Source organism: Dendrobates tinctorius, unplaced genomic scaffold (genome assembly GCF_039654945.1).
Source record: "Dendrobates tinctorius isolate UK_male_01 unplaced genomic scaffold, ASM3965494v1 ptg000019l, whole genome shotgun sequence".
In the NCBI taxonomy this organism is placed as follows: Eukaryota; Metazoa; Chordata; class Amphibia; order Anura; family Dendrobatidae; genus Dendrobates; species Dendrobates tinctorius.
In genome coordinates, this window is record NW_027361687.1 from 59,638,080 (window position 1) to 59,926,437 (window position 288,358).

Here is a 288,358-nt window from a genome sequence, read left to right on the forward strand (position 1 = left end):
GAGACCTGTGTGTCGTAAGCAGTGCCATCCCGCCTCCCACCAATCCCCTAATAACAAAAACACTGACAAGCTGGGTTGGGATGGGTTGAACAGGTCGATCACAGTTTATTAATAAGCAGAGAGAGGCAAGTACAATTCGCAACGGACTCAAAGCTGTGGGCCCGCGACCGCTGGGCACGTCGGCTGATGAGAGGTTACGAACCTTGCCGCCCTCTACACTACCGCTGTGACAAAATAAAAGGATAATGTGAATAGTGATTTTACACAAACCAAACATGAATAATTTTTTTTTTTTAAACTATAGATTTTAAACATTTGCGCCGCACACTCGCTAATCTATAAGGGAGGTAGGGTGGGACAAAAGCTTCTAGGTATCAGGTGGAGAGGAAAGAGAAAAACCCCCACCCCAGCACCTGAATATAACCCCTGAGGGTGTGGCCGGACTCCCCTTCCTCTCTTTCCGTTGGTCAGTGGGGCGTCCTAAATTATGGCATCACCTGGGGGGGGGGAGAGTAGTGGGAGGGGAGGCACTGCACGGAGTTCGCTTATCATCAAATCCATGGGGGCTCTACAGTCAGAGACACTATCCTTATTCAGTACAGTGCCTGCCAGACTGCAGAGACCTGTGTGTCGTAAGCAGTGTCATCCCGCCTCCCACCAATCCCCTAATAACAAAAACACCGACAAGCATGGATGGGTTGAACAGGTCGGTCACAGTTTATTAATAATAAGCAGAGAGAGGCAAGTACAATTCGCAATGGACTCAAAGCTGTGGGCCCACGACCGCTGGGCACGTCGGCTGATGAGAGGTTACGAACCTTGCCGCCCTCTACACTACCGCCACGGAGGATCGTGTGTATGACCTACACAGGACTCCGACCCCCACACAACATCATTAAGGCCTGTTCAACCCCATCCTGCAAATTAGTTAACAACATATCAAGCCTGATATCTGTGAGATGAACGCCGTCCGGTCTCAGGTAGAGTGAGATTTCTTCTTCTAGATTGTGGTGGTGAACCACGATCCCGTAGTTCTCTTTGACAAATGCTGCCATCTTTACGTTTATCCTTCTTCTTGATTTGTCGACGGCCTTAAGGTCTTTAGCTCCATGCCAGACCGTTCGTGATATTATATCAGACCACACAACCACCATATCTGGTATCAAGCAAACAGCCCGCTTTATGTCGGTTTTCATTGTCGTGACGAGCTCCGCTCCTGTTGTCTTGCACAAATCATTACCACCAGCATGTAACACCAATATCAGCGGCCCTTTTGCCATTTTAGAAATTTTAACCAACTTCGGGAAGATTTGATCCCACAGGAGCTCTCTGATGCCTCTCCAGTTGACCTGTATACGTGGGAGTTTAAAATTTTTTCCACCGGGGCGTATCTCTGCTCTTTTGCCCGCCCAATAAATAAAAGAATGTCGCAATACCCAAACTGTGGGCCTATGACCTCCTATAAGAAACAAGATGTGTTATAGCAGGTCTGGTCTTATGTATCTCGCAAAGCATGCGGATTTCCAACGTCCCAATCTCTGTACTTCAGCTTCAGCTACACCGGCACTAGCCGCTTCAGTGGCTGCTCCTATTCTAAAAGAACGCGTCCCATATTGCTTAGAGTCTACACCGACAGCTTGTAGACATAGCTTAAAAATTGTGTGAAATTGATATTTAGTAAGCGGGGACCCGTCGGTGTGAGAGAGAAAAAAATCTACTTTCGTGCCTTATGGCCGCGTAGTGTCTATCTTGACAGGGCATATGGGGCCGTCTACGGCCTTGACCAGGACCCACGACCCCCTACCGGTGGGGTCACATTTGGATTTTCGCACTCTAATACGCAGAGCGTTGCTGCATATTACGAGATCCTCATTAATTAACCCGCCTACAAATGCTGTTTTAGAATGCGGCACTAGTTCACTAATTCGCAGCGCCCCGAAGAATGCGATTGCAAACGCTGCAGATATTAGGGTTGACTCATATTGAGACTTGCACACCATTTTAGATATTGTTATAATGTTGTGCAACAGCTTTAAAGAAACGGGGCGACGACATTCCTGACTGGGTTGGAGCCTTTTCCAGCCTTTAACGGCTTGCTTTATGAAAAAATATTTAGTAACATCAGCCCATCCCACTAGCTGAAAGAAAAAGGCTACTCCCGATAAATGACGCTGCGCTAATGTGCCCGACGCACCTCTACTCCTGAGCTGATTCAGGAGTTCTACCACCACGTCGCATCTCGCCTGATCACACGTATCGACTGGCCTCCCTCTAGTTAGCGAGCACCACTCTTCCCATGCCTTACCATAAACCTTCCAGGTAGCCGGTGTCACTGAGGCGCGGATCAAGGGCATCAGTGATTGGCCACTGTGTCCCAGAGGGAGGGAGGACACAGTAGGCCTGTTGGTTCTGCGTTGGGAAGGAAGACTTTGAAGGCCTGCCAATCGGAAGACAACAGAGAGTTAACCATCTTATCATCCACAGTAGACGTCACTCTGGCTCGGCACCAGATGTTGTGTCTAAGGCATAATAGTGCAAGGCGGCGCAACAGCGCGAGGATCGGTGGCGATGATGAAGACATACTGTTTAAACATTTAGCGCTTCCTGGGTTTTTTTATAAGAAATCTGATATTTGCGTTTTTTAGTTTGTCACCCCATAGTTCGACTGATGTCACTATGGCAAATATTTCCAACAAAACGGGGTTGCTGCCCCAGGTGGTAGAGGTCCACGGGACCGGCCATCTGCTTTTACACCATTGGTTGCAGTAGATTGCGACAAAACCATTTGTGAGATCCGCGCCCACCAGTAGACCTAGGGCATTGTTTAGCATCTCATGAGACATGACACATGTATGGCCATTGTAGGTTTCCAAGAATGTTTTCCAGACGGCCAAGTCAGCTTTCATTGAGCGATTAATTCTGATTCGGTGGCCCGGCTGGGCGATGCCCTTTGTAGCTAATGATAACCTGCGTGAGAAAGCCCTGCCGACCGGCATAACGCGACAAGCAAAATTGAGTAAGCCTAGTAAAGACTGCATCTGCTGGAGGGTGACTTTCTTTTCAACAATGAAACTTTTTACTATCTGGTGTTTTTTCTAATTTATCCACCGGTAAACGAAAAATCATCTCATTAGTATCTATTTCGATACCGAGGAAAGGGAGAATGTTACATGGACCGATCGTTTTTTCTGGCGATAGTGGGACACCGAAACGCCTTGAAATAAATTTAAACTTCTGAAGAAGAAAAGAACAGAGTTTTGATTCCCTAGGTCCGACGAACAAAAAGTCATCGAGGTAGTGTACTGTTGAATTGCTGCCTGTTTCGTGACGTACTACCCATTCTAAGAAGGTGCTGAAAAGCTCGAAATAGTGACAGGAGATGGAGCAGCCCATTGGCAGGCACATGTCGAAATAAAAAAGCTGGTCCACCTTACAACCCAACAAATGGTAGAATTCAGGGTGCACGGGTAAAAGACGGAAAGCTGACTCGATGTCGGTTTTTGCCAGTAGGGCGCCGTGCCCCGCCGCGCGCACAAGCTCCACTGCTCTGTCAAACGAAGCGTAGGTTACCGACGAGTCTTCTGGGGGTATTGCGTCATTGACCGAATCGCCTTTTGGGTAGGAAAGGTGATGAATTAGCAGATATTTACCGGGTTCTTTTTTGGGCACAATACCTAAAGGCGAGATTCTGAAATTTTTGAATGGTAATGATTGAAATGGGCCCGCCATCCTGCCTAGTTCTACCTCTTTTATGATTTTTTGCTGTAAAATCTCTGGGAACTCTCGGGCTGATTTAAGGTTTTTTGCCGATGTTGGCGTTCGGTTAAATTAAAAGGGGATGAAGAAACCGTACTTAAAACCGTCGTATAATTGCTGAGCAGCTTCTTTATTGGGATAAAGGCTTAGCCATGGGCCCATGGCGGCTACGCTCACCGGGGTTTTGCCTCGTAGCAGTTTCGCTTGCGAGGAGTGTACACCTTGATGCAGGGTGTCCGCCGCCGCAGGCCGAGCAGTCGTGTCTATATCTTCATGCCGCCTGGAAGCGACAGTTTCCACCATTGAATAACATGCAGGCCCCTGGTCTCCGTACGACCACAGAGTTTTGGACTGTGGCTGCTGAGAAACTAGTGGCCGATGATGAAAAGGGAGGGTGTTTTTGTGTAAGCATTAATCGTAGCCAGACATCTGTGGCTTTAACTCCCCATCCTAGATCTGGTTGCAGGGCTAGCCTCCTGCAGAACTCCTCGTCATAGCGCCTCCAAGCGACGCCACCATGAGACTTATAGGAGTTATATATTAAATCCATATATATGAATAACTGAGCAGCGTTCTGGATGTTTTTGGCCCATTATACATCCTAGGACAGCAAAGGCCTGCAGCCAGTTGTTCATTGTATGTGCTACTTTACCTCTGTTTCTATCATTTGACCAATCGCCAGTCCTCCTTTCCTTATCCACTGACTGTTGGTCCACTGATAACAGTGACCATATGTCTATATAGTCATTATTCCAGATCTTCTCTTTTTTCTCTAAGTCTATGTGTGTACCTAGCGGACTAATTCCGCAGAAAAATGCATCTTTATGTAAACTAGCTGATTGAGGTATGTTCCTGGTGACGGTTTGACTACTGTGCTGATTAAAGTGGTCGACTAGAGCCCTGATGGCAGATGCCAGGTTGCTCTCTTCTGTGTTGTGTATGTTGATATGTGGATTGGTTATGCGAGACTCACCGCTGTCTGTCGCCAGTCGAGTGTCTCCTTGTGAAGGAGGTACCCCTGCGATATCCTGCTCCCTGCTGGAGGCCCGATCTGGCCCAGAAATGTCTTGGCCATTGGAACGTGGCTGGAATTCTGAATCGATGACAGAACGTCGATGCTGATGAGCCATGGTGGAAAGGGAAGGATCTTCTCGGATTAATGACGACGATGGAGCCCGTCGCAGCCGAAGGCTGCCGTGAGCTTGTGACGGTGCTCCCTGCTGGCTATGCGTCTGACTGGAGGACGCAAGATGTTCATCGCTGCTCCTCCGGCTAGTGGTCTGGAGATTCCATGCGACGTCTACGGCTTGATGACCAAGAACGACTGCTGCGGTGGCCCTCGGACACATCGGACTGCCCTGATGTGGAAGTTGACCTCCGTCTGGAGGAGCGCGACCTGTGGCAACTCCTGTTGTAGGTACACCATCGCCTGCAATGGGAACAACGACAGCCAGAGGGACAGCGAGAAAGGTGGTGGTGAGGGGAATCCGCTGAGGATGGTGTGGAGGATCTGTGACGTATGTGGCTACGTTCGTGGAAAAGCTTCTAGGTATCAGGCGGAGATGAAAGAGAAAGACCCCCACCCCAGCACCTGAATTTAACCCCTGAGGGTGTGGCCGGACGCCCCTTCCTCTCTTTCCGTTGGTCAGTGGGGCATCCTAAATTATGGCATCATCTGGGGGGGGGAGTAGTGGGAGGGGAGGCACTGCACGGAGTTCGCTTATCATCAAATCCATGGGGGCTCTACAGTCAGAGACACTATCCTTATTCAGTACAGTGCCTGCCATTACATCCAATCACATTTTGGTTCCTATCTTCCTATAAATACAGGCTTTACCATGTTATTAGCCAGAGGTTAGTTCACACTAGGCAGTTAGTATAGGGACCTGTTCAATGAGATCACCTTGACGTTGGTGAATGGGCTCACATCTTTTGGCCAAATTTTGTGCTAAGTATCTCATATGTTTTTCTAGATTACAAAAGCCATTATGCTATTCGTATTTCACATATTTTCATATTTGATATGCCTTAATGCAATTGAGTGCAACCATTTCTTTATTTGATATGGTACTACTGTATATACACTGATATATGACTGGTAGTACTGTATATTCACAGATATATGACTGGTGCTACTGTTACTACTGTATATGCACAGATACGTACGTGACTGGTACTGTTGTATATACACTGATATGTGGCTGGAACTGTTGTATATATATCGATATGAGACTGGTACTGTTGTGACTGGTACTATTTTATGTTACATGGATATGTGTCTGATACTACTATATATACTCTGATATGTGACTGCTAGTACTGTATATATATCAATGTGACAGGTGCTAATGTATATACACTGATGTGACTGGTACTGTTGTATATACACTGATATGTGACTGCTAGTACTGTATATATATCAATGTGACTGGTGCTACTGTATATACACCGATGTGACTGGTACTGTTGTATATACACTGATATGTGACTGCTAGTACTGTATATACACAGATATGTGACTGGTACTACTGTATATATACAGATATGTGACTGGTACTATTTTATATTACACTGATTTGCATCTGATACTACTATATATACTTTGATATGTGACTCGTACTACTGTATATACACTGATATGTGACTGCTAGTAATGTATATACTCTGATATGTGACTGGTGCTACTGTATATACACTGATATGTGACTCGTACTACTGTATATACACTGATATGTGACTCGTACTACTGTATATACACTGATATGTGACTCGTACTACTGTATATACACTGATATGTGACTGCTAGTACTGTATATCTACCGATGACTGGTGCTACTGTATATACACCGATATATGACTGGTGCTACTGTAACTACTGTATATGCACCGATATGTGACTGGTACTGGTGTATATACACCGATACGTGACTGGTACTGTTGTATATACACCGATACATGACTGGTACTGTTGTATATGCACCGACATGTGACTGGTACTGTTGTATATGCACTGATATGTGACTGGTACTGTTGTATATGCACTGATATGTGACTGGTACTGTTGTATATGCACTGATATGTGACTGGTACTACTGTATATAAACCGATATGTGACTGGTACTGTTCTATATGCACCAATATGTGACTGATACTATTGTATATACACCAATATAGGACTGGTGCTACTGGATCTACTGGATATGCACCAATACGTGACTGGTACTGTTGTATATGCACTGAAATGTGGCTGGTACTGTTGTATATACACTGATACGTGACTGGTACTGTTGTATATGCACTGAAATGTGGCTGGTACTGTTGTATATGCGCCGATATGTGACAGGTACTGGTGTATATGCACCAATACGTGACTGGTACTGTTGTATATACACTGATACGTGACTGGTACTGTTGTATATACACTGATACGTGACTGGTACTGTTGTATATACACTGATACGTGACTGGTACTGTTGTATATACACTGATACGTGACTGGTACTGTTGTATATACACCGATACGTGACTGGTACTGTTGTATATACACCGATACGTGACTGGTACTGGTGTATATACACCGATACGTGACCGGTACTGGTGTATATACACCGATACGTGACTGGTACTGTTGTATATACACTGATACGTGACTGGTACTGTTGTATATACACCGATACGTGACTGGTACTGTTGTATATACACCGATACGTGACTGGTACTGGTGTATATACACCGATACGTGACCGGTACTGGTGTATATACACCGATACGTGACTGGTACTGTTGTATATACACCGATACGTGACTGGTACTGTTGTATATGCACCAATATGTGGCTGGTACTGTTGTATATACACCGATTCGTGACTGGTACTGTTATATATACACCTATACGTGACTGGTACTGGTGTATATACACCGATATGTGACTGGTACTGTTGTATATACACCGATACGTGACTGGTACTGTTGTATATGCACCAATATGTGGCTGGTACTGTTGTATATACACCGATTCGTGACTGGTACTGTTGTATATACACCGATACGTGACCGGTACTGTTGTATATACACCGATACGTGACTGGTACTGTTGTATATACACTGTGAGGTGCCAAGGGGAGAGGTACTAGAAAACAGGTATATTTCTCCCCGTTTCATTTCATATGTCTCCCTGTACTGATGATGAAGCCAGTTTATTTCACTGTAATCCAGTCCTGGTTTCCTTAGTGATCAGCATGGAAAGGACTGGTAGTTCCCCTCCACTTATTCAATCCAGGTTTTGTTTCCTGACTGGTCCAGCTGATACAATCAGGAGGAGCTGGGATCTCTCAGTCTACCTCGTCTGCTGAGCTGGGAGCTGACACAGTAAGATTACATGGACTTGTTTGTTGTTATATAGGTTTATTTTGTAGTTAGCCTGCTACTGTTAGTTAGTGGCCAGACGGCCTTAGATGTTTTATTTCATGTTTGGCATGTGTAAAATTGAATAACAAGTGTGCACAATAAATATGCCGTGTCCATATTCATGTGGAACTTGCTAGTCTGCTGAAGTGACTTCATAGCCACACGCTTGTGCCAAAGCAAAGATCCCAGCTGAGCTATCTATCCCCACAAATGGTGGTTCGAATGCGGGCAACTGTGGCTGCTGGACTGTGACTGCAGAGAAAACGCTGTGTATGTCCTGGCTGAAAGCTTCTGCGCTTTTGAAGAGCGAAGATTCCAGTAATATGGAGGAACTAGTGAAGCAGTTATTGCAAGCAAATGTGCAACAACAGCAGACTAATACTTGCTTCCAGAAGGCTCTGGAGCAGCAACACCAGATGCAGCAAGAGCAGTTGGAGGCAATAAAACAGGCCTTGGTTCGGCAACCCCGAGACCGTGCACAAAGCGCTGCTAGTGCGCAGAAAGCCGTACAGAAGACTTTGCTTAAAATGACCGCAGACAATGATGTGGAAGCATACCTCACAGTGTTTGAACGTATTGCAGAACGTGAGCACTTACCACTGGACAGATGGGCTGAGGTAGTTGCTCCATTTCTAAGCGGAGATCCACAAAAGGCCTATGTCATGTCGGACGCTGTTCACACCACAGCGTCCGGCAGGCAGAGGTAGTTCCACCTCCAGCCACTATAGCCTCAGTGGCGCCGGCCTAATCTTCAGGCTCTCGGGGGTTAATCCTGCTGGAGAGCAGGTTGGATGGTTAGTCACGCCCACGGTCTTTAAATAGTCATGCTGGCCTATGGGCGTCGCCGATTATAGCTTGTGTTTCATACCAAGTGGTTCCGGTCTGGAGTGGAGGTGTTGCAGAGAGAGAGATTCGTATCTGGTGTCGTATGATCCGTCGTTATCTTTTCTCCTTCCCATATTTGTGTTTAGTTGTACCCTGTTCACATTACTGTATATTCCTGTGTGTGTGCGGCGCAGTGCAGTTTAAGTTCTCCCTGTCTGTCTTTATTTGTGTGGGGGCTTTGGTGGTGTGTCTCCTCACTGGGTGGAGGGTTAAGTGCAGGGCTGAGCAGGAGACAAGGAAAGGTTGGAGGCTCAGGCATTTGCACCATCAGCAAAAACCCTGGGTTGAGGGTCAGACAGGGTTTTCCCTAGTTATAGGGATATCACAGGGCCCCCGGGTATTACAGCCTTAGTGGGACTAAGCCCCACGTGACAGCCTATTACGATCTGAGTGGAGCGGATGCTATGGACTATATCAAACTCAAAGGCGAAATCCTGGCAAGGCTGGGAGTAAACACGTATGTACGCGCACAGAGCGTGCATTTATGGAATTTTGTGGAGCATCAGCCAGCCCGCTCACAAATGCATGATCTCATCCATCTAGTAAAAAAATGGCTGCAACCAGAGGCTTTGACGTCCGCACAGATGGTGGGGCGTGTTGTTCTAGACAAGTACCTGCGGTCCTGACCCGCTAAGATCCAGAGGTGGGTTGGACAGGGTGACCCAACTACCGCTGACCAGTTGGTGAATATGGTCGAACGCTACAATGCTTCTGAAAGCCTACTCCAAGGGACGTTAGCACCCCACTGGCTCCCCAAGAAATCGCTGTCGAGTCCTGCGAAACCTACTTCATCTTCAAAAGAAGAGAACGTCACAATGAAGGGTAGCAGACCTACAAAGGACTACGGAGGTGGTACGGGCTCACATCAAGCCAGCAGACCTCGTCTGGGATCTCCATCGAGGAGACAAGGGCCTATACAATGTTGGCGATGTCGCGGGCTTGGCCATGTAGCAGCTAACTGCCCAATGACTACAGAGCCAATGGACTGTAACGCTACGAGGCGTCTTTCGTTATATGTGCAGTCAGTCTGTGTGGCGGAGACCCTCACGGGAAATGAACAACACGTGTGCCACGTCGAGGTTGACGGTTATAGTGTGAATGCCGTCTTGGATTCTGGCAGTCAAGTAACTTTGGTACATGCCAGTTTGGTGGACTCTAGCGCCCTAACGAACTTAACCGTGGGCATTATTTGCATCCATGGGGATACTAAGAACTACCCCACTGCCTGGGTTACTCTTGCCACGCCAGTAGGGACCAAAAGACATCAGGCGGCAGTCATAAAGTCTATTGGACACAGTGTAATCCTGGGGAGAGACTTTCCCTTATTTTGGGACTTGTGGAACTTCAAAAGTGGCATGAACCCTCTAGTTGAAGACGGTACTCCGGAGCTAGCCCCTGAACCATTGCAGCAAGACGACGGAGAACCCATCTCAGAGGAAGTACTAGAATCTGCGGACTCTCCTCTGGCTGTGTATGCAGGCGAGGCAGACCAGCTAGAGGATGTTTTAGAAATGCCTGATCTTGAGGTGGCCCGTGGTAAGTTCGGGACCGCTCAGCACCAGGATCCTACTCTAGCAAGGGCGTGGGAAAACATAAAGGTCTCCGAGGGAAGACCATTGTACCCAGGGGCTCAAAACGAGTTCCCACACGTGGCGGTGCAGCAGGATATGTTGTATCACATAGACAAGGTGCGAGGGGTGGTGGTAGAACAACTAGTGGTACCTAAGTCCTTTCGCCAGGTAGTTTTGGAGTTGGCACATAAACATCCCTTGGGAGGACACCTGGCGGTAGAAAAGAAAAAACACCGTATTCTGCAACGTTTCTTTTGGCCGGGTCTAGTGGGAGACGTGACCCAGTACTGTCGGTCATGTCCTACGTGTCAATTGACCGCACCTATGTCACATTTTAGAAGTCCCTTAGTGCCCTTACCAATAATAGAGGTGCCCGTCGAGAGGATAGCAATGGATATAGTCGGTCCATTAGTTAAATCTGCCAGGGGTCATCAGTACATTTTGGTAGTATTGGATTACGCCACGCGTTATCCCGAAGCAGTGCCCTTGCGGAATGCCAATGCGAAATCAATTTCAAAAGAGCTGGTTAATATGTTTTCCCGCACCGGCATTCCGAAAGAGATACTTACGGATCAAGGGACCCCCTTTATGTCTCGTATACTTAAGGATTTATGTAAACTACTAAAAATCTCCCATTTGCGTACCTCAGTATATCACCCTCAGACTGACGGTTTGGTGGAGCGCTTTAACAAAACCTTACAGGGAATGTTGAAAAGGGTGGTGGATAAGGACGGGAGAGATTGGGATGCCCTACTACCATACCTCCTGTTCGCTATACGTGAGGTACCCCAATCCTCCACAGGCTTTTCACCTTTTGAGTTGGTTTATGGGCGGTGTCCTAGAGGCCTGTTAGATATTGCCAAGGAGACTTGGGAACAAGAGGTGACTCCTTATCGCAGTGTAATTGAACACATAACACTTATGCAGGACGGAATTGCAGCAGTTATGCCAATAGTTAAAGAGTGTTTAGAGCGCGCACAACATGCTCAAAGCACGGTATACAACCGAGCGGCAAAAACACGAGTCTTTCAACCCGGAGACAGGGTGTTGGTATTGGTGCCTACCGTAGAGAATACATTTCTTGCGAAATGGCAGGGACCATACGAAGTGCTGGAACGAATAGGTGAAGTAAATTATAAAATACACCAACCAGACAAGAGAAAGCCCGAACAAATATACCACATAAACTTGCTTAAGGCCTGGCGGGACAAGGACAGTCTGGTGGCAGGAGCTGCCCTTGAGGATGGGCCTCGAGGGGCACCACCTTCTAAGGTGAAGGACCCCCAGGTAGCTCTGCCAGAAGTGGGTATTGCAGACACGCTATCCGAAAGCCAAAAACGAGAGACCAGGGAGTTCATACAGAGGAACGCAGATATTTTCTCGGAACTTCCCAGCCGGACTCACCTAATTAAACATGACATTGTTACTGATCCACAGGCGCGGGTACGGCTAAAACCATATCGAATTCCGGAGGCTCGGAGACAAGCCATTGCCCGGGAAGTGAAGATGTTAGAGCTCGGGGTCATTGAGGAGTCCCGGAGTGATTGGGCTAGCCCTATCGTACTGGTGCCCAAACCTGATGGGACTATCCGATTTTGTAACGATTTTCGGAAAGTAAATGAAGTATCGAAATTCGATGCCTACCCGATGCCAAGAGTCGATGAACTAATAGAGAGACTGGGTTCGGCCAGGTACATATCCACTATTGACTTAACAAAAGGTTATTGGCAGATTCCCCTCACGGAATTAGCCAAAGAGAAAACTGCCTTTGTTACGCCCCAGGGATTATTCCAGTACCGAGATATGCCATTTGGGTTGCATGGTGCCGCAGCCACCTTCCAACGTCTAATGGATATTGTCCTAAAACCCCATGGCCAGTATGCATCCGCGTACTTGGACGACATCATTATCTTTAGCGATGACTGGGACACGCATTTGTCAAAAGTACAAGCCGTCTTAGACTCCGTAAAAACAGCTGGGTTGACTGCCAATCCCAAGAAATGTACGTTGGGATTGGAAGAGGCTCGTTATCTGGGATATAGCATAGGGAGAGGCGTCGTGAAGCCTCAAGCCAATAAAGTGGACGCTATTCAAAATTGGCCACGACCGGTAACCAAAAAACAGGTTGGAGCTTTTTTAGGGATCGTTGGTTATTATAGGCGGTTCATCAAACATTTTGCGACCATCGCAGCTCCTCTCACAGATCTTACTAAGGGGTCGAAATCTGTCACAATAAAGTGGAACGCAGAAGCAGAGGAGGCCTTTCAGCGATTGAAAACAGTCCTCTGTGACCAACCAGTGTTGGTTGCACCAGACTTTAAACGGGAGTTTATTGTCCAAACGGACGCCTCTGGGGTGGGCCTCGGCGCGGTTTTGTCTCAAGAAGTAAATGGCGAGGAACACCCAGTGGCCTATCTAAGCAGAAAGCTTACGAGAGCAGAAAAGAACTACAGTGTAGTTGAGCGGGAAGCACATCTATTTGCAACCTTATTTAGACACAGTTTGTCCTTTTCATTGGAATTGGTTGTCTTACTATCATAGTTGGCCAGTGTGTTTTTGCTTGGATGATTGGTTGATTACCCACTGTATATTTTACTCATATTTTACTCATTAGTGCAGTCTGGTTGGCACTTTTTCTTCGGGTATATGGTCATTGTACCTTCTTTTCTCATTTACCCACTAATTTTTGTGTATTTTAATAAGCTCTGCCGTGCTTTAGTGTCTTTTTGTGCTTTAACCCCTTCCCGACCTTCGCCGTACTAGAACTGCTCTGCGGGAACTGCATTTCTGACCGCAGCAGTACCAGTGCGGTGGCACGATGACCGCGGCCTCACGCTGAGTGCCGCGGTGATCAGTGTTAGCACCGATCATGGGCATTTAACCCCGCTGATGCCGCTGTCAGTACTGACAGCGGCATAGAGAACAATCGCACAGGGAAGAGGGCTCTTTGTGCGCTCCCACCGGAACAAAACAATGCGATCGCGTTGTTTCTGTGGTCTCCATGGAGACCCCGACTCCAAGATGGCCGTGGGGTCCTTTCGGGTCCTTCAGTGAGGTGGCTTGTCAGCGCCTGCTTAGAGGTGGCGCCGGCATGCATCCAACACTGCCTGTCAGATTGCTGATCTGACACTGTGCTGTGCAAAGTGTCAGATCAGCGATCTGACTTTATATAGTAATGTGTAATAAAGTTAAAAAAATTATAATGTGTAAAAATATATATAAAAAATCCCAATAAAGAAAATAAATGAAAAAATATTTTACCAATAAATACATTTATGTAAATAAAAAAAGCAATAAAAGTACACATATTTGGTATCGCCGTGTTCATAACGACTCGACCCATAAAACTGTCCCACTAGTTAACCTCTTTATTGAACACCATTAAAAAAAAGGCAAAAAAACGATGCTTTATCATCATACTGCCAAACAAAAAGTGGAATAACACGCGATCAAAAAGACGAATATAAATAAACGTGGTACCGCTGAAAATGTCATCTTGTCTCGCAAAAACCAAGCTGCTATACAGCATCATCAACGGAAAAATAAAAATGTTATAGCTCGCAGAATAAAGCGATGCAAAAATAATTTTTTCTATACTGTAAAATAGTTTTTTATTGTATAAAAAATTATATAAATAAGGTATCGCTGTAATCGTACTGACCCGAAGAATAAAGTTGCTTTATCAATTTTACCACACGAGGAACGGTATAAACATCCCCCCCCAAAAAAAAAGAAATTCATGAATTGCTGGTTTTTGTTCATTCTGCTTCACAAAAAGCAATCAAAAAATGTCATGTGCCCGAAAACGGTACCAATAAAAACGTCAACTTGTCTCTGTGGGCCAAAATATGGAAATATTATAGCTCTCAAACTGTGGTGATGTAAAAACTATTTTTTGCAATAAAAAGCGTCTTTTAGCGTGTGACAGCTGCCAAACATAAAAACCCGCTATAAAAACCCACTATAAATAGTAAATCAACCCCCCCTTTATCACCCCCTTAGTTAGGGAAAAATAATAAAATAAAAAATGTATTTATTTCCATTTTCCCATTAGGGTTAGGGTTGGGGCTAGGGTTAGGGTTGGGGCTAAAGTTAGGGTTGGGATTAAGGTTAGGGGTGTGTTAGGGTTGGGATTTGGGTTGAGGTGTGTTGGGGTTTGGGTTAGAATTGGGGAGTTTAGGCACATTAGGGGCTCTCCAAACGCGACATGGCGACTGATCTCAATTCCAGCCAATTTTGCATTGAAAAGTCAAATGGCGCTCTTCCCTTCCTAATTCTGCCATGCGCCCAAACAGTGGTTTACCCCCACATATGGAGTATCAGCATACTCAGAACAAATTGTACAACAACTTTTGGGGTCCAATTTCTCCTGTTACCCTTGAGAAAATAAAAAACTGGGGCGAAAAGATCATGTTTGTGAAAAAAATAAGATTTTTTATTATTATGGCTCTAAATTATAATCTTCTGTGAAGCACTTGGGGGTTCAAAGTGCTCACCACACACCTAGATAAGTTCCTTAGGGGGTCTACTTTCCAAAATGGTATCAGTTGTGGGGAATTTCCACTGTTTAGGCACATTAGTGGCTCTCCAAATGTGACATGGTGTCCGATCTCAATTCCAGCCAATTTTGCATTGAAAAAGTGCAAACAGTGCTCCTTCCCTTCCGATCTCTGGCATGCGCCCAAACAGTGGTCTACCTGCATATATCTGGTATCAGCATTCTCAGGACAAATTATACAACAACTTTTGGCATCCAATTTCTCCTGGTACCCTTGGTAAAATAAAACAAATTGGATCTGAAGTAAATTTTTTGTGAAAAAAAGTTAAATGTTTATTTTTTTAAACATTCCAAAAATTGCTGTGAAGCCCATGAAGGGTTAATAAACTTCTTGAATATGGTTTTGAGTGGCGGGTCCTTCAGTGAGGTGGCTTGTCAGTGCCTGCTGACAGCAGGTGCCGGCAAGCCTCCTACACTGCCTGTCTGATTGCTGATCTGACACAGTGCTATGCAAAGTGTCAGATCGGCGATCTGACTTTATATAGTGATGTCCCAACCTGGGACAATGTAATAAAGTTTAAAAAAAAAATTATAATGTGTAAAACTATTTTTTTAAAAATACCCAAATAAAAAAAATTATAAATATTTTACCAATAAATACATATATTTATGTAAATAAAAACAAAAACAATAAAAGTACAAACATTTGGTATCGCCGCATCCGCAATGACCTGGCCTATAAATCTGTCCCACTAATTACCCCCTTTAGCGAACGTAGAATGTAAGTCTGCAAGGACAGGGTCCTCTCCCCTCTGCACCAGTCTGTCACTGTAAATTTGTTTACTGTTAACGATATCTATAAATTTGTATGTAACCCCCTTCTCATGTACAGCACCATGGAATTAATGGCGCTATATAAATAAATAATAATAATAGTAAATAAAAAACGAGGCAAAAAAAATGATTTATCATCATACTGCCAAACAAAAAGTGGCATAACACACGATCAGGAAAAATGGATATAAATAAACGTGCTACCGCTGAAAACTTCATCTTGTCCCGCAAAAAACGAGCTGCGATACAGCATCATCAATGAAAAAATAAAAAAATTATAGCTCTCAGAATAAAGCGAATTATTTTTTCTATAAAATAGTTTTTAATTGTATAATTGCGCCAAAACATAAAAAAATACACAGTTGTGGCCAAAAGTATTGACACCCCTGCAATTCTGTCAGATAATACTTAGTTTCTTCCTGAAAATGATTGCAAACACAAATTCTTTGTTATTATTATCTTCATTTAATTTGTCTTAAATGAAAAAACACAAAAAGAATTGTCCTAAAGCCAAATTGGATATAATTCCACACCAAACATAAAAAAGAGGGTGGACAAAAGTATTGGCACTGTTCGAAAAATCATGTGATGCTTCTCTAATTTACAGCACCTGTAACTTACCTGTGGCACCTAACAGGTGTTGGCAATAACTAAATCACACTTGCAGCCAGTTGACATGGATTAAAGTTGACTCAACCTCTGTCCTGTGTCCTTGTGTGTACCACATTGAGCATGGAGAAAAGAAAGAAGACCAAAGAACTGTCTGAGGACTTGAGAAACCAAATTGTGAGGAAGCATGAGCAATCTCAAGGCTACAAGTCCATCTCCTAAGACCTAAATGTTCCTGTGTCTACCGTGCGCAGTGTCATCAAGAAGTTTAAAGCCCATGGCACTGTGGCTAACCTCCCTAGGTGTGGACCGAAAAGAAAAATTGACAAGAGATTTCAACGCAAGATTGTGTGGATGTTGGATAAAGAACCTCAACTAACAGCCAAACAAGTTCAAGCTGCCCTGCAGTCCGAGGGTACAACAGTGTCAACCCGTACTATCCGTCGGCGTCTGAATGAAAAGGGACTGTATGGTAGGAGACCCAGGAAGACCCCACTTCTTACCCCGAGACATAAAAAAGCCAGGCTGGAGTTTGCCAAAACTTACCTGAAAAAGCCTAAAACGTTTTGGAAGAATGTTCTCTGGTCAGATGAGACAAAAGTAGAGCTTTTTGGGCAAAGGCATCAACATAGAGTTTACAGGAGAAAAAAGAGGCATTCAAAGAAAAAAACACGGTCCCTACAGTCAAACATGGCGGAGGTTCCCTGATGTTTTGGGGTTGCTTTGCTGCCTCTGGCACTGGACTGCTTGACCGTGTGCATGGCATTATGAAGTCTGAAGACTACCAACAAATTTTGCAGCATAATGTAGGGCCCAGTGTGAGAAAGCTGGATCTCCCTCAGAGGTCATGGGTCTTCCAGCAGGACAATGACCCTAAACACACTTCAAAAAGCACTAGAAAATGGTTTGAGAGAAAGCACTGGAGACTTCTAAGGTGGCCAGCAATGAGTCCAGACCTGAATCCCATAGAACACCTGTGGAGAGATCTAAAAATGGCAGTTTGGAGAAGGCACCCTTCAAATATCAGGGACCTGGAGCAGTTTGCCAAAGAAGAATGGTCTAAAATTCCAGCAGAGCATTGTAAGAAACTCATTGATGGTTACTGAAAGCGGTTGGTCGCAGTTATTTTGGCTAAAGGTTGTGCAACCAAGTATTAGGCTGAGGGTGCCAATACTTTTGTAGGGCCCATTTTTGGAGTTGTGTGAAATGATCAATGTTTTGCTTTTTGCTTCATTCTCTTTTGTGTTTTTTCATTTAAGACAAATTAAATGAAGATAATAATACCAAAGAATTTGTGTTTGCAATCATTTTCAGGAAGAAACTGAGTATTATCTGACAGAATTGCAGGGGTGTCAATACTTTTGGCCACAACTGTAATGAGGTATCGCTGTCATTGTACTAACCCGAAGAATCAGGCTGTGTGCCCACGTAGCGTTTTTTAAGTGTTTCTGCAGCGCTTTTAGACAAGCGATTCTGCTGCAGAAACGCTTAAGAAAAGCATCCAATTGATTTTTAATGAAAAACGCACATGTTGTGCCAATGGTGCATTTTTAACTGCTGCGGAAACACTTAGCGATTAAAAACGCAGCATGTTCATTAATTTTGCGGAATCGCACGCCATTCCGCGTACCATCAATTATTTGGGCAAAAAACGCTTAGGAAAACACATGCAAAAACGCTTGACAAACGCTTACAAAAGCGCGTCAAAAAACGCATGCGTTTTCCGGGGAGCAGGGTGTGCGATTCTGCTCAGGTTTATTCTGCTTCAGAATCGCTACATGGGCACATAGCCAAAACCACTTTATAAATGTTACAATTTTACCAAACGTGGAACGGTGTAAACGCCCCCCCCCCCCAAAAAAAAGAAATTCATGAATTGCTGGTTTTTGTTCATTCTGCCTCACAAAAATCAAAATAAAAAGTGATCAAAAAATGTCACGTGCCCGAAAATGGTACCAATAGAAACATCAACTCGTTCTGCAAAAAATAAGACCTAACAAGACTCAGTGGGTCAAAATATGGAAAAATTATAGCTCTCAATATGTGGTGATGCAAAAACTATTTTACAATAAAAAGCGTCTTTTAGCGTGTGACAGCTGCCAAACATAAAAACCGCCATAAATAGTAAATCAAACCCCCCGTTATCATCCCCTTAGTTAGGGAAAAATAATAAAATAAAAAAATGTATTTATTTCCATTTTTCCATTAGGGTTAGGGTTGGGGCTAAAGTTACGGTTAGGGTTGGGATTAGGGTTAGGTTTGTGGTTAGGGATAGGGGTGTGTTGGGGTTAGGGTTGGAGTTGGAATTGGGGGGTTTCCACTGTTTAGGCACATCAGGGGCTCTCGAAACGCGACATGGCATCTGATCTCAATTCCAGACAATTTTGCATTGAAAAATGAAACCGCGCTCTTTCCCTTTCCGAGCTCTGCCATGCGCCCAAACAGTGGTTTACCTCCATATATGGGGTATCAGTGTACTCAGGACAAATTGCACAACAACTTTTGGGGTCCAATTTCTACTGTTACCCTTGGGAAAATAAAACAAATTGGATCTGAAGTAAATTTTTTGTGAAAAATAGTTAAATGTTCATTTTTTTTTTTTAAACATTCCAAAAATTCCTGTGAAGCACCTGAAGGGTTAATAAACTTCTTGAATGTGGTTTTGAGCACCTTGAGGGGTGCAGTTTTTAGAATGGTGTCACTTTTGGGTATTTTCTATCATATAGACCCCTCAAAGTGGCTTCAAATGAATAATGGCGTTGTAAAAATGAGAAATACACAAGAAAAAATGCTTAGAGCAAGACAGGGAGGGGGGAGCAGGTGAATAAGCCCCGCCCAGCGGACCGGACCGTGGCAGTTTACATACATCTGAACCGATATAAACAAGGTATTTATGCATGAAAGGTGCGGGGTCAGGGGGAAGCAAAAGTACTAAGAGAATCCTTATGTGACACACAATTGAATGATATCATTATATGATATCTCAAAAGGGTTACAGATTCCCTTTAATACCCTGCTAGTCACACTGCAGGCTGGTCCCATCTCCACTTTTTAAATTATTTAAGTTTTAAAATAATTATCAATAAACATTATATATTATACTCTTGGGCTTAGTGCTTTGTTATCTTTGTAGGTCTTTTACATCTTTTCTGAAGTGCCCTTCTACCTTCATAGCCTATTTTTTGGGGAATTTGAGCTCAGAAAAAGATAGATAAAAAAAAATATTTTCCTTAAAGACATGCATTTGAGTTAAAAAAAAAAAAAAAAATAATAAAAAAAAAGTGTATATAAATAAATAAATATATATATATGGGCAGTATTACTATATATCCCTAAAGGTGGACAACCCCTTTAAGAAAAAAAAATGGATGTTAATAGTGAAGGGGGTATTATCCATTTAATAATAGTTTTCATGCAAACATACAAGATCTTTTTAAAGACGTTAATGTTGTACCGCAGCACATTCACATGATGATGTCACTTCCTCTGATCGATGACATCACTGGGATACTCCTGGAGACCTGTCACATGACCTGTTCGTCTTCAGAAGACCTGGAGGATTTGTGAATGGGGTCTCGCAAAGACATAATCTCCTGGATCTGGGCAAAGGTTGGACTTTCTGCTGGAAACCTGTTCTTCTGGAGATGAGAGAGCCCGCATGATCAGTCAGGATTGGGGGACAGAATATAGTCTACAGACCCTTAAAATATATCGGCATAATCCAAAGTAGAGACCCCTTTTAATTTACCGTAGATCTCTGGGTTGCAGAATGTGGAAGTCTTACCCCCAGGGACAGCCGCAGTAGTCCTGTGTGAGTCCTGGCACCAGATGATGCTTTAGCCTCCTGTACTTGAGCTTTCATTACTGTTAAGAAGCCATGGAGACCCTCCTGGGTGACGCTGTTACCTGTACACAAAAGTCCAACTCTGAAACATCAGCATTATATTCTACCTCTGGGAGGCGCTCTTCTACATCTGATGAATGCAATACAAGGATGTGTGTCTGGCATTGCACTGCTCTCTCCAGACACGTGTGACCCTGACTGCAGGAGGCGACACTTACGGGAAAGGTTCAAGTTCATCAGAACTTTATTTCCGGGGAGATAAACGTTCCCGTCCCAAAACTCAGCTGCTTCCAGCAAAGGGAGAGTGACGTCAGAGGCCTCTGTCTGCTGCAAATGATCAAAGCCACTTCATAATACACCTCTAGATTCATCCACAGGGGGCAGTATTATAGTAATGTTATTCTCGTACATAGGAGCAGTATTATAGTAGTTATATTTTTGTACATAGGGGGAGTATTATAGTAGTTATATCCTTGTACATAGGGGGAGTATTATAGTAGTTATATTCTTGTACATAGGGGCAGTATTATAGTAGTTATATTCTTGTACATAAGAGCAGTATTATAATAGTCATATTCTTGTACATAGGAGCAGTATTATAGTAGTTATATTCTTGTATATAGGAGCAGTATTATAGTAGTTATATTCTTGTACATAAGAGCAGTATTATAATAGTCATATTCTTGTACATCGGAGCAGTATTATAGTAGTTATATTCTTGTACATAGGGGACAGTATTATAGTAGGTATATTCTTGTACATAGGGGCAGTATTATAGTAGCTATATTCTTGTACATGGGGCAGTATTATATCAGTTATATTCTTGTACATGGGGGCAGTATTATAGTAGTTATATTCTTGTATATAGGGGGCAGTATTATAGTAATGTTATTCTCGTACATAGGAGCAGTATTATAACAGTTATATCCTTGTACATAGGGGGAGTATTATAGTAGTTATATCCTTGTACATAGGGGGAGTATTATAGTAGTTATATTCTTGTACATAGGGGCAGTATTATAGTAGTTATATTCTTGTACATAAGAGCAGTATTATAATAGTCATATTCTTGTACATAGGAGCAGTATTATAGTAGTTATATTCTTGTATATAGGAGCAGTATTATAGTAGTTATATTCTTGTACATAAGAGCAGTATTATAATAGTCATATTCTTGTACATAGGAGCAGTATTATAGTAGTTATATTCTTGTACATAGGGGACAGTATTCTAGTAGGTATATTCTTGTACATAGGGGCAGTATTATAGTAGCTATATTCTTGTACATGGGGCAGTATTATAGCAGTTATATTCTTGTACATGGGGGCAGTATTATAGTAGTTATATTCTTGTAAATAGGGGGCAGTATTATAGTAGTTATATTCTTGTACATAGTGGCAGTATTATAGTAGTTATATTCTTGTACATAGTGGCAGTATTACAGTAGTTATATTCCTGGATATAGAAGCAGTATTATAGAAGTTATATTCTTGTACATAGGGAACAGTATTATAGTAGCTATATTCTTGTACACAGGAGCAGTATTTTAGTATATTCTTGCACATAGGGGGTAGTATTATAGTAGCTATATTCCTGTACATAGGAGCAGTATTATAGTAATTATATTCTTGTACATAGGGGGCAGTAATATAGTAGCTATATTCTTGTACATAGGGGCAGTATTATAGTAGTTATATTCTTATACATAGGGGCAGTATTATAGTAGTTATATTCTTGTACATAGGGGGCAGTAATATAGTAGTTATATTCCTGTATATAGGGGACAGTATTATAGTAGTTATATTCTTGTACATAGGAGCAGTATTATAGTAGTTATATTATTGAACATAGGAGCAGCATTATAGTAGTTATATTCCTGTACATAGGAGCAGTAGTATAGTAGTTATATTCTTGCACATAGGGGACAGTATTATAGTAGTTATATTCCTGTACATAGGAGCAGTAGTATAGTAGTTATATTCTTGCACATAGGGGACAGTATTATACTAGCTATATTCTTGTACATAGTAGCAGTATTATAGTAGTTATATTCTTGTACATAGGAGCAGTATTATAATAGTTATATTCTTGCACATAAGGAGCAGTATTATAATAGTTATATTCTTGCACATAAGGAGCAGTATTATAATAGTTATATTCTTGTACATAGGAGCAGTATTATAATAGTTATATTCTTGCACATAGAGGCAGTATTATAGTAATCAGAGGTGAAGTGTGGAGTCTCAGGTGGTCTTGTCTCTTACCTCGTGCTCAGGTAGTGGCGCTCTCTTGGTTGCAGACTTCACCGCTTTTCCTCGTGTGTTCTTTTCCTCAGCTTTGGATGTTTCTATGACATGTGATGGCAGTATTACTACTCTGAGACTGACAGTTCTTGGGAACCAGACCAGGTTTCTTACGTTTTTTGGCTGCTTTAGCGTCCTCTTTCTTAGCGGCTCCAGACTGTGTTCCCACAGAAGAGGTCCCAGTTGCCGCCTGGCTAACATTAGTTTTCTCTTCTTTCTTTTGGGGATCCTGAAACAATTTCACTCTAGATCTCAGTGTGTGTGTTCTCCGTGCTGAGTAAGGCTGGTTTCACACTTGCGTTTTTTTGCGCTGTATTTTAGCGCTAAAAAACGCATGCGCTTTTTTTCCCTATATTTTGCATGGGATGCGCTTATGTGCGCATACACATGCGTGTATGCGATTTTACGCACATGCGTTTGTTTGTGGTGTGCGGTCGGGCGCACAAAATGCATCCTGTTGCATTTTTTGGGCGTCCTACTTGCCTCAAAAAAAGTATGCGCGCGCAATGCGTTTTTTTTTACAGCAAGACACCCATTATAAGTCTATGGGTGTGCATATGTGCGCATTGGCATGCTCATGTATGCGTTTTTTTGTGCATGCGTTTTTTTGTAGACCATTGGTTAGACAATGGAAATTAGGGGTTTGGGTTAGAGTTAGGGTTAGTTAAGGGGGTTTAGGGTTAGGGTTAGTATGGTTTGGTTAAGGGTTAGGGTTTAGGGTTAGTAGGGTTTGGTTAAGGGTTAGGGTTAGTATGGTTTGGTTAAGGGTCAGGGTTAGGGTATGGTTTGGTTAAGGGTTAGGGTATGGTTTGGTTAAGGGTTAGGGTTAGTAAAGTCATGGTTTGGGTTAGTGTGAGAGGCCAACTAATGTTGGAAAAAAACGCAAACGTGGTAAAAACGCACTAAAAACGCATACAAACGCATAAAAACGCTGCGTTTTTTTCATGCATGCTCATAAAAATGCTTGAAAAAACGCAGCGTTTGTATGCGTTTTTTCCATGCGTTTTTTTGTGGGAAAAACGCGCTGCAAAACAAAGCAAGTGTGAAAGTAGCCTAAGGCTGGCCATGTGGGATTTCTGGAGTTCACTTGTACATGGGAAGATCTGGACTACGGTACAGTCAGGCTAGGGCCCATTGTGCTCACCTTTTCCTTCTCCTTCTTCTTTGTGACGCTCGTTTTAGTCTTCTGCACCATCGATTTCTCGGCTTTCTCCACTGCGGAGCCGCTGCGGTGGCTGAGTGGTCGCTCACTCTTGGCATCGGCGTGCCGTGATGTGGTTGGCTGTAAAAATATAGAAAGTAACTATTAATCCTGGCATTAGACAGTGGCACTCATTGCCCATTATGGTGGCGCTGCTCCTCACCGATCTGGGCTGGTCCTGAGCCTCCTTCTCCAGTAACAGTCGTCTCCTCTCCACAATTTCCAGATGAGTTAACGCAAAACGTCCCAGCACCTAGGGCAGAGCAGGACAGGGCGATGTATTATACCCACAGGGTAGCCGGGCAGCGAGGATATATGGTTATGTACCAACCTCAGCCAACGCTAGAGCCCCCTGGTCTCCGATCAGGTTACTGGACAGGTTGAGGGACAGCAGTGACCGGTTGAACCTTAAGGCCTGTAATAAAGCACCATTCCGGGTCATGACCTGCCGATTCCGACCCCGGAGTGCCTGGACCATTAGAGGATCTGTCCCTACCTGGGCGATATAGCCTGCCCCCAGGTCTGTGATGTGATTGTAGCTGAGGATGAGGGCGGCCAGGTTTTTGTTGGCCACCTTTAAGCCCTGTAAAGCTCGGCCAATGAGTTGAGCCCCAGCGTCATTGATTTGGTTATTCCTGAGCGATATATGGACCAACCTGTGAAGGCAAAAAACATGACAGCTGATCTGGTGTCACCCACCCTAATTGCCTCATCCCCTAAGGTTTGCTGCCCCTTTATATTCAGGGTCTTAAAAGAAGAAACTGCTTCTAACCATAAAGTGATGGTGGATCCTGGTGGTATATTATCATTTCAGAAGATGGTTCCCGGTTACTTACCCCAAATCCTCCGAGATTAATCTGTGATATGCCTGGTCGGGCAGGGGGTTTCCTTCTAGTGACAGAACTCTGGAAAACATGGACAGGTATGTGCTAAGGCATTATATAGGGGGCATAACACCTCTATACTATTACATGTTGCTGTATGGGGGATTAGGGGTTGTGTAATGCTGCCATCACCCGCCTGTAACAGCAGTTACCGGAGTGAGCTCATAGCGCTGCTTCCTAACCATTAAATGCTGCCATCAATCTCCTACAGGAGCATTTAAAAGCCACAAGGTGGAGCAATCCTCCCCCGAAAACAAGATTGTGGGGAACCCCTGGGACCACAGACCCCCCACTCTCAACCTTCACCACCTAGGTCAACCTATGAAGGCCGGAAAGAGATGTGGGATATAGTACAAAGCAATCAAACAATGTCAAGGTCCGCAATACAGGGCGCAAAAATACATTACAGAGTAACAAGAAAAAACATTGAAAAAACATTTAAAAAACCCAAAAGTTTAAGCTAAAAGTTTAAATAAAAAAAAAAATGTTAAAAATAAAAATATCTGATCTATTAAAGTCCAATCGATGTTGAAAATTATTTCACCCCGCAATGGTCACTATTTCACAACATTTCGATTCCACCCCTACTCACCATTTTTCAGTATATTTTTTCCCTATTTTTGGCCTAATATGTGGACAAAGGAATAAAAAACTTAACGGTTCATGGAAGAAGAGAAAAAAACGAAAGAATAAAAAAAGTAAGCAAGCAATAAGGAAGGACCACCCCCTGCTTACTTGACGCCTGGACAGCTCTGCAGGACAGTCACCAGGGAGGAGAAGGTTGCGTCCGTCAGGCCGACGTTCCACAGGCTGGGAGGAGACACAAAGGACGGGGAATCAGGGCTGTGCAACACTCGGGGAGAGCGTCGGCAATGTCGATGGTTTGCTCACTTGATCTTCTGGAGGTTGGTCAGAGCTGGTAGACATTTGGCGAAGACTCCCATCATCTTCTCATCGATCTTCCAGCCTGTCAACATAAGACATGGTGGAGCAATTTAGGAGGTTCTCTGCCTTTAAGTGGCAGGGGTCAAAACACGGACGATATCAAAACTAAGATGACCCCACTCACCCCTGATGGAGACCTCCCGGACAGATCGCGCGTCCTCGTCCTCCAGCTCCACGCGAATGCTCGGCCTGAAGTATGAATAGCGGTCTCGGGGTGCCGAGCCGCTCAGGCTATCCTTGTCCCAGGAGTCGGATTCATCTGCTAAAAAGCACAGATAAATAATGGGGGAAGAAAGAAGGGTTAAAGGAGAGCTCTGCCCAAGACTTACCAAACACGTTCCTGTCGGAGGCCGGGCTGCTCGGGGGCCAAGGGCGGGGGACCACTCTAGGGATCTCCATGAAGCCCAGGCGGGAGCACAGCTGAGTGAAGTCCTGCTCCAGAAGGCCTGTGCACTGGTAGTCGTCTGTGGGGTCCCGAGCACTAGATGGTTAGATGAGCGGAGCCCTCCCAGATAGTGAGCCCTCCCCTTACAGAACCCTCCCCCAGATAGTGAGCCCCTCCCAGAACGTGGGCCCTTCCCAGATGGTGAGCCCCACCCCTGATAGTGAGCCCTCCCCCACATAGTGAGCCCTCCCCCACATAGTGAGCCCTCCCCCACATAGTGAGCCCTCCCCCACATAGTGAGCCCACCCACAGACAGTGAGCACTCTCCCAAATACTGAGCCTTCCCCCAGATAGTGAGCCCTCCCCCAGATAGTGAGCCTCCTCCCAGATTCTGAGCCCTCTCTCAGATTCTGAGCCCACCCCTAGATAGTGAGCCTACCCCCAGATAGTGAGCCCTCCTCAGATAGTGAGTCCTCCCCAGATAGTGAGCCCACCCCAATATAGTGAGCCTTCCCCCAGATAGTAAGCCCCCCCAGATATTCAGACCACCCCCAAATAGTCATCCTCACCCAGATAGTGAGCCATACTTAGAGAGTGAGCCCATCAGATAGTGAGCCTCCCCCAGATAGTAAACCCTCCCAGATGGTGAGCCTCCCCCAGAGAGTGATCACTCCCTCAAATCGTGAGCCCCCAGATAGTGAACCCCCCTAGATAATGAGCCCACTTGAAATGAGGAGCCCACCCCCAGAGTGTGAGCCCACCTCCAGATACTGAGCCCACCTCCAGATACTGAGCCCTCCCCCAGATACTGAGCCTCCCTCAGATAGTGAGCCCTCCCCCAGAAAATGAGTCCATCCCTAGATAGTGAGTCACCCCACAGATTGTGAGCCCTCCCCCAGAAAGTGAGCTTCCCCCAGATAGAGAAACCTCCCTTCAGATAGTGAGCCTACCCCCCAAATATTGAACCCCCCCCAGATAGTGAGCCCTCCCACAGATAGTGAGCCCATCTCTACACAGTAAATCCCCTGAAGACTAACTACTATATACAGCTATATTGGCGGGAATATCCAGGCCGGACCACCGCCCTACTGACAGATAGGGGGTGAATCAGATGTGCTAGGAGGGAAGACCTCACCAATCTTACCGGCCGATAGCGACAGCTTCTCCGGATTAGCTGAGGAGAAAGATCACACAGGAGAGGATTAGATACACGGCTCAGCAGTCAGTATCACACAGGATAGGATTAGATACAAGGCTCAGCAGGCAGTATCTCACAGGATAGGATTAGATACATGGCTCAGCAGTCAGTATCACACAGGATAGGATTAGATACACAGCTCAGCAGACAGTATCATACAGGATAGGATTAGATACACGGCTCAGCAGACAGTATCACACAGGATAGGATTAGATACACGACTGAGCACACAGTATTACACATGATAGGATTAGATACACGGCTCAGCAGACAGTATCACACAGGATAGGATTAGATACACGGCTCAGCAGACAGTATCACACAGGAAAGGATTAGATACACGGCTCAGCAGTCAGTATCACACAGGATAGGATTAGATACACGGCTCAGCAGACAGTATCACACAGGATAGGATTAGATACACGGCTCAGCAGACAGTATCACACAGGATAGGATTAGATACACGGCTCAGCAGACAGTATCACACAGGATAGGATTAGATACACGGCTCAGCAGACAGTATCACACAGGATAGGATTAGATACACAGCTCAGCAGACAGTATCACACAGGATAGGATTAGATACACGGCTCAGCAGTCAGTATCACACAGGATAGGATTAGATACACGGCTCAGCAGACAGTATCACACAGGAGAGGATGAAATACACAGCTCAGCACAGTATCACACAGGATAGGATTAGATACACAGCTCAGCAGACAGTATCACACAGGACAGGATTAGATACACGGCTCAGCAGACAGTATCACACAGGATAGGATTAGATACACGGCTCAGCAGACAGTATCACACAGGATAGGATTAGATACACGGCTCAGCAGACAGTATCTCACAGGAAAGGATTAGATACACGGCTCAGCAGTCAGTATCACACAGGATAGGATTAGATACACGGCTCAGCAGACAGTATCACACAGGAGAGGATGAGATACACAGCTCAGCACATAGAATCATAGAATCGTAGAGTTGGAAGGGACCTCCTGGGCCATCTGGTCCAACCCCCTGCTCAAAGCAGGATTCGCTAAATCATCCCAGTCAGATGTCTGTCCAGCCTCTGTTTGAAGACTTCCATTGAAGGAGAACTCACCACTTCTCGTGGCAGCCTGTTCCACTCATTGATCACTCTAACTGTCAAAAAGTTTTTTCTAATATCTAATCTGTGTCTCCTCCCATTCAGTTTCATCCCATTGCTTCTAGTCTTTCCTTGTGCAAATGAGAATAAAGTTGATCCTTCTACAACGTTACAGCCCTTTAGATATTTGTAGACAGCTATTAAGTCTCCTCTCAGTCTTCTCTTTTGCAAACTAAACATTCCCAAATCCTGCAACCTTTCCTCATAAGACAGGGTTTGCAGACCGGTCACCATTCTGGTCGCTCTTTTCTGAACTTGCTCCAGTTTGTTGATGTCTTTTTTAAAATGTGGCGCCCAAAACTGGACACAATATTCCAGATGAGGTCTGACCAAAGAGGAGTAGAGGGAAATAATGACTTCACGTGATCTAGACTGTATGCTTCTGTTAATACATCCTAGAATTGCATTTGCCTTTTTTGCTGCTGCATCACACTGTTGACTCATATTCAGTCTGTGATCTATTAGTATACCCAAGTCTTTTTCACATGTGCTGTCACTTAGCCCTATTCCTCCCATTCTATATATGCTTTTTCCATTTTTATTGCCCAGATGTAGTACTTTGCATTTCTCCCTGTTAAAAACCATTCTGTTAGTTGCTGCCCACTTCTCCAGTTTATTTAAATCTTTTTGAATCCTCTCTCTCTCTTCTCTAGTATTAGCTATCCCTCCTAGCTTTGTGTCATCAGCAAATTTAATCAGTTTACCCTCAATTCCTTCATCTAAATTGTTGATAATGATGTTGAACAATACAGGGCCCAGGACAGAGCCCTGTGGTACCCCACTTGAGACATTCTTCCAACTGGATGTGCAGCCATTTACGACCACTCTTTGGGTCCGATCACTAAGCCAGTTATGAATCCACCTAACAGTTGCCTTGTCCATTCCATACTTAGTCATTTTTTCAATAAGGATTGTATGAGAGACTTTGTCAAATGCTTTGCTGAAGTCAAGATATACTATATCTACAGCATTTCCTTGATCCAACCAATCAGTGATACCGTCATAGAAGGAAATTAAGTTAGTCTGACATGACTTATTAGTTACAAACCCATGCTGACTCTGTTTAATCACTTCATTCTTATCCAGGTATTGACATACATGTTGTTTAATAATTTGTTCAAAGATCTTTCCTGGTATAGAAGTCAGACTCACCGGCCTATAGTTACCTGGGTCCACCTTCTTCCCCTTTTTGAAGATAGGAACAACATTTGCTCTTCTCCAGTCTTCTGGCACTTCTCCTGTTCTCCAAGAATTTTCAAAGATTATAGAGAGGGGTTCAAAAATTTCTTCTGCTATCTCCTTCAGTACTCTGGGGTGTAATTCATCTGGACCTGGAGACTTGAATTCATTTAGGCTAGCTAAGTGTTTCCTCACTATCTTTCTGTTTATAGATATCCTGGATTCTTCTATTCCCTTAATAGGACAGTGAATAACAGTTGATGTTACATTTCCTTTCTGAGAGAAAACAGATGCAAAATAGGAATTTAAAAGTTCAGCCTTCTCAACATCCTGTCTTACCATTTCATCATTTTCATCCTGTAAAAATCCTATAGCATCTTTGACTTTTCTTTTACTTTTGACATATCCCCAAAATCCTTTATTATTGCTTTTGACATCTCTTGCAAGCCTCAATTCATTTTCAGCTTTAGATAATCTGATTTGTGCCCTGCAGGTTCTGCAGACAGCATTATATTCTTCTTTAGATATGCCTCCCTCTTTCCATTTTATAAACATTTTTTTCTTCCTTTTTAGCATGTGCTTAAGTTCTGTGTTCATCCATCCTGGTTTCCTTAACTGCTTCCTATTCTTCCCTCTTTTCGGAATTGTTAACAACTGTGCTTTGAGAATTTCATTTTTCAAGATTTCCCATCCTTCCTGGACATTTTTGTCTTTAAGGATATCCAGCCATTGGATCCCTCCAATTCTCTTTCTGAATCCCTTAAAATCTGCCTTTCTGAAATCTAACCTTGACGTCTGAGTCTTCACAGGTCTTCCGCCTCTAGTTATCCAAAATTCTAAAATAGCATGGTCGCTACCTCCTAGGGTCCCAGCCACTTTTACCTCCTCAACCATTTCCTCCCTGTTTATAAGGATTAGATCCAAGGTAGCAGTTCCCCTTGTTTTCTCCCTTACCTTTTGGAAGATAAAGTTGTCAGCAAGAGAGGATAAGAATTTCCTTGACCTGTTAGTTTTGCCTGAGAGAGATTCCCAACAAATGTCTGGATAGTTGAAATCTCCCATGACAACTATGTCATATTTTTTGGAGAACTTGGCCATTTGATGCATAAAGAGTTCATCCATAGCTTCAGCTTGCACAGGCGGCCTGTAGTAAATGCCTACAATGGTGTCCTTTCCATTGTTCTGTCCTTGTATTCTTACCCAAACAGTTTCCACAGAACTCCCAGTCTCTGAAGCTTCAATCTCTGTGCAGATATATGCGTTTCTAACATACAATGCAACACCCCCTCCTCGTTTATCAAGTCTGTTTCTTGCAAATAAGTTGTATCCTTCTAGTCTTCTATTCCAATCATGTGTATTGTCCCACCAAGTTTCAGTGATTCCAATGACATCATATTTCTTTTCCTGTGTTAGTAGTTCCAATTCTCCTTGTTTGTTGCCCATGCTTTGTGCATTAGTATAGAAACATTTTAGTTTGTGATTGGTTTCTCTTTCTCCAATATTTTTATTAATTAGATTCTTTCGTCTTTGTTCTTCCTTTCCACTTCTAATAGCAGAGTTCTCAATAGCATTTGTCAGGTGTATGGCTTTTTCTGGTCTTTTGCTTCCCTTCCCATGTTGTTCTAGTTTAAAGCTCTCCTTACAAGTGTAACAAGGCGACTTCCAAATACCTGCTTTCCAGTCTTCGTAAGGTGCACCCCATCTCTAGCAAGTAGTCCATCGTATAAGTAGTTCACTCCGTGATCCAGAAATCCAAATCGTTGCTGACGACACCATCGACGTAGCCAGTTGTTCACCTGCAGAATCTTATTCCACCTCCTTGTTCCATGGCCATCCACTGGGAGGATGGAAGAGAAGACCACCTGCGCTCCCAGTTCTTTCACTTTCTTGCCAAAGTCTTCAAAGTCTCTGCAGATGGTTTCCAGGTCATTTCTTGCAGTGTCATTTGTCCCCACATGTAGTAGCAGGAATGGGTAGTCATCTGTAGGTCTGAAGAGTCCTGATATCCTGTATCACACAGGATAGGATTAGATACACAGCTCAGCAGACAGTATCACACAGGACAGGATTAGATACACGGCTCAGCAGACAGTATCACACAGGATAGGATTAGATACACGGCTCAGCAGTCAGTATCACACAGGATAGGATTAGATACACGGCTCAGCACAGAGTATCACACAGGATAGGATTAGATACACAGCTCAGCAGATAGTATCACACAGGATAGGATTAGATACACGGCTCAGCAGTCAGTATCACACAGGAGAGGATTAGATACACAGCTCAGCAGACAGTATCGCACATGATAGGATTAGATACACGGCTCAGCAGACAGTATCGCACAGGATAGGATTAGATACACGGCTCAGCAGTCAGTATCACACAGGATAGGATTAGATACACGGCTCAGCAGACAGTATCACACAGGATAGGATTAGATACACAGCTCAGCACATAGTATCACACAGGATAGGATTAGATACACGGCTCAGCAGACAGTATCACACAGGATAGGATCAGATACACGGCTCAGCAGACAGTATCACACAGGATAGGATCAGATACACGGCTCAGCAGTCAGTATCACACAGGATAGGATTAGATACACGGCTCAGCAGTCAGTAACACACAGGAGAGGATTAGATACACGGCTCAGCAGACAGTATCACACAGGATAGCATTAGATACACGGCTCAGCAGACAGTATCACACAGGATAGCATTAGATACACAGCTCAGCAGACTGTATCACACAGGATAGGATTAGATACACAGCTCAGCAGACTGTATCACACAGGATAGGATTAGATACACGGCTCAGCAGTCAGTATCACACAGGATAGGATTAGATACACGGCTCAGCACAGAGTATCACACAGGATAGGATTAGATACACGGCTCAGCAGACAGTATCACACAGGATAGGATTAGATACACGGCTCAGCAGTCAGTATCACACAGGATAGGATTAGATACACGGCTCAGCACAGAGTATCACACAGGATAGGATTAGATACACAGCTCAGCAGTCAGTATCACACAGGATAGGATTAGATACACGGCTCAGCAGACAGTATCACACAGGATAGGATTAGATACACGGCTCAGCAGACAGTATCACACAGGATAGGATTAGATACACGGCTCAGCACACAGTATCACACAGGATAGGATTAGATACATGGCTCAGCAGACAGTATCATACAGGATAGGATCAGATACACGGCTCAGCAGACAGTATCACACAGGATAGGATTAGATACACAGCTCAGGAGTCAGTATCACACAGGATAGGATTAGATACACGGCTCAGCAGACAGTATCACACAGGATAGGATTAGATACACAGCTCAGCACATAGTATCACACAGGATAGGATTAGATACACAGCTCAGCAGACAGTACCACACAGGATAGGATTAGATACACGGCTCAGCCGATAGTATCACACAGGATAGGATCAGATACACGGCTCAGCAGACAATATCACACAGGATAGGATTAGATACACGGCTCAGCAGATAGTATCACACAGGATAGGATTACATACACAGCTCAGCAGTCAGTATCACACAGGATAGGATTAGATACATGGCTCAGCAGACAGTATCATACAGGATAGGATCAGATACACGGCTCAGCAGACAGTATCACACAGGATAGGATTAGATACACAGCTCAGCACATAGTATCACACAGGATAGGATTAGATACACAGCTCAGCAGACAGTACCACACAGGATAGGATTAGATACACAGCTCAGCAGTCAGTATCACACAGGATAGGATTAGATACACGGCTCAGCAGACAATATCACACAGGATAGGATTAGATACACGGCTCAGCAGATAGTATCACACAGGATAGGATTAGATACACGGCTCAGCAGACAGTATTACACAGGAGAGGATTACATACACAGCTCAGCAGTCAGTATCACACAGGATAGGATTAGATACATGGCTCAGCAGACAGTATCATACAGGATAGGATCAGATACACGGCTCAGCAGTCAGTATCACACAGGATAGGATTAGATACACAGCCCAGCAGTCAGTATCACACAGGATAGGATTACATACACAGCTCAGCAGTCAGTATCACACAGGATAGGATTAGATACACGGCCCAGCAGTCAGTATCACACAGGATAGGATTAGATACACGGCCCAGCAGTCAGTATCACACAGGATAGGATTAGATACACGGCTCAGCAGTCAGTATCACACAGGATAGGGTTAGATACACGGCTCAGCAGACAGTATCACACAGGATAGGATTAGATACACGGCTCAGCAGTCAGTATCACACAGGATAGGATTAGATACACGGCCCAGCAGTCAGTATCACACAGGATAGGATTACATACACAGCTCAGCAGTCAGTATCACACAGGATAGGATTAGATACACGGTTCAGCAGACAGTATCACACAGGATATGATCAGATACACAGCTCAGCAGATAGTATCACACACTATTAGATACGGGCGGTACCTGCACCCCTCGCCTCCTCCTCATTGTTCTCTCTCCCGATCTTGTCCCGCTTTTCCACCTTCTTCCCCATAGTCACAATCCTGATGATCCTGCAGGGAGGAGTGACAGCTCTTAGCACTAGTGTCACCTTGCTGGGATCTGTCGTGCCATAATACACACGCACCTCTCAGCGTCCTGTCACCATGGTAACACTATAACGCGAGTCCGGTTCAGCTACCATCCAATCAGCTGCTACAAGACAGGACTTGACACCGGAAGTAGGTTGACAGAAAGAAACATGGACGCGGCGGCTTCATGGCGGTTGTTAGAGCAGCTGTTCTGTACAGTATATGGTAAATAACCCATGAGCGCGGAGTACGGGCAGGTCTCTGTGAGGGTCGCTGTGGCTGTACTGTAACCAGCGCTCGCTGCGTCTGCCATCACAGGTCCCGGATACGGGCAAGCATGGTCACGTGTACAGAGCAGAGCACAGTCCTGTAGTACCAACCAGTGCCGTAAAGTGCCACACACAGCTCGTCCTCCGTTGTCATGCCGACACATCAGTCATGTTCCTGCCACTAGGAGCCACCTAGTGGCCACACTGTCTCTGCAACATTTTTGACAAACTTTTTCTATTTTGGGGGATAAAGTGATAAACGTTTAGCAGCAATTTCTCATTTTTTTCAATAAATTTACAAAATCTATATTCTTTAAATGTGACTATGAGGCTGCATGCCATAAAATGCTTGATTTTCGCTGTATGGGGGCTTGTTTTTCGCTGTATGGCGCCTTGTTTTTTGCTGTATGGGGGACTTGTTTTTCGCTGTATGGCGCCTTGTTTTTCGCTGTATGGGGACTTGTTTTTTGCTGTATGGGGGCTTGTTTTTCGCTGTATGGGGACTTGTTTTTCGCTGTATGGGGACTTGTTTTTCGCTGTATGGGGACTTGTTTTTCGCTGTATGGGGCTTGTTTTTCACTGTATGGGGGCTTGTTTTTCGCTGTATGGGACTTGTTTTTTGCTGTATGGGAGCTTGTTTTTTGCTGTATGGCGGCTTGTTTTTTGCTGTATGGGGGACTTGTTTTTCGCTGTATGGGGCTTGTTTTTCGCTGTATGGCGCCTTGTTTTTCGCTGTATGGCGGCTTGTTTTTCACTGTATGGCGCCTTGTTTTTTGCTGTATGGGGGCTTGTTTTTTGCTGTATGGGGGACTTGTTTTTCACTGTATGGGGACTTGTTTTTTGCTGTATGGGGCTTGTTTTTTGCTGTATGGGAGCTTGTTTTTTGCTGTATGGGGGACTTGTTTTTTGCTGTATGGGGGACTTGTTTTTTGCTGTATGGCGGCTTGGTTTTTGCTGTATGGCGGCTTGTTTTTGCTGTATGGGGGATTTGTTTTTCACTGTATGGGGGCTTGTTTTTTGCTGTATGGCGGCTTGTTTTTTGCTGTATGGGGGACTTGTTTTTCGCTGTATGGGGGCTTGTTTTTTGCTGTATGGGGGCTTGTTTTTTGCTGTATGGGGGCTTGTTTTTTGCTGTATGGGGGACTTGTTTTTTGCTGTATGGGGCTTGTTTTTTGCTGTATGGGAGCTTGTTTTTTGCTGTATGGGGGACTTGTTTTTTGCTGTATGGGGGACTTGTTTTTTGCTGTATGGCGGCTTGGTTTTTGCTGTATGGCGGCTTGTTTTTGCTGTATGGGGGATTTGTTTTTCACTGTATGGGGGCTTGTTTTTTGCTGTATGGCGGCTTGTTTTTTGCTGTATGGGGGACTTGTTTTTCGCTGTATGGGGGCTTGTTTTTTGCTGTATGGCGGCTTGTTTTTTGCTGTATGGGGGCTTGTTTTTTGCTGTATGGGAGCTTGTTTTTTGCTGTATGGGGGCTTGTTTTTTGCTGTATGGGGGCTTGTTTTTTGCTGTATGGGGGCTTGTTTTTTGCTGTATGGGGGCTTGTTTTTTGCTGTATGAGGGCTTGTTTTTGCTCTATGGGAGCTTGTTTTTTGCTGTATGGGGGCTTGTTTTTTGCTGTATGGGGGCTTGTTTTTTGCTGTATGGGGGCTTGTTTTTTGCTGTATGGGGGACTTGTTTTTTGCTGTATGGGAGCTTGTTTTTTGCTGTATGGGGGCTTGTTTTTTGCTGTATGGGGGCTTGTTTTTTGCTGTATGGGGGCTTGTTTTTTGCTGTATGGGAGCTTGTTTTTCGCTGTATGGGGGCTTGTTTTTTGCTGTATGGGGGCTTGTTTTTTGCTGTATGGAGCTTGTTTTTCGCTGTATGGGGGCTTGTTTTTTGCTGTATGGGGGCTTGTTTTTTGCTGTATGGGGGCTTGTTTTTTGCTGTATGGGGGCTTGTTTTTTGCTGTATGGGGCTTGTTTTTTGCTGTATGGGGGACTTGTTTTTTGCTGTATGGCGGCTCGTTTTTTGCTGTATGGGGGACTTGTTTTCCGCTGTATGGGGGCTTGTTGTATGGCGGCTTGTTTTTTGCTGTATGGGGGCTTGTTTTTTGCTGTATGGGGGCTTGTTTTTTGCTGTATGAGGGCTTGTTTTTTGCTGTATGGGGGCTTGTTTTTTGCTGTATGGGGGCTTGTTTTTTGCTGTATGGGAGCTTGTTTTTTGCTGTATGGGGGCTTGTTTTTTGCTGTATGGGGGCTTGTTTTTTGCTGTATGGGGGGCTTGTTTTTTGCTGTATGGGGGACTTGTTTTTTGCTGTATGGGAGCTTGTTTTTTGCTGTATGGAGGCTTGTTTTTTGCTGTTAGGGGGACTTGTTTTTCGCTGTATGGGGGACTTGTTTTTCGCTGTATGGGGGACTTGTTTTTCGCTGTATGGGGGACATGTTTTTCGCTGTATGGGGGACATGTTTTTCGCTGTATGGGGGACTTGTTTTTTGCTGTATGGGGGACTTGTTTTTTGCTGTATGGGGGACTTGTTTTTTGCTGTATGGGGGCTTGTTTTTTTGCTGTATGGTGGCTTGTTTTCTCTTTCCCCCATGACGGCACCACGGAGAGAGAGGGATCCACTCTCAGGGACAGGAAACCTACAGATGAAAAAGGCGGTACCTCTCTCCCACATCAGTTGGTTTCCTGTCCCGGACAGGGAACCTACAGCATGTACCTGCAGTCGATGCGGGATTCCGGGGACCGAACCAGTCCGGTAATAGGCAGCGGGGCTCCCTGCCTCTGCTGTGTCGAGGTCTTGGGCGGGCTTCCCCCGAAGCATCACCACCGGGGTCGGCGGGCTTTGAGGGTGAGTGGGGATAGTCAGTGAAGATCGAAGAAGTCTGCCGATCCCAGAAAGAAGAAAAAAAAAAAAAAAAAGAGGGGACTGCCTCCTGCAAGTATAGTGGCGGCGCTCACTACAGGAGAACCCCCCGCCGGACGCGGCCAGCCTGTGGAAGGTGGCGGCAGCCACCGGGAGCCGCAAGCCACAGAGCCTGCAAGACCTCGGAGCAGCCTGTGGGGGGGTGACGGCGGACACCGGGAGCCACGAGACACGAAGGTCTCTGCAGGGCCTTGGAGTGGGATGGTGGCGGCGGCGGCCACCAGGAGGCGCGAGCGATAGGGCCCGCCGAGTGGAGGGCGCAGGATACCGGCACCGGGTGCACGCAGGACGCCGGCAGGGCGCGCGCGAACACAGCTCCCTTGAAGAAGGGAGGCGTAGTGCACTGCTGGGTAATCTGCAGCGCGTATGCGCGGGCGGCCACTTCCGGCAGGGCGCAGGGATCGCTGGGAAGAGGGCGGCGCCAAATAAAATAAAAAATGAGATCATGTCTAAAACCCCACTAAAGGAGTTAGAAGCCGTCACCATGAGTGGGAAGCCACAGAAAAAGGAGACACGGCATACGCAGAAACAGCGCCAGCATTTACAGCGCCAGCGTGACTCATCCCAGCAGCGCAGCAGCAGCGGTCATACAGGATCGCGGCACAGCCAAAGCTCCACCATGGCGGCACAGCCAGAAGTGGATTCAGCAGTGGAGATAATCCCTACGCCCGAGACGGTATCTCTCGTTCCACAAGGAGGGTGAGTGATCTCCGTGAATGCCCGCTCGCTAATGTGCGATTATTATTTTTTTCTTTTTCAGGGGCGTAAATGCGCAACCAAATCCAAACACATGATATGTGCTATATGCACGGAGGAGTTACCCCCTATGTGGGGAAAAAAAGCTCTGTGCAGCGTGCATAGAGCAGACAATACAGGAGGAATCCCCGAGGTTTTCTTTAGACCTCAAAACACTAATAAGGACTCAAGTCGAGGACGCCCTTAAGGGCGTTAGAACCTCAAAGAAAAAGCGTAGGTCCAAGCATAGATCTCCAGAGTCCAGCGTTAGTGAGTCAGGAAGTGAACTATCTGACTCAAGTAATTCATCATCTCCCAGTCCTCTTAATCATCCTCAGAAGGGGGACACAGCTGCTTCCCCATTGAAGAAACGGACGCCCTGGTAAAAGCTATGAGGACAACTATGGGGCTGGTAGATGAATGCCCTAAGAAAATGGCCCAAGATCTAATGTTCGGTGGGCTAGAGCAAAAAAAACGGAGGGCTTTCCCGGTCAATGAGAAAATCCACTCCCTAATTAAATGAGAATGGAAAAAGCCAGACAAAAAAAGTCCTCATAGCACCAAAGAGGAAATACCCCTTTGCCGACCCGGCCTGCTCCCTATGGAGTAAAGCACCTAAATTAGACGTAGCAGTTGCAAAAGCCTCTAAAAATTTTTCCCTGCCCTTCAAAGACATGGGCACCCTGAAAGACCCAATGGATAAAAAAACAGAAACTTTTTTAAAAAATGCATGGGAGGCGGCAGGAGGGGCGCTAAAGCCAGCCATAGCAGTCACGTGCACGGCATGCGCCCTAATGGTCTGGCTGGACCACTTAGATTCACAAATAAAGGAGAAAGTCCCAAGAGAAACAATACAAAGATCAGTTTCTGGAAAGAAGGGAGCAGCAGTTTTCCTGGCGGATGCGTCAGTGGACTCGACCAGGCTGGCAGCCAGGACAGCAGCTTTCTCGAATGCTGCAAGACGCGCCTTATGGCTGAAATGCTGGCCGGGAGACTTGCAGACAAAAAACAAATTGTGCGCAATCCCGTGCGAGGGGGAATTCTTATTTGGCTCAACGCTAGACGACATCTTGGACAAGGCAGGGGACAAGAAAAAATCCTTTCCCGGGTTCCCTACTCAGTCATATAAACAGCCTTTTCGGAACAGAAGGTTTATGCGACGAAAGCCCCCAAAAGGGAACAAAGAAGGATAGAAGGAACAAAAATAAAGGCTCTATGTTTAACAAACCCCCCGACAACAAGAAGCCACAATGAAGATACTCCCCAGGTCGGGGGAAAATTATCCTACTTTCATCAGGCCAGGGAAAAAATATCCGGGAGTTAATGGATACTGAGCATAATAAAGGAAGGTCTGAGGCTAAAATTCAATACCCTCCCAAGCAATTCTTTTGTGATAACGCCCCAAAGGACATCACATGAGCAGCTAGCTCTACAACAAGGCCTCTTTCTCACATCAGTTTTTCGCCGTCAGGCATGATCCGGCTATTTTTGCGAAAACCGGATCCAGCGAAATGCAATGTCGGATCCGGTTTTTCCCCATTGACTTACATTAGCGCCAGATCGCGCCGGATGGTCATGCATTTCATCCGGTTTTGGCCGGATCCGGCGTCTGGAAAAAACGGCAACTGTAACTTTTTTTGTCTCCGGCGAGAAAGCCGGATCCGGCGGGTCCGGCTTTTTCACACAATGAAAGTCTATGAGCGCCGCAATGTGCCGAATCCGGCCAAAGCCGGATCCGGTGGCCGGATCCGTTTTTTTTTTTTTGGTCTGAGCATGCTCAGTAGCCCTGCCCACAGCAAAGATATATAAAACCATGACAGTGGGACCCTCAGCCACAGCCAACATGCCACCCAAGAGAGGCGACAGCCGCAGGAGAAGGCAGGAGACTACTGCACCACCAGCACCAGCAAAGGGACCATGGTGACCATGCGGAGGGGAGTCCACCAGCAGATGACATACGGTAATTATCAAATCCCCCATTCCTCAAAAATAGGGCCATGGAATATCAATATATTCAGTGGCCCTTTGTTTCTCTTTATTCACCATCAGAAGACGCCGTATAGATGCAGCAGCACCAGCAGCAACAGCAGCAGCATCAGGAGTGGAGACTGGCCAGCAGGAGGACACCACATCTTCTTCTGGGAGCCCTCCCTCACATCGTCAGCGTTTGACGGTAAGTTTTTATTTCCAAAATCCATCATCTCTGGAATATATGTCTATTCATTGGCTTTTATTTCAAAACCGGAATCACAAGCTGAAGAGGAGCTCCCAGAAGAAGAAGGAAGGGGTGGACAGATACCTGAAGTGGGCTTGCAATTGGTAAGTTTCCTGCATCAAACGCAGAAACGCAACATCACACTACACACAACACATAGAAAACAATGTAGCACAGATATCACACAGCAAACACATATGCCTACATCCAACCACATAATTTTTTTGCTTTTCTTTTCTAGTCTTCCCAATCTGGTGCTCGGCCAAGAGGTCCTCACAGTGCCTCCCAGGGTCGTCGGCGACAGCGATGCGGCAGTCACCAGCGTGTAAGTATAATATTTTTGCTTTGTTTTTTTTTTTAACTTTTTATTTCATTTCTTTAAGTGTGGTGGCTAATTATATTATTTTTATTCGGTCGTCCATGACAGCACCACCTGAGAGAGGGGATCCACCCCTTAGGAACAGGAAACCTACAGATACAAAAGGGTGGCACCTCTCCCACGCATCAGTTGGTTTCCTGTTCCTAGAGGACAGGACTCTCTACAGATCGTCCGTCATGGAGTCGTCGTTGAGTACCCAGGCCGGCTGACCGACCCAGGTAGCGAGGGGGTCTCCTACCTCGGTCAGTGCGAGGTCCCTGGAAGCGCCACGGTGGGGCCGGGTAGGTCACCACGGCAGTGGACGGAGCAGGTGGAGCAGGGGTCCGGTGGATGCCGTCTCCAAAAAACGCCAGCACCTGGTACGTATGCCCCGGCTGCGCTTCCCCAGGCCCGGTCCTCCCGGTCAGTGCTGGCCCCTGGCGGGCTCATGGCGGCGTGCACAGTGGGGCAGTGGGGCATTCCGGCCAGGAGGCGCTGCGCGGCTCCTTCGCGCGCGCTCCCGCAGGGCTCTGATGAGCGGCGGAAGTGACGCGGCGGAAGGGGCGGAGCGATAGCGCCGATACCAGAAGTCGGGTGCCGGCCGGCCTCCGGCGCGCGCCGCGGGTGCATGCCCGTCCGGGGGTCGCGCGGCCCAGGTAAGGCGAGGGGGCCGGAGCATGGGGGAGGGAGTGCGGAAAGCCGGGTGGGTGGTGCTATGGCAGGATACCTGCTGACCCGGACACCAGGAGGCCATATAAGGCAGATGGGGATGCCGCTGGGGTGCTTCTGAAGGCCCCAGCAATGGATTCAACGGAAGCCCCCTTGGACCGGCAGGACGAGGCGCAGGAGCGCCCGCAAAAACAGGCCACGACAAAACCGCTTGCGAGTGGCCAGCAGAAAAAACAGAGACGAACTAGCGACCAGAGCCGCGAAAGTTCCTCCAGAAAGGACCCCCCTGCCTCCCTCCGTGATCCGGTACCTGCTTTATCTGCATGGGTAAGAGATCTCTGTGAATGTACCCTGATGCAGTGTTCCCTTATGTTTTTTTTCAGGGGAAGAAGGCTGCGGGAAAACAGAAGCACAGGGAATGTGCCCTCTGTAGTTCCCCCCTACCAGATGGCCACCCTAAAAAATTATGCCAACCATGCATTCGGCAAACGGTAGGGGTTATTAAAGACAGGGAGTCCAGGGGTAGATTGTCAGGCCCTTATACTCTCCCCCGTTTATGCAGGTAGCGGAAGAGACACCTGACTTCACTTCGAACCTGAGAGAGATGATCAGGGCAGAAATGAAAGTCTTACCTCAAAGAGAACCTTCTAGGAGAAGAGAGGCTAGTGGTTCAGGCTCGGAGACCTCAGTCGCCCCTAGGAAAGGTGACAATTCCTCGGACTCCTCGGCCTCCTCGTCGTCTTCCTCGGATGAAGACTCTAGCCGGTTCTGCTTCCCCTTAGACCAGATGGACAGATTAGTGAAAGCAATATGGTCCACCATGGGGGTAGCGGACAAAAAACGGGAACTCTCAGCACAGGACATAATGTTCGGGGGTCTAGACCCAAAAAAACGCAGAGCCTTTCCATTAAATGATAAGGTTCAAAACCTAATTGACAGAGAATGGAAGAGACCGGAAAAAAGGGGCTCCATGCCACCAGCCTTTAAGCGGAGATACCCCTTTGATAACCCGGTAGTAAACAGATGGGATAAAGCCCCGAAACTAGACGCAGCAGTAGCCAAAGCATCTAAAAAATCTGCCATACCATTTGACGATATGGCCTCCTTGAAAGATCCGCTAGATAAAAAAGCGGATTCTTTTCTTAAAGGGACATGGGAGATGTCAGCAGGCGCGTTAAGACCAGCGGTAGCTGCCACCTGTACAGCCAGATCGATGATGGTCTGGCTAGATCAGCTGGATTCCGAGCTAAAAGACGAAGCCTCAAGATCATCTATTCGGAAAAGTTTGCCGATCATTCAGAATGCCGCGGCATTTTTAGCCGATGCGTCTGCAGACTCTGCAAGAATGGCGGCTAAAGCCGCGGGTCTATCTAATGCGGCGCGAAGAGCGCTCTGGTTAAAATGTTGGCCAGGAGATATTCAAGCCCGGTCCCGTCTCTGTTCCATTCCCTGCGAGGGGGAGTACCTATTCGGCCCTGTCTTGGACGAATTGTTAGAGAAAGCTGGAGATGACAAAAAGAAATTTCCCAGTCTCCCGAACCCCTCGTACAGACGTCCTTTTACCAGAAAAGGTTTTTTCCGGAGAAGGCCGTCCAGAGATCAGGGCAGATGGGAGGAGAAAAAAAGGAAAGGTACAGGATTCATGTTTGGAGGGGGGCGCCAGGAAGGTCCAGCTCGAGATACGAAAAAGCCGCCCCAATGACTAGTTACCCCGGTAGGAGGGAGACTAGCTGCCTTCTACCCATCCTGGTCTCTGATCTCTAATAGCAGCTAGATATTGGGGATAATAGCCGTGGGACTACGACTAGAGTTTTCTAGGGTTCCCCTTGATCAATTTAAAATCACCCCACTCAGGTCGTCTGCTTCAGAGCAAGCTGCCCTGGAGGCCGAGGTTCATGACCTGTGTGCCAAAAAAGTCCTGATAGAGGTTCCAGAGACAGAATGGGGGAAGGGATTCTACTCCCCTCTGTTCCTGGTCCGCAAACCAGACAGCTCCTTTAGGACAATAATAAACCTTAAGGCCCTCAACAAGTTTTTGGTCATACGTCCTTTTAAAATGGATACAATTAAATCTGCAATAAAATTGCTGTTCCAAAACTGCTTTATGGTGGTGTTAGATCTGAAAGACGCATACTACCATATACCCATCCATGCAGGCCATCAGCGGTTTCTCAGAGTGGCGGTTCAGTTGGATGGGTCAATTCGACATTTCCAATATGCGGCCCTCCCTTTTGGAGTGGCAGTCGCTCCCCGAGTATTTACTAAAGTAATAGCGGAGGTCATGGCCCATCTACGTGAATCGAACATTCTGGTGATCCCCTACCTGGACGATTTTCTTATTGTAGGTAAAACGGCGAATCATTGTTCACAACAGCTACAAAAGGCAATGTCCGCCCTAGAACGGTTAGGATGGTTGCTGAACGTCAAAAAGTCTCGGTTGCAACCAATGAAAGTCCAACAATTCTTGGGCCTAACCCTGGATTCTGAAAAACAGGAATGCCGTCTGCCCCCGGAGAAGCTTGTTCGCCTCCGTTATCAGATCCTGAACGCCTCCAATAACCCCACCATGTCCCTCAGGAAAGCCATGTCCCTTCTAGGCTCTCTTTCGGCCTGTATCCCGGCAGTCCAGTGGGCCCAGTTTCATGCAAGGAAACTACAGAGCGAGGTCTTATTACATCAAAAGGTCCTTGGGGGTTACTTGGAGGGTCAGCTAACCTTGTCCCGTAACACAAGGGAGTCCCTAGAGTGGTGGTTAGACAAGGATAACTTGTCTAAAGGGGTGCCCTGGGAGTATAACGTAACCCGCATAGTCACCACGGATGCTAGTCCTTACGGTTGGGGAGCTCATATGGGTGAAATATTAGTCCAGGACCAATGGCAACATGATCAGTTAGGAATGTCATCTAACCTAAAAGAATTGACAGCGGTAGAACAGGTGGCTAAAAAGCTCCTTGTGTATCTACAGGGCCATCACGTGCGGGTGTTCTCCGACAATCAGGTCGCCGTGGCATATATCAATCACCAAGGCGGGACCCGTTCCAGACCCCTGATGATTGTAGCAGAGCGGTTGTTCCATCTAGCAGAACAATACTTTCTATCTTTAACAGCGTTGCATATAAAAGGAAGAGACAACATCACAGCAGACTTTTTAAGCCGCAATCAGCTAAAGCAGGGGGAATGGTCCCTAAACTCCTCCATATTCAATCTGATTGTTCAAAAGTGGGGATATCCAGAGGTAGACCTCTTCGCCACCAGAGACAACAGACAATTGAAACAATTCTGCTCCCTAAATCCCAGAGAGAATCCTCTGGCGGTAGATGCCTTCCTGATAAAGTGGGACTTCAAACTAGCCTACGCCTTCCCTCCCCTATCTCTTCTACCCCTGGTGATGAGGAAAATCAGGAAAGACAGAGCAAGGGTTATAGTCATCGCTCCATTTTGGCCCAGGAGAGCATGGTTCTCATGCCTCAGGACCATGTCGGTATCCGATCCTTGGGTTCTGCCGGACATCCCGGATCTCCTGTCCCAGGGCCCAGTCTTCCATCCTCAGGTAGCTGGCCTTCATTTGACGGCGTGGAGTTTGAACGGTCATTATTAGAAGAGAAAGGCTTCTCCGCAGACCTAGTTAACACCCTACTTAAGAGTAGGAAAATCATTACCACAAAAATTTATGTCAGAATTTGGAAGAAATTCCTTCAAAACTCAGGAGTAGTCGCTGGGGATTCAGCGCCTATAATGCAGATATTAGAGTTCCTACAAAAAGGTCTGGACATGGGGCTCTCTACCAGAACCCTTAAAGTACAAGTGTCAGCCTTGGGGGCTCTGTTTAGCTGTAACATCGCTGGTAATTATTGGATAAGCAGGTTCATTAAGGCGGCAGGTAGATCCAGGCCAATAATGAAGGATAGGTTCATGCCGTGGGACTTAAACCTAGTCCTCACTGCTATGACAGAGACCCCATTCGAACCTATCTCGTCGGCTTCCCTAAAAAACCTGTCCCTCAAGGTAGCCTTCCTGGTAGCTCTAACATCAGCCCGCAGAATAAGCGATATCCAGGCTTTATCTAGGTGTCCTCCTTATTTACAGTTCAAAGAGGATAGGGTAATACTTAGACCTGACCCAGCGTACTTGCCGAAGGTAGTGTCTAGTTTCCATAGGACACAGGAAATAGTTCTTCCATCCTTCCTCCCTAATCCAACTAACGAGAAGGAAAACACACCCTGGATGTCAGGAGAGGCCTCATAGAATATCTGACAGTCACCGATCCCTGGAAGAAAGATAATGCCCTATTTATCTCTCATCAAGGCCCCAGGAAAGGTTGTAGAGCATCAAAAAATACACTAGCCAGATGGATTAGAGAGGCGATTTCAATAGCATACACCTCAAAGGGCAGGTCGCCACCCGGGAAGCTGAGGGCGCATTCCACCAGAGCCATGACAACCTCATGGGCCGAAAGATCAGAAGTCTCCATTGACCAGATTTGTAAGGCGGCTACTTGGTCCTCTCCGAGCACCTTTTATAGTCATTATAGGCTAGACCTGGGTGCTTCCACAGACCTCTCTTTTGGTATAAGGGTGCTGCAGTCTGTAGTCCCTCCCTAAAGCTGATATTACTCTCTGTAAATCTCTCAGGTGGTGCTGTCATGGACGACCGAATAAAGTCTTAGTTACTCACCGGTTAACGGTATTTTTCGGAGTCCATGACAGCACCCGTATATTCCCTCCCTTATAGTTGATTGGGGTGTGCACGTCTATTTCTTGTATATGCTCACTGGTGGTAAAAGTTTATAATTGTAAAGAATACTGTACATAAATCATGCATTAACCTTGGAAGTCCTCTTGTGCTCTGTAATCCAACTGATGCGTGGGAGAGGTGCCACCCTTTTGTATCTGTAGGTTTCCTGTTCCTAAGGGGTGGATCCCCTCTCTCAGGTGGTGCTGTCATGGACTCCGAAAAATACCGTTAACCGGTGAGTAACTAAGACTTTCTCTTTTTCTTTAACAGCCTTCACAGCGTGCTCCCGACTCTGACGGTGAGGATGGAGGGATTGATGTGGACCACCTCATCATTCTTGTTAGCGAAAGGGAGCCGCTTTGGAATATGGCTGACCGCCGCCATGCTGATCTAATTGTGACCCGACGGCTCTGGGAGGAAATATGTTCGCTCCTTGTGGACCACTCGGAGGACCTTGAAGCTCCGGCCCAGATTCAAGAGCGTAAGTATATACAGTTCCCGTTGCTTGATGTCAAGCAGTGTTTCCCGAACTCCAGTCCTCGTGGTACCCACGGGTCATGTTTTCAGGATTTCCTTTTGAGCAACACTATGGGAATCCTGAAAACATGACCCGTTGGGAACCACGAGGACTGGAGTTTGTGAAACACTGGTGTTGTATACTAACCACTTTGTGCTTTCTCGTTTCAGGGGAGAGAATTGTGAAGCGGTGGCGGTCTGAGAGGGATTGTTTCAAGAAGGAGTTCAATAAAGAGATGCGGGCCCCGAGTGGATCTGGAGGACGCAGGAGCAAGTACAAGTACGCACGAGCCCTGTCGTTCCTCCGGGATACAATGGTAACCAGAAGGTAAATATTACACACCCCATGTCCAAAAGTAATGTTTACATGTCTAATTTTTTTTTCAGCCAGGGCCAATGGCATGTCAGTATATTAATTGTGTTTTTTTTCTCTTTGTTCCACAGCACGGTGACCAGCACTCGGGAGCCTGCACGTTCGGACCCTTCTGAAGCGATCCCTGAGGAGACCGGCACCGAGGGACACTTCGAGCACCCCGGCACATCTGCACCTTCCCAACCTTCCCTCACATTCGACCCATCTGTCCCATCCACCAGCGCAGGAGCATCGTGGCCGCCTACATTACATGAAGCTGCTGGTGAGGAGATCGCTTTCCCTTTACCCCACCCTTCTGCCCCTGCCACCTCTAGTACACCTGCGGGTACTGGGCGGCAGCGGCAGAGGGGTCAGGAAAAGAGTTATGCCCCAGAGTTCTTGCATCTGAATGTATCTTTCCAGAACTGTCTCAAAGTCTTGTCAGAGCAAATCTCCGCAGGCTTTCAGCTGACACTTCTGCAAACAATGCATTCAGAAGCAAGATCTTCTCCAAACCACACCTTTTTCAGGTCTGTTGTGGAGCGCATGGCAACACTATCTCCTACCCAGCAGATGCATGTAATGCATTCGTGCCACGGTGCTCCACAGCAGGTTACCTCCCAACCTCCACCTCCAACCACAGTAGTTCCTGCACCCCCTCCAGCCACTGTCCCTCCTCCCCCTCCTATTCAATACCAGCCACCTCCTCAGTACCAGCAAACTCCCCAGTACCAGCAACCTCCCCACTTCCAGCAACCTGCCCCGTACCAAACGCCTTCCCCGTACCAAACTCCTTCCCCCTACCACTTCGCAACCACATCATCTGCTACTCCATTCCCTGCCCAACCCTCCACTCCACCACCCACCACCTGTTCTGCCACCCACATGTCCACCCATTCTCTTGCTTTTTCCACCCCTTCACCTCTAACTGTTCCTTCCCCACCACGATCCCAGTCCTCTCCCCACACTCCCAGTGTCGAAGTGTCCCGCAGCCCCTCCAGCAGTATTTCCACCCCACACTACAATAAATTATAAATGTGTGTATTCAAATAAAAAAGAGAAAAATTTTTAATAATTAACAGTTTATTAAAAAAAAAAATTTTCAATAAAAGTTAAAGTATTGGTTTACACTGGTTGTCTGTCTTTTATTTCTGTGGCGAACTATGGTATAAAAAAAGGTTAAGTACAGGGTATACAAAACCAGGTACATAACTGTGGGTAAAAGGTAAATAAATTTTACCTTTTGGCCACAGTTGTGTTCCGGGTTGTGTTTTAGACAAAGTATTTCACCTTTTACCAATAGTTGTGTATCTTGTTGGGGATTTCCTAACAATGTACACAACTTTTGGTAAAAGGTGAAAGACTTTGCCTAAAACACAACCAGGTACACAACTGTGGTCAAGGTAAAAATAGTTAAACCATGACAAGATAGACGACAAGATAGCCAACTTTGTTTGGAAAAGGTATATACTGTTGGTACAGAAGATACACAACTGTTATGATTGAGTCACCGTAGGAGGCAAAAATAGAAATGCTAGCTAAGTCCAGAAAACCAGAGAAGTTGGCAGCTATCGGATTGCAGACCCCTGAACCTATCAACACAACTAGCAGTAGCCGTGGGGGGCTCCTACGATGCCCTAGGCCCCTCGATCACAGCCGGAGGACTGCATAGCCTAAAGACAGAAAGGGAAATCTAAACTGCCCCAGAGCAGACCCCCAAAGCACAAGGCAGCCCCCCACATATAATGACGGTGAAGCAAGAAGAAAGAACAAAACACAGACAGAAAGATAGACTGAGCAAAGATGGGGCCCACGCTAGCTTAGATAGGAAAGGACAGGAAGGCTGCTGTCTGCAATCCGTGAAAAACCCTATGAAAATAAGAGCCAACAAACTGACAGTAAAAAGGCCCTGAAGACGCTAGGCTTCAAAAAAGCTATGTCAGTACTCAGGAACATTCTGAAGACAGAGCAACAGGCAAAAGGAGATTCAGCTCACCCCAGCAGGGAATGGCAGAATCCAGAAAAGCAAGGAAAACAAAACACTAATGCAAAAAGGCAAAGCAGAAATCTTAGCTTTAGATGAGCAGGAATCAGACTGGTTTCCTAGAAGTCCACAGAGAAATCACCCGCAGGCCAGAAGGGCGTCGGCAGCCTTATATCCAGTCATTAACTCCACTCAGCCAGTCGTCATCATCATCAGCCCCAGGTGTTTGACAATCAGGCTCACTACCTTTGTTTACCAGAAGAGGGAGTTCCTCGGGCCTCAGTAGTGAAGGGGAAAATGAACTCACAACAGTACCTCCCCCTTGAGGAGGGGTCACCGAACCCTCAACCACGCCACCAGGGCGATCAGGGTGAGCCCGATGAAAGGCACGCACCAATCTTTTGGCATGAATATCAGAGGCAGAGACCCAGGAATTATCCTCCTGACCATAACCCTTCCACTTAACCAAATACTGGAGTCTCCGTCTAGCCAGACGGGAATCCAGTACTTTCTCTACCTCATATTCCATGTTACCTTCAACCAATACAGGGTCTGGAGGTGCAACCCCCGGAACAACAGGTTCAACAAACCTCTTCAACAAAGATTTATGGAACACATTATGGATTTTAAATGTGACAGGAAGAGCCAAACGAAAGGAGACCGGATTAATAATCTCCAAAATCTTGTAAGGTCCAATAAATCTAGGCTTAAACTTAGGAGAAGCCACCTTCATAGCAATATTTTTTGATGATAACCACACCATATCACCAACCTTAAATTGGGGACCAATGGTCCTATGTCGGTTGGAAAACCGCTGGGCCTTTTCCTGGGAGAGAGATAACTTGTCCACCACTTGGTCCCAGATCTGGAGCATTCTCTCCACCACAGTGTCAACCCCTGGGCAGGCAGAGGGCTCCACCTGCCCTGAAGAAAATCGAGGATGAAACCCAAAGTTACAAAAAAAAGGAGACATCAAAGTGGAAGAACTAGCTCTATTATTTAAAGCAAATTCGGCCAAGGGCAAAAATGAAACCCAATCATCCTGATCAGCAGAAATAAAACATCTCAAATATGACTCCAAGGTCTGGTTTGTTCTCTCTGTCTGCCCATTGGTCTGAGGGTGAAAAGCAGAGGAGAAGGACAACTGAATTCCCAGCTTGGAACAGAAAGTTCTCCAAAATCTAGACACAAACTGGACTCCTCTGTCAGATACAATGTTCTCAGGAATCCCGTGCAAGCGAACCACCTGTTGTAAAAACAGGGGCACCAATTCAGAGGAAGACGGCAACTTAGGGAGTGGTACAAGATGAACCATCTTAGAGAACCTATCACAAATCACCCATATAACAGTCATCCTTTGAGAGACAGGCATATCAGAGATGAAATTCATTGAAATATGGGTCCATGGCCTCTTGGGGACAGGCAAAGGCATCAACAACCCACTAGAGCGAGAACACGATTTAGACCGGGAGCACGTCCCACAGGACTGCACAAAATTCCTGACATCACGAGACAAGGAGGGCCACCAAAAAGACCGACTCACCACATGACCAGCCAAAGCAGAGCAATGAACTTCAGACATCACTCTCTTCTTCCACTGGTCAGGAACATACAACTTTCCACTGGGACAACGCTCAGGTTTGTCCTCCTGGAACTCTTCCAGAGCACGTCTCAAATCGGGCGAGATGGCAGAAAGAACTACCCCTTCGCCTAAGATGGTAGCAGGCTTGGTCACCACAGGAGAATCAGCAAAGAAGCTCCTAGAGAGGGCGTCAGCCTTGACATTCTTAGTTCCAGGAAGAAAAGAAACCACAAAATCAAAACGTGTAAAAAACAAGGCCCACCTAGCCTGTCTAGGGCTCAAGCGCTTCGCTGACTCTAGGTAAATCAAATTCTTGTGGTCAGTGAGGACCACGACTTGATGCTTAGCTCCCTCCAACCAATGTCTCCACTCCTCAAATGCCCATTTCATGGCTAACAGTTCCCGATTCCCCACATCATAGTTACGTTCAGATGGAGAGAACTTTCGGGAAAAGAAAGCACAGGGATTCATTTTAGATGTTACAGGATCCTTTTGGGACAAAACAGCTCCTGCACCAATCTCAGAAGCATCCACCTCTACCTGGAACGGAAGTGAGACATCAGGTTGCCGCAAAACCGGGGCGGAGGTGAATCTTCGCTTCAGCTCCTGAAAGGAAGAAACAGCCTCCAGAGACCAATTTAACACATCAGCCCCCTTCTTAGTCAAATCAGTCAATGGCTTGGCAATACTAGAAAATTTTGCTATAAATTTCCGATAAAAATTAGCAAAACCCAAAAACTTCTGGAGGGCCTTCAAAGAAGTGGGCTGAACCCAATCGTAAATGGCCTGTACTTTGGCCGGGTCCATTTCAATAGTTGACGGGGACAAAATAAATCCCAAAAGAGAAATTCTCTGTACTCCAAAAAGGCATTTAGATCCTTTGACATACAGGGAATTTTCCCTCAAGATCCGGAACACAGTCCGAATATGTTCCACATGAGAATCCCAATCCTTGGAGAAGATCAAAATATCATCCAGATAGATAATCAAAAATTTATCGATAAAATCTCGGAAAATATCGTTCATGAAGCACTGGAAGACAGAAGGGGCATTAGTGAGCCCAAAAGGCATCACCAGGTACTCAAAATGTCCCTCCGGAGTATTAAACGCCATCTTCCATTCATCCCCATGCTTAATGCGAATAAGATTATACGCCCCCTGAGGTCAAGCTTGGTAAACCAGCAAGCACCTTTAACTCTGGAGAATAGATCAGAAATCAGGGGTAACGGATACTGATATTTAACAGTAATTTTGTTGAGAGCATGATAATACAAGGTCTTAATGATCCATCCTTTTTGGCAACAAAAAAAATCCCGGCACCTAAGGGTGACGAGGATGGTCTAATATGACCCTTCTCCAACGCCTCCTTAATATAGGATCGCATAGCCTCGTGCTCGGGTACAGATAAATTGAAGAGCCGACCCTTGGGAAATTTACACCCCGGGCTCAGTTCAATAGCACAGTCATAACTCCTATGAGGAGGCAGAGACACAGACTCATTCTCACTAAATACATCATAAAAGTCCGCCAAATAATCAGGAACATCATGCGACTGAGGAGAGGTGGAAAACACCGGAACCTCACTAAAGGCACACCGACAACCCCAACTCACCACAGACACAGATTTCCAATCCAAAACTGGATTATGAATTTGTAACCAGGGAAACCCCAGAACAATAGTATCATGCAGATTATGTAACACCAAAAACCTGCAATTTTATTGATGGTCTGGGGCGACCCGCATTACCACCTGGGTCCAAAACTGAGGTTTATTTTTAGCCAAAGGAGTAGCATCAATCCCCCTCAAAGGGATAGGCGTCTGCAGAGGTGTCATCGGAAATCCACAACATTTAGCAAAATCCAAGTCCATTGTCGCGTCCGTCTGCGGGTCTGGGCTGCAGACAGACAGCGCCCCGAGTAGCACCGACACCCTTTACCCCTATACAGGGATCTGGATTTACTGCAGAGCCCAGGAAGCGCTGTCTGAACAGGAGCAGAGTGCCAGAGCAGAACGGTCGCAATAGAACAGCAGGAAGGGAGCCAAAAATGGAGTCGGAAACCAGGCGAGCAGTGGAGGTACAGAAACGGCAGGCAGAGGCAGAGTCGAGAGTCCAGGCAGAGGTCAAAAACCGGGAGAGTAGCGGAGGTACAAAATCGTCAGGCAGTAGAGGGGGTCAGGAATCCAGGCCAAGGTCAGCGTCAGTAATCAGGAGAAATGCAAGGTACAAAAACGGCAGACAACAGAGTAGTCAGAAGTTCAGGCTGAGGTCGGAGTTAACGATAGGCAATCACAAGTAACACGTAGGGGAACCAAGAATATATCCGGCGGCTTGCAAGCCCAGTCCCAAGGTATTTGAGGGATCAGGTCGTCCCTCACAGGCTCCCGGGCTGGTGATGTCATCAGGACCGCCCCCAGGACCAGACCTGATGATGATGCACCAGCCCCTTCATGACTGACAGAGGAGCGGAGTCTGCGTCCAGTAGACGCCTGCGCAGAAGCCCTTTCATTGTTGCCGCCCTCACTCGGGCGCGAGCCACGGCGCCTCCTAGTTGTTGAGGGCGGAACAGCAGGCCCCGAGATCGACGACGACATGTCAGTCCGGCGTCTCCTGGTGGCCGAGGCCTGGACAGCAGGCCCCGAGCCCGAGGGCGGCGTGACAGTCCGTCGCCTCCTAGTGGCTGAGGGCGGAACAGCGGGCCCCGAGTCTGACGGCGACGTGACAGTACCCCCCTCTCCAGGAGGGGCCTCCGGACCCTCAAAACCCGGTTTGTCAGGGTGAAGGAGATGAAATCTCCTAATTAATGCCTTGGCATGGATGTTCCTTGCGGGGACCCAGGACCTCTCCTCCGGGCCGTAGCCCTTCCAGTGTATAAGATACTGTATGGAGTCTCTCACAAGGCGGGAGTCAAGGATACCCTGGACTTCATACTCCAAGGACCCTCCGACCGAAACAGGAGGAGGAGGGGACTGGACAGGGTGAATTGGGCAGCGATACAGTTTGAGGAGAGACTTGTGGAACACGTTAGGTAATTTAAATGACTGCGGAAGTTTCAAACGGAAGGCTACCGGGTTAACCACTTCTATAATTTCATATGGGCCGATAAATCTAGGACCCAGTTTGGCAGACGGTACTTTCAGTTTGATGTTTTTAGTCGAAAGCCAAACCTTGTCCCCAACCCCCAAGTGTGGCCCCTTGGACCGTCGTTTGTTTGCAGCTGAAGCCTGTCTAACTTGAGCCCCTTTCAAATTCGTATTTACTTCAGACCATATTGTTTTCAAGCGATGTATGTTTTTCTCTACCCCAGGGAGCTCCGACATCCTAGCCGAGAACGACCCAAAGCGCGGATGCAATCCAAGGTTACAAAAAAAGGGGTAGTTTTAATGGAGTCCTGGTAGCGATTATTTAAGGCAAACTCAGCCAATGGCAGATGTTCTACCCAATCGGACTGGTGTCCTGACACGTAACAACGGAGGTATTGCTCCAGAGCTTGATTAGCACGTTCGGTTTGCCCATTGGTTTCGGGGTGGTAGGCCGAGGAGAAGGATAACTCAACACCGATGCGTTTACAGAACGCCCTCCAGAATTTTGAGACGAACTGGGTACCTCTGTCGGACACAATATTTGACGGAACACCATGAAGACGTACAATGTGCACAAGGAACAATTTGCTCAAGGTTTCGGAGTTAGGTAAGCCAGACAGGGGAATAAAATGGCACTGTTTGCTGAACCTGTCTACCACCACCCAGATACATGTTTTCCCATCTGAGGTTGGCAGGTCTGTGATGAAGTCCATAGAGATGTGGGTCCATGGACTCTCAGGGGTGGGCAAGGACTGAAGCCAGCCAGCAGGGCGATTATGGGTGGATTTGGCGCGGGCACAGACTTCACATGCTGAAACATAGTTCTTACAGTCCTTGACCACCGTCGGCCACCAAAAGTTCCTAGTTACCAACCTGGTGGTATTATTGAGCTCAGGATGACCTGCCAGAACAGAGTCATGTGACTCTTTAAGAACTTGAAGGCGAAAGGAATTCGGAACAAACAATTTTTGAGGGGGTGTAGTGTCAGGAGCTCGTTCCGGAGACCTACGGATCTCCTCCAGAAGGTCCAAGGAAACTGCCGACACGACGATCCCATTGGCTAATATCGGAACGGGTTCACAGTCTTCGGCTTGTGTGGGGCAAAAACTGCGAGAGAGGGCATCGGCCTCACATTTTTCGTGCCAGGGCGAAAGGTGATTAAAAAATTGAACCTTGAAAAGAACAAGGCCCACCTGGCCTGCCTGGAATTCAGTCTTTTAGCTGACTCCAGGTAGGTCAGGTTTTTGTGGTCTGTAATGACGGTGACCTTGTGTTTGGCGCCTTCGAGAAAGTGACGCCATTCCTCGAAGGCCCATTTGATTGCTAGTAATTCCCGATTCCCAATATCATAGTTCTTCTCTGTGGCAGAGAACTTTCGGGAAAAAAAAGCACATGGGCGCAGCTGAGTGAGGGCTGCAGTGCCTTGCGATAGCACTGCTCCCACTCCGACTTCGGAGGCATCCACCTCCACAATAAATGGGCGGTCTAAGTCAGGTTGTACTAAAACCGGGTTGGCCACAAAGCATTCTTTTAACGTAGAAAATGCTTGAATGGCCTCGGGATTCCAGTTGGCCACGTCCGCCCCCTTTCGGGTTAGATCCGTGAGTGGCTTGGCAATCTCAGAAAAACTCCTGATAAACTTACGGTAGTAATTGGCAAATCCCAAAAATCGCTGCAGTGCTTTCAGCGATTTGGGTTGCACCCACGCCTTAATAGGTTGGATCTTGGCAGGATCCATGCGGAACCCCCTGCCTGAGACCATGTACCCCAAAAATTGTACCTCCTCAGCGAAAAAGACACATTTCTCCAACTTAGCAAACAAGGAGTTCTCCCGCAGTCTCTGCAGTACTGAACGGACGTGTTGAGCATGTGTCACAGGGTCAGTGGAGTAAATCAAAATGTCATCCAAGTACACAACGACATACACACCACAGATGTCCCTGAAAATATCGTTAACAAAGTGCTGAAACACTGCAGGAGCATTGCTGAGTCCGAAAGGCATTACTAGGTACTCAAAGTGACCAAGAGGTGTATTAAACGCTGTCTTCCACTCATCGCCGTCTCTTATGCGGATTAGATTGTATGCCCCCCGGAGGTCAAGTTTAGTAAACCAACGGGCTCCAATTAGCTGATTAAAAAGATCAGGGATGAGTGGAAGCGGGTACTGGTTCTTTATAGTGATTGCGTTTAATTCCCGGTAGTCAATGCAGGGTCTGAGACCACCATCTTTCTTCTCTGCAAAGAAGAATCCAGCTCCAACTGGTGAAATAGATGGTCTAATGAACCCCTTTCTTAAGCTATCCGCTATGTACTCATTCATGGCCTGACGCTCTGGACCAGAGAGATTAAATATTCTCCCTTTTGGAAGACAGGCATCTGGAATTAGGTTTATAGGACAATCATACTCTCTGTGGGGTGGTAGTTTCTCAGACTCTATAACGGAAAAGACATCTCCATAATCCCTGAGAGCAAACGGTATGAAGGGGTGTTTTTTTAGCTTGGTTTGATTTACTGCTACAGACATGCAACTATCCTGGCATTGCGAACTCCAGCGCACCACATCACCCAGGTGCCAGTCAATGACAGGGTTATGCTGACGTAGCCACGGCATCCCCAAAATGACTGCAGAAGATAGATTGTCCAACACAAAAAAGGAAATAAGCTCAGTATGTAGTGCTCCTACTGACATACCGTATATACTCGAATATAAGTCGAGATTTTCAGCCCAAAAAATTGGGCTGAAAGTCCCCCTCTCGACTTATATTCGAGTCATATACAAAGGGGTCGGAGGGGGCGGATGTTTCAGGTCATACTTACCCGTCCTGACGCTGTCTTGAGCCCCCAGCTTCTCCCCGTGCTCTCTCTTCCTGCCTTCAGCGGTCACGTGGTGCCGCTCATTAAAACTCATCAATATGCGCATATTGATGAGTTTTAATGAGCGGCACCACGTGACCGCTGAAGGCAGGAAGAGAGCGCGGAGAAGCTGGGGGCTCAAGACAGCGTCAGGACGGGTAAGTACAGCGATACTCACCTGTCCTGCGTCCACGGCTGCTTGCTGCTGTCTGTCATCGGTCAGTGACTTCAGACAGCAGAGGGCGCGGTGACGTGATTAGTGCGCGCCGCGCCCCCTGCAGTCTGAACGTCACTGACTGATGACGTGCAGATAGCGGTGAGCAGCCATGGACGCAGGACAGGTGAGAATCTGACACCCAGCGACGGAGAGGTGAGTATGTCATTTTTTTTATTTTTACATGCAGCAGCAGCAGCACATGGGGGAATAATCTAAGGAGCTTCTTATGGGGGCAGCATATGAGGGAACAATATGGAGCTTCTTGTGGGGGCAGCATATGGGGGAACAATATGGAGCTTCTTATGGGGTCAGCATATGGGGGAATAATCTAAGGAGCTTCTTATGGGGGCAGCATATGAGGGAACAATATGGAGCTTCTTGTGGGGGCAGCATATGGGGGAATAATCTGGAGCTTCTTGTGGGGGCAGCATATGGGGGAATAATCTGGAGCTTCTTGTGGGGGCAGCATATGGGGGAATAACCTGGAGCTTCTTGTGGGGGCAGCATATGGGGGAATAATCTGGAGCTTCTTGTGGGGGCAGCATATGAGGGAACAATCTATGGAGCTTCTTATGGGAGCAGCATATGGGGGAATAATCTATGGAGCTTCTTATGGGAGCAGCATATGGGGGAATAATCTATGGAGTTTCTTCTGAGGACACCATATGGGGGAATAATCTATGGAGCATTTCCCACCCTAGACTTATACTCGAGTCAATAAGTTCCCCCAGTTTTTTGTGGCAAAATTAGGGGGGTCGACTTATACTCGGATCGACTTATACTCGAGTATATACGGTAGTTATCTTAGCAGTAACAAATTTAACCCCCTCCTGAATAATGGATGTGCCATTAATAGCCGTGGTTTTAATTGGAATATTAAGTTTCAGTAGTGGGACACCAAGTTTTTTAGCAGCAAAAGAGTCCATAAAATTCCCTTCAGACCCGCTATCGACATAGGCTTTTAAACACAGAGAATCCTGACCAAAATACAATGAAATAGGTAGTAAAACTTTGGCCGCATCTGCGGGCAATACCTGAGCCTCTGCGCAACCATAGCCAGAGCTGCTCAGAGGCTGATGTTCCCAGGGTACGGATCTCTGACGTTCAGCTTTGTCCCTGGAGTCTCCTAACTGCAGCATGCTCGAGCAGGAAGGTGAGACTGATCCTCCAGGCTGTATACTGAGGCTTAGTAACAGGTGTTTTAGGCCAACAATCAGCTCAGGCAAGAGAGGAAAGGAAAAAAAAATTCAGAGAAACTGTCTTCATATAGGTGTGATATATATATATACACACACAAGAGACAGTTTTATTTGGGCCGGATATAATGTCGCGTCCGTCTGCAGGTCTGGGCTGCAGACAGACAGCGCCCCGAGTAGCACCGACACCCTTTACCCCTATACAGGGATCTGGATTTACTGCAGAGCCCAGGAAGCGCTGTCTGAACAGGAGCAGAGTGCCAGAGCAGAACGGTCGCAATAGAACAGCAGGAAGGGAGCCAAAAATGGAGTCGGAAACCAGGCGAGCAGTGGAGGTACAGAAACGGCAGGCAGAGGCAGAGTCGAGAGTCCAGGCAGAGGTCAAAAACCGGGAGAGTAGCGGAGGTACAAAATCGTCAGGCAGTAGAGGGGGTCAGGAATCCAGGCCAAGGTCAGCGTCAGTAATCAGGAGAAATGCAAGGTACAAAAACGGCAGGCAATAGAGTAGTCAGAAGTTCAGGCTGAGGTCGGAGTTAACGATAGGCAATCACAAGTAACACGTAGGGGAACCAAGAATATATCCGGCGGCTTGCAAGCCCAGTCCCAAGGTATTTGAGGGATCAGGTCGTCCCTCACAGGCTCCCGGGCTGGTGATGTCATCAGGACCGCCCCCAGGACCAGACCTGATGATGATGCACCAGCCCCTTCATGACTGACAGAGGAGCGGAGTCTGCGTCCAGTAGACGCCTGCGCAGAAGCCCTTTCATTGTTGCCGCCCTCACTCGGGCGCGAGCCACGGCGCCTCCTAGTTGTTGAGGGCGGAACAGCAGGCCCCGAGATCGACGACGACATGTCAGTCTGGCGTCTCCTGGTGGCCGAGGCCTGGACAGCAGGCCCCGAGCCCGAGGGCGGCGTGACAGTCCGTCGCCTCCTAGTGGCTAAGGGCGGAACAGCGGGCCCCGAGTCTGACGGCGACGTGACATCCATTAGGTTTAGAGCTGCTCCCGAATCCACAAAAGCTTTGGTGGAAAATGTGGACAGGGAGCAGATCAGAGTAATAGCCAGAAGAAACTTAGGTTGAACACCACCAACAGAAAACGTGTGTGCAAAGCGTTTCTCGCGTTTAGGACAGACAGAAATAATATGCGAGGCATCTCCACAGAAAAAACACAACTTATTACACCTCCTGAACTCCTGACGCTGCTCTCTGGAAAAAACTCTATCACATTGCATAGGTTCAGACATTTGATCAACAGGTGGCAACACCTCTCGTGCAGCTCTGCGTTCGCGTAAACGCCGATCAACCTGAATGGCTAAAGACATAGAATCGTCAAGACCAGAGGGAACAGGAAATCCCACCATAGTATCTTTTATGGCTTCTGACAACCCCTTCCGAAAGAGAGCAGCCAAGGCATTATCATTCCAGGTGTAAGTACTGCCCACTTTCGGAATTTTTGACAGTACAATTCTGCAGAATCACGACCCTGGTTCAATGCCAGCAGGGCCTTTTCAGCCTGATCAATGGCATTAGGTTCGTCATACAACAACCCCAAGGCCTGAAAAAATGCGTTCACATTAGTCAGAATAGGATCATCTGGTTTCAAAGAAAACGCCCAATCCTGGGGATCGCCACGCAGCAAAGAGATGACAATTTTAACCTGCTGCGCGGAGCTCCCTGACGAGTTAGGCTTCAAGGCAAAAAATAATTTACAATTATTTTTGAAATTCAAAAATTTAGACCGATCCCCAAAAAATACATCAGGTGTAGGAATCTTTGGTTCAGCAGCATGTGAATGAGCAAGGTAGGCGGAAATTCCCCGCACTTCTGCAGCGAGCTGCTCCACACGATCAGACAATTGCTTTATCTCCATTGAGAGAAAAAAAAATTCCTCCTACGGCCTCAGAGATATAGAGGAAAAAATATACACACTTTTTTTTTTTTTTATACAATTCTTTCCTGCTATTGAGTACCCTAGAATCTGTGGGGGGGGCGGGTGATTCTGTTATGATTGAGTCACCGTAGGAGGCAAAAATAGAAATGCTAGCTAAGTCCAGAAAACCAGAGAAGTTGGCAGCTATCGGATTGCAGACCCCTGAACCTATCAACACAACTAGCAGTAGCCGTGGGGGGCTCCTATGATGCACTAGGCCCCTCGATCACAGCCGGAGGACTACATAGCCTAAAGACAGAAAGGGAAATCTAAACTGCCCCAGAGAAGACCCCAAAGCAAAAGGTAGCCCCCCACATATAATGACGGTGAAGCAAGAAGAAAGAACAAAACACAGACAGAAAGATAGACTGAGCAAAGATGGGGCCCACGCTAGCTTAGATAGGAAAGGACAGGAAGGCTGCTGTCTGCAATCCGTGAAAAACCCTATGAAAATAAGAGCCAACAAACTGACAGTAAAAAGGCCCTGAAGACGCTAGGCTTCAAAAAAGCTATGTCAGAACTCAGGAATATTCTGAAGACAGAGCAACAGGCAAAAGGAGATTCAGCTCACCCCAGCAGGGAATGGCAGAATCCAGTAAAGCAAGGAAAACAAAACACTAATGCAAAAAGGCAAAGCAGAAATCTTAGCTTTAGATGAGCAGGAATCAGACTGGTTTCCTAGAAGTCCACAGAGAAATCACCCGCAGGCCAGAAGGGCGTCGGCAGCCTTATATCCAGTCATTAACTCCACTCAGCCAGTCATCATCATCAGCCCCAGGTGTTTGACAATCAGGCTCACTACCTTTCTTCACCAGAAGAGGGAGTTCCTCGGGCCTCAGTAGTGAAGGGGAAAATGAACTCACAACAGTACCTCCCCCTTGAGGAGGGGTCACCGAACCCTCAACCACGCCACCAGGGCGATCAGGGTGAGCCCGATGAAAGGCACGCACCAATCTTTTGGCATGAATATCAGAGGCAGAGACCCAGGAATTATCCTCCTGACCATAACCCTTCCACTTAACCAAATACTGGAGTCTCCGTCTAGCCAGACGGGAATCCAGTACTTTCTCTACCTCATATTCCATGTTACCTTCAACCAATACAGGGTCTGGAGGTGCAACCCCCGGAACAACAGGTTCAACAAACCTCTTCAACAAAGATTTATGGAACACATTATGGATTTTAAATGTGACAGGAAGAGCCAAACGAAAGGAGACCGGATTAATAATCTCCAAAATCTTGTAAGGTCCAATAAATCTAGGCTTAAACTTAGGAGAAGCCACCTTCATAGCAATATTTTTTGATGATAACCACACCATATCACCAACCTTAAATTGGGGACCAATGGTCCTATGTCGGTTGGAAAACCGCTGGGCCTTTTCCTGGGAGAGAGATAACTTATCCACCACTTGGTCCCAGATCTGGTGCATTCTCTCCACCACAGTGTCAACCCCTGGGCAGGCAGAGGGCTCCACCTGCCCTGAAGAAAATCGAGGATGAAACCCAAAGTTACAAAAAAAAGGAGACATCAAAGTGGAAGAACTAGCTCTATTATTTAAAGCAAATTCGGCCAAGGGCAAAAATGAAACCCAATCATCCTGATCAGCAGAAATAAAACATCTCAAATATGACTCCAAGGTCTGGTTTGTTCTCACTGTCTGCCCATTGGTCTGAGGGTGAAAAGCAGAGGAGAAGGACAACTGAATTCCCAGCTTGGAACAGAAAGTTCTCCAAAATCTAGACACAAACTGGACTCCTCTGTCAGATACAATGTTCTCAGGAATCCCGTGCAAGCGAACCACCTGTTGTAAAAACAGGGGCACCAATTCAGAGGAAGACGGCAACTTAGGGAGTGGTACAAGATGAACCATCTTAGAGAACCTATCACAAATCACCCATATAACAGTCATCCTTTGAGAGACAGGCATATCAGAGATGAAATCCATTGAAATATGGGTCCATGGCCTCTTGGGGACAGGCAAAGGCATCAACAACCCACTAGAGCGAGAACACGATTTAGACCGGGAGCACATCCCACAGGACTGCACAAAATTCCTGACATCACGAGACAAGGAGGGCGACCAAAAAGACCGACTCACCACATGACCAGCCAAAGCAGAGGAATGAACTTCAGACATCACTCTCTTCTTCCACTGGTCAGGAACATACAACTTTCCACTGGGACAACGCTCAGGTTTGTCCTCCTGGAACTCTTCCAGAGCACGTCTCAAATCGGGCGAGATGGCAGAAAGAACTACCCCTTCGCCTAAGATGGTAGCAGGCTTGGTCACCACAGGAGAATCAGCAAAGAAGCTCCTAGAGAGGGCGTCAGCCTTGACATTCTTAGTTCCAGGAAGAAAAGAAACCACAAAATCAAAACGTGTAAAAAACAAGGCCCACCTAGCCTGTCTAGGGTTCAAGCGCTTCGCCGACTCTAGGTAAATCAAATTCTTGTGGTCAGTGAGGACCACGACTTGATGCTTAGCTCCCTCCAACCAATGTCTCCACTCCTCAAATGCCCATTCCATGGCTAACAGTTCCCGATTCCCCACATCATAGTTACGTTCAGATGGAGAGAACTTTCGGGAAAAGAAAGCACAGGGATTCATTTTAGATGTTACAGGATCCTTTTGGGACAAAACAGCTCCTGCACCAATCTCAGAAGCATCCACCTCTACCTGGAACGGAAGTGAGACATCAGGTTGCCGCAAAACTGGGGCGGAGGTGAATCTTCGCTTCAGCTCCTGAAAGGAAGAAACAGCCTCCGGAGACCAATTTAACACATCAGCCCCCTTCTTAGTCAAATCAGTCAATGGCTTGGCAATACTAGAAAATTTTGCTATAAATTTCCGATAAAAATTAGCAAAACCCAAAAACTTCTGGGGGGCCTTCAAAGAAGTGGGCTGAACCCAATCGTAAATGGCCTGTACTTTGGCCGGGTCCATTTCAATAGTTGACGGGGACAAAATAAATCCCAAAAGAGAAATTCTCTGTACTCCAAAAAGGCATTTAGATCCTTTGACATACAGGGAATTCTCCCTCAAGATCCGGAACACAGTCCGAATATGTTCCACATGAGAATCCCAATCCTTGGAGAAGATCAAAATATCATCCAGATAGATAATCAAAAATTTATCGACAAAATCTCGGAAAATATCGTTCATGAAGCACTGGAAGACAGAAGGGGCATTAGTGAGCCCAAAAGGCATCACCAGGTACTCAAAATGTCCCTCCGGAGTATTAAACGCCGTCTTCCATTCATCCCCATGCTTAATGCGAATAAGATTATACGCCCCCTGAGGTCAAGCTTGGTAAACCAGCAAGCACCTTTAACTCTGGAGAATAGATCAGAAATCAGGGGTAACGGATACTGATATTTAACAGTAATTTTGTTGAGAGCACGATAATCAATACAAGGTCTTAATGATCCATCCTTTTTGGCTACAAAAAAAACCCGGCACCTAAGGGTGACGAGGATGGTCTAATATGACCCTTCTCCAACGCCTCCTTAATATAGGATCGCATAGCCTCGTGCTCGGGTACAGATAAATTGAAGAGCCGACCCTTGGGAAATTTACACCCCGGGCTCAGTTCAATAGCACAGTCATAACTCCTATGAGGAGGCAGAGACACAGACTCATTCTCACTAAATACATCATAAAAGTCCGCCAAATAATCAGGAACATCATGCGACTGAGGAGAGGTGGAAAACACCGGAACCTCACTAAAGGCACACCGACAACCCCAACTCACCACAGACACAGATTTCCAATCCAAAACTGGATTATGAATTTGTAACCAGGGAAACCCCAGAACAATAGTATCATGCAGATTATGTAACACCAAAAACCTGCAATTTTATTGATGGTCTGGGGCGACCCGCATTACCACCTGGGTCCAAAACTGAGGTTTATTTTTAGCCAAAGGAGTAGCATCAATCCCCCTCAAAGGGATAGGCGTCTGCAGAGGTGTCATCGGAAATCCACAACGTTTAGCAAAATCCAAGTCCATTAGGTTTAGAGCTGCTCCCGAATCCACAAAAGCTTTGGCGGAAAATGTGGACAGGGAGCAGATCAGAGTAATAGCCAGAAGAAACTTAGGTTGAACACCACCAACAGAAAACGTGAGTGCAAAGCGTTTCTCGCGTTTAGGACAGACAGAAATAATATGCGAGGCATCTCCACAGAAAAAACACAACTTATTACACCTTCTGAACTCCTGACGCTGCTCTCTGGAAAAAACTCTATCACATTGCATAGGTTCAGACATCTGTTCAACAGGTGGCAACACCTCTCGTGCAGCTCTGCGTTCGCGTAAACGCCGATCAACCTGAATGGCTAAAGACATAGAATCGTCAAGACCAGAGGGAACAGGAAATCCCACCATAGTATCTTTTATGGCTTCTGACAACCCCTTCCGAAAGAGAGCAGCCAAGGCATTATCATTCCAGGTGTAAGTACTGCCCACTTTCGGAATTTTTGACAGTACAATTCTGCAGAATCACGACCCTGGTTCAATGCCAGCAGGGTCTTTTCAGCCTGATCAATGGCATTAGGTTCGTCATACAACAACCCCAAGGCCTGAAAAAATGCGTTCACATTAGTCAGAATAGGATCATCTGGTTTCAAAGAAAACGCCCAATCCTGGGGATCGCCACGCAGCAAAGAGATGACAATTTTAACCTGCTGCGCGAAGCTCCCTGACGAGTTAGGCTTCAAGGCAAAAAATAATTTACAATTATTTTTGAAATTCAAAAATTTAGACCGATCCCCAAAAAATACATCAGGTGTAGGAATCTTTGGTTCAGCAGCATGTGAATGAGCAAGGTAGGCGGAAATTCCCCGCACTTCCGCAGCGAGCTGCTCCACACGATCAGACAATTGCTTTATCTCCATTGAGAGAAAAAAAAATTCCTCCTACGGCCTCAGAGATATAGAGGAAAAAATATACACACTTTTTGTTTTTTTTTATACAATTCTTTCCTGCTATTGAGTACCCTAGAATCTGTGGGGGGGGCGGGTGATTCTGTTAGCTAAGTCCAGAAAACCAGAGAAGTTGGCAGCTATCGGATTGCAGACCCCTGAACCTATCAACACAACTAGCAGTAGCCGTGGGGGGCTCCTACGATGCCCTAGGCCCCTCGATCACAGCCGGAGGACTACATAGCCTAAAGACAGAAAGGGAAATCTAAACTGCCCCAGAGCAGACCCCAAAGCAAAAGGTAGCCCCCCACATATAATGACGGTGAAGCAAAGATGGGGCCCACGCTAGCTTAGATAGGAAAGGACAGGAAGGCTGCTGTCTGCAATCCGTGAAAAACCCTATGAAAATAAGAGCCAACAAACTGACAGTAAAAAGGCCCTGAAGACGCTAGGCTTCAAAAAAGCTATGTCAGAACTCAGGAATATTCTGAAGACAGAGCAACAGGCAAAAGGAGATTCAGCTCACCCCAGCAGGGAATGGCAGAATCCAGTAAAGCAAGGAAAACAAAACACTAATGCAAAAAGGCAAAGCAGAAATCTTAGCTTTAGATGAGCAGGAATCAGACTGGTTTCCTAGAAGTCCACAGAGAAATCACCCGCAGGCCAGAAGGGCGTCGGCAGCCTTATATCCAGTCATTAACTCCACTCAGCCAGTCATCATCATCAGCCCCAGGTGTTTGACAATCAGGCTCACTACCTTTCTTCACCAGAAGAGGGAGTTCCTCGGGCCTCAGTAGTGAAGGGGAAAATGAACTCACAACACACAACTTTGGTTAGGGGCAGAAATTTATCAAACTCTGTCATCCTGCCAGTCTATTCTGCCTTGAGGTGACATAAAATATTCTGCAAAATTGTCCCTCATTCGTGACACCATCACAGAACTTCTATTGGTAATGTTCTGGTAATCTTGCAAGGTGGTTTCTTCAGCGGTGTCCTCAATGGAAATGGGTTCCTTGCACATAACAAAATTGTGGAGTGCCACGCAAGCTTTGATCACCTCGTCCACAGTTTCTGTCTTGAGGTTGATCGCAGTCAATAGGACCAATAGGACCCGCCATTTGGCTGTCAGAATACCAAAGGAGCATTCCACCATTCTTCTTGCTCTTGTTAGCCAGTAATTAAAAATGTGTTTTGTTCTTGTCAATCCTCTGCTACAGTAGGGTTTCAAAAGGTGTTCTGACAGCTGGAAGGCTTCATCCCCTACACAGACAAATGGCATAGGTGGACCAGATGTTTGCGGCAGCGGTCTAGGGGATGGGAACTGGAAGGTGTTTCCATACAATGTACGCCCCATGGCAGACAGTTTGAAAACTTGAGAGTCATTGGAGCGGCCATAGACCCCAATATCAACAGCAATAAATTTGTATTCCGCGTCAGCGATGGCCATGAGGACAATGGAGAAATATTTCTTGTAATTGAAATATTCCGATCCTGATCCTGCTGGCTTTACAATGCGGATATGTTTCCCATCCACAGAGCCCAAGCAGTTGGGAAACTGACATATCTGTAGAAACTTTTCAGAAATTTCAATCCATCTCTCTGTTGTGGGCTCTGGTAAAAACTCTTCAACTAAGGCGTCCCACAGTGCACGGCATGTGTACTTCACTATTCCAGATATGGTGTAAATCCCGAGTCTGTACTGGAAATGCAGTGATGAAAGGGATTCTCCAGTTGCAAGAAATCTGTGGGGAATTAAAAAACAATAAATTAGTTTTAAATCACAGCATTACATACCAAAAGTCAGCTATAACACTTGGAGCTGCAAACTACCACCAACAAGATTGCAGTGAAAGTGTGCTCTGATGCGAGCATATCCAATAAATGTGGCTTACCTTAAAGTCACCATCAGACGCTCTGCGGGTGAAACGGAGAAGCGGCAATAGGTGTCCAATTTTCTTATGAGGTGTGCAATGCGCTCCACCAAGTAATCAAAATTCTCCATTTTCATCCGTACATATCCAAAAAATTTCTCCGTGTTTCGTCTAAGGTCCATGCAGAGTGTAGAATAGACCCCACGTGTCATTCTCTTGGCTGTGATGGGGTGGATCCACAAACGGCGTCGCTGATGCCTGATTCGCTGCTGTCTTGCTCTCTCCTTCTCCAGAACAATCACCCTCAAACGGTTCGCCTCCACTGTAAAATCCACCACATTCTTCAAAATATTTGTAATCACAACATCCATCTTCGCCAGTCACTTGCTCTTCTCTCCAACATGCAGTTTCTCCTCTACAACCTGTCAAAGATGGGCTGTAGGAACACAGTATATATAGATTTCAGCAGCCAATCCCGTTTTGAAGCCCCCAAGGGGCGTTTTTAAAAACCGGATCCGGCGTAATCCGGTGAAAAACGGATGAGACGGATCCGGTTTTTGGTCTGATGACCAAGACGGACCCGGCAGAAAACCGGATCCGTCACATCCGGTTTTACATAACATTTGCCGGATCCGGCGCTCCGGCGTGATGCCGGATCGCACCTGACGGCGAAAAACTGATGTGTGAAAGTAGCCTAAGGGAGAAGAACGTATTACAAGAAGTCCCCTACCAAGACAGAGGCAAAGGCTTCTACTCCCCTCTCTTCCTTCGCAGGAAGCCAGTCGGATCGTACAGGGCGATCATAAATCTAAAAAGACTGAACAAGTTCCTGGAAATTCAGTACTTCAAAATGGAGACAATAAAATCTTGTGTAAAAATGCTTCCCTCATCTTGTTTCATGGCGGTATTAGACTTGAGAGACGCATATTACCATGTACCTTTTCACAAAGACCACAGGAAATACCTCAGGGTGGCAGTAACGATCCGGGGGGAGATAAAACATTATCAGTTCAGAGCCCTCCCCTTCGGGCTAGCTATTGCTCCAAGGGTATTTACAAAGGTGATGTCAGAGGTAATGGCCCACATAAGAGAGCAAAACATCCTGATAGTTCCATACCTGGACGATCTCTTAATAATAGGCATCACCTTTCACCACTGCAAACAACAATTGGACATGGTCATGAGATCTCTACTGAGTCTAGGATGGATGCTGAATTTGCCCAAATCCAGACTTGTAACAAGTCAGCTGTAAGAGTACTTGGGGATAATACTGGACTCAACCGAACAAAAATGCTATCTTCCGCAGACGAAGATTCAAAAGATGACACAGATGGTGTCACAAATGATAGCTTCCCCAGTCACTACCATGAGAAAAGCAATGTCTCTATTAGGGTCAATGACAGCCTGCATGCCAGTAGTACAGTGGGCACAAAGCCATACACGAGACTTACAGTGGAAAATATTAGACGCAGACGTTTCCCTACACGGGAATTTAGACAGGCAATTGGACATCTCACCAAGCACAATACATTCCTTAACATGGTGGGAGGATCCAGTCAATCTAACAAAGGGGGTTCCTGGGGTGTTACCAGCGACAAAGTTCCTGACTATGGACGCAAGCCCCTGGGGGTGGGGTGCACATCTAGGCGACCAAGTGGCGCAAGGGCCCTGGACTCAGGGAAGAGAGTCAGCTTCCTCAAGTATGAAGGAGCTACTGGCAGTAAAGCTAGCTCTTTCATTTTCTAGATTCCCTTCGCTCCCAACATCCAAGGGTCTTCTCAGACAAAGAGTTAGTGGTAGCATATCTAAACCACCAGGGGGGCACCAGATCTCGAGCGCTGATGGAGGTGACAAAATCTATCTTTCACCTAGCAGAACACAATCTAGAATCCCTGACAGCCTTTCACATTAAAGGTTTGGAAAACCGAACAGCGGACTTCTTAAGCAGAACACGCCTAAAACAGGGGGAGTGGGAACTAAACAAGTCAGTCTTCAGCCAAATTGTGAAACTCTGGGGCCGGCCAGAAATAGACTTATTTGCGAACAGTCAGAACCGGAAGTTGGAAATGTTTTGCTCGATCGATCCCCGAGGGGGCCCAGTAGCTCTAGACGCCTTCACGATCCCCTGGGATTATCATCTGGCTTACGCCTTCCCTCCAATATCTCTCATCCCTTTAGTACTGAGGAAAATACGGGAGGACAAGGCGACGGTAGTGGTAATAGCGCCCTTCTGGCCACGGAGAATATGGTTCCCCTGGCTAAGAAGAATGTCCGTAACAGATCCCTGGGTTCTACCAGAAGCTCCAGACCTTCTATCCCAGGGACCAGTATATCACCCCCATATAAAAACACACATGACAGCTTGGCTTTTGAGAGGGAACTCCTAAGCAATAGGGGCTTCTCGTCAAACTTGGTTTCTAAGCTACTACAAAGCAGAAAGCTAGTAACCACTAAGTATGGAAAAAATTCTTGTCAGTGTCAGGCTCCAACCCAACGGTAGAAATCCCAATAGACAAAATTCTGGAATTCCTACAGAAGGGGTTCCCAAAGGGGTTAGCTCCCAGCACCTTAAAAGTACAGGTGGCGGCCTTGGTAGTTTTTATAACCATGACCTAGCCAAAAATAGATGGGTTATGAGATTTATTAGAGCCTCAAGTAGATCCAGGCCGATCCCCCTACGCACCCCCCCCCCGGGATCTAAACCTAGTGCTAAACGCACTAACGAAATCTTCCTTCGAACCCCTAGCGGAGGTTCCCTTAAAAATATTGTCCCTTAAGACCTCCCTTCTCGTAGCCTTAACTTCTGCCCGCAGCATTAGTGATATGCAAGCTTTGTCTGCCCACTCATCCTTCACGCAAGTAATGGATGATAGGGTAATTCTTAGAACCGACCCAGCATATCTCCCCAAGGTATCGTCACAGTTTCATAGGACCCAGGAAATCTCCCTACCCTCCTTCTGTCCCAATCCCAAGAACAAAACAGAAGAGGTATTACACACTTTAGATGTAAAAAGGTGCCTGGTCCAATACTTGTTAACCACAAGGGAGTTTAGGAAGGATAGGGCTCTGTTTGTCTCTTTTCAGGGTCCTCGGAAGGGTCAAAAAGCATCGAAGGAAACACTGGCGAGATGGATAATAGAGGCCATCACCCTATCCTACTTCTCCTGCGGGGTGGCCTTCCCGGAGGACGTAAGGGCCCATTCAACCAAGGCAGTGGCATCATCCTGGGCGGAGAAACCCAGCGCTTCAATAGACCAGATATGTAGAGCTGCCACTTGGTCTTCCCCCTCTACATTTTTCAAACATTACCGTCTAGACTTGACCTCCTCTTCAGATCTCACCTTTGGGAAAAGGGTTCTGGAGGCGGTGGTCCCTCCCTAGATGTACAATCTTTGTAATTCTCTCCGTGGTGCCGTCATGGGGGAAGGAGAAAATCGTAGTTACTTACCGATAACGGTATTTCTCTGATCCCATGATGGCACCCGTACATCCCCTCCCTTTCACACACACAGGTGTGCACATTAGAGTGAGTTAATTAGCTTTAGTACTTAGCCACACGGTGCCTCTATTAAGCTTAATTTGATTAAATTTGGATTTTTTATAACCATTTGAGTTGTAGCTGAAAGTTCTGTGTAATGCTCTGTAAACCAACTGATGTGGGAGAGAGGGTACAGCCTTTTTCATCTGTAGGTTTCCTGTCCCTGAGGGCGGATCCCTCTCTCTTCGTGGTGCCGTCATGGGATCAGAGGAATACCGTTAATCAGTAAGTTACTACGATTTTTTTCTGTATGGGGGCTTGTTTTTTGCTATATGTCGGCTTTTTTTCTGTAAGGGGGCTTGTTTTTTTGCTGTATGGGGCTTGTTTTTTGCTGTATGGAGGCTTGTTTTTTGCTGCATGGGGGATTGTTTTTTGCTGTATGGGGGCTTGTTTTTTGCTGTATGGGGGCTTGTTTTTTGCTGTATGGCGGCTTGTTTTTTGCTGTATGGGGTGTTATGAATGGGTCACCGAAGAGGAGAGCAGACCCAGGCTAAGCCACAGAAAACCAGAAAGTTTGGTAACTAAGCAGATTGCAGACCCCTGATCCTATCCACACAACTAGCAGCAGCCGTGGAGCGTACCTACGATGATCCTAGATGCCTCGGCACAGCCGGAGAGCTAAGCATAAAGCAAGAAAGGGGAAATCTAAACTGCCGCAGAGCAGACCCCAAAGGAATAGATAGCCCCCAAACATATATTGCCGGTGAGACAAGATGAAAACACAAACACAGGCAGGAAAATAGACTGAGGAAATGATGGGGCCCACACTGACTAGACAGGACAGGAAAGGAAAGACACTGTCTGCAATCACGCAAAAAACCCTGCAAAAAGTCCAACACGTCTGATGCAAAAAACACTGAAGTCACACGACTTCGCCCCAACAGGGGATAAAACAAACTGGCACAATCAGTAACATATGGGCGGTGATTCAGCGCAGCCCCAGCCAGAGCTGGCTGACCCGCACCAAGAAGAGATAGATGAAACCAGATCAAATGCAAACAGAATAGCAAATAAACCACTTAGCTGAACATGCAGGGACAGAGCTGGAGAAATCAGACCTCAGGAGGAACAGGAAGCAAATCACCAGCAGGGATTGAGGGAGTCGGCTGTCTTAAATCCCAATCTGAAACCCCAGATCTAAAATCGTCATCATCATTATCAGGTGGCAAGCCTCTGTCAATCAGATCAGCTCCATTACCTCCAGTAACCACCAGAGGGAGCCCAGAAAGAGAACTTGCAACCCCTCTGTCGATCTGACCAGCTCCACTACCTTCAGTAATAACCAGAGGGAGGCCAGAAAGCGAATTCACAACAATGGGGGCTTGTTTTTTGCTGTATGGGGGCTTGTTTTTTTGCCATATGGGGCTTGTTTTTTGCTGTATGGGGGCTCGTTTTTTGCTGTATGGCAGCTTGTTTTTTGCTGTATGGGGGCTTGTTTTTTTGCTGTATGGAGGCTTTTTTTTTTGCTGCATGGGACTTGTTTTTCGCTGTATGGGGGCTTGTTTTTTGCTGTATGGGACTTGTTTTTTGCTTTATGGGGACTTGTTTTTTGCTATATGGGGGCTTGTTTTTTGCTGTATGGGGCTTGTTTTTTTGCTGTATGGGGCTTGTTTTTTGCTGTATGGCGGCTTGTTTTTTGGTGTATGGGACTTGTTTTTTGCTGTAAAGGGGCTTGTTTTTTGGTGTATGGGAGCTTGTTTTTTGGTGTATGGGACTTGCTTCTTGCTATATGGGGATTTGTTTTTTGCTGTATGGCGGTTTGTTTTTTGCTGTAGGGGCTTGTTTTTTGCTGTATGTGGTTTTTTTTGCTGGACAAGATTAAGATTTAAGTGGTACCAATTCTATTTACATATAACTTTTTGACCACGTATTACTCCACTTTTGTATGACAGTATGATGAAAAAACTTTTATCACCTTTTTTATTTTTTTTATGGTGTACACTGTGGGGGCTAAAATTGTGACATTTTTATTGATCATGTTCTGAATGTGGCAAATATGAGTACTTTTTGATTTTGACATAAAAATGCTTATTTATCAATTTCTTGTGATTTTTTTTTTCTGTTCTTTGTGTTTAATTAGATTTTTTTTACCTTAGATTTTACTTTTAGGAATTCATCTTCTATTTCTCTGCTCACTGCCAACTACATTAAATAGGTGGTGAAGTCTGGTGACCACGTGAGTGTGAGTAGGGACTCCACGCCTGGAGGGAATCAGTGTTACTCCACATGGGTGCTAAAGGTAAGAAGGTCAAGGTAAGGGCAAAGGAGTATTTTAGGGAATCTTACATTTTGAGTGAGTGGGATATTATGGGGTTTGAAATAAGTTTGCGTTATGTTAGGGGGAGCCATAAGAAGGTATTGTGGCACCCCTGAGGCTCGGTCGCCACAGAAGTACTGCACCTTCTCCTAAGGTGTAGTGCCCCACCATCCAGGTAAGGTGGGAACTCCCTGCCACACTCCAACACCTGCATCCCACACACAGGATAGTTCAGTCTGGGGGTAGGAGAGCACCCTTCGTGGAACCCTACTTCGTAACACGAGATGTGCTGGGAGGTGGGTGGAGTTAGTTTAAAAAGAATGGGAAAGATAGAATTACAGGTCAGTCCCTTAGGGGGCCGTCAGAGAGAGTTAGGTCAGTCTGACCGGAGGGGAGTCTGGAGTCAGTCCCTGAGGGGGACAGGCTGACAGAAGATCAGTCGGGAAGGAAGCCACTCAGACAGGAGTGAGGGTCCCTGGAAGAAAGAAAGAGAAGAAAGAGTGCTGCAGTGACCTGAGCCAGCTGGCACAGGAAAGAGAGAGAGAGAGAGACATAGAACTGTAACCTGCATTTCCATAAGAGAGAGAAAGAAAAGTACGGAACAAAATGGAAGGAGAACAGAGAGGAGGAGTGGGTTGAATAGGAACCCTGCCTATAGGTTCTCAGCGCACGGCCGGGGCCCAGTCCCCGAGGTTGTGTGGACACTTATGGTTCTGCAGCAGACGCCGGTGGAGTAGTTGGCTGTAAATGCACTACTCCCATCCAAGACTTGGGACACAACAGCGAAACGGATAGAGAGCTGGGATTCAGGAGAAGGGAGTCCCTGAAGCAGGCTACAGCTGTCTGTCATACAAGTGAGAGAGTTGTTAGGAACATCTGACAGGAGGACCTTCAGAGAACCACGGTGCTGGAGCTCTTCACACCAATAGGCGCGATAGAGGAGTCGTTCAGCAAAGGCACATGTTGGAGGGGTGCTGGCGGGGAGAGCCCTATCTTGCCTGGAGGTTGGCTGGGCCTCTGTCCCGGAGGACACGGTACCGAAGCGGGCACCTGTGTGCACTACGAACTGTGAGTAAAGCTTTGAAACTGCAAGCCCTGGCGTCCTCCATTCATTCCCGCATCAGCACCGCTACATTGGGGGTATAAAAATCTACACCATTCTGTGCCCCTACTCCTCCATCGCACCTATACACTGCCCTGGGACTACAGTTCCACCTGTGGGGAGCTACACCATCTTAGCTGCATCACACCATCAGTCCCAGTGGATCTGCAAGCAGCGTTGGCTCACCATCTTACTTGCCAAATACAACGGGTGGCGTCACCAACTTTACATTACAAACAAACACCACCGCCATTGATATTGGGGCCCAGCGCCACGGACCGGGTCACCGCTGCTGTGACACCTCATCCCCCTGACACCGGTCCGGTACCGAGTACCCCACAGCCCTCGGTGAAGCCAGCGGGGGCGACCCAGTATAAAGGGTCAATGGATGGCATTCAGGGGCTTCCAAGGAAAGCCAAAGAGGTGGTTCCAAAGAGGTTTGATATCAAAGATGTGGTGTCATCATGACAACCCGTAGCATTATACCCTATGTGAGCAGAAGAGCATCACAGAGATGGGACTTCAACTCAAGACCACCATACACATATTTTTGCCACTTGAGCTGACTGTATTATTCAGGTTAGGGATGTAGGCATGTATCCTGGTGCCTTCAGCTTGTTGCTAAATTCTTGGGTTTCCATCTATCTCACCTTTTCCACTTGTCAAGAGTTGTCATTTTCGGTATTCTATGGTGGTACCTCCTCCTCCGTTGCTGTCTGGTAACTTGTCGTTTGCACACAGCTGCCTGCTCTCCTTTAAGGACGTCAGTTGTGGGATATCAGTATCTGGTCCTCATTCTCCAGTCAATAGACGGACGACTTGTGATCACATGATTTATTAACGAGGCTGTCCAGATAACAAAGAACTCACCTGAGCCATTCCCACCTGTCTGACAGCACGGCGTGCCTTGTGTACATCCTCCATATGTTATTTTTGTCCTATGGTACCAGAATGTGCAGCAATCTGTGACCTTACTGACATTTCATGCCTTCTCATTGTTGTGATGTAGCCCAGACACCAGCTATGTCCCAAAGACCATTAAGTGCAGATAAGAGTGGTCTCATCAGGACAACCTTTAGCTATATGCAATATGTGGGTGTAAGAACATCACAAAGCTGGGAGCTTCACTCAAGACCGCCAGGCACATAGTGGCTCTCTATGTGAAATTCAGCTATAGATTGGATGGATAGATCCAAACATGCACTTGATAGAAGATACAAAACAACACATGTAAAATTTATTTCTTTTAATGAATTGCTTATTTTAATAACACTTTGGAATTTCCATGTTATTTTCTACATTTCTATGTCATATTGAGAACGTCAATGCAGCAGACACAATACTCCGTACAATCCAGACTGATGACCCTTCTCTTCTCCATCTGATAAGTGTCCGCACACAATATCTGTACTATCTAGAATTCAATGTGAGCAGTCCAACATTAAGAAGATTAGATGCCTCATGAAGTTTTATGAAAGCTTTCATCATTTCAAGGTGCGGTGGAACCTTAAATAAACATCATGCACAATCCCTAAGAAAAGCAAAGAACATCTTCAAGTAGACTTCACAAGTCAAGTCAAAATTCAATTTCCGAGAACTTGAGTTGGTTATATATATATATATATATATATATATAATCGCTAGATAAGATCCATTTTCCAAACAGTAGTTGTTTGACAAGCTAGATGACATTGATAGAAGCTGTTGTAGATGCCTTCAAGAAGACAGCATATGCATAAGAGGTAATCAAAGAAGTCTATTTAGTGGTGTAACGGCTATATGTAGAACGATTGAAAATGCCTTTGAGAACAATTTTCAGTCATGTCCATCATAACCAGATGTGGTTGATGCTTTCACTAAGACTCATTGAAGAGTCCAGCCTCCATCATAACATAATTGCCTTCTAGGAAACTGCATCTATATTAGTTAAGATGCTGTCAAAGAAGTCTGTTTCTAGGTCTGACTGGGGTGGGCTCATCATAAAAAATAGAAGAAGTCTTCTAGAATTCTCATAAGTCCTTTTTATATAATGATCAGAAATGGTAGATGCCTTCAGCAAGACTCATTGAAGAGTCCATCTTCAGTCAAACATAGTTGTCATCTAGATTGCTTCTACATAAGACATTATGGAAGAACTCTGTTCAATCTTTGGAAGATAGAAGATGTTTGAATAATACAAGATGCCTTTGAGAACACCTTTGAGTCCCATTTCCATCAAGGCCAGATGGGGTACATGCCTTCAAAAAGGCTCATCCAGCCTCATTCATGACATTGTTGCCTGCTAGAAGACTGCATTTAAATTAGGCAGAATGTTATCTGAGATGTCTTTTTAGAGGTCTGATGGTAAGTTTATGTCATAGGAAGATAGAAGAAGCTTATAAGAATGCAAGAATCCCATCTCTATCATGGTGAGATGTGGTAAATTCCTTCACAAAGACTCCATCATGACATGCTTGCCTACCTACATAAGATGTTAGCAAAAAATCTGGTGGCCAAGTCTCTAACATTAGAAGATGTTTTTGAGAATATTTCTGAGTCCCATATCTATCATGGTCAAAGGTGGTAGATGCATTCCCAAAAACTCAGAGAGTTCAGCTCCATCAGTACATAGTTGGCTTCTAGAAGAGTACATCTACATTGGGTAAGATTCTGTCCAAGAGTCTGTTTAGAGGTTGTCTATATCATAAGAAAATGCCTTTGAAAACAGTTAGAAGACTGCACCTATATAAGATGTTATTGAAGTAGTCTGTTGAGAAGCCTGATTGCCAGTTCTATACCACTAGATGATAGAAGAAGCCTTCTAGAACACTTATGTACCCCATGTCTATCATGACCAGATGTGATAGATGCTTTTTCCGACACTCATTGGATAGTCCAGCCTCCATCATATCGTTTAGAAAACCTTAAAAGAATCCAGTCTCCAAAGCTAAAACATATATTTACAACCATGCAGTTCATTCACAGCAAGGACGAATCTTCATCTTAATTGTACCCCAAGCAAAATGTATGACTCATTCTGTAAACCAAGTAAAAATTAGTTTCACTAATCGGGAAGAAGATCCAGAAGATACCACAGGTTCCAGCTTGGGCTTCAACAAGTTCCAATTGGAGATATCTGACATATAAAGTTCTTGTCAGTGTAATCATCGGGCTTTGCGCTTTGTTCCGGGTGATGGTGGATACTGTCGGACTGGAGGCATGTCGTAGTGGCTGGGAATGTGGCTGTTTTTGGGAGAGTCGTAATGATTCGTCTGGAGGCTGTTTCGAGGAGAACTGGTGGAGGCAGCTGCTGCTCCTCGTATGAAGCTGTCTGCAAGCAAGCAGTGAAGTCTATATTATTTTTATCGACTACGGACAATAAAAACATACATGGCTGAACATGAAATTCAGGGCAAGTTAAGACAAATGAGATAAGACCCGAGGCCTCTAATCTAGAGTATAAAGGACCATGGTTTTGACCTATAACCCCTTTCTTAGAAGCTACTATAGATCCAAAAAAGATGGACATCATCTGGCCATAACGCTCTAGGTTGGACTACCTGGAAAGGCAGCCCAAATCTTGATTCTTTGAGGTATACATCAAGATGTAAGAACCTAAATTGTTTACAAGACCAGCGTTCATTGCCTAAGCCACTTAAAGCAACCAATCCTAGATCTACAGTAGGGTCTAGATTAATAGTTGGTCACCTAGTTATCTTACCTTGCTCCTGTGAATCCACTTGGTACATGGCATCTTCATCAAAGAGTCCGATTTCTGCATAGGACATTTCTCGATGGACTGGAGACTTCATCTCCATGTAATTCCCCTCCGAAGTTCTGGACATCAGCATCGGAAGATCTTTGATGGTGGCGTATGGATTCTCACTGTTCAGGGAACTGTTACTGATGCTGAGAGCAGAGTCTTTCACATATTCTGGAAAGAAAATGTTTATATTAATTATGTCATCTGTCAACGAGCGAACTGGAGTTTGTCAAGAGCTCCACTTATGGAAATGGAGATGTTTTTGCTGCCAATCTTTGATCTACGAGCACATTTTGCTCCAAAACTTGGCCTTTCCAACATCTAAAATCTAGAGGGTAGAGTAAACTATGGAGTGAAACACCCATAACTGTGTGTTAGGGTCGGCGGAACACACCAGATATAAATAATAGAAGGTGCGTTCACCGCCCGGGGTCCACCGTGCAGTAGATGACAAGACCGCTGCTGGACAATGGCAGAAACGCTAGAGGTGCGGTACAGCGCTCGGGTTAACGTCACCCAAGAGCCTAGGATCGGCTCTGTTCAGACACAGAGATGCCTAAACACAAAATAGAAACAGACGCTGGCCCTGTTAGCCTCACAGGGTAACCAGCGGGTGGCGTTGCAGCCGCAAACGCCAATGATCGCTGCAGAGGGCAGCGCGGCAGACATCTATAACCGCCGGGCGACGGTGCCGGAGAGCCGGACACCGACGGACGCTAGTGTAGGTGCGGTAAGCACAGTGGCATGTAGCTTGCCACTACCTGGTTGTGACCTAAGTACATACTCAGTCACCACTCGTAGTATCAGAGGGTAGGGGTTTCCAATGAGTCAGTGACCAGTCCATGCATCCATCGTAGTATCAGAGGGTAGAGGTTTCCAATGAGTCAGTCACCAGTCCATGCATCCATCACCATACACACACAGCATAATATGCTACACTAGTGCATGGCCGAGACGCCATGCGGGCTTTTTATAGCCATGCGCTTCCGGGACCTTCCAGTACCCTGGGAAGGACCAATCAGATCCGACACAGGACCTGAACACTTGACCCCTGCTCTCCACTGAGAGGTCACCTTGCGGGCATGCCCAGTAGCACGGCATGAGGATTTAGCCTCTGGAGTGGTTCCCTGCAGAGCAGGTTGCGCTACCATTGCTGCACCAGAGGTGGCAGCAATATCCAGGCTGTTAGAGCAGCACGCCTGGCTCGCCGTGATAGCTGAGCAGCACCCGGCGCGGTCGGAGGAGAATGGGAGACCGCTGGATGTCTGGCTCTGGATTCCCGCTGTGCAGAGTCAGGAATCCGACGCCTAACATTACCCCCCCTTCTAAGGCCCCCTCCCCTTCACTGCGCTCAAACGCTGCGATCAGGAGCGGTGCGTGGATGTTTTCCACTGGCTCCCAGGTCCGGGCCTCGGGCCCATGACCCTTCCAATCCACTAAATTTTTTTGCCACAGACAAACCTGCGCCCTACGATGGCATTAACCTCAAACTCATTAGACGACAAGTCTGACGACCCGGCCGATGACTCAGAAAACCGGGCCATCTGAACTGGTTTGAGGAGTGACACATGAAATACGTCCGAAATGGCTAAATGTGGAGGAAGAGCCAGGTGGTAGACCACCGAGCTAATTCGTTTGAGAACCTTGAAAGGTCCTATGTATCGCGGCGCGAACTTGGGAGACTCGACCCGCAGTTTGATGTTTCGGGTAGAGATCCACACCATGTCGCCAGGGGAGAAGCTTGGAGCGGGTCGCCGATGCGTGTCGGCGGACGCCCTCATCCTTTCCTTAGAAGCACGGATAGCATCCTGAGTGCGATCCCAAATGTCCTGAGCCTCCACTGCCCAGTCTGCCACCCTGGAGTTAGTGGAGGACACTGGCATCGGGACAGGGACGCGTGGATGTTGGCTGTAGTTTAGGAGGAAGGGCGTCTGACCAGTGGAGTCAGCCACCGCATTGTTTAGGGCAAATTCAGCCCAAGGTAGCAAGGATGCCCAGTCATCCTGCCTGGCAGAGACAAAGTGCCGCAGGTAGGTAACCAAGGTCTGATTGGCTCTCTCGACCAAGCCGTTCGTCTCGGGATGGTAAGCGGAGGACAGATTTAGCTCGATGCTGAGTAGGCTGCAGAGCTCCCTCCAAAATCAAGACTCAAACTGGGGACCTCGGTCACTCACGACTTTGTCCGGCATGCCATGTAAACGGAACACGTGCTTTATGAACAAAGTGGCAAGACCACGAGCGGAAAGCAACCGTGCGAGTGGCACCAGATGCACCATTTTGGAAAAATGGTCGGTGACCACCCAGATGACCGTACTGCCACCAGACTTGGGCACGCCAACTACGAAGTCCATGCCAACCATCTCCCAAGGTCTGTCCGCCACTGGCAGGGGATACAAGAGCCCCGCTGGCCTCTGTCTAGAGGACCTGTTCCGAGCACACGAGACGCATGCTTGCACGTAATCCTTTACATCTCGAGCCATATGCGGCCATCAATATGACCTTGCCAAGAGTTCAGTGGTCCGTTTATTGCCAAAGTGACCACCCACCCTGGAAGCGTGTGCCCAGGCGAGGACCTCCGGCTGTAGCTGAGGAGGCACCAAGGTCTTGCCCGGTGGCACTGACTCGAGAGCCACTGGAGCCACGGTTGTAAAACTCTCCGGTGGGAGAATTAACCGAGGCTCAGCCTCCTTCTTCCGCTGAGACCACCGAGCGTGAGAGAGCAGCCGAACGGACGTTCTTTCCCCCTGATAGGTAGTGCAGGGTGAAGCGGAAGCGAGAAAAGAAGAGCGACCACCTAGCCTGACGAGAGTTCAGGCGCTGGGCCGTCTGCAAATAGACCAAATTCTTATGGTCAGTATATACCTGGAAGGGAAACCGAGCTCCCTCCAGGAGATGTCTCCACTCTGAAAAGGCCAACTTCATGGCTAGCAGCTCCCTGTCACCGATGGAGTAATTCTTCTCCGCCGGTGAGAAGGTCTTTGAGAAGAAGAAGCATGGATGCTTCCGTCCTTGAGCATCCTTCTGGAAAAGGACTGCTCCTGCACCGACAGAAGAGGCATCTACCTCTAGAATGAACGGTTTATTCACATCGGGACGATGTAAAATGGGAGCGCTAGAAAAATGAGATTTTATAGCCGAGAAGGCCTTGGAGACCTGTTCAGACCAAGCATTGGGATTAGCTCCCTTCTTGGTGAGAGCAACCAAGGGAGCCACCAATGTAGAAAAGTGTGGTATAAACTGGCAGTGGTAATTCACGAACCCCAAAAAGCGCTGCACCGCTTTGAGTGAATGGGGTTCCTACCAGTCCATTACCGCTTGTAGCTTGGCAGGATCCATGGCCAGCCCCTGGGCCGAGATGATATAGCCCAGGAACGGCAAGGACTCCTACTCAAACTGACACTTTTCCAGCTTGGCAAAGAGAGAGTTTGCCTGCAGACGGTCGAAGACCCTGCAGACGTCTCTCCGGTGGGTGGTCAAATCCGGCGAAAAGATGAGTATGTCATCCAGATAGACCACCACCAAGGTAGAAAGCATGTCGCGAAAGACGTCGTTAACAAAATCCTGGAAGACAGCTGGCGCATTACAAAGGCCATGACCAGATATTCGTAATGGCCATCCCTGGTATTAAAAGCTGTCTTCCATTCGTCTCCTTCGCGAATGCGGATCAGGTTGTATGCCCCACGCAGATCCAACTTAGTAAAGATCCGGGCCCCTCGCAACCTATCAAAAAACTCAGAGATCAACGGTAGAGGGTATTTGTTTTTAACCGTGATAGCATGGAGACCTCTGTAGTCAATGCATGGACGTAATTCTCCGTTCTTCTTCTGAACGAAGAAGAACTCTGCACCCGCCGGTGACACCGATTTTCTGATAAAACCCCTGGCCAGGTTCTCTCGGATGTATTGCGACATAGCCTCTGTCTCCGGGAGAGATAATGGATACACACAGCCCCTAGGAGGCTCTGTGCCTGGCATGAGTGAACGAAGAAGAACCCTGCACCCGCCGGTGACACCGATTTTCTGATAAAACCCCTGGCCAGGTTCTCTCGGATGTATTGCGACATAGCCTCTGTCTCCAGGAGAGATAACGGATACACACAGCCCCTAGGAGGCTCTGTGCCTGGCATGAGGTCTATCGGGCAATCGTATGGACGGTGCGGCGGAAGCGTCTCCGCAGATTTTTTGGAAAAGACGTCCGTTTAGGTAGCGCGGAGAGATCCGCAGGCACCTCCGTGGAAGCTACCTGAAGACTGTCCCTCAGAAACCTTCCCTCACAGTCCTTGCTCCAGGCCAGTATCTTTCCTGTGGCCCACTCAATATGAGGAGAGTGGCAACGGAGCCAGGGAACCCTGAGAAGCACCTGATCGATGCCATCTGGCAAAATGAGTAAGGACAGAGTCTCACGATGAGAGGGGGAGATAAAAAGCCCGAGTGGAGCTGTCTGATGGGTCACCTGAGAGGGTAACGGGGCTCCGTTAACTACCCTGATGATCAGAGGCTGTGGTAATAGTACTAGGGGTATGGCGTGTTTCTGGGCGAAGGTAGAAGACATAAAATTCCCCTCGGCCCCGGAATCCACGGTAACCTCTGCCTGCCAGGTGGAGGACCCATTGTCTAGGATGCCCCGGAACACCGGTTTGGGTGAGACGGGGCTTATATTGGACTGCCCACCACCTACGGCCACTGGACGTGGACGTTTTTTCGCCCACAAAGGACACGTGCTAGCCGGGTGACCAAACTGTCGGCACTGATAGCAACGTACAGAGCTTCGCACCGGGCGTGGCCTTGAGGCGGGGCGAGACACCTCCATAGGTTCGGAGGGTGAAATCTCCTGTGCGGGATACGTTAAGGGCTCGGTGAATGTGGGAGCGAAGTTAACCCTATGTCTGGATTGTGCCTGTTCCAGCCCGCGCTCCGTGAATCGGAGGTCAATACGGGTGGAGATGGCAATCAATTCCTCCAGACTTGTGGGAACCTCTCTGGTAGCTAGAGCGTCTTTTACGTGCTCAGCCAACCCTCTCCAAAACACCGGGACTAAAGCTTTGTCTGGCCACTCTAACTCGGAAGCCAGTGTCCGGAACCGGACGGCATAATGGCTGACCGAGAGTGACCCCTGTGTTAAGGATAATAACTGGAGAGAGGTGTCGTGCGTGATCCGTGGTCCTAAGAAGACCTGCTTCAAGGCCGCGAGGAACTGAGCAGCACCCTGAACCACAGGATCATCAAGTTCCCACAGAGGTGTAGCCCACTGTAATGCCCGGACAGATAAGAGTGACACTATGAATCCCACCTTAGCCCGCTCTGTAGGGAACTGTGCAGCCAGTAACTCGAGCTGAATAGAGCACTGGCTCACGAATCCCCTACAGGTGGCGCTGTCACCCGAAAACTTGTCGGGAAGCGTGAGGCGAGAAAGTGTCGGCGTGGGCAAAAGAGCGGGCACACGTGAGACAGCCTCAGCGACTGTCTGGGCAGCAGCTAGCGCGGTATTTGCAGCTGAGTTGGCGCTCTCAATAGCCGCCAAACTGCTCTCCAGCTACCGAATATAGCGCTGCAACTGCTGCACGTCTGCCATTGCCAGCCAGACCCTGGCGCTAGTGTAATGTTAGGGTCGGCGGAACGCACCAGATATAAATAATAGAAGGTGCGTTCGCCGCCTGGGGTCCACCGTGTGGTAGATGACAAGACCGCTGCTGGACAATGGCAGAAACGCTAGAGGTGCGGTACAGCTCTCGGGTTAACGTCACCCGAGAGCCTAGGATCGGCTCTGTTCAGACACAGAGACGCTTAAACACAAAGTAGAAACAGACGTTGGTCCTGTTAGCCTCACAGGGTAACCAGCGGGTGGCGTTGCAGCCGCAAATGCCAATGATCGCTGCAGAGGGCAGCGCGGCGGACAACTATAACCGCCGGGTGACGTTGCTGGAGAGCCGGACACCGACGGACGCTAGTGTAGATGCGGTAAGCACAGTGGCGTGTAGCTTGCCACTACCTGGCGCTGACCTAAGTACTCACTCAGTCACCACTCGTAGTATCAGAGGGTAGGGGTTTCCAATGAGTCAGTCACCAGTCCATGCATCCATCACCATACACACACATCATAATATGCTACACTAGCGCATGGCCGAGACGCCATGCGGGCTTTTTATAGCCATGCGCTTCCGGGACCTTCCAGTACCCTGGGAAGGACCAATCAGATCCGACACAGGACCTGAACACGTGACCCCTGCTCTCCACTGAGAGGTCACCTTGCGGGCATGTCCTGTAGCACGGCATGAGGACTTTGCCTCTGGAGTGGTTCCCTGCAGAGCAGGTTGCGCTACCATTGCTGCACCAGAGGTGGCCGCAACATCCAGGCTGTCAGAGAAAGTCTGAGCAGCACCTGGAGCGGTCGGAGGAGAATGGGAGACCGCTGGATGTCTGGCTCTGGATTCCCGCAGTGCAGAGTCAGGAATCCGACGCCTAACACTGTGTACTCACCATTTCCCTTATTATAGTAAACTCCAGCACTGTAACTTCGGTCTATGCAGTGTCGTCCTGAAATTAAGAAAGTATTAAAATGACTAATAAAAAAGTTACCTTTCTTTTTACATATCTTAAATTCTTTTTCTCCATTTAGGCTCCGATCAATTTGGCTTAAGCCTTTGCAGAGCAAAATTCTAGTTTAATATGCTATTGTTCCACCAGGGACCAGCAAGTCTTATGTAATAGCAAGCTACTGGACCATCAGAGATTAAAACTCTCAATATTCCACTCGCCACCAGGGATTAATACTCTCAATATTTCACTAACCACAAGTGATCAAGATTCTCAATCTTCCACTGACCCCCAGGGATCATGACTCAATATTCTACCCTAAAGGAATTTTGTTCAAAATATTCCACTAACCACCAGGGATTAAGACGTCCAATATTCCACTGCCCAAAAGGGTTAATGACTTACTATTTCACTAATCACTATGAATAAATACTCTAAATATTCCACTAACCACCAAGGATTAAACCTCTTGATATTCAACTGACCACCAGGAATCTAGATTTAATATTCTAATGACCTCTCAATATTTTATTAACCACTAGGGATCAGGATGCTCATTATTCCACTAACCACCAGAGCATTGGCCTTGACTGCAGTATTGACTACTGTTCTGCCCTCTTAATAGGGCAAAGAATGTTTTGTATTTTGTGCTGGGTTAATTATAGCACCATCTGGTGGTGGCAGAATTTATAGCAGTGTTTTTTGATAGCATTATATAGTCTGTGCCTTTAACAGAAGCATTGCACTGTGGGATTGAAGCAATGCTTTGTGGGAACGAAGCAGTGTATTCTGGGATGAAGAAGGGCCATTTTGCTTCTGTGGATCTCATAGGATGCACATGTTATTTTGTCCTCCTGTGTAACCTTTGTTTTTCCTGCATCTTCTCTACTTGAGTCACTACCCGGCTAAAGCATATCTGGTGAGCTTAATCTTTCTTGCAATGCAGTGATTCAGTGAGGTGTTATTTACTGTCTAGCAGCCAAGAGATGTCATTAACCCTTTAGTTGCCAGTTCTCAGTAAATGTAATCATAAACTAATGTATTCCTATGTAATGTTTGCATCACAATGTACAATTCCTGTGATTGTGTTAGCTGTGATCATCTGCCCAATACTTATGCATGTTATTTGTATTCCTTGTAGTTTTACCGTGCATGTTCTATACTCTTCACAAATAAACAAGTTAGATTACAGAGAACAGTCTGCTTATTTTGGAAGACAAACCTGTGGTTTATACTGTATGCTGGATTGGACATCGTGTCAGCGAGCCTGAAGGCAGAATAACTACCCAGATGCTTACTTAATAATAATGTTTCAGGAATCTGACTATGGTAACTCAGAATTCCCATAAACCACCTGTATTATCCTAATTAGGTGAGTACCCAAGTGCTAAAAAAATAAAATGTTTTGCCAATAATATATAAAAATTACAATTCTGAGGGGTCATGGATTGTTGAATGTGAAAAATGGTGTTGAGTCAGTGGTTATAGGGTCAATGTGCCCACCAGATGTTCCTAACATACAACATGCTTTGTGTGTGGGTCACTGGGGAACAAATCAGATTCTTTTCAGCTGCTGGACCAAACTATTCTGTCTTCCAATGTTGACTATGAAGATAATCCATGGAGGACTCTTCATCTCAAAGCTAAATGTATGTGTCGTAAGAAATTAGATCAGAAGATCCAATGAACTCCATGGAGAGCTTTTCTAAAGAACCACCATTCCTCCAAGCAAGGGAAGTTTCTGTGATATTTTCCATGCATGAATCTCAACCAGTATGAAGAGCATGAGCTAACTGCACTTCATTGGTCCTCCAAAGTGAGACCCTCGCAACTACAGCTGGTCAGTCATACCATTGAACTGTCCTACTTTGATTTTGTTTTCTACCTTTAGGTGCTGCCTGATGTTTCCAGTCGGCTGGCAATGTTGCATTGTGGTCCAAACTGTAGCAGCTCATTCTCTCTCTCTCTGCATTCATCACATTAGAAAAATGAGGATTGATCTAGGTAAAAAATTAGTAATAGATATATTATTATTCTATCCATCTCTGTGAACCACAAAGCTTTTCTACTGGCTTCATGTATGAAGAAAAGTGAGTCAAATTTATGAGCAATTTTTATGGTCGAGATGACGCCATCATGACATTTTCAAAAACATGGCTCAAGTCTTGAAGGAACTGGGAAAATCCATTTGGAACCTCGAGAGTCCACATTGTCGACTATGTATGCTCAGGGTAACATAATCAAAAGGACATGTTACCTTATAGCAAGCTCTGTCCTGGTCAAAAATTTGACTCAACCCTTGGGTTACCACCAACTGTGAATCTGGAAGACCTTTCTGGTGTAAACTATGTATGTTCAAGAAAGACCGTAAGGCATGGTACCTTTTTAGAGCTTGGGCTGTCCTGGCCAAACATTTGTCTGAAGCATTGGTTTAATACCAACCATGGATCTGGAAGACCCTTCTGGCATCTCTAGAGTCAACAATGTAGAATATGTATGCTCAAAAAGACTGTAAGGACACGTTACTTTCTTGGATCCTGTTCTATCTTGGCCAAAAATTTGGCTCAAAACTTGGCTTACTATCAACTGAATTTGTAAGATCCATCAGGTATCTCGAGAGTTCAGAACATAGACTATGTATGCACAAGAATGATCTTAAAGGCACATTAAGGGAACTTAAGGACATCATACCTTCTTGGAGCCTGGTCTGTCCTGATTGCTTGGCACTGGTGGTGGGTTGGGTGCACACTGGGACAGCGTGTGATAGCTGGGGTTGGTGTAGTAGTGCATGTAACTTGGAGGCACGTCTATAAAAATGGAGTGACAATGAGATCATTGACCAAAGGACGTTTTCGAAGTATCTTTGTATGGTCACATATTTGTGTCTACCCACCTGGGACTTCATATACAGAGCTGGCCGGCCTAGTGGATGTGTACGCCACGGCTAAGTTACGGCTCTCCTTATCTTTCTGCCAGTAACGGTACACCATAAATAAGGCAATTAACGCTACCACCAAGATGACTAAAGCGATGATGCCAATCATAGGTCCGATTGAGTCAGCGCTCACAGACGTTTTCGGAACCATGGTAAACGGGACATCAGGTGCTGAGTAAAAAAAGACATTATCACTGATATAACTAGCCAGGAAGGAAAAGGCACCCACAGAAGGAGAATTAAATGCAGTGCTATAAAATAAGGCCAATCCAGCGCTTTCCTTTTTTTCTTCCATTCTTCCAAGATCGATAACTTTTTATTTACACCACAAATCACATCACAAATCACATATCGTAGATGTCATTGGTAGAGATTGACATCTACATTTATAGGTTTAAAAGAAGCAATTGGCCATTGCTGTCATTATAGGAAGTTGCTGGCTGAATAGCACAGCTGGCACCTCACAGGTATGATGTAGACTCAGCTCTTAAGACCATTCCCTGTCACACTGTGCGGAAGATTGCGAGAAAACTGGGAACCTCAATGGAAAGCCTTGTGGTCCCTTACTGTCTCAAGCATATTCATTTTTTTTTTAGTCATCGTGTGTGACCCTTCAGGGAAATGGGATGAAGACACATCACTGAGCCATAAAAGTTGTCATCAGGATGTCCAGTCTCACCCATAGCCTAAAAGATCTTCAGAAGACTAGGTCTCCATGACATGGGAGAAATGAGACTCCTGAAGGTCATTGATCGAAAGAAGATATCCACACCTTTTTCACAGCGTGATCCGGACCAACCTGCCTCACATTGGCAATGACCCGTCACGTGGTCGCAGGTGGAATTGTGGAGGCAGTCACAGACCTGGTGGCATCTGAGCCCGTAGGTCCGAGAAGGGCACCCTGTTGGTGGAAAATAAGGAAGATATAACTAATGGAGAACCCCTTTCTATAAAGCATGTGATGTATGGAGGATGGAGCAGAGGAGAGGTCTGAACCTCCAATTAGTCAGAAGGTGGATTTCAGACTCTCACACACTCCATTAGATGAAGCTGAAGTGCACTTTGACCAGTTGTGGTGACATACATACATACATATATATACACTGCAATCTTCACTCACGATTGTCACAGTACGAGCCGTGATATCCGGGCAGACAGGAGCACTTCCCAGTCGTGTGATCGCATTCGGCTCCATTTTGGCATCTGCATTTGCTCATGCAGTTCTCGCCATATGTCCCTAGGGGGCAGACTACAAAAAGCAGAACACAGTGTCAGTTACAAACAATTGGCGGCACACACATCTTTACATTCTTGTGCGTTCCCACATCAGCCGCCCTTATATAAGGGGCACTGAATGTCCAGATATTATTGTGAGCCACTGCGATCATGAGATCCATGTGATAAACATGGCTGTGAGGGTCAGCCCCGTGACCCCAATATGTTGTGTTTGTATATACACAAATGTGAAGGGCTGCCCCATGACCCCAATATGTTGTGTGTATGTACACAAATGTAAAGGGTGGGCCCCTGACCCCAATATTTGTTGTATACATACTCGCCTGTGAGGGGCAGCCCCCTGACCCCAATATGTTATATGTATATACACAGATGTGAGGGGCGGCCTCCTAACCCCAATATGTGGTGTATACATAATCGGCTGGGAGGGGCGTCCCCCTGAATCCAATATGTGGTGTATACATATATAGCTGTGAGGACCGGCCCCCTGACCCCAATATGTGGTGTGAATATACACGGCTGTGAGGTGCAGCCCCCTGACCCCAATATGTTGTGTGTATATACACGGCTGTGAGGGGCGGCCCCCTGACCCCCAGTATGTGGTGTGAATATACACGGCTGTGAGGGGCGGCCCCCTGACCCCTATATGTTGTGTGTGAGGGGCAGCACCCTGACCCCAATATGTGATGTGAATATACACGGCTGTGAGGTGCAGCCCCCTGACCCCAATCCAATATGTTGTGTGTTTGTGTGCATATACACGGCTGTGAGGGGGGGCACCCTGGCCCCTATATGTTGTGTGTATATACATGGCTGTGAGGGGCGGCACCCTGGCCCCTATATGTTGTGTGTATATACATGGCTGTGAGGGGCGGCACCCTGGCCCCTATATGTTGTGTGTATATACATGGCTGTGAGGGGCGGCCCCCTGACCCCAATAAGTTGTGTGTGTATATACACAGCTGTGAGGGGCAGCCACCTGACCCCAATATGTTGTGTGTGTATATAAACAGATGTGAGGGGCGGCCCCCTGACTTCAATATGTTTTGTGTGCATGGTGCCTTTTTCTTAAAATACACACTCAAGGCCAAACTGATATCTAGTGTTATCTCAAGGGCAGGATCTGAAGAGTCTGAGCAAAACAAAGTAATCATTTTTGGGGACGGGACCTCTGGGCCCCACAATCCATTGCGTAGCGTGGAGGAAGCCACAAGGGCGTTCTGTGCACCAATGTCTATGTTGAGGCAAAATTATGCCCCTATCACTCTCAAATGGGTGGCGCTGACAAACTTCTTAGAGCAGTACAGTGAGTGGCCACCTGTGCAGAGTGCAACCGTCAAGGTGAGCTTGCCATCAGCTAATGTGCTCTGTATAGGCAGTGACAGAAATCACAATCTCATTTCATGGTACTGAGATCTGTCATCTCGGTCATTATTTACGCAGAGCGCAGTAGCCAATGACAAAATCATCTTAGCTGAGAAGCTAATGAATGAAATCAGTATTGAATCATCTGTACAACACATCTGTACAACACATAAGTCAGTACTGTTTTCATAGGGTGAAGGCTAGGGTTAGGGTGAAAGTTAGGGATAGGGTATAGACTAAGGTTAAGGTTAATGATAGGGTTAGGCTGAAAAGTAAGGTTAGCGTGAAGGCTGTGGTTAGGATGAATGCTATGATTAGGGTGAAGGTTAGTCTGAAGTTAGGGTGTAAGTTAGGGTAAAGGCTAATGTTAATGCTAAAGTTAGTGTGAAGGCTAGGATGAAGATTAGGGTTAGGTTGAAGGTTAGGGTGAAGATTTGGGTTAAGGTTGATGCTAAAGTTAGTGTGAAAGTTATGGTGAAAGTTAGTTTAAAGACTAAGGTTAGGGTTCATGCTAAACTAAGGGTGAAGGTTAGGGCTAGCTATAGAAAAAAATGTAGAAAATAAAATATAACAACATATACATACATACATACATTTTTGAAATTTTGTGTCAGAATTCAGTGAACAGTAGAAATTATTAAAGGGTCAAAGGGAATTGAAAAATAGATCAGTATTTCTTTAAGTACAACACACGTTATTGGTGGATCAGGGGCTCAATACTGGACTTGTGGAAGGGACTTTCCTTGCCGTTACTGGCAGCATATTACGCCTTTGTGCCATGGTGGCCTTACCTTCAGAGCATGTTTTCCCTGTCCATCCCGCCAGGCAAGCACAAGTCCCATCGATGGCGTTGCATTGCCCTCCATGTTGGCAGTTGCAGGTGTTGGCACAGTCTTTCCCCCATAGGCCTAAAGGACAAGCTAAAAAAAAAGTGCCATATAGTCAATGACTCCACCTAATATGCTCTACCATGCATACAGATACAGTGTGTTGCGAAAGTATTCGGCTCCCTGGAACTTTTCAACCTTTTCCCACTTATCATGCTTCAAACATAAAGATACCAATGTAAATTTTTGGTGAAGAATCAACATCAAGTGGAACACAATTGTGAAGTTGAACGAAATTTATTGGTTAATTTAAATTTTTTGTGGAAATTCAAAAACTGAAAAGTGGGGCGTGCAATATTATTCGGCCCCTTTACTTTCAGTGCAGCAAATTCACTCCAGAAGTTCTTTGTGGATCTCTGAATGATCCAATGTTGTCCTAAATGACTAATGATGATAAATATAATCCACCTGTGTGTAATCAAGTCTCCGTATAAATGCACCTGCTCTGTGATAGTCTCAGGGTTCTGTTTGAAGCACAGAGAGCATCATGAAGACCAAGGAACACAACAGGCAGGTCCGTGATACTGTTGTGGAGAAGTTTAAAGCCGGATTTGGATACAAAATGATTTCCCAAACTTTAAAAATCCCAAGGAGCACTGTGCAAGCGATGATATTGAAATGGAAGGAGTATCATACCACTGCAAATCTACCAAGACACGGCCGTCCCTCTAAACTTTCATCTCAAACAAGGAGAAGACTGATCAGAGATGCAGCCAAGAGGCCCATGATCACTCTGGATGAACTGCAGAGATCTACAGCTGAGGTGGGACAGTCTGTCCATAGGACAACAATCAGTCGTACACTGCACAAATCTGGCCATTATGGAAGAGTGGCAAGAAGAAAGCCATTTCTCAAAGATACCCATAAAAAATGTCGTTTAAAGTTTGCAACAAGCCACATGGGAGACACACCAAACATGTGGAAGAAGGTGCTCCGGTCAGATGAAACCAAAATCGAACTTTTTGGCAACAATGCCAAACGATATGTTTGGCGTAAAGGCAACACAGCTCATCACCCTGAACACACCATCCCCACAGTCAAACATGGTGGTGGCAGCATCATGGTTTGGGCCTGCTTTTCTTCAGCAGCGACAGGGAAGATGGTTAAAATTGATGGGAAGATGCATGAAGCCAAATACAGGACCATTCTTGAAGAAAACCTGTTGGAGTCTGCAAAAGACCTGAGACTGGGATGGAGATTTGTCTTCCAACAAGACAATGATCCCAACCATAAAGCAAAATCTACAATGGAATGGTTCACAAATAAACGTATCCAGGTATTAGAATGGCCAAGTCAAAGTCCAGACCTGAATCCAATCGAGAATCTGTGGAAAGAGCTGAAAACTGCTGTTCACAAACGATCTCCATCAAACCTCACTGAGCTCGAGCTGTTTGCCACAGAAGAATGGGCAAGAATTTCAGTCTCTCGATGTACAAAAACTGATAGAGACTTACCCCAAGCGACTTGCAGCTGTAATCACAGCAAAAGGTGGCGCAACAAAGTATTAAGTTAAAGGGGCCAAATAATATTGCACGCCCCACTTTTCAGTTTTTGAATTTCCAAAAAAATTTACAATAACCAATAAATTTAGTTCAAATTCACAATTGTGTCCCACTTGTTGTTGATTCTTCACCAAAAATTTACATTTGGTATCTTTATGTTTGAAGCATGATATGTGGAAAAAGGTTGGAAAGTTCCAGGGGGCTGAATACTTTCGCAAGGCACTGTATGTATGAAATACAGAGCTGCGTTACCATCAGAGCACGACTTTCCCGTCCAGCCTGGTAGACAGTCGCACCTCCCGTCTATAGGACTGCAGTGACCTCCATAATGACAATAACAGGAGCTGGCGCAGTCCTTCCCCCAAAATCCTGGAGGACAGGCTGAAAAGACAGCAAAATCAGACTAATAAGTAAAAGAACCAAACCATGCTCATATAAAACCACTGTACAGTACCTATGGAATACCACCACAGGTACAAAAATGGTAATACAACCTCTTCTGAGGAAGTTTAGAGCTGGCCCTGGGTGATAAGGTGCCTAAATGGGCCCCCAAACGATGGCGAGTCATGGTCTATTGTCCACTTCTGAACTTACGCTCAGAGCAGTCGTTGCCTTTCCAGCCTGGGGAACATGTACATGATCCATTGGTGGGGTTACACGTGGAGTAGTTAGAGCATTTACAGTAGAAAGTGCATTTCTTCCCGTACCGTCCTGGAGAGCAGTCTGAAACAGGAAATAGGTTTTACCTAGGAAAAATAGCATCACATCTGTTCTCAGGTTGTTTAGGGTATTGCAGTTCTGACTGATTTATTAAAATGAAGCTGCAGTACCAGGCATGGCCACTAGGAGATGCCTGGAAGAGGTCACGTCGCTCACGTCGCTCAGCAGAGGATGACACTGAGCATAAAGAGAACCATTTTCTTACTGTTCTCGCAGTTGGTGCCCTGGAATCCGGCGGTACAGGCGCAGGATCCGTCCTCTGCGGAGCAGGGCGCCCCATTTTTACAGGTGCAGGGCATATTACAGCTCCTCCCCCAGTGTCCTTCTTTACAGGTATTCTCACAGTGCTCCCCTAAGAGACAGAATATATTAGGAAGTGCAGAAGCCCCACTGTCACCATCTATCCATCATCTTCCAGGTGTCCCTCACCCGTCCATCCTGGGAGACATCTGCAGGTTCCGGTGATGGGATCGCAGCCATCAGAGTTCTTACACTCACACATGTGGTTACAGCCAGGCCCGTAGTTTCCTGCCTGTGTACAGAGGAGCAGTCACGGATAGTCCTCTCGAGAGGGACAGGTGACACTAAGACATGCAGTGGGATGGGCAACTATTGCTGGCACTGTGATGGGGGTACTATGAATGGCAGTGTTATGCCACTACTGTAAATAAACTATGAGACCACTGTCTGATACCAACGACAGCACTGTTACTGATACTTTTATAGGGGCACAGTCCACACTTTTATGGGGGAACTGACAATGACACTGTCACTGACCCTGTTATGGGGCCACTGACACTATTACTGACACTTATGGGGGTACTGTCATAGACACTGTTATGGGGTCACTGTTTCCCTAAACTAATAATCTTTGCTATAAGCCAGTCGCAGACTAGGATGTATTTCGTACCTTGCAGGGGAGCTTACACTTCTCCCCGTACCACCCGGATGTACAGGAGCAGTGCCCGGTGATGGGGCTGCAGGAAGCCCCGTTGGCACACTCGCAAGTCCGGTTGCAGTTGAACCCCCAGCTTCCCTTAGGACACAGCACCGAGCAGTCGCCTTTCTGCCACCCTGAAACACAGAGCATTGATTTCAATAGGCATGCGGCATGGTTGGCAGGGTTCTAGCACCTGACCCCTCAATAATTAGTCCAGTTTTTGGGGGGCTACCAGATTTTCCTCTGTACTGACAATATCAGTACCTCCATCATCAAGGATTGCCCAGAGGGAAGAGATAGTGGAAGCTGTATGGTGGGTTTATTCCCCGCAGAGCGGACAGTGTGCACTCACCTTCCTTGCACACACAGGTGCCGTCTGTAGGGGAGCATGCAAGGTGGTTGATGCACTTGCACGTCTGGGAACATCCATCTCCAAAGGTTTCATCAGGACAGAATTGAGAACAGTGATTTCCCTGACACAATGTAACGAAATGGCAGTCAGTATGGATTATATAGAGGGGTGAGCTACAACAGACAGCTAATGAGATGGGGTATATATGTTCATCTGTTGGGTGGTGGACCCAGTACTTGCTCACTTTTATCACTACTTCTGCTTTCATGCTGTTAGCTCTCACGCTGCGGATCCTACAAACCTCCCTGTCCTCTCCTCATAGTTTAACTTACACAGTTAAACTTTTAAAAAGTTTTGATTTACTGTAACCATTTGTTAGTAGCTATGATTAATAGGGGCTTGGGTCCTGAGAACTCCACAAACCACCCCCAAAAAAGTACTCAGTCTCCTTGAAGAGCATGCAGGGAAGCGCACGTACTTCTCTCTGGTTAGAGAAGGAAGGGGTCTGCATGAAATATGTGTTCCCCTCTGCTACATCTGTGATCACACACCCCAATCACAACCAGAGATGCACTCAAGATTTTACTCCTATTCTGTTAGCTCTCAGGCTGCTGGAACTTACTTCAAGATTTTGCTTTTATTCTGTTTGCTCTCAGGCTGTGGGACTTTGCTTCACGACTATGCTTTTATTCTGTTAGCTCACACCCCAATCACAAACAGAATTGAACTCCAGATTTTGCTTTCATTCTGTCAGCGCTCAGGCTCCAGCACCTTTAAGTTTTAGATTTAAGGTACATACCGCGCCCTGGCGAGAGAAGGCAAGGGTCTACACAAAATACATGTGTCCCCTCTACCATATTTCTGCTCACATCCCAATCACAACCACATACGTGATCTTGCTTTAATTCAGTAAACTCTCAGGCTACAGGACTTTCAAAATTTAGATTTGGCTTATGTGCTACTGTCTGGGTAGAAAGGATGTGGTCTACATTAAATATACTGTACGTGTCCCCTCTGCCATATATCTGCTCACACCTCAATCACAACCAGAACTGCACTCAAGATTTTGCTTTCATTCTGTTAGCTCTCAGGCTGCAGGACCCTGCATCTTCCTACTGTTTCACATGTTAAAACCATTTTATGGCTTTTTGGATATGTAGGGATCCTGGTCCTGACGATCCCAACAATTACTAAAAAACCAAAGTCAGAAGCGCTCAGCTTATCCTCAAAGTGAAAGCTACTATTGGACTCTTTTTGCACCTCTGCTTGAAGTTGAGGAAAACTTGACTGCTATTGTCCCTTCTTCTGAGCAATCTTTATGGGCTTCCACCCATGAAAACTACTAAACATTGGGTCACATAACTTTTTGAAAATCTTAAACCAGAAGGAGACAGTAAGAAAGTGCTTGGGCTTGAATCCTGAGAGCCAACAGAATAAAAGCAAAAATCTTGAATACATCTTTGGTTGTGTTTGGAGTGTGAGCAGAGGTTTTGACAGAGGAGTCAAGCACCCTTCTATCTAACAAATAATAATAATCTTTATATAGCGCCAACATATTCCGCAGCGCTTTACGGTTTAACAGTTTCAAAACACAAGTCATAAGTAACAACTTTAACAATACAATAATTAAAGCAAAATAAGACGACCCTGCTCGTGAGAGCTCACAATCTACAATGAGGTGGGGGAGATACAAAGTACAGGTGTGTAATTACAATGGTGTATTTACAATGAAGGTCCAGCCATCTTGAGGGAGTGAGGGATGGATGGAGATAGTGAATGGGCTACACACGCACACTTACACATAGAATGACTTTGATTAGTGAACGTGATAGGCCGCTCTGAACAAATGTGTTTTGAGGGAGCGCCTAAAACTATTCAAATTGTGGATAGTCCTAATTTCTTGGGGTAGAGCATTCCAGAGGATTGGCGCAGCGCAGGAGAAGTCTTGGAGTCGGGAGTGGGAGGTACGGATTAGTGCAGAGGTTAGTCGAAAGTCATTTGCAGAGCGCAGCGGTCTGTTAGGTCGATAGACAGAAATGAGGGAGGGGATGTAGGGGGGTGCCGCACACTGGAGAGCTTTGTGGGTGAGAACAAGTACTTTGAATTGGATCCTATAATGAATGGGCAGCCAGTGTAACGACTGGCGAAGAGCGGACGCGTCCGAGTACCGATTAGCCAGATACATGACCCTGGCTGCTGCATTAAGGATGGACTGGAGAGGGGCTAGTCGAGTAACTGGGAGGCCAATTAATAGAGCGTTGCAGTAATCCAAGCAGAAGTGGATCAATGCTACAGTGAGGGTTTTTGTTGTTTCCATGGTGAGAAAAGGGCGGATTCTAGAGCTGTTCTTTATGTGTAAGCGGCAAGAGCGGGCAAGAGATTGTATATGGGATGTGAAGGAGAGATTGGTGTCAAATATAACACCCAGACAGCGCGCTGCTGCTGCCTGGGTGTTATTATAGTGCCACCCACAGAGAGGGAAGTGTCAGATTTAGGGAGGTTAGTAGACGGCGGGAGCAGAAGTTGTTCAGTTTTGGAGAGGTTAAGTTTCAGATAGAGAGCAGACAATGATGTTGGAGACTGCGGACAGACAGTCACTGGCGTTCTGTAGTACAGCAGGGGTAAGGTCGGGGGATAACATGTATAGTTGTGTGTCATCAGTATAAAGATGGTACTGAAAGCCAAATCTGCTGATGGTCTGTCCAATTGGGGCCATGTAGAGAGAGAAGAGAAGGGGGCCAAGGACTGAGCCCTGAGGTACCCCGACAGCAAGAGGAAGAGGAGATGACGTGGAGCCAGAGAACAAAACACTGAAGGAGCGGTCAGAAAGATAGGAAGAGAACCAGGAGAGAGCAGTGTCCTTAATGCCTAGTGACTGGAGCCTAGAGAGTAGGAGATGGTGGTCAACAATGTCGAAAGCTGCAGATAGGTCAAGAAGAATGAACAGAGAGTGGTCACCGTTACGTTTTGCTGTCAGAAGGTCATTGGTCACTTTGATGAGTGCAGTTTCAGTTGAATGTAGGGGGCGGAAGCTGGACTGTGAAGGGTCTAGAAGGGAGTGAGTGACTCCAAAAGTTTAGAGATGAAGGGGAGATTGGAGACTGGTCTGTAGTTGTTTGTGCAGGATGGGTCGAGAGCGGGTTTCTTTAGTAATGGAGCAACGATGGCATGTTTGAAGGAGGATGGGAAAATGCCCGAGGAGAGGGAGAGATTAAAGATTGCAGTTAGGTGAGTTGTGACGACTGGAGAGACTGGAGGAGATGTGAGGGAATGGGGTTGGTAGTGCATGTGGTCGGACGAGAAGAAGAGAGGAGTCTGGAGACTTCTTCTGTGATGGGATCAAATGTGGAAAGTGAGCCAGGGGAGATGCAGGAAGGGATGGGAGTCAAAGCACTTGGTGGTTGGGAGCAGATTTCCTGACGGATATTATCTATTTTTTCTGTGAAGTGGGAGGCCAGGTCATCAGCACAAATGTCAGTGATAGGGGCTTGTGCTTTAGGGTAGAGTCTAAAGTAGAGGTCTAAGCAAGAACTGGGCCTTAATTCTTTAAAGGGGCTGTACCCTTCTTTAAAGTGGATGTACTCCCTCATTAAATGAGGGCCCACACACCTTACATAGAAATAGGATGCTCATTCAGCCACTATATAGCTCCGCTTGGGAAAGGGAATAAGCAGCTACAAGACACACCTAGAAAGCTCATCGCCACTTTAAGAATAAGGGATGGGGCATGTTGACGTTCAACACACCCATTCCTTTTTCCCTTGGTTGAAAACAATGTGTAGTGTTGTGAACATGACGTACCGTAAAGCCCAGAGCACAGTGGCACTGCCCTGTCTCGCTGTCACAGGACCCACCATTGAGGCACAAGCATGGCTCCTGACAGTTATTTCCGTAATAGCCTTGGGGGCAGGTCTCATTGCACGTCAGGCCGGCCCAGCCTTTCTTACATGTGCACTCACCGGTCATTGGGTGGCAGCTGTAAGTCACAGATTAATAGAGTTACAATGCACAAGATTTTGGAAAGTTTTTGAATGGCCATCATTATTTGAAGGGGCAGTACACTATTTATGTCATTGGGTCAAATAGGATGTCAGGTCCCCTTTAACTCACCTCTTGGTATGCTGGGCATCACACTGGCATGGCAAGTGGCATTGTAGGCCGTAGCTGGTATCTGAGCACATCCTTTCCTCACATTTGGCCCCCAGGAAGCCGGCTTCACATAAACAGGCCCCATCAACATGGTAGCAGCGGATGGCATTGACGCAGTCGCACGTCTCTTTACAGTCCCTGCCAAACTTTCCGATAGCACATTCCTCCAGGCAGCTGAGGAGGCAATTTTTATTTTTTTATTTTTTAGGTGGTGTTGCCCTTTAATCAAAGGGCAATTACCCCTACCAATGGCATACCTATTGCATACTGAAATGTTCTGTACCTTAATAATATACCTTATTATATACCTTAATATATCATTTCTGTGAGATAAAGTCTTTAACAAAAGAAATTTTCAGATAGCAGAGAGCAATAATCACCATATGTATCCAGTGACTTATTTTTACTAGAAGTGTTAAGGGTCCTTCAAGAAATTTTAAACATCTGGTGAGACACTGCACAAAATGACCCAGGGACCCCCAGACGATATAAACAGTGACCCCAAGACAAAGGTTATAACAGCCACAAAGCTGATACTGAGGCCGTTAACTACGCGGCCAGGTTACTGCATTGTCACATTGTGTGCGCCAAGGGGACACACTGCAGCTGCTGACCCCTGACCCTGCTGCGGATCAGATTTTCCATTTTGGAATAAAAAGCACAAATATCTTTCACATTTCAGCAATTCCTCATAGACATCCTAAAAACAAATCGTCTGATAGTGCCAAATAATATGTGGATCTACAGGGCCTCACAGACGAGGGAGAGACTATCAATCTGCGAGTAGGATTTATAATCTTGTACTTAGGGGGCAATATTATAATAGTTACAGTGGGGAAAAAAGTATTTAGTCAGCCACCAATTGTGCAAGTTCTCCCACTTAAAAATGAGAGGCCTGTAACTGACATCATAGGTAGACCACAACTGTGAGAGTCAAAACGAGAAAACAAATCCAGAAAATCACCTTGTCTGATTTGGCAAGATTTATTTTGCAAATTCTGGTGGAAAATATGTATTTGGTCATTAATAAAAGTTCCTCTCAGTATTTTGTTATATATTCTTTGTTGGCAATGACAGGGGTGAAAAGTTGGGGCAGCACGGTGGTGCTGGGGTCCTGGGTTCGAATCCCACCAAGGCCGACATCTGCAAGGAGTTTGTATGTTCTCCCCTTGTTTGCGTGGGTTTCCTCCGGGTACTCCGGTTTCCTCCCACATTCTAAAGACATACTGATAGGGAATTTAGATTGTGAGCCCCATAGGGGACAGTGATGATAATGTGTGTAAACTATAAATCGCTGCGGAATATGTTAGCGCTATATAAAAATAAAGATTATTTATTTATTAAACGTTTTCTGTAAGTCTTCACAAGGTTGGCACACACTGTTATGGTACGTTTGCCCATTCCTCCATGCAGATCTCCTCTAGAGCAGTGATGTTTTGGGTCTGTCGCTGGGCGACACGGACTTTCAAATCCCTCCAAAGGTTTTCCATGGGGTTCAGATCTGGAGACTGGCTAGGCCACTCCAAGACCTTCATATGCTTCTTACGAAGTCACTCCTTTGCCCTGGCGGTGTGCTTGAGATCATTATCATGCAGAAAGACCCATCCATGTTTTATCTTCAATGCCCTTGCTAATGGAAGGAGGTTTGGACTCAAAATATCACAATACATGGCCCCATTCATTCTTTCATGTACACGGATCAGTCGACCTGGTCCCTTTGCAGAGAAACAGCCCCAAAGCATGATGTTGTCACCCAATGCTTCACAGTAGGTATGGTGTTCTTTGGATGCAACTCAGCATTCTGTCTCCTCCAAACACGATGAGTTTTGTTTTTACCAAACAGTTCTACTTTGCTTCATCAGACCATATGACATTCTCCCAATACTCTTCTGGATAATCCAAATGCTCTCTAGAAAACTTCTGACGGGCCCGGACATGTACTGGCTTAAGCAGGGGGACACATCTGGCACTGCAGGATCGGAGTCCCTGGTGGCGTAGTGATTTACTGATGGTAGCCTTTGTTACGGTGGTCCCAGTTCTATGCAGGTCATTCACTAAGTCCCTCCAGTGTGGTTCTGGGATTTTTGCTCACCGCTTTTGTGATCATTTTGACCCCACAGGGTGAGATTGAGATCTTGCGTGGAGCTCCAGATCGAGGGAGATTATCAGTGGTCTTGTATGTCTTCCATTTTCTTATTATTGCTCCCACAGTTGATTTCATCACACCAAGCTGCTTGCCTATTGCAGATTCAGTTTTCCCAGCGTGGTGCAGGGCTACAGTTTTGTTTCTGGTGTCCTTCGACAGCTCATTGGTCTTCACCATAGTGGAGTTTGGAGTCAGACTGTTTGAGGTTGTGGACAGGTGTCTTTTTATACTGATAACAAGTTCAAACAGGTGCCATTACTACAGGTAATGAGTGGAGGACAGAAGAGACTCTTAAGGTACCGTCACATTTAGCGATGCACCAGCGATCCCGACCACGATACGACCCGGTCAGGATCGCTGGTGCATCGTTAAATGGTCGCTAGTGAGCTGCCAAAAGGGCAGATCTCACTAGCGATGCAGCAGCGGTCGGCGGTTGTTACTTACCTGTCAGACGCGGCGATGAAGAAGTCCTCCCGCCCATGTCCACGCGTCGCACAGACCTGTAAGTTCTTCTTTAATGGCCCCGTCACACTAAGCTAGATCGCTAGCGATCTCGCTTAAGCGTCACCGATTTTGTGACGCAGCAGCGATATTGCTAGCGATATCGCTAAGTGTGACACTTACCTCCGACCGGCTGGTTATCGTTGATTGCGCGAGAACGTACTGGGCCGTTTCTCGTCGGCCACTTCCTGCTGGGCTTCCTGCTGGCGCCGACGAGAAACGGCCCAGTACACTTCCTATATTCTTGTACATAGGAGCAGTATTATAGTAGTTATATTCTTGTACATAGAGGGCAGTATTATAGTAGCTATATTCTTGTATATAGGGGGCAGTATTATAGTAGTTATATTCTTGTACATAAAGGGCAGTATTATAGTAGTTATATTCTTGTACATAGGAGTAGTATTATAGTAGTTATATTCTTGTACATAGGGGCAGTATTATAGTAGTTATATTCTTGTACATACAGAGCAGTATTATAGTAGTTATATCCTTGTACATAGGGGGCAGTATTATAGTAGTTATATTCTTGTACATAGAGGCAGTATTATAATAGTTATATTCTTGTACATAGGGGAGTATCATGGCAGTTACATTCTTGTACAAAAGGGCCAGTATTATAGTAGCTATATTCTTGTACATAGGTGCAGTATTATAGTAGTTATATTCTTGTACAAAAGGGCCAGTATTATAGTAGTTATATTCTTATCCATAGGGGAGTATCATGGCAGCTATATTCTTGAACATAGGAGCAGTATTATAGTAGTTATATTCGTGTACATAGGGGCAGTATTTTAGTACTTATATTCTTGTATATAAGAGCAGCATTATAGTAGTTATATTCTTTTACATAGGGGCAGTATTATAGTAGTTATATTCTTGTACATTGTCATGGTCCAGTCCGGAGATTATTTTCTGCTGTCTTCACTCTGGACTGGTCATGCGGGGGTTAAGCTCCTCAGCCTCGTTCTGGAGCTGGCTGGGCTATTTCAGTCTCTCACTGCCTGCTGACCAGTGTTAGTGATAGTTCTAGCTTCCAGTTTAGAGCCTCTGACCCTTGTACCTTGGTGATCCTCCTGCCTCTGACTAGTATCCACGTGTATGACCCGGACTGATCTCTGACCCCATTTCTTGGTATTCGTCTCTGCTCCTACGTTTCCTCTCTGGCATTTGACTTCCCGGCTTGTACCCTGACCACGTATTTCGCCTCACGTTTCTGGACCCTGTGCTCATGTTTTGGCTTTCTGACCCTCGGCTTGGTATTTTGACTGTGTATTGCTGCTCCTTCTGGTACGTCTGCTCCTGCTAGTTTCTGACTTGGTTCGTCTGACCATTCTCTCTCGTTTCCTGTTCCACTTGTGCTATTGCTTAGTGTTCGCTACTTAGTGTGTAACCTCTCTTCCCTCACCAGCTCCCCCTGGTGGAGGTTTCACTACATACATAGGGAGCAGTATTATAGTAGTTATATTCTTGTATATAGGAGCAGTATTATAGTAGTAATATTCTTGTACATAGGAGCAGTATTATAGTAGTTATATTCTTGTTACATAGGAGCAGTATTATAGTAGTTATATTCTTGTACATAGGGGGCAGTGTTATAGTAGTTATATTCTTGTATATAGGAGCAGTATTATAGTAGTTATATTCTTGTACATAGGGGGCAGTATTATAGTAGTTATATTCTTGTATATAGGAGCAGTATTATAGTAGTTATATTCTTGTACATAGGGGGCAGTATTATAGTAGTTATATTCTTGTATATAGGAGCAGTATTATAGTAGTTATATTCTTGTACATAGGAGCAGTATTATAGTAGTTATATTCTTGTACATAGGAGGAGTATTATAATAGTTATATTCTTGCACATAGGGACAGTAGTATAGTAATTATATTCTTGTACATAGGGGCAGTAGTATAGTAGTTACCGTATATTCTTGAATATAGGGGAAGTATTATAGTAGTTATTTTCTTGTATATAGGGGGCATTTCCACTTACCCCTCTCCTGTGTACCCTAGGGAGCAGTGACATTGTCCGTTCTCTGGATCACATTGCCCACCGTTATGACAAGGACACCTCTGTTTACATCCAGGTCCAAAGTATCCAGGTGGGCACGGGATGGAGCACATTGGACCCTATAGAGAAAATACAATGAAAGTCTTGTCTGGAATATGGCGCCGCTATGAAGGTAATGGATGATCACAGGGTCTAACCATCCATCCTGGGGGGCAGCTACACTCTCCGCTGCTCTGGTTACAGATGCCTCCGCTCTGGCACGGGCAAAACTCTGGGCACTGGTACTTTGACGGCTGAACTTCTTTACATCTAATTTCACAGCTGGAAAAAGAGAAGAAAAATATTGTTCAACTCATGCTGGGACTTGTGCTACCACAGCGGACAGAGAGCAATACTCACTATGGTCCCGTAAATCCTTCTGGACAAATACAAGTCCCGTTTTGAGGTTCGCAGTTGGCGCCGTTCATACACTGGCAGTCTAGTAAGCAGTTGACACCATAAGTGCCAGAATCACAGGGCATTTCACATAAGGAATCCTTGTACCCCGGAGGGCAGATGCAGGATCCCAAAACGGGGTCACACATCCCATTGTTCTGGCAGTTGCACGAATTGTTGCACCTTGGTCCCCACAAGTGAGGGTCACAGGCTGCAATGAGAACAACAGTGTAATAAAGGTTTAATCCAGACAACGGACTCTTACAAAAAAACCCACAATGTACTGGTTATTTCCCAGTACAGGGTGGGGAAGGGGGCACATTCTGTTTTATCCCATAATGCCCTGGTGTACCAGATGCTTCTAATTACAGGATTGTAGTTATTTTCTATGCCAAATCAGTATTTTTGCAGTATAAAAAAATAAAAGACCCTGAGGGACATCTTTGCCTGGGAATATTCAGCGAGGGACATCTTTCCCTGGCCGCGGCTTCTTCACTCACTGAGAACATGTACAGAGTTACACTGAAGACTATCAGGGCCGACGGGAATTTGGAAAATTTCAATAATTTGCAATTAACTTGTATAAAACCCCAGTCCTGTGCTCTCTGAGAATCCCATGTACCCATTCTCACCACTAGGGGGAGAGAGCTAAACTGCTGAATATGACCACATGCATATCGCCCCCTACTGGCCACAATGGGCAGCTGTCTTCTGGGGGTTGAAAAGAAACAGCACATCTTATGCAAAATGTGCACGTTATGGGGACTGTAAATTGCGACTTACCACTGGAGCAGTCTCGTCCTCGCCAGCCTGGCTCACACTGGCACTGGTTTGGGGCTTCACACCTGCCATGAACACATTCCCTGCTGCAATGTGCTGCAAATAGAAGATACGTCCTCATCAGACCAAGAGATGGCACAATAATGAATGGAAGAGTGGGTGTGGTTCAGGGCGAAGTGACCAGGACATTTGACCCATAATATGTGGCCCCTTCCTGGTAATCCTAGAAACCTGCAAGACGGATGAAAATAAGGCAACCATACTCCGCCTCCTGTGTCATACTACACTTTTTTCTGTGTCATACTCCTCCTCTTCCTGTGTCATGCATCCTCCTTTGTCATACTCCTCTTCATGTGTCATACTCCTCCTCCTGTGTAATACTCCTCCTGTGTCATACACTTCCTCCTGTGTCATACATACTCCGCCTCCTGTGTCATACTACACTTTTTTCTGTGTCATACTCCTCTTCCTGTGTCGTAATACTCTTCCTGTGTCATACACTTCCTCCTGTGTCATACATACTCTGCCTCCTCCTGAGTCATACTCCACCTCCTGTGTCATTCTCCGTCTCCTGTGTCATTCTCCGTCTCCTGTGTCATACTGTTCCTCCTGAATCATACTCTGTCTCCTGTGTCATACATACTCCACCTCCTGTGTCATACTACACTTTTTTCTGTCATACTCCTCCTCTTCCTGTGTCATGCATCTCCTTTGTCATACTCCTCTTCATGTGTCATACTCCTCCTGTGTAATACTCCTCCTGTGTCATACACTTCCTCCTGTGTCATACATACTCCGCCTCCTCCTGAGTCATACTCCACCTCCTGTGTCATACTCCGTCTCCTGTGTCATACATACTCCGCCTCCTGTGTCATACTACACTTTTTTCTGTGTCATACTCCTCTTCCTGTGTCATACTCCTCCTCCCGTGTAATACTCCTCCTGTGTTATACATACTCTGCCTCCTCCTGTGTCATACTCCGCCTCCTGTGTCATACTCCACCTCCTGTGTCATTCTCCGTCTCCTGTGTCATTCTCCGTCTCCTGTGTTATTCTCCGTCTCCTGTGTCATACTGTTCCTCCTGAATCATACTCTGTCTCCTGTGTCATACATACTCCGCCTCCTGTGTCATACTACACTTTTTTCTGTCATACTCCTCCTCTTCCTGTGTCATGCATCTCCTTTGTCATACTCCTCTTCATGTGTCATACTCCTCCTCCTGTGTAATACTCCTCCTGTGTCATACATACTCCGCCTCCTGTGTCATACTACACTTTTTTTTTGTGTCATACTCCTCTTCCTGTGTCGTCATACTCCTCCTGTGTCATACATACTCTGCCTCCTCCTGAGTCATACTCCACCTCCTGTGTCATTCTCCGTCTCCTGTGTCATTCTCCGTCTCCTGTGTCATACTGTTCCTCCTGAATCATACTCTGTCTCCTGTGTCATACATACTCCGCCTCCTGTGTCATACTACACTTTTATCTGTCATACTCCTCCTCTTCCTGTGTCATGCATCTCCTTTGTCATACTCCTCTTCATGTGTCATACTCCTCCTGTGTAATACTCCTGTGTCATACACTTCCTCCTGTGTCATACATACTCCGCCTCCTCCTGAGTCATACTCCACCTCCTGTGTCATACTCCGTCTCCTGTGTCATACATACTCCGCCTCCTGTGTCATACTACACTTTTTTCTGTGTCATACTCCTCTTCCTGTGTCATACTCCTCCTCCTGTGTAATACTCCTCCTGTGTCATACACTTCCTCCTGTGTTATACATACTCTGCCTCCTCCTGAGTCATACTCCACCTCCTGTGTCATACTCCACCTCCTGTGTCATTCTCCGTCTCCTGTGTCATACTGTTCCTCCTGTGTCATACTCTGTCTCCTGTGTCATACATACTCCGCCTCCTGTGTCATACTACACTTTTTTCTGTGTCATACTCCTCTTCCTGTGTCATACTCCTCCTGTGTCATACACTTCCTCCTGTGTCATACATACTCCGCCTCCTCCTGAGTCATACTCCACCTCCTGTGTCATTCTCCGTCTCCTGTGTCATTCTCCGTCTCCTGTGTCATTCTCCGTCTCCTGTGTCATTCTCCGTCTCCTGTGTCATTCTCCGCCTCCTGTGTCATACTCCGCCTCCTGTGTCATACTCCGCCTCCTGTGTCATACTCCGTCTCCTGTGTCATACTCCGCCTCCTGAGTCATACTCCGTCTCCTGTGTCATACTCCGCCTCCTGTGTCATACTCCGCCTCCTGTGTCATTCTCCATCTCCTGTGTCATACTGTTCCTCCTGAATCATACTCTGTCTCCTGTGTCATACATACTCTGCCTCCTGTGTCATACTACTCTTTTTTCTGTGTCATACTCCTCCTCCTGTGTAATACTCCTCCTGTGTCATACACTTCCTCCTGTGTCATACATACTCCACCTCCTGTGTCATACTACACTTTTTTCTGTGTCATTCTCCTCTTCCTGTGTCATGCATCCTCCTCCTTTGTCATACTCCTCTTCATGGGGCACAACAGGTCCTGATGGAGTCCTGAGATCGAGTAACCCCCTGTTGTAACAGCGGGGTTGCGCTTTTTAGTGAGTTCAATGGGACTCCTGTCCCCAAGCAGGGTTGTGTCGTAGTGCTCAAGAGTGGCGGTTTACTGGTCCCGCTCACAGCCTGGGGCTGTATGCAGAGTGTCTCTGTTGACGAGGAACAGGCCCCAACTGCCGACTGCAGCGGGGTGAAGGCGGCTGTGTGCAGTGATAGACAGGCCGCAACCACGGGCTGACGTGAACTGGCAGCGTCCGCGGGTGGCAGCGGGCAGTCCGCAACCGCGGGCTGAAAGGGAATGGCAGCAGCCAGGAGAGGAAGCGGACAGGCCATGGAGGGCTCGAGTTCAGCGGTAACTGCCGAGGATGACCGGGGGCAGATCGTAACCCAGGATTGGGGTGAAGAGACAGTCCCCTGTCGGTAAGCTCGGTGCCTCTTTCCTGAGGGCCACTGCGTATCTACCCTCTGCTGCTGGTCTCTTCTGTGAAATGTCAGTGTCCTTCCCGCTCTCTCACGCCTCCTCAGTCTCCTGCTCCGTGTCTGACATATCACCAACTGCCTCCTCTGCGCGCTCCCTGCCCCTTTTATACTCACCCCTCCCCTTGCTGTCCTGTCACTCTCAACAGTCCACTCTCGTCTGTCCCCCGGTACTGTTTCCTTAGGAACTCAGATGGCGGTCCCCTTGGTTCCGGCCCGGACACTCTGTGGGGGTCCTCCTCCCTACACTCCTTTGACCGCATTTATTTGCACCTTGTACCATGATCATCCTTCTGTCATCCTCTGCTTCCTGCGTCATGCTCCTCCCGCTGTGTCATCCTCTGCTTCCTGTCATGCTCCTCCTCCTGTCATCCTCTGCTTCCTGTGTCATGCTCCTCCTCCTGTCATCCTCTGCTTTCTGAGTCATGCTCCTCCCGCTGTGTCATCCTCTGCTTCCTGTGTCATGCTCCTCCTCCTGTCATCCTCTGCTTCCTGTGTCATGCTCCTTCCGCTGTGTCATCCTCTGTTTCCTGTGTCATGCTCCTCCCCGTCATCCTCTGCTTCCTGTGTCATGCTCCTCCCCTGTCATCTTCTGCTTCCTGTGTCATGTTCCTCCTCCAGTAATAATCTGCTTCCTGTGTCATGCTCCTCCTCCTGTCATCCTCTGCTTCCTGTGTCATGCTCCTCCCGCTGTCATTCTCTGCTTCCTGTGTCATGCTCCTCCTCCTGTCATCCTCTGCTTCCTGTGTCATGCTCCTCCTCCTGTCATCCTCTGCTTCCTGTGTCATGCTCCTCCTCCTGTCATCCTCTGCTTCCTGTGTCATGCTCCTCCTCCTGTCATCCTCTGCTTCCTGTGTCATGCTCCTCTCCCTGTCAACCTCTGTGTACGGTAATACTCCTCCTTCTGTGTTATCCTCTGCTTCCTGTATCATGCTCCTCCCCCTTTATCAGGTCTTCCTCCTTTGTCAGGCTCTACCCTGGGCATACTGCACTTCTGCCTGGGGTGCTCTTAACATTTGATTAATCTACTCTTTACCAATGATAGACATGTAGATGTACATTAACCCCCTCCGCTATCTTTTAACAAACCATGTTCAAAAATTAAAGGGGTCATGCTGCTTAATATCTCAGAAGTGAAAATGTAATATCCCAGTAGAAGTGATTCCAGGAGGTGTAGGGCCCCGGCTATAAGTCATTTCTGGCAGTCTGGGATTTTCTTAAGACAGTTTAATAAGGGGACTGATAAACATGGAGCGTCTCCATCCATATATGGAGCAGATGGTGGAGCGGCATCTTCTATCCACATATGTGAAGAATTACTGCCGACTCCTTCTCAAAACTATATACAGTGCTATGTTACCTATGTGTTATATTTCAAGGGGGAGTCCATTTTGACCCTAAGATCAGGCAGTCCACTCATAAGCATTTATTGATGTCAGTGGGTGGCAGGCGTCCTACAAAGCTGTGTCTGTGGAGCCCTAGGTGCATTTTTGGAGATAGTCCTCTTAACTATCAGAAATTACAATCCATGAGTCTTTGTTCGTGACAGCAACCAATCACAGCTCATTTCTGATTTCACCAGAACAGCTTGAAAAATGAGAACTGGGCTCTGATTGGTTGCTATGGATATCAAGGACAATTTCCATGTCTTAGTCCAGGTCACAGCTGCCGAGTAGTTGAACGAGCTGCTGAGAGACCATAGGTGATCATACTACTTCGTTTAGTCTCCGCTATACACGTGAACACTCAGTTTGGCTAAGAATACATGCTTTTTTTAGTGATCGGTAGGGCTATGTAGTTCAACATAGAAAATAAGCACCCCCCCATATTAATTGGTCATGAATTTGCCATAAATGATGGCGTTTGTGCACAAACCACTCCCACAACTAGGTAGCTCTGCCCAATTTGTGTGTATTACTGGAGGCGGGAAATAACAGTTTTCAGATTATAGTAAATTCAGGATTAACCACCAATTGTTGGGTCTAAATTGGGTGAGTGATCTCATAGAACCTGGTATGTCAGAGAATGTACCTCAACACGAGGGTCTAGGTGCTGAAATAAAGACACCCCCTTTACAGTAAAACAAATTCATCCCTGATCCATATATACACTGCTCAAAAAATAAAGGGAACTCTTAACAGAATATAACTCCAAGTAAATCAAACTTCTGTGAAATCAAACTGTCCATTTAGGAAGCAACACTGATTGACAATCAATTTCACATGCTGTTATGCAAATGGAATAGACAACAGATGGAAATTATTGGCAATTATCAAGACACCCTCAATAAAGGAGTGGTTCTGCAGGTGGGGACCACACACCACATCTCAGTACCAATGCTTTCTGGCTGATGTTTTGGTCACTTTTGAATGTTGGTTGTGCTTTCACACTCGTGGTAGCATGAGACGGACTCTACAACTCACACAAGTGGCTCAGGTAGTGCAGCTCATCCAGGATGGTACATCAATGCGAGCTGTGGCAAGAAGGTTTGCTGTCTGTTAGCGTAGTGTCCAGAGGCTGGAGGCACTACCAGGAGACAGGCCAGTACACCAGGAGACGTGGAGGGGGCCGTAGGAGGGCAACAACCCAGCAGCAGGACTGCTACCTCCACCTTTGTGCAAGGAGGAACAGGAGGACACTGCCATAGCCCTGCAAAATGACCTCCAGCAGGCCACAAATGTGCATGTGTCTGCACAAACGATGAGAAATCGACTCCATAAGGATTTTCTGAGTGGGCGACATCCACAGATGGGGGTTGTGCTCACAGCCCAACACTGTGTGGCCCTCTAAAGAAATGCCACCCCACACCATTACTGACCCACTGCCAAACCGGTCATGCTGAAGGATGTTGCAGGCAGCAGATCGCTCTCCATGGCATCTCTAGACTCTCTCACATGTGCTCAGTGTGAACCTGCTTTCATCTGTGAAGAGCACAGGGTGCCAGTGGTGAATTTGCCGATCCTGGTGTTCTGTGGCAAATTCCATGCGTCCTGAACGGTGTTGGACTGTGAGCACAACCCCCATCTGTGAACGTCGGGCACTCACACCATCTTCATGGAGTCGGTTTCTAACCGTTTGTGCAGACACATGCACATTTGTGGCCTGCTGTAGGTCATTTTTCAGGGCTCTGGCAGTGCTCCTCCTGTTCCTCCTTGCACAAAGACGGATGTAGAGGTCCTTCTGCTGGGTTGTTGCCCTTCTATGGCCCCCTCCATGTCTCCTGGTGTACTGGCCTGTCTCCTAGTAGCGCCTCTGGACACTACGCTGACAGACACAGCAAACTTTCTTGCCACAGCTCGCATTGATGTGCCATCCTGGATGAGCTGCACTACCTGAACCACTTGTGTGGGTTGTAGAGTCCATCTCATGTGACCAAAACATCAGCCAGAAAGCATTGGTACTAAGATGTGGTCTGTGGTCCCCACCTGCAGAACCACTCCTTTATTGAGGGGGTCTTGAAAATTGCCAATAATTTCCATATGTTGTCTATTCCATTTGCACAAAACATGTGAAATTGATTGTCAACCAGTGTTGCTTCCTAAGTGGATAGCTTGATTTCACAGAAGTTTGATTTACTTGGAGTTATATTCTGTTGTTTAAGTGTTCCCTTTATTTTTTGAGCACTGTATGTGTATATATATATATATATATATATGAACAAAAAGGAAATCCAGCAAGAACTCAGCGAACCAGGGTTGGAGTAAAATGATGCTTTTCTTTATTTCTTCAACAAGGTATAAAAACGACCCACAAGGATCAGGAACCAGAGTGATACGGCAGAAATAAGCGCAAATAGGACTACGCGTTTCGGTGGCCTAATCCGCCTTCTTCACGGTCCAAACCTAATCTGCTCCTTGTATGTGGAGCCATATAAAAGGCAATCCTGAATAAAATTAGTGCAAATGATTACAAACATATCTGCAGAAAAAGGGTTTAACCAATTCGCTACTGAGGATTAACTAACAGCATTGCTACAAAATAGACAACTTTTTCTTGTGTAATGCAAAATACAAATAAACGTCCTAAGTAATGACATGATATATAATAGGATGATAAAAAGAATAAACAACGCGGAGAGGTTATACAAAAAAAAAATAAAATAATATATTTGGCATAAATGAAATAAGCTCCACTGAAACCTCAATAATGCAGAATAATATCTGTACGGCTATTAAATCCTAAAGGAGTTCTTGTACCCATTTCAAAAATCCATTTGCTTTCTCTAGCTAGAACCTTCCAGCGTAAGTCCCCCCCTCTAAGAGGGTTTTTTACTTGTTCAATTCCCATGAAGGAAAAACTAGATAAATTACCACTATGGACTTTAGAGAAATGGCGTGAAACAACTGAAGCTCCAACCAAAGGTAAATTTTTAGCATCGGATATGTGTTTTCTCATCCTGGTTTTCAATGAATTCATAGTACAACCAATATACTGAAGTCTACAAGAGCTGCAGCTGATCAAATAGATCACATTTTCAGTGTTGCAGTTAATGAAAGATGCAACACTAAACTCCTTATTATTAGAAAATGAAGAAAAAACTTTTGATTTATTGGCAAAGCCACAGCAGGTGCAGACATTAGCTCCACATTTGAAGAAACCCACAGTTTGTATAGTTTTTAACCAATTATTGGACTTCTTATTCAGATCAATAAACATGCTAGGAGACAATAAAGACGCTAAGGTAGGTGCCCGTTTAGCTACAAACGCCACATTATGATTGTTCACAATATTTTTTAAAACATCATCCTGCGTTAAGAGTGGCAAGTACCGTTTTATAATGCTAACTGTGGTATTATATTGTGGGCTGTAATTAGTACTAAATACCACCTTCGAGTCAAATGAGTTCATGGAACGTCTCTCAGTTTTCTCCTGAAGAAGTGAACTTCTATCAATATTATTAACAATTCCTCTAGCTCTGCTAAGTGACCACTTAGAATATCCTCTTTTTAATAGGTTAGTGCAGGTTTTATTAGCTTCCATCTCAAAATCCGTATCCAATGTGCTATTTCTTTTTAATCTAGTAAGTTCCCCTACTGGAATATTTTTTATAACATGTTTGGGATGGTTGGAAGTTGCCATAAGAATGCTGTTGCATGCCGTGGGTTTCCTATAAGGGGCCACAGTAACTTTACTTCCACTGCTGTCTCCAAATAACAATAAATCCAGAAAATTGATGGAACACAAGTCGCTAGAACTAGTAAAGCGTAAATTGAAATCATTGTTATTCAGATAAACAGCAAACTCATCCAAAGATAAGGCGTCACCCCTCCAGATAAACATCAAGTCATCAATATAGCGTCCCAGCCATATAATGTTGTCCTTAAAGGGATTATCCTCAATATAAATATATTTTTCTTCCCAAACGGACATAACGATGTTCGCTAGGGACGGAGAAAATTTCGCACCCATGCTCACACCCTGTATCTGGAGAAAATACCTCTCATCAAAGGAAAAGTAATTATGCATGAGTAAGAATCGTATGGCCTTCAAAAGGAAAGTTTGAATATGAGCTGGATATTTGCTGTACTTAGATAGTATTCAGCACAGCTTATAGCAACATGATGGGGGATAGAAGGATATAGTCCTACTACATCACAAGAGAGCCAAGAATAATCAGCCTGCCATTGAATTTTCTCTAATACAGAAACAGTGACTTTTGTGTCTCTCAAATAACTTGGTGTCAAAGGTACCAAAGGTTGAAGGTAGTCATCCACCCATTCCCCCAGTTTTTCACTAAATGAACCTATGCCTGAGACTATTGGTCTAAAAGGAGGGGGAAAGATTTCTTTATGTACCTTGGGAAGTGAGTGGTACACTGGAATAATAGGTGAATCACAATAAATATACTTTTGTATTTTTTCAGAGATGGCACCCTCATTAACACCCTCTTGTAGCAGCTGGGATAATTTTAAATTGAAAAAGGAGGTCGGATTAGAAAGTAATTCATTATAAACACTAGTATCTTCTAGACTGGAAAGATTCATTTTTTTATAAAGTCCCGAATTGAGGATCACAATAGCCCCCCTTGTCAGCCGAAGTGACAAGGAGGTCACCATTTGCCCTCAACTCACGGATCGCCCTGTGCTCAGCTATACTTAAGTTGTATTTAACCCGAGCTGATCCCTCAGCGTGATATAATGAAACCAGTTCATTCTCTATAGCTTCCTGAAAAAAATCTAAGGAAGGTGGCCTGGATTTAATTGGATAAAACTGTGTATTGTATGTTTTAAAGACATTATTGAAATTAACCTCACTTAGTATGTTATTATCACTATCCAGTTGTCTAAGATTTTGCATGGTACATTGGTCAGAAAAATACAAACAATCAGTATTAATATTGGTAACAGGTAAAACAGAATCACAAGTAGATTGTACAGCCTCCTTGCTGGAATGAACTCAAGTTACGCGCAAATCTATTGATATCTACTATAGTGTCATAAAGATCAAATTTTTTACAAGGTGAAAAACCCAGTCCTTTTGATAGCAGCGATATCTGCGGTTCTGTAAGAATATAACTCGACAGATTAAAGATAGGAATGTTCATATTTTCCGCTTCCTTGTTCTCAGATACAGTCATATGTAAAAGTTTGGGCACCCCTATTAATGTTAACCTTTTTTCTTTATAACAATTTTGGTTTTTGCAACAGCTATTTCCGTTTCATATATCTAATAACTGATGGACTCAGTTATATTTCTGGATTCAAATGAGGTTTATTGTACTAACAGAAAATGTGCAATCTGCATTTTAACAAAATTTGACCGTTGTCTATTTTGTAGCAATGCTATTAGTTACTCCTCAGTAGCGAATTGGTTAAACCCTTTTTCTGCACACATGTTTGTAATCAATTGCACTAATTTTATTCAGGATTGCCTTTTATATGGCTCCACATACAAGGAGCAGATTAGGTTTGGACCGTGAAGAAGGCGGATTAGGCCGCCGAAACGCGTAGTCCTATTTGCGCTTATTTCTGCCATATCACTCTGGTTCCTGATCCTTGTGGGTCGTTTTTATACCTTGTTGAAGAAATAAAGAAAAGCATCATTTTACTCCAACCCTGGTTTGCTGAGTTCTTGTTGGATTTCCTTTTTTGTTCTCCTATTGAAGGATTTACTCCTAATCCAGTCCGTGCAGGTACTTGATTACCAGGTGGGAAAGACCCATGAGTCTCATTGCTGGAGCTGGACACTGACATACATACTCTGATATATATATATATATATATATATATATATATATATACACACTGTATAGGCATACATTTATCTGTAAATGTTGGGGTCTGGGAGGCACCTTGAGTAAAGGAGAGACCACCCAGATTTCCACAGGAGTTAGCAAATCTGGTCTTTGCCAAACCCACCCAGAAAGAGGTGTGGATGGAACACTGAAGACACTGCCTAAAAAAAAACATGAGAGGCACAAGGAGGAAGTGGTCTTAAAAGAAAGCATGCCTGAATGTAATTTTTAGCCATCCCATTGTAGCCACTCAACGCGGCAATTTAGCCTCCATTTTGGCTACCGTAGAGTTAGTCAGTTTTCCAGATTCCAGAATGACCCCCTGGCCTAAATATGTTGAATATATTTTCCATACAGCTCATATTTTATGGAAAGACTGTCATGGAGGATGGTCTATGCTGAACTATGTGGACCTTGGATGCAGGACTTGATAAAAGACAAAACTTCATTGTCCCATTCCCCACGCCCCCCCACAGGCCACATCTGTAGAAGAAGGCATGAAGAAGCTCCTGCTACCAAGTGACCTGTCTTAGTCAGCCCCGGCTGTAAACTGGGATGTGTTATCCACTGCCTAGAAAAACAAATCATATTCCCAACTGGAACGACTGGAGTCAATCACGAGGTAGAAGACAAGCTGAGAACTGCCGTAACCGAGGCCAAAAACAACATGGAGACCTTCGAGTGATCTCCATAGAAACGTCAGATACAGAGGCACAGAGCCAAAACACATGACTCTGCTTGTGAAAGTTATCACCAGGGAGATAAGAAGAACAGAGGCCTGGGACAGCAGACAAGAGGGAGCAGGAGCTCACATCTGGTCCCTCATCTCATATCACCTCCCTAAAATAACAACTGGTATGTGATCTACTACTTTCCAAAGACGAAAGAAATGCCACCGATAACACAGATTGTCAAAGTGTGGATCTGGGCGAAATGAAAAGTGTGGCCCCCCAAATGTTAACATATTACACCACACGGAAACATCTATAGTGCTTTTATACAAGCCGGTTTCATCAGTTTTCATGTTCATCAGGTAATTGCCCAGATATTGTTACCTACGAACGATCATCTGCAGTGCCGCTCATTATTCAGTACCCCAAGTGTCAGTGTCATTATTCTGTGCCCCACATGTCAGTGTCATTGTCCTGTACCCCAAGTGTCATTATCTTGTACCCCAAGTGTCAGTGTCATTATTCAGTACCCCAAGTGTCAGTGTCATTATTCAGTACCCCAAGTGTCAGTGTCATTATCCTTTATAACAAGTGTCAGTGTCATTATCCTGTACCCCAAGTGTCAGTGTCATTATCCTGTACCCCAAGTGTCCACGTCATTATCCTGTACCCCAAGTGTCAGTGTCATTATCCTGTACCCCAAGTGTCAGTGTCATTATCCTGTACCCCAAGTGTCATTATCTTGTACCCCAAGTGTCAGTGTCATTATTCAGTACCCCAAAGTGTCAGCGTCATTATTCTGTGCCCCACATGTCAGTGTCTTTGTCCTGTATCCCAAGTGTCAGTGTCATTATCCTGTACCCCAAGTGTCAGTGCCATTATCCTGTACTCCAAGTGTCAGTGTCATTATCCTGTACCCCAAGTGTCAGTATCATTATCCTGTACCCCAAGTGTCAGTGTCATTATCCTGTACCCCAAGTATCAGTGCCATTATCCTGTACCCCAAGTATCAATGTCATTATCCTGTACCCCAAGTGTCAGTATCATTATCCTGTACCCCAAGTGTCAGTGTCATTATCCTGTACCCCAAGTGTCAGTGTCATTATCCTGTACCCCAAGTATCAGTGCCATTATCCTGTACCCCAAGTGTCAGTGTTATTATCCTGTACCCCAAGTGTCAGTATCATTATCCTGTACCCCAAGTGTCAGTATCATTATCCTGTACCCCAAGTGTCAGTGTCATTACCCTGTACCCCAAGTGTCAGTGTCATTATCCTGTACCCCAAGTATCAGTGCCATTATCCTGTACCCCAAGTGTCAGTGTCATTATCTTGAACAGCAAGTGTCAGTGACATTATCCTGTACCCCAAGTGTCATTATTCTGTGCCCCACATGTCAGTGTCATTGTCCTGTACCCCAAATGTCATTATCTTGTACCCCAAGTGTCAGTGTCATTATTCAGTACCCCAAGTGTCAGTGTCATTATTCTGTGCCCCACATGTCAGTGTCTTTGTCCTGTATCCCAAGTGTCAGTATCATTATCCTGTACCCCAAGTGTCAGTGTCATTATCCTGTACCCCAAGTGTCAGTATCATTATCCTGTACCCCAAGTGTCAGTGTCATTATCCTGTACCCCAAGTGTCAGTGTCATTATCCTGTACCCCAAGTATCAGTGCCATTATCCTGTACCCCAAGTGTCAGTGTCATTATCCTGTACCCCAAGTGTCATTATCTTGTACCCCAAGTGTCAGTGTCATTATTCAGTACCCCAAAGTGTCAGCGTCATTATTCTGTGCCCCACATGTCAGTGTCTTTGTCCTGTATCCCAAGTGTCAGTGTCATTATCCTGTACCCCAAGTATCAGTGCCATTATCCTGTACCCCAAGTGTCAGTGTTATTATCCTGTACCCCAAGTGTCAGTATCATTATCCTGTACCCCAAGTGTCAGTATAATTATCCTGTACCCCAAGTGTCAGTGTCATTACCCTGTACCCCAAGTGTCAGTGTCATTATCCTGTACCCCAAGTATCAGTGCCATTATCCTGTACCCCAAGTGTCAGTGTCATTATTCTGTGCCCCACATGTCAGTGTCATTATCCTGTACCCCAAGTATCAGTGTCATTATCCTGTACCCCAAGTGTCATTATCTTGTACCCCAAGTGTCAGTGTCATTATTCAGTACCCCAAGTGTCAGTGTCATTATTCTGTGCCCCACATGTCAGTGTCTTTGTCCTGTATCCCAAGTGTCAGTATGATTATCCTGTACCCCAAGTGTCAGTGCCATTATCCTGTACCCCAAGTGTCAGTGTCATTATCCTGTACCCCAAGTGTCAGTATCATTAATCTGTACCCCAAGTGTCAGTGTCATTATCCTGTACCCCAAGTGTCAGTGTTGTTATCCTGTACCCCAAGTGTCAGTGACATTACCTTGAACAGCAAGAGTCAGTGTCATTATCCTGTACCCCAAGTGTCAGTGTCATTATCCTATACCCCAAGTATCAGTGTCATGATCCAGTACCCCAAGTGTCAGTGTCATTATCCTTTATAACAAGTGTCAGTGTCATTATCCTGTACCCCAAGTGTCAGTGCCATTATCCTGTACCCCAAGTGTCAGTATCCTCATCCTGTACCCCAAGTGTTAGCATAATTATCCTGTACCCCACGTGTTAGTGTCATTATCCTGTACCCCAAGTGTCAGTATCATTATCCTGTACCCCAAGTGTCACTGTCCTTGTCCTGTACCCCAAGTGTCAGTGTCATTATCCTGTACCCCAAGTGTCAGTGTCATTGTCCTGTACCCCGAGTGTCAGTATCATTATTCTATCCCAAGTGTCAGTGTCATTATCCTGTACCCCAAGTGTCAGTGTCATTATCCTGCACCCCAAGTGTCAGTGTCATTATCCTGTACCCCAAGTGTCAGTGTCATTATCCTGTACCCCGAGTATCAGTGTCATTATCCTTTACCCCAAGTGTCAGTGTCATTATCCTGTACCCCAAGTGTCAGTGTTGTTATCCTGTACCCCGAGTATCAATGTCATTATCCTGTACCCCAAGTGTCAGTGTCATTGTACTGTCATAATTCTGGGATTCATATGACACTCTGATGGCAGGTAACACGCATGAACAGTACCCCATACATCCTTTCATGGACTGAGTATCCCCCCATATAGTACTAGCGCAGATGCACCTCATGTACAGCCCATTCCCTGAGAATTAGCTGGACCAAGTAAGGGTTAATATCTCCATCTGGAATCATTTAGTTGGAGATTGTAATCACTTTCCAGCTCTGTGTTCCTCCAAATCCAGATGTATCATAGTGGAACCGCAATCCACACATGAAGCAACACGGATTTCATGTCCTCACTAGGCCATACAGTAGACCATGCAGATCAGGCCAAAGGATACTGGCAGCGTTGCTGATTACAGATCCAAGCACAAAGTTTGAGCTTTGGTATGAGTCTCTGCCATGTTAAGATGCTTCCAAGATACATGAAGTACGAAGAGTTATAGTAAGATGAAGGATGTTATTTACTGGTTCATGTAGAGACTTGGTAAAAAAAAATATAACAAAGATCCAAATACTGGCCCTACAGGGTGAAAAGGATCTTCAGGATCTACAAGTTAATTTTGAGTAACCCCAACAACTGCTTCTTGGATGGTCATCGTGGAAGCACTAGACCTGGACCTTCTGCTTAACTTCGGATCTATATGACAAACCCAGAGTTATGGCAAGAGCCTTGGAAAGAACCTAACATGGATCCAAATTCAAACCTTACACAATTGATGCTCCCAATCTATGAGTTGGTCTTATAGAACCTCAACTGCTTTTTGGATGTTCATGGTGGAAGCACGAGACATGGACCTTCTGTCTACCCTCATATCTATATATAGAATGTGGAGTTATGGCAAGATGAAGGAAGGATGTAGAGCCTTGGAAAGCACCTAACGTTAGGGTTCTTTAGGATTAAACGAATTCTCGGTTTCTATGAGTCAGTCTTGAGGCACCTCAACTGCTTTTTGGATGATCATGGTGGAAGCACTAGACCCAGACCTTCTTTCTATCCTTATATCTGTGTGAAGAATGTGAAGTTATGGCAATATGATGGCCGTTGTTCACTGGATCATATAGAGTCTTGGAAACAGCCAAAGTTCTCACCCTACAGTATACAGGATCTATGAGTTAGTCTTGAGGAAGCAATAGACCTGCACCTTCCACCTCTGATACCCTCATATCTAAATACTATGCATTTTTAAAGTATGGTGGCTCCATTCAGAATGATGGCACTCTTGTGAAGTGAGAAGACGACATGGTGTCACCTTCTCTTTTCTTGTGTGGTTGAGTTTTCTATTGGCCTCCAGAGGGTCTACCTCTGATACCCCAAAAGATTTGTCATGTGAGGGGATAGTTTCGACCATGTAGTCGGATTTTGAGCCATATTTTCCAGATCATCTAGCCTAGGAATAGACAACCATTTCTGGTCCAGTGGCCATATTCTCCCACTGAACCACTCCCAAGGAAGCGATAAACCAAAACCTGGCTTATCAAAAGTAGATGTCCTAAATGTCCTGAAAGTTTCACCGCCTGGACGCCGAACCACAGTATGGGGATCTGGAAAGCAGTAGGCCATATACTTGCCCGTCTCAAGTGGAGTACCAAACTTTGGTACTCTTTGTTCGATTTTCCAACGCATTTGTGGAACACCATGCAATGTAACTATGGGTTCTGTATATTCTTTAGTGTAAAGCTTCACTTACGAACACACTCGTCATTGTTTTCGTAGTATCCCTGGCAGCAGCGGTGCCTCTTCCTATAGTCAACCTTTACCCCGTGGCGGTAGGCAGTCCGGTACATGATCCTATGTGAATACATGAAATTGAGTTAACATACAGCCAAAAGCAAGACAAGGTGTCCTGAAAATGGTCATTTGTTACTGCTCTCTTCTGAAATACTCTGTGCTGCTGGAAAAATGTCACATGAATCCCTGTACTCACTCAGATAATTACAGGAATTCATTGACCACTACCTCTTGCAAGATCAGTAGATTCCTTTCCTGAAATGCTCTGTGCTGCTGACTTTTTATAGATCTTCCATTATTTCCCCCTTGCACAGTGGCACTAATCCTATCATGTGTGATACCATCTGCTGAGCTGTATATCTAATCCTATCATGCGTTAGTGGCATTATTGGTAGTCATGGGTGTACTCACTTTGGAGGAGTGCATGTCTTGAAGTAACTCCATGTACTGTCACAAGTGTCAAGTGTTGACTGGCTGTAGGGGTGGGCATAGGACTCCTTCACCGCTGTTGTATAGCTGTTAAAGACAAGGACAGTCACATAAGCCATGGTTAAAGGTGAATTAGGTCTATCTATGTGCATTTAAAGGGATAGCGATTCTTATTTTCACGGTATATACATATTATATATATATATATATGTTCATTTTAAAAATACATATACCATTACTGTAAAATATTTCATTTCTGACTTATAACAGTTCAAAAATCAACATTTTGGCCAGACCTAGCTTTAATACAGGTGGCGCTGTTGCATTAAAGTCTATGGAAAAGTAGATCAAAGCTATGGTGGTAAATGCTGGTATTGCAAGTAAATAAAGAAAAAATATTTGACGACCCCTGAAGAAGGACATCTACACCGAAACGTGTGTCGGGGTCAGCGCTGTCCGGCCCTCACTATTTACAGCATGATGGGTAATTACCTTTTTTAGGTGTATTTCTATTTACTTCACAATTGTCACATTGTCACATTGTAGAATTGTCACACACAATTGTCACATTGTAGAATTGTCACATTGTAGAAGGATCAACTTTATTCTCATTTGCACAAGGAAAGACTAGAAGCAATGGGATGAAACTGAATGGGAGGAGACACAGATTAGATATTAGAAAAAACTTTTTGACAGTTAGAGTGATCAATGAGTGGAACAGGCTGCCACGAGAAGTGGTGAGTTCTCCTTCAATGGAAGTCTTCAAACAGAGGCTGGACAGACATCTGACTGGGATGATTTAGCGTAACCTGCTTTGAGCAGGGGGTTGGACCAGATGGCCCAGGAAGTCCCTTCCAACTCTACAATTCTATGATTCTATGATTCTATGATTCACAATCATTGCCCTCTTTACTTAATTTTTTCATGTAAACTTGGAGATTGTTTTCCAGCTGTCCCTAATTTCACATACTCCCTCGTCCCACTTTGGATGTATATTTGTGCTGGTGTCTCATAATATACCCTATTTTAGGGCAATACTGATGAGAGTTTTTTGATTATTGAGACCCAGCATTTCATTTTCTGTAGGGAGTTTCTCTGTAACTAAGGTTCAGCATTTGCACACTATATTATGGTATTACCTTCTCTTTTAAGAGACTGGCATGATTTTTTGTATTATTCCCCTTTCATGTGCATCTAATGTGGTGGTAGGTTACCTTGCTACAAACTAGGATATTTAGGTCTCTGCTATACTAGCCGCTTTACCCTCTGTTTATTTGCCTCTGCTCATGTACATATATCACAAGGTGCTTTCTTGTATGTATTGTCACTATATGTCATACTTTGTATATTTAATACATTTTTGTAATTTTGTATATTAGCTTAGACTCTAGTCCTCTGTTTTTTCTACACTCAACTTTGAGTCGCTGCTATAGTCTATTCATTTAAGAATGGTGGTATTGTTGCCACCACAAATTGATTGATTATGTTTTGGAAATTTCTGATATTATATATATATATACGTTCATTTTAAAAATACATATACCATTACTGTAAAATATTTCATTTCTGACTTATAACAGTTCAAAAATCAACATTTTGGCCAGACGTAGCTTTAATACAGGTGGCGCTGTTGCATTAAAGTCTATGGAAAAGTAGATCAAAGCTATGGTGGTAAATGCTGGTATTGCAAGTACATAAAGAAAAAATATTTAAAGGGGTAACCACATATTTCTGATACAATGCAACACGTTTGTATATGATCAGGGTACAAACACAGTGTATGAAGCTGCAGACATGATGCTAAAAGCCGGATACAGGAAGATGACAGCGGCCAGCTGCTTCCTCTCCAGGCAGTGATAGCCCTGGACTTGCAGCTTAGTGAATTTGTAGACTGGGTGTTTTCTCTGACCCTACCTTTCCCAGTAGCTGCAGACATTGGGGCCATTGACTTTCAGAGATGTGCCAGTCTCTATGTTCATCATCCACAGTAACCCGGGTATCACTGTAGGCACCCACAGAGGCTTCATTCTGCAAAATAATGGAGCAGGAGACATCACTTTGGTCTTTTATCATCATACTGAGCTCTTATATTCACACAATTTGGAAGTGCGAACCACCACCAATCAGAATTAATCCGTTCCGTAAACACAGGAAACCAACCAATGGAAAACAGGAAGAGGATCGAACAGAGGATGTTTTGTCGCCGTGTTTGGGCAGATGGAAAAATTGGCATTCAGTCAGAAATCTAACAAGGAAAATCACGCTAGCGTTTAAAACAGTACTGTCCCTTTAATTGTCAAGATCACATTAGCATTAAGGGTGCATGTGGGCTGTCATGTGGACGTTACTACCTAACAGGCTTCCTTTGGTGCGCTAAAATGTAACAGGGTTAGGGAAATTGGAAAATATTATACATATACATGCCAACCTTACAAAATTATTTTTTTAGAATTTTTGGCAAATTTTTTTCACGCAATAAAAAATAAACAGAAAAATACTGTAATATTATGGGATTTAAAGGGGTATTCTAACCTTAAATAGAGTTTAAAGGGGTATTCTAAGCTTAAATATTTTTGGTATATCCATGGAACCAATCACAAGAAGAGGGGCGTGTCTAAGGGTGTTGGGGAAACAAGTAAAGAAGCATGATCAACGGCCGTCTTCTACAAGATATACTGGCATGTGCCTCCACATGTCTAGAGAAGTCTCCAGTCTTATTCACCTATAACCTATATCCAAGAGGTGGAGACCCCTTACATCATAATCAGTGGGATCCCAAATTGTCAATGATCAGAAAACCCCTTTAAGGTTTATCTATTGAAAGGCAGACCCTTTAATGTTATGAGAAGCCCTAAGTTATTGGGTAGACGAGAATCCATACAAATGCCTCCTGAAGTGAAGGATATCTGCCAAATCTACAGAAGGCTCCCGGGGAAAGGTGAGGCCTCTAGGGCTCCAAAAATTGGCAAATATCCTCAAAAGGTTCCTTGTGTGTGGTATCAGGATAGTTCATAATCATATAAGACATTTTGTCCCCAAAATATTTAAGGGGCGTGGTTGAAAAAAATGGGCGTGGTTACGAAAAAAGCTTTCCGTTGGCTAGCTTCACCCCCATCAATCATTTTCCTCCTCTGAGGCCATCTCTTAAAGCTGGCAATTTCATCTATCAAACATAATTTGCATTCACACTTCTGTAAAGGCCCCTCATGGGAGGGCTCAAATCTTGAATAGATAGCCTAAATCTTGTACAACCGAGATACCTCACTTGTTGTGACATATAAATTCCACTACACTAAAGAAGCCCTCCGTATAACAGCATTTTGGTGTGTGGAGTGAAATGCAAGGCCTTCAGGGGTGGAGCAATACACATACAACCAAACAACTTCTGTGTGATGCCCCTCCCCTGCAGAACCAGAGCAGAACACATTATGTTATATTTGGAGTGTTCGTTGTAGACTTCAAGTAAGCACAAAGATATACTGAAAGAAGAAAATAAGCATGTGCTTCCTGTCCAAAAAACGTACCGCAGTTCATATTAAGTGAATTTTCCCAGGAATTGAAATTTCTAAGCCTGTGAATGGGTTTAATAAAATCCAGGAGGGAATCTTGTTTTACTTAAAGGCCCATTACTCTTTTAATTCCCTTCTTAAGCTGATCTCGGAATTTGGCCAAGGTTTTGGAGCTGATTAGGTTTGACGAGAGATTGTTTGTCTGTGACATGGAATGTATAAGTCTTCGATGCTGCGACCACCCAGAGCAGAAATCTCTATTCTCCCCCAAGCAAGCAGTTACTTCAATCCCCAGGACAATAGAAGGTGGGAGGCAATCAGGGGTCTTAGGGTTGGGAAAGGAATTATGGGCTTGGTTCTAGTTTTTTTCATATGTGTTGGATCTGTGCCTACAGCTTCCAGAAGTACAGTAAGGAGTGGCCCGCAGGACAAAGCGTGGGTGGACAACGGTCTATCAAAAGTAGTGATAGCCAGAGCTGCTGAGTATGCAATTCTCTGTTACATCCTGTGTTGTAACCCTTGTCTGACTTCTCTAGCTTGTTTACTAACAACATATGTCAATGATTATACACAATGTATGTGCATGAAAACATTAACATACTGTATATATAGTTATACATACATCCCTGTAAAATATGCCGCATATACCTCACATAGGATCATGAGAATAAATACTAAAATACTGGTCCTATATATGAGAATATAACTACTATAAATACTGCACACTGTACAAGAATATAACTACTATAATACTGCCTCCTATGTACAAGAATATAACTACTATAATACTGCTCCCTATGTACAAGAATATAACTACTATAATACTGCCCCTATGTACAAGAATATAACTACTATAATACTGCTCCTATGTACAAGAATATAACTACTATAATACTGCTCCCTATGTACAAGAATATAACTATTATAATACTGCCTCTATGTACAAAAATATAATTACTATAATACTGCTCCTATGTACCAGAATATATCTACTATAATACTGCTCCCTATGTACAAGAATATAACTACTATAATACTGCACCTATGTACAAGAATATAACTACTATAATACTGCACCTATGTACAAGAATATAACTACTATAATACTGTCCCCTATGTACAAGAATATAACTACTATAATACTGCTCCTAAGTACAAGAATATCACTACTATAATACTGCCCCTATGTACAAGAATATCACTACTATAATACTGCACCTATGTACAAGAATATAACTACTATAATACTGTCCCCTATGTACAAGAATATAACTACTATAATACTGCTCCTATGTACAAGAATATAACTACTATAATACTGCCTCCTATGTACAAGAATATAACTCCTATAATACTGCTCCTATGTACAAGAATATATCTACTATAATACTGCTCCCTATGTACAAGAATATAACTACTATAATACTGCACCTATGTACAAGAATATAACTACTATAATACTGCACCTATGTACAAGAATATAACTACTATAATACTGTTCCATGTACAAGAATATAACTACTATAATACTGCCCCTATGTACAAGAATATAACTACTATAATACTGCCCCTATGCACAAGAATATAGATACTATAATACTGCTCCTATGTACAAGAATATAACTACTATAATACTGCCACCTGTGTACAAGAATATAACTTCTATAATACTGCCACTATGTACAAGAATATAACTACTATAATACTGTCCCCTATGTACAAGAATATAACTACTATAATACTGCTCCTATGTACAAGAATATCACTACTATAATACTGCCCCTATGTACAAGAATATAACTACTATAATACTGCACCTATGTACAAGAATATAACTACTATAATACTGTCCCCTATGTACAAGAATATAACTACTATAATACTGCTCCTATGTACAAGAATATAACTACTATAATACTGCCTCCTATGTACAAGAATATAACTCCTATAATACTGCTCCTATGTACCAGAATATATCTACTATAATACTGCTCCCTATGTACAAGAATATAACTACTATAATACTGCACCTATGTACAAGAATATAACTACTATAATACTGCACCTATGTACAAGACTATAACTACTATAATACTGTTCCATGTACAAGAATATAACTACTATAATACTGCCCCTATGTACAAGAATATAACTACTATAATACTACCCCTATGTACAAGAATATAACTATTATAATACTGCCCCCTATGTACAAGAATATAGCTACTATAATACTGCTCCTATGTACAAGAATATAACTACTATAATACTGCCACCTGTGTACAAGAATATAACTTCTATAATACTGCCACTATGTACAAGAATATAACTACTATAATACTGCCCCTATGTACAAGAATATAACTACTATAATACTGCACCTATGTACAAGACTATAACTACTATAATACTGTTCCATGTACAAGAATATAACTACTATAATACTGCCCCTATATATAAGAATATAACTACTATAATACTGCCCCCTATGAACAAGAATATATCTACTGTAATACTGCCTCCTATGTATAAGAATATAACTACTATAATACTGCTCCTATGTAAAAGAATATAACTACTATAATACTGCCACCTGTGTACAAGAATATAACTTCTATAATACTGCCACTATGTACAAGAATATAACTACTATAATACTGCCCCTATGTACAAGAATATAACTACTCTAATACTGCCCCTATGTACAAAAATATACCTACTATAATACTGCCTCCTATGTATAAGAATATAACTACTATAATACTGCTCCTATGTACAAGAATATAACTACTATAATACTGCCTCCTGTGTACAAGAATATAACTACTATAATACTGCTCCTATGTACAAGAATATAACTACTATAATACTGTTCCATGTGCAAGAATATAACTACTATAATACTGCCCCTATGTACAAGAATATAACTACTATAATACTGCCCCCTATGTACAAGAATATAGATACTATAATACTGCTCCTATGTACAAGAATATAACTACTATAATACTGCCACCTGTGTACAAGAATATAACTTCTATAATACTGCCACTATGTACAAGAATATAACTACTATAATACTGTCCCCTATGTACAAGAATATAACTACTATAATACTGCTCCTATGTACAAGAATATCACTACTATAATACTGCCCCTATGTACAAGAATATAACTACTATAATACTGCACCTATGTACAAGAATATAACTACTATAATACTGTCCCCTATGTACAAGAATATAACTACTATAATACTGCTCCTATGTACAAGAATATAACTACTATAATACTGCCTCCTATGTACAAGAATATAACTCCTATAATACTGCTCCTATGTACAAGAATATATCTACTATAATACTGCTCCCTATGTACAAGAATATAACTACTATAATACTGCACCTATGTACAAGAATATAACTACTATAATACTGCACCTATGTACAAGACTATAACTACTATAATACTGTTCCATGTACAAGAATATAACTACTATAATACTGCCCCTATGTACAAGAATATAACTACTATAATACTACCCCTATGTACAAGAATATAACTATTATAATACTGCCCCCTATGTACAAGAATATAGCTACTATAATACTGCTCCTATGTACAAGAATATAACTACTATAATACTGCCACCTGTGTACAAGAATATAACTTCTATAATACTGCCACTATGTACAAGAATATAACTACTATAATACTGCCCCTATGTACAAGAATATAACTACTATAATACTGCCACCTATGTACAAGAATATAACTACTATAATACTGTTTCCTATATATAAGAATATAACTACTATAATACTGCCTCCTATGTATAAGAATATAACTACTATAATACTGCTCCTATGTACAAGAATATAACTACTATAATACTGCCACCTGTGTACAAGAATATAACTTCTATAAAACTGCCACTATGTACAAGAATATAACTACTATAATACTGCCCCTATGTACAAGAATATAACTACTCTAATACTGCCCCTATGTACAAAAATATACCTACTATAATACTGCCTCCTATGTGTAAGAATATAACTACTATAATACTGCTCCTATGTACAAGAATATAACTACTATAATACTGCCTCCTGTGTACAAGAATATAACTACTATAATACTGCTCCTATGTACAAGAGTATAACTACTATAATACTACTCCTATATATGAGAATATAACTACTATAATACTGCACACTGTACAAGAATATAACTACTATAATACTGCCTCCTATGTACAAGAATATAACTACTATAATACTGCCCCTATGTACAAGAATATAACTACTATAATACTGCTCCCTATGTGCAAGAATATAACTACTATAATACTGCTCCTATGTACAAGAATATAACTACTATAATACTGTTCCTATGTACAAGAATATAACTACTATAATTCTGCTCCTATGTACAAGAATATAACTACTATAAAACTGCTCCTATGTACAAGAGTGTAACTACTATAATACTGCCCCCTATGTACAAGAATATAACTACTATAATACTGCTCCTATATACAAGAATATAACTACTATAATACTGCCCCTATGCACAAGAATATAACTACTATAATACTGCCTCTATGTACAAGAATATAACTACTATAATACTGCTCCTATGTACAAGAATATAACTACTATAATACTGCCCTCTATGTACAAGAATATAACTACTATAATACTGCTCCTATATACAAGAATATAACCACTATAATACTGCCCCCTATGTACAAGAATATAACTACTATAATACTGCCTCTATGTACAAGAATATAACTACTATAACACTGCCCCCTTGTACAAGAATATAACTACTATAATATTGCCCCCTAGGTAGAAGAATATAACTACTATAATACTGCTCCTATGTACAAAAATATAACTACTATAATACTGCTCCCTATGTACAATAATTTGGCTCCTATAATACTTGCTGGGTGATCGGTACAGAGACCAGCATATACTCATAGAAAGGTTTGAGTATGAGTAGTGTGGGAGAGAGGGTCCCCATCGAGTGTCCAGGTCGGAACCAAGGGGACCGTCATCTGGGTTACGGGGGAACTTTCCCTGGGGGACAGAGTTCGGGGACGGACTGTTGTGACAGACAGATGGGCTGGGGGAGGGACCAGCATAAAGGAGGCGGGGAATTCCTGGGACGATGAGTCAGCAGACACGGGACAGAGGCAGCAGGAGACTGCAGGAGCGACTAGAAGCTAGAGCGACTTACCCGTGCCAGGGAAGACGCTCATTGAGGACTCCAGAGGAACGGCGCCAAGGCGATCCTCCGAAACTTGCTGCCCCGCTCCAGTCTGCGGCCACTGCGGCCTCAGTTCGACCCGCGGCCTCTGCCGCCTCACCTCAGCCTCGCGGCTGCGGCTTACCCGCCGTCGCTGCCGTCTCGTTCCAGCTCGTGGCTGCGGCCCCCCACCCGCAGCCGCCCAGCTCTCACCAGTGGCTGCGGCAAGTACAGTGCCGTCGACGGCCACCACTGTCCCTCTCCGGTCCGCAGCAGGGGCCGAGCCTCTGCTGACCGCGGACTCCCCGTCGCAGCTGTTAGCTGCGCAGGTGGCCTATCATCCGCCACCCCACATCGCTGCCGCTTGCCCCAGTCTGGGGGTTGCAGGCCATCCGTCCAAGGACTCCGCCGGGGCCTGTGGGGCTCCAGTGTCATCGGCGCGCCGGAGCGCGCAAAGACTTCACCAACGCCTCAGCAACTGGGCCCAGCGACTACTACACCGAAAGACCATCAACTCGAACGTCGAGGGACGACTGGACGGCTAAGTTGACTATATAACTAAGGACCCGTAGTCGGCCATACCGCGGCCCTATAGTGACCGGCTATTCCCGGAAGTAGTCGCGTTCTACCCGTTTGTGTTTGCTTGTATAGAGCCCCTGCGAGGGCAACCAGTGTTACCCCCTTTTGTTGATCAGGCCGTGACTGAGGAAAGTTCCCTCTAGTCTTATAAACTTTATTCTAGAAAGCACCAAATTGTCTCGCGACTCGTCACTGCATCCTGCGCACCTGCAAGTACCATAGTAGAATAGTTGGACTTCACCACCTTTTACACTTTGGGATGACACATGAGGAGTCACATTCAGTTACGCAGGATTACCGTGTTAGTTTCTCCCCGAACAAGTCACTGTGCTTTTGCTCCATGAAACTCCTGATATCCTTGTGTCAGTCAATAAAAGTGTCCATGATTGGGTCACAACTCATGATAATATCAGATTATAAAAATACATGTCCATTGTGACTGGGGCACTGGAAAGAACAAGTGAAAAAGATGAAAATGGAGTCAAGAAAACTTTTAATCCGCAGCTGGATTCTTTTTTACAGTTTTTGCTCAGTCTCCTTCTTCTGACAGATTGTTTTGGAGGAAAGTTGGACATTGTGTGGGAAAGAAAAAAAGCAGTTGACACTGGAGTGAATGGAAATATCTGTACAACAAGGCAGGTAGAGTCTGAATGGTTTATATTATTGCTCTATTCTTCTAGTGATAAAGCTCATAGGATGTTTCTACCACTAGCGAAAGTCATCAGATGTTTCTGGCAATGGTGACGCTCATGACCGAGATGATTTTACCATTGGTGAAGCTTATTAAATGTTTATCAGTGGTGAAGCTCATGAGATGTTCCCATCAGTGGTGAAGTTCATGAGATGATTCAACCTACTTTTGAAGTTCATGAGGTGCTTCTACTAGTGGTATAGCTCATGAGGTGTTTGTACTCCATTGACTTATCCTAATTCTATGAATCAGGTATTTTCCCTTTGAAAACATAAACAAGTGTGAAGACATCACATCTCCCATGACATTGGTGATACCTTGATGATCTCATATTCGTGATCAGGTAAGGTATTGATATGGACACCATAGACATTTGGTAACAATTATAGCTAGTTGACCATACCGGCCAAAATATCATGGTCAGATCATTGTAGGGGTTACTCCACTAATGACAAGTGGAACAACCTTTGCCACAGAAACAGTCTTTTCAGGCTACACAAAGTTTGAATGCAGTGGCTTGCTCAGTAGTAGTTACGACTTTTGAGCCATGAAGCAGCTTTTTGGGGCATTTTGACACCCCGAATGTTTCATGTCCTCATAGAAGTTGATTATGTTCACTTACATATGGTGGAATTACTCCTTTAAACTAGTCAGTTCAAGGAAACCCCTGGGCTAAATCAGCAATCCATCATTAATTATGGGATTTCTGCCAAAAGTTTGACATGAGCGTTGGGTACCACAGAGAGTTGGATCTGCTTAGAGTCGAGATATTCTGGATTTCATTAAAGTTTGTGAATGAAGAACTTTCGTTACCCTTTGCTGTATCCTCATTCAGTGCAGGAAATAGACTCTTCCAGGATTTTATTACAAGGACTTTTAGTGTGGGAATCAACTCGGCGGTTTTAATCAGATTATGGCACCATAATTTATCTCTACGTCTGCAGAACAGATGGGCATCATCTGCCATTAACTTCAATACATGTAAAGATATCATGCTCAGAAAGCCTCGTTTACAGAAGTAGTGGGTAAGCACATTGGGAGTAAAGAATTTTGGGTCATCACAGTACCCCTCACAAGCATGGAGCAGTGACACTGGTGAATTTGGATCTGGTGCAAATCAATTTAAACTTTACTCCAGATGGAGTGCAAGCTGAAAGCTTGAGATCAGTGGCAGGCACAGAGCTTGTTGGTTACAGTCAGTGGCAGGCACTGAGCTTGTTGGTTACAGTCTATAGTACTCAGCTTGTTGGTTACAGTCAGTGGAAGGCACTGAGCTTGTTGTATACAGTTTATAGCACTCAGCTTGTTGGTTACAGTCAGTGGCAGACATTGAGCTTGTTGGTTACAGTCAGTGGCAGACATTGAGCTTGTTGGTTACAGTCAGTGGCAGACATTGAGCTTGTTGGTTACAGTCAGTGGCAGACATTGAGCTTGTTGGTTACAGCTTATAGCACTCAGCTTGTTGGTTACAGTCAGTGGCAGGCACTGAGCTTGTTGGCTACAGTCTATAGTACACAGCTTGTTGGTTAGTCAGTGGCAGGCACTGAGCTTGTTGGTTATAGTCAGTTACAGGCACTTAGCTTGATGATAACAGTCTATAGTACGTAGCTTGTTGGTTACAGTCTATGGTAATCTGCATGACTTGACATCTTTGGTGTATAGGTTTGCATTTACAGTGTATGGTTAACAGCATGGCATTTAAAAGCTTAGTTGCACAGCTTGGTGGTTACAGCCTATAGTATACAGCATTGCATTTAGATGCTTTTGAGCACAGCTTGGGGCTTAAATATTATTATGTGGCTTAGTGGTTGCAACCTTTAGGCTATGTGCACACGCTGCGGTTTTTGCTGCGGTTCCGGCCCTGCGGAACCGCAGCAGTTCCGCAGACATGGTACTTTACCATGTTAGCCTATGGGTTTTCAAAACCGCAGTGCTCATGCTGCGTTTTTTTCCTCGCGGTTTTGCTGTGGTTTTTTTTCCGCAGCATGTCAATTATTTCTGCGGATTCTGCTGCGGTTTCACACCTTTAACACCTTTCACTTTACCTGCGGTTTTACCTGCGGTTCCGTGAGAAAAAACCCGCAGGTGAATCTGCAGTGTGTGCACATAGCCTTAGTGAATTTGGGTGTTATAGTCCATGGTCCACAGCTTGGCAGTTACAACCTATGGTGCACAGCTTGGTGGTTACAATCTTGGTACACAGCTTGGTGGTTATAATCTATGGTGCACAGCTTGGTGGTTATAATCTATGGTGCACAGCTTGGTGGTTACAATCTTTGTACACAGCTTGATGGTTATGATCTATGGTGCACAGCTTGGTGGTTATAATCTATGGTGCACAGCTTGGTGGTTACAATCTTGGTACATAGCTTGGTGGGTACAATCTTTGTACACAGCTTGATGGTTATAATCTATGGTGCACAGCTTGGTGGTTATAATCTATGGTGCACAGCTTGGTGGTTACAATCTTGGTACATAGCTTGGTGGTTACAATCTTTGTACACAGCCTGATGGTTATAATCTATGGTGCACAGCTTGGTGGTTACAATCTTGGTACATAGCTTGGTGGGTACAATCTTTGTACACAGCTTGATGGTTATAATCTATGGTGCACAGCTTGGTGGTTACAATCTTTGTACACAGCTTGATGGTTATAATCTATGGTGCACAGCTTGGTGGTTACAATCTTTGTACACAGCTTGATGGTTATAATCTATGGTGCACAGCTTGGTGGTTACAATCTTGGTACACAGCTTAGCAGTTACCATCTACAGAGCACAGCTGAGCAATTACAAATTTACAATATCTAATTTTAACAAAGCTTTGTAAATTAGGTGCAAGGAAGGCAGGGGTACTCACTTGCTCTTTCCTTCTGATTAAGAACATCGGTGATCCATAGAAAAGCTACCCCTACTTATGTCTTGCACAAAGCTTCATCTGACCTTAATCTGTGTTAGACTTTAGGATCATTGGAAGTAAGACTTCTGTCTCTTCTACGGGATCATTATAAGGAGAAATCCACTACACTAGGGCTCTTACTAGTGATGGGCGAGGAGCATTGTTGCTCGGGTGATCTCCGAGTATTTTGGCGTGCTCTGAGATTTATTTTTTGTCGTCTCAGCTGCATGATTTGCGACTTGTAGACAGACTGAATACATGTGGGAATTCCCTAACAAACAGGCATTCCTCACATGTATTCAAGCTGTATAGCAGTCACAAATCATGCAGCTGAGGCGATGAAAACAATCTCCAAGCACGCCAAAATACTCGGAGAACACCTGAGCAATGAGTATACTCGCTCATTACTAGCTCTTACACTTTACATAACTTGGTTGGCTCAGTCTCGTTTGCATTTGTTTTCAGTAAGGGAGTTTTCTACAGCATCTGCTTTTCTCTTGCAGAAAAAATGGCTTGAACATGCTGAAATCCAACATTCACAATCCTTATTTTCCGAACATCTGCTATCAGGGGACGGCACCAACACTGGCCCAGGGCAAAAGTGGCTGGTTGGGAGGATGTTACCCATCTAGCCGTCTGCCTGAGAGGGAAGATAATCTGGTCTTTCCATCTTCTTCACCCAATCTTTATCAACTACTATAGGCTTACAAGAAGCTAAAAGCTCCCAACTAGACCATCTTGAATTGTTTTTTTTTTCCATATCACACATCACTTCTGGTTTCCACCTCTGGAGTCTTGGATGCTCGGAGAGGTCACCACCAGATGTTTAGTGTAGGGGGTGATGATTCAGCTTCTTGAGAGGTGAAATTAATAGTGGGCAGTTATTAGACTTATGAGACTCTACAGGAGAAAAAAATATTTGGAGACCGTTAACACATGGAGGATGTTAGCGATTTTCTGTAGTGATTCAGTCATGAAGCCTGAGGTCTACAAGATCACGATGGAGGGCAAGCCCTTTGACCATAATTTTCTGAGCTCAGTGGTATCGGGATGTTGAGATGACAACACTGTCTGGCTTCCCGTTGAGTTGTCATACTTGTTACTTTTCATTTTTAGTATCTCGTTATCATTGATGATTCCTTCAGACTTTGTTGACCCTCCCGTCTCTGCACAGTCATGATGAACTATCGGAAACCACAAGAGACCGAAGCATCTGTTCCCGCTGCGCGAAGATTGCAAGTAGTGCAAGAAATAGTTGTACTCAGGGTCATCTATCATGCATTTGTCAGGCGATGTTGGTGTGGATGTGATAAAGGAAAACCACAGCTTGGGCATAAGTCAGTGCATGGGAGATAGTAATTAATAAGTCATCCACCAGTGAGCACAAGTAAGCTGCTGATCCATCCTTGCCTCCACTATTGTCGCCTGTGCCATACACCTAGACACCTAGAATGGAGCAATGGGGCGCATGGGCCATACACCTAGAATGGAAAGATGGGGCGCATGGGCCATACACCTAGAATGGAGCGATGGGGCGCATGTGCCATACACTTAGAATGGATCAATGAGGCGCATGTGCATACACCTAAAATGGGGCACAAGGGTCATACACCTAGAATGGAGCGATGGGGCGCATGTGCCATACACCTAGAATGGAGCGATGGGGCGCATGTGCCATACACCTAGAATGGAGCGATGGGGCGCATGTGCCATACACCTAGAATGGAGCGATGGGGCGCATGTGCCATACACCTAGAATGGAAAGATGGGGCACATGTGCCATACACCTAGAATGGAAAGATGGGGCGCATGGGCCATACACCTAGAATGGAGCGATGGGGTGCATGTGCCATACACCTAGAATGGAAAGATGGGGTGCATGGGCCATACACCTAGAATGGAGCGATGGGGTGCATGTGCCATACACCTAGAATGGAAAGATGGGGTGCATGGGACAAACACCTAGAATGGAAAGATGGGGCGCATGGGCCATACACCTAGAATGGAGCGTTGGGGCGCATGGGCCATACACCTAGAATGGAGCGATGGGGCGCATGTGCCATACACCTAGAATGGAGCAATGGGGCGCATGTGCCATACACCTAGAATGGAGCAATGGGGCGCATCTGCCATACACCTAGAATGGAGCGATGGGGTGCATGTGCCATACCCCTAGAATGGAAAGATGGGGCGCATGGGCCATACACCTAGAATAGAGCAATGGGGCGCATGGGCCATACACCTAGAATAGAGCGATGGGGCACATGTGCCATACACCTAGAATGGAGCAATGGGGCGCATGGGCCATACACCCAGAATGAAGCGATGGGGCGCATGTGCCATACACCAAGAATTGAGAGATGGGGCTCATGTGCCATACACTTAGAAACTTAGAATGGATCAATGAGGCGCATGTGCCATACACCTAAAATGGGGCGCATGGGCCATACACCTAGAATGGAGCGATGGGGCACATGTGCCATACACCTAGAATGGAAAGATGGGGCACATGTGCCATACACCTAGAATGGAAAGATGGGGCGCATGTGCCATACACCTAGAATGGAAAGATGGGGCTCATGGGCCATACACCTAGAATAGAGCGATGGGGCGCAAGGGCCATACACCTAGAATAGAGCGATGGGGCACATGTGCCATACACCTAGAATGGAAAGATGGGGCACATGTGCCATACACCTAGAATGGAGCGATGGGGCGCATGTGCCATACAACTAGAATGGAAAGATGGGGCGCATGTGACATACACCTAGAATGGAAAGATGGGGCGCATGTGCCATACACCTAGAATGGAAAGATGGGGCGCATGGGCCATACACCTAGAATAGAGCGATGGGGCGCAAGGGCCATACACCTAGAATAGAGCGATGGAGCGCATGTGCCATCAGCCGCTCCATTCAGGTGAACAGAGGACCTCTTGAGATCCCCACTGATGGCCAAGATGGTAGCTTGTGACCCCAATTCTTTCCTGGCCCCAACACCATGACCAGGGGAGGTGTAAAGCCGTGGCTGGTTATGTAGGCACCATGCTGCTCCATTTTAGGTCCAAGGCATTGAAGATATGAAGATAGCCAAATGCTATTTAGCTCACCCTGGCTGTGGTCTTGTGACAAAGGAACTATCAGAGGGGAATGGAGGACACAACCACCTGTCCTAATAACATATTGTCCGCATTAGAGTTCACTATCAAATACTGAACTACAGAAAAAGAGTATTAACAAGAATTGCAGCAGTAATCCACTGACCACAAGGACTAGAGTACTAAGCCACTGAATGTGATGGTGGGATATGGTATGTGGGTATCATTTTGTTTGTATTAATATTTTACTGATTTTCATGGTGTTCTCTTGTAGGATGAGTTATTTGCTAATTGAATGGCTGTTGTTGCCATCTGATATCAGCCCCACAGTACTGTATTGTTAAGGTACTGTCACACTTAGCGATCCCGACCAGCGATATGACGCGGTCAGGATCGCTGGTGAATCGCTAGGTGGTCGCTAGTGAGCTGCCACACAGGCAGATCTCACCAGCGACATCGCTGGGGACGGGGATCGCTACTTACCTGTCAGACGCGGCGATCCTGCGTCCTCCCGCCCGTGTCCACACGTCGCTCGTCTCTCCACAGGAAGCCCAGCAGGAAGTTGATGACGAGAAACGGGCCAGGACGTTCTCGCGCGATCAGCGATAACCAGCGGGGGAGCCGGTCGGAGGTAAGTATCAGACATAGCGATATCGCTAGCAATATCACTGCTACGTCACAAAAACCAGTGATGTTATAGCGATATTTCTAGCGACATCGCTTAGTGTGACAGGCCCTTTATGTTTCCACAGGGTCAGTGACTTATCCTGTTTGCTAATATGCTAATGACATATTGACCTAGCTTGGTGAAACAACGAGCCCCTGGGACCTTCCCCCCTGACCTGTGAATGAGGAGGGGGCCTTTTAAAATATGAGTGAGGTGAGACACAATCTCAGATCCTGTGTGGAACTATGATGTGAACACAGCACCTCAGAGAGAAAGAAGAGTATATGGACTATGTTATCCTCTGTCTGCTGGATTGTTGAACTCTCATTTCCCGGGGCTTTTATCCAGTTACTGAACTGCATCCGGGTTCTGGACTATCTTATCCTTTGTCTGGTGGATTGTATATGGACCTTTCGTATTTTTGCCTAAATAAAGGTCTTGGAATTGTTCACTCTTCTCTTGCTCTGTTGATTGTGTGATACCGGAGAAGGACCCCGTGACACTGACCACCAGGGACTGGAGTACTAAACCACTGACCACCAGGGACTGGCGTACTAAACCACTGACCACCAGGGACTGGTGTACTAAACCACTGACCACCAGGGACCGGAGTACTAAACCACTGACCACCAGTGACTAGTGTACTTAACGACTCACCACCAGGGACTGGAGTACCAAGCAACTGACCACCAGGGACTGGAGTACTAAACCACTGAACAACAGAGACTGGAACACTAAGCCACTGACCACCAGGGACTGGAGTACTAAACCACTGACCACCAGGGACTGGCGTACTAAACCACTGACCACCAGGGACTGGCGTACTAAACCACTGACCACCAGGGACTTGAGTACTAAGCCACTCAACACCAGGGACTTGAGAACTAAACCACTGACCACCAGGGACTGGAGTATTAAGCCACTTACCACCAGGGACTGGAGTGTACTAAGCTACTGACCATCATGGACTGGAGTATTAAACGACTGACCATCAGGGACTGGTGCACTAAACCACTGAACAACAGAGACTGGAATACTAAGACACTGAACACTAGGGACTGGACTACAAAACCACTGACCACAAGGGACTGGAGTACTAAGCCACTGACCACCAGGGACTGGTGTACTAAACCACTGACCACCAGGGACTAGAGTACCAAGCAACTGACCACCAGGGACTGGAGTACTAAACCACTGAACATCAGAGACTGGAATACTAAGCCACTGAACACCAGGGACTGGAGTACTAAACCACTGATCACCAGGGACTGGAGTACTAAACCACTGATCACCAGGGACTGGAGTACTAAACCACTGACCACCAGGGACCGGCGTACTAAACTACTGACCACCAGGGACTGGCGTACTAAACCGCTGACCACCAGGGACTGGCGTACAAAACTACTGACCACCAGGGACTGGCGTATTAAACCACTGAACAACAGAGACTGGAATACTAAGACACTGAACACTAGGGACTGGAGTACTAAACCACTGACCACAAGGGACCAGAGTAATAAACCACTGACCATCAGGGACTGGCGTACTAAACCACTGACCACCAGGGACTGGCGTACTAAACCACTGACCACCAGGGACTGGCGTACTAAACCACTGACCACCAGGGACTAGTGTACTTAACGACTCACCACCAGGGACTGGAGTACCAAGCAACTGACCACCAGGGACTGGCGTACTAAACCACTGACCACCAGGGACTAGTGTACTTAACGACTCACCACCAGGGACTGGAGTACCAAGCAACTGACCACCAGGGACTGGAGTACTAAACCACTGAACAACAGAGACTGGAACACTAAGCCACTGACCACCAGGGACTGGAGTACTAAACCACTGACCACCAGGGACTGGCGTACTAAACCACTGACCACCAGGGACTGGCGTACTAAACCACTGACCACCAGGGACTGGCGTACTAAACCGCTGACCACCAGGGACTGGCGTACTAAACCACTGACCACCAGGGACTTGAGTACTAAGCCACTCAACACCAGGGACTTGAGTACTAAGCCACTGAACACCAGGGACTGGAGTATTAAGCCACTTACCACCAGGGACTGGAGTGTACTAAGCTACTGACCATCATGGACTGGAGTATTAAACGACTGACCATCAGGGACTGGTGTACTAAACCACTGAACAACAGAGACTGGAATACTAAGACACTGAACACTAGGGACTGGACTACAAAACCACTGACCACAAGGGATTGGAGTACTAAGCCACTGACCACCAGGGACTGGTGTACTAAACCACTGACCACCAGGGACTGGAGTACCAAGCAACTGACCACCAGGGACTGGAGTACTAAACCACTGAACAACAGAGACTGGAATACTAAGCCACTGAACACCAGGGACTGGAGTACTAAGCCACTGATCACCAGGGACTGGAGTACTAAACCACTGATCACCAGGGACTGGAGTACTAAACCACTGACCACCAGGGACCGGCGTACTAAACTACTGACCACCAGGGACTGGCGTACTAAACCGCTGACCACCAGGGACTGGCGTACAAAACTACTGACCACCAGGGACTGGCGTACTAAACTACTGACCACCAGGGACTTGAGTACTAAGCCACTGAACACCAGTGACTGGAGTACTAAGCCACTGAACACCAGAGACTGGAGTACTAAGCCACTGAACACCAGGGACTGGAGTATTAAGCCACTCACCACCAGGGACTGGAGTATTAAGCCACTTACCACCAGGGACTGGAGTATTAAGCCACTTACCACCAGGGACTGGAGTATTAAGCCACTTACCACCAGGGACTGGAGTGTACTAAGCCACTGACCATCATGGACTGGAGTATTAAACGACTGACCATCAGGGACTGGTGTACTAAACCACTGAACAACAGAGACTGGAATACTAAGACACTGAACACTAGGGACTGGAGTACTAAACCACTGACCACAAGGGACCAGAGTAATAAACCACTGACCATCAGGGACTGGCGTACTAAACCACTGACCACCAGGGACTGGAGTACTAAACCACTGATCACCAGGGACTGGAGTACTAAACCACTGACCACCAGGGACCGGCGTACTAAACTACTGACCACCAGGGACTGGCGTACTAAACCGCTGACCACCAGGGACTGGCGTACAAAACTACTGACCACCAGGGACTGGCGTACTAAACTACTGACCACCAGGGACTTGAGTACTAAGCCACTGAACACCAGTGACTGGAGTACTAAGCCACTGAACACCAGTGACAGGAGTACTAAGCCACTGAACACCAGGGACTGGAGTATTAAGCCACTCACCACCAGGGACTGGAGTATTAAGCCACTTACCACCAGGGACTGGAGTATTAAGCCACTTACCACCAGGGACTGGAGTATTAAGCCACTTACCACCAGGGACTGGAGTGTACTAAGCCACTGACCATCATGGACTGGAGTATTAAACGACTGACCATCAGGGACTGGTGTACTAAACCACTGAACAACAGAGACTGGAATACTAAGACACTGAACACTAGGGACTGGAGTACTAAACCACTGACCACAAGGGACCAGAGTAATAAACCACTGACCATCAGGGACTGGCGTACTAAACCACTGACCACCAGGGACTGGCGTACTAAACCACTGACCACCAGGGACTGGCGTACTAAACCACTGACCACCAGGGACTGGAGTACTAAGTCACTGAACAACAGAGACTGGAATACTAAGCCACTGAATACTAGGGACTGGATTACTAAACCAATGAACAACAGAGACTGGAATACTAAGCCACTGAACACCAGGGACTGGAGTACTAAACCAATGAACAACAGAGACTGGAATACTAAGCCACTGAACACCAGGTACTGGAATACTAAGCCACTGAACACCAGGGACTGGAGTACTAAGCCACAACACCAGGGACTGGAGTACTAAACCACAGACCACCAGGGCCTGGAGTACTAAGCCACTGACCACCAGAGACTGGAGTACTAAGTCACTGACCACCAGGGACTGGTGTATTTAACCACTCACCACCAGGGACTGGAGTACCAAGCAACTGACTACCAGGGACTGGAGTACTAAACCACTGAACAACAGAGACTGGAATACTAAGCCACTGAACACCAGGGACTGGAGTACTAAACCACTGATCAACAGGGACTGGAGTACTAAACCACTGACCACCAGGGACTGGCGTACTAAACCGCTGACCACCAGGGACTGGCGTACTAAACCGCTGACCACCAGGGACTGGCGTACTAAACCACTGACCACCAGGGACTTGAGTACTAAGCCACTCAACACCAGGGACTTGAGTACTAAGCCACTGAACACCAGTGACTGGAGTACTAAGCCACTGAACACCAGGGACTTGAGTACTAAACCACTGACCACCAGGGACTGGAGTATTAAGCCACTTACCACCAGGGACTGGAGTGTACTAAGCTACTGACCATCATGGACTGGAGTATTAAACGACTGACCATCAGGGACTGGTGTACTAAACCACTGAACAACAGAGACTGGAATACTAAGACACTGAACACTAGGGACTGGACTACAAAACCACTGACCACAAGGGACTGGAGTACTAAGCCACTGACCACCAGGGACTGGAGTACCAAGCAACTGACCACCAGGGACTGGAGTACTAAACCACTGAACAACAGAGACTGGAATACTAAGCCACTGAACACCAGGGACTGGAGTACTAAACCACTGATCACCAGGGACTGGAGTACTAAACCACTGACCACCAGGGACCGGCGTACTAAACTACTGACCACCAGGGACTGGCGTACTAAACCACTGACCACCAGGGACTGGCGTACTAAACCGCTGACCACCAGGGACTGGCGTACTAAACTACTGACCACCAGGGACTTGAGTACTAAGCCACTGAACACCAGGGACTTGAGAACTAAACCACTGACCACCAGGGACTGGAGTATTAAGCCACTTACCACCAGGGACTGGAGTATTAAGCCACTTACCACCAGGGACTCGAGTGTACTAAGCCACTGACCATCATGGACTGGAGTATTAAACGACTGACCATCAGGGACTGGTGTACTAAACCACTGAACAACAGAGACTGGAATACTAAGACACTGAACACTAGGGACTGGAGTACTAAGCCACTGACCACAAGGGACTGGAGTGCTAAGCCACTGACCACCAGGGACTGGTGTAGTAAACCACTGACCACCAGGGACTGGCGTACTAAACCACTGACCACCAGGGACCGAAGTACTAAACCACTGACCACCAGGGACCGAAGTACTAAACCACTGACCACCAGGGACCGAAGTACTAAACCGCTGACCACCAGGGACCGGAGTACTAAGCCACTGAACACAAGTGACTGGAGTACTAAGCCACTGAACACCAGAGACTGGAGTACTAAACCACTGACCACCAGGGACTGACGTACTAAACCACTGACCACCAGGGCCTTGAGTCCTAAGCCACTGACCACCAGGGACTGGCGTACTAAACCACTGATCACCAGGGACTGGTATACTAAACCACTGATCACCAGGGACCGGAGTACTAAGCTACTGAACACCAGGGACTGGTGTACTAAACCACTGACCACCAGGGACTGGAGTACTAAGCCACTGAATACCAAGGACTGGAGTACTAAACCACTGAACAACAGGGACTGGAATACAAAACCACTGAACACCAGGGACCGGAGTACTAAACTAATTAACGACATGGATTGGAGTACTAAACCATAAACCACCAGGGACTGGAGTACTAAACTTGTGAACGCCTTGGACAGGAGAACCAAACACTGAACACCAGGGACTAGAGTACTAAACCATAGAGTACTAAATCACTAGTCTCCAGGGACTACATTTTCTAAGTAGTCCATGTTTACCAGCTTTGTCCTTGGCCATGGAGCACCTTGGAACAATCCCTCCTTGATATAACACCATGGATTTTTCACTTCCTTTGTTATACCTGGTAGACTAAACATTACTGTCTTTGATATGATGCAGGACTGATGTGAGCAAGGAGACATCTATAAATGGCGGTGAGTACAGCCCCCACGGCCTACACGAGGGTAATAGGATAATAGGTAATAGGATAAGCCTGAATGTGTCAGAATTATATATCCTGTGACCTGACTTCTGTAGAGAGAAGCAGCTTAGTGTATCGCTCTCTAGTTGTGTGTCCCTGACAAATATCCACAAAAAAGCCAACTCCGGGGCCCCCCCTGGGCTTATGAGAATTGTGCAAAGTATGGGAACTTCTCTTATCCTGTGAAATGTCACAATCAGGGTGCGGGCAACACATGTTTATGGAGAACACTCAAGTGGCCGCTCCAAACCACTGACCCCTAATCAGTAGCGTAGCTACCGGGGGGGGGCAGAGGGTGCGGTGGCCCTGAGCTCTGAGGGGCCCACCCAGAGCTACGCTACTGTAAGTGTATTGGCGCGATGGGCACACCAATACAGAATCAATCTCCCTGCTCTGACGCCCAGCCGCTATGGGGTCCCTGAGCAGACAGGGGGGCACTGTGCCAGCAGCGGGCCCCCCCGCCCGTCATCGCAGGTACGCTCCCTCTCCCATCATCCCCGTCAGCTTCTGACATCGCCAACACTGACAGCGGGCGCGATGATGTCAGTACCCGGCGCCTGCAGTCGGAGATGAGTGGGAGCAGCGCAGGAACCAGGAGGAAGAGAGGTATTTAGTTTATGGGGCTACATTACACTACAGAGGATGCCTATGGGGGTGCATTACACTACAGAGGGTGGCTATGGGGGTGCATTACACTACAGAGGGTGGCTATGGGGGTGCATTACACTACAGAGGGTGGCTATGGGGCTACATTACACTACAGAGGGTGGCTATGGGGGTGCATTACATTATAGAGGATACCTGTTGTGAGTTCATTTTCCCCTTCGTTACTGAGGTCTGGTGAACTCCCTATTCTGGTAAAGGAAGGTAATGAGCCTGATTATCAGGCACCTGAGCCTAATGAGGATGACTGGCTGAGTGGAGTCACAGACTGGATATAAGGCTGCCGACGCCCTTCTGCCCTGCGGGTGATTTCTCTGTGGACTTCTAGGACACCAGTCTGATTCCTGCTCCTCTAAAGCTAAGTTTTCTGCTTTGCCTGTTAGCTTTTGTGTTTTGGTTTTGTTTGCCTTGCTTTTCTGGATTCTGCCATTCCCTGCTGGGGTGAGCTGAATCTCCTTTTGCCGGTTGCTCTGTCTTCAGAATATTCCTGAGTACTGACATAGCTTTTTGAAGCCTAGCATCTTCAGGGCCTTTTTCACTGTCAGTCTGTTGGCTCTTATTTTCATAGGGTTTTTCACGGATTGCAGACAGCAGCTTTCCTGTCCTTTCCTATCTAGTTACCTTGGGCCCCGTCTTTGCTCAGTCTATCTTTCTGTCTGTGTTAGTGTTTTCTTCTTGCTTCACCGTCATTATATGTTGGGGGCTGCCTATTGCTTTGGGGTCTGCTCTGGGGCAGTTTAGATTTCCCCTTTCTTTCTTTAGGCCTATTTAATTCTCCGGCTGTGATCGAGGGGTCTAGGGCATCGTAGGAACCCCCCACGGCTACTGTTAGTTGTTGTGGATAGGATCAGGGGTCTGCAATCCGATAGCGGCCAACCTCTATGGTTTTCTGGACTTAGCTAGCATTTCTGTTTTTGCCTCCTACGGTGACTCAATCATAACAGATGCCTATGGGGGTGCATTACACTACAGAGGGTGGCTATGGGGGTGCATTACACTACAGAGGGTGGCTATGGGGTTGCATTACACTACAGAGGGTGGCTATGGGGGTGCATTACATTATAGAGGATGCCTATGGGGGTGCATTACACTACAGAGGGTGGCTATGGGGGGTGCATTACACTACAGAGGGTGGCTATGGGGGGTGCATTACACTACAGAGGGTGCCTATGGGGGTGCATTACACTACACAGGGTGCCTATGGGGGGTGCATTACACTACAGAGGCTGCCTATGGGGTGCATTACATTATAGAGGATGCTCTCGGGTGCCTATGGGGGTACATTACACTACAGAGGCTGCCTATAGGGTGCATTACATTATAGAGGATGCTCTCGGGTGCCTATGGGGGTACATTACACTACAGAGCGTGGCTATGGGGCTACATTACACTACAGAGGGTGGCTGTGAGGGTGCATTACACTACAGAGGGCTATGGGGGTGCATTACATTATAGAGGATGCCTATAGGGGTGCATTACACTACAGAGGGTGGCTATGGGGGTGCATTACACTACAGAGGGTGGCTATGGGGGGTGCATTACACTACAGAGGCTGCCTATGGGGTGCATTACATTATAGAGGATGCTCTCGGGTGCCTATGGGGGTACATTACACTACAGAGGCTGCCTATGGGGTGCATTACATTATAGAGGATGCTCTCGGGTGCCTATGGGGGTACATTACACTACAGAGGGTGGCTATGGGGGTGCATAACATTATAGAGGATGCCTATGTGGAGTTCATTATACTATAGAGTCTGCCTCTTGGGAGTGCATTATACAATATAGAGTCTGCCTATGGGGAGTGCATTATACTATAGAGACTGCCTATGGGGAGTGCATTATACAATGTAGAGTCTGCCTATGGAGAGTGCATTATACTATATGGAGACCTATGGGGAGTGCTTTATACTATATAGAGTCTGCCTATGGGGAGTGCATTATACTTTATGGAGGCCTTTGGGGAGTGCTTTATACTATATAGAGTCTGCCTATGGGGAGTGCATTATACTATATGGAGACAGTGGACCTATGGGGAGTGCATTATACTATGTGGAGGCCTCTGGGAATTACATTATACTATATGGAGACCTATGGGGATTACATTATGATATATTGAGAACTATCTGGTGTATTATGCTATGTGGATGCTATCTAGGAGGCCATCATACAGTGTGGAGATTATAGTGATGGGGCCATCATACAGTGTTGAAGCCATTAAATAGTTTGGGGGATAATAAGAGGTCAGTATATATTTAGTGAGGGGGCATTATACTGTGTATAGGGGAGCTGTACAGAGGGGAGACTCAGGACATTAATAAATGTAAAGTGGGCACTTATTGTTATAGGGAAACTGGGGTTACCGTGACTGTTAAAGGGACACACAGGGCAATATTACATTCTAGGGGACAAAATGTGGGCACTGTTTTCTAGGGCACTTGCACCCAGCATCACTATATTCTAGAGGGTTGCTTTAGAATTTAGAGGTCACACAAAACCACACAATAGGTGCAGTAATAGGGACACATGCGGCAGCAGCGGCTCAGTATTGGGGTATCAGGTGCAGTAATAGGGACACATACAGCAGCAGCGGCTCAGCATTGGGGTATCAGGTGCAGTAATATGGACACATACGGCAGCAGTGGCTCAGCATTGGGGTATCAGGTGCAGTAATAGGGACACATACGGCAGCAGCGGCTCAGCATTGGGGTACCAGGTGCAGTAATAGGGACACACACGGCAGCAGCGGCTCAGCATTGGGGTACCAGGTGCAGTAATAGGGACACATACGGCAGCAGTGGCTCAGTATTGGCGTATCAGGTGTAGTAATAAGGACTCATACGGCAGCAGCGGCTCAGCATTGGGGTATCAGGTGCAGTAATAGGGACACATACAGCAGCAGCGGCTCAGCATTGGGGTATCAGGTGCAGTAATAGGGACACATACAGCAGCAGTGGCTCAGTATTGGCGTATCAGGTGTAGTAATAAGGACTCATACGGCAGCAGCGGCTCAACATTGGGGTATCAGGTGCAGTAATAGGGACACATACGGCAGCAGTGGCTCCGCATTGGGGTATCAGGTGCAGTAATAGGGACACATACGGCAGCAGCGGCTCAGCATTGGGGTATCAGGTGCAGTAATATGGACACATACGGCAGCAGTGGCTCAGCATTGGGGTATCAGGTGCAGAAATAGGGACACATACGGCAGCAGCGGCTCAGCATTGGGGTACCAGGTGGAGTAATAGGGACACATACGGCAGCAGCGGCTCAGCATTGGGGTACCAGGTGCAGTAATAGGGACACATACGGCAGCAGTGGCTCAGTATTGGCGTATCAGGTGTAGTAATAAGGACGCATACGGCAGCAGCGGCTCAGCATTGGGGTATCAGGTGCAGTAATAGGGACACATACAGCAGCAGCGGCTCAGCATTGGGGTATCAGGTGCAGTAATAGGGACACATACAGCAGCAGTGGCTCAGTATTGGCATATCAGGTGCAGTAATAAGGACACATACGGCAGCAGTGGCTCAGCATTGGGGTATCAGGTGCAGTAATAGGGACAAATACGGCAGCAGTGGCTCAGCATTGGGGTATCAGGTGCAGTAATAGGGACACATACGGCAGCAGTGGCTCAGCATTGGGGTATCAGGTGTAGTAATAGGGACACATACGGCAGCAGCGGCTCAGCATTGGGGTATCGTCTGGCGTCCGCCGCTGTTCTTCATCCCGCCCACCGGCAGGACCAGCCTCCTGGCCGGATATTTCCGCAGGGACGGCCGACAACAGTTCCTCCAGCGGCCGCCCGGGGTAATCCACTTCAGCGCCAACCCCTTCCTGCTCGCAGGTCACCAGCGTTGCAGGGGCACAGAGTTTCTTTCGGGTTTTCTTTTGCTGGCTCCAAACACAGTCCCAATTTGCATTCCACTCGGGCACCATCTTGCAAAATTTTCCTTTTCCGGATCTGCTCGAGAAAAGCCAGGGATCCACAGTCCAGACTTTGTAATCCACAAGGAAAAAGCAACTTGGGTCCTTTGGTTCCTCCGACGCAGGCCTGCTGCTAAGGTTGGAGTATTGGCGGCGGTGATCCTGCCGACTACGCCAAATGTAGTAAGGGGAAGATTGGGGGGTGGTCCACTGCTTACCACGCACAGACGAGACGGAGGCAGATTTTCGGGTACAACAGGTCCGAGTTTATTGGCCGTCCTCCTGACGACCGTAGCGATACACCGCAGCACCTTTACAGCTCTCCGTATTCAGGCCCGGGTACCAGCACCTTCCTTCTGTCGTAGTGACGTTCCTCGCAACTCTTTCACTGGGGCTGCCCTAGGCCTATCTACTGCCAGCGCTTCACCAGTCCGAGGTCGTCGTCAATTTGGTACCCCCGGGGCCTCGTCTGTTCTGCGGTTCTTCGTGTCGAGGCCACCCACCTGACTTCTTTTCTCCTCAGTCCCCTGGTCGAGCGCTCCTCTACTGTTCGTTCTCCTTCACTGCCTCTTCTCCTCCTGAGCTCCTCCCAGGACTTGAACCCTCTGGAACCCTCTCCTGTCCTATTTATCTCCCTCCTCGGGAATTTCCCACCTGGGTTCCTATCTCCCCGCCCCCCATGACTAAGCGGTTTCGTAGACCTAAGCTGCTGTAAAGTCCTGTTCTCACGCTCCCCCGCCATCTTGTGGTCAAACTTAGGTACTGCACTCCTATTCCATTTTCCCCAGCTGTTTCCCTTCTACTATTACAAGCATCCATCTTCAGTGCACCAACCATCCCTTCTCTCCCTACAGACAAGTCCGTCAGGTCACCTTCCCTAAGCTTGAGTACACAATGTTAAATATAGGAACGCAGGACGCATGTGAAAGCAGGCAGATCTTAAGGGAAGAAGTACGCAGCCCTACGCTGTGGACACAAACACCAGTGTATAACCGGCCTTAGTCTCAGCCGGATAAGTCTGTGTGTGTGGAGCGTGAGCACAAGAGGTGAGAGATCAGCATTGCCACAGGGAGGAATAGTGAGTGCAGCTCTGGGGTATAAGACTGCAGAGACCTGCTTTGGTGTGGACGGTGTATAATACAAGATGTAACTCAGGAGCAGTAATGTAATGTATGTACACAGTGACTGCACCAGCAGAATAGTGAGTGCAGCTCTGGAGTATAATACAGGATGTAACTCAGGATCAGTACAGGATCAGTAATGTAATGTATGTACACAGTGACTGCACCAGCAGAATAGTGAGTGCAGCTCTGGAGGATAATACAGGATGTAACTCAGGATCAGTAATGTAATGTATGTACACAGTGACTGCACCAGCAGAATAGTGAGTGCAGCTCTGGAGTATAATACAGGAGGTAACTCAGGATCAGTAATGTAATGTATGTACACAGTGACTGCACCAGCAGAATAGTGAGTGCAACTCTGGGGCATAATACAGGATGTAACTCGGGGTCAGTAATGTATGTACACAGTGACTGCACCAGCAGAATAGTGAGTGCAGCTCTGCAGTATAATACAGGATGTAACTCAGGATCAGTAATGTATGTGCACAGTGACTGCACCAGCAGAATAGTGAGTGCAGCTCTGGAGTATAATACTGGATGTAACTCAGGATCAGTACAGGATCAGTAATGTAATGTATGTACACAGTGACTGCACCAGCAGAATAGTGAGTGCAGCTCTGGAGTATAATACAGGATGTAACTCAGGATCAGTAATGTAACGTATGTACACAGTGACTGCACCAGCAGAATAGTGAGTGCAGCTCTGGGGTATAATCCAGGAGTGTGACAAACCCCATAGGCGCTCACAGTGTTGATGTATACAGCGGTGTTGTCCTGATGTATGGAGCATCTATCTATCTGTATATTAGTAAGCTATGGAGATCGTAATCTCTGTACTGAGTGATAAAATTCAGTTCAGGGAAATGTTTGCAGGATCTGCCAAAGGGCGGAGTGTGTGGGAGTGGAGTGAGCGGTCCCTGGTGTCTTGTGTAGTGCTACAATCTGGTTTTCATTGGGCTGGGTCCTTGTTGCTGGAATGCTGACTGCAGGAAGTGACTGCGCCGTGTGCACGGTGTTCTGTATGCGAAGCTGTTTGCCGCATTACTACAGCACTGATATATCTCCTGAAATACTCTGTGCGGCTGTGGGCCTGCATTCTACTTCTTATATCATGGCGCTGACCGACACGTACAGCCATGTCCCCACAAACATCATCACAAGAGTTTGCTGCTTCCCATATGAGCAGAATGGTCGTTTCCTGAAATACTGGCACTACAGCGGCATCATTAGTGCCAGTGTCTATATCCTGGTCCTGTGGTCACCGGCAGCCTGATGGCGGCCATGGCATACGGCGTCATGATTATGGCACAAGATCAGAAGTCTGGGAACCAGCAGACAGAAGCCATTACCCTCTGTTATCTCAGCTCCTCACCAGAATTATGTGAAAACGTAGAGGCGAGAAAATCCCCGAGAGCGCGGGCGCAAGGAAAATGCACTCACATCACTTGTTCTCATCAACTTTATGGTTTTCAGGAACTCTGCTGACTGTCACTGAACGATAACATTCTGAGCTCAGCAGACAGTATCATACAGGATAGGATTAGATACACGGCTCAGCAGATAGTATCACACAGAATAGGATTAGATACACGGGTCAGCAGACAGTATCACACAGGATAGGATTAGATACACAGCTCAGCAGACTGTATCACACAGGATAGGATTAGATACACGGCTCAGCAGATAGTATCACACAGAATAGGATTAGATACACGGGTCAGCAGACAGTATCACACAGGATAGGATTAGATACACAGCTCAGCAGACTGTATCACACAGGATAGGATTAGATACACGGCTCAGCCTCTGTAGATGTCAGCAGTGACAGTTTTTTGGTTGTGGCTCAGCATCCTCTGAACATTTTTGGGATCGCCCGTGTCGCCCGGTACATATGACCGTGCACCCCGATGGGCGATGTGTTTGTGAACCACATTCCTGTGTACTGAGAGGAAATTGTCATCTTCATAAGAAAAGCAGGAAGCAGTTTGACAAGTTTTTTGGGGGGAGGGCGAAGAAAGTTTTCGGACCCGAAATACAGGAAGGAAAAGAAAGCGATGAGGTGGCGGAACACGCGGCAGCGGGGACTTAATCACTGGAAGAGAAGACGGTCACCAGCGCTCCATCGGTAACATGAGGGGTGACGTGACTTCGGAGCATTCGTGTGTTCTCTATGGGTAGAGCGGATAGAGCTGCTGTCAGACGTCTCGGAGATCAAAAGGATGGGGCAGATGTAGTCAACATGTCCGATCCTTCTCTCCCCTGACACCCTGCAACAGGAGAGTGGAGAGCCCCCATACACATCAGGTAGTCCGATGATCCAGCCAGCATTAACCCCGTAATGCCTGCACCCGCTCTGTGATATAATAGTAATATATAATATAACATCTCTTGCTTCCAGCAACCAATGACAGCGCAGCTTTCATTTTACTGGAGCAGTGTGAAAAATAAATGAAGGCCATTTGTGTAAATGAGGCCTAGTGGCTTTTTCAGGCAGAATTTTTTACTCACGGAAAATCAATTTTCTGTCAAATGAGACATTACGGACTCCAATTACGGTTTAGTTCCTAAATACAATATTTATGGCCTGTGGTGTCCAGACGCATCAAGGGTTTCCTATCCCAAACCCAAAAGCTTCATATATTGCTATGGGGGTCAGAAAACTCGCGGCCGACGACCGGTTTGGATAATTACGATCTGTACTCAGACAGAGAGTGCTGGACATGTGACAGCGGTCTAAAACTGATCTGTACCCTCACTCATCCATTATTAACCCCATCCTGACGTAATGGTACGTCTCATGTTGCTGTTAACCCCTTAGAGGAAGTCGCCCATCTCCGACATTTAAGCAGGGGTGTCCATTGGTGCACAAACTCCTGATCGAAGGGCGGCGACAGGTTGCCACAAAAAGCCGAAGTGCTATGTTGCAGGAAAAAAAAAAAAAAAAAAATCACCAGAACTGCATTATTTTGGTCAAGGTTTCTGCCAGAAAATACAATAAAAAGCATTCATGTATAACCCCAAATGGTGCCAATAAAATCGTCTGCTTGCCACGATAATAAACCAGCCTTTGGACGGATATAGCGCCAGAAAAGTAAAAAAAATAAAGATATGGCTCTTGGAAAAAAACAAGAACGTAAAAAAAATAGCCGCGATGGGAAGGGGTTAAGTTATTCTGTCCCTACATGACATGAGGTTATATCAGCCGCCATTTATGTGTATTCGCTATCAGTGCACTGGATGCTGATGACCCCTCCTGTATACAGACTGGTGGGACCTCTTGTTACAGTGGGGGTCCGTATCAGGAAACAACATGGCTGGCATTCCTCTCGGCTGAGTAATAATGTCACCCGGGTCCTCCGGCTCTGACATCAGGCGGTGCAGACTACACCCAGCACTCGTTTCCTACAGCAGATCCCAACATGGGTTAACAATCAGAGAGTGTTCACACTACTGCTACTACCATTCTACAGGAAACCTTGTAGAGGAGTTTCTAATGGCCTTAAAAATAGATGACTTGTGGGTCAGCTAGTAAATCACCCTCAAAAGTGGGATCTCCTCCGATCAGATGATTGGAGACACAGCGCCTCAAAAACGGAACAGTGTCATCCATATGCAGTGGCCATGAATGGTATTGCAGTTTGCTCCCGTTCACTTGTTGGGACTTAACCTGCAATACCATTTATGGCCACTGTGGTGTGTATGGAATTGTGCTGATCAGTGATGAAGAAAAAAATCAGATCCGGACTGATCACAAATTATTGACCTCTTCCAATGTTGATAAGACAGGTATGTTTCAAGAGGAACTGTGAAGAGCACTTCTCCTCTGTCTAATTATCTACAGCATTACAGAATGCTGTAGATAAGCCCCTGATGGCGGTGGCCGCAGCTCATAGAGCAAAAATGAGCTGACAGATTCCCTTTAAACCCCTTTAAATATTCATTATATTGAAGATGACGCTGAAGCAGATGGTGATAGCAACCAACCGGATCTTTTTACGTTGTGGGGCCAAATATAAGCTGGATTCTGATTGGAAGGAATGTGTATTCTAGCATAATGAAAAGGAAAACCTGATTGGCTGTCACAGGCTTATGGATTATGAGCTGACATACTTGTACAGTAAGTGGTTTATCTTGTTCCCCACTGGATTGTTTGGAGACTGGAGGAGCAGATGTCTCTGTGTACTGTCTGGTGTAATGGAAGAATATCGGCCAAGGACCCATTACTGGACTCGCTTCCTTCTCCGACATCTGCTCTTTACAAAAGTGACACCAGCCACAAAACTTACTGATACTCTGTATAATATCAATGTCAGAAGGGATATAGAAACAGATGATACCATTGTTATACCAGCTGTACATATATAATTATATACAGGAGATGCCCAGGTTATACCAGCTGTACATATATAATTATACACAGGAGATGCCCAGGTTATACCAGCTGTACATATATAATTATATACAGAAGATGCCCAGGTTGTACCAGCTGTACATATATAATTATATACAGGAGATGCTCAGGTTATACCAGCTGTACATATATAATTATATACAGGAGATGCCCAGGTTATACCAGCTGTACATATATAATTATACACAGGAGATGCCCAGGTTATACCAGCTGTACATATATAATTATATACAGAAGATGCCCAGGTTGTACCAGCTGTACATATATAATTATATACAGGAGATGCTCAGGTTATACCAGCTGCACATATATAATTATATACAGGAGATGCCCACGTTATACCAGATGCACATATATAATTATATACAGGAGATGCCCAGATTATACCAGCTGTACAGATATAATTATATACAGGAGATGCCCAGGTTATACCAGCTGTACAGGTTATACCAGCTGTACATATATAATTATATACAGGAGATGCCCAGGTTATACCAACTGTACATATATAATTATATACAGGAGATGAACAGGTTATACCAGCTGTACATATATAATTATATACAGGAGATACCCAGGTTATACCAGCTGTACATATATAATTATATACAGGAGATGCCCAGGTTATACCAGCTGTACATATATAATTATATACATGAGATACCCAGGTTATACCAGCTGTACATATATAATTATATACTGAAGATACCCAGGTTATACCAGCTGTACATATATAATTATAGACAGGAGATACCCAGGTTATACCAGCTGTACATATATAATTATAGACAGGAGATGCCCAGGTTATACCAGCTGTACATATATAATTATATACAGGAGATGCCCAGGTTATACCAGCTGTACATATATAATTATATACATGAGATACCCAGGTTATACCAGCTGTACATATATAATTATATACAGGAGATGCCCAGGTTATACCAGCTGTACATATATAATTATAGACAGGAGATGCCCAGGTTATACCATCTGTCCATATATAATTATATACATGAGATACCCAGGTTATACCAGCTGTACATATATAATTATAGACAGGAGATGCCCAGGTTATACCAGCTGTACATATATAATTATATACAGGAGATGCCCAGGTTATACCAGCTGTACATATATAATTATATACATGAGATGCCCAGGTTATACCAGCTGCACATATATAATTATATACAGGAGGTGCCCAGGCAGGTTATACCAGCTGTACATATATAATTATATACAGGAGATACCCAGGTTATACCAGCTGTACATATATAATTATATATAGGAGATACCCAGGTTATACCAGCTGTACATATATAATTATATACAGAAGATCCCCAGGTTATACCAGCTGTACATATATAATTATATACAGAAGATACCTAGCTTATACCACCTGTACATATATAATTATATACAGAAGATGCCCAGGTTCTACCAGCTGTACATATAGATATATATACAGGAGATGCCCAGGTTATACCAGCTGTACAGATATAATTATATACAGGAGATGCCCAGGTTATCAGGGCTGTGGAGTCGGAGTCGTGGAGTCGGAGTCGGTGCTCATTTTGGTGGAGTCGGAGTCGGAGTTGGAGTCGGTATAAAATGGACCGACTCCGACTCCTAAAATATATAATAAATTGGGTACAGTAGTTCAATGCAGAATATGCTGAATATTTTTTCATAGGAGTTTGGGAAAGTTATGAAATGTCCTATAAATGGCTGTTATATTCCTGATCTAAGGCTACATTCACACACAGCGTTTTTCCTGTGTTTTTTGAGATACGTTTTTCAGCTGCAAAAGCTGATCATCTTTTTAAAAAACTGCATCACCTGAAAGGTTTTTGAGCTCATAGATAATGTTCTCAATAGCAAAAGCAGATTAGAAATCTGCTCTATCTATATATCCATATCTGTCTATCCATATCGTATCTGTACCAAAAAGAATGAAAACCGGGTAGTACACCAATATATATTCTGTTCTGTCTAAATATCTTGATTATTGGATCATAAAAATGATTAAATGTCTGAGGTTCACATTGTACTACAATAAATTTTTCACTTAAATATAAGTAATATGTGTGGGAGTCGGAGTCGGAGTCGTGGAGTCGGAGTCGGAGTTGGAGTCGGAGTCCGTGTAAGGGAAATTGAGGAGTCGGAGTCGGAGTCGCAGGTTTGGCTTACCGACTCCACAGCCCTGCAGGTTATACCAGCTGTACATATATAATTATATACAGGAGATGTCCAGGTTATTCCAGCTGTACATGTATAATTATATACAGGAGATACTCAGGTTATACCAGCTGTACATATATAATTATATACAGGAGATGCCCAGGTTATACCAGCTGTACATATATAATTATATACAGGAGATGCCCAGGTTATACCAGCTGTACATATATAATTATATGCAGGATATACCCAGGTTATTCCAGCTGTACATGTATAATTATATACAGGAGATACTCAGGTTATACCAGCTGTACATATATAATTATATACAGGAGATGCCCAGGTTATACCAGCTGTACATATATAATTATATACAGGAGATGCCCAGGTTATACCAGCTGTACATATATAATTATATACAGGAGATGCTCAGGTTATACCAGCTGTACATATATAATTATATACAGGAGATGCCCAGGTTATACCAGCTGTACATATATAATTATATACAGGAGATGCACGGGTTATACCAGCTGTACATATATAATTATATACAGGAGGTGCCCAGGCAGGTTATACCAGCTGTACATATATAATAATATACAGGAGATGCCCAGGTTATACCAGCTGTACATATATAATAATATACAGGAGATGCCCAGGTTATACCAGATGTACATATATAATTATATACAGAAGATGCCCAGCTTCTACCAGCTGTACATATAGAAATATATAAAGGAGATGCCCAGGTTATACCAGCTGTACAGATATAATTATATACAGGAGATGCTCAGGTTATACCAGCTGTACATATATAATAATATACAGGAGATGCCCAGGTTATACCAGCTGTACATGTATAATTATATACAGAAGATGCCCAGGTTATACCAGCTGTACATATATAATTATATACAGGAGATGCCCAGGTTATACCAGCTGTACATATATAATAATATACAGGAGATGCCCAGGTTATACCAGCTGTACATATATAATTATATACAGGAGATGCCCAGGTTATACCAGCTGTACATATATAATTATATACAGGAGATCCCTAGGTTATACCAGCTGCACATATATAATTATATACTGGAGATGCCCACGTTATACCAGCTGCACATATATAATTATATACAGGATATACCCAGGTTATACCAGCTGTCCATATATAATTATATACAGGAGATGCCCGGGTTATACCAGCTGTACATATATAATTATATACAGGAGATGCCCAGGTTATACCAGCTGTACAGATATAATTATATACAGGAGATCCCTAGGTTATACCAGCTGCACATATATAATTATATACAGGAGATGCCCGGGTTATACCAGCTGTACAAATATAATTATATACTGGAGATGCCCAGGTTATACCAGCTGTACATATATAATTATATACAGGAGATACCCAGGTTATATCAGCTGTCCATATATAATTATATACAGGAGATGCCCGGGTTATACCAGCTGTACATATATGATTATATACAGGAGATCCCCAGGTTATACCAGCTGTACATATATAATTATATACTGGAGATGCCCAGGTTATACCAGCTGTACATATATAATTATATACAGGAGATACCCAGGTTATACCAGCTGTCCATATATAATTATATACAGGAGATACCCAGGTTATACCATCTGTACATATATAATTATATACAGGAGATGCCCAGGTTATACCATCTGTCCATATATAATTATATACAGAAGATGGCCAGGTTACACCAGCTGCACATATATAATTATATACAGGAGATGCCCAGGTTATACCAGCTGCACATATATAATTATATACAGGAGATGCTCAGGTTATACCAGCTGTACATATATAATTATATACAGGAGATGCCCAGGTTATACCAGCTGTACAGATATAATTATATACAGGAGATCCCTAGGTTATACCAGCTGCACATATAGAATTATATACAGGAGATGCCCAGGTTATACCAGCTGTACATATATAATTATATACAGGAGATGGCCAGGTTATACCAGCTGTACATATATAATTATATACAGGAGATGCCCAGGTTATACCATCTGTCCATATAGAGTGGGGAAAAAAAGTATTTAGTCAGTCTGCAATAGTGCAAGTTCCACTACTTAAAAAGATGAGAGGCGTCTGTAATTTACATCATAGGAAGACCTCAACTATGGGAGACAAACTGAGAAAAAAAAATCCAGAAAATCACATTGTCTGTTTTTTTTTTCATTTTATTTGCATATTATGGTGGAAAATAAGTATTTGGTCAGAAACAAAATTTCATCTCAATACTTTGTGATATATCCTTTGTTGGCAATGACAGAGGTCAAACGTTTTCTGTAAGTCTTCACAAGGTTGCCACACACTGTTGTTGGTATGTTGGCCCATTCCTCCATGCAGATCTCCTCTAGAGCAGTGATGTTTTTGGTTTTTCGCTTGGCAACACGGACTTTCAACTCCCTCCAAAGGTTTTCTATAGGGTTGAGATCTGGAGACTGGCTAGGCCACTCCACGACCTTGAAATGCTTCTTACGAAGCCACTCCTTCGTTGCCCTGGCGGTGTGCTTTGGATCATTGTCATGTTGAAAGACCCAGCCACGTTTCATCTTCAATACCCTTGCAGATGGAAGGAGGTTTGCACTCAAAATCTCACGATACATGGCCCCATTCATTCTTTCATGTACCCGGATCAGTCGTCCTGGCCCCTTTGCAGAGAAACAGCCCCAAAGCATGATGTTTCCACCACCATGCTTTACAGTAGGTATGGTGTTTGATGGATGCAACTCAGTATTCTTTTTCCTCCAAACACGACAAGTTGTGTTTCTACCAAACAGTTCCAGTTTGGTTTCATCAGACCATAGGACATTCTCCCAAAACTCCTCTGGATCATCCAAATGCTCTCTAGCAAACTTTAGACGGGCCCGGACATGTACAGGCTTAAGCAGTGGGACACGTCTGGCACTGCAGGATCTGAGTCCATGGTGGCGTAGTGTGTTACTTATGGTAGGCCTTGTTACATTGGTCCCAGCTCTCTGCAGTTCATTCACTAGGTCCCCCCCCGCGTGGTTCTGGGATTTTTGCACACCGTTCTTGTGATCATTCTGACCCCACGGGGTGGGATTTTGCGTGGAGCACCAGATCGAGGGAGATTATCAGTGGTCTTGTATGTCTTCCATTTTCTAATTATTGCTCCCACAGTTGATTTCTTCACTCCAAGCTGGTTGGCTATTGCAGATTCAGTCTTCCCAGCCTGGTGCAGGGCTACAATTTTGTTTCTGGTGTCCTTTGACAGCTCTTTGGTCTTCACCACAGTGGAGTTTGGAGTCAGACTGTTTGAGGGTGTGCACAGGTGTCTTTTTATACTGATAACAAGTTTAAACAGGTGCCATTACTACAGGTAATGAGTGGAGGAAAGAGGAGACTCTTAAAGAAGAAGTTACAGGTCTGTGAGAGCCAGAAATCTTGATTGCTTGTTTCTGACCAAATACTTATTTTCCACCATAATATGCAAATAAAATGAAAAAAAAACAGACAATGTGATTTTCTGGATTTTTTTTTCTCAGTTTGTCTCCCATAGTTGAGGTCTACCTATGATGTAAATTACAGACGCCTCTCATCTTTTTAAGTGGTGGAACTTGCACTATTGCTGACTGACTAAATACTTTTTTTCCCCACTGTATAATTATATACAGAAGATGCCCAGGTTACACCAGCTGCACATATATAATTATATACAGGAGATGCCCAGGTTATACCAGCTGCACATATATAATTATATACAGGAGATGCTCAGGTTATACCAGCTGTACATATATAATTATATACAGGAGATGCCCAGGTTATACCAGCTGTACAGATATAATTATACACAGGAGATCCCTAGGTTATACCAACTGCACATATAGAATTATATACAGGTGATGCCCAGGTTATACCAGCTGTACATATATAATTATATACAGGAGATGGCCAGGTTATACCATCTGTCCATATATAATTATATACAGGAGATACCCAGGTTATACCAGCTGTACATATATAATTATATACAGGAGATGCTCAGGTTATACCAGCTGTACATATATAATAATATACAGGAGATACCCAGGTTATACCAGCTGTACATATATAATTATATACAGGAGATGCTCAGGTTATACCAGCTGCACATATATAATAATATACAGGAGATGCCCAGGTTATACCAGCTGTACATATATAATTATATACAGGAGATGCCCAGGTTATATCAGCTGTACATATATAATTATATACAGGAGATGCTCAGGTTATACCAGCTGTACATATATAATTATATACAGGAGATGCTCAGGTTATACCAGCTGTACATATATAATTATATACAGGAGATGCCCAGGTTATACCAGCTGTACATATATAATTATATATAGGAGATACCCAGGTTATACCATCTGTACATATATAATTATATACAGGAGATGCTCAGGTTATACCAGCTGTACATATATAATTATATACAAGAGATGCTCAGGTTATACCAGCTTTACATATATAATTATATACAGAAGATGCCCAGGTTATACCAGCTGCACATATAGAATTATATACAAGTGATGCCCAGGTTATACCAGCTGTACATATATAATTATATACAGGAGATGTCCAGGTTATACCAGCTGTACATATATAATTATATACAGAAGATGCCCAGGTTATACCAGCTGTACATATATAATTATATATAGGAGATACCCAGGTTATACCAGCTGCACATATATAATTATATACAGGAGATACCCAGGTTATACCAGCTGCACATATAGAATTATATACAAGAGATGCCCAAGTTATACCAGCTGTACATATATAATTATATACAGGAGATGTCCAGGTTATACCAGCTGTACATATATAATTATATACAGAAGATGCCCAGGTTATACCAGCTGTACATATATAATTATATACAGGAGATGCCCAGGTTATACCAGCTGTACATATATAATTATATACAGGAGATGCCCAGGTTATGCCAGCTGCACATATATAATTATATACAGGAGATGCCCATGTTATACCAGCTGTACATATATAATTATATACAGGAGATGCCCAGGTTATACCACCTGTACATATATAATTATATACAGAAGATGCCCAGGTTCTACCAGCTGTACATATATAATTATATACACGATATACCCAGGTTATACCAGCTGTACATATATAAATATATACAGGAGATACTAAGGTTACACCAGCTGTACATATATAATTATATACAGGCGTTACCCAGGTTATACCAGCTGCACATATAGAATTATATACAGGAGATGCCCAGGTTATTCCAGCTGTACATATAGAATTATATACAGGAGATGCCCAGGTTATACCAACTGTACATATATAATTATATACAGGAGATACCCAGGTTACACCAGCTGTACATATATAATAATATACAGGATATACCCAGGTTATACCAGCTGCACATATATAAATATATACAGGAGATACCAAGGTTACACCAGCTGTACATATATAATTATATATAGGCGTTGCCCAGGTTATACCAGCTGCACATATAGAATTATATACAGGAGATGCCCAGGTTATTCCAGCTGTACATATAGAATTATATAGAGGAGATGCCCAGGTTATACCAGCTGCACATATATAAGTATATACAGGAGATACCCAGGTTACACCAGCTGTATATCTAATATATAAAGCTCAAAGTGTGTATGTATGTATGTGCGTGTGTATGTATGTGTGTGTGTATGTGTGTATGTCCGGGATAGGCATCCGCACCGTCGCAGCTACAGCCACAAAATTTGGCACAGTCACACGTCTGGACCCCAAGAGCGTCCTAAGCTATGTTGTGAGGTGAAATTTTAACCCTGCGGGTTCCAATTCACCAAACAATTTTGCCCCTATCTACATACTGGGGAAAAAGTGTGTGCGCGTCAAGCCCCGCTCCTCATTATGATGTCATAATGCCCCTATTTGCATACTGGGGAAACAGTGTGTGCCTATCAAGCCCCGCCCCTCATTATGATGTCACAATGGTTGCCATGGCGACGCTGATGTCATCATAGGTTGCAAGCCCTGCCGCCGCTCATTATGTCATAATGGTTGACTATGGGATGGAGGATGTATGATGGGTATAAGGGCACTGGACTATTGGATGGAGGATAATTATAATTTGCTATAACTAACCACAGTTAGTTACTATGCCCGGGCAGCGCCGGGCTCTTCAGCTAGTATCTAATATATACAGACGTTACTCAGGTTATACCAGCAGTACATACATAATTATATACAGAAGATCCCCAGGTTATACCAGCTGTACATATATAATTATATACCGGAGATGCCCAGGTTATACCAGCTGTACATATATAATTATATACAGGAGATGCCCAGGTTATACCAGCTGCACATATATAATTATATACAGGAGATACCCAGGTTATACCAGCTGCACATATAGAATTATATACAAGAGATGCCCTGGTTATACCAACTGTACATATAGAAATATATACAGGCGTTACCCAGGTTATACCAGCAGTACATACATAATTATATACAGGAGATGCCCAGGTTATACAGGAGATACCCAGGTTATACCAGCAGTACATACATAATTATATACAGGAGATACCCAGGTTATACCAGCTGCACATATAGAATTATATACAAGAGATGCCCTGGTTATACCAACTGTACATATAGAAATATATACAGGCGTTACCCAGGTTATACCAGCAGTACATACATAATTATATACAGGAGATACCCAGGTTATACAGGAGATACCCAGGTTATACCAGCAGTACATACATAATTCTATACAGGAGATACCCAGGTTATACCAGCTGCACATATATAATTATATACAGGAGATACCCAGGTTATACCAGCAGTACATAATTATATACAGGAGATACCCAGGTTATACCAGCTGTACATATATAATTATATACAGGAGATGCCGAGGTTATACCAGCTGTACATATATAATTATATACAGGAGATGCCCAGGTTATACCAGCTGTACATATATATAATTATATACAGGAGATGCCTAGGTTATACCAGCTGTACATATATAATTATATACAAAAGCTGCCCAGGTTATACCAACTGTACATATAGAAATATATACAGGAGTTACCCAGGTTATACCAACTGTACATATATTATATACAGGAGATGTCCAGCTATACCATCTGTACATACCGTATATAATTATATACAGGAGATACCCAGGTTATACCAGCTGTACATATATAATTATATACAGGAGATCCCCAGGTTATACCAGCTGCACATATATAATTATATACAGGAGATGCCCAGGTTATACCAGCTGTGCATTTATAATTATATACAGAAGCTGCCAAGGTTATACCAGCTGCACATATACACTCACTGGCCACTTTATTAGGTACACCATGCTAGTAAGGGGTTGGACCCCCTTTTGCCTTCAGAACTGCCTCAATTCTTCGTGGCAGAGATTCAACAAGGTGCTGGAAGCATTCCTCAGAGATTTTGGACCATATTGACATGATGGCATCACACAGTTGGCGCAGATTTGTCGGCTGCACATCCCTGATGCGAATCTCCCGTTCCACCACATCCCAAAGATGCTCTATTGGATTGAGATCTGGTGACTGAGGAGGCCATTTGAGTACAGTGAACTCATTGTCATGTTCAAGAAACCAATCTGAGATGATTCGAGCTTTATGACATGGCGCATTATCCTGCTGAAAGTAGCCATCAGATGTTGGGTACATTGTGGTCATAAAGGGATGGACATGGTCAGCAACAATACTCAGGTAGGCTGTGGCGTTGCAACGATGCTCAATTGGTACCAAGGGGCCCAAAGAGTGCCAAGAAAAAATTCCCCACACCATGACACCACCACCACCAGCCTGAACCGTTGATACAAGGCAGGATGGATCCATGCTTTCATGTTGTTTACGCCAAATTCTGACCCTACCATCCGAATGTCGCAGCAGAAATCGAGACTCATCAGACCAGGCAACGTTTTTCCAATCTTCTACTGTCCAATTTCGATGAGCTTGTGCAAATTGTAGCCTCAGTTTCCTGTTCTTAGCTGAGAGGAGTGGTACCCAGTGTGGTCTTCTGCTGCTGTAGCCCATCTGCCTCAAAGTTCGACGCACTGTGCGTTCAGAGATGCTCTTCTGCCTACCTTGGTTGTAACGGGTGGCAATTTGAGTCACTGTTGCCTTTCTATCAGCTCGAACCAGTCTGCCCATTCTCCTCTGACCTCTGGCATCAACAAGGCATTTCCGGCCACAGAACTGCCGCTCACTGGATTTTTTTTCTTTTTCGGACCATTCTCTGTAAACCCTAGAGATGGTTGTGCGTGAAAATCCCAGTAGATCAGCAGTTTCTGAAATTCTCAGACCAGCCCTTCTGGCACCAACAATCATGCCACGTTCAAAGGCACTCAAATCACCTTTCTTCCCCATACTGATGCTCGGTTTGAACTGCAGGAGATTGTCTTGACCATGTCTACATGCCTAAATGCACTGAGTTGCCGCCATGTGATTGGCTGATTAGAAATTAAGTCTTAACACACAGTTGGACAGGTGTACCTAATAAAGTGGCCAGTGAGTGTATAATTATATACAAAAGCTGCCCAGGTTATACCAACTGTACATATAGAAATATATACAGGAGTTACCCAGGTTATACCAACTGTACATATATTATATACAGGAGATGTCCAGCTATACCATCTGTACATACCGTATATAATTATATACAGGAGATACCCAGGTTATACCAGCTGTACATATATAATTATATACAGGAGATGCCGAGGTTATACCAGCTGTACATATATAATTATATACAGGAGATGCCCAGGTTATACCAGCTGTACATATATATAATTATATAAAGGAGATGCCTAGGTTATACCAGCTGTACATATATAATTATATACAAAAGCTGCCCAGGTTATACCAACTGTACATATAGAAATATATACAGGAGTTACCCAGGTTATACCAACTGTACATATATTATATACAGGAGATGTCCAGCTATACCATCTTTACATACCGTATATAATTATATACAGGAGATACCCAGGTTATACCAGCTGAACATATTTAATTATATACAGGAGATCCCCAGGTTATACCAGCTGCACATATATAATTATATACAGGAGATGCCCAGGTTATACCAGCTGTGCATTTATAATTATATACAGAAGCTGCCAAGGTTATACCAGCTGCACATATATAATTATATACAAAAGCTGCCCAGGTTATACCAACTGTACATATAGAAATATATACAGGAGTTACCCAGGTTATACCAACTGTACATATATTATATACAGGAGATGTCCAGCTATACCATCTGTACATACCGTATATAATTATATACAGGAGATACCCAGGTTATACCAGCTGTACATATATAATTATATACAGGAGATCCCCAGGTTATACCAGCTGCACATATATAATTATATACAGGAGATGCCCAGGTTATACCAACTGTACATATAGAAATATATACAGGCGTTAACCAAGTTATACCAACTGTACATATATAATTATATACAGGTGATACCCAGGTTATACCAGCTGTACATATATAATAATATACAGGATATACCCAGGTTATACCAGCTGTACATATATAATTATATACAGGAGATGTCCAGGTTATACCATCTGTACATACCGTATATAATTATATACAGGAGATACCCAGGTTATACCAGCTGTACATTTTTCACTCTTTGTTTCATTGCAGCCATTTGGTAAATTTAAAAAAGTTCATTTTTTTCTCATTAATGTACACTCTGCACCCCATCTTGACTGAAAAAAAAAAACAGAAATGTAGTACTTTTTGCAAATTATTAAAAAGGAAAAACTGAAATATCACATGATCATAAGTGTTCAGACCCTTTGCTCAGTATTGAGTAGAAGCACCCTTCTGAGCTAGTACAGCCATCAGTCTTCTTGGGAATGATGCAACATTCTTCCTTGCAGATCCTCTCCAGTTCTGTCAGGTTGGATGTGAACGTTGTGGACAGCCATTTTCACGTCTCTCCGGAGATGCTCAATTGGGTTTAGGTCAGGGCTATGGCTGGGCCAGTCAAGATTGGTCACACAGTTGTTCTGAAGCCACGCCTTTGTTATTTTACAGTTGTGCTCAAAAGTTTACATACCCCAGGAGAATTTTTGCTTTCTTGGCCTTTCTTCAGAGAATATGAATGATAACACCAAAACTTTTTCTCAACTCATGGTTAGTGGTTGGGAGAAGCCATTTATTGTCAAACTACTGTGTTGTCTCTTTTTAAATCATACTGTCAAACATCCAAATGACCGTAATCAAAAGTTCACATACCCCATTTTTTAATACCGTGTATTACCCCCTCTAACATCAATGACAGCTTGAAGTCTTTTGTGGTAGTTGTGGATGAGGTTCTTTATTTTCTCAGATGGTAAAGCTGCCCACTCTTCTTGGCAAAAAGCCTCCAGTTCCTGTAAATTCCTGGGCTGTCAAGCATGAACTGCACGCTTCAGATCTCCCCAGAGTGGCTCAATGATATTGAGGTCAGGAGACGGATATGGCCCCGCCAGAACCTTCACTTTGTTCTGCTGTAGCCAATGACAGGTCCACTTGGCCTTGTGTTTTGGATCGTTGTCATGTTGGAACGTCCAAGTACGTCCCATGCGTGCCTTCCGGGCTGATGAGTGCAAATTTTCCTCCAGTGTTTGCTGATAACGTACTGCACTCATCTTTCCTTCAACTTTGACCAAGTTTCCTGTGCCTTTGTAGCTCACACATCCCAAAAACATCAATGATCCACCTCCATGCTTTACAGTAGGAATGGTGTTCCTTTCATCATAGGCCTTGTTGACCTCTCTCTAAATGTAACGTTTATTGCTGTGGCCAAAAAGTTAAATTTTGGTCTCATCACTCCAAATTACCTTGATCCAGAAGTTTTGAGGCTTGTCTCTGTGTTGTTTTGCATATTGTAGGTGAGATACTTTGTAGCATTTGCACAGTAATGGCTTTCTTCGGGCAACTCGACCATGCAGCCTATTTTTCTTCAAGTGTCTCCTTATAGTGCATCTTGAAACAGCCTCACCGCTAGTTTTCAGACAGTCCAGTATTTCAGCTGATATTATTTTTAGGTGTTTCTTTGCATAGAGAACAATTTTGCTGGCAGTTGTGGACAAAATTTTAGTTGATCTACCTGACCGTGGTTTTGTTTTTACAGAGCCCCTGATTTTCCATTTGTTAATCACAGTCTGAACACTGCCGACTGGCATTATCAATTCCTCGGATATCTTTTTGTATCCCTTTCCTGTTTTACACAGTTCAACTACCTTTTCCCATAGATCCGTCGACAATTCTTTTGCTTGCCCCATGACTCACAATCCAGAAACGTCAGTGGCTGGATGAAAAATGCAAGAGTCTGTCTGGATCCCAGAAACTCACTCAGCTTTTATGCACACACACTGATTACAAGCAAACAGGGCACAGGTGAGGATGTTACCTTTAGTAGCCATTCAAACCTATTTGTGTCAACTTCTTTGCATGTTATCAGGCCAAAATCACCAGGGTATGTGAACTTTTGATCAGGGTCATTTGGATGTTTTGGGTTGTCATTATGATTTAAAAAGAGAAAACACAGTAGTTTGACTATAAATGGCGATGGAGGTACCCAGGTTATACCACCTGTACATATATAATTATAAACAGGAGATACCCAGGTTACACCAGCTGTACATACAGTGTGGAAAATAAGTAGACAGCGGCATTTAACATGCTAACAGCTGCAGGTGAATCGCAATTTCACCCGCGGCTGTTCCGGGCACATGTCAGCTGATCAGATCAGCTGTCATGTCCCTGAAAAGGTGCGTGCTCATCACCGGAGCCTGCACCAAACAGGGGGAGGCGTCCAATGACGGACACAGTCTGTCATTGGATGTTAAGGGGTTAAAGGGAACCTGTCTTTAGGACTGTGCACAGTAAACTACAGGTAGTGTCAGGTCGGCACCGCTATACTGATTACAATGATACCTGGTGATGAAATACGTCTTGTGGTTGTTGTGTAATCTTTATGCACAGTTTTCAGTTAATGATATGGTCGTGCTCCAGGGTGGCCAGTGAGGGGTTTTATGTGGTGCTCCGTGACCTGCCCTCTATTTAATATAATGAATATTCTATATATTGAAAAAAAATCCACTTCTGCAGCCAGGCGCCGGCGCTGCAGCATGATCACATTATTTTCTTTGATGGTATCCATAAATTCATTAAAAAAAAAATCTGTTTGAAAATGGCGCCGGTGATACGATAGCTGCTACTGCACAGACGGCACTATAGGATGGGAGACAAGGGGCAGAATGGAGACAGGGGGCAGAATTGAGACATGGAGGCAGGATGGGAGATACGGGTGCAGGATGGGAGACGGGCAGAATGGAGACCAGGGGCAGAATGGAGACACGGGGCAGGATTGGAGACACGGGGCAGGATAGGAGACACATGGTGCAGGATGGAGACACATGGTGCAGGATGGATACAGATTGGGCAGGATGTAGACAAGATGGTGCAGGATCATGGGGCAGGATGGAGACACATGGTGCAGGATCATGGGGCAGGATGGAGACAGATGACGCAGGATCATGGGGCAGGAAGGATACAATGGAGACAGATGGGGCAGGATCATGGGACAGATGGGGCAGGATGGGGAGATCATATGGGGTAGGATGGAACATCACATTTAGGCAGAATGGATACTCATTAGGACAGGATGGGAGAACATATGGCTGGAGCAGGAATGAGATACACGGGGACAAGGATGAGGAATATTATTACCATAGGGGCTAATTAAGGGATATTATTACTATAGTGATGCAGTTATTTTATTTTTTGAGGATATTGTTTTAAATGGGGGAGACGGTCCTGTTACTGTGCAGAGCGCCTTTTTTTCTTCATCTGGTGTAGTTTAGAATTTGGGAAAAAAATAAGTAATGTGTTCTGCAAGCGGTGCTCTAGATAACTGTGTTATTTCCTGCAGAGACGAGCCCTGGCTGGAAAAAGTGACAGCGGTCTGTGCTGGATGAAGATGAAAAGCGAAGATGAAGGACTTCACCTAGAGATGTCATTGGTGAGTCAGTGTGTTGCCTCTACACTGACACTATACACTGTGTGGTGTAGTGACCACTGTGTCTGCTAGGGGGCGCTGTGTGGATGTCCCAGGAGAGAGGATGAGTGGCAGAATACTGAATGACCGTTATGTATCTCAAGGGGGGTGGCCTTGGGATGGAGACTTGTGTGTGTTAATCAGCAGTGATACTGCTAAGGTGCTGTTTCAATGTGTTTGGGAAGTCTCTAGGTAGCTGGTGAGACGGGCGGACCAGTTACCTACAAACCCACCCAGGGGGTGTGTTTAAGAACGCTATTATAAAGTGTGTATGAGTGGTTGAAGGACCTGTGATGAGGTCATAGCCATGTGACCCGGTGGGCGTGACTACGGACCATATAAGGTGGCCAGGGTAGGTCATATGGAGTAAATGCAGGGACCCGGTTGGTCCGTTTTGTAAGGTCCCGCTGGGAGATGTGCCTACCTTCCTAACAGCATGTGAAGTGGCTGTGTTTAATGGCTGCAAGTGCCTGATAGTTCCCTGGAGGGAATGGACGTTTGCAGTGTGGAGTATGAAGCAGCCATGAGATAACCCTGACTGGGTGAGGTAACTGTGAGGTTGAAGACCCTGAGCACTGGACATTGCGTAACCTGTGTGACCACAGGCTCAACAGAGGGAAGCTCTGTCATGAACGTTATGCTATGGATGTGAACTTTATGTTGCTGCTGTGGGTTTATGATGCCTGAATAAACCGCATGGACTGTTATGGTTTTATGGAAAATCCGTGCCAGATCTGATTATTTGGCTGCCAAGCGAGTATCCCCTACCCGAATGACAGCGCTACCTTACAATTGGTGGAGAATGCTATGGGCAGTGTTGTAGCCTTGTTGCTAGGAGCAACAGAAGAGGACTGCAAAATTCGGTTTCCAAAAGGACATGGTGCAGTGCTGGCAACGCTGAGCCAGGAGGGCTGACGGTTGTGAAAGCCGTGTGATATACTGACAGCAGGTCAGTGGAAGAGACTTATAGGACACCTCTGCAGTAGAGGGGTCCGAGAACCTGCGCGGCCAGCAGGTGACAATCGTGAAAGCCGTGTTGTACTGACCGGGGTCAGAGAAAGAGACTGTGGATTGTGATAGGGTGCCTCTGTGGATATGAGGTATCCGAGGACCTGTGTGGCCGGCACAGGTAACGGACAGGTGTTTGTGTTGTACTGACCTGGGTCAGTGAGAACCAAATTGGGATGGTGGTCCAGAAAGGGGTCGAGTTTGCAAAAGGGGCAGCACTGGGTACCTCAGTGGATATGTCTGGGGAACCGCAGTGTGTGTGTGTATGTGTGTGTGTATGTATGTCTTTTGAGGAGTGCGGCATGTGTTTTCCAGATAACAACAGGCCACAGGTGTGTACCGTGATGCTGCACTGGGAAGGAGTCTCTGGTAGGCTGGACTCAAGTCAGGTGACTCTGACAGGAACTCCGCTCGTTTTATCTCTGACCGAGAAAAATGTCAGAGTTCGCTGCGACCATGGGATCATTGTGAATTATACGGTGGACAGAGTCCTGATTGAGATGACAAAGGGGGAGTGCCAAGGTGGTAGTATGCCACCAAATTTAGTGCATACCTTTGAGAGGGGCCGGGACTTTGTCGTGTTTGATGATATATGGCAGGAGATTGGAGACGTTCCTACTATTGAGTTAGTGAGTTAGCAGACGGTGTGATGGTGATGCCTGCTAAAGTGGACAGGTCAGTTGTAAAAGTGACGGGAAGAAGGGGTACATCTGCCCAACAAACGGACCTGACGTCTAGTGACAAGACAGATGGTGGGCTGGGAGATGAGACGACTGGAGTGGACACACGGTCAGAGGGTAACTGGAGGGTTCTCTTGGATGATCGGCGTGGCTCAGACTCTAGGGGTGACTGTGGCTCTGAGAGAGAGAGGGAGCACAGACTAGATGAGCTAGAGAAAGAAGTCTTCGAGCTCAAAGGTCACCTGGCATCGTGGCAAGGTCTGAATAAGTCCCTCAGAGAAGAGCTAGGAGTACTCACAGAAACTGTAAGAGGTCTTCTGCGGGAGAAGAAGTGGGACGAAGACTTACAGCGGCCAGGCCTGAGTGAGGAACAGTGTCAAGACAAGAAGAAACTGCAGAGTATGGAAGCAGAGATGATCCATATGCAAGAGAAGCTTGCTGCTGCAGAGTGTGCTAAAAGGCAAGCACAGCAGGAAAGAGATGAACTGACTGATGTGATTGCCAACAACAGTGGTGAAGATGCTCTGGCTTTGGAAGAAAAGATGCAGTTAGAGTCTCGCATTGCTCAGCTTGAAGAAGAAATGGAGGAAGAACACGGCAACGTTGAATTAGCCAATGACAGGCTGAGAAAGGCCACACTTCAGGTTGACCAGATGAATGCTGATCTGAAGACAGAACGTAGTAAGGCTCAGAAGAATGAGAGTGCCCGTCAGCAATTAGTTCACCAGAATAAAGAGTTAGAAGCAAAGGTTGCACAACTGGAGGAACAGCTTGATGCGGAAATTAACCCCTTCACTACCAAGGGTGGTTTGCACGTTAACTACCGGGCCAATTTTTACAATTCTGACCACTGTACCTTTATGAGGTCATAACTCTGGAACGCTTTCATGGATCCTGGTGATTCTGACATTGTTTTCTCGTGACATATTGTACTTCATGTTAGTGGTAAAATTGCATTCAAATAACTTGCGTTTATTTGTGAAAAAAACGGAAATTTGGCGAAAATTTTGAAAATTTCGCAATTTTCCAACTTTGAATTTTTATGCCCTTAAATCACAGCGATACGGCACACAAAAAACTTAATACATAACATTTCCCACATGTTTACTTTACATCAGCACAATTTTGCAACCAAAATTTTTTTTTGCTAGGAAGTTATAAGGGTTAAAAATTGACCAGCGATTTCTCATTTTTGCAACACCATTTTATTTTTAGGGACCACTTCACATTTGAAGCCACTTTGAGGGGTCTATATGATAGAAAATACCCAAAAGTGACACCATTCTAAAAACTGCACCCCTCAAGGTGCTTAAAACCACATTCAAGAAGTTTATTAACCCTTTAGGTGCGTCACAGGAATTTTTTGAATATTAAAAAAAAAATGAACATTTAAATTTTTTTCACAAAAAAAATACTTCAGGTTCAATTTTCTTTATTTTACCAAGGGTAACAGGAGAAATTGGACTGCAAAAGTTATTGTGCAATTTGTCCTGACTACGCTGATACCTGATATGTGGGGGGGAACCACTGTTTCGGCGCATGGCAGAGCTCAGAATGGAAGGAGCGCCGCTTGACTTTTTCAATGCAAAATTGGCTGGAATTCAGATCGGACGCCATGTCACGTTTGGAGAGCCCCAGATGTACCTAAACAGTGGAAACCCCCCCAAGTGACCCCATTTTGGAAACTAGACCCCCCAAGGAACTTATCTAGATATGTGGTGAGAACTTTGAACCCACAAGGGCTTCACAGAAGTTTATAACGTACAGCGGTACAATTAAAAAATCATATTTTTTCCACAAAAATGATCTTTTCACCCACAATTTTTATTTTTCCAAGGGTAACAGGACCCTAAAAGTTATTGTGCAATTTGTCCTGAGTACGCTGATACCCCATATGTGGGTGTAAATGACTATTTGGGCGCATAGCAGAGCTCGGAAGGGAAGCAGCGCCATTTGACGTTTTTGGCTAGAATTGAGATCGGACACCATGTCGCGATTGGAAAACCCCCGATGTACCAAAACAGTGGAAACCCCCCACAAATGACACCATTTTGGAATCTAGACCCCCCCAAGGAACTTATCTAGATGTGTGGTGAGAACTTTGAACCCCCAAGGGCTTCACAGAAGTTTATAACGTACAGCAGTACAATTAAAAAATCATATTTTTTCCACAAAAATGATCTTTTCACCCTCAATTCTTATTTTTCCAAAAGTAACAGGACCCTAAAAGATATTGTGCAATTTATCCTGAGTACGCTGATACCCCACATGTGGGTGTAAACCACTATTTGGGCGTATGGCAGAGCTCGGAAGGGAAGCAGCGCCATTTGACGTTTTTGGCTGGAATTGAGATCGGACACCATGTCGCATTAGGAAAGCCCCTGATGTACCAAAACAGTAGAAACCCCCCACAAATGACACCATTTTGGAAACTAGACCCCCCAAGGAACTTATCTAGATGTGTGGTGAGCACTTTGAACCCCCCAGTGCTTCACTGAAGTTTATAACGTCCGGGCGTGAAAATAAAAAAATCGTATTTTTTCCACAAACATGATCTTTTAGTCCCCATTTTTTTATTTTCCCAAGGGTAACAGGAGAAATTGGACCCGAACAGTTGTTGTCCAATTTGTCCTGAGTACGCTGATACCTCATATGTGGGAGAAAATTACTGTATGGGCACACGTCGGGGCTCGGAAGGGAAGTAGTGACGTTTTGGAATGCAGACTTTGATGGAATGGTCTGCGGGTGTCATGTTGCGTTTGGAGAGCCCCTGATGTACCTAAACAGTGGAAACCCCCCACAAGTGACCCCATTTTGGAAACTAGACCCCCTAATGAACTTATCTAGATGTGTGGTGAGCACTTTGAACCCCCCAGTGCTTCACAGAAGTTTATAACGACCGGGCGTGAAAATAAAAAAATCATATTTTTTCCACAAACATGATCTTTTAGTCCCCATTTTTTTATTTTCCCAAGGGTAACAGGAGAAATTGGACCCCAAAAGTTGTTGTCCAATTTGTCCTGAGTACGCTGATACCTCATATGTGGGAGAAAACTACGGTATGGGCACACGTCGGGGCTCGGAAGGGAAGTAGTGACGTTTTGGAATGCAGACTTTGATGGAATGGTCTGCGGGTGTCATGTTGCGTTTGGAGAGCCCCTGATGTACCTAAACAGTGGAAACCCCCCACAAGTGACCCCATTTTGGAAACTAGACCCCCTAATGAACTTATCTAGATGTGTGGTGAGCACTTTGAACCCCCCAGTGCTTCACAGAAGTTTATAACGACCGGGCGTGAAAATAAAAATATCGTATTTTTTCAACAAACATCATCTTTTAGTCCCCATTTTTTTTATTTTCCCAAGGGTAACAGGAGAAATTGGACCCCAAAAGTTGTTGTCCAATTTGTCCTGAGTACGCTGATATCTCATATGTGGGAGAAAACTACTGTATGGGCACACGTCGGGGCTCGGAAGGGAAGTAGTGACGTTTTGGAATGCAGACTTTGATGGATTGGTATGCGGGTGTCATGTGCGTTTGGAGAGCCCCTGATGTACCTAAACTATTGAAACTCCCCACAAGTGACCCCATTTTGGAAACTAGACCCCCCACGGAGCTTATCTAGATGTGTGGAGAGCACTTTGAACCCCCAAGTGCTTCACAGAAGTTTATAACGCCTGGGCGTGAAAATAAAAAAAACATTTTTTTCCGCAAAATTATATTTTTGCCCCCAATTTTTTATTTTCCTAAGGGTAACAGGAGAAATTGGACCCCAAAAGTTGTTTTGTAATTTGTCCTGAGTAGGCTGATACCCTACATGTGGGGGTAAAACACTGTTTGGGCACATGGCAGAGCTTGGAAGGGAAGGAGCACCATTTGACTTTTTCAACGCAGAATTGGCTGGAATTGAGATCAGACGCCATGTTGCCTTTGGAGAGCACCTGATGTGCCCAAACAGTGGAAACCCCCAATTATAACTCCAACCCTAACCTCAACACACCCCTAACCCTAATCTGAGCCCTAGCCCTAACCCTATCCCTAACCCTAACCCTAGCCCTAACCCTAGCCCTAACCCTAGCCTTAACCCTAGCCCTAACCCTAGCCCTAACCCTAACCCTAGCCCTAACCCTACCCTAACCCTAACCCTAGCGGGAAAATGGAAATAAATACATTTTCTTTTAGTTTTATTATTTTTCTCTAACTAAGGGGGTGATAACGGGGGGTTTGATTTACGATTTATGGCGGTTTTTATGTTTGGCGGCTGTCGCACGCTAAAAGACGCTTTTTATTGTAAAAATAGTTTTTGCATCACCACATATTGTGAGCTATAATTTTTCCATATTTTGACCCACCGAGTCATGTGAGGTCTTATTTTTTGCGGGACGAGTTGTCGTTTTTATTGGTACCATTTTCGGGCACGTGACATTTTTTGATCGCTTTTTATTCCGATTTTTGGGATGCAGAATGAACAAAAACCAGCTTTTCATGAATTTCTTTTGGGGGAGTGCGTTTAAACCGTTCCGCGTGCGGTAAAATTGATAAAGCGGTTTTATTCTTCGGGTCAGTACGGTTACAGCGATACCTCATTTAGGTCGTTTTTTTATGTTTTGTCGGTTTTTTGCAATGAAAACAATTTTATATAAAAAATAATTATTTTTGTATCGCTTTATTCTGCGAGCTATAACTTTTTTATTTTTTTGCGGATGATGCTGTATGGTGGCTCGTTTTTTGCGGGACAAGATGACGTTTTCAGCGGTACCATGGATATTTATATGCGTCTTTTTGATCGCACGTTATTGCACTTTTTGTTCGGTGGTATGATAATAAATCATTATTTTTTGCTTCGTTTTTTATTTTTATTTTTTAAGGGGTTCGCTAAAGGGGTTAACTAATGGGACAGTTTTATAGGGCAGGTCATTACGGACGCGGCGATACCAAATATGTGTACTTTTATTGTTTTGTTTTTTTTTTATTTTCAAAAAATGGATTTATTGGGGAATATTTTTTTTTTTTTAACTAATTTATTTAGCGATTTTTTTTAAATTATTTTTAACACTTTTTTTTTTTTTTTTTTTACTTTATTACCTTGTCCCAGGTGGGACATCACTGTCCTGTGACAGATCGCTGATCTGTCACATCACAGATCACTGTGACAGATCAGCGATCTGTCACAGGCACTGCTGCAGACTTCCTCATGCCTGCGCTTTGCAGGCACTGAGGAAGCCAGCTTCCTCAGGCCCCCGAAGGCCCCCGTCGCCATCTTGGATTCGGGGGGCCTGGAGGAAGGGAGTCCCCCGCAGCAGCGCTGCACATTGCGCTGCCGTGGGGGGCTCAGGGAAGCACGGAGGGAGCCCCCTCCCTGCCGATGCTTCCCTTTAACCCCCGGTACACCGCGATCGCGTTTGATCGCGGTGTGCAAGGGGTTAACGTGTCGGGGGCGGTCCGTGACCGCCCCTGACACATTGTGCCGGGTGTCAGCTATGATAATTAGCTGACACTCGGCCGCGATCAGCGGCGCTCACCACGTGGGCGCCGCTGATCGCGATGACGTAATATTCCGTCCATGGTAATTAGGTCCATGGTCACATGGACGGAATATTACGTCAATTGTAGGTAAGGGGTTAAAGTGCGACAATCTGCAAGCAAACAAGTAGGTCGTACGGAGAAAAAAACTGAAGGCTGTACTAAGGCAAATGGATGATGAAAGGCGTAATTCTGAGCAGTTCCAAGACCTGGCGGAGGGAAGTGATGTGCATCTGAAACATCTGAAACGCCAGGTGGAAGAAGCAGAGAAAGAGGCTCAACGTGCCAATATGTTATACCGTAGATTACAGTATGAACTGGAGGTTGCTACAGAGACAGCAGGTGCAATGAACCATGAGGTTAATGCACTGAAAAGCAAACTTAGACGTGGTGGGGTACCATTTGTTACAAGATGCTTAGATAGAGAGAGGATGGTGACTAAACAGTGTCTGACGGCGCAGACAGACCGTGACTGGAGGGTCAAAGACAACGACCGATATTCTGACCGCTGGGGGCGGGGGAGGCCTAACGTATGGATGAAGCCGTATGACAGATGGAGACGGTTCTCTCGACCTGTGGGGCAAGGTGTAGTGAGTGCCCAGTCTCGAGATCCTGGGGTTATGTTGTGTGTTCACAGTGGCGGATTATAATGAGGTCAATTTGGGCAGTTGCCCCGGGCCCAGTGGGGTTAAGGGGCCCACGGCCCAGGCCAGTAAATTGCCCCATTATAATCCGCCAACGCGCAGGGCCGGATTAAAGGCAGGGCAGGCGGGGCTTCAGCCCCGGGGCCCCCACCACAAGAGCTTCTAAGGGGGCCCCCACCACATTCCTGCTGGCTGCTGCAATGGCACTCCATCTTCTCCCCACCTAAAAGTGAGTGACTGTGGGGGCGGCATTATGTGCTCTGCTACCAGCAGCATCTACAAGTAGCGTGAACGCTGATGCTGCTGGTAGCGTGCAAAGGCTTGTGATGAGATCACAGGAGGTAAGGTGTCAGGGCCCCCGATCATGTGACCCCTGTCTCCTCCCCTCCTGTGACCTCATCACAGGTCCTGTGCGCACAGCACTGAGAGCAGCCATGTATGTGGAGTGCGGCTCTGCGGGTGGAGGTCGGTGCTGGAGGCCCCATTATTCTCTATGTGGAGTGCGGCTCTGCGGGTGGAGGTCGGTGTCGGAGGCCCCATTATTCTCTATGTGGAGTGTGGCTCTGCGGGTGGAGGTCGGTGCTGGAGGCTCCATTATTCTCTATGTGGAGTGCGGCTCTGCGGGTGGAGGTCGGTGTCGGAGGCCCCATTATTCTCTATGTGGAGTGCGGCTCTGCGGGTGGAGGTCGGTGCTGGAGGCTCCATTATTCTCTATGTGGAGTGTGGCTCTGCGGGTGGAGGTCGGTGCTGGAGGCTCCATTATTCTCTATGTGGAGTGTGGCTCTGCGGGTGGAGGTCGGTGCCGGAGGCTCCATTATTCTCTATGTGGAGTGCGGCTCTGCGGGTGGAGGTCGGTGCTGGAGGCTCCATTATTCTCTATGTGGAGTGGGGCTCTGCGGGTGGAGGTCGGTGCTGGAGGCTCCATTATTCTCTATGTGGAGTGCGGCTCTGCGGGTGGAGGTCGGTGCTGGAGGCTCCATTATTCTCTATGTGGAGTGCGGCTCTGCGGGTGGAGGTCGGTGCTGGAGGTCCCATTATTCTCTATGTAGAGTGGGGCTCTGCGGGTGGAGGTCGGTGCTGGAGGCTCCATTATTCTCTATGTGGAGTGCGGCTCTGCGGGTGGAGGTCGGTGCTGGAGGCTCCATTATTCTCTATGTGGAGTGCGGCACTGCGGGTGGAGGTCGGTGCTGGAGGCTCCATTATTCTCTATGTGGAGTGCGGCTCTGCGGGTGGAGGTCGGTGCTGGAGGCTCCATTATTCTCTATGTGGAGTGCGGCTCTGCGGGTGGAGGTCGGTGCTGGAGGCCCCATTATTCTCTATGTGGAGTGCGGCTCTGCGGGTGGAGGTCGGTGCTGGAGGCCCCATTATTCTCTATGTGGAGTGGGGCTCTGCGGGTGGAGGTCGGTGCTGGAGGCTCCATTATTCTCTATGTGAAGTGCGGCTCTGCGGGTGGAGGTCGGTGCTGGAGGCTCCATTATTCTCTATGTGGAGAGCGGCTCTGCGGGTGGAGGTCGGTGCTGGAGGCTCCATTATACTCTATGTGGAGTGTGGCTCTGCGGGTGGAGGTCGGTGCTGGAGGCTCCATTATTCTCAATGTGGAGTGCGGCTCTGCGGGTGGAGGTCGGTGCTGGAGGCTCCATTATTCTCAATGTGGAGTGTGGCTCTGCGGGTGGAGGTAGGTGCTGGAGATTCCCCATTATTCTCTATGTGGAGTGCGGCTCTGCGGGTGGAGTTCGGTGCTGGAGGCCCCATTATTCTCTATGTGGAGTGTGGCTCTGCGGGTGGAGGTAGGTGCTGGAGGCTCCATTATTCTCTATGTGGAGTGTGGCTCTGCGGGTGGAGGTCGGTGCTGGAGGCCCCATTATTCTCTATGTGGAGTGTGGCTCTGCGGGTGGAGGTAGGTGCTGGAGGCTCCATTATTCTCAATGTGGAGTGCGGCTCTGCGGGTGGAGGTCGGTGCTGGAGGCCCCATTATTCTCTATGTGGAGTGCAGCTCTGCGGGTGGAGTTCGGTGCTGGAGGCTCCATTATTCTCTATGTGGAGTGTGGCTCTGCGGGTGGAGGTCGGTGCTGGAGGCTCCATTATTCTCTATGTGGAGTGTGGCTCTGCGGGTGGAGGTCGGTGCTGGAGGCCCCATTATTCTCTATGTGGAGTGCGGCTCTGCGGGTGGAGGTCGGTGTCGGAGGCCCCATTATTCTCTATGTGGAGTGCAGCTCTGCGGGTGGAGGTAGGTGCTGGAGGCCCCATTATTCTCTATGTGGAGTGCGGCTCTGCGGGTGGAGGTCGGTGTCGGAGGCCCCATTATTCTCTATGTGGAGTGCGGCTCTGCGGGTGGAGGTCGGTGCTGGAGGCCCCATTATTCTCTATGTGGAGTGCGGCTCTGCGGGTGGAGGTTGGTGTCGGAGGCCCCATTATTCTCTATGTGGAGTGCGGCTCTGCGGGTGGAGGTCGGTGCTGGAGGCCCCATTATTCTCTATGTGGAGTGCGGCTCTGCGGGTGGAGGTCGGTGTCGGAGGCCCCATTATTCTCTATGTGGAGTGCGGCTCTGCGGGTGGAGGTCGGTGCTGGAGGCTCCATTATTCTCTATGTGGAGTGTGGCTCTGCGGGTGGAGGTAGGTGCCGGAGGCCCCATTATTCTCTATGTGGAGTGTGGCTCTGCGGTTGGAGGTAGGTGCTGGAGGCCCCATTATTCTCTATGTGGAGTGCGGCTCTGCGGGTGGAGGTAGGTGCTGGAGGCCCCATTATTCTCTATGTGGAGTGCGGATGGAGGTCGGTGTCGGAGGCCCCATTATTCTCTATGTGGAGTGCGGCTCTGCGGGTGGAGGTAGGTGCTGGAGGCCCCATTATTCTCTATGTGGAGTGCGGCTCTGCGGGTGGAGGTCGGTGTCGGAGGCCCCATTATTCTCTATGTGGAGTGCGGCTCTGCGGGTGAAGGTCGGTGCTGGAGGCCCCATTATTCTCTATGTGGAGTGCGGCTCTGCGGGTGGAGGTCGGTGTCGGAGGCCCCATTATTCTCTATGTAGAGTGTGTCTCTACGATTCGTGACCCCTGTCACGTGACGAGGGGGGCCCACAGAGTCTGAACTGCCCCGGGCCCTGGCTACCCTTAATCCACCCCTGTGTGTTCAACCCCACAAGTTTGAACAGAGGGGGGAGGTATGTGGTGTAGTGACCACTGTGTAAGCTAGGGGGTGCTGTGTGGAGGAGAGAGGATGAGTGGCAGAATACTGAATGACCGTTATGTATCTCAAGGGGGGTGGCCTTGGGATGGAGACTTTTGTGTGTGTTGATCAGCAGTGATACTGCTAAGGTGCTGTTTCAATGTGTTTGGGAAGTCTCTAGGTAGCTGGTGAGACTGGTGGACCAGTTACCTACAAACCCACCCAGGGGGTGTGTTTAAGAACGCTATTATAAAGTGTGTAAGAGTGGTTGAAGGACCTGTAAAGAGGTCATAGCCATGTGACCTGGTGGGCGTGGCTATGGACAATATAAGGTGGCCAGGGTAGGTCACATGGAGTGAATGCCTGGACCTGGTTGGTCCGTTTTGGAAGGTCCTGCTGGGAGATGTCTACCTTCCTAACAGCACATGGAGTGGCTGTGTTTAATGGCTGCAAGTGCCTGATAGTTCCCTGGAGGGAATGGACATTTGCAGTGTGGAGTAAGAAGCAGCCATGAGCTAACCCTGACTGGGTGAGATAACTGTGTACTGGACATTGCGTAACCTGTGTGACCACAGGCTTAACAGAGGGAAGCTCTGTCATGAACGTTATGCTATGGATGTGAACTTTATGTTGCTGCTGTGGGTTTATGATGCCTGAATAAACCGCATGGACTGTTATGGTTTTATGGAAAATCCATGCTGGATCTGATTATTTGGCTGCCAAGCGAGTATGCCCTACCTGAATGACAGCGCTACCTTACAATTGTATACTACATACAGTGGTCTTGTGTACAATATCACCAATGATCACTGTATTGCCTTTACACTATACACTATATACAGAGCTCCTGTGTATAATATCACTGGTGATCACTGTATTACCTGTACACTGACACTGCTTACTACGTACAGATCTCCTGTGTATAATGGCACTTATGGTGATATTAGTATTGTGTTTTTTTTTTTTATTACCAATCAGTATTGTAGTATTCAGTCACTATGTGGTGGTAATATGTTGTCCGGCCATGGTGTGTGTGTGTGTATATATATATATATATATATATATACGTACCAGTATGGGAGATAGTAGTACAGAATTGGGGGACATTATCACTATGTTAGTGTCATCAGCCGATCACCTCCTCCCCATAACAGTGCCTCATGACCACATTTTTTGCTTAAATTTTTTTCTAGTTTCCTCCTCTAAGGCTATGTGCACACGTATGCAGAAAATTTTTGCATAAAAATAGGACTCCTTCCCAGAAAACGCGCGTTTTTTTCCGAGCGTTTTTGCCGCGATTTTTGCCACGATTTTTTTCCGCGCGGCCCCAGACACATAGAAAATAGCCAATGTGGAATTTACCGCAAAATTAATGAGCATGCTGCGTTTTTTTACCGCAAAGCGTTTTCTTATTTATATGCAATGAAGGCTATATAGCCCCTTATATATTTTCTGCACTGAGCACTTTTTTTTTTTTTGAAGGTTGCTGCATATTGAAATAAACATTTTCACACCATTTTATGGGATATAATTAATAAATTGCTTATTTGTGCACAGGACACTTTATATTTTATATATTTTCACATATTTTCTGCATATTTTAGTGAATATATATGTACTTTATTTTTATGATATATATTGATTTGGATCATATCACTGACTTTCTAACATTTACTGAATGCTATGTGTGTTTTGTTGTTGGCCCCATATTGTGTCTCTTCGTGCCCCCTGCACGCCATTTGTGCATTGGTTTTTAATTATATTTTTATATAAAAAATTGTGAGATACAAATAAAATTCTTGTGACAATGTATTGTCTTTAGTATCTTTTATTTGGATGTGTACTATAATAATAAAAATAGTCAGCACTCTGAATATCTTTGGTTTTGGTTTTAAAACCAAGATGCGTCTTATAGTCTGAAAAATACGGTATATTTCTTACCTGTGCATTATGAATTGAGGTATGCATTAAAGGGGCCCACTGAGACTCATTCACCCCTATAGGGCCCGTGAAAACCTGGATCCGGCTCTGACGGTTCCCATTACTACCCTTTCTGGGTCTCCCCAGTATCGCTTTGCACCCCGTCCCATTTTGTAGCCTTTTTTTCCCTACATTGTTCACAGTCAGACGTGGTTGGAATGCTCCTCAGGATGTCAGATACGTGGCCCCTGTGTGGCCTTGTCATTAGATGCTGCGCAGGACCAGGGTGATACCCACATGTGGAATGGAAACTTTCTAAGTATTTATAGTTTGTGTGGAGGGAAAGTTACAAGAGCCGGGAACTGGTGAAGACAGATTGCGGGAGCTCACTTGTGGGCACCTTAGTGGGATCAGATGAGCGCAGGGAAACCCAAGCTTGTTACTGTCAGGTGGACATAGATCAAGCATTCACGTCAATATGACATCTGAGGGAGGAGCTGCAGTAAGAGGTCAGAGCCGGGGCTGTGCATCGCTATGAAGCCTGGGGGACGAAGTCACAAAATAGTTGTTCCATTGCTTCTAAAAATGGCTGCTGAATATTTGCCAATATTTAGGGTTGACAATCTCAGGAGGTTCTGTAGTGTGCATGCCAAGTACCCCTCCAAAAAATGTTTCTCCTAACTGTGTCCATTTTTACTTGCCACACCCCACCACGCTTCCTTGAAACCAAATTTCCTACCTCTAAAAGTTTGGAGACATACCATATATTGGTGGACTTGGCGTAGCGAGATACAGAGAAGTTATACCAGCCTGACAGCATATGGAATAGCAGAGCTGAATATTCTGGTTAACTCATGGAACTGTGGAGCTGGCTATGCTGGACGTGACTTGGATCAGTGTAGAACAATGAAAATGAAAATACTTGACGGCACTTGGAACATTGAAGTGGAATGAGCTGGACGTCACAAGAAACAGTGGAGGAGAATATGCTGGATGGCACTAGAAAAAGCAGCAAGAAGGGAGCTGGATATGCTAAACAGCATCTTTGAACAGCGTTGAACAGCAGAGCTGGCTATGGTGGATGGCACCTGGAATAGCAAGAACAATGGAGCTGGCAGTGTTGGACAGAACATGGATCACCATAAAAAGTGGAGCTGAATACATTGGACAGTACTTGGTACAATAGAACTGGCTGTGCTGGACTGTACATGGAACAGTGTAAACCGTAGAGCTGGATACGCTAGTCAGCATTTGGAACAGTGGGCCTAGCTATGCTGGTTTGCACTTGGAACAGCATGAAGCGTGATGTTGGACAGTACATGGAACACTGTGAACTATGGCGCTTGATATTCTAGTCACCACTTGGAACAGCATGAAGAGTGGAGCTGGCTATGCTGCGCATCACTTGTAACAATGTGAAGAATGGACACGGCTTTGCTGGATGGCACTTGGAACAGTGTGAACAGTGGACTTGGCTATGCTGAGCTGCACCTGGGACAGTGTGAACAATGGAGCGGGCTATGCTGAGCTGCACCTGGAACAGTGTGAACAATGGAGCGGGCTATGCTGGGTGGCACTTGGAACACTGTGAACAATGGAACTGAATATGCTAGTCGGCATTTGCAACAGTGAGAAAAGTGGAACTGGTTATGCTGGGCAGCACTTGGCACAGTGTGAACAATGGAGCTGGTTATGTTGGAAGGAATTTGGAACAGCATGAACAGGGGTGCTAGCTATGCTGGGCGGCACATAGAACAGCATGGAACACTGGAGCTGGATTTGTTAGATGAAATGTGGAACAGTGGAGCTGGTTTTGGTGGGCGCACTTGGAATAGCGTGAGCTGCGGAACTGGCTATGCTGGACGGTACTTAGAACAAGCTGGATGGCTCTTTGGTTGTGGAGCCGCAAAGCAGAGTTTGAACACACTTTGGAACAGCAGAGTCGAGTGTGCAAACTGGAACCTTAGGAAAAGCAGAATTTGTAGAACTGTGTTTAGCAGGCATGGAAGACCAACTACTTGATTACTCATGCAGCATGCTGCTGCCTGAACCTGCCTAAAAAGGCCTAGTAATGTCAGTCAAAGCACGCGGTAACAGACACAGCCACCTGTCAGAGAAGGCACAAATGGAGCTCGGTGTTGGAGAAGAGACAAGTGGATAACAATGGATGGTGACCCAAGTCCCTTCTCGACAGCTTTAAAAATGGCAGTTAGCGGCCGCTACTTCCTGACCTCAATTTAAGAAATAGTAATAGAGCGCAAACCAGTGAAATACCTTGAAGACTAAGAGAAGAACATTTATGTGATAATTGACCACCACAACGCGTTTTGGGATCAGCGTTTATCCAAGTAGTCACCTGATGAGAGCATGTACTCTCTCCCTGTACATTACTTTTATTATCCCAATGTGCCAATTATAAGCAGTGTATAATTATCAGTGCGAGCACTCTCTTCCTGCCGTCGCTTAATATCACACATCACAGGCTGGTGAAGGACGCCAAAGATGTCAGGACTTAGTGTCCTTGTATGAGGTCACGAAAATGACCCCTCTTTATACTGTCAGATGTAATGACTCTGAGTCACACTCCTGTCCCTGATAAAATGCTTCTACGTGTCTTTCTCAGAGATCATTTTCATCATGTCAGAAGGGTTATGGGAAAACATGTAATGCTGTCCGTCACATATCGAGTATTTATGGGAACCGCAATCATGTTATTCCAAAGTAAATGTAATTTTATGAGAACTTAAAATGCTTCAAGCAAAAAAATGCCAACGAAGATAACAGGAAAAAAGAGAAACAGATATAACCATGTTTCTACTAGTTCAAAATCATGATCTTGTACATAGGGGCAGTATTATATCAGTAATATTCTTGTACATAGGGGCAGTATTACAGTAGTTATATTCTTGTACATAGGGGGCAGTATTACAGTAGTTATATTCTTGTACATAGGGGCAGTATTATAGTAGTTATATTCTTCTACATAGGGGACAGTATTATAGTAGTTATATTCTTGTACATAGGAGCAGTATTATAGTAGTTATATTCTTGTACATAGGGGACAGTACAATAGTAGTTATATTCTTGTACATAGGGGGCAGTATTATAGTAGTTATATTCTTGTACATAGAGAGCAGTATTATAGTAGCTATATTCTTGTACATAGGAGCAGTATTATAGTAGTTATATTCTTGTACATAGGAGCAGTATTATAGTAGCTATATTCTTGTACATAGAGAGCAGTATTATAGTAGCTATATTCTTGTACATAGGAGCAGTATTATAGTAGTTATATTCTTGTACATAGGAGCAGTATTATAGTAGTTATATTCTTGTACATAGGAGCCGTATTATAATAGTTATATTCTTGTACATGGGAGCAGAATTATAGTAGATATATTCCTGTACATAGGAGCAGTATTATAGTAGTTATATTCTTGTTCATAGGGACAGTATTATAGTAGTTATATTCTTGTACATAGGAAGCAGTATTATAGTAGTTATATTCTTGTACATAGGGGGCAGTATTATAGTAGTTATATTCTTCTACATAGGGGACAGTATTATAGTAGTTATATTCTTGTACATAGGAGCAGTATTATAGTATTTATATTCTTGTACATAGGGGACAGTACAATAGTAGTTATATTCTTGTACATAGGGGGCAGTATTATAGTAGTTATATTCTTGTACATAGAGATCAGTATTATAGTAGCTATATTCTTGTACATAGGAGCAGTATTATAGTAGTTATATTCTTGTACATAGGAGCAGTATTATAGTAGCTATATTCTTGTACATAGAGAGCAGTATTATAGTAGCTATATTCTTGTACATAGGAGCAGTATTATAGTAGTTATATTCTTGTACATAGGAGCAGTATTATAGTAGTTATATTCTTGTACATAGGAGCCGTATTATAATAGTTATATTCTTGTACATGGGAGCAGAATTATAGTAGATATATTCCTGTACATAGGAGCAGTATTACAGTAGTTATATTCTTGTACATAGGGACAGTATTATAGTAGTTATATTCTTGTACATAGGAAGCAGTATTATAGTAGTTATATTCTTGTACATAGGGGGCAGTATTATAGTAGTTATATTCATATACATAGGGGACTGTATTATAGTAGTTATATTCTTGTACATAGGGGGGAGTATTATAGTAGTTATATTCTTGTACATAGGAGTAGTATTATAGTAGTTATATTCTTGTACATAGGAAGCAGTATTATAGTAGTTATATTCTTGTACATAGGGGGCAGTATTATAGTAGTTATATTCATATACATAGGGGCAGTATTATAGTAGTTATATTCCTGTACATAGGGGCAGTATTATAGTAGTTATATTCTTGTACATAGGGACAGTATTATAGTAGTTATATTCTTGTACATACGAAGCAGTATTATAGTAGTTATATTCTTGTACATAGGAAGCAGTATTATAGTAGTTATATTCTTGTACATAGGGGGCAGTATTATAGTAGTTATATTCTTGTACATAGGGACAGTATTACAGTAGTTATATTCTTGTACATAGGGGGCAGTATTATAGTAGTTATATTCTTGTACATAGGAAGCAGTATTATAGTAGTTATATTCTTGTACATAGAGAGCAGTATTATAGTAGCTATATTCTTATACATAGGAGCAGTATTATAGTAGTTATATTCTTGTACATAGGAGCAGTATTATAGTAGTTATATTCTTGTACATAGGAGCCGTATTATAATAGTTATATTCTTGTACATGGGAGCAGAATTATAGTAGATATATTCCTGTACATAGGAGCAGTATTACAGTAGTTATATTCTTGTACATAGGGACAGTATTATAGTAGTTATATTCTTGTACATAGGAAGCAGTATTATAGTAGTTATATTCTTGTACATAGGGGGCAGTATTATAATAGTTATATTCATATACATAGGGGACTGTATTATAGTAGTTATATTCTTGTACATAGGGGGGAGTATTATAGTAGTTATATTCTTGTACATAGGAGTAGTATTATAGTAGTTATATTCTTGTACATAGGAAGCAGTATTATAGTAGTTATATTCTTGTACATAGGGGGCAGTATTATAGTAGTTATATTCCTGTACATAGGGGCAGTATTATAGTAGTTATATTCTTGTACATAGGGACAGTATTATAGTAGTTATATTCTTGTACATACGAAGCAGTATTATAGTAGTTATATTCATATACATAGGGGCAGTATTATAGTAGTTATATTCCTGTACATAGGGGCAGTATTATAGTAGTTATATTCTTGTACATAGGGACAGTATTATAGTAGTTATATTCTTGTACATACGAAGCAGTATTATAGTAGTTATATTCTTGTACATAGGAAGCAGTATTATAGTAGTTATATTCTTGTACATAGGGGGCAGTATTATAGTAGTTATATTCTTGTACATAGGGGGGAGTATTATAGTAGTTATATTCTTGTACATAGGAGTAGTATTATAGTAGTTATATTCTTGTACATAGGAAGCAGTATTATAGTAGTTATATTCTTGTACATAGGGGGCAGTATTATAGTAGTTATATTCCTGTACATAGGGGCAGTATTATAGTAGTTATATTCTTGTACATAGGGACAGTATTATAGTAGTTATATTCTTGTACATAGGAAGCAGTATTATAGTAGTTATATTCATATACATAGGGGCAGTATTATAGTAGTTATATTCCTGTACATAGGGGCAGTATTATAGTAGTTATATTCTTGTACATAGGGACAGTATTATAGTAGTTATATTCTTGTACATACGAAGCAGTATTATAGTAGTTATATTCTTGTACATAGGAAGCAGTATTATAGTAGTTATATTCTTGTACATAGGGGGCAGTATTATAGTAGTTATATTCTTGTACATAGGGACAGTATTACAGTAGTTATATTCTTGTACATAGGGGGCAGTATTATAGTAGTTATATTCTTGTACATAGGAAGCAGTATTATAGTAGTTATATTCTTGTACATAGAGAGCAGTATTATAGTAGCTATATTCTTATACATAGGAGCAGTATTATAGTAGTTATATTCTTGTACATAGGAGCAGTATTATAGTAGTTATATTCTTGTACATAGGGACAGTATTATAGTAGTTATATTCTTGTACATACGAAGCAGTATTATAGTAGTTATATTCTTGTACATAGGAAGCAGTATTATAGTAGTTATATTCTTGTACATAGGGGGCAGTATTATAGTAGTTATATTCTTGTACATAGGAAGCAGTATTATACAGTTGTGGCCAAAAGTATTGACATCCCTGCAATTCTGTCAGATAATACTCCGTTTCTTCCTGAAAATGATTGCAAACACAAATTCTTTGGTATTATTATCTTCATTTAATTTGTCTTAAATGAAAAAACACAAAAGAGAATGAAATAAAAAGGAAAACATTGATCATTTCACACAAAACTCCAAAAATGGTCCAGACAAAAGTATTGGCACCCTCAGCCTAATACTTGGTTGCACATCCTTTAGCCAAAATAACTGCGACCAACCGCTTCCGGTAACCATCAATGAGTTTCTTACAATGCTCTGCTGGAATTTTAGACCATTCTTCTTTGGCAAACTGCTCCAGGTCCCTGATATTTGAAGGTTGCCTTCTCCATACTGCCATTTTTAGATCTCTCCACTGGTGATCTATGGGATTCGGGTCTGGACTCATTGCTGACCACCTTAGAAGTCTCCAGTGCTTTCTATCAAACCATTTTCTAGTGCTTTTTGAAGTGTGTTTTGGGTCATTGTCCTGCTGGAAGACCCATGACCTCTGAGGGAGACCCAGCTTTCTCACACTGGGCCCTACATTATGCTGCAAAATTTGTTGGTAGTCTTCTGACTTCATAATGCCATGCACACGGTCAAGCAGTCCAGTGCCAGAGGCAGCAAAGCAACCCCAAAACATCAGGGAACCTCCGCCATGTTTGACTGTAGGGACCATGTTCTTTTCTTTGAATGCCTCTTTTTTTCTCCTGTAAACTCAATGTTGATGCCTTTGCCCAAAAAGCTCTACTTTTGTCTCATCTGACCAGAGAACATTCTTCCAAAACATTTTAGGCTTTTTCAGGTAAGTTTTCGCAAACTCCAGCCTGGCTTTTTTATGTCTCGGGGTAAGAAGTGGGGTCTTCCTGGGTCTCCTATTATACAGTCCCTTTTCAGTCAGACGCCGACGGATAGTACGGGTTGACACTGTTGTACCCTCGGACTGCAGGGCAGCTTGAACTTGTTCGGATGTTAGTCGAGGTTCTTTATCCAACATCCGCACAATCTTGCGTTGAAATCTCTTGTCAATTTTTCTTTTCCATCCACATCTAGGGAGGTTAGCCACAGTGCCATGGGCTTTAAACTTCTTGATGACACTGCGCACGGTAGACACAGGAACATTCAGGTCTTTGGAGATGGACTTGTAGACTTGAGATTGCTCATGCTTCCTCACAATTAGGTTTCTCAAGTCCTCAGACCGTTCTTTGGTCTTCTTTCTTTTCTCCATGCTCAATGTGGTACACACAAGGACACAGGACAGAGGTTGAGTCAACTTTAATCCATGTCAACTGGCTGCAAGTGTGATTTAGTTATTGCCAACACCTGTTAGGTGCCACAGGTAAGTTACAGGTGCTGTTAATTACACAAATTAGAGAAGCATCACATGATTTTTCGAACGGTGCCAATACTTTTGTCCACCCTCTTTTTTATGTTTGGTGTGGAATTATATCCAATTTGGCTTTAGGACAATTCTTTTTGTGTTTTTTCATTTAAGACAAATTAAATGAAGATAATAATAACAAAGAATTTGTGTTTGCAATCATTTTCAGGAAGAAACTGAGTATTATCTGACAGAATTGCAGGGGTGTCAATACTTTTGGCCACAACTGTAGTAGTTATATTCTTGTACATAGGGGGCAGTATTATAGTAGTTATATTCTTGTACATAGGAGTAGTATTATAGTAGTTATATTCTTGTACATAGGAAGCAGTATTATAGTAGTTATATTCTTGTACATAGGGGCAGTATTACAGTAGTTATATTCTTGTACATAGGGACAGTATTATAGCAGTTATATTCTTGTACATAGGGACAGTATTATAGTAGTTATATTCTTGTACATAGGAAGCAGTATTATAGTAGTTATATTCTTGTACATAGGGGGCAGTATTATAGTAGTTATATTCTTGTACATAGGGGCACTATTATAGTAGTTATATTCTTGTACATAGGCACAGTATTATAGTAGTTATATTCTTGTACATAGGAGGCAGTATTATAGTAGCTATATTCTTGTACATAGGAGCAGTATTATAGTAGTTATATTCTGTACATAGGAGCAGTATTATTGTAGCTATATTCTTGTACATAGGAGCAGTATTATAGTAGTTATATTCTTGTACATAGGAGCAGTATTATTGTAGCTATATTCTTGTACATAGGAGCAGTATTATAGTAGTTATATTCTTGTACATAGGAGCAGTATTATAGTAGTTATATTCTTGTACATAGGGAGCAGTATTATAGTAGTTATATTCTTGTACATAGGAGCAGTATTATAGTAGTTATATTCTTGTACATAGGGGCAGTATTATAGTAGTTATATTCTTGTACATAGGGGCAGTATTATAGTAGTTATATTCTTGTACATAGGGGCCAGTATTATAGTAGTTATATTCTTGTACATAGGGAGCAGTATTATAGTAGTTATATTCTTGTACATAGGGGCAGTATTATAGTATATTCTTGTACATAGGGAACAGTATTATAGTAGCTATATTCTTGTACATGGGGGCAGTATTATAGTAATTACCATATATTTTTGTACATAGGAGCAGTATTATAATAGTTATATTCTTGTACATGGGAGCAGAATTATAGTAGATATATTCCTGTACATAGGAGCAGTATTATAATAGTTATATTCTTGGCAACAATAGGAAGATTATTCTTATTGGTTCATTTTGGTCACTGTGATAGACCCTATCACAGTGATCAAAATAAAAAAACAGTAAATCTAACCCCACTTTATCACCCCCTTAGTTAGGTACAAATAATGAAATAAAGAAAATATATTTATTTCCATTTTCCCATTAGGGTTGGAGTTAGGTTAAAGTGGGCTGGGCTAAAGTTAGAGTTGGGATTAGAGTTACGGTTGGGATTAGGGTTAGGTGTGTGTTGGGGTTAGGTTTGTGGTTAGGGTTATCGCTAGGGTTGGAATTAGGGTTGAGGTTGTGGTTAGGGTTGGGATTAGGGTTAGGGTTGTGATTAGGGTTATGGTTAGTGTTGGGATTAGGGTTGTGGACAGGATTAGAGGTGTGTTCGGGTTAGAATTGGAGTTAGAATTAGGGGGGTTTCCACTGTTTAGGCACATCAGGGGTCTCCAAACGTGACATGGCGCCACCATTGATTCCAGCCAATTTTGAGTTCAAAAAGTCAAATCGTGCTCCCTCCCTTCTGAGCTCTGCTGTGCGCCCAAACAGTGGTTTACCCCCACATATGGGCCATTATTGTACTCAGAACAAACTGCACAGTAACTTTGGGGGTCTAATTTCTCCTGTTGCCCTTGGGAAAATAAAAAATTGGGTGCTAAAAAAATCATTTTTGTTGAAATAAAAATGATTTTTAATTTTCACGGCTCTGCGTTATAAACTTTAGAGAAACACTTGGGGGTTCAAATTGCTCACCATACATCTAGATAAGCGCCTTGTGGGGTATAGTTTCCCAAATGGGGTCACTTGTGGGGGGTTTCAACTGTTTAGGCACATCAAGGTCTTTGCAAACTCACATGACACCCGCAGACCATTCTATCAAAGTCTGCATTCCAAAACATCACTTCTTCCATTTCAAGCCCCGACGTGTGCCCATACAGTGGTTCCCCCCACATATGAGGTATCAGCATACTAATAACAAATTGCACAACAACTTTTGTGGTCCAATTTCTCCTGTTACCCCTTGGGAAAGTAAACATTTGGGGGTGAAAAGATCATTTTTGTGGAAAAAATATGATTTTTTATTTTCATGGCTCTACGTTATAAACATCTGTGAAGCTCTTGGGGGTTCAAAGTGCTCACCACATATCTAGATAAGGTCCTTGGGGGGTCTAGTTTCCAAAATGGGGTTACTTTTGGGGGATTTCTACTGTTTAGGCACATCAGGGACTCAGCAAACACAACATGACGCCCGCAGACTATTCCATCAAAGTCTGCGTTTCAAAACGTCACTTCCCTTCCGAACCCCGACGTGTGCCAAAACAGTGGTCCCCCCCACATATAGGGTACCAGCACACTCAGGACAAACTGGACAACAACTTTTGGGGTCCAATTTCTCCTGTTACCTTTGTGAAAAAAAAAAAATTGTGGGCTAAAAAATAATTTTTTAGGAATATAATGATTTTTTTATTTTCACGGCTGTCCGTTATAAACTTCTGTGAAGCACTTGGGGGTTCAAAGTGCTCACCACACATCTAGATAAGTTCCTTAAGGGTATGTGTCAGGATTCCGAGCGCTTTGGACGCAGTGGATACCCACCCTGCCCAAAGCGCTGTCCCCTTTTGTACGCGCGGTGATTCTGCATATGTTCATTGAACACATCAGCCATTCCAGCCAATTCTGCACTGAAAAAGTCAAATGGCGCTCCTTCCCTTGCAAGCCCTGCCATGCGCCCAAACAGTGGTTTACCCCCACATATGGGGAATCGGTGTACTCACGACAAATTGCACAACAAATTTTGTGGTTCAATTTCTCTTTTTCCACTTGTGAAATTAAAAAAAATTGTTTCTGAAGTAAAATGTTTGTAAAAAAAAAAAAAAAAAGTTAAATGTTAATTTTTTCCTTCCACATTGCTTCAGTTCCTGTGAAGCACGTAAAGGGTTAATAAGCTCCTTGAATGTGGTTTTGAGCACCTTGAGGGGTGCAGTTTTTAGAATGGTGTCACTTTTGGGTATTTTCTATCATATTGACCCCTCAAAGTGACTTCAAATGTGATGTGGTCCCTTAAAAAAAATGGTGTTGTGAAAATGAGAAATCGCTGGTCAACTTTTAACCCTTATAACTTCCTAACGAAAAAAAAAAATTGGCTCCGAAATTGTGCTGATGTAAAGTAAACATGTGGGAAATGTTACTTATTAGTTTTTTGTGTGCCGTATCTCTGTGATTTCAGGGCATAAAAATTCAAACATTTAAACATTTTCACCATATTTCCATTTTTTTCATAAATAAACGCAAGTTATATTGAAGAAATTTTACCCCAAACAAGAAGTACAATATGTCACGAAAAAACAGTCTCAGAATCAGCAGGATCCATGGAAGCGTTTCAGAGTTATAACCTCATAAAGTGACAGTGGTCAGAATTGTAAAAATTGGCCCGGTCATTAAACTGCAAACTGGCTCCGTCACTAAGGGGTTAAGCTTTGGAGGACCTAACATCAACCTGCACAACATGACCTCCTACTGCATTGAAGAAAGACCCTGTAAAACAAATAAATAGTTCCTCTGGTCTCCAGTGTCTTTTGGTCGTTTCCCCTGACAAGTTTGTCTAAATCGTTCTCATCTTAAACACCCATAACTCCTTCAGGGTGCTTTCACCAATGTGTAATTGGGGGTGTAGGGGTCGGCGGTATATAGATCTAGGACTTCTTAGTTGTCAATTTACCCTGGGGTCTCGATTTTAGGGTGTGTGCACACGTTGCAGATTCTGCTGTGGAATTTTCCGCGCAGATGTTGCTAAATCCGCAGGTAAAATGACCTGCGTTTTTCCTGCATGTTTTGTGCGGTTTTCCACTGCGGTTTTCCACCTGCGAAGTCCTATAATGGAGCAGGTGGAAAACTGCAGAAAATCCGCACAAAAGAAGTGACATGCTGCAGTTTTCAATCCGCAGAAAAATCCGCAGCATGTGCACAGTGGATTTTGATTTCCCTACACTATAATGGTACTGTACATGACTTGCAGTTCTGCTGCGGATCCGCAGCAGAATCCGCAACGTGTGCACATAGCCTTACATCCAGTTTTGTTACAGTATGTTGCCTAACAGTGCCATGCATTGGCCAAATAATGTTTCCATACAACAGGCAAAATAACAACGCTATACAGTGTCACTACCATCATATGGACTGCAAAATAATTTACTACCATATGCAATATCTACCGTGTGTAACAATGTCACACAATGTCTAAGCAAATAATAGCTTAAATATTACCACCATACAGTACTTAAAAAATACAACCATACATTGCTCAAATAGAAACACCATACTTTAATGAAATACGTTTATACAGTGCATACATAATACCATCATACAATGCTCAAATAGAAACTCCATGCATTAATCAAATACAGTACTGAAATAATGCAACCATACAGTGCTCAAATAGAAACACCATACATTAATAAAAGACTACCACCATGCAGTGCTGAAATAAAATTACCACAAAGATCTGAAATCAGACTTTCACGCAGTGCTGATATTACACCACCAAATAGTAGTGAGATAAAATTACAGCACAGTGCTGAAATAAGACTGCCATACAGAATTCATAAAACCACCATACAGTGCTCACATAAAAGCTCCGAAAATACCAGTGTGTGCAATATAATACAAAATAATTCTGCTACTAGTATTGGGAGACGAGACGTTGGCGCAGTCACTTCAGCAAGGACAGGTGATGTGTGACCACAAAGGTCCTACACCCCTGGGGTCTCCTCTCTCCATAGACCCCCAGTGTCATACCGCCATTCTCTTCTCCAAAAGGTAAACACACGCACTGCACTATGTACAGTGTATACACTGACAGCACCGGGGCGGCTGCTGCCCCAGGGTTGTCCTCATCAGTCCTTACTACATTGTAAATCCAACCCTAAATACTGTCCCACCCACAATGACAGCCGGACCACCCACATTAACTCAGTCAGTCAGACTACCCTACTGTATAATCAGTACCAGGGTGCCCCAAAAACGTTATAGGGTGCCCATAAACATTACCAGGGTGCCCCATAAATATTACCAGGGTGCCCTATCAACAATGCCAGGGTGCCCCATAAATATTACCAGGGCACCCCATAAATAATATCAGGGTGCCCCATAAACATTAACAGGGCGCCCTATCCACAATACCAGGGTGCCCCATAAATATTACCAGGGTACCCCATAACCATTATCAGGGTGCCCTATAAACAGTACCAGGGTGCCCCATAAACATTATCAGGGTGCCCTATAAACAGTACCAGGGTGCCCCATAAACAGTATCAGGATGCCCCATGAATATTACCAGGGTGTCCCATAAACATTATCAGGGTGCCCTGTAAACAGTATCAGGGTGCCCCATAAACAGTACCAGGGTGCCCCATAAACAGTACCAGGGTGCCCCATAAATAATATCAGGGTGCCCCATAAACATTATCAGGGCGCCCTATCAACAGTACCAGGGTTCCCCATAAACAGTACCAGGGTGCCCCATAAATATTACCAGGGTGCCCCATAAACATTATCAGGGTGCCCATTTAGCGATGACAGCAAAAGTGCCATCCAGAGAGTGCCCCATAAACACTACTACTGTTCAAAGCAAGTGCACCATGAACAGTAAAAGCAAGACTTCCCAATAAACAGTGCCACCAGACTGCCCCATAAACAGTGCCACCAGACTGCCCCATAAACAATGCCAACTTGACTGCCCCATAAACGGTGCCACCAGACTGCCCCATAAACGGTGCCACCAGACTGCCCCATAAACGGTGCCACCAGACTGCCCCATAAACAATGCCACCAGACTGCCCCATAAACAGTGCCAACCAGACTGCCCCATAAACAGTGCCAACCAGACTGCCCCATAAACAGTGCCAACCAGACTGCCCCATAAACGGTGCCACCAGACTGCCCCATAAACGGTGCCAACCAGACTGCCCCATAAACGGTGCCACCAGACTGCCCCATAAACAGTGCCAACCAGACTGCCCCATAAACGGTGCCACCAGACTGCCCCATAAACGGTGCCCACCGACTGCCCCATAAACGGTGCCCACCAGACTGCCCCATAAACAATGCCCACCAGACTGCCCCATAAACAGTGCCAACCAGACTGCCCCATAAACAGTGCCAACCAGACTGCCCCATAAACGGTGCCACCAGACTGCCCCATAAACGGTGCCAACCAGACTGCCCCATAAACGGTGCCACCAGACTGCCCCATAAACAGTGCCAACCAGACTGCCCTATAAACGGTGCCCACCAGACTGCCCCATAAACAGTGCCAACCAGACTGCCCCACAAACGGTGCCCACCAGACTGCCCCATAAACGGTGCCACCAGACTGCCCCATAAACAATGCCCACCAGACTGCCCCATAAACGGTGCCACCAGACTGCCCCATAAACAATGCCCACCAGACTGCCCCATAAACAATGCCCACCAGACTGCCCCATAAACAGTGCCACCAGACTGCCCCATAAATAATGCCCACCAGACTGCCCCATAAACAGTGCCAACCAGACTGCCCCATAAACAGTGCCAACCAGACTGCCCCATAAACGGTGCCAACCAGACTGCCCCATAAACGGTGCCACCAGACTGCCCCATAAACAATGCCCACCAGACTGCCCCATAAACGGTGCCACCAGACTGCCCCATAAACGGTGCCAACCAGTCTGCCCTATAAACGGTGCCAACCAGACTGCCCCATAAATGGTGCCAACCAGACTGCCCTATAAACGGTGCCAACCAGTCTGCCCTATAAACAGTGCCAATCAGTCTGCCCCATAAACAGTGCCAACCAGTCTGCCCCATAAACAGTGCCAACCAGTCTGCCCTATAAACAGTGCCACCAGTCTGCCCCATAAACGGTGCCAACCAGACTGCCCCATAAACGGTGTCAACCAGACTGCCCCATAAACGGTGCCACCAGACTGCCCCATAAACAATGCCACCAGACTGCCCCATAAACAGTGCCAACCAGTCTGCCCCATAAACGGTGCCAAATAAACAGTGCCACCAGTCTGCCCTATAAACAATGCCACCAGACTGCCCCATAAACAGTGCCAACCAGTCTGCCCTATAAACAGTGCCACCAGACTGCCCCATAAACAGTGCCAACCAGTCTGCCCTATAAACAGTGCCACCAGACTGCCCCATAAACGGTGCCAACCAGTCTGCCCCATAAACGGTGCCACCAGACTGCCCCATAAACAATGCCACCAGACTGCCCCATAAACAGTGCCAACCAGTCTGCCCCATAAACAGTGCCAACCAGACTGCCCCATAAACGGTGCCACCAGGCTGCCCCATAAACGGTGCCACCAGACTGCCCCATAAACAGTGCCAACCAGACTGCCCCATAAACAGTGCCACCAGACTGCCCCATAAACAGTGCCAACCAGACTGCCCCATAAACAGTGCCACCAGACTGCCCCATAAACAGTGCCAACCAGTCTGCCCCATAAACAGTGCCAACCAGTCTGCCCTATAAACAGTGCCACCAGTCTGCCCCATAAACGGTGCCAACCAGTCTGCCCCATAAACGGTGCCACCAGACTGCCCCATAAACAGTGCCAACCAGTCTGCCCCATAAACAGTGCCAACCAGACTGCCCCATAAACAGTGCCAACCAGACTGCCCCATAAACAGTGCCAACCAGACTGCCCCATAAACAGTGCCACCAGACTGCCCCATAAACAGTGCCAACCAGACTGCCCTATAAACAGTGCCACCAGTCTGCCCCATAAACAGTGCCAACCAGACTGCCCCATAAACGGTGCCACCAGACTGCCCCATAAACAGTGCCAACCAGTCTGCCCCATAAACGGTGCCACCAGACTGCCCCATAAACAGTGCCAACCAGACTGCCCCATAAACGGTGCCAACCAGACTGCCCCATAAACGGTGCCAACCAGACTGCCCCATAAACAGTGCCACCAGACTGCCCCATAAACAGTGCCAACCAGACTGCCCCATAAACAGTGCCACCAGACTGCCCCATAAACAGTGCCAACCAGTCTGCCCTATAAACAGTGCCACCAGTCTGCCCCATAAACGGTGCCAAATAAACAGTGCCACCAGTCTGCCCTATAAACAATGCCACCAGACTGCCCCATAAACAGTGCCAACCAGACTGCCCCATAAACGGTGCCACCAGACTGCCCCATAAACAGTGCCACCAGACTGCCCCATAAACGGTGCCAAATAAACAGTGCCACCAGTCTGCCCTATAAACAATGCCACCAGACTGCCCCATAAACAGTGCCAACCAGACTGCCCCATAAACGGTGCCACCAGACTGCCCCATAAACAGTGCCACCAGTCTGCCCCATAAACGGTGCCAAATAAACAGTGCCACCAGTCTGCCCTATAAACAATGCCACCAGACTGCCCCATAAACAGTGCCAACCAGACTGCCCCCTAAACAGTGCCAACCAGACTGCCCCATAAACAGTGCCACCAGACTGCCCCATAAACAGTGCCAACCAGTCTGCCCCATAAACAGTGCCAACCAGTCTGCCCTATAAACAGTGCCACCAGACTGCCCCATAAACGGTGTCAACCAGACTGCCCCATAAACAGTGCCACCAGACTGCCCCATAAACAGTGCCAACCAGTCTGCCCCATAAACGGTGCCAAATAAACAGTGCCACCAGTCTGCCCTATAAACAATGCCACCAGACTGCCCCATAAACAGTGCCAACCAGTCTGCCCTATAAACAGTGCCAAATAAACAGTGCCACCAGTCTGCCCCATAAACAGTGCCAACCAGTCTGCCCCATAAACAGTGCCAACCAGTCTGCCCTATAAACAGTGCCACCAGACTGCCCCATAAACGGTGTCAACCAGACTGCCCCATAAACAGTGCCAACCAGTCTGCCCCATAAACAGTGCCACCAGACTGCCCCATAAACAGTGCCAACCAGTCTGCCCTATAAACAGTGCCACCAGACTGCCCCATAAACAGTGCCAACCAGTCTGCCCTATAAACGGTGCCAAATAAACAGTGCCACCAGTCTGCCCCATAAACAGTGCCAACCAGTCTGCCCCATAAACAGTGCCAACCAGTCTGCCCTATAAACAGTGCCACCAGACTGCCCCATAAACGGTGTCAACCAGACTGCCCCATAAACAGTGCCAACCAGTCTGCCCCATAAACAGTGCCAACCAGTCTGCCCTATAAACAGTGCCACCAGACTGCCCCATAAACAGTGCCAACCAGTCTGCCCCATAAACAGTGCCAACCAGTCTGCCCTATAAACAGTGCCACCAGACTGCCCCATAAACGGTGTCAACCAGACTGCCCCATAAACAGTGCCAACCAGTCTGCCCCATAAACAGTTCCAACCAGTCTGCCCTATAAACAGTGCCACCAGACTGCCCCATAAACAGTGCCAACCAGTCTGCCCCATAAACGGTGCCACCAGACTGCCCCATAAACAGTGCCAACCAGTCTGCCCTATAAACAGTGCCACCAGACTGCCCCATAAACGGTGCCACCAGACTGCCCCATAAACAATGCCACCAGACTGCCCCATAAACAGTGCCAACCAGTCTGCCCTATAAACAGTGCCACCAGACTGCCCCATAAACAGTGCCACCAGACTGCCCCATAAACAGTGCCACCAGACTGCCCCATAAACGGTGCCACCAGACTGCCCCATAAACAATGCCACCAGACTGCCCCATAAACAGTGCCAACCAGTCTGCCCCATAAACAGTGCCAACCAGACTGCCCCATAAACGGTGCCACCAGACTGCCCCATAAACGGTGCCACCAGACTGCCCCATAAACAGTGCCAACCAGACTGCCCCATAAACGGTGCCACCAGACTGCCCCATAAACGGTGCCAACCAGACTGCCCCATAAACAGTGCCACCAGACTGCCCCATAAACAGTGCCAACCAGTCTGCCCCATAAACAGTGCCAACCAGTCTGCCCTATAAACAGTGCCACCAGTCTGCCCCATAAACGGTGCCAACCAGTCTGCCCCATAAACAGTGCCACCAGACTGCCCCATAAACGGTGCCAACCAGTCTGCCCCATAAACAGTGCCAACCAGACTGCCCCATAAACAGTGCCAACCAGACTGCCCCATAAACAGTGCCAACCAGACTGCCCCATAAACGGTGCCAACCAGACTGCCCCATAAACGGTGCCACCAGACTGCCCCATAAACAGTGCCAACCAGACTGCCCTATAAACAGTGCCACCAGTCTGCCCCATAAACAGTGCCAACCAGACTGCCCCATAAACGGTGCCACCAGACTGCCCCATAAACAGTGCCAACCAGTCTGCCCCATAAACGGTGCCACCAGACTGCCCCATAAACAGTGCCAACCAGACTGCCCCATAAACGGTGCCAACCAGACTGCCCCATAAACGGTGCCAACCAGACTGCCCCATAAACAGTGCCACCAGACTGCCCCATAAACAGTGCCAACCAGACTGCCCCATAAACAGTGCCACCAGACTGCCCCATAAACAGTGCCAACCAGTCTGCCCTATAAACAGTGCCACCAGTCTGCCCCATAAACGGTGCCAAATAAACAGTGCCACCAGTCTGCCCTATAAACAATGCCACCAGACTGCCCCATAAACAGTGCCAACCAGACTGCCCCATAAACGGTGCCACCAGACTGCCCCATAAACAGTGCCACCAGACTGCCCCATAAACGGTGCCAAATAAACAGTGCCACCAGTCTGCCCTATAAACAATGCCACCAGACTGCCCCATAAACAGTGCCAACCAGACTGCCCCATAAACGGTGCCACCAGACTGCCCCATAAACAGTGCCACCAGTCTGCCCCATAAACGGTGCCAAATAAACAGTGCCACCAGTCTGCCCTATAAACAATGCCACCAGACTGCCCCATAAACAGTGCCAACCAGACTGCCCCCTAAACAGTGCCAACCAGACTGCCCCATAAACAGTGCCACCAGACTGCCCCATAAACAGTGCCAACCAGTCTGCCCCATAAACAGTGCCAACCAGTCTGCCCTATAAACAGTGCCACCAGACTGCCCCATAAACGGTGTCAACCAGACTGCCCCATAAACAGTGCCACCAGTCTGCCCCATAAACGGTGCCAAATAAACAGTGCCACCAGTCTGCCCTATAAACAATGCCACCAGACTGCCCCATAAACAGTGCCAACCAGTCTGCCCCATAAACGGTGCCAAATAAACAGTGCCACCAGTCTGCCCTATAAACAATGCCACCAGACTGCCCCATAAACAGTGCCAACCAGTCTGCCCTATAAACGGTGCCAAATAAACAGTGCCACCAGTCTGCCCCATAAACAGTGCCAACCAGTCTGCCCCATAAACAGTGCCAACCAGTCTGCCCTATAAACAGTGCCACCAGACTGCCCCATAAACGGTGTCAACCAGACTGCCCCATAAACAGTGCCAACCAGTCTGCCCCATAAACAGTGCCACCAGACTGCCCCATAAACAGTGCCAACCAGTCTGCCCTATAAACAGTGCCACCAGACTGCCCCATAAACAGTGCCAACCAGTCTGCCCTATAAACGGTGCCAAATAAACAGTGCCACCAGTCTGCCCCATAAACAGTGCCAACCAGTCTGCCCCATAAACAGTGCCAACCAGTCTGCCCTATAAACAGTACCACCAGACTGCCCCATAAACGGTGTCAACCAGACTGCCCCATAAACAGTGCCAACCAGTCTGCCCCATAAACAGTGCCAACCAGTCTGCCCTATAAACAGTGCCACCAGACTGCCCCATAAACAGTGCCAACCAGTCTGCCCCATAAACAGTGCCAACCAGTCTGCCCTATAAACAGTGCCACCAGACTGCCCCATAAACGGTGTCAACCAGACTGCCCCATAAACAGTGCCAACCAGTCTGCCCCATAAACAGTGCCAACCAGTCTGCCCTATAAACAGTGCCACCAGACTGCCCCATAAACAGTGCCAACCAGTCTGCCCCATAAACGGTGCCACCAGACTGCCCCATAAACAGTGCCAACCAGTCTGCCCTATAAACAGTGCCACCAGACTGCCCCATAAACGGTGCCACCAGACTGCCCCATAAACAATGCCACCAGACTGCCCCATAAACAGTGCCAACCAGTCTGCCCTATAAACAGTGCCACCAGACTGCCCCATAAACAGTGCCACCAGACTGCCCCATAAACAGTGCCACCAGACTGCCCCATAAACAGTGCCAACCAGTCTGCCCTATAAACAGTGCCACCAGACTGCCCCATAAACAGTGCCACCAGACTGCCCCATAAACAGTGCCAACCAGTCTGCCCTATAAACGGTGCCAAATAAACAGTGCCACCAGTCTGCCCCATAAACAGTGCCAACCAGTCTGCCCCATAAACAGTGCCAACCAGTCTGCCCTATAAACAGTGCCACCAGACTGCCCCATAAACGGTGTCAACCAGACTGCCCCATAAACAGTGCCAACCAGTCTGCCCCATAAACAGTGCCACCAGACTGCCCCATAAACAGTGCCAACCAGTCTGCCCTATAAACAGTGCCACCAGACTGCCCCATAAACAGTGCCACCAGACTGCCCCATAAACAGTGCCAACCAGTCTGCCCTATAAACGGTGCCAAATAAACAGTGCCACCAGTCTGCCCCATAAACAGTGCCAACCAGTCTGCCCCATAAACAGTGCCAACCAGTCTGCCCTATAAACAGTGCCACCAGACTGCCCCATAAACGGTGTCAACCAGACTGCCCCATAAACAGTGCCAACCAGTCTGCCCTATAAACAGTGCCACCAGACTGCCCCATAAACGGTGTCAACCAGACTGCCCCATAAACAGTGCCAACCAGTCTGCCCCATAAACAGTGCCACCAGACTGCCCCATAAACAGTGCCACCAGTCTGCCCTATAAACAGTGCCACCAGTCTGCCCCATAAACAGTGCCACCAGACTGCCCCATAAACGGTGTCAACCAGACTGCCCCATAAACAGTGCCAACCAGTCTGCCCTATAAACAGTGCCACCAGACTGCCCCATAAACAGTGCCACCAGACTGCCCCATAAACAGTGCCACCAGACTGCCCCATAAACAGTGCCAACCAGTCTGCCCCATAAACAGTGCCAACCAGTCTGCCCTATAAACAGTGCCACCAGACTGCCCCATAAACAGTGCCACCAGACTGCCCCATAAACAGTGCCACCAGTCTGCCCCATAAACAGTGCCACCAGACTGCCCCATAAACGGTGTCAACCAGACTGCCCCATAAACAGTGCCAACCAGTCTGCCCTATAAACAGTGCCACCAGACTGCCCCATAAACGGTGTCAACCAGTCTGCCCCATAAACAGTGCCAACCAGTCTGCCCTATAAACAGTGCCACCAGACTGCCCCATAAACAGTGCCACCAGACTGCCCCATAAACAGTGCCACCAGTCTGCCCCATAAACAGTGCCACCAGACTGCCCCATAAACGGTGTCAACCAGACTGCCCCATAAACAGTGCCAACCAGTCTGCCCTATAAACAGTGCCACCAGACTGCCCCATAAACGGTGTCAACCAGACTGCCCCATAAACAGTGCCAACCAGTCTGCCCTATAAACAGTGCCACCAGACTGCCCCATAAACAGTGCCACCAGACTGCCCCATAAACAGTGCCACCAGACTGCCCCATAAACAGTGCCACCAGACTGCCCCATAAACAGTGCCAACCAGTCTGCCCCATAAACAGTGCCAACCAGTCTGCCCTATAAACAGTGCCACCAGACTGCCCCATAAACAGTGCCACCAGTCTGCCCCATAAACAGTGCCACCAGACTGCCCCATAAACGGTGTCAACCAGACTGCCCCATAAACAGTGCCAACCAGTCTGCCCCATAAACAGTGCCACCAGTCTGCCCTATAAACAGTGCCAACCAGTCTGCCCTATAAACAGTGTCAAAGTTCCCACATACACAAAAGCAGCCAGCTAGTGCCCCATATACAGTACCAGAAGTGTGCCTTATAAACATCACCCCACAAACACCATGATTCCCCTATAACCAGTACCAAGGGTTTCTAAAGCTGTCACCCAGTGCTGGCAAATAAACAGTGCCCACACAATGAGGGTGCCAATTCAGTGCCATCCAGAGGGTTCCCCCATAAACAGTGCCACTCCTGTTCTGTCCTCACCAACATCCGCAGGGGCTGACCAGTCTCTACTCCTGAAATACTCTGTGCTCCTGTGAGAAAAGGGGGCCCAAGGTGGGACTCTTGGCTGGAATGGGTGACATGGGTGACCGACCACCATTAATTTGGTCAGGAATTGCGAGCCCTTGTGTATTCCTGCCCCGGGGATCAGCCCTGGTGGGGTCCAGGGTCTACAAATCCCCCCAACCTGATCCAGTAGCGGCTGCACTCACCTGCTGGGGGGCTGCGCTCCGGCTGTGCAGGGGCTGCGGGACGGAGAGGCAGGAAAGTGTGCAGCCGAGAATGGGCAGGAAGTTTTCACAAGGAAACTACAGAGGATGCGAGGACTTCCATGTGTAACTGGGAGGGAGGATGAGACCCCGGGGTGGGGGCGAGGCAAGCGCTGCCTGATTACATACAGCAGGGACCCCATTACTGCACCGTGGGCGAGGAGGACACCCAGCACCTCCCTACTAATGATCCCTACTCACCTCCCTACTAATGATCCCTACTCACATCCCTACTAATGATCCCTACTCACATCCCTACTCACCCCTATTCACATCCCTACTAATGAACCTACTCACATCCCTATTAATGATTACTACTAATGATCCCTACTCACATCCCTACTAATGATCCCTACTCACATCCCTACTCACATCCCTACTAAGGATTGCTACTAATGAACCCTACTACTAATGATCCCTACTAATGATTCCTATTCACATTACTACTACTCATGATCCCTACTAATGATCCCTACTCACATTCCTACTAATGATCCCTACTCACATCCCTACTAATGATCCCAAATCACATCCCTACTCACATCCCTACTAAGGATTGCTACTAATGAACCCTACTACTAATGATCCCTACTAATGATTCCTATTCACATTACTACTACTAATGATCCCTACTAATGATCCCTACTCACATTCCTACTAATGATCCCTACTCACATCCCTACTAATGATCCCAAATCACATCCCTACTCACATCCCTACTAAGGATTGCTACTAATGAACCCTACTTCTAATGATCCCTACTCACATCCCTACTAATGATTCCTATACACATCCCTACTAATGATCCCTATTCACATTCCTACTAATGATCCCTACTCATATCCCTACTAATGATCCCTACTAATGATTACTACTAATGAACCCTACTATTAATGATCCCTACTCACATCCCAACTAATGATTACTACTAATGATCCCTACTCACATCCCTACTAATGATTCCTATACACATCCCTACTAATGATCCCTATTCACATTCCTACTAATGATCCCCACTCATATCCCTACTAATGATTACTACTAATGAACCCTACTACTAATGATCCCTACTCACATCTCTACTAATGATCCCTATTCACATTCCTACTAATGATCCCTACTCATATCCCTACTAATGATCCCTACTAATGATTACTACTAATGAACCCTACTATTAATGATCCCTACTCACATCACAACTAATGATTACTACTAATGATCCCTACTCACATCCCTACTAATGATTACTACTAATGATCCCTACTCATATCCCTACTAATGATCCCTACTAAAGATCACTACTCATATCCCTAATAATGATTACTACAAATGAACCCTACTACTAATGATCCCTACTCACATCCCTACTCACATGCCTACTAATGGCCCCTACTCACATCCCTACTGATGATCCCTACTCACATCCATACTAAGGATTACTACTAATGAACCCTACTACTAATGATCCCTACTCACATCTCTACTAATGATTCCTATTCACATCCCTACTCACATCCCTACTAATGATTCCTACTCACATCCCTACTAATGATCCCTACTCACATCCCTACTGATGATCCCTACTCACATCCCTACTAATGATTACTAGTAACGAACCCTACTACTAATAATCCATACTCACATCCCTACTAATGATCCCAACGCACATCCCTACTAAGGATTACTACTAATGAACCCTGCTACTAATGATCCCTACTCACATCCCTAATGATCCCTACTCACATCTCTACTAATGATCCCGACTAATGATTTCTACTCACATCCCTACTAATGATCCCGACTAATGATTCCTACTCACATCCCTACTAATGATCCCTACTAATGATTACTACTATTAATGATCCCTACTCACATCCCTAATGATCCCAACTCACATCCCTACTAAGGATTACTACTAATGAACCCTACTACTAATGATCCCTACTCACATCTCTACTAATGATCCCAACGCACATCCCTACTCAGGATTACTACAAATGAACCCTGCTACTAATGATCCCTACCCACATCTCTCCTAATGATCCCTATTCACATCCCTACTCACATCCCGACTAATGATTTCTACTCACATTCCTACTAATGATCCCCACTCACATCCCTACTCACATCCCTACTAATGATCCCTACTCACATCCCTACTAATGATTACTACTAACGTATCCTACTATTAATGATCCCTACTCACATCCCTACTAATGATCCCAACTCACATCCCTGCTAAGGATTACTACTAATGAACCCTACTACTAATGATCCCTACTCACATCCCTACTAATGATACCTACTCACATATCTACTGATTCCTATTCAGATCCCTACTAATGATCCCTATTCACATCCCTACTAATGATTCCTACTCACATCCCTACTAATGATACCTACTCACATCTCTACTAATGATTCCTATTCACATCCCTACTAATGATCCCTATTCACATCCCTACTAATGATTCCTACTCACATCCTTACTAATGATCCCAACTCGCATCCCTACGAATGATTACTACTAATGAACTCTAATACTAATAAACCCTACTCATCACTACTAATTCCACAGCAGACAGTATTTCAAAGGATAGGATTAGATAACGGCTCAGCAGACAGTATCACACAGGTTAGGATTAGATACACAGCTCAGCAGACTGTATCACACAGGATAGGATTAGATACACGGCTCAGCAGTCAGTATCGCACAGGATAGGATTAGATAACGGCTCAGCAGACAGTATCACACAGGTTAGGATTAGATACACAGCTCAGCAGACTGTATCACACAGGATAGGATTAGATACACAGCTCAGCAGACTGTATCACACAGGATAGGATTAGATACACGGCTCAGCAGTCAGTATCACACAGGAAGGGATTAGATACACAGCTCAGCAGACAATATCACCCAGGATAGGATTAGATACACGGCTCAGCAGACAGTATCACACAGGATGGGATTAGATACACAGCTCAGGAGACAGTATCACACAGGATAGGATTAGATACACGGCTCAGCAGTCAGTATCACACAGGATGGGATTAGATACACAGCTCAGCAGACAGTATCACACAGGATAGGATTAGATATACAGCTCAGCAGACAGTATCACACAGGATAGGATTAGATACACTGCTCAGCAGACAGTATCACACAGGAGAGGATTAGATACACGGCTCAGCAGTCAGTATCACACAGGATAGGATTAGATACACGGCTCAGCAGTCAGTATCACACAGGAGAGGATTAGATACACGGCTCAGCAGTCAGTATCACACAGGATAGGATTAGATACACGGCTCAGCAGACATTATCACACAGAATAGGATTAGATACACGGCTCAGCAGACAGTATCACACAGGATAGGATTAGATACATGGCTCAGCAGTCAGTATCACACAGGATAGGATTAGATACACAGCTCAGCAGTCAGTATCACACAGGATAGGATCAGATACACAGCTCAGCAGACAGTATCACACAGGATAGGATTAGATACACAGCTCAGCAGACAGTATCACACAGGATAGGATTAGATACACGGCTCAGCAGACAGTATCACACAGGATAGGATTAGATATAGAGCTCAGCAGACAGTATCACACAGGATAGGATTAGATACACAGCTCAGCAGACAATATCACACAGGATAGGATTAGATACACAGCTCAGCAGACAGTATCACACAGGATAGGATTAGATACACGGCTCAGCAGTCAGTATCACACAGGATAGGATTAGATACACGGCTCAGCAGTCAGTATCACACAGGAGAGGATTAGATACACGGCTCAGCAGTCAGTATCCCACAGGATAGGATTAGATACACGGCTCAGCAGTCAGTATCCCACAGGATAGGATTAGATACACAGCTCAGCAGACAGTATCACACAGGATAGGACTAGATACACGGCTCAGCAGACAGTATCACACAGGATAGGATTAGATACACGGCTCAGCAGTCAGTATCACACAGGATAGGATTAGATACACGGCTCAGCAGTCAGTATCACACAGGAGAGGATTAGATACATGGCTCAGCAGTAAGTATCACACAGGATAGGATTAGATACTCGTCTCAGCAGCCAGTATCACACAGGATAGGATCAGATACACAGCTCAGCAGACAGTATCACACAGGATAGGATTAGATACACAGCTCAGCAGACAGTATCACACAGGATAGGATTAGATACACGGCTCAGCAGACAGTATCACACAGGATAGGATTAGATATAGAGCTCAGCAGACAGTATCACACAGGATAGGATTAGATACACAGCTCAGCAGACAATATCACACAGGATAGGATTAGATACACAGCTCAGCAGACAGTATCACACAGGATAGGATTAGATACACGGCTCAGCAGTCAGTATCACACAGGATAGGATTAGATACACGGCTCAGCAGTCAGTATCACACAGGAGAGGATTAGATACACGGCTCAGCAGTCAGTATCCCACAGGATAGGATTAGATACACAGCTCAGCAGACAGTATCACACAGGATAGGACTAGATACACGGCTCAGCAGACAGTATCACACAGGATAGGATTAGATACACGGCTCAGCAGTCAGTATCACACAGGATAGGATTAGATACACGGCTCAGCAGTCAGTATCACACAGGAGAGGATTAGATACATGGCTCAGCAGTAAGTATCACACAGGATAGGATTAGATACTCGTCTCAGCAGCCAGTATCACACAGGATAGGATTAGATACACGGCTCAGGAGTCAGTATCACACAGGAGAGGATTAGATACACGGCTCAGCAGTCAGTATCACACAGGAGAGGATTAGATACACGGCTCAGCAGTCAGTATCCCACAGGATAGGATTAGATACACAGCTCAGCAGACAGTATCACACAGGATAGGACTAGATACACGGCTCAGCAGTCAGTATCACACAGGATAGGATTGGATACACAGCTCAGCAGACAGTATCACACAGGATAGGATTAGATACACGGCTCAGCAGTCAGTATCACACAGGATAGGATTAGATACACGGCTCAGCAGTCAGTATCACACAGGAGAGGATTAGATACATGGCTCAGCAGTCAGTATCCCACAGGATAGGATTAGATACACAGCTCAGCAGCCAGTATCACACAGGATAGGACTAGATACACGGCTCAGCAGTCAGTATCACACAGGATAGGATTAGATACACGGCTCAGCAGTCAGTATCACACAGGAGAGGATTAGATACATGGCTCAGCAGTAAGTATCACACAGGATAGGATTAGATACTCGTCTCAGCAGTCAGTATCACACAGGATAGGATTAGATACACGGCTCAGGAGTCAGTATCACGCAGGAGAGGATTAGATACACAGCTCAGCAGTCAGTATCACACAGGATAGGATTAGATACACGGCTCAGCAGTCAGTATCACACAGGAGAGGATTAGATACACGGCTCAGCAGCCAGTATCACACAGGATAGGATTAGATACACGGCCAGCAGTCAGTATCCCACAGGATAGGATTGGATACACAGCTCCACACATGTCTGAAAGGCTAGATGCACCAGTTCAGATACAGTGTTACACAGCATTAGATACCCTTATCTGATACATGGGTATAACACCCAATGCTGTATAGTAAGACCATCCTCACAGTGTATGTTTCTGCTGCTGTTCTATCGCCATCTAGTGGCTAAGTCTTACAATGGCCTTTAACAAATAGGACTGGTTTCTTTGATGGACAAATCAACTTCTGACAATTTCCCCCCCCCCCCCCCCCCCGGCTAAAATAATGTGCCCCCAGCCACCCCAGAAAAGGCTCATCTATCTTTCTCTCTCTCTCTCAAATTCTTTCCCACGCTAATCAGTTCATCTCTGGTATTTATTTCATTAAAAGAATTTTTAATTATTGTGTGTGTGTGTGTGTGTGTGTTTTTAACTCACTGGCTTTCCCTCTCTGGCTGAGAAAATACTGCGGTAGCCCACGCAATTTTTTTCAATGAATTTACCCGTTAATTTAACACCTACATGTCCAAAATTTTACACACATACACTAATCTAATTATTAGTCAAAGACATATAGAAAACCAAATGAAATGAAATTGTTTACTGTATTTAAACCATGTGTCATTTCTAGAGTTGAGCGATACCGTCCGATACTTCAAAATATCGAATCGGAATGGATCGGCCGATCTTTAAAAAAAGTATCGGTATCGCCGATGCCGATACCGGAAGTCCCATTCAAGTCTATGAGACTTCCGGTATCGGAATTGGAAAAACCCTTTCCTGCCCTTGTACAGCCTCTCGGGGGTCTGTACGGGCCTTCCGGGGGTCTCTGCCGGCCTGCCGGGGGGCTGTGGCGGCCTGCCGGTGGGCTGTGCGGACTGCCCGGGGTCTCTGCCGGCCTGCCGGGGGGCTGTACCGGCCTGCCGGTGGTCTGTGCACCCTGTGGGGGTCTGTACCGGCCTGCCGGGGGGCTGTGCCGGCCTGCCGGGGGGCTGTTCACCCTGTGGGGGTCTGTACCGGCCTGCCGGGGGGCTGTGCTGATGTCCGGGGGTCTGTGCAGGCATCGTCCGATGGGACTACAAGTCCCATCGGGCGATGCCTGCTACCATGACAGTGATTGACACATTAGCCAATGATGGGACAGTAGTAATCCCATCATCCGGCTAATGTGTTAAATGTAAAAAAATAAAAATAAAAAAAAAATACTACATACATACATACTACATGCATGCTACATACATACTACATGCTACATACATACTACATGCATGCTACATATATACTACATGCTACATACATACTACATACATGCTACATACATACTACATGCATGCTACATACATACTACATATATACTACATGCTACATACATGCTACATACATACTACATACATGCATGCTACATACATACTACATACATGCATGCTACATACATACATACTACATGCTACATACATACTACATGCATGCTACATACATACATACTACATACATACTACATGCTACATACATACTACATACATACTACATGCTACATACATACTACATGCATGCTACATACATACTACATGCATGCTACATATATACTACATGCTACATACATACTACATGCATGCTACATACATACTACATACATGCTACATACATACTACATGCTACATACATACTACATATATACTACATACATACTACATACATACTACATATATACTACATACATACTACATATATACTACATGCATGCTACATACATACTACATGCTACATACATACCACATATATACTACATACATACTACATGCATGCTACATACATACTACATGCTACATACATACTATATACATACTACATGCATGCTACATAGATACTACATGCTACATATATACTACATACATACTACATATATACTACATACATACTACATATATACTACATACATACTACATATATACTACATGCATGCTACATACATACTACATGCTACATACATACCACATATATACTACATACATACTACATGCATGCTACATACATACTACATGCTACATACATACTATATACATACTACATGCATGCTACATAGATACTACATGCTACATATATACTACATACATACTACATATATACTACATGCTACATACATACTATATACATACTACATGCATGCTACATAGATACTACATGCTACATATATACTACATACATACTACATATATACTACATGCATGCTACATACTACATGCTACATACAGTGGGGCAAAAAAGTATTTAGTCAGTCAGCAATAGTGCAAGTTCCACCACTTAAAAAGATGAGAGGCGTCTGTAATTTACATCATAGGTAGACCTCAACTATGGGAGACAAACTGAGAAAAAAAAAATCCAGAAAATCACATTGTCTGTTTTTTTTTCCTTTTATTTGCATATTATGGTGGAAAATAAGTATTTGGTCAGAAACAAGCAATCAAGATTTCTGGCTCTCACAGACCTGTAACTTCTTCTTTAAGAGTCTCCTCTTTCCTCCACTCATTACCTGTAGTAATGGCACCTGTTTAAACTTGTTATCAGTATAAAACGACACCTGTGCACACCCTCAAACAGTCTGACTCCAAACTCCACTATGGTGAAGACCAAAGAGCTGTCAAAGGACACCAGAAACAAAATTGTAGCCCTGCACCAGGCTGGGAAGACTGAATCTGCAATAGCCAACCAGCTTGGAGTGAAGAAATCAACTGTGGGAGCAATAATTAGAAAATGGAAGACATACAAGACCACTGATAATCTCCCTCGATCTGGTGCTCCACGCAAAATCCCACCCCGTGGGGTCAGAATGATCACAAGAACGGTGAGCAAAAATCCCAGAACCACGCGGGGGGACCTAGTGAATGAACTGCAGAGAGCTGGGACCAATGTAACAAGGCCTACCATAAGTAACACACTAGGCCACCATGGACTCAGATCCTGCAGTGCCAGACGTGTCCCACTGCTTAAGCCTGTACATGTCCGGGCCCGTCTGAAGTTTGCTAGAGAGCATTTGGATGATCCAGAGGAGTTTTGGGAGAATGTCCTATGGTCTGATGAAACCAAACTGGAACTGTTTGGTAGAAACACAACTTGTCGTGTTTGGAGGAAAAAGAATACTGAGTTGCATCCATCAAACACCATACCTACTGTAAAGCATGGTGGTGGAAACATCATGCTTTGGGGCTGTTTCTCTGCAAAGGGGCCAGGACGACTGATCCGGGTACATGAAAGAATGAATGGGGCCATGTATCGTGAGATTTTGAGTGCAAACCTCCTTTCATCAGCAAGGGCATTGATGATGAAACGTGGCTGGGTCTTTCAACATGACAATGATCCAAAGCACACTGCCAGGGCAATGAAGGAGTGGCTTCGTAAGAAGCATTTCAAGGTCCTGGAGTGGCCTAGCCAGTCTCCAGATCTCAACCCTATAGAAAACCTTTGGAGGGAGTTGAAAGTCCGTGTTGCCAAGCGAAAAGTCAAAAACATCACTGCTCTAGAGGAGATCTGCATGGAGGAATGGGCCAACATACCAACAACAGTGTGTGGCAACCTTGTGAAGACTTACAGAAAACGTTTGACCTCTGTCATTGCCAACAAAGGATATATCACAAAGTATTGAGATGAAATTTTGTTTCTGAACAAATACTTATTTTCCACCATAATATGCAAATAAAATGAAAAAAAACAGACAATGTGATTTTCTGGATTTTTTTTTCTCAGTTTGTCTCCCATAGTTGAGGTCTACCTATGATGTAAATTACAGACGCCTCTCATCTTTTTAAGTGGTGGAACTTGCACTATTGCTGACTGACTAAATACTTTTTTGCCCCACTGTACATACTACATATATACTACATGCATGCTACATATATACTACATGCTACATACATACTACATACATGCTACATACATACTACATACATGCTACATACAATACATTCATACAATACATACATAGACATACAGTACATATAACATAGAGTAACATACTTACCAATACTTGTCACATTGTTCCCCGAAGCCATTGTCTTTTACGGAATAAATATTAACATAACAAACCACAAAAATACTCACCCATGATCCGAAGCAGTCCATGAGTGTGTCCCACGACGATCTTGGGTAGAGAACTGCAGCATCAGCTGATGCTGCCGCTCTCTACGGGCTGCAGGAATCCAATGACGGAAGGTAGGTATCCTTCCGCACTGTATTCCTCCGCCACTTAAAAAAAAAAAGTCCCTAGTCTCACTTTATGGCAAAAGCTGCGTGGGAACTTTCTCACACAGCAATGTCAAAAGTGAGACTCGGGACTATTTTTTTTTTTTACAGTGGCGGAGGAATACAGTGCGGAAGGATACCTACCTTCCGTCATTGGATTCCTGCAGCCCGTAGAGAGCGGCAGCATCAGCTGATGCTGCAGTTCTCTACCCAAGATCGTCGTGGGACACACTCGTGGACTGCTTCGGATCATGGGTGAGTATTTTTGTGGTTTGTTATGTTAATATTTATTCCGTAAAAGACAATGGCTTCGGGGAACAATGTGACAAGTATTGGTAAGTATGTTACTCTATGGCTGGAGTCACACTAACCTGCGCAAAATACGGTCAGTATTTTACATGCGTAATACGGATGACAGACCCCTAAACAGTGCTCCGTATGTCATCCGTAATCAAGGTGTGGTCGCGTATTTTGCGCATGTCAGCATCCGTATGTAATCCGTATGGCATCCGTATGGTGAGATTTTATCACAGGCTTGCAAAATGGACATATAATGGAGCCCTATGACAGTTTTAATAAATAAATGAAAGAATAGATATAGACACATAGAGTGCGTGTATATATATATATACATGTATTCTATGTGTATATATCTATTCTTTCATTTCTTTATTAAAACTGTCAGTGTGAGTTTACTGTATAGCGCACTGAATTGCCGGCTTTGCTAAAAGACACCTGGTGCGTATTTCTCGCAAGTCACATGTGTGGTCCGTGTGTAATCCGTATTTTTTGCGCACTCATAGACTTGCATTGGCGTACTACGGGCGTAGTGTGCTGACAATCGCAGCATGCTGCAAGTGGCACGGAGCGTAGGATACTGAGGAGAAATATACGCCTGGTGTGAGTGACCCCATAGAGAATCATTTGTCCGTCTCTAATGCGTGCTTTTTGCGCCTCTCACTCTCCCGTATTCCTCGCCAGTGTGACTCCGGCCTAAGTTATATGTACTGTATGTCTATGTATGTATTGTATGAATGTATTGTATGTAGCATGCATGTAGTATGTATGTAGTATGTATGTAGTATGTATGTAGCATGTAGTATAAATGTAGCATGCATGTAGTATGTATGTAGCATGTATGTAGTATGTATGTAGCATGCATGTAGTATGTATGTAGTATGTATGTAGTATATATGTAGTATATATGTAGCATGCATGTAGTATGTATGTAGCATGTAGTATGTATGTAGTATATATGTAGTATGTATGTAGTATGTATGTAGCATGTAGTATGTATGTAGCATGCAGTATGTATGTAGCATGCATGTAGTATATATGTAGTATGTATGTAGCATGTAGCATGCATGTAGTATGTATGTAGTATATATGTGGTATGTATGTAGCATGTAGTATGTATGTAGCATGCATGTAGTATATATGCAGTATGTATGTAGTATGTATGTAGCATGTAGTATGTATGTAGCATGCATGTAGCATGCATGTAGTATGTATGTAGCATGTAGTATATATGTAGTATGTATGTAGTATGTATGTAGCATGTAGTATGTATGTAGCATGTAGTATGTATGTAGCATGCATGTAGTATATATGTAGTATGTATGTAGCATGTAGTATGTATGTAGCATGTAGTATGTATGTAGCATGCATGTAGTATATATGTAGTATGTATGTAGTATGTATGTAGCATGTAGTATGTATGTAGCATGCAAGTAGTATGTATGTAGTATGTATGTAGCATGTAGTATATATGTAGTATGTATGTAGTATGTATGTAGCATGCAGTATGTATGTAGCATGCATGTAGTATGTATGTAGCATGTAGTATGTATGTAGCATGCATGTAGTATATATGTAGTATGTAGCATGTAGTATGTATGTAGCATGCATGTAGTATATATGTGGTATGTATGTAGCATGTAGTATGTATGTAGCATGCATGTAGTATGTATGTAGTATGTATGTAGTATATATGTAGTATGTATGTAGCAAGCATTTAGTATGTATGTAGTATTTTTTTTTTCTTTCTTTAAACATTTAACACATTTGCCGGATGATGGGACTACTACTGTCCCATCATTGGCTAATGTGTCAATCACTGTCATGGTAGCAGGCATCGCCAGATGGGACTTGTAGTCCCATCGGACGATGCCTGCACAGACCCCCGGACATCAGCACAGCCCCCCCGGCAGGCCGGTACAGACCCCCACAGGGTGCACAGCCCCCCGGCAGGCCGGCACAGCCCCCCGGCAGGCCGGTACAGACCCCCACAGGGTGCACAGACCACCGGCAGGCCGGCACAGCCCCCCGGCAGGCCGGCAGAGACCCCCGGAAGGCCCGAAATGACGGCGCATCATGATGCGCACACACCGCGCATCATGATGACGTCATTTCGGCTGTCAATCAACTTTGAACTTCCGATTCCGATGCCCGATATTGAAAAAATATCGGATGTCGGTATCGGAATTCCGATACAGCAAGTATCGGCCGATACCCGATACTTGCGGTATCGGAATGCTCAACACTAGTCATTTCATGTCGGGTTTTGTATTGATTTTAGAGAGGCCGGCAATTTAATTAGCGGCTATTCTGCTATGAAGAACTCTGTGAAATATAAATATATATACACTCACTGGACACTTTATTAGGTACACCATGCTAGTAACGGGTTGGACCCCCTTTTGCCTTCAGAACTGCCTCAATTCTTCGTGGCAGAGATTCAACAAGGTGCTGGAAGCATTCCTCAGAGATTTTGGACCATATTGACATGATGGCATCACACAGTTGGCGCAGATTTGTCGGCTGCACATCCCTGATGCGAATCTCCCGTTCCACCACATCCCAAAGATGCTCTATTGGATTGAGATCTGGTGACTGAGGAGGCCATTTGAGTACAGTAAACTCATTGTCATGTTCAAGAAACCAATCTGAGATGATTCGAGCTTTATGACATGGCGCATTATCCTGCTGAAAGTAGCCATCAGATGTTGGGTACATTGTGGTCATAAAGGGATGGACATGGTCAGCAACAATACTCAGGTAGGCTGTGGCGTTGCAACGATGCTCAATTGGTACCAAGGGGCCCAAAGAGTGCCAAGAAAAAATTCCCCACACCATGACACCACCACCACCAGCCTGAACCGTTGATACAAGGCAGGATGGATCCATGCTTTCATGTTGTTTACGCCAAATTCTGACCCTACCATCCGAATGTCGCAGCAGAAATCGAGACTCATCAGACCAGGCAACGTTTTTCCAATCTTCTACTGTCCAATTTCGATGAGCTTGTGCAAATTGTAGCCTCAGTTTCCTGTTCTTAGCTGAGAGGAGTGGTACCCAGTGTGGTCTTCTGCTGCTGTAGCCCATCTGCCTCAAAGTTCGACGCACTGTGCGTTCAGAGATGCTCTTCTGCCTACCTTGGTTGTAACGGGTGGCAATTTGAGTCACTGTTGCCTTTCTATCAGCTCGAACCAGTCTGCCCATTCTCCTCTGACCTCTGGCATCAACAAGGCATTTCCGGCCACAGAACTGCCGCTCACTGGATTTTTTTTCTTTTTCGGACCATTCTCTGTAAACCCTAGAGATGGTTGTGCGTGAAAATCCCAGGAGATCAGCAGTTTCTGAAATTCTCAGACCAGCCCTTCTGGCACCAACAATCATGCCACGTTCAAAGGCACTCAAATCACCTTTCTTCCCCATACTGATGCTCGGTTTGAACTGCAGGAGATTGTCTTGACCATGTCTACATGCCTAAATGCACTGAGTTGCCGCCATGTGATTGGCTGATTAGAAATTAAGTCTTAACACACAGTTGGACAGGTGTACCTAATAAAGTGGCCAGTGAGTGTACATATATATATATATATATATATGTTTGTCTCAATGACTTGTGTGTATGTATGTATATATATATATATATATATGTATACTATGTGTCTATATCTATTCTTTCCTTTGTGTTTTAACCTGTCATAGGGCTCCATTATATGTCCGTTTTGCAAGCCGGTGAGAAAATCTCGCCATACGGATAATTGGATGCAAGAAAATCACATCCTCGCATGACAGTTGGATGAGATACGGATCACTGTTCATGAAACATTTGTGCGATTCTGGTCCGTGAAAAACAGACCAATTTTTTGTACGTTGTGTGTCAAGGCTTCCCTCCTCCTCTTCCTCCTCATCAACCTCGGCTGCAGATGCCTGCTCCTTAATGTGCGTCAAAGTTTGCATGAGCAGACGCATAAGTGGGATGCTCATGCTTAGGATGGCGTCGTCTGCGCTTACCAGCCGTGTGCATTCCTCAAAACACTGAAGGACTTTACAGAGGTCTTTCAGGTTCGACCACTGCACACCTGTCAACTCCATGTCTGCTCTCAAAGTGCCTGGCCGTGTATCCTCCCACAAATGCATTATGGCCTGCCTCTGCTCGCACAGCCGCTCCACCATGTGCAGGGTGGAGTTCCACCTTGTTGCAACGTCGATAATTAGCCGGTGCTTGGGAAGGTGGAGCAATCGCTGCAGCTTCTGCATACGACTGGAGTGTACGGGCGACCGGCGGATGTGCGCGCACAGTCTTCGAACCTTAAGGAGCAGGCCTGTCATATCCGGATAATTAGTGAGGAAGCACTGCACCACCAGGTTCAAGGTGTGAGCCAAGCAAGGTATGTGTCTGAGTTTTGAAAGGGCTATGGCTGCCACAAAATTCCGGCCGTTATCACTAACTACCTTGCCTGCCTCAAGATGTACACTGCCCAGCCATGACTCAGTTTGTCGCTGAAAGTAGTCGGCCAGTACCTCGGCGGTGTGTCTGTCGCCCAAACACATCATCTGCAACACAGCCTGCTGACGCTTTCCACTAGCTGATCGATAGGGGGACACCTCGTTTGCAACACTGTCAACTGCGGATGCAGTACTCGTGCGACTGCGCGCTGTGGACCAGCTTTCGCTTCTGGAGGAGGAGGAGGAGGGTCGAACGCCTACAGCCAACTGTTTCTTATACCGTGGGCTAGGCAGCACTGTCCCACCACCGCTGTCCCCTGTGGACCCTGCATCCACCACATTAACCCAGTGCGCAGTGATGGACACGTAACGGCCCTGGCCATGCCTACTGGACCATGCATCAAGTGGCGACTGGGTAGTTCATAGCGTGGAACTGCGTAGGCCATTAGTTCGCGGAAAGCTGTGCTTTCAACCAACCGATTGGGCATCATCTCTAACGAGATTAGTTTGGCAATGTGGGTGTGTTCAAAGCCAGTGTACGCGGATGAGAGGATGAGTACTTTTTTGGCCTACTCATAGTCTCTGGTAGGGTGAGCTGGACTTAAGAGCTGGATATGGTGGAAGTAGCGGTGTACATGGCAGACTGAGAGAGGGTTGATGATGGTGATGGAGTTGGTGTTCTTTCTGATGGCCTAGATTCAGTCTTTCGTTGCAATAACAGTGTGATTCCCTGAATGATTTGCCCTTGCGGCGACATCTCAACATTTGCTGCCGGTGTGCTAACCGGTGGACTTACAGTGGGGGAAACAATGTTGCGTTGCTGACTACCTTCTTTGGGAGCAGTAGCACATGTGGTACGTGAGTTTTGGTAGTCCTTCCACGCTTGCAAGTGCATGGTGGTTAAATGTCTTAGCATGCAACTGGTATTCAAATTTCTCAGATTTTTCCCTCGGCTAAAGGTCTTTGCGCACGTCTTACAGATTACCTTTGCCTGATCATTAGGATTTTGTTAAAAAAAGTGCCACACTGCACTCTTTCTACTAGGGAAGACAGTTTGAGGCCTTGCACGCTGTGCTTTTTTGACTGTCTGGCCAAGCTGTCCTGCAATTTTTTGGGTTTTTGTAACCCATTTTTGGACTGCTCCGGGCCTGCCAGTTAACAACTGTTGCGATGTTGATGCCCGCCGCGAATGCTCCTCCTCCTCTTCTGAGCTATTGGCAGCGGCACACTCTACCCCCAATGGATGCCAATCTGGGTCAACAACTGGGTCATCCATCACCTCCTCTTCAATGTCATGTGCACCTTCCTCTGTGTCACCGTGTATGGTGGTATAGTATGCGGGAAGGGGCACCTGAGTTTTATCAAGGTCAGATTCTGGCTCAGTACACTGCGAGGACAATGTAGTGCTCTGAGGGAATGTACCAGCAGATTAATCTAGCAGTGGCTGTGCATCAGTGCACTCCATGTCAGATTCATCTTGGCCTGGGTAATTCACGATTTGACTTGATAACCCAGGCATGGTATGTGAAAACAGCTCCATGGAGTAATCTTTAGTGTGGCCTACCGCATCCTTCAATTTTGGTAGGGGTGAAGGACACAAGGAAAGGTGTGGTTCATGACCATAAGCCTCCAATGACGACTCAGTGCTTTTATTTTTTAAAACTTCAGAAGAGGAGGCGATAGAGCTGGAGTCAGCAATGTAAGCCAAAACTTGTTCTTGAAGCTCTGGCTTTAGAAGCGGTTTACCTACTCCCAGAAAAGGGAGCCTTCGAGGCCTTGTGGAGCTAGACGATGACGGAGCCTCAACACCTCCAGTATTAGGTGCTATTTTGCTTTTGCCACTACCAGCAGATCCACCACCAACACCAACACCATCATTACCAGCTGCCAACCCCCGCCCACTTCCACGGACTTTTCCACCACACTTCCTCATTTTTTGGAAAAATTTACCCAAATTTACACCAACTCTCTGGTACTGTAAAACAAGGTACAAGGTGTATATAGTACTGGGGAGAATTGGAATGTCTCTACACTTCAGGACACTGTGGGATTCAGTCAGGCCCTGTTTATTTAACACCGCAATATGACAGGCAGATTCTCTATGCTGTTAGAAAGGTTTATAGAGGACTGTGGAGAAATGGAATGTCTCTACACTTCAGGACACTGTGGGATTCAGTCAGGCCCTGTTTATTTAACACCGCAATATGACAGGCAGATTCTCTATGCTGTTAGAAGGGTGTATAGAGGACTGTGGAGAATTGGAATGTCTCTACACATCAGGACACTGTGGGATTCAGTCAGGCCCTGTTTATTTAACACCGCAATAAGACAGGCAGATTCTCTATGCTGTTAGAAGGGTGTATAGAGGACTGTGGAGAATTGGAATGTCTCTACACTTCAGGACACTGTGGGATTCAGTCAGGCCCTGTTTATTTAACACCGCAATATGACAGGCAGATTCTCTATGCTGTTAGAAAGGTGAATAGAGGACTGTGTAGAATTGGAATGTCTCTACACTTCAGGACGCTGTAGGATTCAGTCAGGCCCTGTTTATTTAACACCGCGATATGACAGGCAGATGCTCTATGCTGTTAGAAAGGTGTATAGAGGACTGTGTAGAATTGGAATGTGTCTACACTTCAGGACACTGTGGGATTCAGTCAGGCCCTGTTTATTTAACACCGCAATATGACAGGCAGATACTCTATGCTGTTAGAAGGGTGGATAGAGGACTGTGGAGAATTAGAATGTCTCTACACTTCAGGACACTGTGGGATTCAGTCAGGCCCTGTTTATTTAACACCGCAATATGACAGGCAGATTCTCTATGCTGTTAGAAGGGTGTATAGAGGACTGTGGAGAATTAGAATGTCTCTACACTTCAGGACACTGTGGGATTCAGTCAGGCCCTGTTTATTTAACACCGCAATATGACAGGCAGATTCTCTATGCTGTTAGAAGGCTGTATAGAGGACTGTGGAGAATTGGAATGTATCTACACTTCAGGACACTGTGGGATTCAGTCAGGCCCTGTTTATTTAACACAGCAATATGACAGGCAGATCCTCTATGCTGTTAGAAGGGTGTATAGAGGATTGTGTAGAATTGGAATGTCTCTACACTTCAGGACACTGTGGGATTCAGTCAGGCCCTGTTTATTTAACACCGCAATATGACAGGCAGATTCTCTATGCTGTTAGAAAGGTGTATAGAGGACTGTGTAGAATTGTAAAGTCTCTACACTTCAGGACACTGTGGGATTCAGTCAGGCCCTGTTTATTTAACACCGCAATATGACAGGCAGATTCTCTATGCTGTTAGAAAGGTGTATAGAGGACTGTGGAGAATTGTAAAGTCTCTACACTTCAGGACACTGTGGGATTCAGTCAGGCCCTGTTTATTTAACACCGCAATATGACAGGCAGATTCTCTATGCTGTTAGAAAGGTGTATAGAGGACTGTGTAGAATTGGAATGTCTCTACACTTCAGGACACTGTGGGATTCAGTCAGGCCCTGTTTATTTAACACCGCAATATGACAGGCAGATTCTCTATGCTGTTAGAAAGGTGTATAGAGGACTGTGTAGAATTGGAATGTCTCTACACTTCAGGACACTGTGGGATTCAGTCAGGCCCTGTTCATTTAACACTGCAATATGACAGGCAGATTCTCTATGCTGTTAGAAAGGTGTATAGAGGACTGTGTAGAATTGGAATGTCTCTACACTTCAGGACTCTGTGGGATTCAGTCAGGCCCTGTTTATTTAACACCGCAATATGACAGGCAGATTCTCTATGCTGTTAGAAGGGTGTATAGAGGACTGTGGAGAATTAGAATGTCTCTACACTTCAGGACACTGTGGGATTCAGTCAGGCCCTGTTTATTTAACACCGCAATATGACAGGCAGATTCTCTATGCTGTTAGAAAGGTGTATAGAGGACTGTGTAGAATTGGAATGTCTCTACACTTCAGGACTCTGTGGGATTCAGTCAGGCCCTGTTTATTTAACACCGCAATATGACAGGCAGATTCTCTATGCTGTTAGAAGGGTGTATAGAGGACTGTGGAGAATTGTAAAGTCTCTACACTTCAGGACACTGTGGGATTCAGTCAGGCCCTGTTTATTTAACACCGCAATATGACAGGCAGATTCTCTATGCTGTTAGAAAGGTGTATAGAGGACTGTGTAGAATTGGAATGTCTCTACACTTCAGGACACTGTGGGATTCAGTCAGGCCCTGTTTATTTAACACCGCAATATGACAGGCAGATTCTCTATGCTGTTAGAAAGGTGTATAGAGGACTGTGTAGAATTGGAATGTCTCTACACTTCAGGACACTGTGGGATTCAGTCAGGCCCTGTTCATTTAACACTGCAATATGACAGGCAGATTCTCTATGCTGTTAGAAAGGTGTATAGAGGACTGTGTAGAATTGGAATGTCTCTACACTTCAGGACTCTGTGGGATTCAGTCAGGCCCTGTTTATTTAACACCGCAATGTGACCGGCAGAAATTGCCTAGTGTATGACAAACTACAAGGTGTATATAGAATTGGGTAGTACTGGAATCTCCCTACAGTGTAGGTCTGTAAGAGCGGAACAACTCCTCGACTTATCCTTACAGAGTCACACACAGATAGCTTCACTGTGGCCGTGATAACAGCCGTTACACGGTACTGAGAGAGGAACGTGCACGTACACCGCTGTCCAGTGTATGTAAAATTGTCAAGCTCCGTGTTTTAGTATACGGACTGCCACACGCTGTCTCTCTATAGTTTTGAATGTAATCAAACAGCAAATATACTAAACTGTTTGAAAACCTGACAAAACTATAAGGTGGAGGTCTGTAAGAACGGAACAACTCCTCGACTTATCCTTACAGAGTCACACACAGATAGCTTCACTGTGGCCGTGATAACAGCCGTTACACGGTACTGAGAGAGGAGCGTGCACGTACACCGCTGTCCAGTGTATGTAAAATTGTCAAGCTCCGTGTTTTAGTATACGGACTGCCACACGCTGTCTCTATAGTTTTGAATGTAATCAAACAGCAAATATACTAAACTGTTTGAAAACCAGACAAAACTATAAGGTGGAGGTCTGTAAGAACGGAACAACTCCTCGACTTATCCTTAGAGTCACACACAGATAGCTTCACTGTGGCCGTGATAACAGCCGTTACACGGTACTGAGAGAGGAGCATACACCGCTGTACACCGCTGTACGGTGTGTGAAAAATGAACGCTCAGTAACTCACAAGGACAAAACAATAAAATCTGGATTGCTTTGAAAAAGCAGTTTGCTCAGCAGTGGGCACACAGCAATGCAGCTACAAGGTAGCCTTAAAAGGCAGCCTAATAACCAACAGAGCTGATGCACCAAAATATAGCCTCCCCTTGCACTGCACAGTGACTGGTGTGTTGTACAGGCAAAATCGCTAGCAGCAGAATCAGTTTTTGGTTTCTTCTTCCCTGCCTAACACTCTCCCTACAGAATCTATTCTGAGATCAGCATGAGTAACATGGCGGTTGGCGTCCCCGCCCTTTTATACCCCCTGTGACGCCCCACAAAGCAAGCCAATCACTTGCATGCCCTTCTCCAAGATGGTGGTGACTGCTGCCTATGTCATCACGTTGCCCACAGTGTTCGTTCTTCTGACTGGCTGCAAAAAGGGCGCTCAAGTATCTTTTGAAACGCGACTTTGGCGCTAAAGTCGCCGACCTTGTGGCCGACCTCATGCAAAGGTCGGGTTTCGTTTCATGAAACCCGACTTTGGCGAAAGTCGGCGACTTTTCCATTTTTTTGACCCGTGTCGCTCAACTCTACGCATCAGCATTGGCATTCTTGTGCCCTGCCCAGTACTTGATGGTAAACTCATAATTGGATAACCGAGCCATCCATCGCTGCTCCAGTGCTCCTAGCTTGGCAGTGTCCAAGTGGGTCAACGGGTTGCTGTCCGTGAAGATTGTAAATTTGGCCGAAGCTAGGTAATGCTTGAACCTTTCGGTGACAGCCCAGACTATGGCAAGGAACTCCAGCTTAAAAGAACTGTAATCATCAGGGTTCCTCTCAGTGGGACGCAGCTTCCTGCTGGCGTAGGAGATCACTCTCTCTTTTCCATTCTGTACCTGCGACAGTACTGCTCCTAATCCCACGTTGCTGGCATCCGTGTACAGCACAAAGGGTTTGTCATAATCTGGGTAGGCTAGAACTTCGTCACCTGTGAGAGCCATCTTCAATCTAGTGAAAGACCTCTCCAACTCTTCAGTCCATTCAAATGTGGAATTCTTCTGCTTGCTTTTCTTGGACTGCCCCACCAGAAGGTTTTGCATCGGGGTGACTATTTCAGTAAAGCCTTTGATGAATCTCCGGTAATAACCTACCAGTCCCATGAATTGGTGTACTTCATGGAGGTTGTTGGGCTTCGTCCAGTCCTGGATGACCGTGACCTTGTCAGGATCTGGTGCTACACCTTCTGCACTGACCACAAGACCGAGGTACTGTACCTTAGGCTTCAGGAGGTGGCATTTTGAAGGCTTCACTTTCAGGCCAAAATTGGACAAAGCTTCAAACACTTCGGCCAGGTGTTCCAGATGCTCTTCATAGGTCTTGGAGAAAACAATGACATCATCCAGGTACAACAGGACTGTTTCAAAGTTCATGTGTCCCAGGCAACACTCCATCAGCCGCTGAAATGTTCCTGGAGCAGTGCAGAGTCCAAATGGCATATAATTGAACTCACAGAAACCCATTGGAGTGGTAAATGCGGTTTTCTCCTTGTCTGCCTCTGCCACGGGAACCCGCCAATACCCACTGGTGAGATCCAAGGTGGAAAAGTAGTTAGCAGTTTTAAGTGCAGCTAATGACTCTTCAATTCTAGGCAATGGGTAGGCATCTTTATGAGTGATACTGTTAATTTTCCTGTAATCAACACACATTCTCATAGTACCATCCTTTTTCTTTACAAACACTATTGGAGCTGCCCATGGGCTACAACTGTCCCTAATGACCCCAGCTTCCTTCATCTCTTTCAACATACTCTTAGCACATTGGTACTGTGTTGAGGGTATAGGTCTGTGCCTCTCCTTAATGGGTGGATGGTCTCCGGTGGGGATATGATGTTGGACCTCTTTTGCCTGCCCAAAATCTAGTGGGTGTTTGCTGAATACCCGCTCATACTCTTGTGTCACTCTGTAAACCCCATTTCTCTGGTATGAAGGTGTAGAGTCAGTTCCCACCTGCAGTTGCTGGCACCACTCTTCTAGCTGCTTCACAGGGCCATTGTCCTCCACCAGATCGGATGAGACCAAAGGCTCTGCTGCCTGCAATGAGTTGTTATTAACAGTGAGCAGTTTAGCAACTGTGGAGTACCGAGGTATTGTGGCTTCCTCCTCCCCACAATTCAGAAGGCGTACAGGTACTCTCTCCTTTCGTACATCAACCACCCCTCTGGCTGTCAGGACAGTGGGCCTGCTATCTGAATATACTGGCTCTACCAATGCCTGGTAATCCTGCCCTCTGAGCCCTATGGCTGCCCGACACCAAACCAACATTTCACATCTGGGGGGTATTACAAAGGGAAAAGCATCACTCACTCTGACGCTGCCAATCTCTCCACCAGAGAGTTCTACCTGTTGCCTTTGCATCAGGGCTCGGATCTCCTTCTGCAGGACTCTTTGTTCTCCGGAACCAGCAGTCTCAGCCACCTGTTGCAACAAGACAATAACCTCGGACAGACAGTTTTCAATTACATTTGTACCAAGAGTTATCATGGGATTACATTCACGTCGATCAATATCAACAATTATCAGACCTTGTGATTTTAGCTCCACCCGGCCCACTTTAACAGTAATTTCCTTGCATCCAATCTGTGGCAAGGTATGACCATTACTAGTAGCAACTACTGTTAGTTAATCAGTTGGGCCACGGGTGAGTTCAGAATCAGCCCAGTACCTCTTGTACAAAATATACGGCATAGTGGTCACCTGGGAGCCAATGTCCAGCAAAGTGTTCATGGGGAGGCCGTCAATCACCACAGGAAGGATCGGTCTCCCTCCCACATACTTGGCTCTCCAGTTCTTTGGGCCTGCTGAACCTACTCCTGGGGGTTGACCCTTTGCCCCAGGGGTTGCTCGTTTAAAGGACAGTACCTGGCAAGATGACCTGCCTTGTAGCAGCGCCGACAGATGAGACGTCCGTTCTGGTCATAGTGATCGTTGTTCCTTCCTCGAAGTGGCGGGGTTCTCCTCCTCTGGAGCCACGGGACATCCTCTGGACTGGAAGCAAGCTGGACTTTTTCTTTGGAGGAATCCTGCAGGGACTGCACAGTTCTGATGAGTGCAGCCATTCCTTTGGTCAGCTCCTGGACTTGAAGACGCAGCTCCTCAGTTGGATCTTTATCCAGGGTCTGGGCATCAGCCTCCACAGGGATGGAAGGAAAGGATGTAGCTTCCTGATAGTAGGTGATCGCTGGGCGCCTAGGGGTCGCTGGACAGCTGTCAGAGGATTCCTGTAGTACCCGGATAGCCCTGTCCTTGAAATTAGCAAAGTCCAGATCAGGGTTTTGCAGGGTTAAAATACGTAACTGCCCTCTGTGGGTACTGGACAGGAGCCCTTCAATGAACTGCTCCTTTAACAGTTGATCTTCTTCCTTTACACTGTCAGGGTCAACTTGTTTAACTGCTCGCAGCGCCTCCTGCAGGTTGAGAGCATAGTCTCTGATACTGTCCTGTGCCCTCTGTTTACAGCCAAAGAACCTCATCTTGATTTCAGCTGCAGTGCGGGTGTCAAAAGTGCTCTTCAGCTTGGCCAGGACCTTTGCAACAGTCTCTTTATCAGTGTCCTGCCAGGCTTTCACCTCCCTCAGTGCTGCACCCATAGGCTGTCCAATCAGGATATTCACTTTCTGGCTTTCAGACAGGGGGTAAACTTTAAACAAGCTGCACAGTCTCTCTTTAAATTCACTCAGGATATGTGACTCACCCGAGTACTGCGGTAGCCAGGCCGCTCCCGGTATGTAGGGCATGGATAGCGGCATTATGGGGACCGCTGCAGCGGGTGCTCCTCCTGGCGGTACCGCGGGGTTGGCAGCGGCGTTGGATTGTGGCGCAGACATTCTCTCCCCCCCTAGTTAACGTTAGCCAGGGCCGGGGGTTGCGGGAGCTCACCGGCAGCCGCTTGGCAGGCCCGACGCTCCGGGCTGTAGGCCTCAGCTCCTCCTCCTCTCGCGCGCTGTCCTCTCTTCCCGCGCGGCACTTCTCTTCTTCGCGCTCTGCGGTAGGCTCCGCCCACGAAGGCCGCCCCTCTTTCTTTCCGTGCGCACCAAGCAGCGCGGCAATGGCGGCAAATGGCGCCAAATTCACACAGTTCACAAACACAGTCTATGGCACACAGGACCCGGGGATACCGGGCTCCGTAATCCTGTTCGTGACGCCAAATTGGGTCACCCTCCCAGGGCTGTGGGGTACTCGGTACCGGGCCGGTGTCAGGGGGATGTGTCACAGCAGCGGTGACCCGGTCCGTGGCCCTGGGCGCCCAAGTAATGGGGAGATGTAGTTAATGGTAGGATAGTTCATGACGCCATCCGTGGTGTTTGGCAAATATGGTGTTAAGCCAACGCTGCATACAGATCCGCTGGGACTGATGGTATGTGCAGCTTAGATGGTAAAGCTCCCCACAGGTGGAGCTGTAGTCCCAGGGCAGTGTAGATGTAGCTGGCACGGGGATGTAGCAGTGCCGAAAGCGTAGGGAACAGACAAGACACAGCGGTTGTAGTTTCTGTACCTTTACTGACTATATGCAGTCCAGAGTCCTGATTACAGATGGTATTGGGGCAGGTTAGCCTGGAAGCAGATCAGGATTCTCTGTCAGCAGAAGGGCTGTGCAGTCTCCTTCCTAGCGCTTTGTATTCTGAAGCACTCCAGTACTTAGTTACTCTGGAATGCCTCTCTCTAGGTGTTCCTAGTCTTTACTTGTATGACAGACAGCTGTAGCCTCTCTCGGGGACTCCTCTCTTCAGTCATGGCTCTCTATTCAATTGCTGTTGTGTCCCAAGTCTTTGCTGGGAGCAGGGCATTTACAGCCTCCTACTCCTCTGGTATCTGTGGTAGGACCGTCAGTATCCGTACCACCGTGGAGACCAGGTTCCAGTTCTGTGCGCTCTCAAGCTGAGGGAGCTCGCCTTCTGCAGCTCAACCTCTCAGCTTCGCACCTCCCGTCTGCACACTTCACCCTCCGCAGACTATCTGACCTTTCTTCCTCCTGGCCCTCAGAGGATATTCCTTTCCCGAATCTTGGTTCAGAGTTCCCCCTGCTGGCCTGAAGTGGGAATGTGTTGCATGCATTAGGTTCACTGCTGAAGAGACCAATCACTGCTTCCAAGTCTGGCTTTACCCTCCCCTGGAGGAAGGCAAAGCCAGTGTGGCGACCATACTCCTGGGGGCGCCACACAAGTGTAGAGGTGCGTCAGGTACATTAGCGCAACAGAATTTATCGGGAATAGCCTTTTTCTTTCAGCTAAAGGGATGGGCCGACGTAACTAAATATTTTTTCATCAAGCAATCCGTAAAAGGCTGGAAAAGGCTTCAACCTAGTCTGGAATGTCGTTGTCCCGTTTCTTTAAGTCTGTTGCATAATATTATCACAATCTCTAAAACGGTATGCAGGTCACAGTACGAGTCAACCCTATTATCTACTGCATTTGCTATAGCATTCTTCTGGGCTCTACGCATTAGCAAACTAGTGCTGCAATCAAAAACAGCATCAGTAGGGGGGTTAATCAATGATGATCTCGTTATATGTAGTGAAACTTTGCGCATTAGGGTGTCGAAATCCAAATGTGACCCCATCGGTAGAGGGTCGTGGGTTCTGGTCAAGGCTTTAGACAGCCCCATATGCCCTGTTTAGATAGTCCGACGCTATACAGTTATAAGACACGAAAGTATATTCTTTCTCTCACACACTGACGGGTCCCCGCTTACCAAATATCAATTTCAAGCAATTTTTAAACAATGTCTAGAAGCTGTTGGCGTAAACCCAAAAGAATACAGAACGCATTAATTCAGAATAGGTGCGGCCACTGAAGCAGATAGGGCCGGTGTAGCGGAAGTTGAAGTACAGAGATTAGGCCGTTGGAAATCTGCATGCTTTGCAAGATACCTAAGACCAGACCTGCTCTAACACATCTTGTCTCTTACAGGCGGTCATAAGGCCACGATTTGAGTATTGGGACATTCTTTTATTTATTGGGGGTGCAAAAGAGCCGAAATACGCCCTGATGGAAAAAATTTTTACTTCCCACAACTAGAGGTCAACTGGAGAGGCATCAGAGGACTACAGTTGCGTCAGATCTTCCTGGAGGTGGTAAAAATTGCTAAGATGGCCAAAGGGCCACTAATATTGGTGTTACACACCGGTGGTAACGATTTGTGCAAGAAAACAGGTGCCGAGCTCTACACAATAATGTCAACGGACATAGAGCGGTTTGTTTGTTTTATACCGGATATGGTGGTGGTGTGGTCGGACATAATACCATGAGCGATCTGGCATGGAGCTAAAGACCCTAAAGCCATCGACAAATCAAGGAGAAAGATCAACTCGAAGATGGCAAAGTTTGTCAAAGAAAACTACGGCATCATAGTTCACCACCACAATCTGGAAAAAGACAACTCAATTTTCCTGAGACCGGACAGCGTTCACCTTACAGATACCGGGCTAGATATATTTTTATCTAATTTGCAGGATGGCGTTGAACAGGCCTTAATGATGTTGTGGGGGGGTCAGAGTCCTGTGTGGGTCAAACACATGATCCTCCGTGGCGGTAGCGTAGAGGGGGCAAGGTTCGCAACCTCTTATCAGCTTCTTTGCCCAGCAGTCAGTGACAGGGCTTCCAGCTATGAGTCCGTTGCGAATTGTACTTGCCTCTCTCTGCTTATTAATAAACTGTGACTGATCTGTTCAACCCATCCTGGCCTGTCGGTGTTTTTGTTATTGCGGGATTGGTGGGAGGCGGGAAGGTACTGCTTACGTCACACAGGTCTCTGCAGTCTGGCAGGCACGGTACTGTATAAGGAACGTGCATCTGACTGCAGAGCCCCCATGTAACCAAGCTAGAAAGGAACTCTGCAGTGCCTACCCCCTTCCACTAATCCCCCCAGATGATGCTATAATTAGGACGCCCAACTGACCAATGGGAAGAGAGAGGAAGGGGCGTCCAGACACATCCTCAGGGGTTAAATTCAGGTGCTAGGGTCGTGGACTTCCTCTTTCTCCCCGGCTGATCCTTAGAATCTTTTGTCCCACCCTCCCTCCCTTATAGATTTGCGGATGTGCGGTGCGACTGTTGTTTAACATTTATATTTATATTTGTTTTGTGGAAAGTTATTATTCACGTGTTATTGTTATGATGTCACAGCGGTAGTGTAGAGGGGGGCAAGGTTCGTAACCTCTCATCAGCTTCCTTGCCCAGCGGTCAGTGACGGGGTTTCCAGCTATGAGTCTGTTGCGAATTGTACTTGCCTCTCTCTGCTTATTAATAAACTGTGACCGACCTGTTCAACCCATCGATACTTGCCGGTGTTTTGTTATTGCGGGATTGGTGGGAGGCAGGAAAGCACCGCCTACGTCATACAGGTCTCTGCAGTCTAATAGGCCTCAGTTGCGACAACTGTCTACAGTGCTATGCAAATTAATTGGGACAAAGCATTTTTTTTTAAGTAAAATCGAAAGTTGGATATCATTCAGTGATTCAAACCAGTTTTAACTGCTTCGAACAGGCACTCACACCTGTTCAAACCAGTTAAAACTGGTTTGAATCACTGACTGGTAACCAACTTACGATTTTGCTTAAAAAAATGTTTTGTCCCAACTAATTTGCACAGCACTGTACAAGGAAAACTGTTGCTCATAGCAACCAATCACAGCTCAGCTTCTGGTGAAATGAAAGATGCTTAGTGATTGGTTGCTATTTGGAGTGGACGTGGCCGATACATATATACACTCATTTTTATATTTATACACTGCTCATAAAAATAAAGGGAACACTAAAATACTACATCCTAGATATCTCTGAATGAAATATTCCAGTTGCAAATTTTTATTCATTGCATAGTGGAATGTGTTCAGAACAATAAAACATAACAATTATCATTGTAAATCAAAATGAATATCCCATGGAGGCCTGGATTTGGAATGATACTCAAAATCAAAGTGGAAAATCAAATTACAGACTGATCCATCTTCACTGGAAATGCTTCATGACAAGGAAAAGATGCTCAGTATTGTGTGTGGCCTCCACGTGCCTGTATGATCTCCCTACTGTTCAATGTCTGGGCATGCTCCTGATGAGGTGGCGGATGGTCTCCTAAGGGATCTCTTCCCAGACCTGGACTAAAACATCCATCAACTCCTGGACAGTCTGTGGTGCAACGTGACATTGGTGGATGTAGTGAGACATGATGTCCCAGATGTGCTCAATCGGATTCAGGTCTGGGGAATGGGCGGGCCAGTCCATAGCTTCAATGCCTTCGTCTTGCAGGAACTGCTGACACACTCCAGCCACGAGGTCTGGCATTGTCCTGCATTAGGAGGAACCCAGGGCCAACCGCACCAGCATATGGTCTCACAAGAGGTCTGAGGATCTCATCTCGGTACCTAATGGCAGTCAGACTACCTCTGGCGAGTACATGGAGGGGTGTGGGCCCTCCAAAGAAATGCCACCCCACACCATTACTTACCCACTGCCAAACCGGTCATGCTGAAGGATGTTGCAGGCAGCAGATCACTCTCCACAGTGTCTCCAGACTCTGTCAAGTCTGTCACGTGCTGAGTGTGAACCTGCTTTTGTGGTACTAGCAGGTACGCAGGACGCAGTGATGAGGCGCGAGACGGTTTGGTGCTTTCAGTAATAATGTTTATAGGCCTAGAGGTAACTGTCCTCAGTCATAGCCTGACCAACCAGCATGGACACTCGGCGGGGGCCGTTCTTCCCACACTCTCCCGTCCTGTATGCTCGCCAGTCCTCAGGCGAGGATTTTGGTGGACTCGGGTTAGTCTTTCGAAACAACAGTCCTTGTCGCCATACGAACTGGTCCTGTTCGTAAAGTTCAGGGGGTTTGCCAGCTGTTGATCGCTCGGAGCGAAGTTCGGGTATGATGGAGTCTTCTGGGGTGGTGGATGGTGGTAGGATAGTCGGTTCTGGTGGGATGCCCGAGTCCACTGTAGTGTCACTACTTGGGTGACCCGCGGATGCGGTTGGGGAGTCCTCTTCATCATCCAGGTCCCAGACCGTGGGCAGGGGGGGTCGGGGATCTGAGGGATCGGTTCGGGTCGCATGGGATCAGTGGACGCACAAGGCCACAACATGTTATGGTGCACAACACGAGTGAGAGGTGCATCATTTCCTTCGGATTGTATTTCATACACAGGCCCGTCGGGGCTTATCCAGCGCAACACTCGGTATGGGTTCTCCTCCCACCGTGGTTCTAACTTGTTTTGGGGGCATTGATCTAATACGAGTACCCGATCCCCAGTCTGGAAGTCAATTGGTGGGGGCAGTGCTCCCCCCGGGTGTTCTAGATCCTGGAGCTTTGTATGGACGATTCGGTGGAGGGTCTGCAGCCGGTGCCGGTGGTTTCGGACCCACGAGGATACTCCGGTCCAGGGTTGGGGTTCCTCCAGGTTTAACTCCACTTCCGAGATTCCTTTGCCTTCCCGTCCGAACAGCAATGAGTAGGGTGTGTAACCAGTCACCGGGTTATTATACACCCGCACCAGCTCAGGGACGTATTCAGGCCAGCGGGCCTTCTGGTCGCTCTCCAGGGTAGGCAGCATTTGGATTAGTGTCCGATTGAATCGTTCGCAGGCTCTGTTTCCCTGCGGGTGGTATGGTGTAGTCCGAGACTTATCGATACCATAGAGATGATTTAGTTCTTCCATGACTCTTCCTAGGAAGCACGCTCCTTGGTCCGAATGTATTCGTTGCAGGCAGCCGTACACTTGGATAAAGTTTTAGCAAATCGCATAGGCGGCCGACTCCGCTGTCTGGTCTCGGGTGGGCGTGACCACGGTGAACTTGGTGAAATGATCCACCATAACGAGACTATGCTCATACCCCTGGTAGGCAGGACCTATGGTCAGATAGTCCACCGTGAGGAGCTCGAGGGGAGCTGATGTTACAATTGTCTGCAACAGGGCTCGTTGCGTGGGAGGTTTAGCGAGCTCGCACGAGTGGCAGGTTCGGCAAATTTCTTCCATAGCAGCGTGCAAGCGTGGATGGTACACTATCTGCTGCAACCATTGCAAAGTCTTTTGAGCACAAAAGTGAGCCCCCTTTTCGTGGGCTTCCCGAGCCAGTTGGCTGAGATGGGTTCCGGGCATGATCAACTGCCATATTGTAGCAGACGTTGTTCGCGACATGGCTTTCCGATATAAAAGTCCCTTTTTGATGACTAGTTTCTCCCACTGGCGCAACATCAGCAACATATCCTGGGTCAAAGTCTGTCTCTGTGAGCCAGTGGGCAATTTGCCGGTGGCCACCCATCGGCGCAGGAGTCCAATTTCTCCATCCTCTTGTTGCTGCTGGATCCACTTGTCGCGTGGCTGTTCCAGCATTCCCCCTAGGGGTCCCGGATGAGGCGCCTTTTGCACGTTGGTTGTAAGCGCGGCGGTGGTGAGGGCGAACGGCGTCTCTTCTCCTTCTAATTCGTCATCTCGATTCCTCCCTCGGGTGGTGTGTCGGATTCTGGAGAGTGCATCAGCATGCACGTTTTCAGCCCCTCTTTTGTAGATGATCTTGTAGTTGAACTTGGCCATCCGAGCCACCCACCGCTGCTCCAGGGCCCCCAGTTTGGCATTCTCCAAATGGGCTAGTGGGTTGTTGTCAGTCCGCACCACCACCTTGGAGCCCGCCAGGTACTCTGCGGACCGCTCCGTCATTGCCCACACTACCGTGAGGAGCTCGAGCTTAAAGGAGCTGTAATTGTCAGGGTTGCGTTCAGAGTCATGCAGCGACCGGCTACCATAGGCGATCACTTTCTCGCGGCCGTCCTGCACCTGTGACAACACAGCTCCTAGTCCCTGGAGGCTCCCGTCGGTATGCAGGATGAACGGTTGCATGAAATCCGCATATGCCAATACCGGGGCTTCCGAGAGTGCAGCTTTGAGATCTTGAAACGCATCCTCTTGCGGTTGCTGCCACTGGACCGTCCGTCCATTCGCCCCGGCTGGAGTCCCCTTCAGCAGGTCCTGCAGGGCTCGGGCTCGACGTGCAAAATTCTTCACAAACCGATGGTAGTAGTCGGCCAACCCCAGGAAGGCCCGCACGTCTTTCACCGTCTCGCGGGTAGGCCACCCCTGGATGGCAGCAACCTTTTCCAGGGATGGTCTGACACCCTCCGCCGAGACGGTATGCCCCTGATTTTCAACCTGGGTGCGGAACAGGTGGCATTTCTGGGGCTTTACCTTCAACCCGTACTTGTGCAGCCGGCCGAGCACCTGCCCCAACCACCGCAGGTGGTCCTCGAACGTGGCGGAATAGATGATGATATCGTCCAATTATATCAACGTGGCTTCAAAGTTGAGGTCTCCCAGACACCGCTCCATCAACCGCTGGAAGGTTCCTGGGGTGTTGACAGGCCCGAACGGCATCCGATTAAACTCGAACAGTCCCATAGGAAGGATAAATGCCGTCTTGGCTCTGTCTTCCTCCAATATCGGCACCTGCCAGTACCCACTGGCCAGGTCTAGAGTCGAGAAGTACGCCGCGTTCCCCAAGGTGGACAGAGACTCTTCTATGCGGGGCAGTGGATACGAGTTCTTGATGGTGTAGGCGTTCAACTTTTGGTAATCCACACAAAAACGAAGAGTGCCATCTTTTTTGCGAACCAGTACAATGGAGGCCGCCCAGGGGCTCTGGCTTTCTCGTATGACCCCCTTCCGAAGCATTTGAGCTAATAGGGTTTTCACTTCCTGGTATAGCTGCGGTGGTATTTGCCGATATCGCTCCCGGATGGGGGCCGCTCCTGCCGTGGGGATCCCATGCGTGATGGCCATGGTACATCCAAAGTCATCCTCATGACTGGCGAAGACACTGTAATATTGTCCGAGAAGTGTCTCTACCTAGAGAAGTTGGGCTGGCGCTAGGCCGGAAAGTTCGGCCCGCATTCTCTCCAGGATGGCTTGACCTTACTCCTGGGTCGAGGATACGGCAGTCTGTAGGGTTCGTACCATTACTGCCCAAGGATCTTCCGGCTGCACCTTCAATTGGACCACGGGGTCCGGCAGCATCTCCTCCAAAGGCCTTACTAGTATGGCCATTTCGGCCCGGGGCTTCAAGGCGATATCTTGGTCTTCCAGGTTGACACAACGCACCAGGACGGTCCCGTCCCGCACCGTGGCCAGGGAGCAGGCTACCAGTATGCCAAGGGGCAGGCTCTCCGAGTAGCATGGTTCCACCTGCACCTCCACGCCCTCCAGTGGCATCAGGGCGCAGATCGGTAGGGCCACCACTGTCTGCCCTGGAGGAAGCACGAGCGGAGGAGCCACCGGCGCAACGACTTTGCCCAGCGCCTCACCCTCCTGGCACTCCTGGAGCACTCGCGCCTTCCATACCAGCCGCTGGAAGACCTGCCCTTGGGCCGTGCGAGAACCCCACTGGCTCAGGGTCTCCTGCGTGGGATCGTTGAGGAGTAGATTGCCGAACTCCTGTAGTATGTTCATGCCCAAGATAACTGGATGATGGTCGTGAGTTTCTCCTTGGGTTAGGACCACTCCCCGGCGGCCGAGGGATTTACCATACAGTGTCATCTGGAGCCACACCACTTCGGCGACAGGTACCGGCAGTTGGTTTGCGACTGCTAGTCATATCATGGGCCCCCACTGGGGCCTTACCACTTCTGGGAAATGCTACCGAGGCATGGTCATTACTTGCGACCCCATATTCACTAGGCACCGTACAGCACGACCCTTGACTTCGGCCCACACTATTGGGCACTTAGCGACCAGATCTTCAGGACTTCCACCACACCTTGTTGTGGCTTCCGGCTCCGAGCGTCGTCCCCCATGCCCGGAGCCCTCTAGTTTAATGTCCGCCGGGGTGTGTATCTCCCACGCCGGACACTCTCGTGCGAAGTGGCCCAATTCTCCACACTCATAACACTGGGGCAGTGAGGCCCGGGCCACCCCAGGTATTGCGAGGTGCCCAGGGCCCGGGATTGTGGCCAAGCCGGCCGGGCACGGGCTCCGTTCTCTTCTTCACTTCGGCCAGCTTGCCCCGGATACTCTTCAGCTCTTGTCTCACTTCCTCAATCCACTGAGGCTCTCCGACAACGTTTAAGGAAGCCTCCATGATCCGGGCCTTCCCCACGGGAACCGTCATCCCCTGCTCCTGCTCTCGTACCCGGGCCTGACTCCCCACCTCAGAGAAAGCTATGCGTGGGTTCACTCGGATCTGCTCCCGCAATGCCTGCTTGATTAACGGTCCCGGAGTCCGGTCACTAACAGGTCACGCAGGGTAATGTCGATGGGCCCTACCCCTACTCCGTCCTTCTGCTCTATGGCTGTGTATAGCTCCTGGAGAGCGTTCATATACTGGGTGATGGTCTCTCCCTCCCCCTGCATCCGACTGAACAACCGGGTCTTCAACTCTCCCACGTTTGTTGGATCCCCGTGGGTTTCTTCCAGAATCTGAAAGACCCTGGCAAATGTGTTGCAGTGTCCCGGGGGTCTCAACATCACTGACCTCTGGCTTCCCCATCTAGCGCCATGAGGGCCACCTCAGCCTCTAAATCGGGGGTCATCGGATGCATACGGAAGAGGCCCCGCATGCACTCTGTCCAGCTCCACAGCAGTGTATTGGAGCCAGAAAACCGTGGCAAGTTACTTAGCATAGCCCCCAGAGAGATGCTGGAGCAGGGGCCTCCATTATCGACAGCACCCGCAACCCCACTCTGGTCGGGGGCACCGCCGTCTGCGCTCGGAGACTGCATCCTGCCGACTACGCCAAATGTGGTACTAGCAGGTACGCAGGACGCAGTGACAAGGCGCGAGACGGTTTAGTGCTTTTAGTAATAACGCTTATAGGCCTAGAAGTAACTGTCCTCAGTCGTAGCCTGACCAACCAAAGGGGTAACAAGAGTTGCCCTCGCAGGGGCTCAATACAAGCAAACACGAACAGGGTAGAACACGACTACGTCCGTTGAAAGCCAGTCACTATAGGGCCGCGGTATGGCCGACTACGGGTCCTTAACTATGTAGTCATCAGTCGCGAGCGACCACGGGTAGGCCGCAGCCGTGGGCTGGAGCGGGGCGGCAACGGCTCTGGTAGTTGCTTTGGCTCTCAGTCGCTCTCACGGTCTCCTGCTGCTACGTCCGGCGAAAGCCGGTCACTATAGGGCCGTGGTATGGCCGACTACGGGTCCTTAACTATACAGTCAACTTAGCCGTCCCGACGTCCCTCGGCATTCTGGACTGTGGTTCTTCGTCGTAGCAGCCGCTGGGCCCTGCTGCTGAAGAGTTGACGTAGTCTTCGAGTGTTCCGACGCTCCGGTGACACCGGGGCACCACAGGCCCCGGAGGAGTCCTTGGACGGATGGGCCGCAGCCCCCGGACTGTGGCAAGCAGCAGAGATGCGGGGTGGCGATTGGCAGGCCACCTGTGCAGCTACCAGCTGCGACGGGGAATCCGCAGCGAGCACCGGCCCAGCCCTTGCCGTGGACCGGAGCGGGACAGTGGTGGCCGCCGACGGCACTGGATTTGCCGCGGCCACAGGTGAGAGCAGGGCGGCTGCGGTTGATGGGAGACAGGCTGCAGCCAAGGGCTGGAGCGAGGCGGCAAAAGCCGCGAGCAACCACGGGTAGGCCGCAGCCAAGGGCCGGAGCGGGGCGGCATCGGCCGTGAGTGACCATGGGCAGGCCGCAGCCGTGGGCTGGGGTGAGGCAGCAGCGGGCGCGGGTTGAAGCGGGGCAGCGGCTCTCGGATGGTCGTCTGGGCGCCGTCCCTCTGATGTCCTAGGTGAACATCTCTAGTCGCTTTGGCTCTCAGTCGCTCCCACGGTCTCCTGCTGCTTCTGTCCCGGTCTGCTGACTCACCGTGACTAGCGTTCCCCGTCCCTTTCATACTGGCTGGCTCCTCCCAGCCCATCTGTCCATCTCAAAGGTATGTCCCTGAACTCTGTCCCCCGGGAACAGTTTCCCCCGGAACCTAGGTGACGGTCCCCTTGATTCCGGCCCGGACACTCGGCCGGGGCCCTTCTTCCCACACTTTCATCTGTGAAGAGCACAGGGCGCCAGTGGCAAATTTGCCAATCCTGGTGTTCTGTGGCAAATGCCAAGCATCCTGCACGGTGTTGGGCTGTGAGCACAACCCCCATCTGTGCAGGTCGGGCCCTCAGACCATCTTCATGAAGTTGGTTTCTAACCGTTTGTGCAGACACATGCACATTTGTTGTCTGCTGGAGGTCATTTTGCAGGGCTCTGGCAGTGCTTCTCCTGCTCCTCCTTGCACAAAGGTGGAGGTATCGGTCCTGCTGCTGGGTTGTTGCCCGTCTATGGCCCTCTCCACGTCTCCTGGTGTACTGGCCTGTCTCCTGGTAGTGCCTCTGGACACTACACTGACTGACACAGCAAACCTTCTAGCCACAGCTCGCATTGATGTGCCATCCTGGATGAGCTGCACTACCTGAGCCACTTGTGTGGGTTGTAGAGTCCGTCTCATGCTACCACGAGTGTGAAAGCACAACCAACATTCAAAAGTGACCAAAACATCAGCCAGAAAGCCTATTTTCCATCTGTTGTCTATTCCAGTTACACAACAGCATGTGAAATTGATTGTCAATCAGTGTTGCTTCCTAAGTGGACTGTTTGATTTCAGAGAAGTTCGATTAACTTGGAGTTAGATTCTGTTGTCTAAGTGTTCCCTTTATGTTTTTGAGCGGTGTATACAGTACCGTCCAAAAGTTTGGACACACCTTCTCATTCAAAGAGTTTTCTTTATTTTCATGACTATGAAAATTGTAGATTCACTCTGAAGGCATCAAAACTATGAATTAACACATGTGGAATTATATAATTAACAAAAAAGTGTGAAACAAATGAAAATATGTCTTATATTCTAGGTTCTTCAAAGTAGCCACCTTTTGCTTTGATTACTGATTTGCACACTCTTGGCATTCTCTTGATGAGCTTCAAGAGGTAGTCACCGGAAATGGTTTTCACTTCACAGGTGTGCCCTGTCAGGTTTAATAAGTGGGATTTTTTTGCCTTATAAATGGGGTTGGGACCATCAGTTGTGTTGTGCAGAAGTCTTGTGGATACACAGCTGATAGTCCTACTGAACAGACTGTTAGAATTGGCAAGAAAAGAAAAGTAAGTAAAGAAAGTAGCTAAGTAAAGAAAAACGAGGGGCCAGCATTACTTTAAGAAATGAAGGTCAGTCCGAAAAATTGGGAAAACTTTGAAAGTGTCGCCAAGTGCAGTGGCAAAAACCAGCAAGCGCTACAAAGAAACTGGCTCACATGAGGACCGCCCCAGGAAAGGAAGACCAAAAGTCACCTCTGCTGTGGAGGATAAGTTCATCCGAGTCACCAGCCTCAGAAATCGCAGGTTAACAGCAGCTCAGATTAGAGACCAGGTCAATGTCACACAGAGTTCCAGCAGCAGACACATCTCTACAACAACTGTTAAGAGGAGACTTTGTGCAGCACGCCTTCATGGTAAGATAGCTGCTAGGAAACCACTGCTAAGGACAGGCAACAAGCAGAAGAGACTTGTTTTGGCTAAAGAACACAAGGAATGGAAATTAGACCAGTGGAAATCTGTGCTTTGGTCTGATGAGTCAAAATTTGAGATCTTTGATTCCAACCACCGTGTCTTTGTGCGACGCAGAAAAGGTGAATGGATGGACTCTACATGCCTGGTTCTAACTGTGAAGCATGGAGGAGGAGGTGTGATGGTGTGGGGGTGCTTTGCTGTTGACACTGATGGGGAATTATTCAAAATTGAAGGCATACTGAACCAGCATGGCTACCACAGCATCTTGCAGCAGCATGCTATTCCATCCGGTTTGCATTTTGCTAGACCATCATTTATTTTTCAACAGGACAATGACCCCAAACACACCTCCAGGCTGTGTAAGGGCTATTTGACCAAGACGGAGAGTGATGGGGTGCTACACCAGATGACCTGGCCTCCATAGTCACCAGACCTGAACACAATCGAGATGGTTTGGGGTGAGCTGGCCTGCAGAGTGATGGCAAAAGGGCCATCAAGTCCTAAGCATCTCTGGGCACTCCTTCAAGACTGTTGGAAGACCATTTCTGGTGACTACTGTCAGGATCCTGTCAGCGTCGGCAACTGCCACGGCTGAACAGGGTGACTTACCTACACTGCGGGAGAGCATGGGGCCCAATACGGTAGTGAAGGTTTAAGCAAACAGGACCTGAGGCACGGAAAATAGTTAGGAGTACCAGGACCTACGATCATGTGACTGCAGGGGGCAGGGCTTAGCGTCCTACTACTGCAGATGATGTAATGTACCTACTGCAGGAATACTGTAGTAGAGGAGAGGAAAACGCAGGTCAAACAAGCAGAGGTCATACACGAGAGGGTGGTGCGGTACAAAAGGGATGAGCAGAGAATAGTCAAGTCACAAGCAGAGAGTCATACACGAGAGGGCGGTGCGGTACAAGAGGGACAGGCAGAACTCGTAACAGGGACAGAACCGGATCAAAACCAAACAAGCAACAAGTTATCAGGCACAAGGCACACGTACACAAGAGGTCAACTAACTCAGCCGAGGGCAGGAGTATAACTGACACCGGACCCAGGTCCAGTGAGCATTAAATAGCCACCCTCTGCCAGAGAGAGGCAGAAACAATTAACCCCCTGTCTGACCAGGACGGGCCAAAGCGAAACCCCGTCCTGGATCAAGACAGTACCCTCCTCTCAATGGGGGGCACTGGACCCCCAGGTCTCTCAGGATACTTGGTGTAAAATGCCCGGACCAACCGATCCGCATGAACCGATCGAGCAGGAACCCACGACCATTCTTCAGGACCGTAGCCTTTCCAATGTACCAGATTTTGAAGGGCACGACGGACCAACCTAGAGTCGACAATTCGTTCCACCTCGTACTCAGACTGCCCGTCTACCAAAACCGGTGGCGGGGAAGCTAATGATCCCTCCCCACTGGACCTCACAGGTTTCAAAAGGGCCCTATGGAAAGCATTGGGGATCCGTAGAGATGGCGGGAGACGCAACCGAAAAGCCACTGGGTTAACTGCTTCGGTAATTTCATAGGGACCTATAAACTTAGGTCCAAGCTTCGCAGAGGGGACCTTGAGCCTTATATTATTGGTAGATAACCATACCTTATCCCCAATCTGAAACACCGGTCCCGCGGATCGTTTTTTGTTTGCAAAAAATTTAAATTTATCCTGGGCCTTTGTAATGTTACTCTGCACCTCCCGCCATACCTCCCTCAACCGCTGGATAGTCTCATCCGCCCCAGGACACCCAGAGTTCAAACGAGAAAATTCTCCAAAATGAGGATGAAACCCATAGTTGCAGAAAAAGGGAGATGTACCCATAGACTAGTTAATGCTGTTGTTAAACGCAAACTCGGCCAACGGTAACACAGAACACCAATCATCCTGTCGGGCTGAGGTCAAGCAACACAGAATTTGCTCCAGAGACTGATTGGTCCGCTCGGTCTGCCCATTAGTCTCTGGATGATAAGCGGATGAAAAGGACAGACCAATACCCAACCTCTTACAAAAAGCCCTCCAAAATCTGAAAACAAATTGCACTCATTTATCAGACACCACATTCAAGGGTACCCCATGCAACCGCACCACATGCTCAACAAACAATCTGGACAATGTTTCCGCATTAGGTAGAGCTGCCAAAGGTACAAAATGTGCCTGCTTACTAAACCTGACCACCACAACCCAAATGACGGTATTACCCTTGGAGGGGGGAAGGTGGGTGATGAAATCCATGGACAAATGAATCCATGGTCTCTCAGGAATTGGCAGTGGTACCAATTCCCCGGCTGGCCGGTTATGGGGGGTTTTTGCACAGTCACAAACATCACATGCAGACACATATTCCCCAACATCAGAGGCTAAAGAAGACCACCATAATACTCTATCAATGGCCTTCCGGGTAGCTGAGATCCCTGGATGTCCACCCAGAACTGAGTCATGGAACTCCCGGAGGACCTTGAGACGAAACTGAGCTGGCACAAAAAGTTTATCCACCGGCTTAGCCGGAGGTGCAAGAGACTGGGCTTCCCGAATCTCCCGTTCCAACATATTAGAAACACCTTCCACCACCACCCCATGCTGAAGAATGGAGGATGGAGGTTCGGGGAGGACACCGGATCTAGACTGCGTGACAAGGCATCAGCTCTGACATTTTTGGATCATGGCCGAAAAGTGATCAAGAAGTTGAATCTGGAAAAAAAAGTGACCATCTAGCCTGTCTGGGAGTCAACCTTTTAGCTGACTCAATGTAAGCTAGGTTTTTGTGGTCCATAATTACGGTTATAAGATGGACAGCCCCCTCCAAAAAATGCCTCCATTCTTCAAAGGCCAACTTTACGGCCAGAAGTTCTCGATTCCCAACATCATAGTTTCTCTCCGCAGGGGAGAATTTCTGCGAGAAAAAGGCGCAAGGTCTCAAATTGGGCAAAGTGGCGGGTCCCTGGGACAATACTGCCCACATCCCCACCTCTGAGGCGTCCACCTCAACAATAAATGGTTCAGACGGGTCTGGTTGAATAAGAACCGGAGCAGACATGAAACATTTTTTTAAAAACTGAAACGCCGCTATCGCTGCGGCTGACCAATACTTGATATTGGCCCCCTTTTGAGTCATGTCTGTGAGGGGTTAAACCACCTGTGAGAACCCCCTTATAAATTTACGATAATAATTGGCGAATCCTAGGAAACGCTGCAGAGCCTTCAAATCACAAGGTTTAACCCACTCGACAATGGCCTGCACGTTATTAGGATCCATGTGATACCCTTCAGCAGACCCCCAGAAATGAACCCCAGAAAAGACAGTTCCTGAACAAAAAATAAACATTTCTCTAGTTTAGCAAAGAGACAGTTCTCCTGAAGCCTTTGGAGAACTGCCCGAATATGACCAATGTGAGCCTGTTTATCAGGAGAGTAGATCAATATGTCATCCAAATACACCACCATAAAACATCCAATAAAATCAGAGAACACGTGATGTATGAAATTTTGGAAGACCGCTGGAGCATTGGTCAGACCGAAAGGCATGACTAAATTTTCAAACAACCCTTCAGTAGTGAGAAAAGCAGTTTTCCACTCCTCTCCTTCCCGGACTCGGATAAGGTTATACGCTCCCCGTAGATCTAATTTCGAAAACCACTTAGCTCCGGACAACTGGTTGTATAAATCAGGAATAAGTGGGAGGGGATACTGTTATGAATGGGTCACAGAGGAGAAAAAAAGCAACACACGCTAAGTCTCAGAAAACCAGAGAGGTTGGAAACTATGCAGATCCCTGATCTTAACACACAACTAGCAGCAGTCGTGGAGCGTGCCTACGATGGTCCTGGACGCCTCGTCACAACCGGAGAGCTAAATAAGCCTAAAGTAAGAAAAGAGGAAAACTACCTCCCCCAGAGTAGACCCCCAAAGGAAAGACAGCCCCCCACATGTATTGACGGTGAAGCAAGATGAAAACACAAACAAAGGCAGAAAAATAGGCTGAGCAAACGATGGGGCCAAACTAACTTGAAAGGATTGGAAAGGAAAGATACTGTCTGCAATCTGCCAAAAAACCCTACCTAAAATAATGTGCAACACTTCTGATAACAAAATTAACCCTGAATTCACTAGACTTCTCCCACTATATCAGCTGTTGTGAGCTAATTTTCCCGTTCACCTTTGATGTCCGATGAACTCCCTCTGCTGGTGAAAGGAGGTGGTGAAACTGATTTGGATGGGAGAAACCTGTCACCTGAACAGGTGGATTGCGATTGGACATCTGGAATCTCTGAGTGGATATAAGGCAGCCGACGCCCCGTAGGGTTGCTAGTGATTTCTCTGCTCTGAGCTCTGGCCTCCAGTTCAGTTCCTGTCTTCTAAAGCTAAGTTTTGCTCTGTTATTGTTCCATGAGATTTTGTCTGATTTGCTTAGTTTTGTGTTCTGCCAGCCCCGGCTGGGGCTCTGCTGAATTTCCATTTTTGTCCCTGATTGGTTAAATCTCTTTTGCTCTGTCTTCAGAATATATCGGAGTGCTGATATAGGGATTTTGAAGTCTAGTGACTTCAGGGCCGTTTTTCCTATCAGATGTGTTGGGACATTTTTGGTAGAGTTTTTGCGGATTGCAGCCAGCATCTTTTCTGTCCTTTCCTATCTAGTTAGTTGGGCCCCATCGTTTGCTCTGCCTGTCTTTCTGTCTGTGTTTGTGTTTTCATCTGTTTTCACCGACAATACATGTTGGGGGCTGTCTATTGCTTTGGGGTTTGCTCTGGGGCAGTTTAGATTTCCCCTTTCTTTCTTTAGGCTTATTTAGTTCTCCGGCTGTGAAGAGGCATCTAGGACCACCGTAGGAACGCTCCACGGCTAGTTTTTGTGAATAGGATCAGGGGTCTGCAATCCGCTAGCTACCAACCTCTCCGGTTTTCTGGACTTAGCTTGCATTTTTGTTTTTTCCTCTTCCGGTGATTTATTCAAAACAGAATCACCAGCCATACCGCAGATTCTAGGGTACTCAATAGCAGGAAAGAATTGTAAAAAAAAAAAAAAAAAAAAAATAGAAAAAAGTGTCAGAATTTTTTTTTTTTTAATGTATATTTTTTCCTCTTTTTCTCTGGGGCCGTAGGAGGAATTTTTTCTTAATCAAGATTAAGCAATTGTCTGATCGTGTGGAGCAGCTCACTGCTGAAGTGCGGGGAATTTCCGCCTATCTTGCTCATTCACATGCTGCTGAACCAAAGATCCCTACTCCTGATGTGTTTTTTGGAGATCGGTCTAAATGTTTGAATATTAAGAATAATTGTATATTATTTCTAGCCTTGAAGCCTAGCTCATCGGGGAGCTCTGGGCAGCAGGTTATAATTGTCATCTCTTTGCTGTGCGGCGATCCCCAGGATTGGGCGTTTTCTTTGACACCTGATGATCTTATTCTAACTAATGTGGACGCATTTTTTCAAGCCTTGGGGTTGTTGTATGATAAACCTAATGCTATTGATCAAGCTGAAAAAGCCCTGTTGGCATTGAGCCAGGGTAAGGATTCTGCAGAGTTGTACTGTCAAAAATTCCAAAAGTGGGCGGTCCTTACAACCTGAAATGATGGTGCCTTAGCAGCTCTCTTTTGGAAGGGTTTGTCAGAAACCGTAAAAGATACTATGGTGGGATTTCCTGTTCTCTCTGGTCTTGACGATTCTATGTCATTAGCCATTCAGGTTGATCGGCGTTTACGTGAACGTAAAATTACACGAGAAATGTTGCCAGCTGTTGAACAAATGTCTGAACCTATGCAATGTGATAGAGTTTTGTCTAGGGCGCAAGGTCAGGAGTTCAGAAGGCGTAATAAGCTGTGTTTTTTTCTGTCTGCCCTAAACGAGAGAAACATTTTGCACACACATTTGCTGTGTGTGGTGTACAACCTAAGTTTCTTCTAGCAATTACTCTGATCTGCTCCCTGTCCACATTTTCCGCTAAGGCTTTTGTGGATTCAGGAGCGGATCTGAACCTGATGGACTTGGATTTTGCTAAACGTTGTGGGTTTCCTATGACACCTCTGCGGACGCCTATCCCTTTGAGGGGTATTGATGCTCCTCCTTTAGCGAGGAATAAACCTCAGTTTTGGACCCAGGTGGTAATGCGGGTCGCCCCAGACCATCAAGAAAATTGCAGATTTTTGGTGTTGCATAATTTGTATGATACCATTGTTCTGGGGTTTCCCTGGTTGCAAATCCATAATCCAGTTTTGGATTGGAAATCTGTGTCTGTGGTGAGTTGGGGTTGTCAGTGTGCTCTTAGTGACACTCCTGTTTTCTCCACCTCTCCCCAGTCGCATGATGTTCCTGACTATTTGGCTGATTTTTATGATGTATTTAGTGAGAATAAGTCTGCGTCTTTGCCTCCTCATAGGAGTTATGACTGTGCAATTGAGCAGAGCCCTGGGTGTAAATTTCCCAAGGGTCGACTTTTCAATTTATCTGTACCCGAGCATGAGGCTATGCGATCTTATATTAAGAAGTCGTTGGAGAAGGGTCATATTAGACCATCCTCTTCACCCTTGGGTGCTGGGTTTTTTTTCGTGGCCAAGAAAGATGGTTCATTAAGGCCTTGTATTGACTATCGTTCCCTCAACAAAATTACTGTTAAATATCAGTATCCATTACCGCTGATTTCTGATCTATTCTCCAAAGTTAAAGGTGCTTGCTGGTTTACAAAGCTTGACCTCAGGGGGACGTATAATCTTATTCGCATTAAGCATGGGGATGAATGGAAGACGGCGTTTAATACTCCGGAGGGACATTTTGAGTACCTGGTGATGCCTTTTGGGCTCACTAATGCCCCTTCTGTCTTCCAGTGCTTCATGAATGATATTTTCTGGGACTTTGTGGATAAATTTTTGATCATCTATCTGGATGATATTTTGATCTTTTCCAGGGATTGGGACTCTCATGTGGAACATGTTTGGACTGTGTTCCGGATTTTGAGGGAGAATTCCCTGTATGTTAAGGGGTCGAAATGCCTTTTTGGTGTACAGAGGATTTCATTTTTGGGATTTATTTTGTCTCCGTCAACTATTGAAATGGACCCGGCCAAGGTACAGGTCATTTATGATTGGGTTCAGCCCACTTCTTTGAAGGCCCTCCAGAAGTTTTTGGGTTTTGCTAATTTTTATCGTAAATTTATAGATAATTTTTCTGGTATTGCCAAACCATTGACTGATTTGACTAAGAAGGGTGCTGATGTGCTGAATTGGTCTCCAGAGGCTGTTTCTTCCTTTCAGGAGCTGAAGCGGAGGTTCACTTCTGCTCCGGTTTTGCGGCAACCTGATGTCTCACTCCCGTTTCAGGTAGAGGTGGACGCTTCTGAGATTGGTGCAGGAGCTGTTTTGTCCCAAAAAGATCCGGTAACATCTAAAATGAATCCCTGTGCTTTCTTTTCCTGAAAGTTCTCCCCATCTGAGCGCAACTATGATGTGGGGAATCGGGAACTGCTAGCCGTGAAATGGGCATTTGAGGAGTGGAGACATTGGTTGGAGGGAGCTAGACATCAAGTCGTGGTCCTCACTGACCACAAGAATTTGATTTACCCTGAGTCGGCCAAACGCTTGAATCCTAGACAGGCTAGGTGGGCCTTGTTTTTCACACGTTTTGATTTTGTGGTCTCTTTTCTTCCGGGCACTAAGAATGTCAAGGCAGACGCCCTCTTTAGGAATTTCTTTGCTGATTCTCCTGTTATGACCAAGCCTGCTACCATCTTAGGTGAGGGGGTAGTTCTTTCTGAAAAAAAAAAAGAAAGAGGCCAGCGTCGCTTGAGGTTAGAACGCATAACATGAAGTGCATATGCACATAATATCTAACTGTATTCAAAATGAGATATTTGGCAAAAAAATTGATCAATTCAATTGAGCCACCCCGCCGCGCCAAGGCAATCTCATGTGGGGGGTCCTACTCTACGTTTTTAATAAACACTGTGCCATACGGCCTCCTAAATACATTAAAAGCAAGACCACATTAAGTGCAATCTGTACCCGAGCATTTCTGGATCACTCCCATGGAGCCAGATGAAGCAAGTGCAGATGAAGGCCAACCAGGTCTGAATATAGACATATCAGGTTAAACCTCCACACATTGCCCGACCAGCACACATAGATGAAGGGCGATGCAGGCTTGGACACAGGTGCACAATTAAATAAAGCTTGGGGAAGGGCGGGGCTGCTGTGTGTGTGCACAGCAGCCTAGATCCATCACAATGAACACAGAAAACATGGCGATCATAACCCAGCACGCACGGCAAAAGTGGTGGTTAGCCACATACCAACATGCAAAAAAAAAAAGAAATATAAATTTTTCTGTGTTCATTATGATGGATCTAGGCTGCTGTGCACACACACGGCAGCCCCGCCCTGCCCCAAGCTTTATTTAATTGTGCACCTGTGTCCGGGCCAATATCGCCCTTCATCTATGTTTGCTGGTTGGGCAATGTGTGGAGGTCAATCCTGATATGTCTGTGTTCAGACCTGGTTGGCCTTCATCTGCACTTGCTTCATCTGGCTTCATGGGAGCGATTCAGCAATGTTCAGGTACAGATTGCACTTGATGTGGTCATGCTCTTAGGAGGCCGTAATGGCACAGTATTTATTATAAATGTAGAGTAGGACCCCCCATATGAGATTGCCTTGGCGCGGCGGGGTGGCTCAATTGAATTGATCAATTTTTTTGCTAAATATCTCATTTTTGAATACAGCTGGATATTATGTGCATATGCACTTTAATTTATGCGTTCTAACCTTAAGCAGTGCTGGCTTCCCCCCCTTTTTTCTTGTTGTTGGTTTGTGGCTCACCACCACTGCTGCCGTGCACGCTTGGCTATGTCCGCTATAAATTTTTCTGTGTTCATTATGATGGATCTAGGCTGCTGTGCACACACACGGCAGCCCCGCCCTGCCCCAAGCTTTATTTAATTGTGCACCTATGTCCAGGAAAATATCGCCCTTCATCTATGTTTGCTGGTTGGGCAATGTGTGGAGGTCAATCCTGATATGTCTGTGTTCAGACCTGGTTGGCCTTCATCTGCACTTGCTTCATCTGGCTTCATGGGAGCGATTCAGCAATGTTCAGGTACAGATTGCACTTGATGTGGTCATGCTCTTAGGAGGCCGTAATGGCACAGTATTTATTATAAATGTAGAGTAGGACCCCCCATATGAGATTGCCTTGGCGCGGCGGGGTGGCTCAATTGAATTGATCAATTTTTTTGCTAAATATCTCATTTTTGAATACAGCTGGATATTATGTGCATATGCACTTTAATTTATGCGTTCTAACCTTAAGCAGTGCTGGCTTCCCCCCCTATTTTCTTGTTGGTAGTTCTTTCTGCCATCTCGCCCGATTTGAGACGTGCTCTGGAAGAGTTTCAGGAGGACAAACCTGAGCGTTGTCCCATTGGAAAATTGTATGTTCCTGACCAGTGGAGGAATAGAGTAATGTCTGAAGTTCATTGCTCAGCATTGGCTGGTCATCCAGGTATTTTTGGTACTAGAGATTTGGTGAGTCGGTCTTTTTGGTGGCCCGCCTTATCTCGTGATGTCAGGAATTTTGTGCAGTCCTGTGGGACTTGCTCCCGGTCTAAACCTTGTTCTCGCTCTAGTGGGTTGTTGATGCCTTTGCCAGTGCCCAGGAGGCCATGGACCCATATTTCAATGGATTTTATTTCTGATCTGCATGTCTCTCAGAGAATGACTGTTATCTGGGTGATTTGTGATAGATTCTCTAAGATGGTCCATCTTGTACCACTCCCTAAGTTGCCATCCTCCTCAGAGTTGGTGCCCTTGTTTTTGCAACAGGTGGTTCGCTTGCATGGGATTCCTGAGAACATTGTATCTGACAGAGGAGTTCAGTTTGACTCTAGATTTTGGAGGACTTTTTGTTCCAAGCTGGGAATTCAGTTGTCCTTCTCCTCTGCGTTTCACCCTCAGACCAATGGGCAGACGGAGAGAACAAACCAGATTTTGGAGTCTTATTTGAGATGTTTTATCTCTGCTGATCAGGATGATTGGATCTCATTTTTGCCCTTGGCCGAGTTTGCTTTAAATAATAGAGCTAGTTCTGCCACTTTGATGTCATCTTTTTTTTGTAACTTTGGGTTTCATCCTCGATTCTCTTCAGGGCAGGTGTAGTCTTCTGCCTGCCCAGGTGTTGACACTGTGGTGGAGAGAATGCACCTGATTTGGGACCAAGTGGTGGATAAGTTGTCTCTCTCCCAGGAAAAGGCCCAGCGGTTTTCCAACCAGCATAGGACCATTGGTCCCCGGTTTAAGGTGGGTGATATGGTTTGGTTGTCATCAAAGAATATCTCTATGAAGGTGGCTTCTCCAAAGTTTAAACCTAGATTTACTGGACCTTACAAGATTTTGGAGATTCTTAATTCGGTCTCTTTTCGATTGGCTCTTCCTGTTACATTTAAGATCCATAACGAGTTTCATAAGTCTCTGTTGAAGAGGTTTGTGGAGCCAGTAGTTCCTGTGGTGGCACCTCCTGACCCTGTATTGGTTGAAGGTAATGTGGAGGTTGAGAAGATACTGGATTCCCATCTGGCTAGACGGAGACTCCAGTATTTGGTTAAGTGGAAGGGTTATGGCCAGGAGGATAATTCTTGGGTCTCTGCATCTGATATTCATGCCGAAAGATTGGTTCGTGCTCTTCATCGGGCCCATCCTGATCGGCCTGGTGGCGTGGATGAGGGTTCGGTGACCCCTCCTCAAGGGGGAGGTACTGTTGTGAGCTCATTTTCTCGTTCACCTTTGATGTCCGATGAACTCCCTCTGCTGGTGAAAGGAGGTGGTGAAACTGATTTGGATGGGAGAAACCTGTCACCTGAACAGGTGGATTGCGATTGGACATCTGGAATCTCTGAGTGGATATAAGGCAGCCGACGCCCCGTAGGGTTGCTAGTGATTTCTCTGCTCTCAGCTCTGGCCTCCAATTCAGTTCCTGTCTTCTAAAGCTAAGTTTTGCTCTGTTATTGTTCCATGAGATTTTGTCTGATTTGCTTAGTTTTGTGTTCTGTCAGCCCCGGCTGGGGCTCTGCTGAATTTCCATTTTTGTCCCTGATCGGTTAAATCTCTTTTGCTCTGTCTTCAGAATATATCGGAGTGCTGATATAGGGATTTTGAAGTCTAGTGACTTCAGGGCCGTTTTTCCTATCAGACGTGTTGGGACATTTTTGGTAGGGTTTTTGCAGATTGCAGCCAGCATCTTTTATGTCCTTTCCTATCTATTTAGTTGGGCCCCATTGTTTGCTCTGCCTGTCTTTCTGTCTGTGTTTGTGTTTTCATCTGTTTTCACCGACAATACATGTTGGGGGCTGTCTATTGCTTTGGGGTCTGCTCTGGGGGAGTTTAGATTTCCCCTTTCTTTCTTTAGGCTTATTTAGTTCTCCGGCTGTGAAGAGGCATCTAGGACCACCGTAGGAATGCTCCACGGCTACTGTTAGTTGTTGTGAATAGGATCAGGGGTCTGCAATCCGCTAGCTACCAACCTCTCCGGTTTTCTGGACTTAGCTTGCGTATTTATTTTTTCCTCCTCCAGTGACTCATTCATAACAATCAGCACTCTGAAACATTCTGAGACAGAGCAAAAAAGAGGCCAATCCAATAAAGGACAAAAAGGCAAATTGGCAAATACAGATAAATAAGAGTGGAAATTCAGCACAGCCCAGCCGGGCTGGCTGACCACGCAAAAACTGAGTTGACCAACAAGAGCAAGTGTGAACATTAGCAAAAACAAACTTAACTTGAGAAGACTGGAGCAGAGCAGAAGTCCAAGACCTGAGAAGCAGAATGAATCACCAGCACCAGGATAGGGCGTCGGCTGTCTTATATCCAGTCTGATACTCCAGAGATCCAATCATTATCCTCCTCGTCAGGTGGCAGACCATTACCAATTAAACCAACCTCACTACCTCCTGTCACCACCAGAGGGAGAACGGAAGGAGAACTCCCAGCTGGTGGAGCAGTAAATGAGCTCATAACAGTATCCCCCCCTTGAGGAGGGGTCACCGAACCCTCATCCACGCCATCAGGCCGATCAGGATGGGCCCGGTGAAAAGCACGAACCAATTTATTGCCATGAATATCCGAGGCAGAGACCCAAGAATTATCCTCCTGGCCATAACCCTTCCATTTGACCAAATACTGGAGTCTCCGTCTGACCAAACGAGAATCCAATGTTTTCTCTACTTCATATTCCACATTGCCTTTAGCCAAAACAGGGTCAGGAGGTGCTGCCACAGGAACTACTGGCTCAACAAACCTCTTCAACAGTGATTTGTGAAATACGTTATAGATTTTGAACGTAACCGGAAGAGCCAATCGAAAAGAAACAGGATTAAGAATCTCCAAAATCTTATAAGGTCCAATAAATCTTGGCTTAAATTTTGGAGATGCAACCTTTATAGGAATATTCTTAGATGACAGCCAAACCATATCACCCACTTTAAACCGGGGACCAATGGTCCTATGCCGGTTGGAAAAACGCTGGGCCTTTTCCTGAGAGAGTGACAACTTATCCACCACTTGGTCCCATATCTGCTGAATTCTCACAACCACAGTGTCCACACCTGGGCAGGACGAAGATTCCACTTATCCTGAAGAGAATCGAGGATGAAACCCAAAATTACAGAAAAAGGGTGATATCAAAGTGGCAGAACTAGCTCTATTGTTCAGCGCAAATTCGGCCAAGGGCAAAAATGAGACCCAATCATCTTGATCAGCAGAAATAAAACATCTTAAATAAGACTCCAGGGTCTGGTTTGTTCTCTCAGTCTGCCCATTGGTCTGGGGATGAAACGCGGAGGAGAAGGATAACTGAATTCCCAGATTGGAACAAAAGGCTTTCCAAAATCTGGAAACAAACTGGACCCCTCTATCGGACACAATGTTCTCAGGAATCCCGTGTAACCGAACCACCTGTTGAAAAAACAAGGGTACCAACTCAGCGGAAAATGGCAACTTTGGGAGTGGTACAAGATGGACCATCTTCGAAAATCTATCACAAATCACCCAGATAACAGTCATTCTCTGAGAGACAGGAAGATCAGAAATAAAATCCATTGAGATATGGGTCCATGGCCTCTTGGGCACCGGGAGGGGCATCAGCAACCCACTAGAAGGAGAACAGGGTTTAGACCGAGAACAAGTCCCACAGGACTGTACAAAATTCCTGACATCACGAGATAAGGCAGGCCACCAAAACGACCGACTCACCAAATCTCTGGTACCAAAAATACCTGGATGACCAGCCAATGCGGAGCAATGGACTTCAGACATCACTCTCTTTCTCCACTGGTCAGGAACATACAATCTTTCCATAGGGCAACGCTCAGGTTTATCCTCCTGAAATTCCTCCAGGGCGCGTCTCAAATCGGGCAAAATGGCAGAAAGAACTACCCCCTCACCTAGGATAGTAGTAGGCTCATAGGCTCAGTCACATTAAGAGAATCAGCAAAGAAACTCCTAGAAAGGGCGTCTGCCTTAACATTCTTAGTGCCCGGAAGAAAAGAGACCACAAAATTAAAACGCATGAAAAACAAGGCCCATCTAGCCTGTCTAGGATTCAAGCGTTTAGCCAACTCCAGATAAATCAGATTCTTTTGATCGGTGAGGACCACAAATTAATGTCTAGCTCCCTCCAACCAATGTCTTCACTCCTCAAATGCCCATTTCATGGCCAACAATTCCCGATTCCCCACATCATAGTTGCGTTCAGATGGGGAGAACTTTCGAGAAAAGGCACAGGAATTCATCTTAGAAGTCACAGGGTCTTTTTGGGACAAAACAGCTCCTGCACCAATCTCAGAAGCGTCTACCTCCACTTGAAATGGAAGTGAGACATCAGGTTGCCGTAGAACTGGAGCTGAAGTAAATCTCCGCTTAAGCTCCTGAAATGCTGAGACAGCCTCAGGAGACCAATTCAGCACATCAGCTCCCTTCTTGGTCAGATCAGTCAGTGGTTTGACAATACTAGAAAAATTACCTATAAATTTACGATAGAAATTAGCAAAACCCAAAAACTTCTGGAGAGCCTTCAAAGAAGTAGGCTGAACCCAATCATAAATGGCCTGTACCTTGGCCGGGTCCATTTCAATAGTCGATGGAGACAAGATAAATCCCAAAAATGAAATTCTCTGTACACCAAAGAGGCATTTCGATCCCTTAACAAACAGGGAATTCTCCCTCAAAATCCAGAACACAGTCCGGACATGTTCCACATGGGAATCCCAATCACTAGAAAAGATCAAAATATCATCCAGATAGATGATCGAAAACTTATCTACAAAGTCTCGAAAAATATCATTAATTAAGGACTGGAAGACAAAAGGGGCATTAGTGAGCCCAAAAGGCATCACCAGGTACTCAAAATGTCCCTCCGGAGTATTAAACGCCATCTTCCATTCATCCCCATGATTGATGCGAATAAGATTATACGCCCCCCTGAGGTCAAGCTTAGTAAATCAGCAGGCACTCTTAACTCTGGAGAATAAATCAGACATCAGAGGTAACGGGTACTGATATTTAACCGTCATCTTGTTAAGGGAACGATAATCAATACATGGTCTTAATGAACCATCTTTCTTGGCCACAAAAAAAAAAAAACAGTGCCTAAAGGTGACGAGGATGGTCTAATATGCCCCTTCTCCGACGACTCATTAATATAGGATCGCATAGCATCATGTTCGGGTACAGATAAGTTGAAAAGCCGACCCTTGGGAAATTTACACCCAGGCATCAACTCAATTGCACAGTCATAACTCAAAAAATAATAGCAGGGGTATATCTACCAATAGCGAGATGTGTATTTTGTAGCAGATTGGTACGGACCAGTTTAATTAAAACTTAACTTTTAATCAACTTTTAAAAACATATATCAACAAAAAGTGCCATACAAAGTGCTCGTGCTGAAGTGAATAAAAATTGTTCAATGCCGCCTGAAATAAACCATATAGGACAATAGGGCACTCGTTATAACATTTACAGCAGCCTCTTAGTGTTACATACGTATAGGGCCTCAGTCCCTCAACCCAGATATGACAAAGAATAGCCTATAGCTCCACATATAAGTTGTCCTTTTATGGTTATTACTGTTTTCTAGGCTCCAATATAGTCCGTAAAGGACATTAATAAACCAAAAAGTGAGCCACTGTACACATATCGAACACCCTCAGAAAGAAATTATATAGAGTCTCCTTTAAATTACTGACCACATATCTCCTTTCTAGTGTATAAATAGATCATGTACTTATCTCAGATATCGTTGTTTTTCATAGCGATACCCGAATACTGCTCACAGCAAGGGGGCTCCACATGTCAGCGAATCGCTGGGTAGCTCGATTCCCTCTGTATATCTCCCAACGCGTTTCATCTACCACAAATTCATCAGGGGAGTAGTGGCATTTGTGTCCGGTGGCATTGCGCGCCATATCGCGCTCTCATTATCTTTTATATACATTCAGAAGTCCCGCGGTCTATCCCTATTTCCGGACGCCGGGGCTGGCACTTCCGGTTTTCATCTTACTTAGACCCCTAGACTCCTTTCCTGCCCCACTTCCTGGGCGTGTCTAAGGGCCGAAGACGTCACATCCGGTGACGCGTATTAGCCGGATCATATGCCCCACTTCCTGGGTTCGTCTGAGTATCGGCGGCGTCACATCCGGTATAAACAGCGATGTAAACACATCGCGTTCATGTGACTCGCCCGTGCCCATGGCAACCAGACGCTGTTGTGCATATCTAATTAGAGCGTTAGGCGTCTCGTTCCCTAGAGTGGGGCTCGGGCCGGAAAAGTTATACACCTATTCCCATATAAATATAACCAATATCGGTGGCTTGGAAAAGTGTAGAATTAAAAGAAATCAGCAAAACTATTTTCTATCTTTTGCTGATAAACCCAAATAGGGGACATTTTCAGTGCATTCCTAGATCCAAAAAATTTTTTTACACCATAATCAAGATACAAAATGTATAATTAAACTTTCCAGAGGGAAAAATATCTACCAGATTATAATAATCAAAATGTCCTATTGGTTAATAGGTGTTGCATGGTATATACTGGGCACCACGGACCTTTTTGGGAAGGATAGAGAAGGGTGCACACTAGAACTTACCCTATTATGCCCTCTCTATATGTCACCTACCTAACGCGGAGGTTGGCACCCTAATTCCTGCGCAAGTGGCGCCCCCACTCAACGGCGGCTCTCCCTATACTTTGATGGCCCTATTAAAATCCTCCCTACAAGAAGGAAGAATAGGTGAGAAGTTCATTAAGTCCCTTAGGATGTACTGTTCGTAGTGAGAAGATCCAGAAAGTTTCTCTCTGAAGGATTCGCTTATCCCAGTCTCCTCCTCTTTGATTTTTTGGGACTTTTTCAATGCCTATGAAACTGACAGCCTTAGCATCCCCATTGTGGGCCTGGTTGATGTGATTCGCCACTGGTGTGTCTCGTTTGTTTATGATGTCCCTGTGGTGCTCTCCCACTCTCACTCTGAGCTCTCTCTTGGTTTTACCAACATATTCTAAACTGCATCTACAGGTAATCTTATACACAACTCCAACCGATCTGCAGTTGATAAACTGCTGTATAGGAAAAGTTCTTCTTGTGACACTACTGCGGAAAATAGTGTCCTGTGTAATTGATGCGCAATATTTGCAGTTGCCACACTTATAGCACCCTTTGGGTTGGGTACCCAACCAGGTAGGCCTACTATTAGTGTTTAAGGAAAAATGGCTACGGACTAGTCTATCCTTGATGGAACGACCTTTTCTAAACGTAATTTGTGGGGTACCAGGTATAATCCCTAGAAGGTCTTGATCCATGAGGAGAATTGGCCAATGCCGTTTCATAATTTCCCTCAGGTCATTGGCTCCATTAGAGTATTTTGTTATAAATCTGATCGTTCCTTCGTCTGTGTTTTTCTGTTTTGGGATTAAAAGCTCTTTTCTATCTCTGACTGCAGTGGTCTTATATGCCTCCTTGAGGATATCATCCGGATATCCACGCTCCAAAAACCGAGATCTGAAATCATCGGCTTGTTCCCTGAAGTCTCTGTGATTAGAGCAGTTCCTTTTCATTCGTAGGTACTGCCCCTTTGGAATGCCTCTTCTGAGTGGGGCAGGGTGACTAGAGTCCCATCTCAGCAGAGAATTAGAGGAGGTCGGTTTTCTAAAGGTTTTAGTTATTAACCAGCCATTCTCTCCTCTTTCAATGCTGATGTCTAGGAATGATAGTTTATGTCTATCAGCCTCAAAGGTGAATTGAAGGCCCAGATCATTCTTATTCAATCCTCTTACAAAATTACCAAACCCCTCCTTGTCTCCTTTCCATATTATGAACACATCGTCGATGTAGCGGAGCCAGAGCACAATCCTGTCCTCCGCCACATCCGTGTGCTCTCCAAATACAATGTTTTCCTCCCACCAACCCAGGAGCAAGTTTGCATACGATGGCGCACATGGGCTGCCCATCGCGGTGCCCCTGAGCTGGTGGAAGTACTCTCCATTGAATAGGAAAAAGTTCCTGGTGAGACAAAATTCAAGGGCCTTGATGACAAACTGATTATGTTCAGAATACTGGATACCCCTAGTTTTTAAATAGTAGTCCGCAGCCATTAGACCTTTTATGTGGGGGATGGATGAATATAAGGCCTCTACATCGATTGAACCCAATATCATATTGGTGTCCAAATCAATGTTGTCAAGTTTTACTAAAAGGTCCGTGGTGTCTCGGATGTATGAACTAAAGGAAATGACAAATGGTCTTAAGATTTGGTCCACGTATAATCCTAAATTTTGTGTTAGACTCCCGATCCCAGAGACGATGGGTCTTCCCTTTAGGGGGACCAGACCCTTATGCACTTTTGGTAAAGCATAAAAGGTTGCAACAACTGGATGCATTGGTGTCAAAAATTCTCTCTCATTTTTATCAATAATTTTAGAGTGAAAAGCTCCATCAATTAATCCTTTCAATTCTTTCACGTAGGATTCTGTGGGGTTACCTTTAAGCCTTTCATAACCCATGGATCTCTGTAATAGGGAGTAACAAAGTGTTTTGTATTGGGCCACGTCCATCACCACTATGTTACCCCCTTTGTCTGATGGTTTTATTATTATAGATTTATCTCTTTCTAGATCCAACAACCCATCCATTTCTTTTTTGGAAAGGTTGTGAAATCTACGTTTTTTAATCTCCTCTAGTTCCATCAAATCCCTAGAGACCAGGTTCAGAAAGACATCTATAGCACCAGCATCACTGCTGGTAGGTGGCATGCGTATGCTCTTATTCTTTAGTGCTGTAAAGGGTCCTTTACCCTGTTCGTTAGGGTCCACATCCCCCAGGTGATACAAAAATCTAACATCATTTAAAAGATCTTCATTGATCCCCAATTCGGCACAGCTTTTTTTATCAGCATTAATGAAGTGCTTTTTCCACTTTAATTTCCGGGCAAATAAATTGAGGTCTTTAGTGGTTTCAAAACATTCAAAGTCAGAGGTAGGCACAAATGACATTCCTTTACTTAGGACCGCCATCTGTTCGCTACTGAGGGATTTTGAGGATAGATTGATAATATGATTGTTCAATTGGGGATCCGGCTGTTGAATCTGCTCCTTAGAGGGTAGTTGGAGTCTAAAAAATGCTCACTCTGTGGTGAGCCTCGACCCACTCCCCTCCCACCGCGTGAGCCACCTCTCCCTCTGGCTCTTCCTCTACCGTGTTTAAATCTAACCTCGGAGTCAGAATATTCTGCCTCCGAGGAAGATATATCGGTATCTTGTGTACGGTTAGTTTTAGTAACTGCATAGGCTTTGTTTTCACGGAACTCCTGTAAATCTCAAATAAAAAACTTATGTTTCCTCTCCTTTAAATGATATTGAAATTTCTCTATTATGCCCTGCAGGTTAGACTCCTTTAGGGCAAAGTCTGTTTCTGTTGAAAATTTCTTGGTTACCTCAATCTGTTCCCTGAGGCGTTCATTAATGTTATTTAACATAGATTTCTCCTCATCGAGGAGTATCTTCATCAGCCTCAGTGAACTATCTGTTGCCTCTTTTTCAAGTTTTGCCAGTAAAGCTGAATTTCTATATCTGTAACCGAAATTCACGGAGATTCTGAGATGTCGGGGTACTATCCCTGCTTTAATATAACTCTCCAAGCTTTGCACCTCCCACCAGGATGTGATCTGTTCTTTATATACCTTAGTCAATTCCTTAAAGGCTGCACTAAACGATGGTATATATTTTTTCTGAGTAAAGTTACCATCTGAAAATACGTCTTTCGCTTCATTTATCCATTGATTGGTGTCTATTCCTGTGGACAGGAATCCTGCCATGTCCTCATATATCAAAAAATAATAGCAGGGGTATATCTACCAATAGCGAGATGTGTATTTTGTAGCAGATTGGTACGGACCAGTTTAATTAAAACTTAACTTTTAATCAACCTTTAAAAACATATACTGTATCAACAAAAAGTGCCATGCAAAGTGCTCATGCTGAAGTGAATAAAAATTATTTAATGCCGCCTGAAATAAACCATATAGGACAATAGGGCACTCGTTATAACATTTACAGCAGCCTCTTAGTGTTACATACGTATAGGGCCTCAGTCCCTCAACCCAGATATGACAAAGAATAGCCTATAGCTCCACATATAAGTTGTCCTTTTATGGTTATTACTGTTTTCTAGGCTCCAATATAGTCCGTAAAGGACATTAATGAACCAAAAAGTGAGCCACTGTACACATATCGAACACCCTCAGAAAGAAATTATATAGAGTCTCCTTTAAATTACTGACCACATATCTCCTTTCTAGTGTATAAATAGATCATGTACTTATCTCAGATATCGTTGTTTTTCATAGCGATACCCGAATACTGCTCACAGCAAGGGGGCTCCACATGTCAGCGAATCGCTGGGTAGCTCGATTCCCTCTGTATATCTCCCAACGCGTTTCATCTACCACAAATTCATCAGGGGAGTAGTGGCATTTGTGTCCGGTGGCATTGCGCGCCATATCGCGCTCTCATTATCTTTTATATACATTCAGAAGTCCCGCGGTCTATCCCTATTTCCGGACGCCGGGGCTGGCACTTCCGGTTTTCATCTTACTTAGACCCCTAGACTCCTCTCCTGCCCCAATTCCTGGGCGTGTCTAAGGGCCGAAGACGTCACATCCGGTGACGCGTATTAGCCGGATCATATGCCCCACTTCCTGGGTTCGTCTGAGTATCGGCGGCGTCACATCCGGTATAGACAGCGATGTAAACACATCGCGTTCATGTGACTCGCCCGTGCCCATGGCAACCAGACGCTGTTTTGCATATCTAATTAGAGCGTTAGGCGTCTCGTTCCCTAGAGTGGGGCTCGGGCCGGAAAAGTTATACACCTATTCCCATATAAATATAACCAATATCGGTGGCTTGGAAAAGTGTATAATTAAAAGAAATCAGCAAAACTATTTTCTATCTTTTGCTGATAAACCCAAATAGGGGACATTTTCAGTGCATTCCTAGATCCAAAAAATTTTTTACACCATAATCAAGATACAAAACGTATAATTAAACTTTCCAGAGGAAAAAATATCTACCAGATTATAATAATCAAAATGTCCTATTGGTTAATAGGTGTTGCATGGTATATACTGTGCACCACGGACCTTTTTGGGAAGGATAGAGAAGGGTGCTCACTAGAACTTACCCTATTATGCCCTCTCTATATGTCACCTACCTAACGCGGAGGTTGGCACCCTAATTCCTGCGCAAGTGGCGCCCCCACTCAACGGCGGCTCTCCCTATACTTTGATGGCCCTATTAAAATCCTCCCTACAAGAAGGAAGAATAGGTGAGAAGTTCATTAAGTCCCTTAGGATGTACTGTTCGTAGTGAGAAGATCCAGTTTCATAGGCATTGAAAAAGTCCCAAAAAATCAAAGAGGAGGAGACTGGGATAAGCGAATCCTTCAGAGAGAAACTATCTGGATCTTCTCACTACGAACAGTACATCCTAAGGGACTTAATGAACTTCTCACCTATTCTTCCTTCTTGTAGGGAGGATTTTATTAGGGCCATCAAAGTATAGGGAGAGCCGCCGTTGGGTGGGGGCGCCACTTGCGCAGGAATTAGGGTGCCAACCTCCGCGTTAGGTAGGTGACATATAGAGAGGGCATAATAGGGTAAGTTCTAATGAGCACCCTTCTCTATCCTTCCCAAAAAGGTCCGTGGTGCCCAGTATATACCATGCAACACCTATTAACCAATAGGACATTTTGATTATTATAATCTGGTAGATATTTTTTCCTCTGGAAAGTTTAATTATACGTTTTGTATCTTGATTATGGTGTAAAAAAAATTTTTGGATCTAGGAATGCACTGAAAATGTCCCCTATTTGGGTTTATCAGCAAAAGATAGAAAATAGTTTTGCTGATTTCTTTTAATTATACACTTTTCCAAGCCACCGATATTGGTTATATTTATATGGGAATAGGTGTATAACTTTTCCGGCCCGAGCCCCACTCTAGGGAACGAGACGCCTAACGCTCTAATTAGATATGCAAAACAGCGTCTGGTTGCCATGGGCACGTGCGAGTCACATGAACGCGATGTGTTTACATCGCTGTTTATACCGGATGTGACGCCGCCGATACTCAGACGAACCCAGGAAGTGGGGCATATGATCCGGCTAATACGCGTCACCGGATGTGACGTCTTCGGCCCTTAGACACGCCCAGGAATTGGGGCAGGAGAGGAGTCTAGGGGTCTAAGTAAGATGAAAATCGGAAGTGCCAGCCCCGGCGTCCGGAAATAGGGATAGACCGCGGGACTTCTGAATGTATATAAAAGATAATGAGAGCGCGATATGGCGCGCAATGCCACCGGACACAAATGCCACTACTCCCCTGATGAATTTGTGGTAGATGAAACGCGTTGGGAGATATACAGAGGGAATCGAGCTACCCAGCGATTCGCTGACATGTGGAGCCCCCTTGCTGTGAGCAGTATTCGGGTATCGCTATGAAAAACAACGATATCTGAGATAAGTACATGATCTATTTATACACTAGAAAGGAGATATGTGGTCAGTAATTTAAAGGAGACTCTATATAATTTCTTTCTGAGGGTGTTCGATATGTGTACAGTGGCTCACTTTTTGGTTTATTAATGTCCTTTACGGACTATATTGGAGCCTAGAAAACAGTAATAACCATAAAAGGACAACTTATATGTGGAGCTATAGGCTATTCTTTGTCATATCTGGGTTGAGGGACTGAGGCCCTATACGTATGTAACACTAAGAGGCTGCTGTAAATGTTATAACGAGTGCCCTATTGTCCTATATGGTTTATTTCAGGCGGCATTAAATAATTTTTATTCACTTCAGCACGAGCACTTTGTATGGCACTTTTTGTTGATATATGTTTTTAAAGGTTGATTAAAAGTTAAGTTTTAATTAAACTGGTCCGTACCAATCTGCTACAAAATACACATCTCGCTATTGGTAGATATACCCCTGCTATTATTTTTTGATATATGAGGACATGGCAGGATTCCTGTCCACAGGAATAGACACCAATCAATGGATAAATGAAGCGAAAGACGTATTTTCAGATGGTAACTTTACTCAGAAAAAATATATACCATCGTTTAGTGCAGCCTTTAAGGAATTGACTAAGGTATATAAAGAACAGATCACATCCTGGTGGGAGGTGCAAAGCTTGGAGAGTTATATTAAAGCAGGGATAGTACCCCGACATCTCAGAATCTCCGTGAATTTCGGTTACAGATATAGAAATTCAGCTTTACTGGCAAAACTTGAAAAAGAGGCAACAGATAGTTCACTGAGGCTGATGAAGATACTCCTCGATGAGGAGAAATCTATGTTAAATAACATTAATGAACGCCTCAGGGAACAGATTGAGGTAACCAAGAAATTTTCAACAGAAACAGACTTTGCCCTAAAGGAGTCTAACCTGCAGGGCATAATAGAGAAATTTCAATATCATTTAAAGGAGAGGAAACATAAGTTTTTTATTCGAGATTTACAGGAGTTCCGTGAAAACAAAGCCTATGCAGTTACTAAAACTAACCGTACACAAGATACCGATATATCTTCCTCGGAGGCAGAATATTCTGACTCCGAGGTTAGATTTAAACACAGTAGAGGAAGAGTCAGAGGGAGAGGTGGCTCACGGGGGGGGGGGGGGGGGGAAGGAGAGTGGGTCGAGGCTCACCACAGAGTGAGCATTTTTTAGACTCCAACTACCCTCTAAGGAGCAGATTCAACAGCCGGATCCCCAATTGAACAATCATATTATCAATCTATCCTCAAAATCCCTCAGTAGCGAACAGATGGCGGTCCTAAGTAAAGGAATGTCATTTGTGCCTACCTCTGACTTTGAATGTTTTGAAACCACTAAAGACCTCAATTTATTTGCCCGGAAATTAAAGTGGAAAAAGCACTTCATTAATGCTGATAAAAAAAGCTGTGCCGAATTGGGGATCAATGAAGATCTTTTAAATGATGTTAGATTTTTGTATCACCTGGGGGATGTGGACCCTAACGAACAGGGTAAAGGACCCTTTACAGCACTAAAGAATAAGAGCATACGCATGCCACCTACCAGCAGTGATGCTGGTGCTATAGATGTCTTTCTGAACCTGGTCTCTAGGGATTTGATGGAACTAGAGGAGATTAAAAAACGTAGATTTCACAACCTTTCCAAAAAAGAAATGGATGGGTTGTTGGATCTAGAAAGAGATAAATCTATAATAATAAAACCATCAGACAAAGGGGGTAACATAGTGGTGATGGACGTGGCCCAATACAAAACACTTTGTTACTCCCTATTACAGAGATCCATGGGTTATGAAAGGCTTAAAGGTAACCCCACAGAATCCTACGTGAAAGAATTGAAAGGATTAATTGATGGAGCTTTTCACTCTAAAATTATTGATAAAAATGAGAGAGAATTTTTGACACCAATGCATCCAGTTGTTGCAACCTTTTATGCTTTACCAAAAGTGCATAAGGGTCTGGTCCCCCTAAAGGGAAGACCCATCGTCTCTGGGATCGGGAGTCTAACACAAAATTTAGGATTATACGTGGACCAAATCTTAAGACCATTTGTCATTTCCCTTAGTTCATACATCCGAGACACCACGGACCTTTTAGTGAAACTTGACAACATTGATTTGGACACCAATATGATATTGGGTTCAATCGATGTAGAGGCCTTATATTCATCCATCCCCCACATAAAAGGTCTAATGGCTGCGGACTACTATTTAAAAACTAGGGGTATCCAGTATTCTGAACATAATCAGTTTGTCATCAAGGCCCTTGAATTTTGTCTCACCAGGAACTTTTTCCTATTCAATGGAGAGTACTTCCACCAGCTCAGGGGCACCGCGATGGGCAGCCCATGTGCACCATCGTATGCAAACTTGCTCCTGGGTTGGTGGGAGGAAAACATCGTATTTGGAGAGCACACGGATGTGGCGGAGGACAGGATTGTGCTCTGGCTCCGCTACATCGACGATGTGTTCATAATTTGGAAAGGAGACAAGGAGGGGTTTGGTAATTTTGTAAGAGGATTGAATAAGAATGATCTGGGCCTTCAATTCACCTTTGAGGCTGATAGACATAAACTATCATTCCTAGACATCAGCATTGAAAGAGGAGAGAATGGCTGGTTAATAACTAAAACCTTTAGAAAACCGACCTCCTCTAATTCTCTGCTGAGATGGGACTCTAGTCACCCTGCCCCACTCAGAAGAGGCATTCCAAAGGGGCAGTACCTACGAATGAAAAGGAACTGCTCTAATCACAGAGACTTCAGGGAACAAGCCGATGATTTGAGATCTCGGTTTTTGGAGCGTGGATATCCGGATGATATCCTCAAGGAGGCATATAAGACCACTGCAGTCAGAGATAGAAAAGAGCTTTTAATCCCAAAACAGAAAAACACAGACGAAGGAACGATCAGATTTATAACAAAATACTCTAATGGAGCCAATGACCTGAGGGAAATTATGAAACGGCATTGGCCAATTCTCCTCATGGATCAAGACCTTCTAGGGATTATACCTGGTACCCCACAAATTACGTTTAGAAAAGGTCGTTCCATCAAGGATAGACTAGTCCGTAGCCATTTTTCCTTAAACACTAATAGTAGGCCTACCTGGTTGGGTACCCAACCCAAAGGGTGCTATAAGTGTGGCAACTGCAAATATTGCGCATCAATTACACAGGACACTATTTTCCACAGTAGTGTCACAAGAAGAACTTTTCCTATACAGCAGTTTATCAACTGCAGATCGGTTGGAGTTGTGTATAAGATTACCTGTAGATGCAGTTTAGAATATGTTGGTAAAACCAAGAGAGAGCTCAGAGTGAGAGTGGGAGAGCACCACAGGGACATCATAAACAAACGAGACACACCAGTGGCGAATCACATCAACCAGGCCCACAATGGGGATGCTAAGGCTGTCAGTTTCATAGGCATTGAAAAAGTCCCAAAAAATCAAAGAGGAGGAGACTGGGATAAGCGAATCCTTCAGAGAGAAACTTTCTGGATCTTCTCACTACGAACAGTACATCCTAAGGGACTTAATGAAATTCTCACCTATTCTTCCTTCTTGTAGGGAGGATTTTAATAGGGCCATCAAAGTATAGGGAGAGCCGCCGTTGAGTGGGGGCGCCACTTGCGCAGGAATTAGGGTGCCAACCTCCGCGTTAGGTAGGTGACATATAGAGAGGGCATAATAGGGTAAGTTCTAGCGAGCACCCTTCTCTATCCTTCCCAAAAAGGTCCGTGGTGCCCAGTATATACCATGCAACACCTATTAACCAATAGGACATTTTGATTATTATAATCTGGTAGATATTTTTCCCTCTGGAAAGTTTAATTATACGTTTTGTATCTTGATTATGGTGTAAAAATTTTTTTTTGATCTAGGAATGCACTGAAAATGTCCCCTATTTGGGTTTATCAGCAAAAGATAGAAAATAGTTTTGCTGATTTCTTTTAATTATACACTTTTCCAAGCCACCGATATTGGTTATATTTATATGGGAATAGGTGTATAACTTTTTCGGCCCGAGCCCCACTCTAGGGAACGAGACGCCTAACGCTCTAATTAGATATGCACAACAGCGTCTGGTTGCCATGGGCACGGGCGAGTCACATGAACGCGATGTGTTTACATCGCTGTTTATACCGGATGTGACGCCGCCGATACTCAGACGAACCCAGGAAGTGGGGCATATGATCCGGCTAATACGCGTCACCGGATGTGACGTCTTCGGCCCTTAGACACGCCCAGGAAGTGGGGCAGGAGAGGAGTCTAGGGGTCTAAGTAAAATGAAAATCGGAAGTGCCAGCCCCGGCGTCCGGAAATAGGGATAGACCGCGGGACTTCTGAATGTATATAAAAGATAATGAGAGCGCGATATGGCGCGCAATGCCACCGGACACAAATGCCACTACTCCCCTGATGAATTTGTGGTAGATGAAACGCGTTGGGAGATATACAGAGGGAATCGAGCTACCCAGCGATTCGCTGACATGTGGAGCCCCCTTGCTGTGAGCAGTATTCGGGTATCGCTATGAAAAACAACGATATCTGAGATAAGTACATGATCTATTTATACACTAGAAAGGAGATATGTGGTCAGTAATTTAAAGGAGACTCTATATAATTTCTTTCTGAGGGTGTTCGATATGTGTACAGTGGCTCACTTTTTGGTTTATTAATGTCCTTTACGGACTATATTGGAGCCTAGAAAACAGTAATAACCATAAAAGGACAACTTATATGTGGAGCTATAGGCTATTCTTTGTCATATCTGGGTTGAGGGACTGAGGCCCTATACGTATGTAACACTAAGAGGCTGCTGTAAATGTTATAACGAGTGCCCTATTGTCCTATATGGTTTATTTCAGGCGGCATTGAACAATTTTTATTCACTTCAGCACGAGCACTTTGTATGGCACTTTTTGTTGATATATGTTTTTAAAGGTTGATTAACAGTTAAGTTTTAATTAAACTGGTCCGTACCAATCTGCTACAAAATGCACAGTCATAACTCCTATGAGGACGCAGACTTACTCTCACTAAATACATCAGAGAAATCAGCCAGATAATCAGGAATATCATGAGACTGAGGAGAGGTGGAGAAAACAGGAGCGTCCCAAAGAACACACTGACAACCCCAACTCACCTCAGACACATATTTCCAATCCAAAACTGGGTTATGAGTTTGCAACCAGGGGAAACCCAGAACAATAGTATCATGCAAATTATGCAGCACCAAAAATTTACAATTTTCTTGGTGGTCTGGGGCAACTCGCATTATCACCTGGGTCCAAAACTGAGGTTTATTCTCTGCCAAAGGAGTGGCATCAATACCCCTCAAAGGAATAGGCATCATGGACAAACCACAACATTTAGCAAAGTCCAAATCCATCAGATTCAGAGCTGCTCCTGAATCCACAAAAACCTTAGTGGAAAACGTGGACAAGGAGCAGATCAAAGTAATTGCCAAAAGGAACTTAGGTTGTACACTGCCCACAGCAAATATGTGTGCAAAACGTTTCTCTCGTTTAGGGCAGACTGAAATAGTATGAGAGGCTTCTCCACAGAAAAAACACAGCTTATTACGCCTTCTAAACTCCTGACGTTGCGCCCTAGACAACACCCCATCACATTGCATAGGTTCAGACATTTGTTCAGAAGGTGGCAGTGCCTCCCGTGTAGTTTTACGTTCACGTAAACGCCAATCAACTTGAATGGCTAATGACATAGAGCCATCCAGACCATAGGGAACAGGAAATCCCACCATAACATCTTTTACGGTGTCTGATAAACCTTTCCGAAAGAGAGCTGCCAGTGCACTATCATTCCATGTAGTAAGGACTGCCCACTTTCGGAATTGTTGACAGTATAACTCTGCAGGATCCTGACCCTGGTTTAATGCCAACAGGGTTCTCTTAGCTTGATCAACGGCATTAGGTTCATCATACAACAACCCCAAGGCTTGAAAAAATGCATCCACATTAGTCAGAATAGGATTTTCAGGTGTCAGAGAAAAAACCCAATCCTGGGGATCGCCGCGCAGCAAGATGACAATTTTAACCTGTTGCACAGAGCTCCCCGATGAGTTAGGCTTCAAGGCAATAAATAATTTACAATTTTTCTTAAAATTCAGAAATTTAGACCGATCCCCAGAAAACACATCAGGAGTAGGGATCTTGGGTTCAGCAACATGTGACTGAATGAGGTAGGTAGAAATTCCCTGCACTTCAGCAGCAAGTTGCTCCACACGATCAGGCAGTTGCTTAATCTCCATTAGGAGAGAAAAAAAAAACCTTTTTCTGAGACAGAGCAAAAAAGAGGCCAATCCAATAAAGGACAAAAAGGCAAATTGGCAAATACAGATAAATAAGAGTGGAAATTCAGCACAGCCCAGCTGGGCTGGCTGACCACACAAAAACTGAGTTGACCAACAAGAGCAAGTGTGAACATTAGCAAAAACAAACTTAACTTGAGAAGACTGGAGCAGAGCAGAAGTCCAAGACCTGAGAAGCAGAATGAATCACCAGCTCCAGGAGAGGGCGTCGGCTGTCTTATATCCAGTCTGATACTCCAGAGATCCAATCATTATCCTCCTCGTCAGGTGGCAGACCATTACCAATTAAACCAACCTCACTACCTCCTGTCACCACCAGAGGGAGAACGGAAGGAGAACTCCCAGCTGATGGAGCAGAAAATGAGCTCATAACAGGATACGTATTTCTCACAGTTATCTTATTTAACTCACGAAAATCGAGGCATGGGCGTAAACCACTGTCTTTTTTCTTTACGAAAAAGAACCCCGCCGCAACGGGAGAAACAGGACGAATGTGTCCCTTACGGAGACTCTCGGAAATGTATTCCTTCATCGCAGCCTGTTCTGGACCTGAAAGGTTATACAAGCGGGCCTTGGGCTATTTATCACCTTGGAACCAGGTCAATGGCGCAATCAAATGGGCGGTGTGGTGGTAAAATCTCAGCCTCTCTTTCGGAGAAAACATCCGTATAGTCTTTTAGGTACTCCGGAATACCTTCCAGACCCACGGACGACACAGACACAGTAACCAGACATTTTTCAGAACAATAGGGACCCCATTTAACAATGTCCCGAGATTCCCAGTTAATCACAGGATTATGTAATTGCAATCAGAGGAACCCCAACACCAGTCCCGCAGGCAGGTTGTCCATAACAAAACATGAAATATGTTCCTGGTGCAAGGAGCTCACTTTAAGGAGAAACTCTTCTGTATGAAATATGACATCATTCTTAACCAGTGGTGTTTTGTCAATGGCAACAACGTGAATAGGAGTCTCCAACCTAACTGTCCCTAACTTACACCTGGACACCAAGTCAGAGTCAATAAATTTCAACAACGATCCAGAATCCACGAAAGCAGAAGTGATTGTGGAGACACTCCCACAACAAAGCTCCGCTTGTAACAACATTTTAGAAAATGGAGAAAAGGGTACCTGAGAGCCTGGGTGACCTCCACGACAATCACCCGGGCTCAGTCGCTTGCAGGTTGGTGGACAAGAAGGGCAATCCTTTTTCCAATGTCTGGAATCCCCACAGAAAAAACAGCACTTTCCCAAGCGCCGTTGTCTCTTTCCTTTCTCCTTGAAGTCGATGGTTCCCATCTCCATGGTTTCCAATGTAAGACTGGCTCCCCTTCCTTGAGAAAATAATGGGGTTTCAACCTGCATCACTCCCCTGGCCCATAGCCTGCGATCCATTCGGACAGCTTGTGTCATAGCCTCCTCCAGGGAATCAGGCGGAGGGTGGAGAGCCAAGGCATCTTTTAGATGTTCAGACAGGCCTCTATGGAACAAACCCTGGAGGGATGCATCATTCCAGCAAACCTCAGCAGCCCAGCATCTGAACTCTGAGCAGAACCACTCGGCCGAGTGCTTACCCTGACACACACTCATCACCATGTCCTCAGCCATACGCATCTGATCAGGCTCATCATAAATATGCCCCAAGGCCTCAAAAAGTGCATCCACAGTCATACGCTCAGGGGCAGTGGTAGGAAGGGAGAAAGCCCAAGCCTGGGGAGCTCCCCTTAACGGAGACATAATGACCCCTACTCTCTGACTTTCATCCCCCGAAGAGTGTGGTCTCAATGAAAAAAAAAGCTTACAGCCCTCCTTGAACACTTTGAATTCCCTTCTATCTCCAGAAAAAGTATCCGGTAACTTAACCGGAGATTCAGGGGAAATTACTGTAACCTCCCGAGCCCCTGATGATACAACCCCCTGCACAGTGTCAGCGATCAGCTGCTGAGACTGAGCCAGGGCTAGTTGTTCCCCCAGGAGTCTCTGAGACATCTGAGTCAGGTGCTTGACCTGATCAGCCAAGGCGTGTATGGGATCCATGAGGATAACACACTTTTTCTTTTTTTCTTCAGAGAAAAAAAACCTGAAACGGTCAGCTATAATGTCAGGATCCTGTCAGCGTCGGCAACTGCCACAGCTGAACAGGGTGACTTACCCACACTGCGGGAGAGCACAGGGCCTAATACGGTAGTGAAGGTTTAAGCAGACAGGACCTGAGGCACAGAAAATAGTTAGGAGTACCAGACCTACGATCATGTGACTGCAGGGGGCGGGGCTTAGCGTCCTACTACTGCAGATGATGTAATGTACCTACTACAGGAATACTGTAGTAGAGGAGAGGAAAACGTAGGTCAGACAAGCAAAAGTCATACACGAGAGGGCGGTGCGGTACCAAAGGGACGAGCAGAGAATAGTCAAGTCACAAGCAGAGAGTCATACACGAGAGGGCGGTGCGGTACAAGAGGGACAAGCAGAACTTGTAACAGGGACAGAACCGGATCAAAACCAAACGAGCAACAAGTTATCAGGCACAAGGCACACGTACACAAGAGGTCAACTAACTCAGCCGAGGGCAGGAGTATTACTGACACCGGACCTAGGTCCAGTGAGCATTAAATAGCCTCCTGCTGCCAGAGAGAGGCAGCACAATTAACCCCCTGTCTGATCAGGACGGGCCAAAGCGAAACCCCGTCCTGAATCATGACAACTACCTCTTGAAGCTCATCAAGAGAATGCCAAGAGTGTGCAAAGCAGTAATCAAAGCAAAAGGTGGCTACTTTGAAGAACCTAGAATATAAGACATATTTTCAGTTGTTTCACACTTTTTTGTTAATTATATAATTCCATATGTGTTAATTCTTAGTTTTGATGCCTTCAGAGTGAATCTACAATTTTCATAGTCATGAAAATAAAGAAAACTCTTTGAATGAGAAGGTGTGTCCAAACTTTTGGTCTGTACTGTATATAGATAGATAGATGGGAGTGGCTAACGGAGCTCAGCCTTTAGCTCCAATAGCTCCCAACAGAGCAGATTAACCCCTGCACTGCCCAGAGAAATTTACACTTTATAATAAGAAGGTGAAGTGCTTCTATTCAGCTCAGAAGTAGGAGAAATCAGACTCTGCGAACTTCTGGCTCCTCTCTGTCGCAGTAAATTAAGATTTTCTTTTAAGGAAATTGATTTGCAGTACCCACAATTACTATTTACAAAGTTACATTTATTGCCCTTTGTGCCCATTGAGCAGAGACCCAGTCCTGTGCATAGTTCTTCCAAGAGACTTCAAGACAATTGATGACTCCTCTGGAAAAATATAAGTTCACAAAAAATAGGACTAAGCAAAGACTGAAAGAAATTTGGAAATCTGAAAAGCCCCCATTTTTAACCCCTTCATGATGGAACTCTTATTCGCTTTTGCATTTTTGTTTTTCGTTCCCCTTCTTCCCAGAGACATAACTTTTTGATTTTTTCGTCAATATGGCCATGTGAGGGCTTGTTTTTTGTGGGTCGAGTTGTACTTTTGAACAACACCAATGGTTTTACCATATTGTGTATTAAAAAATGGTAAAAAAATTATTTTTTTGAATTTTTTTTATCATGTTCACCAAATGCTAAAACTGACCTGCCATTATGATTCTCCAGGTCATTACAAGTTCATAGACGCCAAACATGTCTAGGTTCTCTTTTATTTAAGTGATGAAAACAAAAAAATCCAAAGTCTGTTAAAAAAAATTTGCGCCATTTTCGAAGATGCGCAACGTCTCCATTTTTCGTGATTTTGGGTCAGGTGAGGGCTTATATTTTGCATGTCGAGCCGACATTTTTAATGATATTTTGTTGTAGATACATTCTTTTAATCGCCCATTATTGCATTTTAATGCAATGTTGCGGTGATGAAAAAAATGTAATTCTGGTGTTTTTACTCTTTTTCTCATTACGCCGTTTAGCGATCAGGTTAATTATTGGGCAATTCTGAACTCGTCGATAGCAAATATATGTAGGTTTTATGTTTCTATTGTTTTATTTTGAATAGGGTGAAAGTTTTAAATTTCTTTATATTTTTAAAAACATTTTTTTTTTTACTTTTGGCATGTTTCAATAGTCACCACAGGAGACTAGAAGTTGCCATAACCTAATAGGCTCTGCAACATACAGGTGATGATCAGATCACCTGCATGTAGCAGAATTACTCACTTGCTATGATAGCCGACCACCCACGGCTATTTAACAGGTTAATAGCCGTGGGTGGATCAAGATTCCACCCGCAGCTGTTTCCGCGACATGTCAGCTGTTCAAAACAGCTGACATGTACCTGGCAAGATGTGGGCTCATCGCCGGAGCCCACATCAAAGGGGGGTACACAACATGCACAGTATATGTACGGTGCATGTCATGAAGGGTTCATACACTTTTTGCCCTTTGTGCCCATCCCTGTTCATGTAACCAATCCTGTGCAGGGTCATAGATGCCATTATTTATAAGACTTTTTCCACCTGCTTCAGTGGCAGATGAAGTGGACAGTATAGAATGCTGAGTGAAACTGACAGTGTTGCTATCAGAGGTAACACCATCCTGCTGTGATGCCGATTTTTTAATTACACGTTCCACTTCCACCCCAGTAATATGCATGCCAGAGACAAAGGGGGCCCATTGTGAACTGTGTATGGTATTACTACTACTGAGACGGCTGGAGCCAGCGGTGCTGATGGTGGTATTGCTCCCACATATTTAGCTGTGGTATGTTTTTTTTACTCTTACACTATCATGCCCATTGCTAGTAACACTTTTTCTATTACTAAACATTTTGGACACAGTTATTAAACTTTTCTGTTAAATTTATAACATTTATCCAAACCTTCAAAAATATGGACTCAACAAGAAATTCAACATGGGGCATAAGTGACAGCCAAAAGCCAATGTGACAACGACCCCAACAAAAACTGTAAAGATGCAACGCTGGTAGGTATGAGCATGCACGGAACGGAAGCTGTGGCACTAACCTGTGCTACGTTTATGCCGTGTGTGGTTACCAAAAGTAAAATGTGTATAACTTAAAAATATATCGTTAGTTTATATGGGTGTAACACTGGACTTTTACAAGTGAGCACAGAAAATAGTAAAACTTCTATAACTTTTTCCACATTTTAGTTGTGGATGAAATATCAGAAATTGTCTGACACCCGATACTTGTAGATTTCTCCACGGATGGAGCCGTTTTCTATGTGACAAGTTGACATTTTCGATATATCATTCTAGGGATTAATAAGACGTATTATTCACTTTTTGCTGTATTTATTTTTTCGGGGTGGGGGAGAAAGGTGGGAGGCTACAGGGACTGAAAAACCACAAGTGCAGCACTTTTATTTTTTTATAATTTTAAACACTGGATATTTATAGACGCTGTTGATACCAATTATATTAATTATAATTTATTTTAAAATTGGGAAAAGGGGCATTCAATCTTATTTTTTTTCTTTTCTATATTTTCTACTTCCTTTAGGAGCTTTTTACTACAGTATTGCAGTATATAGTATAAATCACGGTGTCTTCGCCTATCTCTGAGCTTGAGAAGAGTACCAAGATGGCGGTACGGCTGTCACGTCTATTTATGAATCAGGCTGGAGCCACAAGTGATCGCACTCATCACAGACTGAGACTACCACTCCCATTTTCTATGTTCCCTAGCTCTGCAGTAGTACAACAACTATCAGGGTGTGTGTACACGCTGCGGATTCTGCTGTGGATCCGCAGCGGTTTTGGCCCTGCGGATCCGCAGTAGTTTCTGCTGCGGTGTACAGTACCATAATATCCTATGGGAAATGGAAACCGCAGTGCAGATGGTGCGGATTTTTCCACATGGATTTGCTGCGGTTTCTAATACGCAGAAAGAATTGACATGTCATTCTTTCTGCGGATTCCGCTGCGGTTTACCATCTCCTCCATTGTAGAGGTGATAAACCGCAGGCTAATCCGCAGATATGGATTTACCTGCGGATTTTGCAAAATCTGCGCGGATCAATCCGCAGCAGAATCCACAGCGTCTGCACACACCCTCAGAATTAGGCCCTTTTCTATCTCTTTGTGTAAGGAGCTGTGCGCTCTGACCTCCTCTCCTTGGGCTGTAAAATGCTAAAGTAGCTGCTGCTGGCCCTGCCTTCCTCTTTTATAGTGGCTGTGATAGTCACCTCTGACCTCCTCTCCCTGGGCTATAAAATGCTAAATTGCTGCTGCTGGTCCTGCCTTCCTCTTATATAGTGTCTGTGTTAGTCACCTTTGATTGACTATGCTGGATCATGTGACGTGATAGTGTGGCGCCCCTGAGGCTTCAGTCGCCACAGAGGTACTGCACCTTTGCCCCACCATCCAGGTAAGGTGGGAACTCCTGACTACACTCCACACCTGCATTCCACACACAGGATATTTCAGTGGGGCCACCTAACATCTTCAGGCTGGGGGTTAGCAGAGCACCCCTCGGGGAACCCTGCTTCATAACACAAGATGTGCTGGGAGGCGGGTGGAGTGAGATGATATAAAAGAGTGGGAAGAGTGAGGGTCAGTTAGTTGGTTAGAGGAGAGAGAAGAGAAAAGATGGATGTCTGAGGGACGTGCTGCAGCAGGTCCCAGTGATCTGGGCTGCTGGCACGAGAAAGTGACTGATAAGATTGATAACCTAACCTTCCATAAGAGAGAGAGAGAGAGAGAACAGATCGGAACGAAGGAGAATAGAAGGACGGTGGGAAGCTAGTTGAAGAAAGATATAGAACCCTTCCAGGCCAGAGCGCAAAGGCCGGGGCCCGGTCCCCGAGGTTGATTGGATCTTTATGTCCGGCAACAGACACCGGAGGAGTAGTGAGCCACTAACGCCTTGCTCCCATCATAGACTTGGGACACAACAGCAACTGAATACAGAGCCAGGACGCAGAGTGGAGTCCCCGAAGCAGGCTACAGCTGTCTGTCATACAAGTAAAGACTAGGAACACCTAGAGAGAGGCATTCCAGGGTAACTAAGTACTGGAGTGCTTCGCACCTAAAGGCGCATTGGAGGAGTCGTTCAGTAAGGTACATATTGGCGGAGTGTGGAGGGGAGAATCCTATCCTGCCTGGAGGTTGGCTGGAGCCCTGACCTGGAGAACACAGTACGGAGGCAGGCAGTTGTGTGAACTGCAAACAGTGAGTAAAGCTTTGGAACCGCATACTCGGGTGTCCTCCAGTTATTCCAGCACCACTACACCTGGGTACCAGCCTCCATACCATTCTGTGCCTCTCCTCATCCATTGCACCTACACTGCCCTGGGACTACAGCTCCACCTGTGGGGAGCTATACCATCTCTGCTGCACCACACCATCAGTCCCAGCGGATCTGCATGCAGCGTTGGCTTACCATCACCCTTGCCAAACACCACGGGTGGCGTCACAAACTATTCTAATAAACTTTAACACCATTAACATCACCGCCATTGATATTGGGCACCCAGGGCCACGGACCGGGTCACAGCTGCCGTGAAGCTTTCCCCCCTGACACCGGCCTGGTACTGAGTACCCCGCTGCCCTGGGCGAGCGAGGGCGACCCAATAGCAGCAAGGCATTATGGGGAAGTTAAAGTGGCCATACCTGACATCACATAAGCCTGCTGTCTGGCAGATTCATGCTGGAGTACTACCAGAGCTCAAGCAGATGGACAATGGGAGAGGTAGTCTCTCTGTCTCTGATCGCTCAGTTATTTCAGTGATACATCTACATTTCTGCTCCACTTTTTTGTGTGCTCCTCTACTATGTCATGTGTGATTACCTCCATGAGATGTTGTAGGTCCTAATTCACACAAAGCAGCTTTTTAGAAAACGTGTAATAAGTGGCTAGCAATGGAGGCACATGTATAAGGGGAGTAGTCCAGGCTACATGTGTATCTACAGTGTCCAAATGCTGAGCTCCACGTAAGGCTGTGTTCACACTGACTTCTTCTCATCAAAAAGACCATCAAAAACTTCCTGAAAACTTGTCCTATTCATTTCTATGGGAAATTCACTTTGCAATTTATTTGAGTTTTTTTAAGCATTTTTTTTCCTGAAAAGGTTTCAAAAACTTCGAATGGAAAAACAAAAAAGTGCAGCAGCTTCAATGTGAGGGTCCGGAAAAAAGTGGCCCCAAACTGGGCGCTGTCTAGTCAACAGGCTGCAAAAAACACTTCAGGGGAAAAAAAACTATTCCAAAACTGCCTCTAAATTGATACATGAAATGGAAAACCTCCCCCAAACCTACAGGAGCGCGCCCCACAGCGATATCTGCTGCAAAAAGTCATGTTTCTGAACTTCTCAAAAATAGTTAATGTGAACACAGCCCTACAGCGCCTGCTCCCTGACCTCACAGAGGATCTGCTTTTCCCATTAGAATATTTTGAGTGCACTTTGTTAACCCCTTACTACCTCATGTGGATCCAGCAATAGTTTTTTTTTCCTTCGTCGTATTTTATAGTTTTACGTTTTCTATTTATCCATCAATATAGCCGCTCTGTGACTCGTGGTTTGCGGATTTAACGGCACCATATAGTCCTATCCTTTAATTGATTGACTTTAATCAACTCTTTTCATGCAAACAAAAAATGTGTTTTTGTCATTTGCTTTCTTTTCTTGGGGTCAAAAGATGTTATATTCTGCATTTTTGTGGGCTGCGATACTTCAGGTGGACACCAGATGGCAGCACTCACCGTCCTTAGAGAAATATAAGAGCCGCCTCCATGATCATAGTGACAGTACAACGTGACCGATCTACCACATCTCCAGAGTCATCGAGCGCTGAGATTTATGGTCAATTTTCTATTTTTCTCAGAAGTCGTATTGAGTTTTGTCTGTAAACTTTTCATCTAAACAAAACACGTTTCGCCAAGTATATACAAACTTTTTGCAGATGTTGTCCTTAAAGCGATTTTATCCCAGGACCCCATCACTGCAAAGCAATATTGCTAACCACTGAGCCCCCATGCAGTCAGGGACTTGAATGGCTGCATGTAAATATTCAAAATGTAATTCTGTGCCCGGCTGAGACCATATCTATCGTCTGCCATGGGAGCAATAAGCCATGTTCAGACCCGCGCAGCGCGGGGCGATCACTTGTGCTAGCAGCAATACCCAAGTATAATAAATAACCTATAATGTTAATGACCACAAGGGGGCGCACATTGCACATGCAAAGCAATGAGCTGTGTGTGAGAAGGGGAAGCCGCCTGTCATATCGGGGCCCAGTAGAGGGCGCACTAACATACAGTGCGGGCAAAAAAAATCTTTACAAGTTCAATGAAACCACAAAATCTTAATATTCAAGTGGATTCAAGTGTTTTATTGTGGATATTTTATTACAATTAGTATTTTGTCATGGCACCCTTACATTTTATCACCATCTGCAGTCGTTTAGGCATGGATTCAGCAAGGCTGGCTAAGTATGTGGAGTCCATGTTTACCCACAGTGTCTTCAGCACCTCCTTTAGATTGTTGATGTTGCTGGGTCGTGTCTCTTGAACCTTGTTTTTCATTAAATTCCAGGCATTTTCTATGGGGTTAAGGTCAGGGGAATTACCTGGCCACTCTAAAATGTTAATGTTATGGTCACTGAGAAACTTTCTCACGGCCCTGGCTTTGTGGACAGGGGCTCCATCATGCATAAAGTAATCTCACTGATGTATGACCCAAAAAGTAAGCTTGTGTTCTTCCAAAACAGTAATGTAATTGCTTGCTTTCATAGTTACATTCTTGGGAAGGAAGTACAAACCTGCCCTGCCCATGTTTCCACTGAATGCAGCCCACACCATCACACTGTCAGGGTGTTTAACAGTCTTATCTGTATATTTTGGGTCATACCGTGACACGGTACTCGGACGACGCACAACCTTTGAGCCTCCCCTGACCAGCCTGAAAGTGCTCTCATCACTAAACATCACTTTCTTCCACTCTTCAGATGTCCAATCTTGATATTTCTTACACAAGGCCAGCCTTTTCTTCTTCATTGCTGCTGTGAGCAGGGGCTTCTTTGCGGCACGGCAACGTGGTAGACCCAGGTCCTTCTGCAGGCGGTGACGAATTGTCCTAGTTGCGATGTTCTGGAGGAGCATAGGGTACTTGTTTTTTTAGTTCAACAGCAGTTATAGAAGGATGTGACATCACTTCACGCCTCAGAAGCTTATCAGTCCTTGGTGAAGTCTTCTTAGGTGCGCCAGAGCCTGACTTCCTCTGCGGTACCATCCCAGGAGGCAATGATGCCGCCGACCGCTTCAGCTGATAAATTGCTTCTCTTGACATTCCCAGATCTCTAGCTACAGCAATCACCGAATCCCCCTTCTCGAGCAGAGCCAAGGCAAGGGATTTCTCTTCCATTTTAAGCTTTTTCAAACCATTGTGGGAGATAATAAAAAACTGAGGGAGATAATAAAAGACTGCCTAATAACTGGCTGAGCTGCACATAACAACCAATCAGAGTGCAGCTTTCGCTTTACCAGAGAAGTGAAAACTGAGCGTTGATTGGTTGATATTTGCAACAAAACCAGCTTTAATATTAGACAGTTTTTTATTATCTCCCCCATTGTGTACACTAGGGTGACCGGATCTCATATGGGGGGGAAAAAATGTCAGAATCTTGTTTGTCTGGACCCCACAAAACGATTCCCCTTTCCAGATATTGAGATAGCCAAAATTTGAGCTCGATCAAACGACGTTAACCCGTGCCGCTCGTCGCTCAAAGTTTGAAAAAATCCAAATTGAGGTATTTTAAGATTTAGGTATTTTGCATTGTCTGTTAGACTATAAAGAATGTGACAACAACATTGCAGAAATAGCCCTGACCAAATTTTCGAACCATTTGTGGTATTTGAATGCAGAGTTGGTGGGATTATCGTTTTTTGATCCCACCATTACAGACAATGAAAAGTTGTTAATGGCTAATAAATTGCTCAGTAGCACAGATGAACCATCAGAGCACGCTAACCTACATGAGTTGATAATTTTACATAGTTATCTAATCTATTCTAGAGCTTATGTTAAAGTAGTTTTTGAAACGTCAGAATATAATGCTCGGCATTTGCTTACAACTTGCAGGACATATTGCTTTTGTTCTTCATCTTTTGTCAGAAGGTCGTTAAAGTCGGTTACTTCCTACCTCTTTTAATTTTTCTTTCCTAACTTTTGGATTTACATCCCTAGCGTGCTCTGATGGTTCATCTGTGCTACTGAGCAATTTATTAGCCATTAACAACTTTTCATTGTCTGTAATGGTGGGATCAAAAAACGATAATCCCACCAACTCTGCATTCAAATACCACAAATGGTTCGAAAATTTGGTCAGGGCTGTTTCTGCAATGTTGTTGTCACATTCTTTATAGTCTAATAGACTATGCAAAATACCTAAATCTTAAAATACCTCAATTTGGATTTTTTCAAACTTTGAGCGACGAGCGGCACGGGTTAACGTCGTTTCATCGAGCTCAAATTTTGGCTATCTCAATATCTGGAAAGGGGAATCGTTTTGTGGGGTCCAGACGGACAAAATTCCGACATCGATTTTTTGCGGTCACCCTAGTGTACACTTTTAAAAAGTGAAATTATGATGTGGATTTTATATGTAAAGTTTTTTTTTGCTGCGCAAGTGTAAAGATTTTTTTTGCCGGCACTGTATATATGTGTATATACTGTATGTGTATGTATATAACCTGGACGGATGTAGATTTACATTTCTCCCCTAATATTCGTCACTCATTACATGACAGCATCCTGAACCGGCAGCAGCCTCAATTGCTTTTGCTATAAAATACTTCATATATTCCCCTATCACACTGAGAACATTTGATGCCCTTCGGAATTTATTGATGGGTATATAGGGGTGGAAAAGAGTCAGCAGGTGGTGTCACCTAATATGTATATTTCATCCCCATGTTTACCACTTTCAGCTCACTATGAGTAAGGACCCAACATCAACTCCATGCATTATTCTCCAGAGCTGCACTCACTATTCTGCTGGTGCAGTCACTGTGTACATACATTACATTACTGATCCTGTACTAATCCTGAGTTACCTCCTGTATTATACTCCAGAGCTGCACTCACTATTCTGCTGGTGCACTCACTGTGTACATACATTACATTACTGATCCTGTACTGATCCTGAGTTACATCCTGTATTACACCCCAGAGCTGCACTCACTATTCTGCTGGTGCAGTCACTGTGTACATACATTACATTACTGATCCTGTACTGATCCTGAGTTACATCCTGTATTATATCCCAGAGCTGCACTCACTATTCTGCTGGTGCAGTAACTGTGTACACACATTACATTACTGATCCTGAGTTACCTCCTGTATTATACACCAGAGCTGCACTCACTATTCTGCTGGTGCAGTCACTGTGTACATTACATTAATGACCCTGTACTGATCCTGAGTTACATCCTGTATTATACTCCAGAGCTGCACTCACTATTCTGCAGGTGTAATCAACTGTGTACATACATTACATTACTGATCCTGAGTTACATCCTGTATTATACTCCAGAGCTGCACTCACTATTCTGCTGGTGCAGTCACTGTGTGCATACATTACATTACTGATCCTGTACTGATCCTGAGTTACATCCTGTATTATATACCCCAGAGCTGCACTCACTATTCTACTGGTGCAGTCACTGTGTACATACATTACATTACTGATCCTGTACTGATCCTGTGTTACATCCTGTATTATATACCCCAGAGCTGCACTCACTATTCTGCTGGTGCAGTCACTGTGTACATACATTACATTACTGATCCTGTACTGATCCTGAGTTACATCCTGTATTATACTCCAGAGCTGCACTCACTATTCTGCTGGTGCAATCACTGTGTACATACATTACATTACTGATCCTGTACTGATCCTGAGTTACATCCTGTATTACACCCCAGATCTGCACTCACTGTTCTGCTGGTGCAGTCACTGTGTACATACATTACATTACTGATCCTGAGTTACATCCTGTATTATACTCCAGAGCTGCACTCACTATTCTGCTGGTGCAGTCACTGTGTACATACATTACTGATCCTGAGTTACCTCCTGTATTATACCCCAGAGCTGCACTCACTATTCTGCTGGTGCAGTCACTGTGTACACACATTACATTACTGATCCTGAGTTACCTCCTGTTTTATACACCAGAGCTGCACTCACTATTCTGCTGGTGCGGTCACTGTGTACATTACACTACTGATCCTGTACTGATCCTGAGTTACATCCTGTATTATACTCCAGAGCTGCACTCACTATTCTGCAGGTGTAGTCACTGTGTACATACATTACATTACTGATCCTGTACTGATCCTGCGTTACATCCTGTATTACACTCCAGATCTGCACTCACTATTCTGCTGGTGCAGTCACTGTGTACATACATTACATTACTGATCCTGAGTTACATCCTGTATTATACTCTAGAGCAGCACTCACTATTCTGCTGGTGCAGTCACTGTGTACACACATTACATTACTGATCCTGAACTGATCCCGAGTTACATCCTGTATTATACCCCAGATCTGCAATCACTGTTCTGCTGGTGCAGTCACTGTGTACATACATTACATTACTGATCCTGAGTTATGTCCTGTATTATACTCCAGAGCTGCACTCACTATTCTGCTGGTGCAGGCACTGTGTACATACATTACATTACTGATCCTGTACTGATCCTGAGTTACATCCTGTATTATACTCCAGAGCTGCACTCACTATTCTGCTGGTGCAGTCACTGTGTACATACATTACATTACTGATCATGTACTGATCCTGAGTTACATCCTGTATTAAACCCCAGATCTGCACTCACTATTCTGCTGGTGCAGTCACTGTGTAAAAAATCGCATTGCATTCGTCCCAATGTTATTCTATGGGGCAGCTCCCATCATCACTAGAAATTGGATGAGGGTTTTTGTGTAAAATTTTTGGAGCTGTAGGTGTTAATTTAAGGGGTTAATTAGTTGTAAAAAATTGCGGTGAATCCCGCTGACGTCACTGAGGCTGCAGGGAGTCCCCGCAATTTTTTACAATGAATTAACTCCTTAAATTAACACCTACAACTCAAAAATTTTACACAAAAACCCTCATCTAATTTCTAGTGATAGACATATAAAAAAAATCATGAAATGAAATGGTTAACTATATGTAAACCATGTGTCATTTCATGTCGGGTAGGGGAATGAATTTACAGAAGCCGGCAAATGTTACAGTGGCTATTCTGCTGTGAAGAACTGCATGAATTATATATATATATATATATATATATATATATGTATTCTATGTGTCAATATCTATTCTTTCCTTTGTGTTTGAAAACCTGTCATAGGGCTCCATTAGATGTCCATTTTGCAAGTCTGCGAGAAAATCTCGGCAGATGGATGTCAAACGGATGCTTACATGCGAATAAAATCGGTTCTATGCTGGAAAATCGGATCACAGACGGAGCCATGGTGAAGAAACCATTGTGCGATTTCGGACCGTTAAAATCGGACCGATTTTTTAATCGTTGTGTGTGACTCCAGCCTTAGTTCGTGGTACCCACTGGTGCCTGCCTCCGTGCCGTGTCCTCCGGGGTAGAGACTCAATCAACCTCCCGGGCAAGTCAGGGTTCTCCTCTCCAACACTCCGCCAACATGTGCTTTCCTGAACGACTCCTCTATTGCGCCTTTTAGTGTGAAGAACTCCAGTACCGTAGTTCTCTGGAATTCCTCCTGTCAGATGTTCCTAGAACCTCACTTGTATGACAGACAGCTGTAGCCTCTATCGGGGACTCCTCTCAGAGTCCTGGCTCGCGAATCGGTTGCTGTTGTGTCCCAAGTCTTTGATGGGAGTAGTGCATTTACAGCCAACTACTCCACCGGTGTCTGCTGCAGAACCATAAGTATCCATACAACCTCGGGGACCGGGCCCCGGCCTTGCGCTGAGAACCTATAGGCAGGGTTCCTCTTCCAACCCACAACTCCTCTCTGTTCTCTCTGCTCCTTCGTTCCGCGCTGTTCCTTCTCTCTCTTATGGAAGCTTAGGTTGCAGGTCTACGTCCTTCTCTTTCTCTTCTCTTTCCCGTGCCAGCTGGCTCAGATCACTGAGGCAGCTGCAGCACTCTTTCTAAACTAAACTCAAACTAACTTCAGAACTGAACTTCTCTCGCCTGACCTCCCGTCAGACTGACCTTCTGTCAGACTGACCTACTTCTCTGGGACTCCCCCAGACTGACCTACAATTCTTCACTTTCCCCCTCTTTTACACTAACTCCACCCACCTCCCAGCACATCTCATGTTACGAAGCACGGTTCCACGAAGGGTGCTCTGCTACCCCCAGCCTGAAGCTGCTAGGTGGACCTACTGAACTATTCTGTGTGTGGGATGCAGGTGTTGGAGTGTGGAAAGGAGTTCCCAACTTACCTAGTTGGTGGGGCACCACACCTTAGGAGAAGGTGCAGTACCTCTGTGGCGACTGAGCCTCAGGGGCGCCACATACCCTCCCATTAAACACAGCACGTCCGCGGGCTGCAAGATAACAAAGTAGACAGCAAAGAAACAGACAAAAATTTTGTAATGCACAACAACTTTTCTTATACTAATCTTCCCAGTATAGGAGGTACTCATCTTGAACATTACAAACAATTCTATCTTAAATCCTATCTAAAATTTTTAATTCTAAGTGCAATTCTCAATTCAAAGTGCTATTCTCTGCAACACATTTTCTCTCATTTTATTCTCTAGTACACATTTATTTCTCTATTTTCACTGTCTCTTCTAGATGCAAGACGCTGACCACAAATACCTGGTCTGTCACCTGTCTACTTTCAATTCTTTATTCACACTCTATAAAAGCCATTTCTCAGTTACTAATACTCTTATAAAACACATTATCAAATACTTCACAGTAAAACATTCAACAGTTATTCTTGTAAGGTGCTGGACACTGCTCCCAGCCGGGATCTCTTGCAGTGTCCTTTGAGGTAGACATCATGCTCGAAAAGTGTCCATGCAAAAACATTATCTTCGCAAAGAGTTTCTAAATGTAAAACCAAGAGAGGGCACCTAAAGAGGTGCAACTATTTACAGTAAAAGTTTTTGGATCACTCCAAGTTCATGATCGCTAGTTCAAATTGTGAAAACGCTGCCACTGCAAAAACTAGGCAACAAAAGTGCTACCAGAAAAACAAAACATGATAGCAAAAACAACAAAGCACAACTGGTGCAAACAAAACCCTCCTGGGTAACAAGAGTAAAATTTTTAGTGCTGGTCCCCTCCTGGGGTTGGTATCCTGGTCCCAGACCAGATCTAGCACGACCTGGCCAGCCGCTGCGATCGTGGTGCACCGCAGGGCCTTCCCAGTTGTCGGGACATCAGACGTACCTGGGGCCTCCTGGCGGTGTGGTCTCTGCTCCGGTGCAGCGGTGACAGGTACCGGTGGCAAGGGTACCAAGTTCAGGGGCGCCGGTGGTGTAGGCCCCTCCGGGGCATGCGGCCTGCTCAGTCTCCATAAGGCCTCCTGCCTCAGTCGCAGTCGGCACTTCAGCTGGGCGATTCCATCCTCCAGCTGCTGGCGGTTCATCACAGAGACGGGGTTGGAATCTTCAGCCATGGTGCCAGGGAGATCCGTTTCCCCGCGCTCCGCAGGCCTCCTTCCCTCACTCTCCAAAATGGCGTTCTGGCGTTCTTCTTCCTGCCTTGGCCCCTTTCCCGCCACTGGCTTCTTCTGCCCCTCCTTCCTTGGGCGGGGCGGCATCTTCTTCCAGCGCCTCCATATCAAGCCAGTATATGAACCCCTCGGGGGGTGCGCCATGTCGCTTTCACATAGTAATTCGGGCAGGGAAGGCCCAATACTCTTCGCCGTCTTTTCTTAGGACCTCCCATCTCTTCACGCCCTTCTTCTCCGTGCCAGCGGCCATTTTTGAGATTCATGTCACAGTCCATTAAATTTGGTTTTCTACACATTTTCAAAAAGTCAAAGTCCAACAAATTGTAGGCGCACAGAACCCGATGGTGTCGGGTCTCGTCATCCTGTTCGTGATGCCAAAATTGGGTCACCCTCACACCCAGGGCAGCGGGGTACTCGGTACCGGGCCGGTGTCAGGGGGATGTGTCACAGCAGCGGTGACCCGGTCCATGGCCCGGGGCGCCCAATATCAATGGCGGTGATGTTAATGGTGTAGTTTATATGGATAGTTTGTGACGCCACCCGTGGTGTTTGGCAAATAAGATGTTGAGCCAACGCTGCATGCAGATCCACTGGGACTGATGGTGTAGTGCAGCAAAGATGGTGTAGCTCCCCACAGGTGGAGCTGTAGTCCCAGGGCAGTGTAGGTGCAATGGATGAGGAGAGGCGCAGAGTGGTATAGATGCTGGTACCAAGATATAGCGGTGCTGAAGGTGTTAGCGGCGAATGAATGGAGGACACCAGGGCTTGCAGTTTCAAAGCTTTACTCACAGTTCGTGGTACCCACTGGTGCCTGCCTCTGTGCCGTGTCCTCCGGGGTAGAGACTCAATCAACCTCCCGGGCAAGTCAGGGATCTCCTCTCCAATACTCTGCCAACATGTGCCTTTCCTGAGCGACTCCTCTATTGCGCCTTTTAGTGTGAAGAACTCCAGTGTGACGACTCCTGGAGTGGACCCTCTGGGTCGTGACACCAACCCTCCCAGGGCGAGCAGACCTAGTGAAGACCACCCCCTATACAGGGAGTGTCAGGGGCAAGCCCCAGGGGGTGAGGCACCACGACTGCTGGCACCAGGCGGCCGGCTCACAGGAGACACGAGTGGGTGAGTGTGTCTGCAGGAACGTGTAAAGCGTGGACACGGGAACACGTGGTATACAGAGACTTCATGCGTCCGGGTGTGAGTGAAGCAGGATGCGTGCAAGGAGCACGTCAGAGCACTGAGTCAGGCAGCGGGTGTGCCAGGAGGTGTAGCAGAGTACAGGAGCAGAGTGTGTGCCAGGAGGCACAACTGAGGATGAGAGAGAATACAGGGTAAGAGCGTGTGCCAGGAGGCACAACCGAGTATGAGACAGAGTACAGGGTCAGAGCATGTGCCAGGAGGCACAATCGAGTACGAGACAGAGCACAGGGTCAGAGCGTGTGCCAGGAGGCACAACCAAGTACAAGGCAGAGTGCAGATTCAGAGCATGTGCCAAGAGGCACACCAGAGTGCAAGGCAGGGGACCTGAATACAGCGCACAGCCAGACAGGGACACGGCAGACCAAGCCAGGGAGCCCAACAATAATCCGGAACCTCCCCTAGGGGGAGGTCGTCTGATATAGCACATGACTACTACTGGTTCCGGGTCAGGACCTAGCCAGAAAGCAAATGACCACTACAGGTTCCGGGTCAGGTCCTCCATTACCATAGAGAGGACCGAGCCCTATACAGCACTGACAGGAGCGCGCAAGCGCAAACGTGAAATGTAGGAGGAGGCCCGGGGACGAGAGCTGCGCGTGCGCACCCGACGGGACCCCTGGAGTGACCGCGGCTCCGGAAGAGATGACGTCGGGACCGAGGTCCCGCCCCCAGGTGAGCGCGGCGTGACATCCAGTACCGTAGTTCTCTGGAATTCCTCCTGTCAGATGTTCCTAGAACCTTACTTGTATGACAGACAGCTGTAGCCTCTATCGGGGACTCCTCTCAGAGTCCTGGCTCGCGAATCGGTTGCTGTTCTGTCCCAAGTCTTTGATGGGAGTAGTGCATTTACAGCCAACTACTCCACCGGTGTCTGCTGCAGAACCATAAGTGTCCATACAACCTCGGGAACCGGGCCCCGGCCTTGCGCTGAGAACCTATAGGCAGGGTTCCTCTTCCAACCCACAACTCCTCTCTGTTCTCTCTACTCCTTCGTTCCGCGCTGTTCCTTCTCTCTCTTATGGAAGCTTAGGTTGCAGGTCTAACGTCCTTCTCTTTCTCTTCTCTTTCCCGTGCCAGCTGGCTCAGATCACTGAGGCAGCTGCAGCACTCTTTCTAAACTAAACTCAAACTGAACTCAAACTAACTTCAGAACTGAACTTCTCTCGCCTGACCTCCCGTCAGACTGACCTTCTGTCAGATTGACCTCCTTCTCTGGGACTCCCCCAGACTGACCTACAATTCTTCACTTTCCCCCTCTTTTATACTAACTTCACCCACCTCCCAGCACATCTCGTGTTACGAAGCAGGGTTCCACGAAGGGTGCTCTGCTACCCCCAGCCTGAAGCTGCTAGGCGGACCTACTGAACTATGCTGTGTGTGGGATGCAGGTGTTGGAGTGTGGAAAGGAGTTCCCAACTTACCTAGTTGGTGGGGCACCGCACCTTAGGAGAAGGTGCAGTACCTCTGTGGCGACTGAGCCTCAGGAGCGCCACATACATACATTACTGATCCTGCACTGATCCTGAGTTACATCCTGTATTACACCCCAGATCTGCACTCACTGTTCTGCTGGTGCAGACACTGTGTACATACATTACTGATCCTGCACTGATCCTGAGTTACATCCTGTATTACACCCCAGATCTGCACTCACTGTTCTGCTGGTGCAGACACTGTGTACATACATTACTGATCCTGTACTGATCCTGAGTTATGTGGTGCCCCTGAGGGTTCAGTTGCCACAGAGGTACTGCACCTCCTCCTGAGGTGTGGTGTCCTACCATCCAGGTGAGTTGGAGGCTCCTAACCACGCTCCAACACTCGCATCCCACACAGAACAGTAGTTCAGCAAAGCCACAATGCGGCTCCCTGCTTGGAGTGTAGCAGAGCATCTTTGGTGGCTCCCTGCTTGGAACACTAAACGTGCTGGGAGGTGGGTGGAGTTTAGAATACATAAAAGAGTGGGAAGGTTTAGAATTTCTGGGAGTTCGAGGTCAGTCAGTCAGAGAGTCACTCAGAGAGGAGTGAGGAAAGAAGATCCCTGGGAGAGGGATGGAGGAAGGAGGTGCTGCAGCAGATCTCAGTGACCTGGGTCTGCTGGCATGGGAAAGGAAAGAAAGAGAAGGACATTGAACAGAAAGCTGATCTTCCATAAGAAGGAAAGAATAGTACGGAACATAGGAGTAAAAGGGAACAGAGGTCGTGGGTTAGAGGATGAACCCTGCCTAGAAGTTCTAAGCGCAAGGCCGGGGC

General features: G+C 45.6%; 2 protein-coding genes across 7 annotated transcripts; both read right to left on the reverse strand.

Annotated features, from left to right (window-relative positions):
• Positions 1-19,931: 19,931 nt before the first annotated feature.
• On the reverse strand, positions 19,932-34,581 carry LRRC71 (leucine rich repeat containing 71). Of its 6 annotated transcripts, none has more exons than XM_073567085.1 (17): positions 34,315-34,580; positions 34,152-34,240; positions 27,267-27,296; positions 26,067-26,201; positions 25,862-25,996; positions 25,684-25,759; positions 25,528-25,602; positions 24,745-24,813; positions 24,405-24,564; positions 24,240-24,323; positions 24,072-24,161; positions 23,852-23,989; positions 22,822-22,936; positions 22,669-22,751; positions 20,623-20,731; positions 20,345-20,466; positions 19,932-20,198 (listed from the first exon to the last, which is right to left on the reverse strand). In XM_073567085.1, exons 2-17 carry the CDS (start codon positions 34,219-34,221, stop codon positions 20,085-20,087), a joined length of 1,605 nt encoding a protein of 534 aa, XP_073423186.1. In that variant the 5' UTR covers positions 34,222-34,240; positions 34,315-34,580; the 3' UTR covers positions 19,932-20,084. The 6 variants fall into 6 exon arrangements, with proteins under 6 accessions (XP_073423186.1, XP_073423185.1, XP_073423184.1 ...); XM_073567084.1 differs by having other exon boundaries at positions 25,862-25,999; positions 34,315-34,579; XM_073567083.1 differs by having other exon boundaries at positions 25,862-26,201; positions 34,315-34,581.
• A 40,199-nt stretch (positions 34,582-74,780) lies between these two features.
• On the reverse strand, positions 74,781-203,593 carry PEAR1 (platelet endothelial aggregation receptor 1). The gene is made up of 25 exons (XM_073567088.1): positions 203,528-203,593; positions 121,862-121,975; positions 119,930-120,034; positions 119,478-119,578; positions 103,790-103,882; positions 102,971-103,217; positions 102,769-102,892; positions 102,554-102,690; positions 97,872-98,084; positions 97,563-97,737; positions 93,762-93,882; positions 93,380-93,543; positions 92,899-93,001; positions 92,675-92,821; positions 92,344-92,472; positions 92,002-92,130; positions 90,152-90,280; positions 87,880-88,008; positions 87,532-87,660; positions 86,718-86,930; positions 86,516-86,631; positions 85,710-85,824; positions 83,768-83,824; positions 77,250-77,462; positions 74,781-76,859 (listed from the first exon to the last, which is right to left on the reverse strand). The coding sequence occupies exons 2-25, from the start codon at positions 121,972-121,974 to the stop codon at positions 76,693-76,695; spliced, it is 3,369 nt and encodes a 1,122-aa protein (XP_073423189.1). The 5' UTR covers position 121,975; positions 203,528-203,593; the 3' UTR covers positions 74,781-76,692.
• Between the last annotated feature and the right edge of the window lie 84,765 nt (positions 203,594-288,358).

Bases quoted from the DNA above. Each gene is read 5' to 3' on its own strand.
- LRRC71 (XM_073567082.1), bottom strand. From the start codon at position 26,360: ATGTGGGGGAGGGCTCACTATCAGGGGTGGGGCTCACCATCTGGGAAG. The intron at 20,732-22,668 runs GTAAGAGACAAG...GATCATTTGCAG, and splicing joins CGCCACTACCTGAGCACGAG to CAGACAGAGGCCTCTGACGT. The intron at 20,467-20,622 runs GTAAGTGTCGCC...TTTTGTGTACAG, and splicing joins GATGAACTTGAACCTTTCCC to GTAACAGCGTCACCCAGGAG.
- PEAR1 (XM_073567088.1), bottom strand. From the start codon at position 121,974: ATGAAGCCTCTGTGGGTGCCTACAGTGATACCCGGGTTACTGTGGATG. The intron at 97,738-97,871 runs GTGAGTTAAAGG...TGTGACTTACAG, and splicing joins GATGCCCAGCATACCAAGAG to CTGCCACCCAATGACCGGTG. The intron at 92,473-92,674 runs GTAAGAAAATGG...TTCCTGTTTCAG, and splicing joins GGGCACCAACTGCGAGAACA to ACTGCTCTCCAGGACGGTAC.